The sequence below is a fragment of the Acinonyx jubatus genome, chromosome B3 (genome assembly GCF_027475565.1).
Source record: "Acinonyx jubatus isolate Ajub_Pintada_27869175 chromosome B3, VMU_Ajub_asm_v1.0, whole genome shotgun sequence".
In the NCBI taxonomy this organism is placed as follows: Eukaryota; Metazoa; Chordata; class Mammalia; order Carnivora; family Felidae; genus Acinonyx; species Acinonyx jubatus.
The window spans coordinates 75,014,716-75,303,073 of record NC_069386.1 but is presented as its reverse complement, the minus strand read 5'-3'; the positions used below and the strand labels follow the sequence as shown (position 1 = coordinate 75,303,073).

Here is a 288,358-nt window from a genome sequence, read left to right as displayed (position 1 = left end):
GAATTTTAATTAAAATTATAAGTGATTTTTAAGTTACATAACTTTGGTAAAATAAATAATGAGAAGGCAATAATGACTCTATTTATTATGGAGCTCCTCCACAATACACTACTATGATTTTTCTCATTTTAATAAAACAAGAAACAAAAAGCCCACAATGCCTATAGAAGTTTCAAGAAATATAATGTATGAGCTCAAAATATATTATAAATCAAAGACCAATTTTACTAAGCAGTACAAGTTAGCTTAAAAAAAAAAAAAAGGTTTGAATTATTGAACTTGTGTTCCTAAGAGGGGTAAAGTAATTCAGAATATAATTAGACCCTTACTCCTCTGACTGATTGCAATGAATGATGAATCATCCTCTTCTAGTAGGAAAAACTTGAGGGATGTTAGCCTTACTCTGCTGAGTATCTTTTCCTTAAACGACTCATGTTAAAAGAGGTCTTTTTAACTAAGAAAGTGAGCTAGGAAAAATAAGGAGTCTAGAAATTTATTCCCACTCATGTCACTACATTTAGTAAGGTTTTGTTTAAAATGTCTTTGCAGTTTTGCAAAATTTGTCTTTATTTTAATGTAGATTCCAACAAAATGTTTCATTAAGTTTAATTCATTTCAGTAATATCATGAATAGGATGTTTATCAAATTTTCTAATTGTTTCTTCTTGGTATATAAAAATGATATTGATTTTATAAGAGGCCATGCATGAATTTACTTCTTAGGTCCAATAGATTTTCTCAGGTAGGTAACGTTCTCATCAAAACAATAATGATTCATGCCAAAATCTAGACACTTCGTATCTTGTTAGCTATTTCTCCCAGGGCAAAAAGGAAAAAACAGAAACAAACAACAAAAAAAAAGTTAGTGACAGTACTTACCAACTTTTTCTACAGCACAGCACTTGCCCAGGTTGTATCAGTATAGTTTTAGTTACATGGGAAGTCAATAAAATATTATTATTATGTGGGGAAATATTCCAGAATTAAATAATTCTGGAAAAAATGTTAAGTTACATTAGGTGAGCCTCACTAGTGAAAAAAATCTTAGGACTTTTAAAGTGATGATTATTGTGGATTTCCTAGAGTCTGATATTATGGGCGGTGTATCTCCAAATTATTTGATCAATGTAAATTACTAATCATTTTAAATTCAATTTATATTGTGAGCACATTATAAACAGATACAAAGTAATGATGTTTTAAGATAATTAACTCTTCCAAAATCAAAATTTTCTCCACAGATTTGAGAAATTATTTGTAATGTAACATTTACATTTCATGTTTAATTTATTACACTTCTATTATAAAATTTTTGTGCTTGTCTTTTTCAAAGGCATTCTTTATTTATGTTTATTATGGATTTTCTGGTTTGAGTTTCTTTTAGTTAGCTTTTACATATTAATACTTTACCAGAATGCTTTAACACTCCTTCATACTTCAGCAACTCCTTTGATTTAAACTTCAGTCAAATCAAACCACCTAACTTATTTGATATCTTACTACTAATACAATTTCATGATTGTTATTAAACATTCGCCTTTTAATGTAATTACATGTTTAATCACATTGTTTTTCAAGCATTTCCTGTAAACATGTTTTTATTTAAATATTTGACTTAAATTGCAACTACTTAATAAGTAAAATTTGTCTCATTCATATTTATTATTGTATTATTCTATTTCAGTTAATTTCTTCTAAATGGACTTTTTTCTACTTGTATATTCTCCAGTGCATTAGATTGAATATATCTTATTTTAACTTTGTTTATGAGTACTTGTAAGGTTAAACAACATTTGTAAAATATATTACTCTATTATTAGAATAAAGTGTAAATTGATATCTTTTGGAACCTGCTTTTCTGACGATAAATTTCACATATTCAGCTATAAAATTGTTGCCTTTGTATTTAACTTTATTACCAAATGCGTGCCTCTTTTGAAATTTCAACTAGTATCTGTTCATACTATAAAATGTAATTATTATCTCATCATCTAAATATTTCCGGCTTTAAAATAAATGACTATAGCATATTATTCAATTACAGAAAAAAGTGTTGAAAGAAAATATTAGAAAATAATAAAATGTATATACCATCTTGGTTAAATAATCAAATATTAAATTACTAATGTTCTAGTTTTAGAATTATTTTAGATATATTATTAATCTCAAATTTCATTGGAATTTGCATTCTTTCTATTTTTCACTCCTTCTTTCTCTTTCTTATATTCCTTTTTTCTTTCTTTTTCTCTTTTCTTCTCCTCTTCTTTCTCTTCCTAAATCTTTTACTTATCCACCTTAGCCTCACCTTATTCCCCCATATTCTCAAACACAATCTGAGACCACCCACACAGATAGGCTGTTTTAAGACTTCTTAAATAAACATATACCCAGAGGCAGCTATACATTTCTATGTTAACCCTTTGACTAGTAACCTAAAAGCTTGATGCTCATCTACATAATGCAGAACAGCTGTATAAGTGGTGGGAGAGGAATGGAAAGGTTGTTGCCTCGTTCACCTTTCATCTCATGAGATACCACTGTATCTCAGAGTCTTCAAAGCAGCATGGCAGTAGTCATCAGGCTTCAGTGGTATACCTGACTTTGCCCAGAAAGCTCCACTAAAATAGGAACAAGAATTCCTCATCCTAACTGTTGAAGTTCCAACACCTATCCCAACTCTAGCACTAAGTTAAAATATATTGGGATGCCTGGGTGTCTCAGTCAGTTGAGCATCTGACTCTTGATTTCAGCTCAGGTCATGATCCTGGGGTTATGGGATTAAGCCCTGCATTGGACTCTGCACTGGGTGTGGAGCTTGCTTAAGATTTTCTCTGTCCCTCTCTCTCTCTCTGCCACCCCCCTCAAAAAAATAATAAAATGTGTATAGTCTAAATAAGAATAACAGCCAATACCAGCACCAACATTCAACATTACTTAATGGCATATTTGTTTTTCTTAAATAAAATCAAGGTAGATATGAAACATACTGTTATGCTTTAGGCTATTTTATGTGTACCATGTAACGATTCAACTCTTCCTCCACTTTTTCTCTTCAAATTCTATGACATTATCCCCACAGAACATCATGGCCTTCATTTGATGAGGATGCATTTTTTTTTTATTCTTCTCTTATTAGACAGTGACAACTGAACTAGTACTGTTCTGTCTTTTTGTGTCAAGTCAAATCAATGTTTCAATCTAAGGAATAACTTTAGAAACTAAATTCTTATTCAATGAAACTATCTTTCACGAATTAGGGGATTTCTGAGAAAGCCAGCAAAGTAGGAAGATTCTAAACTCACCTCCTACCATAGATACAAGTAGATAACACTGGCATCAGTATAAATAAACCAGAAAATGAACCAAGGACTGGCATAATAGACTCTCCACAGCTAAATGTAGCGATGAGGCCACATGAGAGAATGTAAAATGGTGGAGACACATCGGGAAGCCAAATGGATCCAAGGGACTGTCCACAGGAAGAACGGACAGGCTCAGAAATGGGAGAGAAACAGATACCTGGCCAGGCACCCCAGGCACAGAGTAGAGGAATTCCCATAACATTTAGCTGTGAAAACCACAGAGACCCAACAATCAGTGGGGCTTAACACCTAGAACTTTAAAAATCAGCAGACTCAACTGTGGGAGAACTAGAGGGCCACAGGAAACTGAATCCCCACTCTTAAGGAGACAGTACAACAAAGAACCCCACAGAGATGTAGCATAGAAGCAGCAGTTTGAAAACCCCCTCAGATACACAGTAAGGAGATTTTATTTATTTCAGAGCATGTGCTGTAGGGTCAGATATCTTTAGGAAGACTTCTCCGAACCAAGAGAGCTGACAGGACACATTTCCCTCCCTAGCCCCCAGACTAGTTACAAAGATACTTACAAGAACCAGTTCAGCACAATACTCTCCACCTAGCTTGCTAACAGTGTGCCCTACCCCCACCCCATGCACATCTCTGAATCCCCCTCCTCCAACTTAGATAGCCTCTGCAAGAGTTTTCCAGATGACTTTAGGTCCCATCCAAGAGGAGACAAGCACAGATCTTGCTGGCATTGCAAGCCTTGCCCCCACATTCTTTTGCAGACCTGCCTCTCCAATAGGATTGGCAGGAACCCATCCAAAACAGTGCTACAAGCCTGGCAGTGTACCTACAGCCCTGAAAGGGGCCAGCACCACCCAAAGTGACTCTTGCATCAGGGAGAGGGGAAGATAACCACACACACCAGTTCAATTGTGACCCCAGCAGGGAGCTGGGGCAAACATCTGGTTTAACTGTAGGCCCCTCCACCACCAATGAAAGCTTCTCAGGGGGACAACACAGGGAAAGTGCCCTGCATTTCTGGCAAATGCCTAGTCTGACTCAACCCAACCCAAGGTGGCCCAGACTGGCCCACTAACACCATGGTGACCAAACTCTGCCCACCACAAGCAAGGAGAGCCAATGCAGACAACTGGACAGAAGGCAAAAGGGGCTGAGCCAAGAAAACCCCTGAAATGCCAGATTCTGTGAAGAGGGAGCACTCAGGGTACCACAGGACCTCTTCCTCATAAAGCCATTACTTTTAAGAACAGGAGATGCAACCGACTTTCCTAACACAGAGAAACAGACACAGAGAATTAGATAAAATGAGGAGACAGAGAAATCTGTCACAAATGAGAGAATAGGAGAAAATCACAGCACGAGAGCTAAATGAAATAAAGATAAGTAATATGAGTGATAGAGAATTTAAATTAATGGTGATAAAGATACTCACTGGACTTGAGGAAAGAGTAGAGCACCTCAGTGAGAAGCTCAACAAAGAGAAAGAAAACACACACTAGAGTTGAAAAATTCAATAAGTGAAATTAAAAATACACTAAAGGGAATAAATAGTAGACTAGAGGAAGCAGAAGAATGGATCAGTGACTTGGAGGACAGGGTAATGGAAAGCAATCAAGCTGAGGAGATGACAGAAAAATAATAATAATAAATGAAAATAGACTTAGGGGACTCAAGTGACACCATCAAGCATAATAACATTTGTATTACAGGGATCCCAGAAGAAAAAGAAAGAAAAAAAGGGGGCAGGAAATTTATTCCAAAAAATAAAAGCTGAAAACTTCCTGAATCCGGGAAAGGAAAGAGAAATCCAAATCCAGGAGGCACAGAGAACCCCCAACGAAATCAACATAAAGAGGTCCACATAAAGACACACAGTAATTAAAATGGAAGGAAGTAGAAACAAAGAATTTTAAAGACAAGAGAAAATAAAACAGTTATGTACAAGAGAAACCCCATAAGGCTATCAACTGATTTGTTAGCAAACACACTGCAGGCCAGAAAGGAGTATCATGATATATTCAAAGTGCAGAAAGAAAAAAAAAAAAAAACCAGCAACCAAGAATACTCTATCCAACAAGGCTATCAACCAGAATAGAAGGAGAAACAAAGAGTTTCCCAGACAAACAAAACTTAGAGGAATTCATCATCACCAAACCAGCCCTGTAAGAAATGTTAAAGGGGACTCCTTGAGTGGAAAGGAAAGATCATAAGTAGGAGTAAGAAAAGCAGGAAGAACAAAAGCAGTAGAATTAAGTATATCTATAAACATCAGTCAGGGATTCACAAAATAAAAGGATGTATATACCCAAAACATGAGGGGAAAGGAGTAAAGAATGGGTTCAGATTTAAGTGATCATCAACTTAATACACACTGCTATATGCATATGATGTTATATGTAAACCTAATGGTAATCACGTATCAAAAACCAATAATGGATATGTAAAAAATAAAGAGAGATGAATCCAAGTGTATCTATCACTAAAGAAAGCCAGCAAATCATAAATAGAACAGTCCAACAAGAAGATATAACAATTATAAATATTTATGCACCCAACATGAAACACCCAAATACATAAAGCAGCTATTAGCATACATAAAATAAATAACAACAGTAATACAGTAAGAGTAGGTGACTTCAACACCCCAGTTATATAAACAGAAAAATCAGAAGGACACAGTGGCTTTGAATGACATACTGAGCCAAATGGATCTAACATATTCAGAGCACTCCATCTTAAAACAGCAGAATACACATTATTTTCAAGTGCACATGGAACATTCTGTAGAATATATCACATGTTAGGCCACAAAACAAGTCACCACAAATTCAAAAAGATTGAAGTGATACCATGTATCTTTTCTGACCACAATGCTATGAAACTAGAAAGTAACCACCCACACGCACACGTACGCGCACACACACACACATGCACACACAGTCTGGAAAGAACACAAATACGTGGAGGTTAAAGAACATGCTACCAAACAATTAAATCATAAACCAAGGAATCAAAGAGGAAATAAAAAAAATCCATGGAGACAAATGAAAATAAAAACCCAATGATCCCAAATCTTTGGCAAAAGCTGTTCTAAGAGGGAAGTTTACAGCAATATAGGTCTGCCTCAAGAAGCAAGAAAAATCTCATATAAACAACCTACCCTTACACCTAAAGGAGGTATAAAAAGAAGAACAAATAAAACCCACAATCAGTAGAAGGAAGGAAATAATAAAGATTCACCAGAAATAAACAAATTGGAACTAAAAAACAATAGGACAGATCCATGAATTCAGGATCCAATTCTTTGAAAAAAGCAACAAAATTGATGAAACTTTAGAGAGAGAGGATTCAAATAAAATCAGAAATGACAGAGGAGAAGTAACAACCAGCACCACAGAAATACAAAGGATGATAAGAGAATATTATGAAAAATGATATGCCAATAAATTGGATAACCTAGATGAAATAGGTACATTCCTAGAAATATAGAACCTCTCAAAAGTGAATCAGGAAGAAATAGAAATTTGAACAGACTGAGTACTAGCAATAAAACTTAATCAGTAATAAAAAAATTCCCAAGAAAAGAAGTCTAGGACCAGAGAGCCTCCAAGGTGAAACTTCCCAAATACTTAAAGAATTAACACTTATTCTTCTCAAACTATTTGAAAAAAAAAGAGAAATGACTGCTTCCAAATACATTCTATGAGGCCAGCATGAACCTAATATCAAAACCAGATAAAGATACTATAAAATATGAACACATATGCAAAAGTCCTCAACAAAATATCAGCAAACCAAGCCCAACAATATGCTAAAAAAATTATTCACCACAGTTAAGTGGGATTTACTCCTGGGATGCAAACGTGGTTCAATTTTCACAAATCAATCAATATGATACATCACTTCAACAAAAGAAAGGATAAGGATCTTATGATCATTCTACAGGTACAGAAAAAACATTTGACAAAGTACAATATCCATTCATGATAAAAACCTTCACAAAGTAAATTTAGAAGGAGCATACCTCATTATAATAAAGGCCATATATGAAAAACCCATAGCTAACATCAAACTCGATAATGAAAAACTGAGATTTTCCCTAAGATCAAGAACAAGACAAAGATATCCACTCTCACCACTTTTATTCAACACAGTACTGGAAGTCCTAGATGCAGCAAACAGACAACAAAAAGGAATAAAAGGAACCCAAATTGGAAAGGAAGAAGTAAAACTTTCACTATTTGTTGATTGACATGACACTATATAAAAAAAAATCCTAAAGACTCCCCCAAAAATTACTAGAACTGATCAATGAATTCAGTAAGGCTGCAGTATACAAAATGGATATACAGAAATCTGATACATTGCTATACACTAATAATGAAGTAGCAGAAAGAGAAATTAAGAAAACAATCCCACTTAAAATTGCATCAAAAATAATAAAATACCCAGGAGTAAACTTAACCAAGAGGTAAGAGACCTGACCTATGAAAACTATAAAACACTGATAAAAGAAATGGATGAGTGAAAGAGATGAAGGGGATTAAGAGTACACATGATTAGCACTGAATAATGTATAGAATTGTTGAATCATGATATTGTACACCTGAAACTAATAATACCATACGTTAACTGTAAGTTACTATTTCAAAAAAGAAAATATCCTTTAATTGCAAATTTAATTGGCAAAAATGAGAAATTATGAGTTTATACGAGATTAAAAAAATTCAGCAACAATTTACAGATTATTGTTCTCATTTTGACATTAAGATATCCTATATTAATGGCAGCCATACTTATTTTACCAGCACAGTAATATTAAATAATGTCACATTAGGTGATCACTTGACATCTATGAAATTATAAATATGTATGCAACGGTAGAAAGTAATTGAAATAATAATCCAGAATGTGATTACATGAAGCATTAGATTTTTATCAAAATAAAACACACAAAATTTCTACAGAGAATTCATGGTCTATTAAATTTCATCCTCTGAGACCACCATTTGAGAAACAGTGCAATATACTATAGCAATGGTTAAAGGTGTGAGAGACATAATTTTGATGTGAGAATGAACTAGAGATAGGTAGGCTCTAGCTAAGATGTCAATGAACCAGGCACCTGCTAGAAGTCTCATTTTGCTAAAAATTTTATCTCTAAGCTAGGTGATGAAGGAATGAGGGACTATTTCTCTGGACTTAACTTTAACCAAGAAAAAAAAAAAAAGAACTGGTTCATGAAATTCAAGTGACAGGAACATTGGGAGAAAGTCAACTTGTCATCTTAGTGCTTGAAATAGCCAGGAAAGGAAACACTCAGTGCAGTCTGACAGGTACCTTGGACTTTAGAAAGCAGATTTAAAAAATTTCAGAGAGGAGATCTGAGTGATTCCATGACTTCAGTCTTTTAAAAGGATTGGAGATTTGAAAAATAAATTTTGATAAGAAAATTATAAACATCTACAACAAGATAGAAATAAAAGAGGACAGTATACAAAGGAAACTAACATAGCTACATACATTTTCCTGCATGCACTCTAGGAAGGAGAAAGGGAAAGGATTATAATTGTAAACATCTTTATATGAATATGAGATGCTAAATCATTCACATAAAGGTGTCTCTGTATCTATTTTACTGAGAAGGAAACCGAGAATCAAGGAGATTAAATAGAGTCCAGAAATATATAGTACAGGATTATCAAGATAACTAAATATAATAAAAAGTTCTGTCAGCCATGTGCAAAACACTTTTTGGAAAAATAAAAATAGTTAATTCCAGTACTTGATGATAATTATTTCATATTAACCAAAAACCAAATAAGTATAAGTAGTTAACGTTCACATTCTATATGGAAATGTGTCTTTATACTAGTAAGGATAAAACAAATACATACAAAAAGCACTACATGGGTTTACCTATAATAAGAAGCAAATTTAAGTGTCTATTGATAAATTATATTCTGCATAAGCAAAAACATCTGTCAATGTTTCCCCTACATTTGTCCCGTTCTCATCAGTGGGCAGATAGAACATACATACATACACACACACACACACACACACACACACACACACACACACACACCAGCCAATCCACTGACAACTAGTAACTACGTAGATTCTCTCTTTAAGACTATAAACTAAGTGAGGCACCTGGGTGGCTCAGTCAGTTAAGTGCCCAACTTTGGCTCAAGTCATGATCTCACAGTTCTTGAGTTTGAGCCATGCAGCCCAACTTAGCTTCTCTGTCTGCTCTCTCTCTGTCTCTCCCTGTCTTGTTCTCCTTCTTCTTCCTCCCTCTCTCTCTCTCAGAAATGAATAAACATTAAGAAAAAAAAAGGAATCTAAACTAAGAGACTCAGAAATAGTAACTAGTCAGATAAAGGTAAGTAGTAGAAATGAAGAGTCATTTTAAGTCCAGCCAGGATCAACACCATGGCAAGTCTGAACCATTTGCATACTTATAATGGAGATAAGCCAAAGCCATAAGTAGCCAAAGTGTGCAAGTATTCTGAAAGCAGCAAGACCGTAAGACATGCATATTATAAGAGATATGATATCCCAGGAAAGACAAGGAGTAGTCTCAGATACTGGCTTTCCGATTCTAGGCTGTATGTGTCCAGGCTGCCCTTGGTTCTGATTCTTGAATACCTAAATTACATACCATGTGTAATTTGGATACCTACTAGGTTATCTGTGTATCACCTCTAGTTCTAGAAATTCTATCCTACTTCCTGTTATTCACATACTAATAATGTAGTCACGTTCATACAATATACTTCCAACTCCTGACAACACTGATTAATCCAGACATGGAAACCTTAACCAAGAGAAATAAAAACACCTCCTACATGAAATATGGAATAAGAGATTCCAATCTAAAATAGGCTACTTATTGAAACACAGAGGGTATAAATTTGAGAGTCGTTGATAGTAGCCATTATCTACTTCTGAACTAGAAAAAAGAAAGAAGAAAGAAAAAAAGAAAGAAATAAAGAAAGAAAGAAGAAAAGAAATGAAAAAAAAAGGTGACATGAACAGAAAAACAGAAATAACAGATAGAGAGAACTTACTGGGTTCCCTTCAAGTAGACTAATAAGTGATCATTTATGAAATACAATCACATCCCTGCCCTTGGGTACCTCAAACAGTCCCCATTCCCCATATAATTATAACCCAATGGATGATTATGGAGACTGGGAAAAATGCTGAAAAAAAAAATGACATAGAAGATGATACATAAAGATGCTAAAAATGATATATTTTACTGAATTCTATGTAAAATCAAAATACACGTACAAAAATTACACATCTTAAAGCATTCCATCAATTACCAGGAAATTCCAAGACATATAATTAGACAGATGGCTCATGAACACCTAGAAAAGGAAGTGATAATCACCAAGAGCCACTTTAAATTCACTAAGAATAAATTATACCAAATTAATTAAATTATATAGACATAGTGAATCTGCATTTCAATGAGGCATTTAATGCAGTGTTCTGTTGATGTCTTTTTGGACAAGATATATGTGGAGAGAATGTTTGTCAATTATGTGGATATGTGTTAGTTGAACAATTATTCTCAAACCATGACAATTACATGGCTCATTTTTGAACCTGTTGTGAGCCTTATTCACAATTTTGAGTCAAAAAATGGATACAGACATAGAAAAGATATGCACTGATTTGGAGAAATAATCAAATATTGAATTATATAATCATGATTGAAACATCAGTATTTTTTTTCATTATAAGAGTTGAAACAATGCATCAAATTTAGTAAGAAGGAATTCTGGAACATAAATAAATCTAATACTTCTGGTTAAAAAGTCGACCTTGAAAATACACGATAGCAAAGATTATAAATAGGAAAGAAATATCCATGTCCTTTGAGGAACGGGACTATACCTTACAGGTCTATATTCACAGCTTCCAACACAATTCCTAGAACAAAACAGATGCTAGAGTTAGATAATATTTTTAATCAATGAGAGATTTAACGTGAGCCAACAAATGTCATGCACACTTGTATTACATTTACACAAAGATGGAATTTAGCAAGGAAGTCCATAATATCCATGTTCCTTACACTGATAAGAACATATTTGGAGCACTGTGTCTGCTTGGGAGCCATATATATTAAGTGGGACAGTGATAAAACTGTGGTGGTTCCAGAAGACAATAAACAAAATGGTGAAAAGACAGTATTCTTGTGTTGGTCAGAATTCCCCAGAAAAACAAAACCACTGGGATGTATATATTTATATCTATATCTATATCTATATCTATATCTATATCTATATCTATATCTATATCTATATCTATATCTATACGTATCTAGAGAAAGAGAGATTTTAAGAAATTGGCTCATGCAATCATGCAATTGTGCAAACTCAAAATGTGCAGAGTGTGCTGGTAAGCTAGAGATCCAAGGAAGAGTTTATGTTAAAGTTTAAGTCTGAAGACAGTCTGCTGGTAGATTTCCCTCTTCCTAGGTAAGGTCAGTCTTTTTCTTAAGGCCTTCAAATGAATCGATAAACCCCCACCCACATATGGACGGTAATCTGCTTTATTCAAAGTTTACTGACTGAAATGTTAATATCACCTAAAAATACCCTTAAGCAAACCAAATATTTTAGTGCCATGCCCTAGCCAGTTGACACACAAAATTAATCATCTTAATCCCACTGTCATGGGATAAATAATTAAGGGAAATAGAGATAATTAATTTGGAAGAGAGAAAAGTTGGGGAGATAGATATATAGAACCTGTTTTAAAACATTTGAAATTTAAAAAAGAGGGGATTAGACCCAACCATTATAATTCTAAAGTGTTATCTGTTTTTAATGTTTATTTGTTTTTGAGAGAGAGAGAGAGAGAGAGAGAGAGAGAGAGAGAGAGAGAGCGCGCGCGCTAGAGAGCACAACCTGGGGAAGGGCAGAAAGAGACAGCTGTCAGCACAGAGCCTGATGTGGGGCTTGAACCCACGAACTGTGATATCATGACCTGAGCCGAAATCCAGAATCCGACACTCAACCAATAGACCCCCTAGGTCCCCCAAAAGTATTATCTTAAGATGAAGGGTAAAAACCACAAACAAATCTAGAGAAGAATACTTTTAACAGCTACCTATCTAGTTTAAATGAGAAGAATACACATAAAGAAAAAATTATGTGGCAAGGTCTCAATCCTCAAAGAAATTTACAGTTTAATTATGAAGACAAAAATGTAGATATGAAATAAAACTAATCCATTCAATGAACAAATATTTATTAGTTACTTATCATGCACTTTTGTATACATTAGCAATACAGTAACAAACAAGAAAATTTGCCTGCCCTCATGAAGCTCATATTCTCATGGAAAGATACACAAAATAATTAAAATATGTAACTGTAGCATATAGCATGTAAAAAGTGGTAACTTCTAGGGAGACTGAGGAGTCTGGCCCCTGCTTAAAAACCTAGGTGCGATTCTTCAGGCCTGATCATAGGCAATTATAAACGCTTTATTTGGCAGGGCTGATGGGGAAAAGCTGTCCTCCCCACATCAGACCCAGGGTACAGCCAGTGCACTGCAGTCTGAAGGGAGTTGCAAAGTCTCAGGCCCTCTTGGCCAGCCACGCTCTTACGCATATCCACATACTTGGCCCAAGCACCTTCATTTCAAGACTTCTTTATTAGGGGATCTTCAACTGAGGCTTTCTCCAGGCTCCTCTGCCTACAACTCCTTATGGGAATTAACTATGAAAACTCAAAGACACTTTTCTCCACTCTGAATCAGTATTCAGTACTTTTCCACTCGTAGTCTCTTTCTCCCTCCCATCATCTCTCAGGTCTACAAAACTGCAGGAACCTTTTGTTCAGTTATCCCTCAACTGTGAAACAACCCCCACATCTGTGTTAATCTACCTGCCCCTTGACCAGTGCGTTTTTCCATGGGAAAATGGAAGAGAAGGGAATCCATGTTTTCACCAGTTTGGCTTCTTGCTTATACTATAGCAGTTAGTGATTAAAGGTGTAGTTGTTCCTTTCATGTTGGCTTACTGTCATAATTGGCTACCCTGACCCCTGACAATTTAGCTTTCCCCGTATCAATGAGCTCCAGAGAGAAACTATCTTAGTCAGTCCCAACTGCTGTAACAGAATACTGTCGAACTGATGGCTTAAACAACAAATATTTATGTCTCATAGTTCTGGAGGCTGGAAGTCTGAGATTAGGGTGCCGGCATGGCTAGGTTCTTGGCAAAGGCCCTCTGATTTACATATGGCCATATTCTCAATGTATCTTCACAAGGCAGAAAGAGGGAGATGATCTCTCCTGTGTCTCTTCTTATAAGGGCACTAATCTCATTCATGAGAGCTCCACCATCATGATCTAACTACCTCCCAAAGGTTCCACCTCCTAATACCATCACACTGGGGGTTACGATTTCAGCATATGAATTCTGGATGGACACAATATGTAGTCCATAAGAGAGACAAAATAAAAAAAAGGAAGATAAGCAAGGACAGCGGAGGGGATACCATAACGTAGTCAGAGACCTAAGAAGGTAATACTTGAGTAAACACCTGAGGAGGTAAAGGAGAGAGCTTGGAGGACACCTAGGAAAGAGCATTGTAGGCAAGGTAAATAGCAAAGACAAAGACTCTGAGGAGGATACAGGCCCTGCTAGACACAGACCAGATGGTGAACATCCAACTGTAATGCACTACAAAAGGTCTTGCTTCCACAGTTCTTTCAGTGTACTTAGGAGAGAGAGAGGGGAGGGGGGGGGAGGAGGAGGGGAGGAGGAGAGAAAGAAAGAAAAAAAGAAAGAAAAGCAAAGGAAAAGAGCCAAGAAAAGAAAGAGGGAGGGAGGGAGGAAGGGAGAGAGAGAGGGGGTGGAAAGAAGAAAGAAAGAAAGAAAGAAAGAGATGACTGTGAGAAGTGCTGTGGCAGAAGAAATGCCAGTAGACCTGGAGACATAAAGCAAGGCAGCCCAACAATCATCAAGTGGTCATGACAGCCCAGAAATCAGAAAGACTAGCCAGAACACAAGAGTAAGAAACAAGAAGGGTCAGAAAGGGTTCCATGATATTTAAGGAAAAAAAAAAAGTCAGTGATCAGGTAGAGAAGTCATGCTGCACAACTCTACGGGGCTGCACTCACAGAACAGTCTTGGCATCATGCGGTGCACAGATGTGAGATCTTATACGATGGCCCTGAAATCATGTTGGTTTGGGGGAACCAAAACATTCAATACAACTAGAGAGTAGAGTAACTTAGGGAATAAAACGGCAAAATCAAGAGGTAAGCAGATATCTACACAATTTTGTTAAAGTCACAAAAATACTTTAAATAAGATATTGATACAATAAAAACGCTGTTATCATGCAATAAGTGATTGCAGGGTAGCAAGGAAACCAGTTATGAGACTATTGTCAGAGATAAATTTTCCTGGCTTGCACTGGGGTCTTAATAATAGGGCTGAAAAATGAGGATAGAAGCAAAAAGGGCTGGGAGCTGATGGAATGTGAATGAGAGTAAGAAAAGTTAAGGATCATCCTCCAGTTTTATGTGGACTCCTGCAACAATGGTGAGAGCACTTCTGACATACAGAACAAAAGAGAACAACTATATACTCTAGACAAGATGATCTTAATTTGGACTTTATGCCCATGAATTGCCTGCAGGGGATCCAAGTAGAAAAATAAATAGGATGAAATATTAGTACATAACCCACAAAAGAAGGGTTCTTTGGTCAGATATACCTAAAAAATGCTACATATTCTATCCTGCTTTTAAAGATCTATTCACTTATTTATTCATTCAACCTATATTTTGTAGTCCCTACTTTGTGCCACAAACTATGTTTCACTTTGGAATATAGAACTGAGTAAGATGAACATGGTTTCTGACTTCAAGAAACTTCGAGTCTATGGGTGATAGAAGAATCAAACAAATAGTTAAGTTGTAATTGGGATAACTCTAAAAATGAACAGTATGAAGTTCCAGCAATGTGTACAACAGGGTGCCAAATCTAGCTTGAGGAGCCCCCACGTTACTCATATCAATGTATTTAAATCCCACCATTGTGAAACCCATCAAAATTACTTAAATAGGGATTACCCAGAGTTGTTAGATTTTCTTTAAGCATATAAGTTGTTTTACTTCCCCGGCAAAATATCTATTCCATGTAAAGAGCAAACCTTGGAATGTCATTTGAAAAATTCTCAAGAAGAGAACAAGGGAAAATTTAACAGTCAAGTCTTCACTGACAGCATGTACTTTTCCTTTTCTTTGAAGAAAGACCAAGACCAAAGGTGTGGAGGCAGGACACACAAGGCAGTTTGGAGCACACAAAGCAAAACAGCCTTATTAGATAAATAGCAGGTAGTAAATAAATAATTAGATAAATATTTATTAGATAAATTGCTAAAGCAATTCTGACCAGTTGGCCACCAAAACAGAAACTGTAGAAGTTACTTGCACTGCATCACTTGACCACCCAAATAGCTTCCACTTCCTACTTCACACACTAAAAGTGATGACATTCATTTCTCTCTTTTCCTCCCATTCGAGGGACACGGCAAGGCTGTCATAGCTGTGTTTAATGAATGAAAGAATGAATGAACTCTGATCTCTTTGGTATGTGTAATGAATAAAATATTATTGATATTAATAATGAAACACAGTTATTCAACTTTTAACTGGCACAGATTGAAATTTCATTTCTGATGTCTGGAACTGTGCTTTGAGCCATCAAAGAACTTTAAATCAGTAGAATGTTCAGGCTGAATATATTTATATATTTTTTCCTTTTTGGTAGAAGTGTGAGTCAAGGATATTGGAGCTAGAAATACGCCCTGGGAGGACCAGGATTTAGTGTGCCCTCTGAAATCCTCCATCTCCCCCTGACACTTTTGTCCTCCCAAATACACTCTACTAAATTCACAACGTTTTTAGAAGACAATTTACATGAGAAAAATTTTAAATACTGACCATTTGTGGATTCACTAGAGTAAATCACTGTAATTAGATTAATGGTGTAGGAAGATGTTGAAAATATGTTAACCAAAAATGCAAATTCAGTGTAAGCTCCTATTTTTGTTTAAAAAACTGTGTGCAGATATATAAAGTTTTATTTTTCAATTTCACTACTAGGTATTTACCCAAAGAATACAAAAATACTAATCCAAAGAGATACATGTCCCCTGATGTTTACAGCAGCTTTATCCAAAGAGCCAAAATATGGCAACAGCCCAAGTGCCCATTGACTGATGAATGGATAAAGAAGAAATGGTATATATAAAATGAAATATTACTCAGCCATTAAAAGAATGAAATAGTGCCATTTGCAACGAAATGGATGGAACTGGAGAGTATACTGCTAAGCGAAATAAGTCAGAGAAAGACAAATGCCATGATTTCATTCATATGTGGAATTTAAGAAACAAAACAAATGAGCAAAGGGGGAAAAAAAGAGAGGCAAATCAAGAAAAGACTATATAAGTATAGTGAACAAGCTGAGGGTTACCAGAGGGGAGATGGGTGGGAGATGAGTTAAACAGGTAATGGGGATTAAGGAGGGCACTTGTGATGAGCACCGCGTGTTGTATGAAGTGTTGAATCACTATATTCTACCTGAAACTAATATGACACTGTATTAACCGAAATTTAAATAAAGACTTTAAAAAAAAAAGCTTTACTGTCTGATGACTAAAAAACAGATTTGTTCAGTTTTTTATTCATCTATATATTCAGATTTTTCTATGTCATGTCTTAAGAAAATAACGTGAAGAACTAAATTAAAAGTTCCAAAGGCTTTTTGGATAAACATATTCTGAGGTGATACATATGAGGTTTTATTAGTAACGGCTCTGTTGGATTTACAGGTAGGTTTGAATTTTATTCACTTTTAGCTTTGTTTGCAAAAGCTTTTCTGACATTTGGTAAATATTCTGTTCAATAATCTTTCCATTGTTGCCTTTCCAAATACCCTACACTCACTTTCACCACTTGCTAGCAAAGAATTAGCAGCAACGGCAACCACTCACCAAGTTTCAGAGATCTGGTAAAGTTCATCAAGAAATATCAGCTGCAGGCTCTAATTTTTTTTTTTTTTTTTTTTTTTTTTTTAGTGTTTATTTTTTGACAGAGAGAGAGCTTGTGAGCAAGTACCAGCGGGAAAAGGGCAGCTAGAGAGGCAGACAGAGAATCCGAAGCCGACTCTGTGCCGACAGCAGAGAGTTGGATGTGGGGCTCAAATCCACAAACTGTGAGACCGTGACCGGAGCCAAAGTCAGAGTTTAACCAACTGAACCACCCAGGCGCCCCATGTACATTCTGAAAGAAATGGTCTTGATGAAGTATCTAGGTTGAGAGCCCTGAGCAGTGAAGGCCAGTTTACGTGTGAATATCAAGCACTTTAGACAGCTCTTGAAAAGACAGCTGATGAGTAGATCCTTTTTAATGACTAACCCTTTTTTTTTTTTTTTTTTTTGCCAAACTACACTTTGTTCAATGTAAAACAATTCCTGCATGAAAAAGTGAGACACTGAAGTGCCAAACTGACTTTCATGAGTCTATGAATCTCGTAACTTCATAGTAACCCCCCAGAAATTTTTCATGAATACTCTCTGTGTACAAAAGAAAGAGTTTGTGTATTACATATGTGAGATGGGATGAAATGAAGGAAACAAGTGGGAATAAAATTATTTCTGCTCTAGAAATATTTACAAAATAGAAAGGGAGACAAAAACTATAGAAAGAGAGACAGACAACCAATCATGCAAAGTGGAATAAACTAATGTAACCCTTTGAGGAGTAACTAGTTTTCAGCAACAGGAAAGAAAGTAGGGAAAAGGTATTCCAGGTTCATAAGGACAAAGAGCATGAGGGCACAAAAGTACATGGTATACTTAGAAAATGGCTAAAAGCTAGCTTAATGGAAGAATGCATTGGGAGCTGGTCTATACAAGCAGATTTAAATCAGTTCTGGCAACCTATGAATGCCACAGTAGGAAATGTGACTATATTTTATAGGCCACAGGTGGTTATCTAAGTTCTTTATCAAGCACAAAAGGTGGAGTAGTATATTGAAGGCTAAAGACAGATACCAGTTAGAAAGTTACTGGAATACTCCAGGTGTGAGATGACATCACTACCTGCAGTAGAAACAATTGAAAATAATACACTCATGAAGCACCAATCGGAACAGAACCTATTAATTTGCCAGTAGTGTGGATGAAGGCGATGAACGTGTCAAACATAAGTGAGGTTCCTTGTATCTGTGACTGGGAAGATGAAGTACCAGCCCTACTAGATAAAGTTTAATTTGGCTTTGAGACATCACACAAATTCTTGGAAATAAAAGTTAGAATTTCAGGAAAGACATGTAAAGTTGATAGTTATTGCCCAGAAACCAAGAAAAGGTGTTAATATATGTTGAACAATAAAAAGACCTAGACCAGAAATATAGGGAAAGATTACATACCTTTTTGAAGGTTAAGCAAAGGAAGCAGAAACAGTGATATAGACTAATAAGGAGAAAGATAATAGGTTGAAAATTACAAATCTTTAAAATTAAGAAGAAAACAATCTTTCTTTGATCAGAATATAAGAAATGTGATAAAAATTAGTAAGGAACAATGTCAGGAAATCAATGGAGCAAAAAGTTTAAAGAATGAAGAGTGTCCAACAGTGGCTGAATACAGCAGAAAACTTGGGAAAGCTGAGGCCCCCCATGAAGAATGACTAAAAATGGCAAACAGTACATTACTGATGACCTCTGAAACAGCAGTTTCAGTAAAATGTGGAAGACACCATAAAGAGACATTTTAATGGGTGGTTAAGAAATGAAGACAGCAATTTAAAACAGTCTTTCAAAAACTTTAATAAAGAAGAGATATGAGGTGTAAATTTGGTAGAGAAGGCCTGGGAATGAATTTTTGTTATTTTGTTTACATTTGAAATATGGGAGACTTTGATATACTTGTTGCCCGAAGAAAATCTAGTGTAGAAAAAGAAATTAGTTATAAATTGGGTGATAAATTGTGGATAGCAATTATGGAACAGAGGATAGTAATGAACCCAATCAATAACAAGAATGAATTCAATCAAGGACAAAGGAACTAACCCTGGAAACGAGGAACACTTTTTCGGTAAAGCAAGGAGAAGTAATATGGAAGTCCAGGAACAAATCAGTTTATTGGAAAGGAAGGATGTCGAGCAGTATGGTGGCTTGTTTCTTTACTACTAAAGCATAGAGCAACCCTCTGGCTTAAGATAACACACAGATTTAATAATTTTATATCATATCAGTGTTTCACACAACGATTTTGAAACTTCAGAAAACTTTGGGTGGAATGTCATCTGACACAACTGGGCAGGGAGGGGTGGAACTCACAGACCCAGAAGATACGTGGACTCCATGAAAACCAATTAATTCCACTGCAATTAGGTTTCCTTAGGAATAACTTTTAATTAAGAGAATAAACTGATTCTATTTAGTCCCTGAAAAATCCAGTTGCTCCACATGACTCAGCAAAGTACACATCATACCACTACTTTTATGTAGGCCTACATTCACAAATACCAGCTGCCATAGAAAAAGATGGTGTCAGTGAGATGGGCAGGTAGGGAAAATGCCACAGTCCTTCTATTCATAATAGAGCACAGCTGGCTAGACTGGGGTCATAATCCAAGTGGATTCAAAATCCAACTCTACCACCTTGGGTATGACCAGAAGCACAAGCATGTCACTTAACCTCCCGGGCCTCTTTGTCTTCAATGGCACTGACCTGAGAGATTTGCTGTGAAGACAGAATAGCTGGTGCACAATAAGAACCCATAAAAATTAGTTACCAATTTATTCTTCCTCCAGCTCTCCTCCTCTCTCTCCTCCTCCTTCTACTTTCTTCTACTTCACTATAAATTTTAGTTAACTCCTTCAACATTTATTTAAAACTCACAGTATGCCAGATATTCTACTATGCCCTGGAGTTACACTGATAAAATATACATGATTCCTGAGCTCTTTAAGCCTGCAAACTAGTACATAAGGCAAATTTTGAGCAAATAAAAATATAAACAAAACTATATTTTATATTTTTAAATAACTATATTTATATATAAATAAAATCCATATATGATTACAAATGGCAATAATTTCATTGAAATGAAATAGCAGGAAGAAAACAGAATGATTCAAATAATCATTCTAATGTGGAGGTAGGAGAGGGACTCTCTGAAAAACTGACAGTTAAATGGAGATACAAAAATTCCAAAATTTTGAAAGCTTAAATATTACTTAATTTTCCAAAAGTTATCATCCAAAATTTATTTATTCCCAGTCAGTTCAACCAGTTAACATTTTAAGTGCTTTACCACACATTATATACTTAGAATTTCTGTAATGGAAAAAAAAAAAAAGAAAAATATTGGCTTGAAGTCTAAGATTGTTTCTATAAAAAACAAATCAACTAAAATGTCAACATTTAAAGAAGTCAACAAAATATTTTAAAAGACTTTTATGTTTTTATTTATTATTATTTTTTTTTTAGAGTGAGGGACAGGGAAAGTGAGCTGAGGACAGAGGCACAGGGAGGGAGAGAGGGAGAGGGAGAGGGAGACGGAGAGGGAGGGGGAGAGGGGGAGAGGGGGAGAGGGGGAGAGAGGGAGAGAGGGAGGGAGAGAGGGAGAGAGGGAGAGAGAGAGGGAGGGAGGGAGGGAGGGAGGGAGGGAGGGAGGGAGAGAGAGAGAGAGAGAGAGAGAGAGAGAGAGAGAGAGAGAATATTAAGCAGGCTCCACGATCAGCACAAAGCCAGACATAGCGCGGGACTCAATCTCATGACCATAAGATCATGACCCTGAGATCATGACCTGAGCCAAAATCAATAGTGGTGGCTCAACCAACGGAGCCATGCGGGTGCCACTTTAAAAGACCTTTAAATAAGTGTTACATGTTTTCACTAATTTTCATCAAACTAGTTTATGTAGAAGATAAAATCTAAAGCTAAATTAGCCAAATTTATAACCGTTAAGGAAACAAGACTTTATATTGAAAGGACAACTAATTATAGTTGATTTGTATAATCTCTGTCATGTAGCTATTGCTATAATGTTGTCTGAAGTGTCAGGAAAAGGATCTTAGCTCTTCCTGCTGATATAATATGGGAAGGTTAAATATAATCGGGCTATATAAGACTGATAAAAACATCTACACTAAAACATTCAAAGAGAGGAGCTGGAAAAACTATGGTGAGATTATACAAATTTCAGAATTTGAGGTGAAGTAGAAACACTAAAAGAAAGCAAGTTTGGCTAAACTAGTGATCAAAATCAATAAAATAAAAAGAGAGATGTAAATATGATAGTTAGGTCAAGAGGGTTGATTTTCTTTTACTTTATCAGATTGCCAAAATCCAGGAGATGGGATAGCCATGGTTCAGCTTCACAGCTTAGAAAAGGAAAAGAAGGGAAACTTTAGGACCTGACTCTAGGTCCTGCCATAGGACTTAAAATATACAAGTGAACACCAAATTCACTGGACTCACCTAAGGGCCCTGACATTCATGATTGATGAATCATGATACAATTATGTCAGTATTATTATCATGCGTAGGTTAAGCAAGAAATATATTGATTGCAATATAAAAATATTCAATATACTTTGTTCCCTACTGTAAAAATAAAAATAAATGCAATTTAAGTATACTTGAAGAAATAAATCAAATATATTTAAAGACAGGCACCAGTTTCTGTAATGAAGGTAGTTATTAGCTTCAAAGTAAAAGTGACTAGCTCAAACAATAAATGTATGAAGTAGATGCACTGCAAATTTGCTTCTTTTCATTAGCTTGTAACATTAGCCTGAATTCTATACTCATATGTGGTGTGTATTTTTCTATATTACAACAATTATCAGTTGATGATTGCCACATAAAAGAAATATTTTTGGTGTTTTTACCTCTACTTATCACACTTCTTTGTACTTACTGAATTTAAAATCATGACATCATTTCTTTGGGAAATCTTTAATTGTAATTCATAACTTTGAATAAGTTCTATGTACCCTATGAAAATTTCAGTATGAGAAATTAAGTTGGTGAGAGTTTACTTTGGATGTTATCATTTTTAATAATTTACAGGTAACACTTTCTGATCTTGCTAAACGGTATGAGACAAAAAGCCTAAAATATTTAAAAAGCTTTAACTCTTTTCTTTTGGCCCTTATACAAACCGTATAAAATCAGGGGGCAGGAGGGGAAGGATTCTCAGGGAAGCAAAACTAAATTCAAGATTTAAACATTTCTATGTTGAAATTTAGTCCACAGTGATATACATATACTAACTTCTCATTGAGATGAATATCAATAAATTGACTGACCTGAGAGATAAATATTGATTTTAGCAAACCCAAGGTCTGCATTTATGTCAGACAATTCTTCTTCATATTTCCTAGGATACAAAGTCAATAGATGAATTGTTATATTTATATTCTGAATAATTTTCCAAGTCTGCAGGAAAGTTAGGTTTTTCACTCTGTTATGGAGAAGTACTGACCAATTTACATCTATATTTTGTGAAATTCTTACTAGAAATATCCAAATGGAGTATCACTCATATATGTTGCTCTAATATTTCACTCACTTTAATAACACTATCATTCCAATTCAGTGCTATTGTTCCATTTAATAGATTTCTTTTTATATGTCACCATCATAGTCAGACTACTTTCACATGAAGCCAGCACATATGATCATTGAAGTTAGCCCAGAAAAAACTTAAATTTAGCTATCAGGTGAAATATTTTGTTCTGATTTTTTGGCAGTAATTAAAATAAGCATACAGATGTTTTTGTGAGTTGCTTATAAATTAAGTGAAAAAATGTTCTGGTATCCTATACAGGAGGATAATGTTCCTTTCTGATAGGGGATATTGTATTGTCCTTGCTATGACTTCACTTTCATGACTTTGGTCTAATCTAAAGGGACTTACAGCAGCACTAGGTATATACTCAAGGTTTAAAAAGGCATCAAGGCATCTGCTTTAAAACAAATTTGGAGTCCTAGTGATGATAGCCTGAATTTCTGAACCAGGAATTCATTACCACCATTTATAGAGTTAGTACAGATAATTAACCTAACACATATTTTGAACAGTACCTCAAAATATTAGAATCCTTTTGTTTCCACACTGAGTCTTGATTCGAAGGAAGTTAGTTAACAGGTATAATTCTTTCTAAGCCTCTTGGAAGAATATGGTGATATAACTGCAGATACACAAAGCTATTATAAATAAAATACAGTAAAACCTTGAATTGCAAGTAACTCATTCTGCAAGTATTCTGCACAAGCAAACATTTCTAATAAATTTTAACTTGATAAATGAGCAATGTCTTGCAAATACGACTAGTATATGATGCCAAATGCATCACATGATCACAACCAAGCCAATGGTTTTTCCCTCTCCCTCTCCCCCTCCCTCTCTCTGCAGGATTGTTGGTGACTGTCAACACATTTTTGCAAAATCTTCGAAAGGATGCAAAAGCAAGTGTCATTGGATAGGTTCCTTGTTGAAGTTAGATGAAAAAGACCATGATTCCATTGAGCAGGAGATAGCAATGATTCCACTAGTAATAGTGAAAGTTGTCCTACACAATAACGCTCCTCTCTCTTGTCTCCCTCACAACAGTCACGAAGGTTTTCACAGGTAAGTGCAGGTTAATTTGTTTATTTTTTCTTTATATTTTGTATTTTCTTTATTATCTTGTATTATATTACAATACTGTAATCATTTTTATATGAATATTTTGGGGTTGTAGAATGAATCATCTGAGTTTCCATTATTTCTTATGGAGAAATTTGCTTTGATATACAAGTGCTTTGGATTACAAGCATGTTTCCAGAATGAATTATGCTCACAAACCAAAGATTTAATGTATATCTTTCTTGAGTATTTTTACCAGATGGTCTATATTAGTTTTCCAGGGCTGCCCTAACAAATATCACAGGCTTAAACAACAGAAATCTATTTCCTCATGATTCTGGAGGTAGAAGTCTGAGATCAAGGTATCAGCAGGATTGGTTTCTTCTAAGGTGCCTCTCTCCTTGACTTGAGAGGACCAAGATCTTTTTCCAATATCTTCACATGCTCTTCCCTCTGTGTATCTGTCAGTATCCTAATCTCTTCTTCTTATAAGTATTATGTCATATTGGATTAGGGCCCATCTCAATGACTTCATTTAACCTTAATTACCTCTTTAAAGACTCTATCTCCAAAATACAGTCACATTCTGAAATACTGAAGATTAGGACCTCAACATATGAATTTTGAAGAGACATAATTCAGCCTGTAAGAGGAGTTAAGGGAAATAATTGTATTTTTTAATTAACAGGGAAATATTATGGATACAATACAAAGTTTGCATAATTAGGAGATACACAAGTGATTCTGGAAAACATTTGTTTGTATTGCACTTCCTTAGGCCATTTTTCTGGAACTTGGGGGTATAGTGTTCTGTGCTCTGAGGATGTTTCAATGGAAATATTAAGCAGCACTGGTATGATAAAATAATGAGGTTTAAAATAAAACACACCTTATTCAAACACTCAGTTCACTACTTGCACATATTATATTATGGCAAATTATTTGTGATAACTAAGCCTCATTTTTTCATTCTTATAAATAAGAATAAGAATATCTAGTTCACAGAAGCAGTATGATTAAAGGAGACAATATATAAGAAGTAATGAATACAGCTGAGTACTCATATAAACATTGGATTTCCCTTCAAGAGTACTTCTATGTCTTGGTTCAAAAATAAAATCTTAAAATATGACCTTGACCTAAAAGATATTGAAAGTTGTATTTGATAAGATAGTAAAAATTGTAGGCATACAGTAACAATATTTAAAGATGCTTTCTTCAAGCCTACTTTACTATAAAAATGTTAAATATTATACAAAGATGTCCAAATATGAAAATGAATACACTGAGACTGATGTATGATAACCTCTATATCATTTTAGAGAACTTCAGATATTCCTTAATTTTTCCTTTAAGTTTTTAAATTCCAGTTAGTTTACATACAGTGTAATATTAGTTTCATGCGTACAATATAATGATTCAACATTTCCATAAATCACCTGGTGCTCATCACAGCAAGTGCACACCTTTAATCCGTCCCCCACCACAACTGCCTCCCCTCTGGTAACCATCAGTTTGTTCTCTATACGTAACAGTGTCTCTTGGTTTGCCTCCTTCTGTTGTATTTTTTTCCCCTTTGCTTGTTTATTTTGTATCTTAAATTCCACATGTGAGTGAAATCATGTGGTATTGGTCTTTGTCTGACTTATTTCACTTAACATATACTCTCTAGCTCTATCCACGTAGTTGCAAATGGCACTATTTCGTTCTTTTTTATAGCTGAGTAATATCCCATTGTATACATATACCACTCCTTCTGTATCCAGTCGTCTATTCAGGGACACTTGAGATGCTTCCATAGTTTGACTACTGTAAATAGTGCAGCAATAAACATAGGGATGCATGTATCCCTTTGAACCAGTGTTTTTCATATTTTGGGGGGGCAGGGGTACTATCCAGTAGTGTGATTCTGAATCATAGGGTAGTTTTATTTTCAATGTTCTGAGAAACCTCCATGCTATTTTCCACAGTGACTGCACCAATTTGCATTCCCAGCAACAATGCGACAGGGTTCCCCTTTCTTCACATCCTTGCCAACACTTGTTTCTTGTGTTGTTGATTTTAGCCATTCTGATAGGCGTGAAGTGATAGTTCATTGTAGCGTTGATTTGCATTTCCCTGAGGATGAGTGATGTTGAGCATCTTTTCATGTGTCTGTTGGCCATCTGGATGTCTTCTTTAGAGAGATGTCTATTCATGTCTTCTGCCCACTTTTAATTGGATTGTTTGTTTTTTGGGTGTTGAGTTGTATCAGTTCTTTATATGTTTTGGATACTAACCCTTTATCGGATATGTCATTTGCAAATATCTTCTCCCATTCAGTAAGATGTCTTTTAGTTTTGGGGACTATTTCCTTTGCTGGGCAGAAGCTTTTCACTTTCTTTTGATGTAGTCCCAAGTTTATTTTTGCTTTTGTTTCTCTTGCCTCAGGAGACATATCTAGAAAAATGTTGCTATGGCTGATGTCAGAGAGATTGCTTTCTGTGCTCTCTTCAAGAATTTTTATGGACTCACATTTAGGTCTTTAGCCCATTTGGAGTTTATTTTTGTGTATGGTGGAAGAAAGTGGTCTAGTTTCATTCTTTGGCATGTTGCTGTCTAGTTTTCCCAGCACCATTTGTTGAAGAGACTGTCTTTTTCCCATTAGATATTCTTTCCTGCTTTTTTGAAGATTAACTGACCATACAGTTGTGGGTTCAGATCTTCTTTACTTTTAATGTTTATTCACATATATACAGATATGTATATATATATATATATATATATATATATATATATATATACATTTGATTGATATATGTATACACACACATATACAAATATACATTTAATATCTATATCAAGATGCAAGTTTAGGAGTCCTATAATAAATTATTATATATTTTATTATATGCAGCTATTTCCTAATAATAAATAGAAGCTTTAGAAGGGCTGATATTAATTAATCAATGAGTTAGTATTTGGAAAGCCCTTAGAAGAGTTACTGGCATCTAGTAATCAATGAATGTTTGTTATTAGCAGTACTATTATGTATCAGTCACCATGCTAAGCAATTTACTATTACCAATTTACTAATAGCACAAAATGCATTATTTCATTTTATTCTGTCAATATCCCTATGAGATAAGTGCTATTATTATCTGCGTTTTATAGGTGAGGATGTTGCAGCTCAGATAGGCAAACTCACTAGTAAATGAAAGAGCTATATTCAAAACAAGATATTTTCAACTTTAGAGTCCAAACTCTTAACAGCCATACTATAATTCCTCTCCCACATTTTGTCATAGGTGGGGACAGTGTCAGTAAACATTCCCTTATTTGGTTTTAAGCCATTTCAACTTTTTTTCAGTTTATTTATTTATTGTGAGAGAGATAGTGCACATGAAAGGGGGAGGAACAGAGAGAGAGGCAGAGAGAATTCCAATTAGGCTCTGACACTTAACCAACTGAGCCACCAAGCACCCCAAATAGTATCTTTTTTTAATTTTAGAGAGAGACAGAGTGAGCTAGGAAGAGGGGGAAAGGGTAAGAAATACAACCTCAAGCAGGCTCTGTACTCAGTGCAAAGCCGGACATGGGGCTCCATCCCATGACCCTGGGATCATGACCTAAACCAAAACAGACACTCAACCAACTGAGCCACCCAGGCACCCCACACCATTTCAACTTTCATTCATGCTTCCTCCCTCCTATTTCACTTAGTCAGTGGTCATTTTTATTCCAAAAGGTCCAAGGTTTCCAGAATATATTAAATAGGGCCAGCATAAACCAAGGAGATCCTGCACCTGTTTCTCCTTTCCTTTCTTTCTCTTTTGTTTTAAATTTAAAAAGAATTCTGTATTTCTGGAAGGGATATCACTATATTTGCAAGTGGAACCAACAAATCTAATTGCCTTCCCTTATCAAAATGGTATGACTCTGATTAAAAAGAAAAGACAAGGATCAAACAATGAAAAAGATGGCTATGACAGAACTGCACCACTGAAGACACAATACAAATAAGTAATGACTTGTACTATTTTTCTAGTTCCCAATCCAATATGCTTTCTACAGTAATAAGATGCTTCATATATCTGAATAACTAATTGTATAGATCAAGTATGTTTTTTGATAAGCCCCATGTTTCTGAAAAATTATTTGCAAAATGTGTAATTATTGTTTGTAAACCAATATGCTGTCTGGAGTTCTGAATTCTGACTACCACTTTTCAGTCTTTGTTCCTCTCTCTTTTTTTCCTGGTTATTTATACTGCCTGCTTTATTTCACTATGCACGAATCTTTTTGAATCTCAAATTTAAAGAGCACAAAATTATTCCCTGAAACTTAATGTTGAAAAGACATTAATGAAAAATAGGATGTACATTTAATATAAATTATCACTCCTCACCCTACATCCTCCCTGGTAAATTCCCATGAGGAAGCTGTCATGCGACATTTAGAAATATTTTTGTTTAATCTACTCACCTAACCTTTAGAGAACTTAATTAAGTACTTCTAAAAATAATAGCATATACTTCATAGAAATTGAATTTTCCATTAAAAGTTACCAAAACAAATGGATAAGAGCTTGCATAGTTGTAAAGAAAGACAAAGTGAAGATGTCAGCTAAAGGGAGATAAAAGATGGAAAGAAAATTACTGTGTCATCAAAAAGATAATGAAGCTTAAAAGAAATAAAGATGAGACATTTGGTAGGACATAAAAACCAGTTTGTCTAGAGCCAATAAAAAAAGAAACTTTGGTGAAGGAAATGTCACTAATTAGATATTGTTAAAGCTGAAATGAACATTTTATATTATGCTTTTATAGACTAACAAATTTTAAAAAAGTTACTTAAATGAGCAGTATCTGGTTTTTCCACAGATCAAGGTACAGATTGTATGACATTATCTCTACAGGAATACAACCTAATCATGTGGCGCTATGACACCATGAGGCAATGTGAAAATGCATTTTGGAAAACACCTTGAACTTGTGTGCTACATACAGAAGGAAGCAAGCATTTTGGAATCCCTGAAAAGGATGAAAAGGCAGCAGCTAGCATATATATCTTTGAAAGTATTTTATAAAGAAACAAACAAACCAAAAAGCAATTCTGTCCCAACCATTATAGCCTAAGATTAGTCTCATTATTAGCAGAAGTTAAAAATTATAATTGTCACTTAGAAATAAACCTACATTTTTATGGTCAATTAATCTTCGACAAAGAAAGAATGAATATACTTTGGGAAAAAGCCTCTTCAACCAATGGTGCTGGGAAAACTAGACAGCAACATGCCAAAGAATGAAACTAGACCACTTTCTTCCACCATACACAAAAATAAACTCCAAATGGGCTAAAGACCTAAATGTGAGTCCATAAAAATTCTTGAAGAGAGCACAGAAAGCAATCTCTCTGACATCAGCCATAGCAACATTTTTCTAGATATGTCTCCTGAGGCAAGAGAAACAAAAGCAAAAATAAACTTGGGACTACATCAAAAGAAAGTGAAAAGCTTCTGCCCAGCAAAGGAAATAGTCCCCAAAACTAAAAGACATCTTACTGAATGGGAGAAGATATTTGCAAATGACATATCCGATAAAGGGTTAGTATCCAAAACATATAAAGAACTGATACAACTCAACACCCAAAAAACAAACAATCCAATTAAAAGTGGGCAGAAGACATGAATAGACATCTCTCTAAAGAAGACATCCAGATGGCCAACAGACACATGAAAAGATGCTCAACATCACTCATCCTCAGGGAAATGCAAATCAACGCTACAATGAACTATCACTTCACGCCTATCAGAATGGCTAAAATCAACAACACAAGAAACAAGTGTTGGCAAGGATGTGAAGAAAGGGGAACCCTGTCGCATTGTTGCTGGGAATGCAAATTGGTGCAGTCACTGTGGAAAATAGCATGGAGGTTTCTCAGAACATTGAAAATAAAACTACCCTATGATTCAGAATCACACTACTGGATAGTACCCTTGCCCCCCCAAAATATGAAAAACACTGGTTCAAAGGGATACATGCATCCCTATGTTTATTGCTGCACTATTTACAATAGTCAAACTATGGAAGCATCTCAAGTGTCCCTGAATAGACGACTGGATACAGAAGGAGTGGTATATGTATACAATGGGATATTACTCAGCTATAAAAAAGAACGAAATAGTGCCATTTGCAACGACATGCATAGAACTAAAGATTATTAGGCTAAGTGAAATAAGTCAAAGAAAGACAAATACCATATGATTTCCTTCATATGTGGAATTAAAACAAACAAACAAACATAACAAATGACCAAAGGAAAAAAGAGACAAACCAAGAAACACACTATAGAGAACAAACTGACGGTTACCAGAAGAAGGTGAGTGGAGGGATAAGGGAAACAGGGGATGGAGATTAAAGAGTGTACTTACCATGATGAAAAATAAAATGATAAAAAAATAATTGTCATAACTATATCACTTTGTATTTTCACAATATAATCTTATATTCTTAAGACAGTGTAATGGTGAGATGTCATTTCTCATAATAAGACTGACAAAGGTGAAAATATTACCAATACCAAATTCAGGCAAGGATGTGGGGAAACAGAGCTGCTGGTAATGCAAAACATGATATCTTTGTGGAGAAAAAAATGACAGTAGGAGTGAAATGTTAAATATATATATCCTTTGATCCAACAACCATATTCCTAGGAGTTCATTCTAAAAAGAGAATATAATAAGGCGTAAAAATATATTCATAGTAGTGCTGTTTGCAATAGCAAAAACAAAACAAAACAAAATAAAAAAACAAAAATGAACCTAAAATGTCTCATTAGTGAAACAGAGTTCATGAAATGGGATGTCAGTATCCTTTAATAATGGAGATGCCTTACTCATTGACATGTCTCTAGGAGATATTTTTAAGAAAAAAAAATGTATATATTTATCACACGATGGTATTCACATATGTATTTGCAAATGTATGTGAATTTTTTTTCTTTCTTCTTTTATTATACCTTTTTATACTACTTGCATTTTATACCAATGAGCATATATTTACCTTTCTAAACAGATCATGTAAAAATAAAGAGAAATGAGACATTGTATTGTATACGTGGAATCAAGAAGCAGAGACGGAAAGACCTGCTCCAAGTCTCACAGTTAACAACAGAACTAGTATTAAAGCTCAGGTTACTATGCTACCTCAACCTGTATCCAAGGAATGATAGAAAGGTTTGGGATGGTCCCCCATTAACGTGGATAATATACAAGATTACACTGAACAATAGCACTCTTGCATTTGAAAACAGCTAAGGAAAAAAGAGGCAAAAAAGAGGGTAAAATAAGCATAACATAAATCCTAGAGATTGTCATTTATCCAACTTTGCATTTTTTTAAGATGATGAGTACAGTGCCTATTTTGCTAGCAAAACCTTATATTGCTGACAGCCAGCAAAGGAACCTCAAATAATGTAATATATAATTTTTCAATAAAAAGAACAACATAAAACACAAGAAGTTATTTATTTCTGGAAGAGATCTTAGTTTTATCATGTCTTAACTTCTCAATTTAAAGATTAAGAAACTGAGGCTGAAGCCTGATTTGTTCAAGCTCCCAATAAAATAGAGTACCTTGTAAAATTAGAATGATAATTGAAATGGCATTCAAAGGAGTATAGAACACGTTACACCTACCAATTGTGCATCTCATTCAAAGACAAACATTTATTAAGCACCTGAAGCTGGAATTTCAGCCTGCTAATGTTTACTGGTGTTACTTTTTCTTTTGTTAGACAGTCCCTTTTTAATCTTTATACCTTCTTTGACTCCATATCAGCATCCCAAAACACAAATGATCTCTCTGCCTGCACGAAAACCACTCTAAATTCCAAATGCAGATACTTAATTTAAAAAGAAAAGTATATTAATGTCATATTCCCTCCAAGACTTTACCTGTGAGAATTTAGATGATTCTAGCAGACAAACAAAATAATATGACAATACACACATTAACAAAGTTGAAATTTATAAGTAAATAAAACAAAATTGAATTAAACAATATTAAAGTACTAGTAATACTACCAGATATTTAGGCATAATTGGGGCAAGAGGGTGCTAAAAGTAAATTTCAATTTTGCTTTGCTGATGGCTCAGCTACCCTAATCTTGCCCAGATGTCACAAGATTTAACTCTGTGATCTAAATGGGCTCAATGAGAGGGACACCTGGGTGGCTCAGTTGGTTAACCTTCTTGGTTTCAGCTCAGCTTCTGGGTTTCAGCTCAGGTCATGACAGTTCGTGAGTTTGAGCCCTGCACCGGCTCTGTACTGACGTGCAGAGCCTGCTTGAGATGCTCTCTCTCCCTCTCTCTTTCCCTCTCTCTCTGCCCTTCCCCGCTCATGCTCGCTCTCTCTCTCTCAAAATAAATATATAAACTTGAAAAAAAATAATAAATGGGCTCAACAACAGTTGGCTGCCAACACAAGAGTTTTCTCTGACAGGGTTATACCTCACTTAGACATACAGCCCAGGGAATCAGAAAGTCAAACCAATGTTTACCTAATTAGTCACAGGATGACCTATAGGGGGAGTTGAGAAATAAAATAAATCATTCATGGCTCATCCAGTAGAGGAGACTTAAAAGTACTTCACAGCCTACCCAGATCCATACACCAAGGAACACCTGTGACTTGATCTCCTGATTTCTCTAGAAGGGAGCACTAGGTATTCCTTAAAGTGGCTAAACATCTTGGATCATGTCCTAGCTCAGGCTGCTATAAACAAAATGTCATAGACTGAGTGGCTTAAATAACACATACTTATTTCTCACATTTCTGGAAGCTGTTAAGTCCAAGATCAAGGTGCAAGCAGATGCATTTTCTGGTGAGAGACATGTTCCTGATTTGCAAACAGTTGTCTTTTCACTGTGTCCTCACATGGCAGAGACACAGCTCTTGTCTCTTCCTCTTCTTCTAAAGACACTAATCCCATCATGAGAGCCCTACACTCATGACTTCATCAGGATCTAATAACCTCCCAAAGACACCCCCCTCTAAATATCATCACACTGGGGACTGGGCTTCAACATGTAAATTTGGGAGCCAAGGGAAGGGCATAAACATTTAGTTTGTAATAGATCACAAGTGCACTCTAAATTGAATATTGCATACTGATCAGAATGGTCTCCTGGGCTACAAAACACTTTTGGCTTGGGGAGAGTTTGGAAAGGAAAGCAGAAGTGTTACCCCCTCAGGCCTGGGAGAACTAACAAAGCCTGTTAGAACTAACAAGCTATCAGTGCTCACTTCCAAAGCTAATGTTACCTATGGATGACATAATCACAGTATAATTCAAGGTACAACAAGAAAGCTTTCCAACTATGTTTTCCCCACACTAATTCATGAGTAATCATTAGGTTAAAAGTAAACATTCCAGGAAAGGATAACGGGTGGTGTGTAGGTGATTATCAAACATTTCAACTTAGGTTAATTATGTTTACTCAGATTTCTTCTTGATAGTTAAACTTCATAGAAAGATTTTTGACAAAAAGGACAGAAGAAAGGAAAGGTAGTTTTGGATCGGCAGCACAGAGGAAGGAAAGCATACAGACAGGGCCATGGGCAGCTGATAACATTAAGAAAGCACGTATGTGAGGAGAGAATTGCAGGTGACCAGAAGGAAACAGAAAAGGAAGAAATAAATACATAAGGAAGAATGTGAACTTTCAGATTCTACTCATAATTAGCCTAGCCCTCTCTTTACATTAAGTGAAGCACAACACTCACTCAACACTTGTGAAGAACCCAGCACCCAGAAACCTTGAGATCCACTATGGTGAAACAAAACAGCCAGCAGGAGTAGAAAAACAAGGGGGAACTGAATTGGAAATCAGAAGACCTCAAGTTAATCTGGTGATTCTGGGAGGTCACATGCCTTCTCTAGGGCCTTGTTTTCAAGATGCACTCTCTCAGGAAGGGTTTCTGAATCTGGGAACTATTTACATTTTTAACCCCATAATTGTCTGTTATGGGGGGCTGTCCTGTGCATTGTAGGATATTTAGAAGCATCCCTGGACTTTCCCCACTAGATACAGTAGTATTCCTCAAGTTAGAACAACCAAAGCTGTTTCCAAATGATGCCAAATGTCCTGTAAAAAACAAAACCTCTTCCAGTTGAAAACCACTGCCCTGATACTCATAATTTTCTCATTCTATAATTGCATGTGTTTAATATGCCAAAGTAATATATAGTAAAGCAGTAAAGAGCACAGAGTCTAGAGTCAGAGTACCTGGGGTGAAATCTCTCTTTACCACTTGCAAACCACTCTTGGCAACTTATTTAACTCATTTGTAAAATGAGAATGGTAATAGCTACCTCACAGTGTTCATTAGGGGATCAATGTGTATAAAGTACCAAGAACAGCATCCTTCTCATTGCATGCAATTTTATAAGTGCAGCTATTTTAATTATCATAGCCCTAATTCTTCACCTGGAACGCTGGGCTGGCTCTTTGATAACACATAGAGGACTCTTTTGACTTGCTTCCCCAGATAAACGCCACATATCAAATCTGAGCACAAACATGTAATATGCGATGCTATCCTTTGGAGGCAATGATGGATATACTGAAAGCACCATGAGAAGAGGAACAGATTTGTGCATTCAGCTCTGTATCTGTAAGCCCCCAGCATAAGATCTGGTATATAACTGGCACTCAAGAAACAGGCACTAATAGGTAGAGCAACTGATAGAAGAATGATACAGAATACTGATAATTTCAAGTGTATTGCTTGAGATTCCAAAAAGCCAGAAGTGGGTAAAGACTTATTTATATCTGATAGTACCCTTTATGCCAAAAGATAAAGATAAAACATGTCAAAATATCATATCCATGTGCTTGAGAATTTTACAGAATAGCATTACTCATAACAGTAGTTATGAAAACAAGTAACTCTTTAACTGTATTTCTTGCAACACCAAGGAATCAATAAAAAGAATAAAAAATTAGTTTGTCTACATCTGCAGCTTGTGTCCCACTCTCCACTAAAGACACTGGATGCTTAAATTCCAGCGAAGCTGTTCAAATACACCCTCCCAACCTGCCCTCTTCCTCTCTTGCTCTCTGTCCTTGCCAAACAGCTCTACAAAGGAAAATGGAAAAACTGGGAGAAGAAACTTGTGAAATATAATTCTCCCAGCAATAAGGATTTTTATTGTCAATCTAAAAACAGCTGACATTGCCTGAAAGTAGAACCATAAAAATAAAATACTGCACACATTCTCCATTTGCCTACACTTGAAGGAAATGAGAAGTTCTCACAATTGTTGTGGCAGCTAATGTTACCACATTTGGTAGTCTGCAACAAAGGAAAAAAGGGGTGGGAGGGAGAACTCCTGAGCCTTAGGATACCTCCTTGCTTTTCAAACTGAAACAGCGTAATTTAAGAAGCTATATATTGAAAATATATCTTCATGATGAAAATGTAGTTCAGCTTCTTCATAGTTCTTGACAATCATTACCTGCTAGAGGACCAGAGAAGAAACTCTTGCACTAAGACTGAAGTCATTTCCTTTTCTACCTTCAAAATTAAAATTCTTCAGAGCCAAACTTTTTGACTCCCTCTCCTACCGTTTTTTGCAAATATCCTAACCCTTCACCACTCTTACTACTGGAGAAATCCTTCTCAGGGTCTGTGATTCATTAAGTCTTCTCTTTCCTACCCAAACCTATATCCTCTCCTTCTCAATGGACTCTCTGGATTTTGTGCAGTGTTGTGGCTGTTTATAGCAGTAATCTTGCCACTAGTTATTCCACTAGAAGAGGAATCAAGCCTGTTTTTAAAAGGTAAAATTAACTTAAATGTGTGAAAATACAGTCAGATACACTGAATATAAATCCAAAACTGCTCAAATTTTTCTAATCATAGAAAACTTTTTTCCCGATTGTCCCTCCAGCTTCTCTCTGGCTATTGCTCTATTTATGCATCTCTTCAGAGTTAAAATCTTAAAACAGTAGTATGTGCTCTGTGTCAAGCCTCAACTCCAACATGGTTCTACCCATTCTAACATAGCCTCCGATCTCATTCACTAAAGCCAATTCTTGGGAAGGTCAATAACAAATCCCGTATTTCCAAAATATATATTCCTCATGTGACAAATCCAAAACAATTAACTGATGAGTATTATTAGGCTTTCCTCTCCAACCAAAGGTTTCTGGTTTTGCCTTCTGTTTCTCCTACCTTCCCTCCAAAGAAGGTTCTTTCTGGTCGATGGGTTTCTTTGTGATCTTACAATGGAGGATCAGGAATAAAGAGGCAGGAGTAAGGAGAAGAGCTGAAGATAGTGGAGGAAATTTGGGACAACATTTTTTAAAGGGTGCCACAAGAGCAGTTATACTTACAGAAACAGAAAGTGAGAAAGTTAAGAATTAGATTATAAATTTCCTTCATAACATTATACAAAAAAAGAAAACTATGTTGTTTTGAAATTACTTTCCATACTGTTCATGTTCTTTGTATTATGGTATTTCTCAGAGAATGGACAATTGTTACACTTACCTTACCTTGTCATTTCACATGGCTAATTAAACCTCTTGAAGGTATCTATCTTCTTCACTCCTACCACTTTTCTTTGACCCCATTTTATATCTCTAGAATCCTTATCAATATTATGCATGAACTTCTCTTCTTTCCTATCCAAAGAAGTCCCTGACTGGAGACTGACTTCAATTCTTTCCCCTTTCCACCAAAGCCATCCCTACCTTGCAATGAGAATATACTTGCTATGGGCTAAACTATGTCCTCACAAAAGTCATATGTTAAGGTCCTAACCCTCAGTACCTGGGGATGTAAATCGATTTGGAGATAAGGCCTTTAAAGAAATGATTAAGTTAAAATGATGTCATCGGGGGGGGGGGGGGGCAAGGGGGACGGTCATAATCCAATCTTACTGGTGTCATAAGAAATTTAGACACAGAGAAAGACACCAGTAGAAGGACCATGTTAGGACACAGCAAGAAGCAAACACAGAAGAAAGACCATGTTAGGATACAACAACAAGGGGGCCATCTGCAAGCTAAACAGGTTGGTCTTAGAATGAAACCAACCCTGCCTACCCCTTGATCTTAAGCTTCTAGACCCCAAACTGTGAGAAAATAAATTTCTGCTATTTAAGCCACTCAGTTTACGGTATTTTGTTATAGCAATCCTAATGATATAATAAACATTTGTTTTATAAACTTAATAAAGATTAAGTTCCTACTGAAGTCTGATTCTGAATCTGTATTCCGAAACAGAATCACACAATATTAAAGCTGAAAACTTCTTAGAGATCATTCAGTTGAGTAGTTTTTCATTTTGGGGGTGTAGCAGTTTTTTTTTGTTTTCTAAGGGTCCCTAGTTTCCTTTGTAAAATTTATGCAGCCAGTGTCCCTTCCATGGCATAGTGAACATGAGAACATATTACATAACTTTTGCATAAATTTTATTTTATTTCATTAGGAACTGATTTTATTCACATAGGCAGAATTTTTTTAAATTATGAATAAATAATTTTCTTTCCCTCTAATTTTCCAAGAAAAAATCAAAAGTCTTTCTAAAGTAAAACAAAAATGAATTGCATTATGGAAATAAAAAGAGCACTAATCTAATCTGGCTCAACAGCACATTTCAGTAAGAAACCTGAGTTAAAAGATTTAGTTTACTTTAACAAAGCAGTATCTTGGACATTAAACAAATTTATAACTTTTCTGTAGTTTGTGAGCAGGAGGTAGTGAAAAAACCTAGCTTGCTATATAAGATGGCACTGCCATTTTATACAGAATTAGAATAACCATTACTCTCTGCCAGTCAAGGATAGGATTATGTGAAGAAACAAAACATTCTCCAAGACCCTTTGAAGAAATTCTAGTCACATCATTTCCTCCAGTCAATAAGGTCACCTTTGGCAAGTACTGCATCACTGATCCTGTCTATTTCAGCAAGAAAATAAAATAAATCCATATTTTGATGTTAAGGTCATCGAAGCAGGGGTAACTTTCAAAGAAGTTTTTCAGTACTTTGATATATTCAAAGATTTCTGCCAATGGACAAAATGATAAGACTGTCAGTCTCAACTCCAGGCTCTAGAAACACTTTGCCTGGAATTGGAAAGTTTGTATATTTGCCAACTCCTGTCCACCTCTCACAGAATGAAAACTCTGCCAAAAGAGCTTCTTTCTTTTCATTATCATTCACAGGCAACGGAAGCACCTTAAATCAGAAGATTTGCCTTTCTTTTGGTCCAAATTATCAGCCAGTGAGCCAATCCACAAATACATTTCTCTCTGTCAAGATTTTCTGTGATTAGGGCTTTCTTATTCTCTCAAATAAATACAACTGTTGTTTAAATTTTAGTCAAGTGGCACCTCGGTGGCTCAATCCAGTCAGTTAAGCATCTAACTCTTGATGTCTGCTCAGGTCATGATCTCATGGTTGGTGTGGTTGAACCCCGTGTGGGGCTCTGTGCTGACAGTGCAGAGCCTGCTTGGGATTGATTCTCTTTCTCCCTCTCTCTGTCCCTTTCCGCATGTGAGCACCTGGGCAATCACGTGCTCCCTCTCTCTCAAAATAAATAAATAAATGTTAAAAAAAGATAATAAAGTTCAAACACTTAAAATGGTGGCAAACTTCTTGGTACTCAAAAACTTTACATTATGCTTGAATTTGTGACAGGATTTCTTGAAAAGACAATGATGTAAAAATCTGACTTTGATATAAATAAATAAATAAATAATCAATCTGGCTTTGAAGAACCTGGTGTTATTGTTCATAACAGTAAACAAGATTCTTTTCAAGAGTGCTGGCTGGATCTTTTACACCAGTAAATCTTCATGTGAAAAGCAATGAAATGTCAAAATGATGTGCCTTCTCCAAAGGAGGAAATTTAGATGGTAGCCAAGGTTGTTGATGCTTCATTTGGGATACCATAAGCTAAGTTGTGGTTTTCTGCCCCTAGCCAAAGTCTTTCTCATTGAAGAAAACTCTCACCATTTTGAAAGTATCTATGCCATTGGCATTTCTAAAGTGACTCAAAAATTAGAACAATCTTTTTGATAGTTTTAGTATAGACATAAATCAAGAACACCAAGGTTTGGTAGCACAGAATAATAATAGTAGTGTCATCTAGTTTTATACAGAAAGGAAAATGACACAGTTGTGAATTCCTCCTACTTCATGGTATTAAAAGAAATGTCAGCAAGTTTGATGTGTATGATGTCCTTTGTTAAGGATACTCTTTCAATTTACTCCTGTGGTTTCAATCAGAAATGAACTCAACAATTTCCAGAGAAGAAGACCATGCCAAGTGTCTCCAATTTTATGTGGCTTCTTGTTCTTAGCAATGTCATAAGTGAAATCTTATCCAAAGAAAACTATGTAAAGCCACAAACCTCACCTCAGTGTCAAAGAATCATCAGGAAAGAATCATCAGGAAAGAGACAGCATTGTGCTCATTAACAATCTCTTCTCAACAACCAAGCAGTATTGGCCATTTATCTCTCTCTGGCTCCGATTCCTGCAGTGATCAGTATAACAGTGTTGATTATGTCTATCCAATTCATTTTGCTATTGCCCACACTATATACGATGTCTGCCATTATGTGTCAAGGTGTCTCCTAATCTCAAGAAAATGGTATCTGCACCAGTTGGATTTTTCTCATTGCAGAAGCCTTTGGCATGGCCTGCAAGCCCCAAAAGCAATCCAGGGCAGGCTTGGGCTTTCTGCTCAGGGGAATAAATCCTTACAGCCTTGCTCTAAATTACACATATGCTCTCAATATGCTCTCAATACTGGCCAGAAACTTATTGTACTCATTATTTATTTTACTCTCATAACTCCTATTGAGGTATAATCCTACATAGAAACACAGGAGCCCTATGTTCTTCTGGCTGTGATGTCAGAGCATTACATTTTCACTAAACATGACAAATAAGAGTTCTTCTATCTTGTTCTATATTTTTTTATGTTTATGTATCTATTTTGAGAGACAGAGAGGGAGAGAGAGAGAGAGAATGAATGAATCCCAAGCAGGCACTGCATTGTAAGGGCAGAGCCAGACACAGGGCTTGATCCCACAACCGCGGGAGCCGATATCAAGAGACAGACACTCAACCGGCTGAGCCACGCAGGTGCCCCTTGCTCTATACGTTAAACTTTGCTTTAGGTTGTGCACTGCTAAATAACACTTTGAAAACAATGTGTAACAGCATTTTTTTTTTAGCTAGCTGAACTGTAAATGAGTAGTTAGTTGAATAGCTAGAAGGTAGAAGCTACACTAATAGCTAGAATCTACTACTATAAAAACCATCTATGCTCTTAGTTACTGGTATCCATTTATATGCATTAACAAGCACAAAATATTTTTTATTTTGTAGCTAGAAAAGGATGGAGAAACTTTCACTGGAATCAGGGCATTAGAACAGTGGAGGACAGAGAGGAGATGACTGGCCTACTCTCTGGGATTCTTTCAGAACTTCTACGGACAGAGAAAATGAGGCAGAATCTGACAATATCTCAGGTTCTGGCTGGGCACAAGTAGTGCTGCTTTGGACCCGGGTGTCAGGGTGGGGCACAGAGTAGGCAAAGAAACCAGTCCCCATAAGTATTAGTCAGGGTTCTCCAGAAATACAGAAACAATAGGGAATATTAAGAAAAAAATATATATATACACATACACTTGTGTTTACATATAAATATATATTAAATTATATATAAAATGAAATAAAATCTTACATGCACACATATATACACATACATGTGTGTAAATATATTTTTTATTCTATATAATTATATATTGAATTATATAAAGAGAATATATAATAATGAAATGTATTATAAGGAATTGATTCACAGGATTATAAAAGGCTGAGAAGTCCCATTCTGCCATCTGGCTGGAGAGCCAGGAAGGCTGGTGGTGTAATTCAAAGGCCTCAGAGCCAGAGAGCCAATGGTGTAGACTCCAGTCTGAGTCTGAAGACCTGAGAACCAGAAGCACCAAAAACAGGAGAAAATCCATGTCTCAGCTCAAGTAGTTAGGCATTCAAGTAGTAAACTCAACCTTTCTCTGCCTTTTTATTCTATCCAGGCCTTCAATGAATTTCATGATGTCCACTCACATTAGGGAGGGCAATCTGCTTTATTCTAAGTCCACCAATTCAAATGTTAATGTCTTCTAGAAACACCCTCACAGATATACGCAGAAATAATGCTTAAGCAGGTATCTGAGCATCTCCTGGTCCAGTCAGGTTGACACATAAAATTAACCATCACACCATACTTCACAGGGAACTGTGAATTAGGTGTTGAGAATTAAAAGTTTGGAGTCAAGTGGAACAGTAACTTTGACCTTTATACCTGTGCCCTGATGCTCTAATGGTGGGAATTGATGGCAGTGAAACCTCTATAAGTAGCTTTGTAGAAAGCAGAAAAGTGAGAACTGAGGTAGAAGAAGCAGAGAATAAGGCCACTGTGTCATGATAAATTCATCTTATAGCTAATTTAGGGCCCATGAGATACTGCTCCTAAAGGAGTCTCAGAAATAAATGGAAGACATTTTGAGGACGCTCTTTGCAGGCAGTCAATACAACGGGGTTGCATCCCATTACACTTTGTGTATAAAAAGAAAGCTCTGTCTTTCCTTATAGTCACAAGCTATTTGGCCTAGAATATTTGGATTATGTATATAGTACAATATAAGCTGCATAAAGAATCAGAGAGTCCTGGGCATAAACATAATTGAGGTGATTTAGAGAACAAGAAGGATAGGATAGCCATATTCTTTACTCAAAAACAATTTAAATTTGAACTTTTTTTCGATGAAGGCAAGAATGATAACATAAACATATCATGAATCAGTGATAATGAGTAACACAATTCATTGCCCCTGAAGATGAAATAAAGAAAAATAATCAAAAGAGGACTTGAAGGCTAGCTACTAGAGTAACTGGGGTGTCATTGTTTCCTTACATATTATAGAGTTATTCCTTCAAACAAACGTAAGCACTGCCTTCACGATAGGCATGAGTTGCAAACAGGTATACCAAATAAAATTTATAATTATTTTAAGAACTCCTGGTATAAACTTTGGACTTAAACTGAAAACAGTATACATTTTCCAAAGCATTGAAACTAAAATTTTCAGTACTATTTATTGTTTGATCCTGTTTTCTTCTATCTTTTTCTACATAACATCCTCAAAATGTGTTCTGTTTGCCCAGAAATTTTTCAGTTGCTTTGCCCCTTAAACAGTATTAGTGGCAGTCTGCACATTATTTTTTGAACAGTGTACTAGGTTTCAGCACATAAAGAGAGAAGTCAACAAGGGAAGACTTGAGGTTCCTCAATACACAACTTCTATCTGCTAGGTTCCAGTAAAGGCAAATTATTCCTCAATAATTCTAATCAAATTACGCTGTTCTCCTACATCCTACAAAGTCTTTGCCCATACACATACACACCACCACAGCCGTCATCATTGCCTCCACATTGTCAAGTGGCACAAAATTTTCTGTAAAGGAGAAAGCTGCACAAATGCTCAGAAAAGGCACTATAGGGCTCCATGTAACTCACAGGTCACTTCAGGAGAATATTCTGGATAAGCCCCAGTAACCTAAAATGGCCCTTGGAGCAACAGCAAGTAGTTTTCAAGAGCCTGTACTTCCTGCCAGTGACTTGAGTCAACTTTTGGAACACCTCCCAAGGGCTGAGAAACCTCTAAGAAAAACCTTCACGGCATTTGCCAGCTTTGTTTATAGTGCATCGATAAGCGCCTGGGTATCAATCTGCTGTGCACTTGAATACATGTGCCTTCCTTTGGTTACAAGTTTATTGGCCTCCAAGTTACAGCCCTGAATAAATTATTAAATTTAGTAACCTATTATTTAGAACCAATATTTATATCTGTATGTCTTTGTCAAGGTTCTCATACCTGTACAACACTGATATATTTCTAAGACCTAAATATTAAAATTCATGCTCATCTATAACAAGTGTACACAGCTACTTTATAATATTATAGCATGGGGCAGGAAGAAAACTTGAGAGTTGGAATAACTTGTCCTTGTGTTGCATCAGATCTAGTATTATCAAAAAAGGTGTGGTTTCATATTGTTTTAATAAGTTTTTTGTTAATGAAATTTGAAAAAAAATTAAATGTATAGAAAAGTTGTAAGAATCACCATATATCCTTCATCTAGCAGCCCCATTCAATTTTCATCAACTGTCCCAATAATACCCTCTATGAAATTTCCAGTACGGGATCACACACTGCACCTGGCCATCATGTCTCTTAAATCTCCTTCAGTTCAGGATGGCTGATGTGGCCCACTTCCCAATCACTCACTTTCTTCATGAGGGTTCCAACCCCTGTGTCAGGCCCTTCAGTCACCTTCTTCCTCTGGACTAGTATTTCATACCTGGCCACTTCTTTGTTCAAGCCTTGACCACTCCTCCCACAACTACAAACACTTGCATTACACTACCTTCCTTTAAAGGGTGTTGACTCCGGATCTGGCTGGCAGTTAAACTAGTGGCAGGACTTCTTGATCATAAAGAGTTTGTTTATCACTTTGTTAAAAAGGGTCTATTTTGGCTTCCTTCTTAGTTCTGGAATGTTGTCCTTGCTCTATTTTCTAATGGTTATTCCTAAAACTTGGCCTTTCGGGAGTACCAGCTAAATGGCTGAGATTTTTACCAAGATCCATCTCCACTCTGCCTGGCCATGAACACAACCATCCCCAGCACTGCATGACCTCTGGTACCACCCTTCAGCTATCAGCCCTGCAGAAGGTGTTCTTGCCTAGGTAGCACAGTCTTGTCCTGCACAGGGGCAGCAATGTCCTCTTAGAGACCCCCAGGTAGACTTCTGGAGCTCCCCTCCATAAAGCTCTTCCTCGCCTAACAAATTCCAGCTACTTGAGCAGTCTCAACTCTGATCTCTACCTGTTCAGCTCAGTGACACTGTGGCTCTGCTCAGGATCCCTGTCTCTGCTCTTTAATAATGAAAGTACCTCAGACAGAAAGACACAGTAAACCTGGAGTGTACCTCATAGGTTTCCCTGTTTTCAAAGATTGGTACTGCCTGTAGTCCAATCCCAGAAAACGGACCATCAGGGATCGTGTCCAGTGTTGTAGCTGTTTATAGCAGTAATCTTGCCACTAGTTATTCCACTAGAAGAGGAATCAAGCCTGTTTTTAAAGGTAAAATTAATTTAATGTGTGAAAATACAGTTGGATACACTGAAAATAAATTAAATTGAAGTGTACAAATTTAGAATTTTTAAAGGTCTTAGAAACTAAAATGGATGAGAAAATGCTTTTTAAAATATTAAGTGAATTTGAATGACTTTACATTATAGCAATACTTTATTTAGCAAAGCTATATACTTATGATTCTTCATAGCACTGATCACCAAGGATGGCAGAATTTACTCTTATGCAAATACTGCTTAGCCTCTTTACTTCACTTTATTTACACAGCACTCTCTTTTTTAAAAAATTTTATTTTATTATTATTTTTGAAAGAGAGAGAGAGAGCATGAAAGCAGGGGAGAGGGGCAGAGGAAGAGAGAGAGAAAAAGAGAGAGAATCCTAAGCAGGCTCCACACTCAGCATGGAGCCCGATGCAGGGCTCGATCTCAAGAACCATGAGATCATGACCTGAGCCAAAATCAAGTCACATGGATGCTCAACGGACTGAGCCACCTAGGCTCCCCTACTCTCATAGCACTTTCTAATCTCTTTGTTTACTCCACAAAGGTCTCTTTTAATGTTATTACATCCTATTATCTGAAGACACATTGACTATTTTGAAAAGAATAAGCATTCATAGGTTACAGCATGGGTTGTATTGAAATGCCAGTTTGACCATAAGTCTATCAGGTGAGTTCTCCAATTGAGGTACGTAATATACCAGCCCTAGAAAAATCCACCAACAGAACAACTCTAAAAAATATAGAGACATAAGATCATCAACCAATGCATCCCTAATTATGCCTTGACTGATTTGAATAAATGATGTTGTGGATGCAATTCCATAGAGACAATGCCAAGTTGACAGTGACAGCATGGATTCATTTAGTGCCACCATTTCCTGGAATGCATTCACACTTCTTTTCTTTTCTTTTTTTTTTCTTTCTTTTCTTTTTTTTTTTTTTTTTTTTTGAGAGAAAGAGAGAAAGAGAGAGAGAGAGAGAGACTATGAGCTGGGGAGGAGCAGACAGAGAGGGAGACACGATCCCAAGATGGCTCCATGCTCTTAGGGCAGAGCCTTGATGCAGGGCTGAAATCCAAAAGTGAGATCATGACCTGAGCTGAAATCAAGAGTCAGATGCTTACCCAACTGAGCCACCCAGGATACCTGCATTCATACTTCTAAGTTTGTTATAACTGGACTATTATTAATGTGTATGTTACTGTAAAAAATATCATCATTAAAGTCTGTTAGATTTTTCAAGTGTACCTAACAAAGGTAGTACAACTCATGGAAATGAATCACAATATTAAATTGTTATATAACCTATATTCATGTATGTAGCTGGTTTTATTTTTTTTAATTATTTTTTAATGTTTATTTTTGAGAGAGCGCAAACAGGGGAGGCACAGAGAGAGAGGGAGACAGAGAATCTGAAGCAGGCTCCAGGCTCCAAGCTGTCAGCACAGAGCCCAATGTGGGACTCGATCCCTCCAACCATGAGATCATGACCTGAGCTAAAGTCAGATGCTTAACCAACTGAGCCACCCCGGGGCCCCTATACCTGGTTTTTAAACATCAATTTAATCATATGCCAAGGTTGAAATGGATGCACTTGAGGCCTACCACTAGAAGAGAATGCCAAGGACTGGATGGGTGAGGACTGAGAGATTACCCCAATTTGGCGAGTGGTAAGACATGTTATGTCTTCTTCCATATGTACCCCCTATGATTTTTTCCCATTGCAAGAAGAAATCTACATCTACAGCTCTGATTTTTCCCACGCTATGACAACAGAAAGCATTATAGCAGAAATCTCACTTTTCTCATGTAGCCATAAAGGATTCCCAAATAATTATAAGTTTTGGTAAGATGCAAAGGACACAAGCTGTTGTTTTTTTTGTTTTGTTTTGTTTTGTTTTCCAAGAGAGACAGATATCAGTGAAAACTGAACAATTTTCACTGAGACCTAGTTTGGCACACAGTCTGTCACTCAGCAGAATAGAATGTAAGCAACATGCAAAGCAGTCTCCTCAGAGACAATGGAGAACATCTCTAGGAATTCCAGTCAGCAGCAGTCAAAGAAAATCTGACTAGGGTAAGGTACCAAAATATGGAATGATTTTTCTCACGTAACTAAGGTACATAAAAGGGTAATCCAGGATTGATTTAGCTGCTCAAAAAAGTGTTTGGTAATAATGATGTTTATAAAAGAATTCCTATACCATGAGAAAAGTTTTGTTGTTTTTTTTTTTTAAGTTAAGGGATGTGTTTGCAATTCTGTAATGAATTTAGAGTAGTATTTAAAAATAGGGGCACCTGGGTAGCTCAGTCAGTTAAGCATCTAACTCTTGAATTCAGCTCAGGTCATGATCTCACTGTCGTGAGATGGAGCCCCAAGTAGGGCTCTGCACTGAACTTGCTTGAGGTTCTTTCTCTCTCTTCCTCTGCCCTTCGTCCCCACTTGAGCTCTCTCTAAAACAAACGAAAACAAAAGCAAAACAAAACAAAAAAAGTAATAAAGGTGTTTATAAGAGTTGTACACGAAGAATACTTTGAGAAGTGTATTATTTCAGAGATGGATGTGATAGGTCTTCTGTAATGTATTTAGAGAAGTGCTTAAAAACACATAATAAAAATGTTCTAAAAAGTGGTAACAGCTTACTGCAAAGAGAAAAGTGCTTTTTTTAAGTGAAGGGGTGTGTGTGCTGTTCTGCAATGCATTTTGAGAGGTGTTTAAAAACACACTGCAAATTTTTCCTTAAGTGTTCATGGTCCTAGGGTCTCTTCTCAAATCAAAGGGTGGCTACTCTACCTCCAAGTATATGTGTGTTCTAGGCAGGAACAAAGCAGAAGAATAAAGGGCAAAAGACAAAATAGTGTACTTCAGTACAAAAGAAGAATACTGATTATTAATGATTTAATGACTATTAAAAGAATACTATAGGTTTTTAAAATTATAGCTTTTGTAGATTAGCTATAAAGTCATCTAAGCAAGATAGCCTTAAGAGAGTGGTTCAAAATTTATATATACCCATAGTGAACAAAATAAAACCTTAGACATGTGAGCTAAAGTAACAATGGAAAGAATACTTTGTCTTCATAGTTCAATGTCACTATCACAGGAATTAAAGATTAATGAGATTGCTCTGAAGAAAGCATGCCCAAGACTCTAACTAGGCAAGAAGCAACCAACCTTGGCTGGATCCTCTGAGGAAGCTCTTCTGTGCTGCAGAAAATTATTTTTGGAAAGGGTTACTACAGGTGAAATAGATGAAGAATGCTGTTTCCTGAGTTTATGGAAGCCTATAACTATCAATTTAAATTGATCAATATTTATAGACCCTATACTGTATGTCACAGACACCGGATTATTTGGTTAATCCTTTCTCTTACTCCACCGAGTGAAAAACAACTAATTCTCTTTGGTCTTTTTTCTGGGGAAACTTAAATTTTAAGTAAATAGGCAGTACATCTTAAGTAGTTAAAATGAAAAAATAACAGTTTGTAACCTGATAGCACGTTATGGCAAAAGTCTATTCTCAAAGAGAATCTAGCACATAAATCTAAGGGATGCTTAAGAATTCTTAAGAAAAACATCTAGAAATTACATAAAAAAATTATTTTTGGCCAATTAAAATAATGTTAAATCTGGACAGTCAGCACTACTTACTTGTCTAAACCACATTCTGAGAATAAATAAACAAACAAAAGCACATTCTGAGAAATTTAGATGGGACAGGTGACTAAAATTTAATATAATCTATGCTGCCTTATTTTTTTATTTAATTTTCAAGGGAATCTGTGGTGAGGAGTATGGACCCTTGATTTATTTATTAACAAGTAATAAACATTATAACACATTTATGGATGGAGGAAAAAAAAAAGGTGAGAACTGTCTACAGAAAGATAAAACCAATGAGAATCAACTTGATTCTGATCTTTATATAAAAATCTCATTTTGATAGTTAAGTCCTTGAGGAGAGCTCATGGTTGTGAAGCACCAGATATCTCTGAAAGCCAGAATGAAGGGTGAGGCTGAAAACAAAAGGTCTATTGGATAATCTGCTTATAAGTTCAAACTAGCTTCCCTCCTTCTTTCAGCAATTGCTTCTCCTTTACCTAGGAGGAATAATATATCGAGTTAACCTCTAAAGAATCTGAACAACACAGCTACAGACCTAGGGACATGACACAAAATTACAGGCCAACATATGGACATACTCAAAGCAAAGGACATCCTGCATTCTGAACACAGACCCCACCCTGTGGTCCTAATCTGCTGACAGCCAGACAAACCCTCAGAAAGGAGAAGGGAGGCTTTGTTTCTAAAACAATAATCAACCCAAGCAAAAAGACATATAGATACTAATATTTAGATTCCCCAATGACAGAGACTACTTTCACCCAATAACCTTATGCTTCAGCTTACCTAGTAAGAAGTCTCAGCCATATACCCAATTTTCAAACAGCTATTTGGTGCCTCACTATTAAAAGTATCAGCTTAGGATCATTAGATATCCAAAGAAAACCTAAAATATGAAAAACAAACAATAAAAAAGGTAAAAGGAATTTTAAGAAAAAAACAAACTTCGAAAATATGTGCAATTAATGAATCATATCATAAAACACTGACTCAAGAAAATAATATTACGGGGATATGAGAAAAAAATATAAGAGGTCAACAAAATAAGAGCTGCTAGAAATTACCACTATCATAGCAGAAATTTTTTAAATCCAGTAGAAGAGCTAGAAGATAAAGTCAAGCTAATCACATGGATAAGGAAACAAAAAGACAAAAAAAATTATAAGAAAATCAGAAGATCAATTCAGGAGATCCAATCTCCCTTTCATGGGAATTCTACAGAGAAAAAACAAGTAAAACAAAATGAAAAGAATTTTTAAAGAAACAGTACAAGAAAAAGATTTAAAACTGAAAACACTAAGTTTGGGAGTTAAAACATAAACAATGAAAAAAGATGCATAAAGCACAATGATGAAAAATTTCAAAATAAAAAAATAGGAAATACTAAAAGTTTGTAGACATAACAAGGTCACATAAAAGGACTCAGCAGCAGTGATATGGATAACTGAAAACATTGAAGCAATGCTTTAAAAATTCTAAGGCAAAATTATTTCCAATCTATAATTCATTACCTAGCCAAAATACTACACCAAATGGAAAATCAAAATTATCATGTTTAGCCATGCAAGATATAAAAATAGCTACTTACGTACCTACCCATTCCTTTTTTTTTTTTTTTTTTTTTACCTTTTCTATTCAGCTCACTACATTTTTCCATACAAAATTCGTCTGTATTTACATGGTCTCAGAAGCAAAAACTCTCCAATACTCAAGGCTTTGGGGAATACAATACCAAGAGAGATGGATTGAAATAGGTAGGGAAAGAGATAAGAGTTAATGTCAAAATTCCTGGCATTATAATTTGCCCAAACAAGAATTCTAAGATTCAGTAAAGAAATAGAAAAAGGTATAGGGTCCAGGAAAAAAGCAATCCAAACCAGAAATTGGACACAGGGAATCCCACGTATGATGGTAAATGAAAATCCCAGGATAACAGCTGTGCAGGAGGCCCAAAAAGCAACAGTTGAAATTGAAGCAAGAGGTCAGAAGGCTCCAGAAAGTATTTCTCAAAAAGGGGTAGTAGGAGGACTGATGTATTTAGCAGAGTTAGAAGTGTTTTCTCTGTTGGTTTGTACGGAGCTAAATGTGTGGTAGGAAAACAATAAAACAAAGAGATCACTATATGGCAGACTTTAAACGGCCCCCACTCCTGTTTTCTGGTATTCATATCTTTGTGTATGTAAATCCCTCCCCTTGAGTTTCAGGAGGACCTGTAACCTGCTTCTCATCAAAAGAATATGACAAAGATGATGAGATGCCACTCCTGTCATTACATTATGCTTTGTAAGACTCTGTCTTGCTAGCAGACTTGCTCTGCCTCTTGTTGGCCTTGAAGAAGTGATAGAAAAAACAGCAGGGTGCCTGGATGCCTCAGTTGGTTGGGCATTGGACGGACTCTTAATTTCAGCTCAGGTCATGATCTTATATGGTTGTGAGATAGAGTCCATGTAGGGGAGCCTGCTTGGGATTTTCTCTCTCTCTCTCTCTCTCTCTCTCTCTCTCTCTCTCTCTCTCTCCGTCCCACCCCCCTCACGCTCATTCTCTCTCTCTCAAAATAATAAAAAAACAAAAAAGAAAGAGAGAGAGAAAGAGAAAGAAATAAGAAGCAGCAATATAAAACATTAACTCCAGGGGACAAAAACTTGTGTAAGAAAATGTATAGAACACTATGTGGCTTAGCCATGAATATTTATGGTCATAATGATATAAACTCTGAATGTTGACTCTATAAAATTTCTGAATTGAGAATGAGAGGGAAAGTACATATTTCGCAGAAGAAAAGTTTATAAGAAAACTAATTCCTCTTCTCCATGGTAGTAGTAACAACAAAATTAATTTTTGGATTTCCATACACTATGCAATTTTCAAGCACCAAGATACATGATTTCATACGCCGATCAGGAGCTTTATCCACCCTTCTCAACTTTCTGGGCATTCTTTCCTCTTGCCCACTTCCCTGACTTTCCATCCACCATCCCTGACACTGTCCGCCACTCCAGTTCGGTTCCTGCAACCCTTGACACCTTCCTTTACTAAAAGGCTGTGCATGAACATGCTCAGTGAAGCCCTCTGAAGAGAACTAATCAAACCTTCCTAGTGAGAATGGAAGGATTTAGACCAAGAACACCAACCCTCCTGGGCTATATGAAAGAGAAATCAAAACTGCTGCTATTTAGAGCTACAGGATAAAGCATTGGGTTTTCCTTGAGGTGGAGACCTGCAGCATTTCACTCAGGACAGCTCAACATTGTTGAAGCTCCTGAGACTCTCCCCCAAATTTCAGCACATCCCAATTAACTCTGAGGACACCATTGAAGGGGGAGGAGAAGAGAGACCTAAAATCAAAGAAAGTCATAGAAATGTAGTGAACAGAGACGCAGCCTATAAATATTCATAAATTTCTGTGAAGTGTCTTATCTTCACTGAAAAATTTTATTTCATAAAATAACTTTTTACCAGTTTGATATTTTCAGAACTATATTCATAACTCATGGAATAAAATACTAAGCAACATAAAGATTGAAATGCCAAGATTATCGTTGTATTTAAGTAGTGCAATCAATTTATAGCAAGATACCAACAGATGCTACATAAAATTTTATAATAAATAAATAGCCATAAAAACACACTATTTTGTATGGAGGCAAATACCAAGAGGATTTGAATATCACCTCTTTATTCTACAGGATACTGATGTCACATTTCTATATAATATGGACTCTTACCATTTTTAATATGCATTTTGAAGTTATAATAATTAGAATGATTTGATAATGGCCTCAAAGTCAATAAACAGATTGATGTGCCACTATAGAAAATTAAAGATTTTCACAAATAAAGTTTGTGATCAAGCAGACTTTTCAAAAGAACTAAGAAAGAACTGGTTACATGACTGGCATACCTGGGTAGATAATATTGGACACAATCACAGGCCTCATGTGTAAAACTAAGACAAGCTACCCTTGGTGTGGAAAACAAAATCACATGTTTTTAGTAAACATGAGTAGTGTTTTGTTGATCTTCAAATTTGCTATTACATAATTAGTGAAGAAAGCCTACTCACAGCACTAACATAAACTCACATATCCCTCACAAAGTAGTCTCTCTCTCCTTGGGGAAAAAAAAAAAACTTCTCTAAACTTCTAGAAGTGAGGCTTTGACTCAGGGGTCTGAGTTGAAGTCCCATCTCTGCAAACCAATTTTGGAACTTAGGGTAAACAATATAACCCTAAACCTCTGCTTCTTTCTTTTAAAAAATTGGGTGAATAACTGCTGATAAAAACAAGTTATCTCATTTAATTTCACGGCAACCCTATGTAGACCTGCCTTGAAGACAATAAAGCACCTAAATGAGTAATTGGTATTACAGTGATTACTGCTTAAAGGGACAAATTCACATAGAACTCTTAGTGGAAAAAAGTATATTCCCAAGATTTGGGGGGATATATACATGTAAGTTCCTACTAAGAGTCAGTGTTCCTGATGAGAATAGATTGCATTTTTATAGTTCTACTTTAGAAATAACACATTACAAGAATAAATTATTTTACTTCTAAGAAACACTTGAATTCAATAATAAGAAAATGAGCAACCCAATTAAAAATAGGCAAAAGATCTGAACAGACACTTCACCAAAAAAGATACACAGATGGTAAATAAGCAAATGAAAAGATGTTCAACATCATATGTCATTAGAAAACTGCAAATCAAAACAAGAATGAGAAATTACAATTTAAAAATAGGCAATTAAAAAATAGGCAAAAGATCTGAACAGACATTTCACCAAAAAAGATACACAGATGGAAAATAAGCATATGAAAAGATGCTCAACATCATATGCCATTAGTAAACTACAAATTAAAACAACAATGAGATATTACACACCTGTTAGAATGGGAAAAATCTATAAAACACAATACCAAGCGCTGGCAAGGTGTGGAGTATCAGGAACCCTCACTGCTAGTAGCAATGCAAAATGGCATAGCTACTTTGAAAGACAAATAGTTTCTTACAAAACTAAACATGCTCTTACCATATGATCAGCAATCATGTTCTTTGCTGTGTCCTAAAAAAAGTTGAAAATTTGTGTCCAAAAAAAAAAAAAGTGCACACAAATGTTTTATAGCAGCTTTATTCTTAATTGTGAAAACCTAGAAATGATTCATTCACCTTCAGGAGATGAATGAATAAATAAGCTGTGGTATATCCTGACAATGGAATTTTATTCAGTTCTAAAAAAGAAGTGAGCTATCAAGGCATGAAAAGATATAGAGGAAATTTAAATGTGTATTATTAAATTAAAGAAGCCAATTGAAAAGGCTACATACGACCCAACTATATAGCATTCTGGAAAAAGGCAAAACTATGAAGATAGTAAAAGAGATCAACAGTTGCCAAGGACTGGGGGTAAGGAGGGATAAACGGATGGAGCACAAAGGACTTTTAGAGCAATGAAACTACATGAATCATACTATACTGGAGAATACATTTGTCCAAACCCATAGAACGTGCAACACCAAGAGTGAACTTTAATGTAAACAATGGACTTTGGAGAATAGTGATATGTCAATGTAGGTTCTTCAATTGTAACGAATATACCATGCTGGAGCAGGATTTTGACAGTAAGGGAAGCTGGGCTTATATGGGGGCACAGAATACATGGGAAATCTCTGTACCTTCTGCTCAATTTTGCTGTGAACCCAACACTGCTTTAAACATAAAATCCATTTGTTAAAAAGCACTTATTTCCAAATAATATATTTAACTGCTAGAAGCACAGAAGCACATTTAAGTAACTAAAATTGAGGTGCAACATAGGGTAGACAGTTTAGGGTTTTCTAGGGTAGTTAAATAACATGATGTTTAGAATCCTAAATATATTTGGCTTTTAATTTACTCCTTGCAAAGTTCAATGTTATAATAAACAAACCCTTAAATAAATTCAAGAGACCACAGAAAGCATTTGAATGAAAATCATTGGTTTAAGGTATTTAGATTAATTCAATTCCAAAAATTCTATACGGATTACCATAAAGGAGGTAAATCTGGGATACTATCAACACCATCATTTGTTTAAATTCATTTCTGAAAAGCACAGATCTTAAAGTTAGGCCATCCAGTTCACTTAGGAGTTTTTAAATTAAATGCCAAAAACTTGGAAAGTTGGTGAAACAGGAATATTTCATACCAGGAATTTTCCATACCAGGAAAAAAAGTCTTGAACAGCGTATTAGCTGGGACACTTTCAATTTTAAATGACAGAGTCCCAACTCAAACTAGTCTGGATTCAGAGTCCAGAGTGCTCACCATTACACCAGAGAACTACCATAACTCAAACTAGTCTATGGAAAATAAAAGGAGTTGGGAAATTTACTGTTTCCCCTAGGAAACAGAGTAAACCAGATTAGGTTAGGAGTAGGTCTCCCTCTTCCTTCCTCCAGTGTCCCCAATCCTAATGCCTTCTTTCTCCTTCTCTCTTTCCCACTGTTTCCTTCACTCTCCCCATCTTTGTCTTTTCCCTCATTTTTTCTTATTGAAGATTTGATTCTTCCCAGTAGTCGGAGATGGACATGGCCTGCAGTTGGCACTATGCTTACAAAACCTGTAGTAGCCACTTCAGAGGAAGGAGAGAATATTTATTTCCCAGAGCCATCACATAAAATTCCAATAAGATAATCTGATTGACCCAGGCTGCATCATGTGCCCATCACTAGGTCAAAACTCATTAACTTCACTTGGCATGGAAAGGAAAATGCCCCCCAAATGAGAAGGGCAGAAATGGAAGGAAAAAAAAAGTGGGGAGGGAAATTAAGACAACAGATGGATCAATATATTTAATTTGGTTAACTTCTATTAAAATATTTGGTAGAAAAATGTGTTTTAAAATCAAAAGTCCTAGGACAAAAATTATATCTTCATTGGGAAATCCAGAAATAAGTTCTTTCTGAAGATACTCTAAAATTGGATAATGAAGATGTAGAGTACATTAGCCAATCAGATGACAATGAGTACTTCAGAAAGCATTTTCTTGCAAACAAAATGTGGCTGACATTCTCCTTTAACTATACCCTCTTGTCAAGATGAATGCCTTTCTTCATTGCCTGTTCAGACTTGTTTTAAAACAATTTTTTTTTCACCATGAAGCTATAAACAGTTTGTGGAACTCTGAATGACTGGTTTACATGACAAATGACTATGGATTAGATTTCAAAGTATTAATAGTATATTTGCATGAAAAATGTTCACAGGAGATCCTGGGAGGTTTGGTTGGTTAAGCACCCTGCTCTTCATTTCTGCTCATGTCATGATCTCATGGTTTCATGAGCTCGCGCCCCACATCAAGCTCTGTCCACTGACCTCAAGTAGGCTTCCTGGGATTCTCCCTCTCTCCCTCTCCCCCGTTCACGCTGTCTCTCTCAAATAAACTTAAAAAAAAAAAATGTTCTCCACATAAATAAAAAGGTTTTACCTTACTTCTGAGATGAAACCGAAATTAAATTAAATAATTACATCCATTCCACGGATAATTCAGGTTTTTAAATTCCGTTTTCCTTGGGGCGCCTGGGTGGCTCAGTCAGTTCAGCGTCCAACTTCGGTTCAGGTCATGATCTCGGGGTTCATGAATTTGAGCCCCACATTGGGCTCTGTGCTGACAGCTCTGGGCCTGGAGCCTACTTCAGATTCTATGTGTCCCTCTCTCTCTGCCCCTCCCCCACTCGTGCTCTGTCTCTGTCTCAAAAATAAATATAAACATTAAAAAAAAAATTTCAAATTTTGTTTTTCACAAGTGGATATCTTGGAGGTACGGAAGTTTGCCCAAATTAACATTCCTTGCCTTGTGTGACAATTCAAAACTCAACATTATGGTAAATATATATTAACAAAACCCTCATCTTCTTTAGAATAGCCATTTTCATACCAAGTTCCCTGGAGTTTTTCTTTCACAGAAATGTTGATTCTAACAGGCTTATGATAGCGGCTGTTCAATTAGATCTCACTGAATAGGACAAGATAAGTTGTAAAGTAAAATTAACCTTAAAGTCAATGATTTCCCAAAGATTTGAAGAATTCTGCTCCTCATAAATATCTCCAAAATCCTAAATGACAACTCAAGGAAAGCAAGCTTACAGACTTTGTTCCCAGTTCTGTTTTCAACCTCAAATGAAGTGTAAACTCAGATAGCTCAGTGGCTTCTCAAGTTCCAACTACATCACCACTAACATAGCTAACAAATACCTTCCAATCTCTTTCCGTCCTGACTTTCCTGCAGTGCATTATCTATTCATGTATTTACACTGTAATGAGATTTGGTAAACAGCTGGCAGTGAGAGAAGATAGATTTTATAAGGCTAATTCTTCCTGTGGTGCCTAAATGGGGTGTTTCTCAATTAGAAGAGGGCTTCCAAATGTGGGGCAAAGATCCTGTGGAAGCCAGTAGCACAGAAGATGAAAGAAGTCACCTGATGCAGAACAAAGGAAATAGTTTACTGAATACACCAAAAGAGTGGTGGGCAGGACAGCAGAGAGGCTGTCTGCAACAAGGCAGTGGCGGGGGGAGAGGGGTTGTCTGCTTTTAAGGAGGAAAACTGAGGAGGTATGGCAATGTATGGAATTTTCCCTTTTTTGGTAACTCTGCCTAGTTTTAAGTCGCCCACTGGTTAGTTAGGGCCTATGGACATTTTGAGGTGGGTCATTCTGATGGGCCTGTTCATATTCAGCCAGGTGGTTGGTCACTGTGGGCCCTTTCCATATTCCATTGTTCAAGTCTGTGTGCCTGAAAGCAGCCTCCGTATTCCCCTCTGACAGATCAACAATGACAAATCTTTGGCATTTGGGTGGAGGTTTCATCTTCAGAAGCTTCTTCCTGAATGAAAGGAATAGAAATGTCCCTACCTAAATTTGTTGCTCCATCAGGGATTCTGGGCATTTATAGACGAGAGCATGGTATTATATTAACTTGCGAATAAGTGATTTGAGTGAAATCCCTTGGCAGCCAGGACCATGGGATTTGGGGGAGGGGACCCTCTGATGGTATGGATTAGAATCCCTATTTAACCATCATTCATATACAGAATTGTCGGATTCTATAAGAGACAAATTTAACAAAGAGATTAAAGAGAGGGGGATCAATAATTAAGAGTAGAAGTATTGAGGCCAGGGGTCCTAAGAAGTGAAGCCAAGATATCCATGAACAGATTTCTTTCCAGGAAATCCATCCTTGTGTTGCACAGTCCCAGAAGGAGGAAGCCAAAAGAAGGATAACATGGAAAAGAAAACTTAGCCCCAAAAGTGGGGAGGACTGAATTGTGAGAGTAGGACATCAAGGAGGGAACAGCTCCAGCTAAGTTATGATTTCTGACCAAGTGAATTCAGAGAGGTCATCCTGAACAAAAAGGTGGCGAATGAAGTCTTGGAATTGGGAAGGAGAGCTCTTGAGAGTCTGAGGAGGAACGTATTGAGAGTGTTTTTCTAAGGTAATATCATAGAATGATTGAAATGTGAGAGTTGGGAATGACAATGGACTGGATTTCTAGGCCTCTAAGGCCTCTGAGTGTGTATTACCCAGAGTCTAACAGGCATAGATCTCCAACCAGCTCACAGATGTACATGATGTAGGGTTCCTCATCTGGGGTCAGAGTAGTCTTGATTCTGGAAAGATGAATCCACTGGAAGAGGCTGTTAGAACGGTCAAAACAACTTAATAGGGCCAGATCCAGACAGATTCGAAGTTGTCCTGCTGAAGAGTCTTTTTTTTTATTTTTTTAATGTTTATTTTTGAGACAGAGAGAGACAGAGCATGAGCAGAGGAGGGGCTGAGAGAAAGGGACACAGAATCCTAAGCAGGCTCCAGGCTCTGAGCTGTCAGCACAGAGCTTGACGCAGGGTGTGAACTCATGAGCTGAGAGATCAAGACCTGAGCCGAAGTCAGACGCTTAACAACTGAGCCACCCAGGCGCCCCTAAAGAGTCTTAAGGTATACCAAATCTTTGAATGTAAGTCTTGAAAATATGTTACCTGAGAAAGAGGGGTCAGGTTTTGGTCTGTACTGGTTTGGGTGGTCATTAATGGCGAAGACAGTTTTCCCTAGGGATATAACATACTGTGTAACCAGAATAACAAAAAGAAAAAGAAGCCCAACTAGAGTCCTTCTGATAGTTGACAAAATTTTCCTCCAGTCCAGTTTAACCAATCATTAAAAGAAAGAGAGGGATAACTTAAGGATGAATTTGAGGATTCATGTCAGTTAGTAGCCCTGTCACATTTTTGTGGTAATCTAGAGTATACACATAATGCTGTTTTTGTTTGTCTTGTTTTGTTTTTTGAGAGAGAGAGAGAGAGAGAGAGAGAGAGAGAGAACATGAGTGTGGGGGAGAGGCTGAGGAGGAGCAAAGAGAATCTTAAGCAGGCTCTTTTGGATTCTGTCTCCAGCTCTCTCTTCCCCTTCCCCTAACACGTGCGGATGTGTGCTCACTCGCACTCTGTCTCTCTCTCTCAAAAATAAATAAGCATTAAAAAAAAAGTTTAAAAAGTAAAAAAAGAATGTAAAGCAGACTCCACGCCCAACTGACAGGCTCAATCTCAAGACTGTTGAGATCAGGACTTGAGCCAAAATGAAGAGTCAGAGATTTAACTGACTGAGCCACCCAGGTGGCCCCATAACAATGGTTTTAATAAAGCATAAGTTCTTCCTTGAGCTGCAGTCAGGATATGAAGGGCCATTTGGTTTTGGAGGACCACCTTTAGAATTTGTGGGTGACTACAAGCTGGGTTTGGTTAAATGTGGCTATTGTCTGCTTTGCTAAAGCCTCTATTTGCAATTTTATATCAACAGAAGTGGCTCCTAGGACAAATATCTCTAAGGGACAAAACCATAAAGAAGCCCTCTTTGTTTGTTGTTCAGCCATAACAATATTCTAATTACAAGGAAACACTGGCAAATGGGAGAAGAGTTGTCTGAGGAGATACCAATGGATATTCCCATGTGCTTCACCTAATCCAATCATAGGAAAAGTGGGGCCATCCATTATCTCCACAAGTCAATAGTTAACTCACAGTTTTGTCATCCCAGCCATGCAGAATAGGTCAAGGTGCTAGTTGTGATATACAATTGTTGGGGATTCAATCCCATTTTCCAGCTATTCAAATAATCATATGCCCAGGGGGTCCTGTTATTATCCCCATAGAACAACAAGCACAAAGATTGGCTATTGTGGCCATTTCTCTAAAGTTTACCTTAAGTTGTCTAGCTTAGGCAAACAACATTCAAAGAAAATCAGAACTGTAAAGATGTGTTATTGAATCATAACTTTTCTCTCTAAAATCACCCTTATTTCCAGAGATAGCCAAATCAAGACTAATTCATTTGCAAAACAGGTCCAATTTTAACAAACTTGGCCTAATTATTTACATAAGCTCAGCAAGAATAGTGATTGACTGTACAGATCTTTTAAAATTTGCTTTGCTGGAACTTTTATAAGGAATCTCTGACCTTTTTTAGTAGCCTCAAGGCCAAAAGCCAAGCCACATACTTGCCATCAGACATGCCTGCAATACCAGTAGATTTGGGTGAATTTCTCTTCTTGAGGTACCCAAAATATTCTGAGGTTCCTGCACCTGCCAGGAAGTGACATTCTTTACTCACCTGGTAAGGCTGCTGGGAACTCTGTAAGCAAGGAACCAGGCCAACATTTTCAAGCAGCTTTATGGCTCCATGACTCATAAAGACAACCTCAATTCCTTAAAGCTGTCTAGTCATATCTGAGTCTATGCATGCCTCTCCCAAATATGACATTCCAATCAAAGACTTGGTAACATAAATCAATGTTTACAATGGTGACCTGTTACAAGGAGAACAGATTCTTACTGAACTTACGCAATGACTCTGATTCTCAAGGAGGAAAGAATACTGACTGTGACTTTTTGAATTTCAGAGGGTTCAAGCAGACAGAAAAGTTAAACGCTTCAATTTGTTTACAAATGAATACATTATCACATTTAAGTCTTAAATATGTTAAGAGAAAGTTTCCTTAATCTGAAAAAGGAAACTTTAGAGAACCTGCAATGTTTCAAACAAGAGTCACAAAAACTATAATCATTTTTCCCAATTCATTTAGTCCCATATTACTAATTCTTGTTCAGGTTGAATACAGCTTATAGCTAGTTCTGGAAATTCTTACCCATTTCAGTTTTATTATCTTCAAGATATCAAATACCTGTATTTCTCAAAAGCTTTTTTTATGAATCTCCTTGAAGACAAAACTCATTTTGCAAAAGCATCAGAACAATAACTATGAATAAACTAAAAATGACAAAGAATTCAGAAATGGACATTGTTAACAATCTAATGAGAGTTCATTATGATGCAATTGACATGGAAATTAGGTTATTTCTGCGACACAAAACACTCTAATACTCAGAACAGAGTCAGGACCTTATACCAGAAGGTAACATACCAAATAAGCCCAATTAGTCAGAGGTTTTGTTTACAATTTTAAATCTTGGGGAAGTTTGTTAATACCTTAGAAAGTTTAAATGCAATGCCTAGGGGCACCTGGGTGGTTCAGTCGATTAAGCCTCCAACTTCAGCTCAAGTCATGATCTCGCGGTTCGGTTCGTGGATTCGAGCCCCGTGTCGGGCTCTGTGCTGACAGCTTGGAGCCTGGAGCCTGGAGCCTGCTTTGGATTCTGTGTCTCCCTCTCTCTCTACCCCTTGCCCACTCTCTCTCTCTCTCTCAAAAATAAACATTAAAAAAAATTTTAATGCACATGCCTAAGTAGAATTATGGGTCATCAAACACTTGATAAAGACAAAACATAGAAATTGGTTTTTCTAGGCAAAGAAAAAACAATTTCGTTTACATTTTCTTACCAAGAGCAGACCAACGATCTAAAAACTTTGTGTTTATAAAGGAGAAGAGCAGAATTTTGAGCTCTGAGAAACCTTAGTCTCCAGTGAAAACTAAGTAGTAACTAATTGTGAACTGTTAACACCAGTATTTTTTAAATGGCAAATGTGTGAAATCTATTAAGCACAAAGTATGTTTTCCAACAGGCCCAAATATCCTTAGTTTCTTCGCAATAAGTCAAAAGCAGATAAACCATATATTAGTAATCAATGCTTTAGTATTTTATCTTATTTGGAAAATGATATCCAATGAATTCAATCCCATTTATCATCTAAGCAAAACTTTAAAGTTTCAGGTTACCAAAGGCTTTGAAAGCTATCTTAAGAACTTTGAGACAGACAAAATTAACCATCATTTATAACTCATCGTTTTGGGGACAAATTGCAACAGAGATAACACAAGCTTATTTGACCTTTAGCAACCCTTGGTAGAATGAAAGTCTCAATTAGTTAAAAGACCACATGACGTTCCACCTGGGTCCACTTAAAGTCAATTTGTTTCCCACCTCAGTTTTTACCTGGGGCACAGGTGAGGAAATCTAAAGTGAGCAGTGTAAGTCCAAGAGGGTGGTCTTCACTCCTGGACAGAGAGGGGAGGAGGTGGCCCCATGATGACATAGAACCAGTTACGCGGGCTGCACACAAGGTGGTGTAGAAATGGGAGGAAGGGAAGGCAGAAGAGGCAGAGTACTGAGTAGAGTACTGAGTACTCAGAGTACTGCCAGAAGGCAGAGGAAAAGGATTCCTGGTTCTTAAACTTGGTTTTGGCTTATCAGCTCCCACAGGGGAGCAGAAACCACGTTTCCCCCACCCTCCCACCCACCTAGCAAGTAAAAATATAGGCAGTTCATGTCAAGCCTTGGAGAAGACAAGGACCTTCCCCAAAGAGTTTCAGCAACTGCTTGAGAATATATTCCTTAAAGACACCATCTCAAGGTAGACTAACCAGAGACAGCTGGCTCCAAGTATCATAGTCATTAACCGGGTAAATGAGTGAGGGAGAGGCCCCCACATCTATTAGGAGTTGGAACAGTGAGAGAGTCAGCGTCCAATATGTCGGAAGGCAGCTGGTTATCAGCCAAACACATTCGGCAAGAGGCTCTTAGGTCAGCGTCCTGATTTAGGGCCATGAAATGAAGCAAGGCACGTAGGGGACTTCTGACCATTGGCAGGGGTTCCAGCAAAGGAGGTCAAGCTGGAAAATAGTATTAGAAGAGAGAGTTCCGTGGGAGGGCCATACCTCTGGATCTGGGTGTTTGTCCTGAGGCCAGGAAACATCAGGCTTTGGGAGCCAAATTTGTTAAAGAAGACAGCCCAAGAGCGAGGAGGTGGGAAGGACAGGCCGCCGACTCCCAAAGGGACCTCCCGCCGAAGGTAGTGCAGCTCGGACGCAGGTCTCGATTTCAGTCAGGGTGGCCTGCTGACCTGATAAAGGACTGCACCTAATAGGAGGTGGCGGACTCTTCTGGTGGCGTCCCACCCCAGACAGGAGTCACGGCAGTTTCGGGACGACAGACCTTTTTGGGGTGCCCGACCGAGAGGGTCCCGGCAAAAGGCATGGAACTTCCTGTTGGGGCGTCCCTTGGCAGCAGGGATAGCCGGAGACCACCGTGGCCAGACCGAATCGGAACAAGGAGAGGGAAGACTCACCCCCTCAGACGCGCGGAAACGCATTGTCCGCAGGTCAACATGGCAGCTGGATCCCCGGGGAACAGAGGCAGAGGGGCGGAAGGAGAAAGAAGTGAGGCGGCTGAGAGCCTGTGTCTGGAAAGAGTCCCAACAGAGTCCACATCCCATGTGGATTCGCCCCGGGCGAGCTCTTAATTGCCGCAGACTTTGGGAAGAGACGGCGGAGGACAGAACGAGAGAGCAACGGGAAGGGGTTCTTTACCCGCACAGGTGCGAGCAGTCTGACCTGTTTGCTCTCAGACCGTCAGACCCCACCAGGGGGCTATCCTGGCCAGTGGCCTTCCATTGTTAGAGGAGTACTATAAAAGATAAGATTCTGTAGGCAGAGAGGGAAAGGTAAGGAACTGAGGTCCCCGGGAGGGGGAAAGCGCTTCTTTTGAAACAATGCTAGGAGTGTCTGACCACCGCAAACCCCTCAGGCTTAAAGTTCCTCTTAAGAATGTGACAGACAACACCTACCCACCCCTCAGGTTTCCCTCAGGAATTTGACAAAAGACCTGACTAAACATAAGTACACCTTCAAGGATCACCCACAAGCAACTGGTATGGCCATAGACCACCCCTCATACAATAGGAGCCAACCAATCCAGTTGGTCAACCTAGGCAATAAGGGTAGAACCAGAGAAGAAAAGGGGCCAATCAAAAATTTATAAAACAAAGTCCCTTGCCTATAGTGTGTGTGTGTGTGTGGGGGGGGGGGGGGGTATTCACTTTCTAATGCCCCCACTCTGAAAAGAGAGCTTTGAGGCTATTCTTACTTTCTGATCTTATACTCTAATAATTAAACTTGTGCCTGCTGCTCATTTTAGCCTGTGTCCACCTCTTCATTCATCCAAGCTGTGAGACAAATCCTGAGGTAAAAAATCCTGCAACAGACTGCTGGTAGGAATGCAAACTGGTGCAGCCGCTCTAGCAAACAGTATGGAGTGTCCTCAAAAAGTTAAAAATAGAACTACCCCACGATCCAGTAGTTCTACTACTAGGTATGTATCCAAGGGATACAAGTGTGCTGTTTCAAAGGGGCACGTGCACCCAAATGTTTATAGCAGCGCTATCAACAATAGCCAAAATATGGAAAGAGTCCAAATAAATGTCCATCGACAGATGAGTGGGTAAAGATGTATGTATATACAATGGAGTTTTACTCAACAATCAAAAAGAATGAAATCTTGCCATTTGCAACAAATGTGGGTGGAACTAGAGTGTATTATGGTAAGCAAAATTAGAGAAAGACAAATATCATATGACTTCACTCGTATGTGGAATTTAAGATACAAAACAGATGAACATAGGGCAGGGAAGCAAAAATAATATAAAAACAGGGAGGGGACAAAACAAACTCTTAAATACAGAGAACAAACAGGGTTGCTGGAGGGGTTGTGGGTGGGGGGATGGGCTAAATGGGCAAAGGGCATTAAGGAGGACACTCGTTGGGATGAGCATTGGGTATGTAAAAGGCGAATCACTGGATTCTACTCCTGAAATCATTATTGCACCATATGCTAACTCAGATGTAAATTTAAAAATAAATAATTATATATATATTAACAACAACAATAAAATCCTGCAACATTACTAGGGTTAGACTACTAAAGAGCCAAAAAGAGAAAGGAGGGAGTGGAGGGTCCCTCCAGAAGGCAAAAGGTGAAATCCTTCACACACTCAGGCAAGGGTGATCTGGCTGGTTCCCCCTTGGGACTTTGGATCCTCACCTAGAAGTAACCTCTGCTGATGCACATCATCAGTTCCCCAAGGAGTACTAGAGTTGGTCCCCCAAGGAAAGTCCCAAGAGATTCCTGGAGAATCTGGGGAGAGCAAAGGCTCCTTGTGCAGAGTTCCCCCAAGTGTGGGGTGGGCCACAAAGTCCCCCCATATGGGACACCAAATGTGGTGCCTAAATGGGGTGTCTCTGGATCGGATGGGGGCTCCCAAATGTGGGGGCAAAGATCAGGTGGAAGTTGGTGGCACTGAAGGTAAAAGAATTCACCTGAGGCAGAACAAAGCAGGTAGAAATTTATTGAATACACCACTAGGGAGTGGGCAGGACAGCAGAGGAGAGACTGTCCACCGGGAGGCAGTGGGTGAGGGCTGCTTTAAAGGGGGAAGATGAGGAAGCATGGCAATGTATGGAATCTTCCCTTTTTCAGTAACAGTGCCTAGTTCTAAGTAGCCCATTGGTCAGTGCCATATGGATATATGCCATATATATGTATATTTCCAGGTGGGTCACCTGATGGGCCTGTTTAAAGTCAGCCAGGTGTTGCCTGTGGGCCCTTTCTATATTACATTGTTCAAGCCTGTTTGCCTGAAAGCGGCCCCTACATTCCTCATGGTATACAGTCTTTCACAAGTGCTTTTAGTCACAATGAAATAAGAATACCAACTGCAATCAACTAGGAATGCACAGAGAGAGTGTGATTTTATACATCCTAGTTATTCATAAACTGAATTGAATTCAACATGTCTTGGGCCTGGGATTATAAATAACATCTGAAGCAAGATTTTTCCAATATGGAAGAATATTTTTTTTCTGTAAGCCCTTGACCTTGAGCTTGCTGTCCTAAGCCCCCAGACACTTGATTCATTTCTGGACACCTGATTGCCACTGCTAAATGCATTCTGTTCTCATCTATTGCCTGTTCAACTTCTTTGGTTACCTGGATGCAACTCCTAGATTCTAGCCTGTGCCTGTATTTCTATACTTACTCTCCTTTTTAACCTGATTTTAACCTAAAGATTTTCCTTGTATCTATGTTTATGTACTTTCATTCAGTATATTTGGGCTTCTGGCTTCTATTCCCAGACATATCCCTCCTCTGGTGGCCTCTTGACTGAAATATAATTAATATTAAAATGTGTTTGCCTTTCCTGAGTATACAACAACCAGTGGCAATAGGAAGAATATAGAGAGAAGGGCATCCTTCAGTTAAACATTCTCTGTGGAGAGTCTACAAATGATACAAACATTGCTAGACAATCAAAAGCTCGTTGTATTGAAGGCTGATTAATTTTACCTAATTATTCAATTCTTTTATTATCTGAAACATTTCCATTTCTCTTTATCTATTATCTACCTTTTTACCATTTCACTAAATTGAAATATTAACATTTCTTAAACCAATATCTAAAGTGAGATTTAGAGAAGCCCCTGGGTGGCTCAGTCGGTTAAGCATCTAACTTTGGCTCAAGTCATGATCTCATGGTTCGTGGGTTTGAGCCCCACGACAGGCTGTGTGCTGATGGCTCAGAGCCTGAAGCCTGCTTCCGATTCTGTGTCTCCTCTCTCTCTCTGTCCCTCCCCCACTCATGTTCTGTCTCTCTCTTCTTCAAAAAAAATAAACATTAAAAAAAATTTTAAGTGAGATTTAGAATTTGTGAATTTCAGTGATTTGTGCACCATTGTCAAATCAAGAGTCAACACTTTCAGAAGAAATACCTAAAATCTAGATAGTTCCAAAAGATTTAAATATTTCGTCATTCTAAAACTGAGGTTTTCAGGGGTGTAGCAAGAAGAAAACGTATGCCAACTTTTTCTGAAAAGTAGCGGGGAGTCAACTTATTGATGCCAGTAGCTAAAAAATTGCTTTAAACTGATTTCCTTTTGGATAATTTGTACATTACATTTTCCACTCACCTACCTTTATCCTTATATGTGTTGTTTTGTCTGGCTGTTATTATATAAAATATATGTTTCAGTCACTACTTAAAATTCAGGGGCATAATAAAAACAATTTAATCCTTTGCCATTTTAGCATTTCGCTACACTGACAAGAATACACAGCATTGAAAAAAATGAGGATATCATTTTTTATCATGTTTTAATCTTACATCTTAAATCTATTCTTGTATCTTCAATCAGTTCTTTCTTATAGTTTTAGCTATTTGAGTATGGCTGCTTTGTTAGGCAGGATTTTTTCCAAGCTTCTTTTTTCAGTTGCTTTCCAAAGGTGCAAAAATAATCCTGTCACAACAGAGAAGAAGAGCTTATAAAGATGCTTTAAAAACCTTATCACCAGGAAACAGTGCACAGTGCATTGTATAATATAGTGTCTTAAAATACTTCTGCTTACCTCCTCATTGATGCTGCTACAATATTTACATAACACTGCTAACTAATTCTTCATTATGTAGATTATTTATCCTTTCTCTTGGAGACTGTCTTCCCAGCACATTTAATATTATCGAAGAGAGGCATTGTTTTTATTTCTACCTGTTTAGCAGCAATGTATCTCTTCTCAGTTCTGGGGCTCCATTAGTGGGTCAGGATTCATGTTTACTGCTCCTTGGGGTAAGAAATGAAAGTAGGAGGAGGTCTGTGGCAGGACAGAGTCTTGGCTAGCCATCAAGGCAAGTTGTTTATGGATGCAGGATGGGTTATTTCAAAACCTGAAAAAAATAAAAGAAAGGAGCAGTTGCGGTTCAGAGGAACAGTTGTCCTGGGAACAAAAAAGTGAAAGTGGAAACTAATATTTTTAAAAATATTTCAACAAAAAGACACTTTTAGTACAAGATACCTCAGAGGCTGGGGAAAATTATTTGAAGCATTAAATATTTTCAAGACTTTCTGCATTGAATACATTTTTAAACCCTAGGCAAGATGTTTTTTGTTAACATTTCATGTTGAAGAGTTGATTCACATCGGAAACAAACAAACAAAAAATCCTATTTCCATGTGACAGAGGAGCACTCCAAGGCAAATAGCGTATAGGCATTTGGCTCTACCTAGTTTCAACCTGAAGGTCAATCCAGATGGACAAGGCCTTTGAGTTCCCTCCTTAACACTTCAACACTCTGTTAAGCCTCCTTTCCCATTAATCTTGTTGTACATGTGTCTACCATTACAGCACAGTGCCTCAGGCCGAGATCACCTAGCTTCCAACACCGTTGTTGGTCCCACTCCACAAATAAGTCACCTCATCAAGCAGCAACCAACAATGTCTTGGCTCATACCCACACCCTAATCTCCTGACGCTTAAATACACTGCTTCTCAAATACATCCCTCCTCCAGAAGCTAGGGAAATGAAGCCTAGAGGTCACTTCCAAACTAGGTTTTTCCATGATTCCTACCAATTCCCCAAGCAACACCAAAGGCAGATATTTACAGTAATAGAGTTGCTGACCTGCCTTAGATTTGCTGAGGGAAAAAAAAAACAAAAACAAAAACAAAAACATCCAGGTTAACGTTTTTTTTTTCTTAGCTGAAACGATCAACATCTAAATTTTAGAGGTTCTATAAACCTGTATATTTTGATGTACTAAACCTGGCTGTGTTTATATATAGAGTGGCCATCCACCCTTTTTCTCACCAAGTCAAACAATAAAATCAGGATCATTCTGTCAAATAAATGCAGTAGTCCTTCCAAACCAAATGACCAAATTCATATGGTCATTTAATGAGCAAATTACACCTTTTAATATGTCTAGCTAAACATTAAAGTCATGTGATAATTAAGGCTTTGAATACATATATATATATATATATATGTATATATTACTAGAGTATGAAACCTTCCCTATTTCTTATAAAATTAAAAAAATAAATATTTATTGACTAGTAGAAAAGTGACACTGAACTGCGGACTTTCACAAAGTTGCTCCTCAGTGATGCTATGAGTTGGATTTTAACATCCATTCAAACTGAGGAGAAAAACAGCCTCACAGAGAACAAGCGACTTCCCAAGGTTACTCAAGCCATTAAACGAGCTCTGATTCAGTTCTCCCAACTCCAGCCCCAGTGTTATTTCCACTACTTGATGCTGCAACTCTTCATTTGAAAATTTAATCATAAAGAATACTATATCATTAATCTACCAACATGTTTTCATTCCACCTTGTAAAATTTGCTGAGTAAAAATGCTGTCCTCTGTTAAACTGCATAACCTTGGACAGGGCTAGGGTAGTTCTGATGTATTGAAACAGATCTGATTACAAACCTACATCAAACTATAGGACTAAGAATTTGAAAAGCAAAAGTAAACTTTAGAGCTCACAGTTCTGTTTCCAGCAAGAATGTTTTTAGATGATTTATAATGGGAATTTTTCAAATTACTTATTATAATAAAAATACTTGATTGTACTTAGTAACTGTACATAAGCATATTTTAAACCATTTTAAGAGGATGAACATGATTTAAAACTCCTTATACTAATTTCTGCCTGATGTAGAGGACTTATAACAGATGCATTAAGGAGATTTAATGAACTTCACAAGGATAAAACTTACAACAGAGCACTTTCTTTAATGCTGAATTTTAACTCTTATACAATACTAGTTTAAGAGTACATTAATGAGCTTTAAAAAATCTAAGTAGATTTAATGTGTTTGGGGTTTTAGTTTTTGTCTATCCATAATGCGGAAGGGTGTGTTGTCTCATATGAAATTTTGTTGAACTGTAAATAAGTCATTTTTATGATCCTGTAAATAGCACTACATATTATATTAAGTGTTTTCAGTAGGTATTAAATAGTCATTTTGACTTAGTTCCACAATTTACATGCAATACATTACTTTAACTTCTGGACCAAAGAATGGTATGCTAAAAGTGCTATTTGACAACTGGACATAACTGAATGACTACTATTTTGTTAAAATGAAATTAATAACAGGTGCAGCCATTTCATGTGCAGTGTATTCATCTCTGGTGCTTTAGATTCTTATGCGATTTGGGTCGTAATGTAAATAAAATACCTTTTGTCCTTTCTGTATGATCCCCAGTGGGCATTTGTTGGCATTTTCTCTACACTAAGCAACCTACTACTGTTTACCAATATCAAGGTAGGAGAAAGAAAGAAAGAAAGAAAGAAAGAAAGAAAGAAAGAAAGAAAGAAAGAAAGAAAGAAAGAGGAAAATTAAAAAAGAAAACTACCTTTTATAGTTTTTTAAATATAGGATTAATCATTTTCTATAGCTATCAATTATTCTAATTAGCAGGTCTATTATTTAATCATCCCCACCTTGTTATTCTTTTCATTCTCATACTTGATTCTTGGCTACCTGAGAAAATAGAAGTTTCAGGCCTTGTGAATATACATGTGAATTCCACCTATTTTTAGTTGAAAAATCCTCTTCAATATTTTTGTATGCTAGCAACTTGGTTCAGATAGAGCTTATATTCCCTGCATAATCCAATAAAAATAGCTTATGTGTGTTTAAAGTGCTTTATACATATTAATATTCTTACCAATACATTTGATCCTCCAAGTCCAGAAACATATTTGGAAAGTTTATGTGACTTACATAAGTGGCATCCACTTACCCACAGTCCTGACTCTAGAGCTCTGTACCTTCTAATGAGAAGAACCCTAGTAGAAACATATGTAGTAATATCTAGAGAAACATAAAGAAATAAACTAAAACCTTGGGAACTATAGAAAGACAAAATACACATCTGTACAAATAGCTTAGAATTAAGAAATGTTCCCAAGGCTGCTGCTGACTTCTAGGAAACAAATTCCTGAAGAGTTTAAAGGTTGCCCTACTCTCGTGGACAAATTAGTCTCTAAAGTTTCTGAGCCTTGACTTCTTACCTATATAAGGGACTTAATAACTGATATATCTAAATCTTCTTCAGTAGGCCTCCATTTTATTAAATCCAGATCTTCCTGAGCAACATGGAATTCTATATAGTCTTCCATTTAATTACCAGCATAAAGTATTGTCCTTATGCCATTTGGTATCATAATTCCATTTCACTGGAAAATGAACAAAATCGAATTCAATTTTAGAACTATAATCAAAACGTGCATTATTGAAAAACTTACATATAATATGAAAAAAACACACAAAAACTCCGTGTTTGTTTTTAAGATGCCAAAAGAAAACTGAGGTTATTTTTATAAAGAATATGATTTTTTTAATGAAGAAAAAATTAGGATGAAGAGACATACACAGAAATAGATTCACACTACGGATTTTGATGACAAATATCTCTCTCTCTCTCTCTCTCTCTCTCTCTCTCTCTCTTTCTCTATCTTTCTTTCTCTCCTAATTTTCCATAAGAACCAGGAGCACAGAGTTGATGATAATTCATAGCTCATGGCCACACTAATCACTGGATTGTAAAAAGGACAAAAGGTAGTTGAATTCATTTATAAAAGAGAACATGTACAAAAGAGAGAAGAAAGGGGCGTGACCAACAACAAATATGTAAGAATGGCTAAAAAGTATAAGAATGATTTTTAAAAGGCCAATAACCATAATGCAGTGAGGCTTGCCAAAAATTCTAAAGACACGCAAAATAGGGTTTTGAAGTTATGTTCAGAGAAAATGAGCATGTTGCTTCAGAGTAACATTTTTATAACACATGACAAAGAAAAGGCCATACCACTCAACTTTTATTTTATTTCCATCTTCTCTGTCAAGGATAGCAAAAATAATGTTGGTGAGAGGAAATTGAAACCCAAGAAATGTAAGATTGTAAGAAAGCAATTCTTTTTCTAAATGACTTCATATCTTTTGTCCCAGACGAATTATAACCCAGGTTAAAAAAGGAACTTTCAAATAAAATGTCGCATACCATTGAACTATTTCTTGAGGCATTGTTAATAATCAGAGATAACCAAAATACTAGAGCAGGGGAAAAATGTTATAATTTCTTTTTAAATTAAAAATCAAGGACTGAGCCATAAAAAAGAATGAAATCTTGCCATTTGCAACATGGATGTATCTAGAGGATATAATGCTAAATGAAATCAGAGAAAGAAAAATATCGTATGATTTCACTCATGTGTGGAATCTAAAAACAAAACAAAACACTTAAAATAGTGAACTGGTGGTTGCCTGGGGGAGGTGAGCGGTGGGATGGGTGAAGCAATGAAAGGGCTTATGAGTACTCTTATCAGGGGCACCTGGGTGGCCCAGTCAGTTAAGCATTGGACTATTGATTTCTGCTCAGGTCATGATCTCAGGATTTGTGAGATTAAGCCATGTGTCAGGCTCTGTGCTAATAGTGCTGAGCCTGCTTGGGATTCTCTCTCTCTCTCTCTCTCTGCCTCCCCCCCATCTCCCTCTCTAACAAAAAATAAATAAACATTTTTAAAAAGGTACAGTTATGGTAAACATTGAGTGATGTATACAATTGTTAAATCATTATATTGTGCACCTGACACTAATATAATGCTCGATGTTAATTATACTTAAATAAAAATATAAGAAGTTAAAAAAATAAAGAACACTTGAAAAAAAAAATCCAAGAATTCTATACTATACTGGAGAGTGAAATTAATTCCATAGAAAATCTTAGAAATTATTGTTAAAATATGGTTTATTAACAATTGGAAACAAATGTTCAGTAGGAAGTAACATGAGTTCACTAAACGTAAATCATGCATGTCTTATCTCGTTTTTTTGTTGACAGATTTAGCCCATTTATGTAGCAGGTGATTTCTAGACACATATTCCAATTTGGGCAAATTATCAATTAGATACAATCTTGGATGATATATTCATCAACAAGAGAAAAATCACTCAATTCCATTATAATTTTCTAATGGTTTCGATGGGTTGTATTAAAAATACATTATACAGCTCTTTCCGTTTCTAGCTGCTGTAGGGAAAGGGGCTGCCGCCATGTCGGCCCACCTGCAATGGATGGTCATGCAGAACCGCTCCAGCTTCCTGATCAAGGGCAACAAGCAGATGTACAACCCTTTGCCCAATAACCTGAAGGCACGCAACTCGTTCTTCTACGATGGGATGATTAACCACAAGACTGTGGGCGTGGAGCCCGCAGCCGGCCAACTGCAAAGGGGTGGTTGTGGTCATTAGGCAGAGATCTGGCCAGCGAAAACCTGCCACCTCCTACATGCAGACCAACAAGAATGCCCAAGCCACTCTCAGCAGCATCCGTCACAAGAAGAACAAGAACATTGCTGCTATTCACAGAACCAGAGCCATCCTGCGCAGCCAGAAGCCTGTGATGGTGAAAAGGAGGCACGCCAGCACCACCAAAAGTTCCTGAACGCCTGCCTCCACTTCCAGAGCAATAAAGATGTCAACCACCTCCGCGGGGGGGGGGGGGGGGGGGGGAGTTATAATATATATAGATATATTATAGATACCTATATATTATATATAATTATATATTATATTATATATTATATAATTATATTATATATAATATATATTATATATATATAATCTGAAATGACATTTTTAGTGGAACAGGATTCTGTTCTAGGTTCCATTCTCATCAAATGCATCTAAGAAAAATATTGCATAAGTCTGGATTGAGCAGAGAAAAGCAGTGGTGGCTAGAGGCCATGATAATATACCTCAATGATCAACTACAAGTCTAATTGACCAGGGTCTGAAATCCAAATGTGTGTTTGTGCTGAAGGTACGTCTCCCAAGGGCAGCTCATAATTAACCATCGAACCTGGTAGGGATCCTGAAGCAAGTGTGTTACTGGAAAATGTGGGACTCCCTGACAGGTGATTTTGGCTTAAGGGCTCCCCCATGGCCTTGCTGAACCTTCCTCATAATCCAGGATTGGATCTCCAATCAGATTGAGGGAAAACTTACTCAGTTAGGCACCTAGAGCATACACATGGATCACTGGATTTCAGGTCTCAGCTACAAAAAAAAAAAAAAAAAAAAAAAAAAAAAAAAAAAAAAAAATCATGATTGGAACTCTAGATTCTAAGTTTGATGTAATTCCAAGATCTATTCAATGGGAAGTGATAATAATACTGTAAGTGTAACTTCCTCAGAATCGTAGGGCATCAGTAGATTCAAATAGGAAAAACAAAAGCTAACAAATGAGGAAGATTTCAACATCTTTGAGATTGTATTAGTCTAAGAGTAGTTTATATTTCTTTAAAAGAAATCAATTTGTAAGTAAAATAGGGTCACAGGAAATACATAAAAATAGTTTGGTAGTGCTTTTTAAAAGAAAATTTTTTAATGTTTATTTATTTTTGAGAGAGATAGAGAGAGACCAACTGCAAGCAAAGGAGGGGAAGAGAGAGAGGGAGACATAGAATCCGAAGCAGGCTCCAGGCTCCGAGCTGTCAGCACAGAGTCCAACACGGGGCTAGAACTCACAAACCGAGATCATGACCTGAGCTGAAGCTGGACACTCAACCAACTGAGCCACCTGGGTGCCCCAGTTTGTAGTGCTTTTGAGACAACACATGCCCACATACATATACATTCCACTGATCTAAAGAATCTAGCCTTTCATTCTTCCATCAGGAAACCTCAAGTTTCCCTTCCACTTCCTCTCCTGTGCTGAGTATACTGGATGGCTCCTTCTGTTGCAGGCCACCCTTCTTGATGTGTGTTAGTGTGGCTCACCACCTGGTCTGTAGAGGTCTTTATCTTAATTTTTTAACCATCCTGGTAGAATGTGACTTTCCATTATTTAAGTTTTTAGGAAAGACCAAAAGATATGCTTTATTTTCTCATTCACAGATATCCCTAGTGGGCTTGACCTGCCAGCTCTACAGATGTATATGGATAGCCCTGAATGCAGTTTAAGCTCTCAGGCTAGGAGCCAGAAAAGGTAATAAAAGAAATATTCAAAGACGAACTGCTCAGCAGGCATTTGAAAATACTAGATTGGAATTCAGGAGAAATTATACCAATGGATATAGATTTAAGGTTTGTCTGCATTAAAACAACAACTGAAGAATCAGAAGAGATCCATTTAATGAGGGAAGAAGTGTAGAGAGAACAAAGGGCCAAGACTGAATCTTAGAAAATGCCAATGTGACCTGGGTTTGGGGACCTATTTGAGCCTCTCTACAGGTCAGCCCTTAGACCTTTCCATGGTCTCTACTAGCTCTCTGTGTACTTTATTTCTTTCTGTCTGTCTTCACAGAAGCTCCCACAAACTCAGCCTTCTCCATTTGACAGTTTCTAGCACCATTCCAACTTGAGATTCTGTTCATGTCAACTACACGGTAGCATAGTCTCCCCAACTTCCCTGACTTCCTTTGAAAATTATCTAGACTCTTCTCTCCTCAGGGTCTTTCTTAGTAGCCTATATAATAAAGCACAAACATACACAGAAATACACACAACAGAACATGTGCAAATATGCACACATGAGGGAAATCAAAAATAAAAAGAGCAAGAAATACAAACCATTAAATGTAGTTTTTAATCTCTAATTGAACAAATAGGGGTAAATGGATACCTGATTGTCTCCATTTAGCCCTATGTTCTCATTTCCCCACAGATAAGAGCCCATTACAGATTCCTTCTTGCCTCATTCATTGTCTTAACCCCTCTTTAGGAGACACCATTTCAGAAGTTCTCTTAGGCTTAGCACAGTAATTTTCAAACTCTCTTATCCATGACCCATAGTAAGAAATACACTTTATATCATCGCTCAGCAAACACTTAGCTGAGTGTGTGTACATGTGTTTGAAATAATAATTCCTATCCTTACTGCAACAAATGATATTTTTCTTCTACTTTTTTCCCCCCTGTTGTTGGTTATTACCTACTAAACTAATCCCATGACCATCTATTGAACCTAGAGTAGAGCCATGTTTTGAAAAATCCTGATTCAGAGACAACAATCATGCACGCAGATAAAACACATGGAGAAGTAAAAATGTTCCCTTTCTCTCAAAGGGGTCATTTGCATTTCCCTAGACCCAGCAGCCCTCATTCACAAGTCTTCTGCTCAGTTTGGCATTTTCCTGTATTTGCTCATATTTTCAGCATTTTCCCACATTTACTCATATGGAGTCTATGGGGAAAGGGTTGAAACTCTGGCAAGAGGTATTCCTAATTACAAGGGCACAGGAGGAGGCCAGAGAGTAATAGCACTTACCTCATATCTTTTCTCAAATGTCACTTCCTCTGTGAGGTCTTATGTGGTCATTGCATCTAAAATCCAGACCTCTACTAATGCATATATCCCTATTCTCCTTCAATATTTGCTTTTCCTTAGCAGTTGACAATATCTAATATTTTATATATTTAAAATACCTATTTAATTTATTATCTGTTTCCCCACTGTCATAATAACTCTAAAGGAACAGATGCAAAGAACCAGAGTGTTTTTTTGGAGGAAAACTTAGAAGCAGAGAAAGAAAAAATAAACATTTTTCCTGAGCTCTCATTATCCAGGAGGAATGTGCCTAGGCCAAAGTGAGGCTAGTCTGCTACCCTATAGCAAGCATGCAACAGAGAGGAACCCTTATCCACATAGCACTCTACACATTTATAGGTACAGGGAGAGAAAACAGCTTTGAATGTAACAAAGGAAAGTTCTGTTCAAGAAAACAGCCTTCTAACTTTCTCTTAAAACCTACTAAAGATTTTAAGGGAAAATTTTAAGGGAAAAGACACGATCAGACTTGCTTTTATAAAGTATACTTTATTATAGTGTGAAGTTGGTTAGACTGGCTATTAGCAGTTCCTCTTGTCACTCTCTCTACCTTCTGAAATTGGCTAAGTTTTCTCCAGGTTAAGGAATTTGGCTGGTCGAGACCTCAATAAATCTTAGGTAGTTCAGGGAGACACTTGGCTCCATTAGCTGTAAAGAATATGTACTTGAGGGTTGCCGATGCAGTCATTATGTGCAAGGCAGAGAGAAGAGGGATTACAATATAATTTTGTGTACTTTATTCCAATTTTTAAAATGATAGAAGATAAATCAGGAAAAACTTCTTTTCACCTTGTAACTCTAAGGAGCCTAATCAAAAATGTTTGCTATCTGGTATAATTTGCTTTTTACAAGATTTTAATAAAATATGATTCCTTTTTATAAGGACTCTGAAGTATTAAAACACAGTAAAACCTTTTTTTTTTCTCTTATACTGATTAGGAATTTTATTAGAACCTTGGATTTCTTAAATTTCGCCTCTAGAGCAGCAGTATTTAGGAGGGACAGAATGTGAGGCACAAGTATGTATGCAATTTAAAACTTTTGTATACTACATTAAAAAAAGAAAATAGGTGAAATTAATTTAATATTTTATTCACATTAATGTATCTAAAATATATCTATTTCAACATGTGATAATGTAAATAACTAAATGAGACATTTCACATTCTTTTTTCTTATAATAGACTTCAAAATCTGGCATGTATGTACTTAACACATATAGCATGTCTTAAGTCAGAATAGCCACATTTTAAGTGTTCACTTTGCCTAGTGGCCTAGTGGTTACCGTATTGGACAGGCATATTTCTAGATCTTTTTTTGAGAGAAAACATTGGTAAAATGAGATCAGGAAAGGAATGTTTACTGAGTACCTACTGCCGGCCTGACTGTACAGGCAATTTTACATTGATTTAAAATTTAATACTCCCAACGCATGTGAGGTAGTTCTTACTATACTCACATACTGCCACTCAGAGGTTTAATGAACTTATCAAAGGTCATCCAGCTAATAATTCTAGTTGGCCCCAAGATATCCTCTGTCCACCCCTCTTTTCTCCCTCAAAGGAGATATCCTTACTAAACCTTTTATTATCAATAAATGCTTAAGCTATAGTAAATATTACCCAAATCCTAAATTGTTATCTATTAAGGCAAGGAAAGAGGAAACTGTATTCATTTTCTTTATTACTTCTTTATTATTATTATGCATACACTACCATGATATCACAAAAAAATGTAAATTTGGATTCATTGATTTGTATATTTCAAGACATGTTTTTCACAGAGCTCATAAATTTGGAATCTCTAAAATGATACCTAAATCTGGTGCTTGTCAGCTTCTGTCATTATCAGATCAGTCTTTTTATAAACTGAATTTCTTGGTCTTGGTTGTGAAGGGCATGTGAATATGACAGTGTCAAGGTCTGACATGGCTGAAGAAAATATGTTTGTTCTGATTTGCTGTGCATGAAAAATATTAATCCCACAACATGTAGGCCTATATTTACAAGCCATTGCAAATTGATGCTCTGCATATTTTGGTCACAGATAATTCTAACATAGTTGAATGTGAAATTGGCCATGCAGTATTAAGAAGATAAAAAAGTAATTGTTGTACATATTTTGTTGTTTGAATTTGACATATTCTACTACTTGAGAATTGCTTTATTTTGATAACCTGCCACTGATAAAAAAAAATAAAAACAATTTTCAAGAGTTTATAAAATGTTCTATGCTCTATCTGATTGAAAGACAAGAAAACAATTTCTTTCAAAAGTATAAAATTCCAGATACTACTATTGTAAAAGCATAGATTACGGAAAAGAAGCTATTTTTGAAATAGAGATTGATTTAGTCCTATAGAAAAATAATGACACATGCATCAGAACAGATATGCAAAGATAATTTTATAAACTCATACTCTCAAATAAGAAAAAATGTTAAAATTTTATCTATGATTTAAGCAAAACTGAAATACAGTACACATATATATTAGATAGAAAATTAAAATAAATAAAAACCAAAAAGAAAGAGCTCTACTTTTGATAACTTAATCACTGACCAATGTATAATTCATATACTTTTATTGGTGAACAGGAATTCACTTTTTCTTGAAAACACTACTCATTTTCTTTGGTTTCTTTTTTTTAAAATTTTGAATATTCAAATATTTTTGATGTATTGAAATAATGTTATCTGTAAATAACATGAATGTTGGCAAGGATGTGGAGAAACAGGAACGCTCTGCATTGTTGGTGGGAATGCAAACTGGTGCAGCCACTCTGGAAAACAGAATAGAGGTTCCTCAAAAAATTAAAAATACAACTACCCTACCACCCAGCAATAGCACTATTAGGAACTTATCCAAAGGCTAAAGGAGTGCTGATTCATAGGGCATGTGTACCCCAATGTTTATAAAGCTCTTTCAACAATAGCCAAATTATGGAAAGAGCCCAAATATCCATGAAATATTTATTTAATTTTGAGCGGGAATGAGAGAGAGAGAAAGAGGCACAGAGAGGGAGATGCAGGCTCCAGGCTCTGAGCTATCAGCACAGGGCCCAACACAGGGCTTGAACCCACTAACCGTTATCGCGGTGAGAGCATGACCTGAGCCTAAATTGGCTGCTTAACCGACTGAGCCATCCAGGTGCCTAGGTTGATTACCAGTTTTTGACATGAAAATTAGATATTACAGAATTCGACATAACTATAAATGTTTGTTTTATATGAAGTATGTGATTTTTTAAATCAAATCATAATGCAGATGAAAGTATTTAAACTATATTTTGAAATTTTATTTGTTTTGATTTGCATTTAAAAGAAAATCATGATTCACATAGAAAATTCGGTTCTAAAAGCAACAGTTTTGAATGGCATGCCTTGCAATTTCATGACCCACTTGATCATGATTGATCCACAAATATGGAAGAGGATTCAGAGGGAATTATAGCCAAGTTGAATTATGACAAGTTATAACAATGGGTAAGAACATAATATTTGAAGTCTGAAAGACCTGAGACTAGAGTTCTGCCTCTCCCATGTAATTACTATTTGACCTTGACATCTTTAAACCTTTTTATTGAGATGAAAATTAGAAATACTAATCATATCCACCCCATAGGATATTAAGTCAGATGATATTTACCAATGGATTAAAGTATGGCACATAATTAGAGCCATGTTAATTTTGAAAGACTATGGGTAAATGGACTCAAACAAATTTAAAGTTTTGTAATGAAATATTCAGTTGTGTCATTTTTTAAAATTTGGATAACATGCTAATTTTTGTTAAATTTTCCCTCAAAATTTCAAAACAAATTTCTTCTTTCTATGGCAAGTGATTTAGAAAGTAATAAGTACCCTTCTATTCACACCACAGTAAAAAAACAAGTAAATGGGGAGCTCTGGAATATTTGTTCTCTTGTCCAATTGAATTGTAAAAATTTCATGTATGTCAGCCTATGAACTAATTAGGCAAGTAACTTGTGTGCACAGTCTTGTTGTCTCTTAGCTTTATTTTCAGACAATGTGCTAATTGTATTTTCCTAGCTGCCTGCTAATCTAATATAATTGTTGCGATATAATAGAATGTCATTTAATAAGTGCATTTTCAGCATCAGATTCAAATTATGTTTGCATACATTTTTGATAACATTAAGCTGTTCCATTTATTCTTAAAGAATTTGAAAGCTTTATTTTTATACTCACTTTGTTTTGTTTCAAATAATGTTGTAACTTGGCAGAGATTGTAGAACTCTTTTCAAAATTTCACTGCATAAACACACTAAGGATTTGAGTAATTTTTATTCCCATGAAAATTATCCCCAACAAAAATAAATTTAACTTTCTTGTCATATTTTTTCTTTAAATTTCTAGTGATTTTGTAGAAGAATTTCTGGCATAATATATAATGGCTTAACATTTAATATAATATATATTACTTCATCTTAAACCAGATGAATCTCATTGCTAGATTCTTTCCTTTTTTTTATTTTTACCAACAATTTTAGCTTTAATAGTAATTATATTTCATTTGAAAAAAGTAATAAAAAAGTTATGAAAAACTATAAAGGTTATAATAACACTATTATAAACAATCATAGAAGAATCTAAAATTTAAAGTAAGTGCTAAAACAATTTCAATACCATGTGTATTAGAGTTCTCCAAAAAATGCAATCAATAGGGTGATTTATAGACACACGAGAGAGAGAGAGGGAGAGAAAGAGATAATAAGGAATTGACTCAAGTGATTATGGAGACTGACAAGTTCCAATATCTACAGGGTAAGCTGGCAAGGTTGAGACCCAGGAGAGCGGATAGTGTAGTTCCAGTGTGAAGGCAGGCAGGCTAGGGTCCCAGGAAGAGCCTACCTTCACTTTGAGTCAGGCTTTCAACTAACTGAATGAGATCTGCTCAGATTACAGAGGGTGATCTGCTTTCCTCAGTCTGCCTATTTAAATATATTTACATCCATAAACAACCTCACAGAAACACCCAAGATAATGTTTGAGCAAATATCTGGGCACCCTGTGGCCCAGTCAAGTTGACACATAAAATTAATCATCACACCATATTATACACAGAGTTTACTATATCATTATTCCCCAGTCCACAACAAAATATGACCCTATGAGTTGAGCCTGCACTCATAGATATGCCTGATCCTCACCTGGCATTAAATTCAGTGCAAAAATATACACACACGCTATAATAGTTTTCTGCTTTCCACAGTTTACAATTCTTGGCATTCAAGGGTCTGAATCTTTTTGGTACCAGTGTAGCATTAAATTATATTGCAATGATTCGATGAAGAGTTGCAAATATATGCACAGAGATGACAGAACAAGCTTTTTCTGATACATGTAAAAAATGAGTTAACCTGGCAAAGCAAGTTAACTAATGGTCTCTGACGTTTTGAATTCAGCATACAACATTCTTGATATATTGTGCTGCTTTATTTTATAGTTGAAGTTATTTTCTATTAAATTTTTTACTAACTTTCACAGGATCTGAATCCTCTTTGTATTAATTCCTAACAGCCACTTTTTGTTCTTACTTATGGGTCACAGATCATTACTTGTAGAAGTAGCACATTGAACATCAACTCTCTAAAATTCTATAAAATCTCTAGGAGACCATCTGGAAAGGAAGAATTTTCCACTTGATAATAAGGAACAAGCATATTCTAAATTCTAGTATAGGAATTTAAATAATCCTCCATTGATAATTTGGTATTAAAAATAAGTACCTGTCTGGAATTCTCTCCTTTTCCTTACCTATTTCCTGTTTTTCCTCCAGTAGGTGGGTTTCTGGGCATATTTGGTCAAATCATTGTGCCAAATCAGCTGTCATACAGGAGCCCTCTCTGCCCATTAACTTTCTGGCTTCATACCCTATATTGGCAAGCAGAGTGCTTCTGGACATGTGTGCGTTTTGCCATTTTAATGTCCTTCAAAAGCACATTGATAGAAGCATTCTTTGTGTCTCCCTTTAGAACACAAATTATATTCTTATTTGCCCACCATATTTTTGGCCTTTGATTCTTACCTATGTCCTGAGTGAAATTCAATGAGACCTCCGACCTAGAAGGTCTCATTGCATTTTACTTAGAAGCAAATCAGTTTGACATTTAAACCCAGAACAAGGGTTCTTATCCCTGGGCACCTTGTATATTTATGCAAAATTTTGTATGTATGTGCATGTATACACATTTTCCTGGGTAGAGAGCATACTGTTCACTGAGTCTTAACTGTGTTCTTCATCCCAAATAGGTAAAGCCACTGAACCGGTAGGAAGAACCGAGATTCACTAATTTCTTTTTGTATTATGGTTCTTCAGGGTTCTCCAGAAAAACAGAACCTGTTTCTCTCTCTATATATATATATATGAAAGAGTGAGTTGAAAGAGGAATTTTAAGCAATTGGCACACGTAATACAGAGGCTAGCAAGTCTGAAATTCACAGGGCAGGCTATCATGATGGAAATTCTGGCAAGAGTTGATGATGCAATTTTGAGTTCAAAGGCAGTCTGGAAGAAGAATTCCTTTTCTTTGGGGGACCTCAGTCTTTTTCTCTTAAGACCTTCAACTGATTGGATAAGGCCCACCCACATTTTGAGAGTGATCTGCTTTACTCAAAGTCGACTGATTTAAATGTCAATCACATCTAAAACATGCCTTCATAGCAACATCTAAAAAGGTATTTGATCAAAAATTGGGAACCATGGCCTAACCAAGTTGACACACAAAATTAACCATCAAGCCTTTTATGCCCAAGGGCATCTTTCTGAGTACTCGCTTTTAATAGTAGTATTCTGATTCCCAATAAATATTCAATAAATGTTAGCTTTGTATTTGCACATTTCAGCCTGCTCTTTGGCTTCAGATCCAAGAGGGGCCACCTACCACATCTTGGCTAAGAATAGAATGGACTGCAATTCTTTATCCTAACTGTTCTCCAATAGCTTGTCTGAACCCCCTTACCTCTGTGCATGCTATAAAACCTGTTTCCTAATGGGTAAAGTCAATAAGATGAACTAGTCAAGCTGAAAGATAAGTAGACAGGAAAAAAATAAACAAGTAAACAAACAAACAAGACAGTGCCCATAATGAAAAAACAGCAGTATAAAGAGAAAACAGAGAAACAAATTTAGAGGTAAATCTTTGCTCTTGCCCTCCAAGTTACTAATTGATTTGCTTCTTGAAATAGGACAAAGTCATGGAATCATGAAGACCCAGTTTGCTAAAAATGTATACTGACTAAATTTAAACTAGCTAATCACTGCTATTTAGCAATTGTGTCTTTAGTTTACTATTTATTCCCTATGAAAATAATTCTTAAGGTCAGGAGGGAGGTTAAGAGTAGAGATTTTATTTGAAACAATTTTTCTTAAGATGAATATATACTATCTTTGGAGGACCAGCCCTCACTGGGGAAAAAACCTAGAGTAATCACTGTTACAGATAAGGGTACATCGTATTTCTCAGGGATGATATGCTGACAAATATTTGAGACTACTGCTGTAGAATCATAGAAGTGTTTATAACTGGAAAAGGCCTCAAAGTTCATAATGCCCAATCTCATCATTTAACAATGAAATTATGAGGTCTCAAAGGGATTCAGAGTCTCGCCATAATCACTCAGCTGTAAGAACTGTTTCAAACCTTTTCCATTTTTTCAAGCTTTTCCTGGCTGCTCTCCTTTCCCTGTCCTTATCTCCTGAAAGTTCACCTCAAAGTCTTAACACCTTTAGCCTTACAGTCTAAATTAAAACTATTATCTTCATTCTACCTTAGCTAAGCTCTCTCTTGATATTCATTTTTTATCTTCCCCTATGCCTCAGAAAAAACTTGCCCTTCCTTTTCGAAGCTAACCCCAGTGAATGATCTTGGTCTTTCTCATCTCCATCTCAAGACCTGAGAACTTCAACATGTGATCTGAGGATACCAACACCTGAAATATCTTTTTTCTTATTTAAAGTTCTATTTTCTGGTCTCCACTTCGATATTACTGAATCAGAATTTCTGAATGGAGGCCAACTTCAGAAGAATCATCATCTTTTAATTTTTTTAATGTTTATTTTTTTTTATTTTTGAGAGAAGGAGAAAGAGGGAGAGAGACAGAGAAACAGTGTGAGCAAGGGAGGGGCAGAGAGAGAGAGAGAAACACAAAATCCAAAGCAGGCTCCAGGCTCTGAGCTGTCAGCACAGAGCCAGATGCGGGGTTCAAACCCACAAACTGCGAGATCATGACCTGAGCTGAAGTTGGATACGCAACTGACTGAGCCATCCAGGCACCCCGAAAAATCATCTTTACCCAAACTGTCTAGATACTTATCCATACTAAATATTTGAGAAACATTGGTATCAATAATGTCCACCAATAGTTACCTCTTTCTCTAACACATTCAGAAGTTTCCTCTTAGCTGTCTCTGATATTTGACTTCCTTTCCTCAATATGGTCTACAAATTACACTCAGGGATTATTTATAACACCCTAAAATGGCATTAAAATGACCTTTCCCCAGTCTCTATTCTTCCTGACCTCTTAATGACATAAAAGAATACTCACATCACAAAGCACTGAACTTCTGAAATTTCAAAGTTGGCCAAAGACAAGGGAAAGAAAATGGTAACATAAGCAGGTGACTTTTGTGTTATTCCAGACAATGAGGCCCTGCTCCAAAACAGGCATCAGATGGGATACTTCAACTCACCATCATCTCAGTAGGTCTCACATAGTGTGAACTACTTGCTCACCAAGTGTAAGTCCAGTGTTAAAAATTGTCTTTTACATGCAACATGGTCCCTACATGAAATTCAACTATGTCTTATGGAGCTGAGAGGGGAGGAAGGAAGGAAGGAAGGAAGGAAGGAAGGAAGGAAGGAAGGAAGGAAGGAAGGAAGGAAGAGGGAAAGGACCAATTCCAATTTGTGGGAAAAAAAAATTCTGTTGAATTTTTATAGAAAAACTATGTGTCAGTATATAATATGGCACTTTTGTAAAGTAGTTTTGACTTTGTCATTTTCAACTTATGCCATGAGGAATCATAGATAGATATCATAGATAAGATGAAAATTCACTCCTTAACTAACTATACTGTTTATTAAACCATTTCCTTCCTTAGTCTCAACAAGGTATTCTTGTCTGGGTTTTCTTTTATCTTACTGTTCATTCTTGGATCTTCCAGATTCCTTTCCCTAAAAATGAAGGCATTTTTAATCCCTTCTTTCTTCCTTCTTCCTTTACTTTCTCTAGCTTCTTCTACCACAGGCCCAACTGTAGAACAAGACCATCATTTAGTTTCTGAATTCACTCCCGCCAAGGGTAGAAGTCTTCTAAGAGCACCAACTCTACCAATTTAAGTAGATTTGAAATAAAGTCCTGGTTCCTAGGTAATGAAACTTAGTGATCCAGTCACAAATGTCAAAATTCTGTATTGCTACCCCAGATTTCCTTGTTAATTTTCAGATCAATTACTTTATTACTTGGGAATATACTGCTAATACCTAGGTCACCTGGAAGTGATAGGAAGTCTCTGTTCCCTCCTATGTTGACCTTGTCCACAGGTTTAGTTTCTGTCTTGAATCTTATTGGGTAGGCTGATTGTTGGCCTATGCTTTCTGTGAGACATTATCAACTTCTCTAATTTTAAGTTCTATCAAATAGTGAAGCTAAAAAAACGGATGAATTGGCCAGTGAGATAGACCAAAACCTACAGACAGAGTTCCAGTGGACCCAGGTATAGACAGACACTATGGGAGCTGAAAGTAAAAGAAATGGAGGGACGGGGAAACTTATGGAAAGCTCTTATTTTGCAAGAGGTTAGCCTTTAAGGCACTTTTCATTTCATAACTACTATCCAATATTAGACTGAACTTTAATAGTAACTTTTACAATTTATGATATGTTCTCACTTTTATTCAGAAAAGCACACATTTCTATGTTTGAAAATGTCAAAGAATCACTATGAAATTAGTTCTAATCGGATCCTTGCCATTAGCGAAGTGTGAATTCAGCAGCATTCAGAGGAAATGGCTTTCTGAACATAAAAGTTAATCTATCATGCTAAAAGATCATTGAAAACACTATTTTATAAGCCAAATTGATGGCAGCTATATTAACCAAAATATATTTGCAAAGGAAATTTTTAAGAAGTATATCTTTATTTCTGTTAGATGAAAGTATATGCATGTCTCCACTCATACATAAGCAGTTAAAATTATAGAATATTTTATAGTTGTGAAGAACTTAATTATGAACTCCAGCACTTTCATCTTATAGATAAAAGTACTAAGGCCTAGAAAAGGCAGACTAAATAACATTTCTAACATCTAACTACTGGCATTACTAACTCTAGAGCTCTTCTCCAATGCTATTTAATTTATGCAACAGTTATGTATTGAATACCTTCTTTGTATATTAGGACAATGATACATGGAAGAATCCTATTCCCCCAAAGCCCACAGTACAAAGGAAAAATCATATAACCCAAATGTCAACTCCTTCAGCCACAGTTACCACCTTCCCCTTAATATTTAAATAAATTCACTCAAGCTCCTGTCATGTGTATGTTGGAAATCATAGCCTTCTTTCCCATCTATTAGCTTCTCTGAAGGTTCATGTTTCTCCTCCCAAACTGGCAATTTCCTCCTTTTGATGAATTATCACATTTATGTTTCATCTTTTCCAAAGCACCCATAAATGCGAGACCTTAATATTTATCTTAGTTTCCTAAAAAGTTGGGTACAGTGAAAAGATATTAAATAAGAACTGTACTCTTAGGATCTGTTGGTTGTAATCAATTAAAAAAAAAAACTCAAATAGTACTAAACTATTTATTCATTCAATAAACAGTGCTTTATTGGTCCAGGCATTGAGAATTAGTAGTGAAAAAATAATAAAAAAAATCCCTGTTCTTGGGGAGATGAATTTTTCTTGGGGGAAACAGATAAGCAAGCAAATAAATAAATATGTATGTACAGTGATCATACTAGAGATAAGACTAGGGGAGAGAAGGGCATAAGGTATAGTTCACCTTTTATTTATTTATTTTAGTTCATCTGTTAGGGGAGTCAAGGAAGAACTTGTTGAAAAGGTGGCATTTGAAAAGAAACTTCAAGGAATTGAGGAAGTGAGCAATGAGAACATCTGAAAGACAGGAGTTCTAGGCAGAGGAAACAGGAACAGAGCAACACTGAATTAAGAAAAGTAAGGAAGTCAGTGTGAGAGACCAGGAAAGTAGTATATGAGGTCTGGAAGATAACTGAGGTCCATATCAGAGAGCTTTTTAGGCCAAATGAATGTACGTGGGCTTTTACTGATAGTGGAAATTTATGACTAAAGACTGGCTTGGTTTAACTTACATTTTAGGGAATCACTATGTTTACTGAATAGAGAATAGGATGGCAAGAGTAAAAGCAGAGAGGCATTTTGGAGGCTATGGTTAAAATCCAGGAGAGAGATAATGTGGGTTTAGATTAGGGTAATGATAACAGAAATAATAAAATGGTAAGATTCTGTATACATTTTGAACGAAAAGCTGACAAAATTTGCTAATGGAATACATATGGGTTGTAAGAGAAAAAAGGGAACAACTGGGAGGAAAGAAGTGCCATTTAATAGAATTAGTAAAAAAAAAAAAAAAGTAAAATCAATAGACAAATTACTAACGAAATATGTTGTGTTTCTATCCACAAATAGTAAACTAACACAAATTAAATTAAGAAAACAATCCCATTTACAAATGCATCAAAAAGAATAAAATATCTAGGAGTATATTTAACCAAAGAGATGAAAAGTTGTGCTCTAATAACTATAAGACACTGATGAAAAAAAATGAAGACAGTGCAAATAATGGAAAGATATACCACACTCATGGATTGGGAGAATTAATATTATTAAAATATCAATACTACCTAACATCTATTGATTCAATAAAATCCCTATCAAGATACCAATGATATTTTTCACAGAACTAGAACAAACAACCCCCAAATTTGTAGGACACCACAAAGAGCCTGAATAGCCAAGGCAATCTTGAGGAATATTAAAGCTACAGGTATCATGCTCCCAGATTTCAAACTGTACTACAGTGCAATAGTAATCAAATCAGTATAATAATGGCACAAAAACAGACACATAAATCAATGGAACAGAATGGAGAGCCCAGGAATAAACCAACACATATATGGTCAATACAACAAAGGAGGCAAGAATATACACTGGAGAAAAGACAGTCTCTTCAATAAATGCTGTTGGGAAAACTGGACAGCTATATGCAAAATAATGAAAGTGAACCACTTTCTTAAACCATAAACAAACAAAACCTCAAAATTATTTAAAAACTTAAATCTAAAACCCAAAGTCATGAAACTCCTAAAAGAAAATATAGGCAGTAAGCCCTCTGACATTAGTTTTACCGATATTTTTTGGATTTACCTCCTCAGGCAAAAACAACAAAAGCAAAAATAAGTAAAAGGGACTACATCAAACCAAAAAAAACTTTTGCACAGTGAAGGAAACCATTACCAAAACGAAAAGGCAACCAAATAAATGGATGAATATATTCACAAATGGTATAGCCAAAAAGGAGTTAACAACGGAAATATATAAAGAACTCATACAATATCAAAAAACAAACAATCCAACTAAAAATATGGGCAGAGAACCTGAATAAACATTTTTGCAAAGAGGAAATGCAGGTGGCCAACAGGCACATGAAGAGATGTTCAACATCACTAACCATCAGGTTAGTGCAAATCAGGTAGATGCAAATCAAAACCACAATGAGATGTCACTTTACATCTGTCAAATGGCTATTATCAAAAAGACAAGAAATAACAAGTGTTGTCAAGGCTGTGAACCAAAGGTGATCCTCAGATACTGTTGGTAGGGATGTAAATTGGCACAGCCACTATGGAAAACAATATGGAGGTTCCTTAAAAAAATTAAAAATAGAACTACCATTATCTGAAGAAAATGAAAACACTAATTTGAAAAGACATATGCACTCTGTGTTCATTGCAACTTTATTTACAATAGCCAAGACATGGAAGCAACCTAAATGTCCACTATATAATGAAATATTATTCATTCATAAAAGAATGAAATCTTGCCATTTGTGACAACATGGATGGACCTAGAGGCTATTATGTAAGGTGAAATAAGTCAGACAGAGGAGGACAAATACCATATTTTTCATTTGTGGAATCTAAGGAAACCAAACAAATGATTATACAAAGGAAAACAGGAACAGACTGATACAGAAAACAAACTGATCGTTGCCAGAAAGGAGGTTAGGTAGGGGGTTGGAATAATTAGGGGAAGGGTTTTAAGAGGTACAATCCTCAGGTGTGCCTGGGTGGCTCAGTCCGGTAAGCATCAGACTTTTGATTTCAGCTCATGTAATGATCTCAGGTCAAGGTTTGTGAGTTCAAGCCCAGGGTCTGTGCTGAGAGCATGGAACCTGCTCTTCCTGTGCCTCTCCCTCTGCCCCATGTGCACACGCTATTTCTCTTTTTCTCTCTCTTTCTCTCTCAAACTAAATAAACTTAAGAAAAAAAGGAGCTACAATCTTCCAGTTATAAAATAAATAAGACACAAGGGTGTAGTGTACAACATAGGGAATATAGTCAATAATATTGTAACAACTTTGCATGAAAACAGTTGGTAAATAGACTTACTGTGGTGACCATTTCATAATGTATATAAATGTTGAATTACTATGTTGTACACTTGAAACCAATATAATACTGTATATCAATTATCCAATTAAATAAAACAATAAAATTTATAGCAAATGCTGTAGGAGAAGTTTTTGGAAGTGGGGGGAATCAAGAGTTTGGTTTTATTCAGTAAATGAGATTCACTGGGTCATCTAAGTAGAAATCTAGACAAGAGATTTGGAAGCCTTCAAGATCAGTTTATATAGGTCATTTGATCTTAGTGACTAAATCAAGTCATCAAACACTCATCTTTTTCTTTCCATTATTCCATCTCTGTTATTCACAATTACAGTCTTCCTAAGGATGGGTCCCCATGTTATCAAAGGATAACTGCTGTCAGAAATTGCAACTATGTCACCACATGCAGTTGGACAGGCAAGACAATTCTCACAACCATTAGACACAAAGTCTTGAGGCTCTTCTGAATAGATCTTCCCTAAACCAACTCCTGTGCCTCAGAAAATGTCAGGAAACGTGTTGACTGGATTAAGCCTACGTTGTTTTCAAACTAATCACCGTTTAAATGGTATTATGGGATTACCTGATTATTTAGAACAATTTGCTGTCACTATTGGAGGAAGAAGAAAGGTTCATCCAAATGGTTGCTACATAGTCAGGGAAGAGTGGAAGAGATGTTTTAAAGACAGACAATGACCACTATAAATGCACAGAAGAGCAAATGACTTAATATTGAATGCTGGATGCAACCATTCTTACAAGTCCTTTGGCAATTCCCATTCTGGGGAAATCTCACTGGATGTTTTATTTTTATTTATTTACTTACTTATTTATTCATTTGTTTGTTTGTTTGTTTGATTGATTGAGGTTCCCCAACTCAAAAAGAGTTCCATGTTGCATAACCTTTCCTTCAAAATCTTTCTCGTATTTCCTCCTCATATTACTTCTCTGGCTCCCTAAACCCCTCTGCCTCATGTTACCACAGAATATGCAAAATCCCCATCACCTGTCACTTTAGTATGCAGAGAAATTAGCTTCATGCCAGTTTTGCATATATACAAAGTCATGAAGGTGGCCTGTTAAATGAAAGACCGTTCACTCTAGTTACGAACTCCTTAGCAGACGAACCTACAGAAATTTGTAGTTTGGGTCTTTTCCCTTTAAACACATGTAAGTTTTTATTCTTCCCCTATCAAGCTCTGTGGGTGAAAGGTAACTATATGGATCTTTTTTAACAGACATGAATTGCCTTTAGAAAACAAAAAGAGCAAGATAGGATTGTGTGTGTTTATCTGAGAATTTATTGTATTTACTGTTTTAAATAGCTTACCCCTTTTTCACAATAATTATTCAGTGAGTCAAAAACTCTAAATGAAGTATGTACAGAGTATTATAGTAGCTAAACAGAATGGGCATCTAATTCTGCCCAGATGGTGATAAGAACAGGTATTAGGTATCGTTTAGACATTACTGAAACTACTATGGTTTCCAAGAGACACAATTGTATTCTAGAAAGATACCTCTAACAGTTACAGAGGAGCAGTTAGGAGGATGCTAAATAAAACTAAATGCCATGCAGTCAGTTAGGAAGCTGCAACAATAGTCTAAGAAGCACAGAATAAGGGACTGGCCCACAAGAGTGACAGGTTGGAAAGAGGCCCCCGGTTCAAAGATAATTATGAAATTGAATTATTATTATGCTGTCTCTCTAATATTTCATATAAAACTCACTATAGCAATATGGGGTGATATTTTTGGAAGCCTAAGGATTGAATAAACTATTTGTTATTTTGCCACATTCTTTTGGATTTTTGTTATGTTGTCAACATCTTTTTTTCTTCCTCCATTAACAACACCTGAATTTTGCTTCAAGGGCAATGCCCTTCTCCCATTAGATACAATCTGGTTAGAGCAATCAAGATAATCTGTCTTCTTCCATATTCTTCTCTTTTTTTGGTGCAAAAAAAAAAAAGTGATTTTATTAAAGCATGGGGACAGGACCCGTGGGCAGAAAGAGCTGCCTCCTATATTCTCCAATTGAGACCAATAAGATAGATCTTCTCTGAAATTTGCCAGAGTGGGAGTGGGAAGGAAGAAATAAGGATGATCACAAGCAGCACCTGATGAGACAGTCTATTTGTTGTTACTCCTAGAATTCCAAAAGCTGCTCTGATTCTTATATTTTAGATTTTCCAGACTACATTTTAAGTAATATATCCTTATATCTCCCTATAACCTCCCAAGAAATTATTTTCTGCCTATATAAGCTAGGATGGGTTTCTATTCCTTATAACAAAAGCAACCTAAATAACACAAAAGTATGCTAAAAACAAATGAGCCAAAATGTAACAGGGATAAGAGCCCCAGTCTCCTAATACTTGGTCCAGTAGCTTTCACACCATGTCATGCTACCTGTAAATACCAAACAAGACAAAATGTTCTTCAGACATAAAAATATAGCAACTAATGGAAATGTCTTCTTTAACATTAGAATAAATAATAAGGAAAGATATAATAACCGGTTTAGATCCCATGAGGCAATGGCAAAGAACAACTTGGATATTACACATGTTTTGACTTTATGATAGCACATCCTACCTTAGCCATTTCTGGGGATTATATAAAAATGCTCAGCAAATCTAACACAGTTCTAAGGGTTTGGAAGTAACAGACCACATGCTAACTACTCAGATCTTGTCATCAAAACAATCTGGGAATTTCTGAGCTCTCATTGTTGCTACTGCTACTGCAAAATTCCATGTTGTGGTTTGTGGGTGAATTAAGGAACCTTCAATCAAGACTTTACATTGGAGGTTTTGAAAATAATAAAAAGCCTACTTGAATAAAATTTAAAATAATCTTTTTGGTTCATTGAGCGCAATAATAAAATTTAATGGAACCAGGAAGCTCCTTTCTGCTCAGTTTGCCCTCAAGTTTAGGTGATGATCAAACTCCTATGATGGTACCTTGATCTTTCTGGCTTCTTGGGGATGAAGGAATTCTCTAATTTATCTGTTAAGTGGGGAATATGGCTTCCACAATAAAAATCAAACTGAAATTTATAATACAGGAACCATTAGAAGGGGGAGGAAAGATGAATTCAAAGAGAAACAAACCAACAGGCTGAACAGTCCTGAAAGCTGACACATATCAGTGCTGAAAACATTGGCAGATAGCCAGAAAGTATTTCTGCAGAAGATATTTAAGTTTAGAAGAGCTAACTTTGGAATGAGAAAAGGCAGTTAAGTGGAGAAAAATCAAAACAAAATGGATAGAGGGGAAAAATAGTTAAAATAATCAGAGTTATGTTCAAGAAGAGACACTGACAGTTCCTTTGTTTTAATAAGAAAAATACCAAGAGCAAAAAGTGAAAGTTTCCCTACTTCTTGAAGAATCTCTAAAAATGAAAATCCATTATAAGTAACCAACAACACTGATGCTTTCTCTGATTTAATAGACTGTGGTCTAATTAACAAGACAAATTACGAATACTGGTAAATAAAGTGTAATTTCCTTGACCCTTGCCAAATAGATTTGAAACTATAGGCCATGACCTCCCATTGATCTATGCTCCAAAATCCCTTTGGTAAAGGTGACCTTTTTGTTTTTCCTCATGAAGCCATTTTATTTAGATTCCAAACAAACCAGAGAAGAGGTGACCACAAATTAATCTGGTCACTTGGGAGCTGGGAACCTAAAGTTTCTGGCTCCTGCCAGCAGGAGCTGCAGACAAGGCCAGGTTCTGGGTCCTTCAGGCCACCACGGTTCACCCACCGATGTGCCCCGCCCACCTGGGCAGGCCCTGACCTAGGTACCCAGCACAAGTAGGAGGCATCTATGATGCTAATGAGAAGGTGCTGGGTCCCATGAGAAGGGAAGTGATGCTCAGGAGGATAGTCCCGATGTTCTGGGTGGGGTTCCACCACTCTGAAGGGGGCTCCCTGCTCCAGGGGCCAAGGACCGGGGGTGGAGGACCAAGGATGGAGACGCAACATCTTGCAGATGCTGGAGTCAGGAACTGAAAGGAACTGAAAGGTCGGCAGGGAGTAAAAGCAGTCGATAGTGAACTTGAGGCATGTCCTGAATTGCCCCCCTTGCAGTAGATATTGGGGGACCCAAAGATGGCCACCTTTCAACTGTACACTTTCATCCTAAAGGTCACCTGGAAACCCTCAATGTCCTGCGGCTCCTTGAACTTGAGCAGCTGTGCCTTCTGTGAGCCGGCCACTAGCAATCTTAGCAGAAAATTACTTATCTACCCAATGCAAGATGGCAGGACAGCAGTTCAGTATTTCTAGATTTTTTTCTTTAATTATATTATTTGGAAATTTTTATTAATTGAATTACAGAATAAATAATTTTTTAAGGAGATTTTGAATTAATTGTGAAAAGAACTTAACAAAAGATAGTATTTATATACAATCAAGTAACAATAGTATAAAAAGCAGATGAAGGAAACTTCCTTGATGACCAAGTGGAAAACATTTTGATTTCCTATACATTGTTTCCCTTCTATAAAAGATAATTTTGTTTGCATGTTGCTTAACTGGATGGCAATCAGTGTGACAGAGGTGTAGTGGCATGTTATAAATATGTCTTCACAGTCTTTTGGCTTTCATTCCTTAAAAACATTTTATGAGCTGTGTAAAGTTACTTTAATAATTAAACTGTGTAAAAATATAATACTACATATGTAGTTTATAGGTGCATTCAGAGTACAAGTAAATATTTTGATCAAAATTGGAGAATAAAAGTAACTTCTACACGAGAAAATTTTAACAAATTATTATTTGAAAACCTGAATTTGCGTGTGTTTCTTTCTTTATAATTAAACAACTTATGGTCTAATTCCAAAGCTTCAACAGCACATGTTTTGAATTATTGTTCTTTTAAAGCATTCTTCTATTCCCAAATAATCTTTAACATTGCTCTATCATATGTATGAATCTGAATGCAATATTTAATTACTACTGTCATCTATGTAAGCATATGTCTATCAGAAAAATATGGGGTAACTAGAATTTACCATCCCTACCAGTTATATTTCTACAAGTTATCAATGACCTATGCATCAAATCTATTCACAAATAAGTAATGTTTATTTATTTTGAGAGAGAGAGAGAGAGTGCACAAGTAGGGGAGGGGCAGAGAGAGAAAATTGGAAAGAGAGAATCCCAAGCTTTTTGCTCACAGTGTAGAACCCAACACGGGACTCGATCCCACGAACCGTGAGATCATGACCTGAGCTGATATCAAGGGTTGGATGCTCAACCAACTGAGCTACCCAGGCACCCCAACAATTTTTATCTATATCATTGTTTGAAGAATGGCATTTACTTATGAAAATATTGTTTTAACATTTAAACCTATTTCTAACCTGCGTGGAAGGGGTGTGATGAAATGGAGCAAAGTTCCTAGACTTAGTTGAGCTTTTCCTGTTATAAACTATTGAGAAGACCACATTATTTTAATGACTCAAAACTTAATAAAGATATGTAACACATAAAATATTTAAATAAATATCACTATCTTAATACCACAGATAACTTCATCTGTAAGCAATTAAGGCTTAGCTGAACCATGAATTTTTTGGTGAGGAGATTCATTCATGTGTTAGGAATTTCTCCTGGTCCATAATCATTCCAAACTTTGGATTTATGAAGGATAAACCTTTCATTAACTATAGGTACTTACCAGAGAAAAGCTTTTATTGTTTTTTTTTCCCTCAATTTGTCTAATGAGCCCATAGTAACTCCACCAAATGACAGTTTTCCCAAGGTCATGGGAACATGACAACATCATGAACATGGCAACATGTAGAATATGTGTTTTACAAATGCTGTTTTTTTTCTTCATTCAGAGAAGTATCTGAAAGCATGCTTCTATATGCTTTCAATTCCATCCCAAAAGCTCTTTCAATTTTCAATTATTTAATGGTCAGTTTATTTTAGAGGGTTTCCTTTTCTAAAGTCTACAGTTGTGTCTATGGCCATACCATCCTGAACGCACCCGATTTCCTCTGATCTAAAGTCTACAGTTGTACAACCAGATTGTCTTAAAGGTCCCTAACTAAATTGCCTATGGGTACCAACTTTTCCCTTTCAGTATATTAAAATTACTCAAATTAGAAAGCATAGTTTGTTATACAGATATACAGAAAAATACTCCAATAATTTGGGGTCTCATTCGCTGAGCAATTCTGTTTAGGGAAGGCACCTACTTTTCAATTACTCCGTGACACTGTGCAAGTCACTTAACATCTCTTGTTCTCATCTTTCTTCTTTATACAGAAGTTGAACAAGATGGGTCCTTTGGTTTATTTTAAGCTATTACATCTTATTCTATTCTCAATAGCACAATTCTTGAATGCATGAAGGTATTCCTTTCCTAACTATCATTGACTATCAACCTACTATGTGTTAGACTCTACACTAGACACTTTTTTCAAGGTAGAGCTTATTTTTGAGAACACTCTTAGATTTATAGGGGAAAAAATGAGATGATAATACAGAGTTTATTTACACTCTGCATGCAGTTTCCTCATTTTTATTTTTATTTTTTTTTAATGTTTATTTATTTTTGAGACAGAGAGAGACAGACCATGAATGAGGGAGGGTCAGAGAGAGAGGGAGACACAGAATCTGAAGCAGGCTCCAGTCTCTGAGCTGTCAGCACAGAGCCTGACATGGGGCTCGAACTCATGAACCATGAGCCCACGCAGGGCTCAAACTCACGGACTGTGAGATGATGACCTGAGCCGAAGTCGGCCGCTTAACCAACCGAGCCACCCAGGCGCCCCAGTTTCCTCATTTTTAACATCTGACATGAGTATGGTACTTTTGTTAGAACTGATGAACCAATGTTGAACCATTATAGTTAACTAAAGTTCACACCTTATTCCAGTTTCCTTAGTTATTACCTTATATTCTTTTTCTGTTCCAAGATCCCATCCAGGACACTGCATGATGTTTAGGTGTTATATCTTTTTAGATTGTTCTTGAGTGTGACAATTTTTTTTTTAGATTTTTCCCTGTTTTGTATGGCCCTAGCAGTTTTGAAGAATGCAAGTCAGGTATTTTGTTGAATGCTCCTCTAGTAGAATTTGTCTGTTTTTTGTTTTTTGTTTTTTCCTTCACAGCTAGACTAGGGTTACGGGTTTTAGCAAGGAAAATAATAGTTAAACTGCCATTTTATCACATCATGTCAAGGGCACATACCATCACCTTGATTTATAACTTAATATAGATATTGATGTTGACCTTGATCACCTGGCTAAGGTAGTATTTGTCAGGTTTTCTCATTGCTCATCCTCCCCCTCCTTTCCATATTGTCTTCTTAGGAAAAAAGTCACTGCACATCTCCTACACTTAAGAAGTGGGGGTTTATACACCTCCCTTCTATGAAGGCAAAGATCTACATAAGTTATTTATAATTCTGCTGCAAAGGAGATTTGTCTCTTCTTCCCTATACATTTATTCAATCATTTATATCATCATGGATTCATGGGAATTTATCTTATACTTTGGATTATAATCTAATCCTTTATTTTATTGCTCATATTTTTCCAGCTTTGGCTATTTGCAATTCTTTCAGTTGGCTCTGTTATCCCTTCAACATACCACATCAATGTAGGTTTTTGTTTTGTTAGTTTTGTTTTGAGCACTCCTTAGTTCAGGCTGCTACAATACAGTACCATACCATTAGCTAGGTGGCTTATAAACAACATAAATTTATTACTCACAATTCTTCAAGTCTGGAAGTCTAAGATCAGGGTACCACCATGATTGGGTTCTGGTGAGGAACCTCTTCTGGGTTTAGTCTCCTGACTTACTGTATCCTCACATGACAGAGAGAGAGAGAGAGAGAGAGAGAGAGAGAGGGCAAGCTACTACCTTTCTTCTTCTTACAAGTGCACTAATTCCATTTATGAAGAGTTCACCCTCCTGTCTTCATAACCTCCCAAAGGCCCTGTCTCCAAATACCATCACATTGAGAATTAGATTTCAATATATGAATTTTGGAGGGACACAGATATTCAGGCCATAACACTTCCTTACTTTCTAGCACTACATAATGCTCCAGATTCATCTTATATATTTCCAGATCCAGTCTTAGAATCAACCATTGATCCAAGAAGCCCTGTTTCTTCTCATGTAAACAGTAGTAGAATCCAAAATCTGGGTACTCAATACACTTGTTGCTCCTAGGGTGTCATTGTTTCTGGATCTCTCAAATGACAGATTGAGAAAATGTAATTGTGTATATAATCTATGTATTTATAATATAGAAATATTTCTGTATGTAACTATCTGTATCTATATTAAGCTAAATATGAGTTCCTACTGGTGTTTCCAGCTCTGATGTTTTACAGCATGGATTATTCTAGTTCTTCCCTTTGCTTATCTCTAACCTCCACCTAGGAGGGAGAAACCAGGCTTCCACCATCTTCCATTCATTTATTTAATTCTTCAATTTAAATATGTATATTATATTATACATATTAAATATGTATATTATCAGCATTGTTAGCTAATACTCCATAGGAAACAGCTTTATCAACTAAAGTGTTTTACCTTAAGTATTATAGGCTCCACTCATTTCCAGCTCTTTACATAGCACCTTTCCTCTCTATGTCCTTCTTTGAAGTTTTATTCATACGCTTATAATACAGTCGGATTCTTTCATCACAGTCTGTATTCCAACCTGGGATTCTCCAACTTTCTAGACGAATTTTTAAATATTTGCATACATTAAGGTCCCTCTTTGTGTGATAAAATTCTATAGGCTTTTGACAGATGCATACTATTACGTATTCACCATTATCACATAGAATAATTTCAGTCCCTTAATAAAAAACTATTTTTCACTTATTAGAACTTTCTCCCTCTCCTCTAGTAACCACTAGATTTTTTTTATTGTTTGTATATTTTTAACCTTTATAAACCATTTTAAGAATGCCATATAATCGGAATTCTAATGTATGTAACCTTTCAGACTATCTTCTGTGAAAGAAGACAGCAATATACATTTAAGGATACTTCGTGTCTTTACCTAAGTTGATAGCTCATTTTCTTTACCACCAAGTAATATTCAGTTGTATGGATGCACCACAATTTATCATTCACCTACTGAAGGATATCTTTGTTGCTTGCAGTTTTTGATAATTATGAATAAAGCTACTAAAAACATTCACTTGAAGGTTTTTTGTAGACATGTTTTCAAATCAGTTGGGTAAATACCTAGGAATTGAACTTTTATGTGCAGCATGACTATGTTTAGCTTTGTTTAAAAAAGCCAAAAAACAAAAAACTGCCAAAATGTCTTCCAAAGTGGCTGTACCATTTTGCATTCCCACCAGCAATGAACGAGAGTTTCTGTTGCTCCATCTTCATAGTGTTTGGTGTTGTCAGTATTCTGGATTTTGGCCATTCTAATAAATGTGTACTGGTACCTTACTGTTGTTTTAATTTGTATTACTCTGATAACATATGAATGGAGCATCTTTTCATATGCTTCTTTGCCACTGTATACATCCTTTGGTGAAGGATGCAAATCTTTTGTTCATTTTTCAAACGGGTTATTTGTTCTCTTTTGTTTGAGCTTGAAAAATTTGTATATTTTCTATATTTGTATATTTTGGACACCAATCTCATACCTGATATGCAAGGTAAGGAAGACTGAATGGTACAGCTCATACGGATAAGACTCACAAAGCAAAGATCAAAGATAGATGTGAGTAAGGGTAGTGCTAGTAAATACAATTTCAAAAGAGAGAACAACCATCTTAGAGATTTTTTTTCATGTAGGCATATATGATCTTTTTCATTTTAAGTTATAAGAGAATGAAGCTAATGGGGAAAAAAGGTTAAAATTTAATTTTGAAAAACTTCCTACTCACTAATTCTACTATTTTGCTATTTTTTCCAAATTGAAACTTATTTAGGGGATGTCATTTAGGCACCGAAATTTATGTGGCATATGTAAACTTAGAAACTGAAATAATGTAAACAGCATCTAAATCTATAAACTTTATTTCAAAATCAATTTACATAATATGTAAACAAACAGGCTTTCAATCAAAATTTAATCAACTTATTATTAAATATTAATATAAAACTGACATTCCCTCTAATTTATGTAACTACTGATCAAGAAAACCCTTAATGTACTTTGTGGTTTCAAACCTCATTTGTTTTCTTCAAGTACTAGGAAAACATTCCATAGACAAAAATTATAAAGGTCAGTTTATGGAACACAATTTTAATATTAAGCTTATCTCAACTTGAGAAAGTGTATTTTCAACCAATTAAGTCTAAAGTTTTATAGATTCTTTTAAAAATTCATGTTAACTTTTTAAAAGATCTCACATTCATTTAAAGACACTGACCTGTTATTTGGCAAAAACAACAAAAACCCAGCCTTTAAAATATTTAAACATTTCTACTACTATTTTCTAAGTATGAATAGTTTTGTCTTAGATATAACCACCACTTGAGGTAAGAATACCAGAAAATGTATTATCCAAAGTACAGTTCTGTGAATAAGAAAGAGCAATAGTAATGATAACAGTCATAATGAGACAGTGGGCATAAACTGAGTCTGTTCTGGGTAAACTTGGATAAAGGGTTAAGCCCAACATTAACTTAAAAAATTTGAGTCACACATTACCAAAAATACTCAAAAGTTTACAAAATGCCTAGCGTTAGGTGGCACAAATATAATGATGTGTCATTTACAGTAGATAATTTACAAGCAATTTATTTACCAAACTGGTAATACTCAGTTTAGTGTAACAATTAGAAGACTAACTTGATCTTAGCTTGTTAACAAAGGGTGGGAGACTAAATATAAGATAGCAAAATTTTTATTTATTTTATAAAAAAAATTAAAAATATATTGAGGAGCGGGGTGCCTGGGTGACTCAACCGGTTAAGTATCTGATTTCAGCTCAGGTCATGATCTCACAGTTCGTGAGTTCGAGCCCTACATCGGGCTCTGTGCTGACAGCTCAGAGCCTGGAGCCTCCTTGGGATTCTCTGTCTCCCTCTCTTTCTGCTCCGCTCATGCTCTCTCTCTCTCTCTCTCAAAAATAAATAAACATTAAAAAATTAAAAAAAAGAAAAAAATATATAGAGAGAGGAGTGCCTAGCTGGCTCAGTCAGTGGAGCATGCAATTTTTGATCTTTGGGTCATGAGTTTGAGCCCTACCTCATGGGTAGAGTTTACTTAAAAATAAATAAATTAATTAATTAATAAATAATAAATAAATAGAAAAATCTTTAAAAGGCTTTCCTTCTCCAAACTTATTCACCTAACAAGTTCCCTAAAAAGCCACCATTAAACATTAGTTGCTTTTGTTTAAGGCCACATTTTTGAAAGTCTATTCAAAGCACATCAGACTGTCAAACCCTACTGGTTATGGCAGAACCCAAGGAATATGTCCTACTTGAGGACTAAAACCTTTTGATAAGACATTTAACATTTGCTTTTCCTTTTACGGAAAGAAAACAAGATTAATAGACCTTACCTCTAGCCTATTTTTAATAGCAGAGGTACACAAACATACCTCTTTCCAGAGATAAGATGAATTTGCAAGAAGGCAGGAGAGTTAGAAGATTTCTGCTTAAACCTCCTGTATTAAAAAAAAATAATAATAATTAAAGTAATCTCTATGCTCAACATGGAGCTCAAACTCACAATCCCCAAATGGAGTCACATATTCTACCAACTAAGCCAGCCAGGCTCCCCTAAATCTCCTATATTTAGAAATCATGTCTCCTTAATTTAATAAAATTTGAGAGATACTTTACCTTTTTATAGGAAATAAGACAAAAGAATAATGAGCTTCACAATAAATGCACAATAATCTGGGGGTACCAAGATGGGGAACATGTTACCAGTTAACAGAATCCAGACGGTGTAGCTGCAGGGAAAATTTGCCAGAGAGATGTGGCCCTCAGTAGGGAAGCACAACTTGCATGGAGACAGCTGGGGAATGTTTCAATTAACTATTGATGCATAACACAACACCCCAAAACTTAGTGGTTTAAAACAACTATTTTACTATTGTTCCTATTTCCATGGTTTCACTGTGTGGTTCTTCTAATCCACATGATGCCAGGAAGTCCAAAGTCATTTAGAGTTCAACAGGGTTGGAAGGTCCAAGGTGGCTCATTCACATAGTTTCCATTTGATAGTGGCTATTAACAAGACACTCAGCTGGATTCATCCACCAGAGTATTTTCCACCTGGCCTTTCGATATAGATATAGCTTTTCACAACATAGACTACCAGATTCTAAGGGTCAGATAGTAGAACCTATATGTCATAGGTTGGATTCTCCAGAAGAAGATTCTGAGAATTTTGGGGTGCAGAATATTTATTATTGATCAACACCTGAGAGGGGGAAATGTGGAAGAAGCAGGATTAGGCAAAGGAAGAAGTCCAACTGTGATGCAGTTGGTTAACCTGCAAATCTGTTGCATATCAGGCAAAATGTCCAGACCTTTTATAACATCCCTTTGCTTAGTCTTCAGGAAAGGCATGACCTGAGGTGAGGCGGGTCTCTTTAGCTGAGGCAGATGCTGAAGGAACTGACACTTAATGTCTCTGTTGTCTTCATTCCTCACTGCTGAACAAGAAGTTCTTCTCTAAAGTAGGATCTGAGTAGCTCATCTCAGATCTGCCGTACCACCAATCTTCTTAAAGCCTGGGCTCTTAGGTCCCAAATCAGTAATTTCACCAATTTCATGGCCATTTGATTGATCAAAGTTAGTTACAAGGGCAGTCCATATTCAAGGAAAGGGGCAATAAACTCCACCACTTGAATTAGGAGTAACATGTATATAGAAAGGGAGGAGGAATTTGGAAAGGCACTCCAGCCTCTGCCTTCTGGCTATAACAATTCATGTACAAAGTACACTTAACACCTCCCAATTACCCTACAAATTTCCATCCCCTTATGGCATCAGCTCATATCAAAAACTCTTATCACCTATATCAGAGCCAGATATAGATGAGACAGAGTCCTCAAGCTCCTCAGGAGCACCTGTAAACTAAAAAATGAAACACTAACACAATAATTATCTGTCCCATACACACCTAACATACAATAATGAGGAAAACACATGGCAGGCACAATAGAAACCTTCACTCTAAAAGTGTAAAACTGAAATAACATAGCAGTTACTGGCCCAAAACAATTCTGAAATTTAGCAGGACATGTTACCATTTCCTCTGTCTCCAGGGATACACCATGTTTCTTGATTAGGTCTATACTCCCTGAGAATGGTTCTTCATGGCTCTGCCTGCTCTGTTATTGTTACTTTTCTATAAGAAGTAGGATGTGTTTGCTGCTGAGTAATTTTCTTAGCTTGTGTCCTATTCATAGGAAATTACTAACACCTGAGACCTTTTTCATTTTGTACTACCTCAGTCCCTTTTAGTCCACGCTCTTAAAATTTCTGTTAAAATGTTTGGACTTCCTATGTACCTATACCTTATTTTATGACAGATTTTAAAGACACACTCCTCTCTACTTAGGGCTTAGAATCAGGACGCTGTAAGGACAATGCCTTTAAGATTCTTGAAATCCTTTTTTTTTCTAGCTGAATGGGCCTACAAGGCAAAAAAAACTTTACTGTCTAGCGAGAAAGAAGGTCAACAAGGCAAGCCCCTTAAGATTTTTAAAAATCCCATTGTCTAGCTGACAGGGTCTAAGGGACAAATCCTTAATCTTTATGAAGGTTAAACAGTCTTTCAACTGCACTATTGAACTGATCTTCATAATGTGGCAGCACTCTGGATTTTATCTTTGCCCCCAGGTATTAATTTACTCTGAAAATCTCATATGGGCTGGAAGAGATAAATAGGAGAATAACTTATGTTCCAACTCACTCAAACCCTTATTTGAAAATGTTTTTTCTGGGTCAGAGGTTGGTCAACTATGGCCCACAGGTCAAATACAGGCTGTCACCTGCTTTTGTCAGTCAATTTTCTTTTTTTATTGGAGCACAGTCACATCGAATCACTTAAAGACTGTCTGTGTCCACTTTCATGCTACAAGTGCAGAGTTGAGTAGTTGCTACAAACAACATACAACCTGAAAAGCCTAAAATATTTACTATCTGGCCCATTTCAGAAAATGTGTTGCTGACTTGTATTCTAGATACTGCTTACAAGTTAAATGGTTTCTTCTCAAGTCATTTCACCCTATTAATGGTCATATACACCTGAAGAAACCAATAGACTCTTAACTTTGTTTGGAAACCTCCTGAGCCAAATACACAAGGTTGTTAGATATATTTTCTATCTCTCATGTTACCACAAATTACAGCATTGTCAAACATTCTCCCTCTACATAATTGGGCAGAAACTCACCTTTGCTCCAGGCTCAACAATTTCTTCACTGTCTTACAGGCCTCCATTGATTACCTCTGTGAGATCCCTTATCCCAAAGCCAATGCCACATGTTTAAGGTTTTTGTTACAGCAGCACATTACTCTCTAGGTACCAATTTCTGTTTTGGCTATCTATTATTGCAAAACAAACCATCCCAAAGCTTGGGAAACAACCTTCATTGGGTGCCATATTGGTGACTAGCTACCACAATGACTCACTCAGATGGCTGTCAATAAGTGCCTGATATAGCTAGAGTGCTTGATTCTCATTTTTGTGATTCTTCCATCTATCTTGGGCTTCTATCTATCCTGGGCTTCTCATACCATGGTGGCTAAATTCCAGGAGGCAGCAAATAGAAGCTTCCAGTTCTCTTTGGTCTGAGTTTGGAAGTCTCAAATTGCCCTTCTGCTACATTCTATTTGTAGAAGCTAGTCAAGGGCCAGCACAGATTCAAGGAGAACAGAAATAATCTCCAACTCTTGATAGCAAGAGTGATATGTATATACAAGGAAGGAATTGTTGGGGGATACCTTTGAAGACTAGCTAATATAGGGAATGAATACCCCATCTCATTCTCTTCCTGCCCTCTAACCTATTGCAGAAGCTTCCTATTGGGCTTCCATCCAGTAGTCAGAGGACAGGTCATCTCTTGAGGCAACCCCTAGATTTCAGCCTTTGGGGGTACAGAGAAGATTCTGAAGGAGTGAAACTAGAAGGGAAAATAGAAAATACCCATCACAATTCTGAAATATAGGTTAGAAGTAGTCCCATGGAAATTATATTTTTCCATAAAGTTTGATTATATTAAATAAAAATTTTTCACTATCTATAAAAGTAGCATAGCAAACAGGATGGCTTTTATAACCAGTCCTTTCCTCTTTGGTCTGGCCAATTGCAGGTACAGAAATTCTTCACCTTGAAAATTTAACCCTGTGCAATACAAAGTTGGGAATCATGTAAGTCTGGCCACAATTCAAATTTCCATTCATAGCTAAATGAAAATATAATGTTCTTAGTGTGAGCCTCCTGGAATAAATAGCTATATTGTATATCTTTTATTTGTGATTATTAGCCTAATTTGTGTTCAGATTTACATTCTACCTCCCTGCTAGCAAGCTCTATTCTGCTTTCCAGCCTACTCTGTCCTCATCTGTAACTTCTCTTTGTAGAGACAGGGCCCTATTACTTTATGGCCATGTTCTAGGTACTACTACCAGAGGGCTTGCGTCCATCACATCACATCCCATAGGTATGCTTTCTAAATCAGATCCTACATGATATTGTCTTGTTGCCTTAGACATTATACCTGTGGTCACCCATACTGGAGTCAGTCCTCTAACCCCAATTTCATTTATGCCTGATTCAATCTCCTCTCTTTAATGACCTGCCTTTGAAGAAAGCACTGTACTGGACCTCATACACTTCTAAAAAAAGGACAGCTGGTAATTTATCTGTGATTTTGGCAGTGGCAATATTTTTTTTCATGACCGTTTGAAAAACTAATGTTGTACGGTTGGTTACCTGTCATCTTCAAGAGTTAAAACCAAAATCAGCAGCACGGCATTTTAACATTCAGCGCTAACATCCTAAGTAGGAAGGTTGCCTTTTGGTACTTTGTTGAAAACACTCTTCCTATGGATTTGTATGTCCCTGAAAAATTTTTCTACCATGCAAAAAGCACTATTAAAGTGTTTTCATAGTTTGGTATGTGTTTAAACTTTCAGCTTTCAAAAATCTATCTAATTGCTATCATTTTTTATCTCTTCCATTAAGCTAAATGTTTCTTATCATCACTTACAACCAAGCCAGTGATGATCTAGATTGCCAATATATCCATTATTCGTCAGAGAATTTCCATTAGTCAGAAGCTAAGGTGTATTTTTAATATATTATTTTAATATAGTATATGGAACTATATTGAAGGTATAAGGTATTTTGCAAACATTAATCTTCAAATAAGCTGGTATATTACTGCTATTCTATAAATATAAAAATGGAAATGGAGCTAATAAGTGAATTTCCCAACACCTTGCAAAAGTCAAAACAGAATTAGGATATAATCAATTCATCGTCAAGTGTCCTTGGACAACAAAATCAGACTTTTCTTAAGGAGTTATATAAGTCACTTATCAAAGTATGATTCAACCTATTTTATGGGTCCTCGTGTGTCAGGATTATTACCGAAGACTTCAAAATAGTTTTGTCTGTGAAATATAAAATACATGAAGAAGAGAATATAAAATGTATAAGTACAGGTTACAATGCAATAACAACATGAACACCCATATTTACACCCCCCCCCATGTTAAGAAATAGAATATTAGGGGTACCTGGGTGGCTCAATCAATTGAGCATCCAACTTTGGCTCAGGTCATGATCGTGCACTTCGTGGGCTTGAGCTCCGCGTTGGGCTCTGTGCTGACAGCTCAGAGCCTGGAGCCTGCTTCGGATTCTGTGTCTTCCTCTCTCTCTACCTTTCCCCTGTTTGCACTCTGTCTCTCTCTCTCAAAAATAAACGTTAAAGAATAAAATAAAATAAAAAAAGAAATAGACTATTACCAGTTAAATTCCCTCTATTGTACCTTCTTACCCTCTACCCAGAGAAAAACCAGTGTCCTGAATTTTGTATTAAACATTTCATAGGTTATCTTTATATTTTTACAATCTATGCACAAGTTCTAATACAATACATAACTTCCATTAACTCTTCACGCTACATTCAACACAAATGAAATCTTACTATATCTATTCTGACTTGCTTCTTATACTAACCAATATACTTTGAGATTTATCTATGTTGATGGATTTGGCTATATGTGTTTCATTAATTTTCTCGTCTCTATAGGAGTTCACAGTATGAATATACTATAGTTTCTTCTTTTATAGGTGGTAGATATTCCATTTTTTCCACTTTTTTGCTACTACTGCGATGTTCTTTAAAGCACTGTTCTTTTTTTTAGGTTTATTTATTTATTTTGAGAGAGAGAGAGAGAGAACGTGAGTGGGGGAGGGACAGAGAGAGGGAGGGAGAGAGGGACAATCCCAAGCAGGTTTCTCACTGTCAGCGCTGGAGCTCAAATACACAAACTGTGAGATCCTGACGTGAGCCAAAACCAAGTCCAAGAGTGGACCCTTAACTGACAGAGCCACTCAAGTGCCCCTTTAAAGAATTTTTCTAAATGGCTTCTTTGTGTACAGAATCAATAGGATAAATGCCAACTCTTAGAATTGCTGGCTAATAAATACAAGCATGTTCAACATTACTTGGCGATACTAGAGCAATCATAATGGACTAGTACAACCTCCAAAATCTTAGTGGCTTAAACATCAAAGTGTATGTTATTGGTGTTACATTTTCATCTTAGATGGGGGTTGAGTAAGGAGAGTCTCTTCCACATCACCTTCCTTCAGCGAAGGAAGTAGCCATGGAAGAGGGGGAAAAAACTTGATCACTCACTCACAGGTTTTAAAGCTTCCCACTTCGAAATGATACTGGTCACATAGTCACACATAACTTCAAAGGGTTGGTACAATTTTAGCATACACCCAGGAAGAGAATAAAACGCATGTATGAACAGTCTGAATGTCTATTGATGATGACTACAAATTGTTTGTTCCTTGTTATGATAAGCACTGGGTGTTGTGTGCAAGTTAGGAATCACTGAATTCTATTCCTAAAACCAATATTGCAATGTATGCTAACTAGAATTTAAATAAAAATTTAAAAAGAAAAAAATACTGCTAGGGTAATATCTTATTAAATACTAAGATACATTCTACCCTTAAAAAAATAAAGTGACTGCTTCAATTTGCACACCTACAGGAGAGGATGAGAACTCTGTTGCTTCACATTCTGCTAAATCTGATTCTGTCAGATAGTAAGACTTTTAAAATCTTATGCATATGATCTATCTCAACTGTGGTTTTAATTTACATCTTTTTGATTAGTAATGACATTTAGCATTTCACAACTTGGTAAGTGCCTTGTACTCATACAAAATTCTTCTTTTGTAAAATTACTCGTTATTTTGTCCATTTTTCTATTGAGTAGTTCAAACTTTTTCTTGTTTCTTTTTAATTCAAGTATAATTAACATACAGTGTTATATTAGATTCAAATATACAATATGATTCAACAATTCTATATATTAGTCAATGCTTATTGCGATAAGTGTACTCTTAATCCCCTTCACTTATTTCAACCTTCTCCACACCTACCTCCACTCTGACAACCACCAATTTGTTTTCTATATTAAAGAGTGTTTTTTTTTGTTTGTGCCTTTTTTTTCTTTCCTCGTTTCTTAAATTCCATATATTAATGAAATCATTTGGTATTTCTTTCTCTCTGACTTATTTCACTTAGCATTATACCCTCCAGATCTTTCCTTGCAAATAGCAAGATTTCTTCTTATGGTATATATATATAAAAAATATATATAATATAATGTAAATTATATATTATATATAATGTAAATTATATATTATATATTTACATTTTATGTATCATGTTATATTATATATTATATATAATTATATGTAAAATATATAATTACATCTAAAAATATAAACTATGTTTTATATATATATATTAATTCCTCACATTTTCTTTATCCATTCATCTGTCAATGGACATTTAGGTTTCTTTTATATCTTGGCTATTATAAATAATGCTACAATAAACATAGGGGTGCATATATCTTTTCATATTACTCTTTTAATATTCTTTGGGTAAATACCCAACACGGAATTGGTGGATCATATGGTAATTCTATTTTTAATTTTTTGAGGAATCTTCATACTGTTTTCCACAATGGCTGTACCAGTTTGTATTCCCATCAATAATGAGGGTTCTTTTTTCTCTACATCCTTGCCAACACTTGTTATTTCTAGTATTTTTTATTTTAGCCATTCTGACAGATGTGAGGTGATAGCTCATTGTTTTCATTTGCATTTCTTTGAGATGTTGAATACCTGAGTGATGTTGAATATCTTTTTGTGTGTCTCTTGACCATGTGTATGTCTTCTTTGGAAAAATGTCTTTTCATGTCCTCTGCTCATTTTTTAATTGGACTATCTGGGTTTTTTTAGTGTTGAGTTGTATAAATCCTTTTTTAAAAAAAAATGCTTATTTATTTTTGAGAGACAGAGAGAGAGAGAGAGAGAGAGAGAGAGAGTGCCAGCATGAATGGGGGAGGGGCAGGCAGAGGGGGGACAGAGGATTCCAAGCAGGCTCCATGGTGACAGCAGCAAGACCCACGCAGGGCTCGAACCTCTGAACTGTGAGATCATGACCTGAGCTGAAGTTGGACACTCGACCAATTGAGCCACCCAGGAACCCTGAGTTGTATAAATTCTTTATATATTTTGGATATTAACACTTTACCAGACATGTTAGTTGCAAATATCTTCTACCATTCAGTGGGTTGTCTTTTTTGTTTTATTGATGATTTCCTTCACTGTGCAAAAGCTTTTTATCTTGATGTAGTCCAAATGGTTTAATTTTAATTTTGCTTTTGTTTCCCTTGCCTCAGGAGACACATCTAGAAATATTAACATAGAGGGGCGCCTGGGTGGCGCAGTCGGTTAAGCGTCCGACTTGAGCCAGGTCACGATCTCGCGGTCCGTGAGTTCGAGCCCCGCGTCAGGCTCTGGGCTGATGGCTCAGCGCCTGGAGCCTGCTTCCGATTCTGTGTCTCCCTCTCTCTCTGCCCCTCCCCCGTTCATGCTCTGTCTCTCTCTGTCCCAAAAAAAAAAAAAAAAAATATTAACATAGAGAAATCTGTAGCATTTCTATACACTAATAATGAAGTAGCAAAGAGAAATTGAGAAAACAATCTGATTTACAATTCTAGCAAAAAGAATAAAATACCTAGGAATAAACTTAACCAAGGCGGTGAAAACCTGTACTCTAAAAACTATAAAACACTGGTGAAGGAAATTGAAAATGACACAAATAAATGGAAAAACATTCCATGCTCATGGATTGGGAGAACCAATATTGTTAAAATCCCCATAAAATCCAAAGCAATCTCCAGATTTATTACCATCCCTATTGACAACCAAAAGCATATTTCACAAAACTAAAATAAATAATTCTAAAATTTGTGTGGAGCCACGAGAGACCTTAAATAGCCAAAGCTATCTTGAAAAAGAACAAAACTGGAGGTATCATGATCTCAGATTTCAAGCTATACTTCAAAGCTGAGTAATCAAAACAGTATAGTACTGGCACAAAAATAGACACATAGATCAAGAGAACAGAGAGTCCAGAAATAAACCCATGCATGTATGATTAATTAATTTATGACAAAGGAGGCAAGAATATACAATGGGAAAAAAGACAGTCTCTTCAACAAATGGTGCTGGGAAAACTGGACAGCTATATGCAAAAGAATGAAACTGAACCACTTTCTTATACCATACACAAAAATAAACTCAAAATGGATTACAGACCTAAATATAAAATCTGAAACCATAAAATTCGTAAAAGAAAACATAAGCCATAATCTTTTGACGTCAACTGCAGAAACATTTTTCCAGTTTGTAAATAGTGGTTTGGAAGAATATATATATATATATTCATTCTGAATATTAATTATTTATTGGTTATATGTGTTGCAAATATTTTCTCAAACTCTGTGGCTGATGTTTTCACTCTCTTTAAGGTGTGTTTTCATGAACATTTTAAATATAGGCAAATTTATTAACTGTTTATTTTATTACGTTTTTCATGTCTTTTTAAGGAAATCTTTTCATAGCTGAAGAGATAAAGATATTTTACATATTATCTCCTATTTAATAGCTTTGTCTCTCATCTGTATGCCTTCAATCCACTAGAACTGATTTTAGCGTATAGTGTGACATAGAGCTCCATTTTTACTTTGTTACTTCTATATGTGTAGTCGTACATGAATCAGCCAAGTGGCTCTCAGCTGGGGCAGGGAGGGAGTTTTGCCTTCTAGAAGACGTTTGACAATGTCTGGAGACCATTATGTTTGTCACAATGGGAAAGAGGGTACTTTTGGCATGAAGTGGGTAGAGATCAGGGACGCTAATAAAAAAAAAATCCTTCAATTCACTGGACAGCCCCCAACATCAAAGAATTATACTATCCCATTATTAACATGGAGAATTATTAATATCATATCATATCAATATCCCATTATTGACATTGAGAAACTCTGGATTAGATTATCCCAGTGGTTACCAACAACAACCAAATCTTTTGACAATAAAGGTTACTTCTCCCTCCCATTCATGTCAATTGAGGACTGGCTACTGTTCTATTCTCCAGCATGGATCACTGCCAATCTCATTAGCAGAGGGGAAAAGGGAATGCAGTCATAACATATATGCAGTGGTTCTGCCAGAGGAGTCACACAGCTCTTCCTCTCAAAATTTTTTTGGACAAAATCAGTGGTCTAAGTTTCAGTCTAAGGAGCTACAAAATAGGGCAAATTAAACCCAAGCTAAACATAAAAAAGAAGATAATAAAGATAAGAATGAAACTCAGTGAAACAGAAATTAGCCAAACAATATAAAAAATATATCAAGTGAAAAGCTATAGTTTGGAAAGATCAATAAAATTGATAAATCCATAGATACAAAAGAAAAAATAAAGAAGCCACATATTATTAACATAAACAATGAGAGAGGGAACACCATCATAGACCCTAAAGATATTAATAGGACAGTAAAAAAATATTATGAACAATTTCATGTCAATAAATTCAATAACAAACAGAATGGGCAAACTCCTTGAAATTCCAAACTCCTTGATATAACAATAAATTTCAAGAGTCTGAATAGCTTTAGATCTCCCCAAAAGTTAATTAACAACCTTTTACAAAGAAACTCCAGGCTTAGAGAGCTTTAGAGATGAATTCTGTCAAACACTTAGGGATGAAAGAACACCAACCATACACAAAATCGTTCAGAACACAGAAAAGTACGTAATACTTTCCAACACATTTTATGAGGCTGGTATTACTCTGATACTGAAACCAGACAAAGATACTATAAAAACTGAAAATTAAAGGCCAATATAACTTATGAATATAAACACAAATATCCTTAATATAATATTAGCAAATAATTAGTAATAATTTCCTTCCATTCTAGTTAATACTTAGTTCACCTATAGTTGTAACTAACATAAAGGAAGTAGGGGGGAGGATTTTACTTGTGCCTTTGTGGATGTGTAGAAAAATGGGGTCAAAAAGGGTCAAGGTCAGGCTAGAGAATGTAGAGGAAGGAAGTAAAATGGGACAATGAGGTGAGTATAATAAATAATGATAAGAAGGGCCCAAACAGCACAAAGAAGAATGCAATGGACATTTTGTTGACTCCTTCAATATGCCAAAAGAAGGAATCAGTTCACCTTTCCCTCACAGAGGAAGTGGTAGTTTGGGGATATTATTGGAGACAAAGCTTGACTCTAAAGTCCTGAAAGTTGTGTTCCTGTGTTTAGGATATTTATTATTTGGGGAATACTGGTGGATAGAGCCTTGCAGTCGTTTTATTGCCTATATATTAACTAATAACAATATATACATACTAATACATGGTTACTATTTAGAAAATTCATAAAGCATATATTAGTGATTAGTTTACATAATAATCTCTTGATTTTGAGATCTCACATACATATGATAATTTAGTGCTTCTTACTATTTTGACAGTGATAAAAATGATTAAAGACAATTTAGGTGATACAAACTATTGAACACTTGGTAAGGCAGACTAATTTCAGAGAACTGCAAAAAGGGATGGAAGGCAGAAAACTTTTACAAGAGAAGAATGACCAACAAGGAAGAGAAAAATAGAAAATATTTGATTGGCTGGGGCCATATATTCAACCTTGTTTAGGGTGAGAAGATGTAGAGTTGGCTTCGCATTTAGGGATTGGTGGGATGTACTGCATTCCTGGTCAAGCAGAGCATTTATAGGGGTACAGAAGTTCAGTTTCAGTTTGCTCACATGGCACTCTAGACAGAAGCAGAAGAGGGACCATCTTGGGCCTAGAAATTTGTTTCAACAACAGCCTGCTATTTTTGAAATTTGAATTGTATACTAAGTACGCTCCCTAAAATTTGTTTAAAACTTCACCTTTTATCCTTTTAACTACAAAATTACAAGCATCTGTGTGAATATAGTTTCTCATACTATATGGATTATGGAACGATGTAGTGAATAGTAATAAATCTATCCATTTACCAAATGTGGAGGCTTGTGTACATTTAGTTCTAAGATGATGACAAGCACTGATCTAAAAATGGTAAAATAAGGGCTACCCATCATAATGTAGCTGGCTTAAGTATAGCATAAACCTTGCAAATTTGACTCCTCCTCCTCCTGAGTAGCTTGCATTTGTCTTCCTTATGGTTAGTGTATACCCCAAACCTCTTGAGTTCTCACATACTACAGATGAAATCGATAGGTAATTAAATAGTAGCAGAGACTCATTTAAAAAATATTTACCAAACACATATTCTGGCCATGTAGTGTGCTAAGAAATGAAAATGCAACATGACCTAGTTAGACATAAGCCTTGGATTTCATAACCTCACAGTGCAAATTAATTAAAATGTCTACCACATATTCTGTGAAGCCTTCTGAAACAACCCGTACTGTATCTACTGGCCAGGCCAATGTAACTTTTTGATGGTGTTTGAATCAGAACTAGGAAAAGGAAGCAGCCTTATAAGACACCACAGTGAAGTGATTTTCATATTTGTACATCTGGTTAGGAACATCTCAAGATGTCTTGTTATCTCCAGCATCACCACCAAATCTCAAAGCAAAATAAAACAGAACAAGTAAACAAACAATGAAACCCCCCAAAAACTAATTATCTATGCCAAGTGACCTATTCAGGAGGCTGGGAAATATTTGTTATAATACCAAACAAAAGGTATTTTTACAATTTCTGGACAATGCAATTCCAAAAAGCTTGGAATATCTACCTTAAGGTCTCTATCTTCATTTTCTTCTATATAAACTTCCATGGACACAATGCATTATTTCCTATTCCTCCATTCATCTGAGATTTCTTAGCTGAAAGAGCACAAATATGGCTAAGGCATCAAGATAATTTCCTGCTTTAGCTTGTTGTAGATTTCTCTTTCAGAATTAAACATATTGTAAGAAAGGAGGAAGAAAAAGGAAAAGAAAAATGATCCTAGTTTTAAGTAAAATGTTCGCTAATCCTCTAAGTATTTTTATCTTGTGCTAATTGGTTATTGAACAATATTTTGCAAACCATATGAGTCCTATTATCTTCCATAAGAGCTGAGATTCTGCATACACTTGATTTGAATATTTGAGCCTGTATATATTTTTATCATTTCAAGGTTATGTTAATTAAATGTGTCACTCACTAAATTTTAATACATCGGTGGCCAGCAATACTTGCCTTTGTGTTGTCATATTAATTTTTTTTGGACTTTGCTTGAGTAAAAAATTTTGGGGGGATTTCTCAATTTTAAATTTATAAAGCTATAAATTAATAAAATTATACATGTGTAAAGCTGTAAGTTTATAAAATAAAGTTCCTATTATAAAAAGAATTGTAAAATTAGCAGAAAAGATATATTTTAAAAAATCTATTATTACAAGTTTCAACTTGTCTTTGTGAATCAGGATTTTCTTGCTACTCTGCCACCAAATAAAGAAATAAATCAGATGCTAAACCTGTTATTAAAAACCTCTAATTTCAAATCTTTATATCAACAAATAGTTTAATTTTTCTCCATAATTTTAAAATAAATGTGGTAAATTTAATTCATATAGTAAATTCATATTAATAAAAGGCTCTTTCCTTCCATTTTATAAAAGGATTATATATTTATTGGGAAAGGATTCTACTTAAAACCACAACCTATATTATATAGTGTATCTAGCTTAGCTTTTATTTTCAGTGGTTGGATACCTGAACAGCTTTCTGTCAGGGTGGAATATTTGAGGAACTATAATTATTATTTAATGTTGCTTATGAAGTTACAATGAAGATATTATGTCTTTTTAATTGGCATACAAAATCAAATTGAAAAACTATAATAATATTTTTCTGTATTATATCTATAAAGTACATACAATGCAATTCTTGTCTATTTGGAAATTATACCAATCAAAGGTTGATATTCATTCACTTTAGAAGGCTTGAAAAGGGGTGCCCGGGTGGCTCAGTTGGTTAAGCGTCCACCTTCAGCTCAGGTCACAATCTCATGGTTTGTGACTTCAAGTTCCACGTTGGGCTCTGTGCTGACAGCTCAGAGCCTGGAACCTAGTTCAGATTCTGTGTATCCCTCTCTCTGCCCCTCTCCCACTTGCACTCTGTCTGTCTTTCTCTCTCTCAAAATAAAATAAAAACATTAAAAAAAAACTTTAAAAAAAATTGAAGAAATTATGCTAAATTTGGGTGACAAGAAATCCAATTCTTTATAATAAATCCAGATTAAAAGGGTTTTTTTCTTTATTTGTTAAAGGTTTATTTATTTCGAGGGATAGCAAGCCTGGGGGGGGGGGATGGGGGTGGGCAGAGAGACAGAGGAGAGAGAGAGAGGATCCCAGGCAGACATTGCACTGTGAGCACAGAGCCTGACGCAGGGCTTGATCTCACAAACCTGTGAGATCATGACCTGGGCCAAAATCAAGAGTCAGACATTCAACCAACTGAGCCTCCCAGGAGCCCCTGAAAAGTTTATTTTAATTCAATATTAAGAGTCTTACCAAATGGGGGTAAACATATTGGCTGAAATCCCAGGCAGGTAACATAATGAGTGCAGTGGTCCAGTATAAGTGTAAGTGATGGGAACCAGAGGAGGGCCCCATGCCTATGTCCTATCTAAAGGGACAATTGCTATTTAGCTTTGGCCAATCATTGCTACATGGAAATGTGGGACCAAAGTTACCAGAATGTGATTTTTCAAATGACACCGAGAAACCTATTTTTTTTTACAACATGAAACCTATTTACTTTTAATTTTTTTTGAAGTTTGCTCATTTTTGAAAGATAGAGCATGTGAGCAGGGGAGGGGCAAAGAAAGAGGGAGACAGAACTTGAAGCAGGCTCCAGGCTCTGAGCTGTCAGCACAGAGCCCGACGCGGGGCTTGAACCTATGAGAACTGTGAGATCATGATCTGAGCCAAAGTCAGAAGTTTACCGACTGAGCCACTCAGGCACCCCCAAGTCTATTTACTTTTAAATGTTGGCTCCCAAATGGAAATACAGTTCTGGCAAAATAAACAAGGCAGTCAGTCTGTAACCTCTCAACTATATAAATCAAGCTCAATTCTTTCAAATTTCAAAATTTATTTTGCATGAATCACAGGGATTCGTGTCTCTATTACAAAAGAATACATTCACTATTTAAAACCATGTAAAGAATTTAGGCTCACAAATAAAATGTAAAGCCACTTGAAACTTTATGTATTCTTTAAAAATATGTATTTCAGTACATTTTATTCTTCTACCTTTGGCTACCAGTAATACATTAAAAGTCTATAAGGGAATATTCTCTCCAAAAGTAATAGATTTAAACTTAATTTAACTATTTAACTCCTTAGAAAATAAAGAGACATTTCCTTGACTTCTTAATCATATTTCATAGTGTTTTCAAATTACTCTTACAGAAAGTCAGAAACATAAGGATTCTTAAAAACAATTTAATAAAATCCTTTATGTTTTGGATGAATAATATCCAGAAAGGGCAAGTGCTTGTCCAGTATTATAGATTGTTAACAGCAGAACTAAAAATCCTTTCAAAGAGCATAAAGTTAGGAGGTAACATTTAATACTCCAAATTGAGAATGTGAACAGACAGAAGTACAGAAAGCATGTGAAGAAACACAGCACATGTAGTAAATTAAAATATAATACTGGTGTACATGCACACATACCTGAGTGAAATTTACTAGGTCTAACTAAATAAGCTTAGTCTTATTTTTAGTGGACATTCACTAGTATCTTTATGGTTGGTAAAAGAGTTTCCAAGTTGTTAACTTAGGAAAGAATTCTGGATGGGTGCCATTTGTGAGCATCTGGGGGAATTTCAAAAAGACTTGTGGCAATGGACAGAGCTGGTGTCCAAACCTTCAGTAGTAATTAAACTTAGTATCTGTCATTTATCTCTGTTTTGCAAATAAGCTGGGAACTCAGAGATTTCTCATCGACAGAAAAATAGGAACTTAGTGGGCAGTTCAATATATAAAAGGTTTTAGAAACTGTGAAAGATGAGAACTCTGCTTCTAACTGTCAGAAGAGCTGACAGGATTCAGACAGATTCCAGCAGGGAATGATGGCATTTTCTATCAGAACCACAGAGCTGCTGCAGAGACCAGGACTGGATATTAATGTAGCCAGTATGAATTTGCTCCACATACTAAGTAGCATGCTTCTTTTGTCCTAAAACAAACCAAATACTCACCATATGGAGTTGTACAGAATTATATTTGTTGTATTTAATGGAAAGAGCTATCTTCCTTCCTAGGAATATCTAAGGATCTGGTGGGCATATAGTTGCTATCTGTCCAGAAGTTGGGGGCATGGGATGTGGGCTGGTCTTTATGTTACGGCAGTCATTATCTTCTTATGTTCCATGATAATGTTATTGCATTTCATCTTCTGCTGTATGCTGGACACTGATCCAGTGACACTCTCAATAAGCTTGCATGGTTACACCACTCATTGAGTGCAGGCTCAGCTGTCGAGACCTATAGGACTGCCCTGTAGGCTGCAATGCTGAGTGGTTAGTCTTTCACAGCATCACTTAGTCATTCTTCATTAAGAGAGCTGCATGCAAGAGGGTTCTGACATTTTACAACTCTCTCTGTATCTCGGATACAGTCACTTTCCCCTTCTCAACTCTCAATACCAACATTTCTCTCCTTTTGAACGAGTCTCTCTTGCCTTAAAAATTCTTGGGTGTTCTGGGGTGCATGGGTGGTCAAGTCAGTTGAGATCAGGCTTCACTCAGGTCATGATCCTGCAATTCGTGAGTTTGGGCCCCACATCGGGCTCCCTGTCAGCATGGAACCTGCTTCAGATCCTCTGTCCCCCTCTCTCTCTGCCCCTCCCCAACTTGTGTTCTCTCTCTTGAAAATAAAAAAAATATTAAAAAAAAAATACCAAGAAAACACAAAACCTCTTGGGTGTTTCTTCTCCAGTTATCTAACAAAACAATTGTTGTATTAGGGACCTGAAACAGAAACCTTTACATCGTCCCACTTAGCAGAAACTTCAGATTCAGAATACTAAGTCTTGGGTATCTTCTGATAGGAAAAAAATCTCTCTCATCTTTAGAGTATCCTATATTCCAAGGTGATATAAAGCAGATAATAGCCCAATAAATTCCTAACACACAAATTCAGGTAAAGGAATTCAGTTTCATTTAAGATAGAACTAACTTTATAGCTGGTCAGTAAAAATGCTTCAGACAAACGCATGATGTTTGGGTCAGGGGTGAGGTGTAAGGTTGTGTTAATAAAATAAGCAATTACAATCTTTGAAATTAGTTAGGGAAATATGGGGCCATGTCCTGGCCCAAAGATTTGGTTGAAACATAAAAATTATAGCTTGGGACTGTGTGTGGGGTGGGGCAGAGAGCAAGAAGTAAACCTGAATATTAAACTGAGAAATTTATTACCTAGCTGTGGGGATATCTCAGATCTATCTTCAGCTAACAACACCTGGATAAACATGCCACCATGGCATATTTGAAGTAAGAAAAAGGGGAGCAAGCCCTGGTGTTTCATAAACATACACTAACTAAGCCATTTTATGGATAAAATTCAGTTGTCATGATACAGGGAACACTTCAAACTTTTATTTTTCTATGCTTTCTGTTTTTTCTTTTCTTAAGTTTCCTACAAGTTCTATTAGAAGAATTCCAATTTTTCCTTAGTTTAGGGGGCAAAATGTCTTCTGAGACCAAAGAAAATCTGAGTTCATGAAGTTGAAGCATGGTGGTAGTACCATTCATTTTGGCTCAGCACTGTAAGAAGAACTAGTGGAACAAAGAGGTGAAAATCCAGAATGAGAAAGTTTGGAACACTTGAAATATTTGTCCCTCAGCACCATACGATTTTCCCTCATGTGGGATAGTAGGGCTTCTGGAAAATGGAGGATATAGAGAGTCATTTTGTAGGCTCTGAAATATACTATGTATATGGATATTGATAATTCTGTTCAATCTAAAAGAGATTCTTGCCATCTACTTCCTTATGTTTCTCTTCCTTCTCTATCCTTCTCCTCAGGTACCAATAAACTCTCCTAAACTTTAATTAAAAAATAAAGTATTGTTAATATTCAGGTCATTAGGAAGTTATAACTATGTCCCTCTGGCTTCTCATGTCTTCCACAATACATGACAAGAATAGTTAACACTGTGCTGGGACAACCGAATTTCCACAAGTAAAAGAATAAAGTTGGAAACCTACTTCATATCATACACAAAATTAACTCAAAATGAATCAGTGATGTAAATATAAGACATAAGATAAAATTCTTAGAAGAAGACATAGGAGTAAACCTTCATGACTTCAAATTTTGCAGTTGATTCTCAGATATGACACCATAAACAGAAACAAGAAAAGAAAAAAATAGGTAAGTTGGACTTCATCAAAATTGAAAACTTTTGCATATCAAAGGACAGTACTAATGAACTGAAAAGACAATTTTAGAAAATGAGAAAGAATATTTGTAAATGATATATCTGGTAAGGGACTAATATGCAGAGTATATAAAGAACACTTACAACTCAACAACAAAAATAAAAATGTGCAAAGGACTTGAATAGACATTTTTTTCAAAGATTACAAAGGCTATACCTGTGAAATGCATAATTTCTGAAAGGAAATGTAATATACTTTTTCTTAAATATTTTTATTAGGAATTAAAAGCTAAATAGAAGCATTGTATGTGAGTGGGGTGGTGTATCTGTGTATATAGTACTCTTTGTTCTATAATTGTAGAATATCTACATAAATATGATAAATATGCTCTCATTCAGCATATAGGCTATATACTTTTTGTTCAATAAACAAATGCTTATTATATTTCTAGTATAATGTTTTTGAGGTTCATCCATGTTGTAGTATGATTAAGTACTTCATTTCTCTTTATGCTTAAATAATATTCTATTGTGGAATGGTATATATGTTACATGATTGTACAAAATTTTGTTATTCCTTCATTAGTTGAAGATTTGGGTTGCTTCTACTTTTTGGCTATTGTGAATAATGCTCCTATTAGAACTTGTGTAAAGGTATTTGTTTGAAACCTGTTTTCTTTTGGATAAGTACATATCTAGGAGTGGAATATCTGGGTCATATGAAAATTCTATGTTTAGCTTTTTGAGGAACAATCCAACAGGGTGGCTAAAATTCACAGTGTAACAGAGTACTGAGAGAAAAGAGCCACAGAAATAGACCTTCAGAAATATGAAAGGTTCTCCTTGGGTCTTCAGTTGAATACTAACCAGCAGATGCACTGGAGGAAACTACGTAAGGAAACTAGGTACAGGGCCTGGTGTTCACACAGAGCTGGGACTCGTTCCTGCTCCTTGTACCTGGAATGGAAAACCTCATAATTCACTGTGCATCATCTAGAGTATTAAGAGGGTTTTGCCTAAGTTGTGGGACAAGATTACCCCTAGATTAGGTGGTGATTTGGTCCCACCTCATAAAGCAAGACTCCAAAATATTGGACTGTTTCCAATAACCACATTCAAGGACAAAGCTCAAGAATATTTGTAGAAATGAAACACAAAAACACCCAGCATACAACACGGTAAAATTAATAATGCTTGACATCTCACAAAAATTACCAGGCATGCAGAAAAGCAGGACAGTATAATTATATTGAACAGAAAAAATAATCATATCAGGAATGACACATACTATAACCAATAAAGATATTAAAATAATAATTGTAACTATCTTCCATATGTTCCAGAATCCACAGGATTTATTCAACATACTAAGTGGATACTTGGAAGATATAAAAAAAAAATCTAACCTTAATTTCTGGAGATGGAAACTGTAATGTCTGAAATGGGAGGTCTACTAAAATCTTACTTGATTCATATACGTGGAAAATTCTATGTGTAGTGTCCTGAAATCTGACTTGAACCACCAAAATGGAGGGTCATGGCCCCTCAATCAAATTCTGGACTTGAATCAATTTACAAATCCAAGAGGGGGAACTTGAGAAAGGACCCTGCTATATTATAATTCTTTTTACTATAAAATTTTTATATTGTGTGACAATGAGCTCAGACACATGGAATTCAGCTGTCTTGACAGGACTGTGGATTGCCCTTTTGAAAACTCAATCATGGTATCAGCTAGGTGGCAATACCTTGTGAGACTGGGGCAATGTCCCCTAGGTTGTGGTCCATGCTCAAATCAGACTTAACATATTGGTGCTCTTTCTCCCATAACCAGGATTTATAGATCTTTAAGTTGTAAATCCAAGGGCTGGAAATGGGAGTGGCTCCTCTTACGATTGCCCTTGGTCTAGAGGTCTTATTGTTATTCCTTCATTAGTTGAAGATTTGGGTTGCTTTTCCAAAGAAAAGAATGCATCCACCAGACAACAGAATAAAGAATCTATTGAACTAGAAGTTGAGGCTGCCATCTGGCCACCTTGGGCTCCTGGAGCCTCTGAATCAACAGGATGAGAAAGGAATTACTGTGCTGGCTGTGGTGACTGATCCTGTCTCTCAAGGAAAATTGGGTGCTATTATACAATGAGGGTAAAGAGGATTTTTCTTAAATACAGGAGAATCCCCTAGGAGATCCCCCTAGGGCATCTCTTTCAATTCTCAATTCTCACCTCTTTCAATTCCACTGATTAAAGTCAGTGGAAAACTACAATGACTCAATTCAGGTAGGAATTCCAATAGCTCCAGAATCTTCAAGAATTAAGATTTGGGTCATCCCAGGTGGCAAAGACCCAGAACCAGGTAAGGTGCTTGCTGACAGCAAAGGGAATACTGAAAAGGTAGAGAGAAGGCTCCCACGCGGGGCTCGAACCCATGAACTACGATATCATGACCCCAGCTGAAGTTTGACGGTTACTGAGTGAGCCACCCAGGCACTCCTAAAGATTTTGTATCCTCTCCTGGGGAAAGAGGTTGGAGGGCTAGCATGTTTTTATTCTTACAGGGGATAGTTCATTCTGTTATATCATTATTTGCAATATGCTATGATTTTGCTAGTGTATTTATTTGGTGATTGAAAGTGGTTTAAGAAGCTGTGTATGGTGTCAAGGTGAAAAAGAGTTGTCTGTGATGGCTTGGTGATATGTCAGCTTAGGGTGAACTACATTTCTCAGAATTCCTTGTCTAGTATGTTTCTAGTTAGGGTAGTCTACGAGGAATATCATTTGGTGACAGTTGGAGGACAGAGAGGAAGCAGCAGCCACTTTGCAGCATATACACAACTTCCTCCAGCTATTCAATCAAGCAATAGTCTAGGGCCTGATGTGAATGGATTTTGGAGATGTGATTAGAGTTCTAATTTCCAGTTAACCAAAAGGGAGATTACCATAGGTGGGCCTCATTTAATCAGGTGGTAGCTATCAAAGCAACTAGGTCTCTGAAAATCAGAAACTTAAAGCAGTTGGGCCTGCAATTGCTCTCCCTCCCCCCTGTATTTTCCCTTCCTGAGTGACCATCTGTGGACTTTGGGCTTGTTTAGCCAGAGCCCACAGCTGTGTGAGCCAATTCCCCTAGTATCACTATCACTATCTATCTGTGTGTGTGTGTATAAAATAAAAAATTTTTAAATATATATCCTAGTGGTCTGCTTCTCTGGTTGAAGCTTGACTGATAGAGAATTAAAAGAGATTTAAGTAACATATGAACCAGTTGTATTTATTGGGTAGAGGTTTAAACAAAATGTAAAAAAACGTTGTTAATACCATTGAAAAAAAATTAAACACAGACCAGACACTTGATAGCATTAAGGAGTTTTTGCCAATTATTTTCAATATAATAATGGTATTTTGGATATTTACAAAGGATATAATGTTTTCAGAATAAAAATGTAATATTAGATAGTTAGAATTTGCTTCAAAATTACCCCAAGAAAGAGGTGAAATGAAATAAGATTGACCAGGAGTTTACAGTTTTGAAGGTGGGTATACAGTACATGGGATCCATTATACTCTATCATCTCCTCTTGAATAATTATGAATTTTCCATTATAAGAATGGAAGTTTAAGAAAAAAACAGTTGTCTTAAAGCCCCCAATTTGACCTTGAGAAGAAAAGGCTAAGTAAAGGCACATTATGCATTTACTACTTTTTCTACTCCCACTACAGACATTAGATAGAACTGGTATACCAGCCTGTTCTTCTCTCTCTCTCTCTCTCTGTCTCTCTCTCTTTCACACACACACACACACACACACACACACACACACACACACACACACACACACTTCTTTCTACACCAAATGCACATAAACATCCATATATAAAATGTAGGTTTGTTAATAAGTAAGCTCTATGCATTCTCAATTACACGAAATAAACATGGATAAAATAATTTAGAATTACATGAAGTCAGTTAAACACTTCTGACTTACCATAGAAATGCTTACAGAGTGAAACCAAAAGATTAAATAGCAAGGCAGAATCTGGCAAGGTAGAGTATGGTAACGCATTTTTTTTTTTAATATACAAGGAAACCAATTTCTTCTTGTACTTATAAACACATGTAACATTATTATAAGACAAATGGAACTATTACTTGACCTATAATAAACAGTGGAAATAGAAAACAACATTAGAAAGAAGCCTTGACCAGAGACATTAAAAGCTTGTTTGGAAGTCAAGAAGGACTAAGACTTATTTTAACAATAGGAAATAAACCCAGAGAAAATGTGAATAATCCATAATGTAAGCAATTCTCTGATGCTGTTTGTGGGTCCAATGTTTATCATCTGAAGATGTATTTCGTTATATTTATAATGTCTCATTTATTATTTCTTCAATTCACTTCATCTTGCTACATACAGTACTTCCGAAGAAGACTTGTCCTATCAAAATGATTGTTTCCATGTTAAAATGTGAAAAAGTAAAATTTAAAACTCTATCCTACTACTTTCTACCTCTGTTCTTGATCTCTGGTCTTAGCTACAGCTAAGAATAGTATAGGTAGGGAATTAAAACATCATGAAGAGTAGAGGATATGGGGATGTACAAATTTTTTATACTACAATGCAATATGAGTGAACTATGATAAACATTTATATTACACTTGGGGAAATTGACATATAAAAGAATCCGATGAATAAAAAAGATTTTATGGTTTATAATTAGCAGGCTAAAACAAAAAGTCAAAGCTCTTGAGTATTATTAAGGTGACCATATAATTTACTGTTCAAACTGGGACAATTTTGAAGGTGTTGAACATTGCTCTGGAGCATATGGCCTAAGCCAGGACCAGAGCAAATGGAGACTCAAGATCACTCCAGGCATTATAAGAATAAATGATATTGATTCTTCAGATGAAGATGTTTTATGCATGTAACAGATAAGTAATTTCAACTTAGTTGATATAATATATGAATATTAATTATGGTTTCCTTAATCTTCTCTTGAAGTTCTTGTTTTTCTTAATTTTTTCTGTTTATCATTCTAACCTCTTTATCATTTACTGTTTTACTCCAGCAATTTTTCATATTCAAATGGCTTAAAAGATGAAACGGCCACATTTTGAATTGTGGTGCCAGTAAAATATCTTAACTATAGACTTCAATGAATGATTGCTTTTAAAATGCAAAAACATAGAGAATATATCAAATATACTCTTTACCGTACCAAATTGTTTTCCTTGGTATATTATTTTCCATTGTGTCTAAAGCACATCTTCCAAATGTGTATTATTAACAGATTTAAAAATACATGTTAATGCACACAGTATGTACTTTGATGTTGACAATTTTCTTTGTAAGATTCTATGAATGGTCATAAACATACTGAGATAGAAATTGGTTTTTAGAGATGTAAAGAACATCTACCAACTCTCCCATTTTATAGATTAAGAAACTGAAAATCAGAGCAGGCAAATGAGTTACTCTAGGCCACAAAGTTAGTAGGTAGAAGAGTCAGAACCAGAATATCAGTTCAAGGTTCTTTTTTTTTAAACTTTTTATTTTGAAATAATTCAAAAAGTTGCAAAGATAAAAATTCCCTTATAGCCCTCATGCAGATTCTCCTAACACTTATCTTTTACATAAACATGTACCAATTATCACCAGGTTCTTTTTATTGCACTGTGTAAGTGTGAGTTCAGGTTTATTGTCTTTAAGGTAAGTGCGGAAAGATGTATTTTATAATATGTAGAAAAATGCTAGAAAAATTATCCATCTATTACAGACCAAGGAAATATACTCAGTGCCAAAAAATTTAGGATTCTTTCTCACATTAACATATCTCTTTATCTACCGGGATGACATAATCGCAACTGGAATATTAAGGCTTGGGGACTTTTTGGAATAATGCTAATAACACATTTATGTTTCTATATAAATTAGGGTGAGCTTTCATATACTGTTTCATAAACATATTCACCAACTGTGAATTTATGTGATTAAATACATAAACATAAAAGCTGTTTGAATTTTTAAGAAGATAAAGTTTAATAAATCATTTTCTAAGAAGTGCAATCTCAGAAAAGTATTTCTAATCAATATGTCTATTTATAGAACTTGTTACACAACCCCAAGATGTGGGATTAGGTGATAAACTCTTCAGTATATACTTGCTTCTATATTCTTTGTGGTGCATTGGATGAAAAAATAATCAGAATATGTACATTGATTCTTCATGTCTTATATTTTAAAAAATTAAAATGTATTTTTTAAAAACAGAAAAAAAAGCCCAAATTATTCAATCTTCTTATAATCAATGGTTACAATATTTGGATTGTGAAAATTATAAAATCTTAATTTCCTCGGTATCTTAAGCTTCCCAGATTCTTTCATATTTATTTGATCTTTCCAAAAATGCCGTGCATTAGTATTCTCATTTTCCTTTTTCCTACATTTATGTTGATATTTGTAACAAACTGTTATTGCCCAACCCATATCTCCTTGCCCTACCGTTTCAGAGCACACTGGCCTGATTTTCCATAAAGGTGGGGGATGTGTCCACAGCAGGATGTTAATTCCCTAGCATTGCCAGCCTGTGTAAGGGCAGAACAGATTCCAGCTGCCAGAGAAAGTCCTCAGAAAAAGATGCAGCTCTGGCAATTGGAAGACTGGCCAGCAAGCATTGAATTCATAATGTACCCAAGGAAAAGACCTCCATCAATGACTGAAGGGAGTTGGTGCATATATATCTGAGTTTTCTCACATTTTGAGTGGGTTAATTCTGAAGCTACTGTTTTAAATGGTTTCTTAGGAATCCCAGTGAGATTAAGCTCTGTTTGCTCACAATGTAACTTGCTTGGGTAATTCACCCTTCATTGCCTTCCTTCCATTCCCTGTCTCACTTCCCCAAATCCCTACTGTTTCCTGAAATCACTTTCTAAAATACACTATTTGCACTTGAATCCTTAACTCAGGATCTGATTTCAGCAGAACATAAACTCAGAAAAGTTTCCTGAAGCATAGACTGAAAAGATACTCATGTAGAGGGAATATTTATGTTCTATAGTTAACAGGATTTATTGTAGGAAAGGCAGGAGGATGGGGACAAATGGGTTTAGGAATATTTGTGGACATCAACTACCTGCGTTTTCTCTACAAAGCCAATCATTATTACTGAAAATAGATTATCTTGTGTCCATATTACTCAGACTAAAACTCAGGAAGAAAAAGAACCTTACTGAAAGTCAATAAAGACTAGGAATTTTGTTCTTCAGATTAATATCATTTTCTATCAGAGTTGCTTATATTCATAACTCATCAACTAATTCAGCAATGAAAAGTATACACGTTCTCTTGTATCTTATGGTATTAGAAAATAACATTAAATTTGCAGTGCCAATTGTTTGATTAATTAAGAAAATAAAATATTTCTTTTCAGAGAATTAAAAGGTCAAATATTTCTATTATATTTTTCAAAAAGTTCATTCAAGCAGTTTATTTGTACCCTAAGAGGTACAGCATACTATAAAGTGGGAGCTGCTTTTTAAAAATTTCCTCAGGTTTATTAGCTGGTAAAAAAATGCAGGACAAGAGATCAAATGTTTATGTCTGTTTAATCAGAATGGTGGAGGTATATAGTGTGAAATGGAGAAGTATCCTTTCCTAAAAAACAAGCAAATACAAGAGAATAAAGGCTAGAATGTACTCTCTGATAACCTTCATGGCCAAATCATAATCATAGCTAACTGACCCTTTGAAGTCTGAGCAGGTCTTAGGATAGTCTGTGTAATTCCTGGCATGCCATAGTTAAATAAATTATTGGTAAGCATGCTATCCACATTTAAAATCATACCTTCTGCTCCTAGGCCCCATGGAATGGTGGGTAATATTTAAATATTAAGTCTGAAGAAGGAAATAAGGGTCAAATAAATAAGAATACAGTGTCATGACTCTCAGTAAGCTTAAGTCTATAAGGCAATTTAACTTAGCTCACTTTCAATTTAACTTACACATGGCAATGATAGATATTTTCTAAGATATTTTAAACATATTTTACTTATTTTTAGAAATTTGGTAACGTCAGTTTCCAATTCTCAGTCTTTTCCAAATTCAAAACTACATGATACTGAATACTTTGTCCAAGCTTTAATACAATATAGCTTTGAACTATTTTCATTTTTGTATTATCTTTGTCTCCTGTCTTTTACTGTTTTAGAACAATATAGTAGCAAACTCCAGCCCTTTTCCAATTTTTTATTTAAAAACATCCTTGCATATTTTTGGTACACTTCACAGAACACTTTGATTACACAATGTCTGGCATCAGCTTTTTCTATCTTGACTACCACATCCTTATTCCAAACCCTGATTTTCTTTCATCACAGCTCATTTTTTTGTTGTTGTTTTAAATCCAGTTCCGTGTATAAATCCTCTTTATTCTGGGCATAAAGGCTGTATCATGGTTTCCTATTACATCATAGATCAGATAAAAATTCTGGACTTTTAAAGGTTCATAGACTTTTACCAGTTATATACTAACTTACCTCCTTTCCCTTTCTTTGAGGTCTCAGCATTTCTTCTTCTCTGACTTGAGGCAAAGTGTTTTTCATACTCCAGATAAACTTTTATTCCCAAACTAAATGTTATTTTTTCCCTTGTTCAGCAGACTATCATCTATCTTTCATCATTTAAAAAGCACCAGAAATCCCAATGCCTCCTAGATGTTCCTTGAAATAAAGGACGCTGTGAGGAGGGTTAGTATTCTTTTTCATTCCCTCCTCAATCAGGAATTAAATTTTATTCTATTCGCTTTGGTGATTGCCTCAGACATGCAGGTATTCTTGGTTAGAATATCATAGAATTACAGTGAAGTTCTTTATTATGCTAGCTTTTACTAAAGGCATCTTTCAGGTTGAAGTGCTGTAGTGAAAAGTACAAGGAAGGAGCATCTTTGTTCTAGAAATGTAGCGAATATGTTCATACCTTTTCACATCTTTCAATACATTATCTCATTTGACTCATAAGACCTATGGGAAGCAGAGGTACAGCCCCTGCTTTCAGTGGAAGGAACTGAAGCTTTAGTGTCCTGCAATATTCCAAGAGGATAGACTTTGAAATCAGGAAGACCTGAGTTTGAATTATTGCAGCAATGCTTATACCTGTGCGGCTTTGGATTATTCATGTCTCTAAATCTAAACTGCCTCGTAAAATAGGTATAGTAATAACTATATGATACACTGCATGTAAAGAGCATCTCATGTAAAATGATTCCTTGGCACATGGAAAGCACTTAATAAACAGCCAACATGTTAAAGGATCTGCCCAAGACACTTTTAGAACATGCCTGCAAGGAGGTGAAACCAAGATTTCGGGCTCCAGAGCCCATGTGTTTCCATTATCCCTAATTCCTAGCGCGCTGATTAATTAAACAACTAACTTGATAGATGACCTTGAGCAAAATACTTCACTGAATCAGTTTACTCATCTGTAAACTGAGTCTTTTCAGACTTTCAATCTATTGCAGCTACGATATTTTTTTTTCTGTAGCCTTGTACACTTGATGTTCAGACTCCTTATATATCCAAGATCTGTATAATCATAAGCTGTGCACATTGCAATGAGTTTCATTCCTATATTCATACTTAGTTCAATAATTAGTTTTGTGTACACTCAGCTGTTGCCTGTCTTTAGTCTGCGTACCAGCGCCTCTGAGGGGAAGACCCATACCTAGCTTTATTTATATCCTGGCTTGCTCCCGAAAGGATTAAAGGCAGCGAGCGACACTAGAAGTTCCCTAACGATGTTACACAGTGCTACCAATAAATACTCTTTTTATGAAATCGCCCCGTAGAAAACCGCCGATGAGTTAAGATGATGTCTCTTACCTAACTCTTAAAAATAAAAACTAATGTACCTAGCTAGAAGTCCTGGAAGCATATAGTTAAGGTTCTTTCTTCAGCCTTGACGCTGTCTCACCCGTTGTCAACGGTCACTCGAATGCCCTTCTCAGACTAGCCAAAATTGTCGCCACTCCAGCCCCGGCTTGACCGAGATCCCACCCCGCCCCTTCACTCCCTCTCATACCCAAGTTTCCTGATTGGGAAGGGGCCTGAAGAGCCTTTCTCACATTCCCATTTTATTGGCTGGCATGGCTGTCAGTAATCTCTGCTTCCCGCCTTCTAGCCTAGCGGGTTTCTTGGACCCCTTGGTTTCTGCGACAAGCGGCTTACGTTTGCCTGAGCCGTGTTGCCGGGGACCGGCGACCTTTCACCCCTCCCTTCCCACAGGAGCGCCCCAACCCCCGTCCCCTCCCCCTCCGCCTGCGCGCGCCCCCGCGCACGCGCTTAGCCCGCGCGCACACACGCACGCGCATACACACAGCCTCCCCCCCCCCCCCCCCCAGCCCCCGCCTCCGGCGGGGCCCCCTCCGCCCCCGCAGGCTGAGGCATCAGCGCTGGGAGGCGGCAGCGGCGGCGGCGCTGCTGAGAGGCAGGGACCGGAGCGCGAAGTGTGTGGGAGTCTACGAACTCAACCCCTCTCTACCCTCCCCTCGCAGCCATCCCCCTCCCTCCCCGCCAGCCCCCCCTACAAGCGGGAGAAATAATGAGCGAGACCGGGCGGCAGCAGCAGCATCGCCGAGCAGCCCAGGCAACGGCAGAACCGCTCCGGCAGCGGCGGCGGCGGCAGCACCAGCAGCGGGAGCGAGCGCAGCGCTAGCGCGGCGCGGGGACCGCCGCGCTCCTTCCCGGCTCCTGCCCTCCTCCGCCGCTCGCTCCTCTCCGCATCCACCTCCTTCCCCTCCTCCTGCTCATTCACTCTTTCCCTCACTCTCCCCTCCTCCTCGGCTTCTCCCCGCGCCCCGCCAGCCCTCGCGCTCTCCCACTCCCTCTGCCCGTCCTCCCCGCTCCCCTCCTCCCGCTCATTCACTCGCCCCTCTCCCTTCACTCTCTCCCCCTCTCTCCTTTCTTCTCCTTCTTTCACCCTCCGTCTCTCACACCCCCTCCATTCCCCTGTCTCCTTTCTGACACTGCACTGCAGCTGCTCCTCAGCCCTGCCCCCTCCCCAGTGAGAACAAACCAGCAACATTGCTTTTTTTTCCTAAAGAGATTTCTATTGATCCGATTAAAAAAAAAAAAAAAAAAACCTTAAGAAACCCCAAACGCAAAAAAAAAGAAAAAAAGCCAAAACAAAAGGGAGAACCTTCTCCCCGTAGCAGCGGCAGGAACTGCAAACATGATGGCGGCAGCTCCCATCCAGCAGAACGGGACCCACACTGGGGTTCCCATAGACCTGGACCCGCCGGACTCGCGGAAAAGGCCGCTGGAAGCCCCCCCTGAAGCCGGCAGCACCAAGAGGACCAATACGGGCGGTGGGTATCGCTTCCACCTCCCCGCTGGCCCCATCCCCCGCCGCCCGCCCCTGCCTCCCTCCCTCCTGCCGGCCTCCCTCCCTCCCGCGGCCCGGACACCTCCAGCCCGAACCCGGCGGCTCCCGCGCCCCTGCCCCGCGCCCCCTCCCCTGCACCTGCCCCGCACCTCGCCGTCCCGGACACATTTCCATTTCTCTGTTTATCATTCATCAAAATGGCGACCGGTTTTTCGGAATAGACCTATCTTTCCATTTAATCGGTCTAAAGACTGACCATTTAAATATCCTAGACCTGGGCAAGGGGGTCCGTTAAAGAGGAGGAGGATGACCCCCGAGTGAGGTGATGGCCGCTCGAAGATGCGCGCTGCATTTAACAGTCTGATAAAATAAATAAATAAATGGCACTTGGGTAGCGGATAGCAAATGATTGGGGCATCGGAGAGTTTTTCCCTCTCCATCCCCTTGCTTTGGGCCACAAGTAGTATGCAAAATCTTGATGAGTGCATGCTCTTACCGCACTTACACTGTCGTTGCAAATATCTCATTGATTTGTCTTCAGAGGTGTGCATACGAGGGTGGGGGTGTCTGGTACTGTGACTTGTTAGTTTAACATCCTGCGCTTCCTGGGAAGATGAGTTATAACGGGACCGGTATCGCTTCTTCATTTGCACTGGAGTCATCTTAACAATGCACCCAATGCATCGAGGCAGAGGTGAATTTATCTACAGCATGTACATTAGAGACGGATGGGGGTCTTGCGAATGGCACACCCGCAAAATTTAGAACGTTTATTCACATAAGCTGGATTTACTGGGGTGTTTCCGATTTAAGACTTGATCAGTTTGTCAGAAATTAAAGTTTATGGAGTTGGCTTTATATTTTCTACAACATTTCATTTCACTCTTTCTTGGTTCATCCACTTCCTCTGTTTTTAAAGCTGTGACTATTTTGGAGAAGTAACATAATCTGTTTGGTCACTTTTAAGTGTATTTGATATAAATGACTCCTAAGCTTTTTAGTATTGGCAGAATTCTTCTTAAGGTCCTTTAATTAATGAGCTTAAACGAGATCATGGTAGACTAAGAAGTGCTAAAGAAATACACCAGGATTAGTTAGATTTGCCAGTTCACATCACTTTGAGTTATTTCCTGGCAGTTATTGCAGACTTGGAATACACCCTACAGTTTGGTTGGATTATTTGGTAGGAGAAATGTTTGTTTTGCATACTTTAAGTAAGATATAGGCAATGGCTGATTGTAGTCCTTAGGTGTTTGCTAATATCAAACCAATATAGCTCATCACTATTTACAGTCCTTTTACTTATTTGTATTGCAATATGGTAAGTGAAGGTTTGTCATCATATAAATCTCTGAAGTTTTGTTAAAGGGTCAGTTCATTTCATTTTACCATAGTAACCACAGATAGAATTGGAAGACTTCCATGTTTGGAATAACAACTGGAATTTAGTCATCAGTTTCTACAGTGCTGCAAAATAATAAAACATGTTTAGATTTTAATTCCAAGTTTAAAAGTATAAATCCTACAAAATGAGAAACAGTTTGTACCTATTTATTTTTCAGTGTAATTGGCTTACTTTTGTTCTTTAAAAAAAAAAATTAACCCCATATTTCCTGCAGCTATATGCCCAATGTTTTAATTGCTGTTTTTCCCTCTTGAGGGTGGAGAGGGGATAGAGAGTTTAAAATTATCATGTTAACCAAATATATTTCTTTGCATTTTTCAGAAGACGGCCAGTATTTTCTAAAGGTTCTCATACCTAGTTATGCTGCTGGATCTATAATTGGGAAGGGAGGACAGACAATTGTTCAGTTGCAAAAAGAAACTGGAGCCACCATCAAGCTGTCTAAGTCCAAAGATTTTTACCCAGGTAGGTGCAATGGTGAAGAGATTGTTTGATAAATCTCCAAGGAAATAAGGAGAAGATCTACGTGTGTTGTATGTTGTATTGAAGGAAATTCTTAATAGTATAGACTTTATTTATATATTGTATATGTGGAAAATTTTAAAGAATATTTCCACTCTTGATTATGTTTTGTTTCTATAATCGATATACTGTGTCTGTGATTTAGAACAATTACGAGATAACATCTTTTGGGTATGTCTAAATACTTCTTTCTAATTAGGAAAAAACTCTAAAATTTAAAGATAGAAACATGGACAGCTGGCATCAGGAAATAGGGTTCTTTTGAAGTTTTCAGACATCATTGTAATGACAATTAGTCTAGAGTGAATTCAGAAGAGGGGGTAGGAAGGCTTCTTAAAGAATGGACCATTGACTTCTAAATCCATTATGTACCTCTTTCTGCTTCACTGCTTTGTTTGTTGGCCCTGGAGTGAAGTAAAGAGGACAAGTGCTGCCTCTTCAGATTTTTAAAATACTGCGTTTTTAGTGTAATTGTGACAAGGAAATATATTATTATGTAAGAAGTAAAGTAATACTTCAAAATTTGTGTTATGAAGAGCTGTATTGGATTAAAATCTGGTAACAGTTGTGTGGTACTATAACCTACTGGAAAATGGCAAGTTTCCTAGGTGGCATAATTTTTTTTGTACTTTTCAGTGTGTGTTTTTTATTTCAAGTGTTACACAGTTCTCTGTGTTTTATCTTTTTCTTTTTATCATTTGGCTACTCATTATATGGATTTTAAATATAATTGGATAATCTGCATAATTGAATAGTATATCTCTTAGATAAAACATTAACTGATTTGCTTTTACTCAGGTGTAGCTTCTGCCATTTTTTTTTTGGTTATTTTGTCTTCATGGCCATAAAAAAGTATTTATTCAGTGCTGAGGGGACTGATACTGCTTCTTCCCCCCCCCATAGAAAAACAAAGCTCATTTGCTTTCAATGATCTAATTTCAGTAGAATTCTTTAGTAGACAATTTCTTTTTCATAGCCAATTGATTGGTGGGAGAAAATGGACCATTATGCTAGATAAGAAGGTTTTAGAATGGTTGAAAATATCACTTAGTTGTATAAACTAAATGTAGTATATTTGGTAAACACTACAAACACTAAGCTAAAATGTAATGTCTTAGATATGCTGTCCTTCGAAAGTTTGTTCCTGTGAGTGTAGTTTTGTAGATGGCTTTCCTTGTCTCTGAAACTTTCCTTATGCATTAAGAAAGTTTACTAACATATTCACATTCATATGTTTGAAAGGTATATTATGATGAAAAAAATCAATGTGGAATTGTGAAAACCTTAGTACAAATAAAAGCATTCAAAAGAGCTTGATTGCAGAATTAATAACGTGATAGTTCTAGGAAAAGAGCTGCAATGGTAAATTAAATTCACTGTCAATAGATGAAAATGAAATAGCTTTTTTGCATTATACATGAGGTGGTATCAGATGTGCAGGGATGTTACAGAAAATTGGTGTTTATCAAGGATATTCCAAATAGTAAATTAAATGCCTTTTCATTTGAATATAGTTTATTTTCAGTGGGTTTGAAAGGGTGCACCGAGAATTAGATCTTTTGTTTTTAGTCCACTTAGTTATACATTTTTTTATTACATTGAAATTGCTTATTTTATTTATAGTTCTGAAGCACGTTATTCATATAGAACAAGAATATCCGTTGGAAAAAATGGAAAACTGGAATGCGTTGAACAAAATTTTGTGTGTGTAGTGACGTAACCTGATCAAATGTGATTTGAAATGTCTGGATAAAAGAAGGCTTATACTCTGTCTGTAACAGGTGGAAACCAAGCACACGCTATGGAATTAATTTTAAGGATAAAGTAAAGCCTTGTAATTAATAAGAAGTTGTATTAATTCTGAACACTTTAATTTAAATATGGTATTACTGGATTATTCCCTGTTCAGACAGATACATCTCTCTTCTTCTGACAGACTTCAATTTTAATAGTCTTTCTGTTCACACTTGACCACAAGCCTGTGGAATTATCTAAGGTCCTGGTATTCTTCAACATAACAGCCTCTGAGCTACTTTCAACTTCTCGCACTCAGATATATTTAAGGGATACTTACCTGCTCATCTTAGATGAACCAAATTATAAAACTGTGATTTCTTATCGCCGAGTTCTTACAGGATTATGCAGTAATTTGGAAGCCCATTTTTGTGTTTCATATATGTATTTATGACTCCTCTATTAGAGTGAACATGCCTGATGTTTATTTCATCAAGAATCTTTCTATTTCTTGTTTGGTAAGACAGTGTATTTGGGGAAAAGTATACTTTAGTTGTATAACCTAATGGATTTTCTCAAATTACCTAAGTTTCAAACAGAATGTAATTGTGTTCGGAAGGTTTAGTTAAAATACTGATGTATTTAACACAGACTTTCTTTAGGATGTATAAGCCAGTATACAGACACACTTTGGGGATATTTTAACAAATTTCAACTCAAATGTATGTCCATTGTTTTTACTATAGCCAATATAATATACTCATATTTATCATATTTGTGAAGTTTTTTGTTTTTTGTGTTTTGCTCAGCTTGTATCTTTAAAATATCTTAAACAACCTCGCCTTTCTGAGTAATTTTTAATATTTATGGTTGAAATCAAAACATTTTTTGCACATTAATTGGTGTGATTTAGAATTTGTAGAACTGTATATTATATTGTGTATTTCAGCATGGCATAGTAAATAAAATAATTTGGAGAGATTGAGGATTGTGAAATGAATTTTTTAAATTACTGTAATCAGAAAAGATGTATGAGTAGATATACTTTTGCTGTGTAATTCATCTTTTTAGAAATCTAAATCTTACAGGATACTAGTTATTATCTGTGGTTTATGAATATATCTTTTTTTCTTACTTGATTAAAGCAGCCTATTTATTTACATATCTTTTCTATAATTAGGTTAACTAAAGTTGTTGCCTTGTAGTAAAAAGCAGCTTTCTCATTTTTGGGGAATATATTACTGTATGCATTTTCAGAATGGCGATAGTGTTCTTTTATTCTTTTATTTGGCATCTGAAGATGTGTTTAGTTTTGTTAATAAATAGATTGATTTTATATGTTAAAATAATGCATGGTTCAGGTAGATAATCCAAAAAACTTATGGAATACATTATTGGTTGGGAATAGTAAAGGATTTATAAAATATATTTTTTCATGTGTGCCTTAAATTTTAGAACATTTCATAATGCACCTATTGTTATTCCATTGTATGACACTAGAGATCTTCATTATATCCACCAAACAGAAATACTTCACTGTAATCGCAGCATATATTAGTGTGTATCTTACACTTTCTTCGTATTTATGGCTATAAAACTGGATCACATTTGATGTAAAGTATTTCCTTTTATGGTCCTTAAGTTAAAATTTGAACTTATATCCCTAGATTTATTGTATCATAATCTTAGCATTGCACAACTTGGGTGATTTTTTTTGTTAATCACAAGCCAGTTATGTGTTAAATTTTTAAAAGTCTTGAAAAAGAATGTAAGTGCATTTTTCTTTTAGTGAAGGAAGTACTCAACACTGCCTTAATTTTGACATGGGGAAAATTCAGTGGCCAATTTAACCTTTAGGATCGAGACTGTATAACATAAGAATGATCATTTTTTTGGAAATGAGATGAGTTAATAAAGTTTTAGAATAGATCACTTCTTTTGTTTACATTATTGAAAGAAGAGAATTATGGTGTTGGTAGTACAATGGGAATACTTTTGTCCAGCTTTTAAAAGTTGCAGTCCAAACACTTTTCTTTAATCTTAGATGCAAAGCATTTTAGAAATTTATTGGTATGTATTTTAAGGAAAAATTAGTAGATACATAAAATTGTAACAAGGAAAAATAAAAGTAGTGTAATTTCTAGTATTGTTGAGTTTAATATGATGGTTATGATTACACTGTGCTATCCCTTTGATTTTAGTATGATCAAAGAGTTGCTGGCATGTAATGTGCTTTTCTTTAAATCTTCAATTTGTAATATTTATATTTATCATATTACCTGTTGTTATATTTTGTCTCTCTATACCCTTAGTTGAAGGAGGAACCATAATCTTTCAGTTAGACATTAGTATCTCTCTGAAATTTGCTGTATTTTTAATATTTTCTCATTTTAAGAAACAGGAAATCTCAACATATGAAGGAATGTTACTGGCATAGCACAATCTATGTTAAAATTGTAGAGTCTGAAGATATAGTTTTGATACTTAACTCCTGTAAACAAATGTTTTATAGCATAAGATTTTTAGAAAAATTGAATTAGCACTAAAAGTCTTAGGTATTCTATTTATTTGATTTTTTTTTCATTCTGATGTTATATCTTCTATCATTGATTTAGTAAGTTGTGGAACATCATTTAAAGTATTGACGTTTTCATGAATTATATTGTATAATGTCACTTTGATATTAGCTATTTGAAGCCTTCTGGATTTTGGAAAAATAGCTCATTTAAATTTGTGACGTTGTAAGGAAATTCAATATGTCTAACAATATTGCCTTGCAAATATCACCCCCCAAAGCTTTCAAGAAGAGTTTAAACATAGTGAATATAACCAGTGAAATAGTTCAATATTTATGTATGGAAGGTGTTTTGTATAATATATAAGAGGAAAAACAATCTGTGTCTTGGGAACTCTAAGGAATATGTGGTATCACTAAAAATCTGAGCAATAAACACCCATCAAAAACTTGTCTATTTTATAGCTATTTTGTTTTGTTTTGCTCTGGCTTAAGCAAATTAATTTTTAAGCTTCTAAATAACACAGATAACATTTATTGAACATAATTATGCCACTTGTTACCTAAAATTCAGTACCTAATAAAACTGTTTTTTACCATAGAGTTTAGTCTTAGTTGTTTTCAGTTTAGCAGAGTTGTTTTAAAGCACTTTTATGAGCAAGTGCAGCTTTTCAAAATAAAATTGGGGGGACAAGGGTGGGAGATTTGTGCTTGATTGCCATCTCATTTCCATCTTTGGATACAGCTCTAGCATAAAGTTAAACAACATCTGCAGAGATCTGACTGACAAACATCTCTCTGGGACTCATCATTGCAGCCTGCAGCAGGTGCATTCAGCTTGCAGTCTTTTCCAAAAAGAGGTTAGTTTGTTCTAACATTTATCAGTAGACCAGTGGGAGCAAGTGACTAGAGAGAAGAGGTTGGTTGTCACTTGTCCAGTGCTGGAATACTACAGGTAATTGGACTGGACTGGTGGGAACTGCAGCAGCGTGTGTCTCACATTGCACTGCAGCTGCTATGGGGCTTAATTAACCTGACCCTCAGAGACTGAAGTGTCATGGTATAAAACACAACATGCAAGAAACGAAGCAGTATTTTTCAGATACTTCCTGGTGTTTGAGTTGGTGAAATTTCCATTTTCTTCGTCTCGTTCTTAAAAAGATATGGCATAGGCTTTTCCATTTTTTTATATGCAAATATTTGAAACTAAAATGATTTTTATGAATCTGATAGAATCCACACATGTAAAAAGATGTTGTATAGAAATAGAAAGAAAATAATCTTAAGTCAGAAGTATTTAACTTTACATATTCCACAAGTACTTTTTCAAATCATGAACGAGCAGAAAACAAGTGGAAGTACATTGTAATTTTTTAATTATCATTATCGTAGCTTAACATTTGTTTATTTTCAAACATAACCCATGTAAAATTAAGTTATATCATTTTAGCGTGTTAGAGGCTTTGGCAAGCAAGCTTTGCTGAGTGCTTTGAAGTGTTTCAACAAACAAGACAGGTATAGCTTAAAAACTCAAAAAAAATTAATCTGTCATTTATTTCTATTGTTTGAAATTTCTTAATCTGTTTGAAATACTGACTTACAATATGCTTCCATGACATATATAGAAGTTTCTTACGTTTTCTAATAGTGTTCCCACTTATTGTAGGTGTCTAATCACAGTGCTGTTTATTAATTGGCCCTTGAATGGAAAATAACTTGCAAGGTAAAAACGCCTTTAAGTTAAATACGGCAAGTGCTATATTACTTTAAAATAATTCTGAATTAAAAAATATATTTGGAATCTTGTGAAGGAGTTTTATAGTTTTGATTTTTCTCTCATTTTTACTGATTTGAATTTTTTGGTCTTCGTTGAATATAACCTGTCAATTACCAAAGAGGAATTAAGTTTTGGAGTTTGCACAGAGTTTTTTGTAACTTATATGCTTTTATTGAAGGAATTTTTACCAGTATTGCCAGTAACTATTGGATTCTGAAGTTACTGCTTATAAGAAATCTTTTAAAGTTTATTTTAATTGAATTATGTATAGTAGTAGTTTATTGGTAGTTATAGTAATCATGGGAAATAAGATTAAAATAATCATCACTAGAAGTTAATATAATCATTCCCGTACTTTTAAGCATATGTTATTTTTCAGTCAAGACTTTCCATTTTTGAGACCTTGGATCTTTGTTTTCTTTCCAATTCTTATCAATATAGAAATGATTCTTTAAAATTCCACATATATACTGCACCATCATTTTTAATTTTTTTTAGAATTTGGTTTTTACGGATATTTATGTATGTGTATAATTTTATACTGACCGACTCAAGTTTTTTTGTTGTTTTTTTTTTTTAATTTATTTGTTTTTGAGAGGGAGAAAGAGTGCACACAGGGAACAGGCAGAGAGACAGGAAGAGAGAGAGAATCCCAAGCAGGCTCTGCACTGCCAGCGTGGAGCCTGATGTGGTGCTCGAACTCACAAACCCTGAGATCATGACCTGAGCCGAAGTCGGATGCTTAACTGACTGAGCCACCCAGGTGGCCCTTTAAATTTTTGATAAAGAAAACTGAATAAAAATAAACATTTAAGACTACAAAGTAAAAATGAAAGAATATTATATACACTGATGAGCTTTTGAGATATTTTCCGTATTCCCTGAGTTTCAAACTACTATATGGATATCCTTTCCCATAACAAAACTTGGTCATGAAAACATATAATATCTACGTTCCATCATTGATCTTTTGCTGCTTCCTGCAGGGCCTGTCATAGCATCGTTGACAGGACCAGATGAAAAATGAAATCAGTATCTTGAGTTTTTTAACAGCAAAATGATTCAGGTAAGATTATTTGGCATAGAAAATAAACCATTTTTTACCATTCCTAAACTAATTTTATTTAATAATTGATATTTAAAATTAATATATATATTTTTTATTTCAAGACCTGTTCTATGTTCTACTGATGTTCAGTATGTTTGTAATTTGCAATTAATTTTATTCTGAACTCAGTAATTTTTAAATTTTAGACTGTAGTGTTTTTTACTTTCCTCATGAAACTAAACATACTTTTTGAAGTTTTGAGAAATAACTTTTCTCTTTCAAAGGTTTTTGAGAACAGTTTTACACTGAAGGCTCTGTAATTGTTTTGCAGGATAAATTTTCACATAATGTACTTATTAATTAAATAAGACTTCAAATCCTGCATTCCCTTTAGGATATAATATATGCTGACTCTCAGTTGATTCAATTTTTAAAAATCATTTTTATCTTAAAGAAGAAAGTTTTCATTTATATTGTTAATAATCTGCTTCTCTAGGAATTAGATTCAGTGACTTTTTATAAGATCTAGTAATTGGGGGGGCAGAATTGGAAGGGCAGAAAGGAAGGAATTGGCAGAGCATTTCATTAACACTGAATATAGTAAAGGAATGTGGTATGTATTTTTGTTTTATGTTACTAAATATTTTAGAAGAACTGTAACTTTTCCATCTGATTACATTCATTCTTGAAATAACTTGTTTCTAAAGGAGTTAGTATTGGAGGCTATTGAGCTTATCATTCACATTTTTAGTCTTAATTATTCTTTGTATAACTGCATTTTAATTTTTCTAAGATTAATTTATGTTTTTTTTAAGTCACGGAAGTACTTTTTAATAAAACCTGGTGTGAAATCTGTCTAGAAGCTTTTCTCTTGTTTATTATGTGTATTTATCAGATGCTTCCTATGAGCCCAGGTGTAGGCAGCTCCTTGGTCATCACGACTTAGAGTTATTAGAAAGCATTTTTTCTTTGTTAAAGGGTTATGGATATGTTTTACTTTTTCCTAAAAAGTTGCACTTTAATTGTTCTTGTCTTCTTAAGTTTTGTGTTAAATTTTTTTCTGTTATATGGCATCTCTGTCAAAAGACTTACTGAGGACCCTTAGAAATAGCAGAGAGGCTTTCCATTTTAAGAGACTGAAAAATCATGGAATTGTGGAACCAGATGAAAGGAATGGATCTTAGATCTCATCTCTTCCAGAATCTCTATTTAACCATTGAGCAAACCAGGATACCAAGATAATAAGTGGTGCATGTCAGTAATCATCCTTTAGCTTTTAAATATGTTTTCTGAATTTGTGGTACAAATTTTAGTAGGTACTTCTTTCTCTTCCTGTTTTGCTCCACTCTTTTTTCCCTTCCTTTTTGGATATGACTCTCTGAGGAAATAATTCTTTAATTTTTCTCTCTCCTAGTTTTAAAATGAATGTGCCTCCCCCCCCCCCTTATTTTAAATAAGTTGAAAGCATGTTAGTTATTTTAGAACAGTTTTTGTTGTTGATTTGCTATACTGAAGGGTCAAATACAGGTTCTCTTTATCACTACCACGCATTAAAAAAAAAAAAAAGTTATGATAGGTTATATTACTTGGAATATAGCCTGGTCTCTTTTTCCGTAATTGTAGTTTGAAGATGTCAATATTTCCAGGGTGATTTGATTTCTACACTTTGTTACTTTTCTTAATTTGCAATGTTTGCTTTCTTTTTCTTTATTTTTTTTAATGTTTATCTTAAGAGAAAGTGGGAGCGGAGGGTGGGGCAGAGAGAGAGAGAGACAGAGAGACAGAGAAAGAGGGACAGACAATCCCAAGCAGGCTCTATGCTGTCAGAGCAGAGCCCGACACAGGGCACGATCACATGAACCATGAGATCATGACCTGAGCCAAAATCAAGAGGTAGGACGCTTAACCAACTGAGCCACCCAGGCAACCCTGCTTTCCCTTCTTTCTTTTGCTTGCTTCCAGTGTTCCTTAGCTAAATTTTTTGTTTTTGGTTTAACAGAGTATTGACCTTGATTTAAAAAAAATGTGTAGACTTTCTAATTCAAAATCTGTTTTCAAGGATATACATATTTTCTATATTTTTATGTCTTTCATAAAAATTTTCTTAAGTATTATATATTTGGCTGGGTATTCATAACAGTTGGTTTAAAAAGAAAAAAATATTATGGTTGAAAAATAAGCAACAGGCTAGTTGTAAGGCATTTTAAGTAAAGGTGAAGATGTATTATACAATAATTTTTAATTTTAAAACATCACTATTTTCTCTTTTTTGTCTTTTTCATTACATTGGTTTGCTTCTCTGAGTTCTGATGATGTTTGCATTGTAAGCTTATGGACTACTTTCTAACATAAATATAAAAGTACTCAGTGTGATTTTTGAAGAATTTTTTTTCTTCACAGCTTTAAACCAAAATGAAAAATCTTTTGTGATAGCCTTTACTTATGTCATTTAAATAATTGAATTAAGCTTCATTGGTATGAAGGAATTAATGTTGTCCTTCATGCCTGTTGCTGTATGTTCAGTTTACAGCTCAGTGCTGTAAACATAGGTGGCAGTTCAAATTTAAAAGAATGTATGTATGAATGAATAAATGACTGATTTGAGGCTTCTTCTGTGAAGTGTGAGTACAATGGATAGTGGGCAGTTTATCTTTAAATTTTCATTATATATCCAATTTACCTTGAATGGGGGGTGGTGTGTATATGTAAAACCCGTATTTCAGATAAGTGAACAAATGAGTTCAAAAATTTAAACAAACAAATGGCCATAGAAGTGTTAACACAAGTATGGGCCAGGTATTAAAAAAGAAGAGTAGAGTGAGAGAAGGGAGTTTTGCTTTGTATTTAGCATGTTGTCCTTTGTGAAGGAAACTGTAAAGCCAGTATTATGGAGTACTTAAAAGCCATTTCCAAAATGTAGATAATTAATAAAAATATTCTGACTTAACCAACATGAGCTTAATTAACATTTATTAATAAAAGTGATTTGAAATACCTATATTACAAGATTTTAGAGTTACGTCACATTATGGTTTTTTTGCTGCCACATGTCTACTTGTTTGCTAAGGAACATCCTGTTGATGACTTTTCTTGAGATATCCTGAAAATCAAAGTTTATTAACCACTAAATTAAAGTTACATTATTAAAAATATGATTATTTTAATTGTATTTTAATATCTTCACCTGTAGAGGGGAAGTTAACATGTATAAATACATTATGACTTTTAGAAGCTAGACTATTTAATTTTCTCATTTGTGAAAGAGAAAAGTATACCAGTTACATAGTAGAGCAGAATTTATTTGCTTAGAGTTTGACTAGAATATCAAGGTGTTAGTATGTGTTACTTTATTTGAAAATAAAATTATAGGAAAGTTATCAAATTTGGGCTTCTTTAGTCTTTTACTTTTTAAACAGTTAAAATTTAGAGAAATCCATGAAATACTAATGTTTTTATTGTATTAGTACATTGAGTTTTGCTACAATGAACCAAGAAACATCTAAGATTTAGTAGATAAATCTAGTCTTATGCTTAGTCCTCTACATTTTTATAAATTCTCTTTATTTTTTTAAAAGCTGGTGCAGAATAGTGGGCTAAAATAATTCTATTGTAGTGTTTCTTTACCTGGTGCTTCCTTTGCTACTACCATGGGATTGTACTTTGCTACTACCTCTTGGGGTTAGAACTAGGTATACAATGCTCTGAAGATCTTATTCTCAAGAAAGAGAGCAGTAAGACACAAGAAAGATAAATACCTGGTTATAATAAATTTTAATAAATGTATAATGGTAGAATTGTGTCTACAAGTTGAAACTACCTCTGTCCGCGACCAGATCTTGCAGGGAGAAGGTGGACTTCAAAGAAAACTTCAAAGAGGAGGGGGGTTTTGAGGGTTGAATTTTAATTTGCTTGTTGGGCAAGAGTGGAAGGTCATTTGAAGCAGAGACACAGTGTATATTTAGGTAGATATGAAAATTCCTGTCCTATTCAGGGATCCAAAAGTAGTTTGGTATTACTAGGTAAAAAGTGGATGTTGCTGGGGGGAAAGTGGGGATAGGGAGATACTATAGATATTTTTAGAGACAAGAGAGAATGTATTACATGTGAAAAAGATAAGAACTTGTTTGAAAACTGCTATTATTAGCAAGAATTATTTTAAAGAAAAAATACCTCTGTTGTGTCTATAAAATGACCCACAATGGTACTGAAATTAAATTTTATGCACGTATTTGTATAAAAGTTAATAGTTGTACTTTGGAGGAGGACTGCCTTAATTATCTAAAAGTAGAGCTGAGTAGTAGACTGAGGAATGTGACTTTCTGCTTAGCAATGTAAGTAGAATTAAAGGGAAGACTACTTTGTTTACAAAGGAAAAGACTAAGGGAAAGGTGAGGCAACTAGAAATACGGAAAAAGATGTTAAGAAATACGATAGTTGTGTTTTATTAAGCAGTTATGTGCCAAGTGTAAAAGAAAAGTGTGGGAACCTAGTGAAGGACAAAATCCAGTGAAGAATGTTTTGCTGTACTCAGGAATAGTGTGGAGAGAAGTATGTTTTTGACATTTATTCACTTTTACATACCTTGTTGACTGTGCAGACACATTTAAAATTAGCGACTTGGTTTCTTTTACTAGTTTGTTTTTGAATCATATATCTGATACAATTTTTCTCATTTCTTAAATTACATGAATATGTAGGCCATTTTAGCTCTCTTGATATGTGATGAACAGATCTATTCATTTTTAATTTGATGAAAATTCGTGATTTACACAGCATATACATTTTTTTTAATGTGTGAATTTGATGTCGTTCCAACACTAAAGTTTTGGTATATGAGAGAGACATTGGTCACTGAAAATAAAAACTGAAACTTCTTATTCATTGTAAATGGATTTTCTGTTATGTAATTATTTTATTTGGAGTTTCACATGATTATTGAGATTCAGCAGGATTCTCCATCATTGATATTTATTTCCTAAAGGAGTCACTGTTAATCGATACTCGATCAAAATCAGATTAATTTAAAAAAGACTGAAAAATAGGGCACTGTGTTTCCATTTAGAAAATGAGATTAAAAATCTATCTAGCGTTTTATACTGATTTGTGAAATCATTGGCTAGTTGTGTAGAGAAACATTAAAGAATTGAACAGCTGAAGTGACATTAAGCACCAGATGGGGATTTGAAATGAAAATATTCACTGTGTAATCTTTATTTAAGTGCTATTCATAATTCAATAATACCAGTCGTATAACTCAAAGTTGAATTCAATACAAAAAGGAAGCATAAGCAAAATCTCTGCCTTCAAATTGATACGCATATCATGGTATGATATCATGACTTGTTCTTAAAAGGGATAAATAATATAGGTAAGACAACTGCATACATTTTTTGCAGAGGCAGTACAATTCTCTGAGAAAAATTTTGAAGAATTTTGGGTTGTGAATTGTTTCAAAGTAACGTTTATTTAAATGGAACATCTTTTATGAATTCTGTCTTTGAAATTATATTCTATTTTGCATTTACAAACATCTTCTAAACTAGAAACTTCCAGCCATATTTTCTTTACAGTAATATTTTAAATTTCTTCTGAAGTGTATACCTATTTTGTTTAAGGAAAGGTATGTTCCTCTGAAAGCTTTATCACGTTTTTAGCTAAATTGGTATATTTGACATCTTGTTTAAGAACTAGAATGACTCTGGATATGAAAACACAAACTGTGATAATAAGAAAGATATGCCATATGTGGCAGTTTAGGTTGGCATATATCTCAAATGGCATGTTTAATGTACTGTATTACTAAAATTAGTAATTTTACAGTGGAAAGCTGCTACTCTTAGTATATAGTTTCATGCTGGTGGGCTTAGAATGCTGACAGACCCTTTACTTTGTAAATCCCTGTTTTCAGTCCTTGTAAAAATCTTTTCTCTGTTAAAATTATCTACATGGGATATGTGTTAGTAACTTATTCTCTGAAGTTTGTGAAAGTTAATGAAAGTATTATAAATAGTATATAGTTTGACAGATGATTATCGATGTGAATAGCAATCCTGTATGTTGTATTTTTGTCAAGGAATAATAATGCTAACATATTTATATGGCAAAAAATAGTTTAGCAAAATAAATAAGAATCGAAAACAGTATTTTTACTTTTAGGGAATGTACATATGTTGGCAGGAAAAGCTTTGAGGTTCTAGAGTCTTGGCAGTGAAGCTATTTGAAACAAACTGAAATAAATTATTGCCCTTTACAAGAAAATACTCAACTTTGAAATCATATTGCACCTTTCTTGAACATAACTTTTTTTCTTTTCTCTTTTAAAAATATTGATTTTACTGAAAATTTTTCTTAAGGCCCGTCAAATAATTCAGCAGACTGCATTAAAAATAAGTAGAGGGGCGCCTGGGTGGCTCAGTTAGTTAAGTGTCCAACTCTTGACTTCTTTTCAGGTCATGATCTCAAAGTTTGTGAGTTTGAGTCCTGCTTCCAGCACAGAACCCTTGGGATTCTCTCTCTCTTCTCTCTCTGCCCTTCTCCTGCTTGCTGTCTGTCCCTTTTTCTTTCTCAAAATAAACTTAAAAAAATAAGTAGAAACTGCAATGTGATGGGGATAATTTAGGTGATTTCAAGGGATAAATAATATAGGTAAAGGATATGAACATTTTTTGGCCACTTAAACTATGCAGGACAAATGCAGTTCTGCTTGAGGAAAATTTTGAAGAAATTTTGACTCGGAGAGATGTTTCAAGAAATAGTTATCTAAGTGCAGTATCTTTTAACGAGCCTGACTCTGAATTTATGTGAGTATTTAAACTATCTCTATTATCGTTAATGGGAAAAGTGATAGTCCTGTTTTTAAAAGTCTAAAACCAATTAACTAAAAGTTACTTAATAAAAGTAAGTGGTATATAAAAGTAGTTTATTAATCATGGCTTAGTTAGCTCTTACATTCTATTACTTATTTCAATTCTTAAAATTTCAATGTAGGCAAGAATTCTTATTTCTGTTTACAGTTCAGGAAAAGTAAGAAAGACAGTGAAAGTTGAAATGATATGTGGTATAGCAAGTTAATGATGAACCTGTTTTTCTTAAACTGTTATTCTGTACCTCTTTGCATTAGACTACTTACAAAGTTGATTTCAGAAATACAGTATTCAAAATTTAAGTAAGGTTCACCAAAATGCTGCATTCATTGGTCAGTCACTGGGAAATAATAGATTTTTTGATGGCTTAATAATTTTTGGCCCTATTCACATAATAAGGAAATCTTACAAATTTGAATTTTGCCATCAAAAGAAAAGCTGTAATAAACAAAATGGAGACATAGAAACGTTTTCTGTCTTGACCAGATCTCTGTAAACATTGAATTTTGATATCTTTTATGTACTTTTCCATCTTCCTATTGATATTAGACCTCTAAGGTAGTTTGCCATTTCACCTTATCTATGAAATTATTTTTGTGAGGTTATTTAATTATTCTCAGTTTGGCACTTATGATTTGCTTTTACTTTTTAAGTCATATATAACCACCGTAGAGATTTGTTAAATTATACATGAGTTAGAAAGATCTAGTCAAATAAATATGACAGTACTTCCTATAATAAAAATTTTCATGAGGAAAAAAATATGTTGGGTGTTAGATAGTGAAGTTTATTAAGAAATTATCAAGTCAGGGGCACCTGGGTGGCTCAATCACTTAAGCATCCAACTCTTGATTTCAGCTCAGGTCATGATCTTGTGGCTCATGAGTTCCAGCCCCTCATCGGCCTCTGCGCTGACCCTGCAGAATCTGCTTGACTTTCTCTCTCTCTGCCCTTCCCGTACTCACTCACTGTCTCTCTCTCTCTCTCTCTCAAAATAAATAAACTTAAAAAAAAGAAAGAAATTGTTAAATCAGCTCAGTGCTTTTTAATGCCTTCTGGGTATGTAGAATGGAATGCAAGACCCTCAGGGACCGTGTGGTGTCAGAGCAGAGTTTATCCAATCTCGACATTTAATAGCTGTATGATTTTTTTTGTCAGGTCCTTGGATCTATAATTTTTTCATCTGTCTAATGGAAATATTAGTACTCCTCACACAGTCATAAGTTGTTCCGGGTACCACAAAAGGGAAGATGTAAAAGTATGTCACATAATACCTGCCATATAAGCATTTTATAACCATCTTTTTAAATTTTTTCATTCCCATATTTGTTACATTTAATAACACTAAATATACAGCAGACATTTTAGTGTAAAATGAACTATAGAAATGTGGCTCTAAAAAGGAAAACATTGCTATAAGGAGTTTTTCTTTCAAAATTGCTTTTTTCTTTTAATAACTGATTGTTATTAAAATATAAGCAATACACAGAAAGTTAAAGCTCACTTTTCATCCCATCTCTTTAAAATAATATAAATAATTTGGTGTATATTAATTTTGACTTTATAAATGCCTTCTTATATTTTTATATATCTTATACATTCAATTCAATTTTTAGATACAATTGTCATATATATTTGTATTTGAATAGATAATTACAAGTGATATTCATTGTTATAAATGGGATGAATTTGCAGCAAATTTGCCCCTGTTGGTTAATGGATTTGTAGAACTTCTAAATACTCTAAGGTGTCCTCCCAGTCACAACTATGTGGATATTTTTATGTGAACATTTTTATGTACATAGCTTAAAAATGTGTTCTGTGATACGCCTGACGGTACACAGAGCCTTATTATTTATTTTTTACCCATATGATTGACCTGAAAACTAGAGATAAGGATTTATAATATTGAAGCATATTATAATCTCATATGAAGCACATGGGCTTCATTGTATTTAAGACTCTTGAAAATTAACATAATTTATTAAACCCTCCTTTTTTCATCTTTGTACATTCAAATATAAAATGTTAAAAATATTTAATAAGAAATCAAATGGTATATAGAATATTTAATACTTCTTTCATGATCTTTTTCAAGATACTGAGACTTCTGAAAATCCTTTACCTGTTAGTTGAAAAGAAAGTCATAGTGTATTAAATGATGAAGCTAGATGTTTAGTAATATAGGTGATAGTTCAAAACTTATTTTTCAGCCGTTTTTAGCTTAAAACATTGTCTTAATTGCTTCTGTAAAGCAATTTAGTTCATGTTCATGCAACTTTCAGGGAAGATCCTCTAAAATTTAGTGGTATAGTTTTACTAAGAGTATGTTTTGGGGTCATGCCATATTACTTTCCATTCCTTAACAAATATTCATATTTTCCTTGACTTATCACAAAAATTCTTGATTACCATTATGGTGAAAAATTTGTTATGTGTGTATATTTTGTTATCATCAGTGTGTAAACTTAATGTATTCAAGTGCCTTGCATATTAGATATATTTATATGTTAAATATTTAGGATTTGTCTAATCCCATAGCAAAAACAATTGTGTATATGATTTTTTTTGTGTGACTGTGACTTTAAGGGCAATAAATATACTTAAGATCATACCGATTCTTACTGCTTTGTGGAAAGTATAAAACCTTAGTGAATATCTGCCATAGTACAGAGTAAATTCAATTAAATATTTAGAATGTTACACCTTTGAATATGTAAGAGTACTAAATGTTTTAGGAAAAAATGAAGCAAGAAACTTTGCTAAAGGTCATTTAATTCCATAATAATTAAATTTGTGGGCCTAATCTTTAGAGTGATGGATTTATTCTTAGATACTTAGAACACATAGAGATGTTGAGAGTGTTTGAAATATGATTAGATTGAGTGTAATATTGAATGTTGGCAGTTTATGGAAGAGGAATCTGTATTAGTCGAGGGTAGAGGAGACTGAGGATTATCTCTGATTATATTAGGGTATGGTTTGAGGAATTATTGAAATTTGAGATAGTCTGTGAAAGCTGAAAATAGCCCCAACTTCCTTGTCACTTGCAGCATTTTCACTCTTTTTTAGAACTAGGGCAGCAGGCTACACCATATATGATGACTTTAAGTATTAATTCCAAAACTTTCACTGTCATCCTGATTGATGATCTTCGTCCTGTTTCACTGAGAAAATAAAAGTAATTAAAAGAAATTTCATATGCTCCCATCACCAGATCTAGCCACCTAACTACATCAGTGCCTATGTAGTCTGTATTTTCTCTTATTCCGATAAACTGTCCCTGCCCATACCAAAGGCTAATCCTCCACTTTTATTCTAGGTTTCATTCCCTCTTAGCTACTCAGGAATGTTTTAGCAATTCTTTCGTCTTCTTATGTTATTAGTATACCAGTCAACAGCATTTCACAGTGATCACTGTCTTCTCTTTAAAGCATTTCATTTTGCTTTGAGCACACCTCTGCCTCACTGATTGCAGCTTCCAGTTTCCTTTGCAGGTTTCTTCTCATTTTCCTGAGCTCAGTCCTTGGACCGCTCCATACTTTTTCTTGTACATGTTTACACCCTTGGAGATCCTATTCATATTCAGTGTCATGGCTTTAAATAACCATCTGTTCTTCCATGACTACCAAATGTTTATATGCATTCTGGACCTTTCATCTGATCTCTAGGCTAATGATGCAGTTACCTACTGGGTATCACTTGTATGTCTAATAAATATGTTATAATGAAATATTCTGATCTTTCAAATCCTCAAATCTACTTCTCCCACCGTCTTCTCTGTCTTAATTGCAACCTCATCCTTACAGCTGCTAAGGCCAAAAATCTTGGAGTCATCCTTACTTTCTCTCTTTCTGTTAAAGTTTACATTGAATCCATCATAATTCCAACTTTGTTCAAGATTATTTGCCTAATGTGAAAGCCAAAAGCATATATTAAAAACAAAGTAAATATTGTAAAAATGCATTCTGTTCTGCTTACCCAGGTGCAGAATCAAGGAAAGATGTAGTTAGCTGTGAGTTCAGTGTTAAAGCTCTAGAGAGTGACAGAAAGTAACCTGTCCTAGTTACTGGATTGACCAGACTGAGCCCTTGAATTGTTCATAGTTTCAAAAGATAAAGCAATGGGAAATCTAGATTCATGTTTAATTTTATGTTATAGGGAAGTCTATAGGAAATAATCTGTATTCTAAGGATTATAAGTATCAGTACAATCATAATAGTAGCATAAATGTTTTATACCTGCAGGAATTGATTTTCAGAGAATAAATATGAAGCAGTAGAATTAAGAAAATTCTAAATAATGCCAGTTCATTGGATTGTATCAAAATTGAATTTTTTGAATGTTGAGGACATAGTTTAAAATGCAAACTGTTAGTTTAAAATGTAAACAATATATACATTGTGAATGATGATTAAATATGTACTGAACCATTTGGAATATTGTGCCAAATCAAAACTGCATCTTTTTTTGAGGATTATACCTTAAAGAAAATACACACCTAAAAAAATAAATTACCTGAGTGGTAATTGTTTACCTATAAAATATTTTGAGATACTTTTATGCTTGTCAACAGGGAACTTCCTCATTTTGCTGTCTGTCCATGAAATATTATTCTAGTTAATGGACTTCATTTCTCTTTCTAATTTAAATCAATTAGTTTTCACTTTACTATTTTATGTTTCTCATTCTGAAGTCAGTTATTAAAGGAAATTGTATTATTTCAAGCACAAGGATAAAAAAAATAATTGAGTTTTTATAGTGCTAATATATTTTCAATAAATAATTATGTATAACAATTTTGATTCCTTTCTAATTATACATTTCATTGGTATGTCTTCCTGGCAAAAGATCTTTGATCTCTGGAAATAATCTGCCAGAATAAGATAAAATCAATCTGTATACCTGTCAATGTATAGATGATTCAGTAGAGGAAGTTTCAGTAGAGGAAGGAAAGCTGATGGATGTGGCCTCCTGGAATTCAGGGGCAAGAATGTGTGTATGCATTTGATTTCATTTTTACATGCAACATTGAAATTTGATTTTTGTGGCTCAAAATTTTAGCTTAAAATTTGTGACAAAACAATTTATTTTGGCATGCTTAGTAATTACATATTTCTTTCTTAAATCATTCCTTAGTATTATTAGTGCTCATTTATGTGAGACGTGAGTTTGCACATCATTCTTACATACTATTTTGGAAATATCTATATGATACTATTTTCATACAGGTGATAGAGACAGATTTTAATAGGCTTTTCTGATTCCAAAGCCTATTCTCTTTTTATCATATCATATTATGTTGTCAAAAAATCCTTTCAGTGAAAGCAGTTTTCCCATATTTTACTCATTTTGAAGTTTTTTTTAATTAAAATTTATTTTAAAGTGTTATTACATCATTGGCTGGTTTCAGCATACTCAAGTCATGCTTTTAAATTTTCATCTGTGTAAAATAGCTTTAAGATTTGTCTGCATAAGCAAATAAAGCATATTTAGACTATGGTCATATTTAATAAAAGTTATATATGAGAATGAAATATAACTGGAATTGTAACCTAATTCCTGATTCATAACTTGATATTGTTTCTATAAATTTGGTATTGACTAAGTTAAAGATGTGAAGTAAAGATTTACTTATTTATGTACTTAGCTAGCAAATATTTATTAAGTGTGAATTGCATAGTGGGCATTTTGCTATGTGCAGAGATATTAAAGACCAAATATCCTCTCAGAGAGAGGATATGAAAGAGGATATGGAGAGAGGATATGGAGTGTCTGGCTAGAGGGTCTTTTAGTTGTGTCAAATAATTTGGACTTTTATTATTTTAAATCTAATTGCATACAATATGTTAAAACGACTTTCTAAATCTCTAGTTATTACATATTCAAACCTATATGGATGATCAAAACACCTATATGGTAGAGGGTATTTGCAGTTGTCAGAGAATTATTTAGTTAGAATTTACCTAGGACATATTTGACAATATAGTTAGCATTTTTTAATATTAAAAGCCATTATGTTTGGAGTAGCTGGCTAACTTTAAAAATGTGAAGTTATTAGGTAACTATTTTCTGATAACATTTTTTTTTTCAGTTTTAAGTAACCATTCATTTGTGTGGCTCTGTTTAAAGCTGGAACCAAAAGTTGTTTGCTGCAAAATATAGCTTTATATTAAGACTTTGTTAAAGAGAACGATGTGTATGGAAACTATCAGAATTAAATGATTTGAAATTAAATAAGAGTGACATTATCAAAGTAGCAGTGAATGTGTTACACTCTACACTAACCATATCATTACTGTTTTACTTTTTCCAATTTTATGGTATCCATTTCTGTTCTTGAAAATCTTTAAAAATGTGTAATCCTTGTTTTCTTGAACTGTCATTATTTAAGATAAAAGTGTAGGGTCTGATGTTGCTCAGCCTCATACTTTTATTGTCATCCACTTTTTGTACTTTTGCTCTGAGGTCGCTGAGCATCCCTAGATAAAAGACTAAAATTGGACCAATTGATTCTGCTATTCAGCATAGCATATTATTTCCAATTGAGCCAGCTCATGTTTGTTTTTTTTTTCTTTCACTAATCTCCATTTAGCTTTCTATCCTGTGCCTGTGCTTCAAACTTTCCATCTTTGTCAGCCTAGCAATTCACCCAACACCTTCATACTCTGTAAATGAACTTGCTTTAGTTTCTTGAGATCATCTTCACAGACCTCCATTAACTTCTTTTTACTTTATATTACTCTGTAACTTTGCTTTTACTCTTTTCTTACATTTATCTTTTGAGATGGAATTCTCTCTTCATCTTTTGAGGCTATATTTCAGCCTGTTTCTTTTTACCTTTTTTAGACTCTTGTTTTATTATCTCATTCTTTTGGATCTTTTTTATTTTTTTCATTAGATCCTTCTCTTTGGCTTGGAAATCTCTTCAGTTCTTATTTATCTTAAAGTACAAACCACTACATCCTTTCTTTGATTCTGATAATTCTCTTATGGTTACGCCTCTCATCCCTCTGCAAATTTTCTTGAAAGCATAATCTGTATGCTGAATTTCCATTTTCTCAACATTCAATGCTCCTGAAGTTATTCAACTCTCTTAAAGTTTTGTTATCTCTTAGTTCTTTAACTCACTGAAATAACTTTTTCAATTATCTAGTCATCACCTTCTTAATTTTCTGGAGTATTCCATGTTGATAATCACTCTTTTGATACTTTTCTTCCTTTGACTTTGTTGACATCGTAAGATTCTGTTTCTCTTACTGTCTTTCTAACTGTATCTTCTTAAGCATTTTGAGGAGTTTCTCTGTTTTAAATCATCCCCTCAATGTAAAATTACATTAGATTTTGTCCTTGCTCCTATAGTTTTTTCTGACTTTATTACCTTTGTTCAGATCATTCTTAAGGGCATATGTTTAGCTCAAAACTGTTTTGAACTTTAATTTGTGTAGTTCTCATCATAGATTTCATGTATTTCAAAAAAAGCTGATTATTATTTATTTTTTATTTTTTTTAACATTTATTTATTATTTAGAGACAGAGAGAGACAGAGCATGAGCATGGGAGGGGCAGAGAGAGGGGGAGACAGAATCTGAAGCAGGCTCCAGGCTCCGAGCTGTCAGCACAGAGCCCGACGCAGGGCTTGAGCTCACGAATTGTGAGATCATGACCTGAGCCACCCAGGTGCCCTTAAAGCTAATTATTTAAACCTTATTTACAATCTTTCTGTTACCTTGCCCTAAAAGTACAAGTTCCTTAATATGGTTCACATGATTTGCCCTTTTACTCTTCTTTCCAGAAATAGTTGGTTTTCTTTCCATCTTAATCCTTTATTAAATGAAACACACACAACATATCCACATGCGCGTGCACACACGTACACACACACACACCACTATTCCTATGTATCATTAAGGTTCCTACTTACATATGTCATCATTTATAAAGTCTTTCATGACCATGAAAATCTAGTTAAGGCACTCTTCTTTTATGCTCATGAAGCATTCTGTACTTAATGTTCATTGCAATTGTAAATCTGATCTAGCAGAGTAAACTACTAGCTCATTGGTAATACAGACCATATCACCTTTACTTACAGCGTATCCCTAATATTTGACATAAGATCTTAATGAAAATGTAGTCTCTTTCTTTTGAGTACCCTAAGCATGTAGAGATCATTCCCTTGTTTGGCAACACCACAGTGGCAGGGTACTCCCAAAGAGAGACTGTCTGATCTCAGTTGTTCTCTGTTCTCTTTAGAATGTAAGATACTTATTTCATCTTCTTCCCTTCTTCAGATTCTAGTTTCCAAAACCGCAGGCAATATGAAAGGCATAATTATTCATTATATTACATATGTATCGAAATCTTTTTTTTTTTTAATGTCTTATTTATTCTTAAGAGCGAGAGCAGGAGCAGATGAGCGGCAGAGTGAGAGAGGGACACAGAATCTGAAGTAGGCTCCAGGCTCTGAGCTATCAGCACAGAGCCTGACGCAGGTCTTGAACTCACAGACTGCGAAATCATGACCTGAGCCGAAGTCAGACACTTAACCGACTGAGCCACCCAGGCGCCCCTTTGTCAAAATCTTTTAATCCATATTGTTTAGTCTCTAATCCAAAATAACACGTCACCAGTCTTTGCTCTCTACTTCACTAATCTGTAAGTCAGGTGTGAGTTGATATAGAGGAGGGGAGAGAACAAATTCTGTAACCCATCCACTTCCACATATATGTGGTCAGTAGACTAACCAGGAACAATACTTACGCGTATTTATAATCTGTGAAAAGAAGCATTTCACAGAATTTAGGAGGATTAAATGAGGGAGAACATGAATGATACGTTGAACTTAGGCCTGTTTGGAATTATTTTAAAAAGTAAAGTGCCCAAATACTATAAAACTTATGGAAGATTCTATTTCTGCATATTACAGTATCGTAACACTGCTTCCTGAAGAGGTGATTCAGGAGATGATAGTTGTGCCAGAGTGATTTACCCTTATGTGTTGTTTTGGGAACAAAATGCCACTGCAACTTTTATCTGTGGTTTTAGAATATATATGTATATGTGCATGTAAATGTGTCTGTATATTTGTAGATAAGTGTACATATATATTATATAGATAATAGCCCTCCTTAATCTGTTTTGCTGAGAAGTTCACCTTGACAACTGCAGTCAAGTGATGAGATTTTCAGTGCTGAGATTTGCAGTGCTACAATCACAGTGACTGAGGATGGATAACTTTAGTCAACTCAGTTTTTGGAAATAATAATTTATATCTTTAGTGAGGGAGAAAAGTATTTCCTCCTGTTACCTTTTTTGACATTTACTGTTGTAGATCCTTTCATATAAAGAACCAAGAATGGAAGTTGTAAAGCCATTAAGTAATGAAAACACTGGACTCCTGTTTCTGTATTGAATCAGAACTTCAACATTATTTGGGCTTATTTCATTATGATACTGAAGATCACAAAGAAATAGTATACTATTGAGGAACTAAAGATTTGAAACAATCTGGGACTAATTCTTTTCAATTAGAAAATTGCCTTAGGCTACTTTCTCAAGTATTACAGTAGTTGAAATTGGGTGTGGTAATTATTCGTCATTAATAATGAGCAAGTTTTACATCTTAAATTTTGCCGCTTTGAACTTTTTGATAGTTTGTATACCTAGATCTGAGTCTTATCCAGTTACTTTCCATGATAAACAGAATTTTCTAGATAAAGAAATAAGATTGCTATGCACATGTAATTTTTAGAAATTAGATTGGAAACATTCTTTAACACTCAACTATATCATCCTTATGCACTTCTTGGTCTTTGTTAATATTTTAATCATCTGTTTTGTTAAGAAATATGATCTAATAAACTGCATGCAAATGCAGACTATAATTCAGGCTTTTAAATAATTCACATTTCCTGTTCATTCAATCAAAATGTTTGTGTTTTTGGGGAGGAAAATGGGGAAGAAATGAATTAAAATGTAGTATGATATTCTATATGCAAGATACTTTCCTTGGTTCTTTCATTTCAGTGATTTTTCATTTCTAGAAGTGTTGTTTGATTCTTTTTCAGATTTCTTTGCCCATATGTTTACAAGACTCTACATACTTATTTTAAATTCTCTGTGATAATTCTGCTGTTTCTTTTTTCTGCTGGTTGTAGCCATGCTTCCTTGTGCATTTTGTAAATTTTTTGTTGTTAATTTTTGTTATAGTTCATGTAGGAATTTTTGAAACCTTGGATAAATGTGGTTTCCTTCAGAGTGATGTTGCATTTACTCTTGTAAGGTGGCTGTGGTCAATCCTAATTGGAACAACTTGAAACTGAATTCTTGGCTTGAGGTCATTTGAACTACTGAGGTCTGAATTCAGGCTGAAAACCTGCTTGAAAGTGGACTTGAAGTTATGAATTCCCAGAAATTCCTCCTCCCCACTTTCCAAGTGTGTGTGCTGGGGGACTTGTCAGAATGAAAGGATGTTTCTGTTTAACTCTTACACTGTATTGGTGTCAGGATTATTGGGGACTCTTCCTAGGCTGTCCACCTTGGACATACTCTCTGCTTTTTTTTTTTTTTTCCCTAATCCTTATGGTCAAGAAGATAAAAAGACAGAAGCTCAGATTACCTTGGTTCATCAAATGTACTCAAAGTGAATATGCTCTCAAATGTTCTACTTACTCATCTGGGTTCTTGCATTCACTTAGGTCTTGACTTCAATATATATTACTGTCTTGCTAGCTAACCAATGCCATTGAAGAATGTGTTAGTATTTTTCCCCAGTATGTTTAGATGTTTCAGGCAGAAAATCTGATCTGATTATCTAATGTATTATTTTGTAATATATAAAGAATGCTACATTTTTTTATACCAAATTATCTTACCTGTTTCCCCTAGGTACTCTTGTAGTCAGTACATGTATTAAAACCATTTCAGAAATGAGGTTACCTGACCTAAGTCATGCAGCTGTAACTGAAGAAGGTTGATCTTTATACAGATTGATCTATCTGACTCCAGAGTCCATGCTCTACATTGTACAACACTGCCTGCGTGTGAGTTTAGATTCTTCATCTACAAATATTTGTTCTAAATAGTATTCATTTTGTTGATCATTGGTGGTATATAGAAAGAAATGGAATCCTGAATTCGTATCTCCAAGGAGTCTTGAGAAAGAAGATATAATAACCATTACTATACTGTAGAGTTAGCAGTATGTGTCAAAAACAGGTCATAAGTGCACTGGGATTCCCTTACAAAAAAAAATCTATTTTCAATTTTCCCTAAATCTCTCCTGTTACCCCAATGTTATCTGCTTAGTTTTTTTTCTAACATCCCAGCAGATCCTTCCTTATAGCCATCTTTCCCTTAACTTTCTCATAGCAATCCTGTCAGTATTTTTGTTAGGATTTGTCACCTCGTAAATATCAAGAAACTCTTCAGGTGTTACAAATGCATGCAGAAATAAACATAATACAGTATTTGCCAAGCTTTTCTCAGTAAAGACACAGTAGTTCAGGAGAGCTTTATTGATTACCAAATGGAAAACTATTAAATAAGAAAAAGCATAACTGGTTCATCTTGAGCAAGAAAAAAATTGCTTAAGATGTTCAGATGTTTTTCCTTTTGAGATAGCTACTTCAGATTTAATAGATTTGAGAAAATGGAAAGTTAATGAAGCAGAAGAGTGGAAATGAAACAGGTATAAAATAACCATGTGCATAATAGAAGTGATCTTATTAACAGTTGTCCAGATTAGGTTACTCTAACCACTACCAAACTGTTCAAATCAAACAAGATGTGTAAATGTTGTAGGATAATGCAAATAAGAGAAACTATAAATAAATTTTTCTAAAAGCATTCTTTATAAATTACATTTAAAATTGATTATACTGTATATTATTTTAGATTTTAACATTTAAATCAAAAGTACATAGACTTTAATACAGTTGCTGTTTAGATTATAACTTAGCATCTTTTTTGTGAAGTTTATTGGGAAAAGTGAGCTAAATTAAAGGAAAGTATTTTTATAGGAAATTAAATGGATTTTTTTCATTTTCTAGTCATTCATTGAACTCATTTTCTGTGAGAGATACTTCTGAGTACTACTGAAGAAATATATGAGGTTCTACTTTTGGGAGAGGCAAAAGAAAAATATGTTTGTCTAAAGATTGGTCTCTTAGGGAAGATTTTAAAAAGTAGCATTTAGCCCTTTAAAAAGTATGTAAATGGCTCTATTTGCTTTTCTGATCTCTTATTATGATCACTCCTGTTGTCTTCTAATTTTTATTGATAATGGAAATTACCAATGTCAATAAGAAATACCAAGTAAGAAAGAATAATTATAATGGGTCTTCTTTCTCAGTGTCTGTTATTTTACTTTTAGAACTATAGTTTTTGCTTTCATAGTCTCGGTCATATTATGGGATTAATTTTCATATTAGTTAAGAGGTAAAATAGTAGATAATAAGGGACAGAATGTAGCAAAATGATAACAATAGTGATAATGATACAGCTAACATTTATTGACCATTTACTGTTTATAAGGCTATATTCAACACACTACATATTATTTGTTCTGGCCAGTAATTTTATGAAGTAGGGTCTATTCTTTTTTTTTAATGTTTATTTTTCAGAGAGAGAGAAAGAGAGAGAGAGAGAGAATGGGGGAGGGGCAGAGAGAGAGGGAGACACAGAATTCAAAGCAGGCTCCAGGCTCTTAGCTGTCAGCACAGAGCCTGACACAGGGCTTGAACCCAAGAACCCTGAGATCATGACCTGAGCCGAAGTCAGATACTTAACCGACGGAGCCACCCAGGTGCCCCTGGGTCTATTCTTACATATAAAAAACTAAAGCACACACACAAAAAAAGTTAAATCACTTTCCCTAGGTACTTAGTTGTAACCACTGAAGCCAGACTACAAAACACATGTATATAGCAGTCTGCATACAGTTGATTTTTAATGGTAATTCTTGTTCTGGTGACAATGAACTAGACCTGGAATTTGAAGCTACTGATAATATAGAATAGTTCTGTTAATAGCTTTCAAAATAGATATAATATTTTCTTAGAAGTTGCAAATCTGTTATGTGCCCTGTGTCTAACCTTAAACTCTGCTTAAATTCTTTAACCATGGCATTAAGATTTTGCTAAGCTGTTTGGTTATGTCACAACATAACATTATGACATTTTTGTTTTTTACTTTACCATGATTCTGAAACAGTATTTCATCATTCATGTAATTCATGTAGTTTTGTTCAAATTATATTTTCATCTGTGACTTTCTCCTCAATGCAGCATGTTTTCCTACCAGTTTTTCAGTTTTATTATATTTTCTTTCCTTTTGCTCATTTAAATGCTGTATAATGATCATAGATCGATTTCTGAGTTACTATGTTTTTTTTCTATATGAATGCCCATTTTATGTCTTTCTTTTTTTGTTGTTTATTTTATTTTTGAGAGAGAGGTGAGTGGGGGAGGAGCAGAGAGAGGGAAACACAGAATCTGAAGCAGGCTCCAGGCTCTGAGCTGTCCGCACAGAGCCCAATGCACGGCTTGAACTCACAAGTCCTGAGATCATGACTTGAGCCGAAGTCAGACGGACACTTAACCGACTTAGATACCCAGGTGCCCCTATAATGTCTTTCTTTATTTAAGAACTTTATCTTTACTTTGTGTTCTCATGCTCCTTTTTTCTTGTGTCACATTTTCAGTACAATCAGGGATTAAAGAAGATTAAAAAGAAAATGTGGTGGTCCTGGTTTTAAGTTAATTAGTTTCATTTGTTAGTGACTTCTTTTTATTATGTAGTTAGTCCATTTCCATCCAGTATCATTTGGTCCTTACTGTAGAACAGTGTTCAGTGCTAGATTACACAAATGAATGAGGATGGTCTGCCGTTTTTCTTTGTCTATGCAGTCTCTTAGAGTGTCTTGGCCTCATATCATACTGAAATTTTGGTCTTTTATATATGGAAGCCAAGAAGTAATAAGACAGATCTAGAATAAGACAAGAAAGAAAAAAGGTAAGGGAAAGAAAAGAGCAGAGAGTGGTGGACTTTGGGAGCCGGTGTGCAAGCACTGTTGTACTGGGACAACAGCAGATACTGTGGCACAGAAAGAAGCCCCTGGAGGACAGAATGTCTGTAATCTTGCAAGCGGAAAGGGTGCTTAACACACCTCAAGGGCAGCACTGTAAAATAGTGAAAGTCTTAGCCACAGGATAGTTGCCCATCATCTGTTTTGGGGTAGAGGATAAGTCAAATAGCTACCTAGATATTAAAAATGATAACATTTTGTTTTTGCAGAAGTGCAAGAGTCCAGGTACAGTGCGTATAGATGAAGAGCAAAGTCAAACAGCTATTGTGGTTTTTTTCCAGACAGAAAGGCCAATGACAGAAGTGAATTGTCTCAGTATGGACTTAACAAGGTGACAGCTCCTCCTGACTTCAATAGCTCTTGCATTTTATCTTTTGCTATTTACACTAATTACCTTGCCACACAGTATAATTACTGATGCTCACAGTGATGATCTTACTGTATCAGAAATGTTTAAGTTGCATACCTAATGTTTTGTGAAGTTAGGGATATATATGATACATTTTAGAAAAATTTCCATAAATGTATTTAAAACTCAGGTATAGTACTTAAAGGTTTCACTTTTAAAAAAAAATACTACGATGGAGAAAACCCAGTCCCTACCTGACATCAATTTGCATATCTCATGTGTAATGCAGAGACCTTAAAGTAAATTTCATCGTGTAGGTTTTTAAATAATTTTATCAAAAAGGACTTAAAGCATTTTACATAAGTACAAATTGCAAATTAATATGATTTTTTTGTTGAGGCATAAATGACTTGAAACATTATGTATATGAAAGATTTAACATTTTTATCTCACAGAAACACTAAACCAGACATACATGTTAGACATGTTTTAATAATTAAAATAGTCCTTTACCACATTGTTTATATATTACATAGTAATAGGATTATTTACTATCAGTTTTGTTATAATTTTCACCCATTTAACTAACTTACCATATTTAGTAAGAGAAAGAACAAAGGCTTTGAAATAAGTCCAAATAGAGTATGAATTTGTCTTATCATTTCATTTGTTAACACTGTGATCTTTGGGCAAGTTGCTTGATCTCTTTTACAGTTTCCTAGTATAAATATGGATATGGGAGTACCTGTTGCAAAGAGCTATAATGAGTGATGATGTACATAAAAACTATAAAAATACAAACTGAGCCCTCAGTAACTCATGTTGTCTCGGTATAAAGCAGCTTGTGGTTACAAAATTATGTAAGAATGGCTTCTTGATTTTTACCTTAATTAGCAGTGCTTGAGGTTCTCCGTATGTACCAAAGAAGAATGACTCATATCTACACAAAACTTATTAGTAAAGTTAATTGTAATTAAAATTGTTTGACATTTCTTCTTTCACTACTCTTTATTTATTAAAGTAGCCATTGTATATAATTTCTTCAGGCATGGATGTGAAATCGTGTTGTGGAAAACTTTTGTTTTTGGAAAATAATTATTACTCTGTATCACATGTATGGCAGTTCACTGCTTAAACATTTTCCATCAGAACTGAAAGTATGTTGAGAGTTTATATCCCAGGGGATTACAACAGAAAGGGTGAGAAGCAGCTGAGCAAGGAATTGAAGAATGAATGCTGACTAATTGTCCCATTTATGCTCCGTATTCACTGGCAACCAAGTAGTTCTACTTTTAATTTTAGTCTTTATTCTTACACAACCAAAGAAACAGTAGGTTCTGTTTACAGAAAATGCTCTAATTAAAAGCAGTTGCAGTTTCAGAGAAGAAAAAAGCATTAGAAGTTAACAGGTCTCAGGGAAAGGAATGAATTATGTGTAGTGATGTGACAGTACTGTGAAATATTTTAAAAGTCTCTGGAATTAGGAGCCCCTGGGTGGCTCAGTTGATTAAGTGTCTGACTTCGGCTCAGGTCATGATCTCGCCATTTGTGAGTTCGAGCCCTGCGTCAGGCTCGGTGCGGTCAGCTAGGAGCCTGGAGCCTGCTTCAGATTCTGTGTCTGTCTCTCTACCCCTTCCCTGCTCGTTCTCTGTCTCTTTTTCAAAAATAAGCAAACATTAAAAAAAATTTTAAATTTCTGGAGTTAGATTTCCTACTGAATTTGGAATTTTCTGTCTTCCATACATTAGCTATGTAAACTCCAGCAGTTTACTTAATCTGTGTTTCAGTTTTCCTGTGTGTAAAATAGGAATAGAAATAGTACCTATGTCACAAAATTGTGAGGATTACATTAGTAAATACGTATAAAGCAATTCATACAGAGCAGTTCATACACAGCAATTGGAATAGTGCTTGACATATTGTAATGTTAGTTACCATATTTAACTAGGTCTAAAAGTACCATTGTTTGTAAGATAAACTATTACTTTATGCACCAAGAAAGAAAAAAGTGTACAAGAATATGTATCTTAGACTCATTGCCATATAATATTGTTATTAGGTAAGTAAATTTAATAAGCTTTTCATATTGTGATTCTTTTAAAGGTAATGTTTTTCTTTTCTCCTTCTGTGTTATATTGATAATATTTCACTGACTTTAACCAGATACATTATTTATTTTAGGGGAAAAATAAAAATATGACAAACCATGTATGGAAGTATTTAGTTTGTACAACTCTTGTTTTGTCAATTTATAATTTTTGTGGGAGAAATTCTCATTTTAAATTTATAAAGTAAATATTTGGCATTCTATTAATTTTGAACACACTTTCATATATCTCTAACACATTCATAATAATAGTTTGTAGTTATGTTCCTTAGAACCTATAAGATTCTAAAGTGTTTTGCAAATAATCAACGACTATATATTGTGTTTAATAGATTTATAATGCTGAGTAGAACATAGTAGTAAAGATAACAGCCTCTGGGATGAAATTGCCTGCATTTAAATGTCAATTCATTCACTTACTAACTACTAAAGTCACTTTGCCCCTGTGTGCCTTTCTTTTCATATCTGTAAAATGGAGACTACTTCACAGAGTTGAAATTTATGTGAAAAGTGCTTAGGACAGTGGCACTTAGAAAGTACCTTGTGCTTGCTTGCTTGCTAATTTTTTATGTTAGTTTGATTTTGCATTGTAAGTATTTTTTGAAGTTCTAATAAATTTTATTAACTAGAATTGTTAGTAAGCCAGATTATTCTAAATTTTACATTTGTTTGTTTATTTGTTTATTTTACTCTTTTAAAATTAAAAAAAAGACAGACCTGGGGCTGTTTAATGCAGGACACAGTGTTCTGTATACTCCAGAGATCTGGTGCAAGTATGATAATTGGTATGCATAATAACACCTAATCATCGAGAAGGTAAGGAATGATATTTGATCACTCACGATTATGTGTGGTAATTAAAAATATCTCTTTAATAACAAATTGTGAAAAAAGGAAAGTTTTGTCACTTGAAGGTGTATGTTTCAATTCATGTTCGGATTTTATGTGAAACTTTGCTGGTGATGGATAATTTAGATTATTACTAAGTTAAAATTTAGAAATTGACATCAGTCATGTATTACTTCACTTTTTAAGTAGGCAGTTTATCTAATTTACTTTCTTAGATTGATTTTAAAAGCTTAAATAATATATGCACAAAAAGCAAAAAAAAAAAAATTGAAAGAATTGAAACTAAATGACTGCATTCTCGTTTCACTGCCTGACATCTTCTACAGTCCTGCTCTCTGGAGGCTGTCACTTTGCACTTTTGGAGCTGTTTCTTATAGCATTTCCATATCTTTAAATAATACATAAAATTTTTTTTAATGTTTATTTTTTGAGAAAGAGAGAGACACAGAGCACGAGTTGGGGAGGGGCAGAGAGAGAGGGAGACACAGAATATGAAGCAGGCTCCAGGCTCCAGGCTCTGAGCTGTCAGCACAGAGCCCCACATGGGGCTCAAACCCACGAATTGTGAGATCATGACCTGAGCTGAAGTCAGGTGCTTAACCAGCTGGGCCACCTAGGCGCCCCCATATTTTTAAATAATACTTTTAAACTGTTGTGTATTGATTGATCAATTTTATCTTTATTAATTTCACTTTTTATTAGTTAGAGATTTATTATTCTTGTATTTAGTTACCTTGTTCTCATGTATTTACACAGTAGTCACTCCATTTTTTCAACATACTTACCCAGTAATTTTGCATTATATCAGCACTGTTATATTATCAATATGGCTACTTTTCGAGTGAAGTAATGCATTCTAATTGTCTCCTTTGTCCTGCTTTCCCCTTTTTTCTTCAGTTAGTAATTACTTCATTTTTGTTTGCTTACTTTTTGTGTACCTACTATTTTTTCCCTGAAGTATTTCAACATCTGTTATATGCATATCAATAATTTCTTTGAGTGCTCAAATATGATTTCAAACACTGTATCAAATACAGTGTTTTTTTTTTTGTCTGGAGACTTCTCTTTCCATTATGGTCTGTTCTCCATTTAGATTATTTGCTTTCTACTCCTAGTACGTAGTGAATATCTTGGGGCTTCCCTTAGCTATTCTGCAGGGCCAAATCCTTTAGTTCCTGAATCCCATGCCCCTCTCCCCTTTTTCCTTTTTTTTTTTTTTTTTAAGAAGTATATTTTATTTTTCAGGTGCTTCCTGATAAAGGAGTCCTAGAAGTTTGCTTACTTGAAAATACCTTATCCCATTATCACTTTTGAATATTAGCTTATATAAATAATTGCAATTTATAAAATGAGTTTTCCTCAGAAATATCAAGGCATCACTCCCATTCTCTTTTCTCTTTTTTTTTTTACTTTTTTTTTTTTTTGCTACTTATTAGGACATTTTCTAGACTTTCTATTTCACTGAATATTTCATTTTAGCTGCTTTTATTTTCTAAATGTTCTTACTGTTTCTCTGATTTTTTTTCTTTTTTTTAACATAGCACATTGTTCTTATTTTGTGACTGTAATTATCATTTCTTATGTCTAGGAGGATGGTATTTTTTTTTTTTAAGTTTTCTTCTGCTCTTTGTGTTGTATTTCCTTTGAGTACTTTTCTTCTGTTTATTTATGTTGGTTTTGGTCTTTCCTGTTGGAGACTTTTCTGAAAGCCTGGACTTAATGAAGTACTACGGATTAGGTTGGAAGCTGCGTGTCTGCGGACAAGAATTGTTGCTTCATGAGCCTTCATGAAGATGATCAAGTAGAGAGCCAGAATTTTTCTTGGAGATGCCAGATTGTGGTATCTATGTATCTATTCTCTGGAGTCTTAAAAGTTCTCCAGTGAGTTTGCAAATATTCTTTCTGAGTGGTTTACATCTACCTGCCAACTTGTAGGAACCAGTTCCGGTCCAATTGACCCTTGTTCCTTGATGTTTATCTATGTTGTGCTTGCTAATGTTAGGAACATCTCTGATCTTCTAGAAGTGACAGAAAACATGTGAAATTAGGGTAGTTTAGCCTGTGTGTAAAAATGTTCTCTGTATAGACTTTTAGAGAATCCCTCAGTATTCATTGCTAACATTACCTCTGCGTTTCTGGGGTTCCATTAAGCAAATTATCTTGATTCTATTATCCTGTTTTTTCTGCCACTTAGTTTTCAGCTTCCTCTACTGTGCTGAATCACTAGACTTCTGCTCGAGTTTTTCATTTTCTGAAACCATGTTAATCTCTTGTTTGCTGTTGTCTTCTGTACCATTTTCTTTGTCCTTTGGTCATTTTAGTGGAGTTTGAAAAGGTAGTGTGCTGAATCTGCTACATTTACCGTAACAGTGATATTATTAATAATAATACTAAGTAGCATTTATCCAGTACTTTACCATGTGCTAGATTTATTCTTAGTATTTTAATGCAGATTTTCATTTAATCTTCAAACAAATTTCATTAGAAAGACACTATTGTTATCCTCATTTTATAAATGAGGGAACAAAGTGAGAAGTAATTTGCCTAATGCCACATAACTAGTAAATGGCAGAAAGATTTGAATCTGGGAACTTGTACAGCCTGAGATTGCTACTTTATCATTATAGACCAGAAGTCTACAATACCTTTATGACATTTAGAGTTACTGAAATGAACACACATCTTAAAAATCACTTTAAAACAGGCAAGTCGCTAGATCATTTAGAGGAAAACCTAGTATTTTATAAATATGCTGCATATAGACACATTCGCAAATGTACATACAGAAGTTACTTATGAGTGAAGAGTAATTTTTCTGGTAACACAAAATTTAATATAAACTATTAATTATCATTTACCACCATTTTTATAAGTTTTTTTTTAATGACATTTACTGTCTGAACTGGGACACAGTGGTCTACATACTAGGCATACCTAAATAAAATCAGAGGACCAATAAGTTTTAGTTGATGTTATAAAAGTTTTCCCTTTATTTAAAAATTTCAGGAAAAGTGGAAATGTTTGTTTGCAAGATTTAAAGATACTGAATAAATAAAATTTTTTATTTTTTAAAAAATACTATAGTCAAACACTTGAAATTTAAAATAAACTTAATTCTACATCGAGTATCACTAGCCTAAAATAAATTCTATTCAATATAGTTTGAATATATATAGTTATTCAATATCAATATCAATATAGTTATTTCCTTCATAATAATAATAAATCATTTCTATTTGTGTAATTTTTTTATCCTTTTATTTCTTCAGTATAGACAGAACCTATTGCCTTCCTGCTGAGGATATAATTTCTGAATCTAGGCAATGTACTGTCAGCACAGTGAAGCAGGAAATTATTCTCCTGTGTCAGCTGCTGCTGTTAAAGAATAAAGAAGGTTTGGGATAGGATGCAATTCTGTTATCTCTACTCACAAATCTCATATGGCATGCAAATAGGTTTTAAATTCAAGACAGTTCAAAGCTTTTTGTGACAAGAGATACTCCCTGCCCTCAGTCCTTCGTCTACTCTCTCTAAAAATCTGAAGTATGTTTCAAAATTCCATGCTTTTTTCCTTTTGCAGTGGCAGTAGTCCCCAAACTTATTCAGCTTATTTAAGTGATAGAACATGTGTAAATCATTGTGTTCTTCAGAACACCGGGAGCACTGGTATAGTGCTTAAACTTAACATTAGTAGAGCAGCAGCAGTGATAACAATAATAGCTAATAATTATATAGAACTTAATGTGAGCCAGGAACAGTTATAACTACATGCTTTCTATATTTTAATGGAATTAGTCCACACAGTAATCCTGTGACATAAAGGGATTTGCTCAAAGCATATATGTATGCATGGTACATATATATGTGTATGTAAGTGTGTGTGCGCGCGCGCACGTGCATATATACATATCCATAAGTATATGGAGACACATTAATTATATTACTTGGAAATGTATGTATGTATATATACATATGCAAATATATGCATATTTGTTATATATGTAAATGATTTTTTACCTGTAAAATTAAAGGCAAAGATGGGATTTGCTCATAGCTTGCCCCTAAGGTCTTTTCTCATAACTACCATGTTATGCTAATAGAATATTCTAGTATAGGCAATTAGCAGGGAGCTATCAAATATTAAAACTTAGATAAAATGTCAAAATTAGGTAGTTTTATCCCTTAATCTAATTTTATATGAATTGGGCAAAGACTGATGTTACTTGAGTTTTATCTCCAAAAAGCCTCAGGAAGTTATAGATCATCACTTTGTTGATAGAGTCTACACTATGTTTTTACATGGCATAGATAACAAATTTATATTATTCAATAAAGTTTTACTAAATCATTACAATGAATGATTTCAATATTATATTCCTATAACTCTGTAACAGGAAACTATAACACTCATTCTTTTTTATTTGATAAATTATTATTTAAGGACATGTATTATTAAATATGATAAAATACATTATAGACATTATAAGGAATTCTGAGAGATTCATGTACATTTTTAGCATCTTTAAATTAGGGGATGGTCTCAGAGTCATGAAAAAATGGGTTTTATTTTAAATGTCATTATAAAGTACATATTTGGTATATGATCACTTGGATATCATTCATGGATATTTAGATTTGAAAATGTCGACAGCAGTTGATGATAAGAGAGTCTCAAATATAAGCCTGTCTACATAATATAAAAATGGTATTAAAATTTATAGTTATCCCATATTTTTAAAAATGGGTGTTCAGTATACTTTCCAGAATTATGGGAACCAGTAGAGTATTTAATAAATGATAAGCGTAAGATTAATTCCACATTGTTGGATGCAAACCAGATTTTATCTAATTATTCTCTTTAACACAGCTACCAGGGTATTTCATATTTTCCTAAAATTGATGGTTGTCATTTTACAAAAGATGCATTAGAATCATAAATGGTACTGAAGCATATTTAAAGATAAATCAAAAAATGATTGCACAGAGATGTACATAGATCTACAGATCTATACACTTTAGAAAAGTACATATATATAATTTTGACCTCAAAGAGTACAAAACTATTTCCCTCTCTTGGTGAAAATTAATCTCATAGTTAATTTAAAATTTCCTGGTCCATATAAATTTTCTGTTGCATCTGGGTAAGACCTATAATATGTAGGCAGGGAGGAAAAACTTATCCTTGCATTCTTTTGATCAGGAGTTTTCTATTTCAGTTTGCTGAGACAATATCACCTAGTTCCATCCTAATATCATCAGTTAGGCAAGGGAATTTTAGAATGATTAAAGTATAGCATGAATATTTTTAAAAATATAACCTTAAACTCTTGGTACTGTTATATCCATAGCATTATCTGGGTTTCTGAAATTAAAATAGCACATTAAACCTAACAAAATCTCTTGGCCTATTTAAACCTTGTTTCCCAGATACAGCTTTTCTATATATAGATTACAGTTTTATTGAGTTTTATGGTATAAATTACCTTTATAAACATATAACTTAATGTGTACTGTGATCCTACAAACTGGAAATGTTACTTACATGTGACAAAAGCAAGTTTGGTTAGCTGTATGTTTAAATTTATTTCTTACTTTGAACGGGAAGTGCTTATTATGCTCCTTCACTGTGTTCCATTTCAAGTGCAATAGCTTGAAAAAGAAGCTTCAGAATGAAAATATATTTTGGTAAAACTATAAAAAAATAGCTTCACAAAAGAATGTCATTGAAAAAATGTGGAACAAAAAAGTTTACCTCCATAAACTCATTTGCTCAGCCATCATAACAGTGTTACCATTGTTTCTCTACCTGCATTGCACTCAAGTCACCGTATTTTAAAATTAGACATAATGTGTCTCTTGCATAATTTACTTTCATGACAATTGCTGAAAAAACAATATTATCATTTACATCTAGATTTCTAGACCTATTTCTATTTTTATGTAATTATTCTAAACCTTTTACTTCTTGATATCTTAATATAACAACCAGTTTTCTTTTTTTAATTAACAAACTTCAATTTGTAGAGCAGTTTTAGGCTTGCGGAAATATTTAATGGAAAGTTCAAGGAGTTGCCATTTACCCTTTTTTGCCCCTCCTTTTCCTGTACCTCCAGAACACTGTTGCCCCTTTTATTAACATCTTGCAATAATGTAGTACAATTGTTAAAGTTGATGTACCAATATTGATACATTAATAACTGAAGTCCATAGTTTATATTAAAAATTTTTAATGTTTTTATTCGTTTGTTGAGAGACAGAGAGAGACTGTGAGTAGGAGAGGGGCAGAGAGAGAAGGAAACACAGAACCCTAAGCAGACTCCAGGCTCTGCTGTGAGCACAGAGCCCAATGTGGAGCTCCAACCTACGAACCTTGAGATCATGAACTGAGCCGAAGTCTGCTGCTTAACTGACTGAGCCACCCAGGCACCCCCATATTTTACATTAGAATTCACGCTTTGTGATTTTACAAACATATAGTGACATATATCCATCATTACAGAATCATGTGGAACAGTTTCTAAGTATCCCCCCTGTGTTCCACCTGTTCATCTCTCCTGTCCCCATGCATTTCTGTTAGTCACTCATCGTTTTACTATCTTTGTGGTTTTGCCTTTTCCAGAATGTCATATATTTGGAATCATAAAGATTGGCTTTTTTCATTTTGCAATATAGGTTTAAGGTTTTTTATGTCTCTTGGTGCCATGATAGCTCATTTCTTTTTATCACTGAATAATATTCTGTAATATGGATATACCACAGTTTGTTAATTCATTCACCTGTTGAAGAACATCTTGGTTGCTTCTAAGTTTTTGCAATTATGAAGAAATCTATAAATATTTATGTGTGGACTTTTGTGTGGACCTGAGTTTTCAACCCCATTTGTGTAAATACTGAGGAGTGTGATTGCTGGATCATGTGGTAAGAGTATATTTTGTTTGAAAGAAATTGCAAACATTTTCAAAAATAGCTGTACCACTTTTCATTCCACCAGCAATGAATAAAAGTTTCTGTTGTTCTACATCCTAGTTAGCATTTGTCGGTGTTTTGGATTTTAGCCATTGTTATAGGTGTGTAGTAGTATCTCACTGTTTTTTTAAATTTGTAATTCCCTAATGAAATACTGTTATGAACTGAATTATGTCCCTCACCCAATTTCATATGTTGAAGTCTTGACCCCTAGTACCTCAATATGTGGTTTTATTTGGAGGTAGGGTCTTAACAGAATTAATCAAATTAAAGTAAAATTATTAGATTGGGTCCTAATCCATTATGGCTAGTGTCCTTATAAAAAAGGGGAATTTTGGACGCAGTGATATGCATACAGGAAGAATTTCATGGACACATGAAGACTGTCATCTATAGCCAAGGAGTGAGGCCTGGAATCTGAATCTTTCCTTCATAGCCCTCAGAAGGAACCAACTCTGCTAACACCTTGATTTTGGACTTCTAGGCTCGAAATTGTGAGAAATTAGTTTCTCTTGCTTAAGCTATCCAGTTTGTGGTACTTTGTTATGGCAGCCCTACCAAGCTAATAAATATATGATATTCAGCATCTTTTCATATGCTTACGTGCCATCAGCTTATCTTCTTGATGAGGTATGCATCAGATTTTTTGCCCCTTTTTTGTTGTTTTCTCACTGGTAGATTTTAAGGTTCTTTGTATATTCTTTCTTTGTATATTTGGATATGTGTTTTGCACATTTTTCCCCATCTGTGGCTTGTTTTTCAATTCTTAACAGTGTTTTTTTTTTGCAGTGCAGTTTTTAATTTTAATAAATTCTAACTTAGTTTTTTTCTTATGTAGATTATGGTTTGGTGTTGTCTTAAAAGTCACTGTCAGTCCCAAAGTCATTACGATATTCTTCTGTTATACTTTAAAGGAATGTTGTAGCTTTGTCTTTGATTCATTTTGAACTAATTTTTGTGAAAGTTTTATCTGCATCCAGATTCTTTTTTTTTTGAATGTGTATTCTTTTTTTTCAGCATCCCTTGTTGAAAAATTATCCTTTCTGCATTGATTTTTTTCACTGAATTTGCCTCATTGTCAAAGATCAGTTGATTACATTTTTTTGCATTTATATCTGTTCCTTTTCATTGATCGATTGGTCTGTTCTTTCACCAATACCACATTGTCTTGATTACTGTGGATTCATAGTAAGTCTTGAAGTCCTGTAGTATCAGCCTCCAACTGTGTTCTTCTCCTTTAACATTGTGTTGACAATCTGGCTAACATTTATTTTTAAATGTTCGTTAATTTTTGAGAGAGTTAGGGCACAAGTGAGAGAGGCAGAGGGGGAGGCACAAGTGGAGGAGGGGCACAGAGATAGGGGGACACAGAATCTGAAGCAGAGAATCTGAAGCAGGTTCCAAGTTCTGAGCTGTCGGTGCAGAGCCTGATGCAAGGCTCAAACCCTCAAACCGTGAGATCATAACCCAAGCTGAAGACAGACACTTAATCTACTGAGACACCCAGGTGCCCTTAACGTTTTTTGTTTTCTGCTTTTATTTTTTTTTTAATTTTTGAGAGAGAGAGAGAGAGAGAGAGAGAGAGAGCGCGCGCGCGTGAGCATGAGCAGGAATGGTGCAGAGAGAGAGGGAGATAGAGAACCCCAGGCAGGCTCTGCGCTAACAGCAAGGAGCCTGACACAGGTCTTGATCTTACGAACTATGAGATGATGACCTGAGCTGGAACCCAGAGTCAGGACCTTAACTGACTGAACCACCCAAGTGCGCCCTCACGAACATTATTTACTAACAGTGAATTAACGTGAGTGTGGATGACTTGAGTTTGTATGATTTTCCTTACTTTCCAATTTAATTTATAACTTACATTATTTATTCTTACAGCCTTTTAAAAAGAGGTTAGAAAAAAGGTATAATTAGAGAACTCAGTTTTGTAATTTTGACTCATATTTTCTTTTCATTATGTTGTATCTCTGAGAAGGACTGATAAAATATATGTCGAGTATGCATGGTATAATTTAGGACGATGAATGATTATAAAATGAATGGGGACTTTACATAAACTGTTGTAAAATAACATCAATGTAATAGGATCCTGAATTCTCTAAAAATGTGACATTTAAACAGAGATAAGGTTATGCATAATTTAGCCATGTAAAATACTGATACTCCTTAATTTATTTTAAAGGATATATCTGAGGTTTTAGGGGATTCCCATTAAATATTAATTTAAGTATTAAATGACTTGAAAGAGTGTGATTCAGTTTGAGGGAAATTTCTAAGTTACTAACTATGAGAGCGGAATATTCTTTAAAATTGTGTTTTAGATTACTTCATTGTGAATATTGAAAGTGTTCCTTTAGAACAATAAATATTCTAACCTGTTTTTTTTTTCTTTCTTTTTTGCTTTTTCCTTTGCTAGAGCCTTTTGGTTCTGCAGGCTTTTAAGTTTAGCATCCTATTTAGGAGATTTTACTTTTTAGCTTGTATACAAGCTATTTGTTAGTTTTTGGAATAAGACCTATATTATTTATAAATGTTCAGAATGTTTCTTTAAGTTTTATATAAGGGAGAAATCTAAGGAATTCCTGACAAAATGTCTGTAGTTATATTATTACCAGTTGTTCTTTAAGAATAAGAAGTAAGACTGATAATGCAGGCATTTAGCCTGACATTCATGTAGTATTTTAGATGGAAAGTCAGAAGCACTTAGTAGCTCTTTGGTGCTAACCATTTCATAATATGGTATGAATCAAGATGGGGAATTAAATGGAGATGCAAATATAGAATGGCTTTTTTTTCCTCCTGTGGCACTTTTGTTTATGATTGGTCAAGTGATTTATTTATTTCTTTACTTATCTCAAGAAAAATAGCTTTTTGGACACTTTAGGAAAAGAGTTTAATCTGACTTTAATCTGGTAAAGTCTGTTTATCTGACTAGTTTGAATTTTTAACCTCATAGCCCAATTTAAAACTCAGCTTTTTCCCTTCTGCTCATTGCCACTTGGCTTTTCTAGGAGATTGGAGTGTGGAAGAGTTGAATCTAGTCATTCAGTCTGTTCACTCCAGTTAGTGGAGAGTGAGCTGCTTTTTCGTTTTTATTCCTATTTCTCCCCCTGGGTTCTGGTACCTAAAGGAGAGATGGAAAGATCTCCTACTTAAGTAGGAGAACTTTAGTTTTCTTTTTCTCCTCTGCTGAATACTGACTAGACCTTAATGCATTCTGTCGGGGAAAGAGACAAAAATACTGGTTTTCTGATGCATCACTTACTGTAAAACTTGTTTTGGAGGTGAGATATTTTTGGTGTGTAAAGTTCCATCCAGTTCTGGCTTGTCTTCTACTTTTTTTCAGTTTCTACCTCTCGAGGATACTCACAGCCTCTGGCTGCTGGGATCCCCATTGTCTGGAGGCTCAAGTTCAGCTACTTTCACAGTCAAGATACTCTTTGCCATTACAGTGGTTCTCTTTACCCTGCTTTCCAACTTTGAGTCTTTTTTCCCCTCCCCTCAGATAAGTCTACCAAAGGGGGAGAGCATGGGATGATAAGCAAGCATACATGCAAGCAGAAGTCCAACTGAAAGATAACTGTCTTCCTTCTTGCCAGTCTTTTGGACCCCCTCATACTGGGTTTAGATTCTTGGACAACAGCACTGTCCAACTACATTAAGTCATTGAAGGAAACTCTCAAGTTGGTTGACTCACTCAAAATGAGACAAGGGTGGGCAGTTTGGGATAACAAAGAATTGGGGAAGGTAAACATGTTTCAGTTATGAAGGAGTAGTTGGTTCTCACGTTTGATCTCTGACTTCTGAATGTTAAATACTTGATTGATGATTTTTTGTTCTTAGTCTTGAGTTCTAATTATCAATCCCACCTCATATTGTTATGTAAATTTTACCATAGTCTCGCTGGTACTGTAGTATCAATGCAGAGTATATGTCTAAACCACCCCCCCCCCCCAGTGGATGCCTGAAACCACAGACAGTAATGAACCCTATGTATAGTTTTTTCCTGTACATGCATAGCTATGACAAAGTTTAATTTATAAATTAGACATGGTAAGAAATTAACAACAATAACTAATAATAAGATTATATACTGTAGTAAAGTTATGTGACTGTGGTCTGTCTCTCAAAATATTGTACTGCGCTCAGCTGTCTGGTGATGTGAGATGATAAAATGCTTATGTGAATGAGATGAAATAAGGTTAATGACAGGCATTGTGTTGTAGCATTAGGCTAGTATTAATCTTCTGAGGATACGTTAGAAGGAGGATCATCTGCTTCTAGACAGCATTGACCACAGGTAACTGAAACTGCAGAAAGCCAAAGTGTGGATAAGGTGATTTCCATTCTTGCTGGCTACGATCAGTTCAACCACAGCAACTAGTATGATCCTTACAAAAGATTAAACAAGTGATATTACTCCGCCAGTCAAAATATTGCAGTGGTTTTCTCTAAGAGTTTTTTTAAAAAAGTCCAAAGTCCTTATTATGGTCTGCAAGTTTCTGTGTGATCTGACATCAGGTTAAAATTTTGATCACTTGCTCCTGTCACAGGACTTTGCTCTTATTGTTCTTTGTGTGTAGTGTTCTTACCCCAGATAGTCTGTGGACTCCTGTCATTTCATTCTTTGTTCATATACTGCTGCTTCCTTAGGTTTTCTCTGACTACTTTGTTAAAATAGTATATTTGTTAGTTTGTTCCTATAACTTGCTTTCCTTTTGTTTTATACCTGAGTCATTTCCATACATTTTATTATAATTTAATAGTTTATTATCCGTCTCTCTCATTAGCATGAAATCTTTGAAAGGTCATTGGCTCCTTTGTTCAGTGCTTTACCTAGTGTCTTAAATGGAACCTGACTCATAGGAAACTCAATTTTTTTTGTTGAGTGAATAAATGAAGGAATGCTAGTATCTATACTCAAACTTTAGAAATAGCTTTGGCTTATCTCACAATTTTTAGTCTTCTAGTGTTTTTACATAGTAGTATACTTTTGTTTTTTATAGATTTTTTAAAATCCTAATTATATATTCCCAGTGTTCTCATCCCAGTTGAACCATCCACACCTCTAGTTGGTCTTCCATGCTGCTGCTAGAGTGATTTTTGTTAAATGCTTCTCAAGTTGCCACCCTTTGGAATAAAATATTTTAAAATTCCTGAGCCTAATTGGATCTGTGGCTGTTGTCCTTCTCACTGACCTGTGCATGTACTCTATGTTCTACTAATATCCTTTTCATTGCAGTATTCTGAATGCTTTCATATGCTTCTCTCTTACTCCTATACCTTTATGTAAAGGCTTTCCCCTTTTTATCTTACTGCTATATATTTTTTTAGTGTGTGAATACATAAAACGTAACTCCTATCATGAGAAGGCTCTGGAAAAAGTTCTTTACATTTGAAGTGGTTGGGAGCCAAGTGTGTGTGTGTGTGTGTGTGTGTGTGTGTGTGTGTGTGTGTGTGTGTGTACATATATATATATAAGCAAACTCTTTCATTTTCTTCGCTGGGTACCTTTAATACATGGTGAGAGTTCATTTGTCATTTTTGATGAGTATTTAAAAAGTTGCTACAGTCTTGAAGAGCACCATAAACACTCTTTTGTAATGTTCTTTGTAATGTGGAATTTATTTCAAAGGTATGGCTAATCTACAGATGTTGTAACTCACAGATTCTTTTTAAAGGCTGTGCATGTATGAATGTATATTGAATCATTACCTTCACAAGACAAACTGAAAGGAATAGGGAAAATAATTTACGAAATTAAGAGTATTGCTTGTAGTATAACCTTTCAGAAAATATGGTCCCTTGATCGGTTCTTCACATTTAGATTTTTTTGTTTGTATATTATTATGTGTGTGAATTAAAGGAGGGACTGACAAAGGAAATGAAATTATTTTATATAGACAATTGAAGCTCTAAATATTTTCCATATCTGAGCCTGTTCAAAATAAGTACAGTGTCATAGAAGGGATCAGTGTGGTCTTTTGGGAAATGTAGACTATAGGAGTACATAGCAGTGTCTCAAAACTTGTATTTAGCAATTTTGCATCTAAAATAGTATAGAAATGTATAGTTTGCAATGTTGGTCTCTTTCAGAAGATACAGCTAAAAAAAAGTAGAAGACTTAGCTAAATAAAACTAATAAGTTATGTAGCAATAAACAAAGATGAGACCCTATAAGGAAGTTCTGGTTGTTTGATATAGCTTTTTTGAACAATTATTGCTATTACTGATAATTTTAGGTCAGGTATTGTACCATGTGTTTATGTGAATTATTTCCTTTGGTTGTTGGAACATCTCTGTGTCTGTTTTTCAGTAAAAAAAAAAAAAAAAAGGAACAGCTGTTCAGAGTTAGACATTTAATTTAAGTGATTACTTCCACCTACTCAATTGGGTATCTTCAAACCACTTATCAGTAGTTCCTTAAATTTTGGAGGGGAGTCACAGAACCTTTTGAGAACCTCACAAAAGCTTACGGCCTGGTCGCCCTAGACAAATGTGCTTGTGGTCCCCTATAATAGGTCTTTATTTTTAGCATGCAATTTTGCAGAATTTCTAGATTACCTAAGTCACATACATGGACCCCACAATGGAATCTCTGATATGTGTCTTCCTTTAATAAAGAAACTGATAAACTCTGTATTTTTTTCTTCCTCTACTACCTCTTATCACTTTAGGAAGGTAATATTTGTTTGCACTATGCCTTATTCTAGAAAGAATTTGAAGAAGCTGAAAGGAAATTATCAACTATCTCTAACTCTACTAGGTATATACCAAAATAAATACATAAATGCTGTTATGGCAAGTGAGATTCAGAAGTTTGATGGATGGGACACTTTTTAATGGTCACATTTGTTGGACTTTGTTTCAGAGCACCCTCATTCTGTTTCATGACTGTATGTGCGTATTTTGAAGTAATGTGAACTGTTACTTCTTCAGGGTAAACAGAGTAGCTCTGCCTAGAGATAAGAAATTAGAAAGGTAGTGCCTTCCAGCTTCATGATTGATTCAGTGATATTTCTCAGAGAATAATCTTTTCTTGATCTTGTAATTCCATCAAATATAAATTACATAGAAAGGGTGTTGTAGTAAAAGTAGGATGGTAGTAGTTTTCCTTATTAATGAACTAAAGTTATTGTACACTTAGTTAACTCATTGATATGTGGGCTAAGGATGAAGACTGTATTTATTTATAACTCTTTGAGACTTTGGAGAAGAAAAGTTGTTATTTTACATGAGATCACTTTTAAAGGTCCATTATATGAAAAATAATTTAACCATTGCTAATTGTTGAGGACTAGTTATTTCATAACATTGGTTTTTAAATATAAAGTAATTTAGAATTTCAGAATGGGTTTCCTTACTTTTAAATATATTTTCATGTCACTGATGCTTCAATTCTGATATCTCACCTCCTTTGTTTTTTCCCCCTTGAATTGTCATCTAAAGTAAAAGCATTAAATTAGCTAAACATAATGAAGTATCTTACTGTATATATTTGCTTGGTTTTAGGTAAATTACTATAAAAGTAATGTTATAAAACTGTATACAGTGGGTTTAATTTTTCTACGTATGTGTTTTAACATTGACTTACAGTTATGTTGTATGAATAATTGTATTTCTACTTTTTCCTTCAATCATTCTTAACATCGAATTTTTAAATGAACGGTAGCCCATCTGTGTAGGGCTCTTGTGACTGAATGATGTATTTTGTTTTGCTGTGGCACAGTTTTTAGACAGCCACTTTTGTTGTTAAATATTTTCATTTTCTATAGTACTTTTCATCCCTGTATATATGTACAGGAGTCACTTCACCCACCACCGAATTGCAGCCACTTCTGAGGTGGAACGCAGCAACTGTTTAACAGCGCACTTTCCCCTAGGTGCTGACAGCTGCAGAAGAAATTGTACATGGTCCTGTACAGAAGGTATTTCTCCACTGTGCCATCTGCAGAGTGAAACTGACTAGGAGTACTACATAGACTGTAAGTTTCTTGTGTACCCGTCCTAGACTGGAAAACCCAATAAGAGAGAATAACAAATAACTGGGAAGCATCATTTAAAAATGTATTGAGGTCAGTTAAACTTAGTGCTGCTCTCCCTGGCTCTAAATTTTATTTTAACGTCATCTAATTTGTGATTGGTACTGAATTGAATAACAAACAAATAGATGCACTCCTTGGCAATTATTTTATTCTAAAAGCATATGAAACTAAAGTGCTTTCATAAATACTTCACTTTAATGAAGCTTAAAAGAATCAATTTGTTTTTAAATATTTTCAAATAACCAAACCAATATTATATAAGATCTTAGAACTGTATTCTTAAAGTAGCAAATCAACTTAAAATTCAACAGGAACATCCTAATTAGCTTTCCTTATAGTGTTTTATGTTTTAGTTGTAATACTTTCATTCTTGTGGTGAAAGCTTTGCAACAAAGCCAGTTTATAATGAACCTAGTTTTGATTTTTTGTTTTAGAAGCTTTGAGTTTGATTTTTTTTTTTTTTTAGTGTATTGAAACAAAGCTTGGGAGAGAAGAAACAGTAAATATTTGAAATTTCACTTAATGTATTTTAGTCTTTCTCTTCCATTTCATTATTTAATGATTTTCTTTTTCCTTTTGTAAAAGCTGTTTACCAGAGTGCTATCTTTAATAATAGTTTGGTATGTTTATGCCTTATAGGATAAGAAAATAACATTAGAAGCTCCTGTGTCTATTGTTAAACAATATGATATGGATTGTTATATTTCATTGTTTTGCAAAATTTCTAGTCAATAATATGACTTACTATTTATTTTTGTGTGTGTGTGCATCTGTAGACATTTCTCTGGTAAGAAATTAGGATCTCTTAGTCTTCACAGAGTCTTAATTTTATGAAATATAGTGTCATTTGTTTTAGGTAACTTTAACTTACATCATAATTTAAATGGTGTTTGTGTACATCTCTATGCCTATAGATTCTCAATGAAAGCAGATAAAAGCCTCTCTGGGCCACAGTTTACTTACTTGTAAAATGAGGTGGGTGGAAGAAATTATTTCTACAGACCCTTTATTTACGTGTTTTCTGTTTAACTCAGGGGTAGAATTCTATGTATATAGAATGTACCTTACGTTGTGTAACCAAGATATTTTGGTGCAAGTGACTTTGTTCTAGTTAGAATATTATTTGTGTTAATTAAATGCCGAGTGATGGTATTTTAGAGTCAAAAGAAGAGGTCTGATTTCCTACAAAGATTTTTAACTGTCTCTAATTGTTAGTGGAATTACCTTGCTGTTTTGAAATAAACTTTTTTGAGAATAAATAAAATTCTCAACAACCTGTTCATCATAGAGGCATCTGGTAAATTTTTAAAAACTAAGCTTTACATTCACAGTGGAATGCAGTTAAATATTACCAAAAACTAACTTTTTAATGAGAATACTTATGTATTCTATGAATTTTATGAACATGTACTACTTGTATAATCAAAAATAAAGGAAAATATTGATATTTCAGTTAAAGTGTATATTTGGAGCATTTATTTAGTTTATTTAGAAATCACCTTCATTGCGTAGATTATCTTATAGATACTTATTATCTCTGTTTGAATGTTTGTTTCTCAAAGGGAGGGGTTTTCATATTATTCTGCAGGACCAGCATTGTGGTTGGGCTTATTGTATAATTTATATTCATATAATAGTTTTTGAATTCAGAAATAAATACTAGATCAAGATTAACTAAATCTTAAAGAAACCTGTATTTTTTCCATCTTCCCCCATTATAATCTTCTGTTTGAAATAGGAAAATGAGAGAAGTATATAGATAAAATGAATTTTTAATACTTAATAATATGTACTTAGACTTATGGCAATAATGTTCTCTGACAACATATAGCTTTCAGTTGGAAGCTTTAAAAAGAAATACAGCACCAGCTGAAGAAATAGTGAAATTGATGAGAAAATAAAATGCAAGGAAATGTACTTTTGGTGTAGATTTTACTTAATTTAAACTAATTTTAAAGAACATTTTCATATAGAGTTTCAATCCATATTTTAAAATTCTCATATGCTCTCCTCAGTTTTACAAAATAACATCCTCTGTCTTTTCAATTAAAGGCATATTTTTATATTGATCCCAGATGTCTAAAAAACTATTTGTCTCATCAAATTTGTCTGAGCAGAATCTTGTCATGTAGTAGAAAAATGAACCACTTTGAGATGTTTCATTGTGAATAATGGGGAAATGATTTTGTAATTTCACATTAGGTGGACAATTCTTTTCATACTAAATGGTTAATATTTGAGTTTATTTAATAAACTTTGGTATTCAGACATTATCTTCTGTCATCCGAAATACAATTTATATCCTTTGGATAATATTTGCAGTTTGAATTTATATAGAAACAAATGTGAGGAATTTTTTTCAAAGAACCTCACACCAGTTATATAAAGTTAAAATACTCATATAATTACCTCAGTCTTTGATATTCATGTGTTAATTATCAATTAAGTCTGGCCACTTTTTATGAATTTTGCAGATATTTCTCATGTACATTTAATTAGTTGAAAATTTTAAAAGTCTAAATTTGTATAAAGAACTATGCCGCAAATCTCTTTAATAGTAAGTTAACATACCTTTATTACCTAAAATTTGCTTAATCCCTGAAATTTCTATATGTCATAGGTAAAGTGTGTGTGTGTGTGTGTGTGTGTGTGTGTGTGTGTGTACGCATGTGATATGCTTTCTGAAGCATGGCCTGGAATCCTGACTGCCACTTTGTAGCTATTTAAATAAAGTATAAATTGTTTAATAACTAAGTTTTTTTTTAATCCATTAATAGGAAATCATTACACCTACCTCACAGGGTTGTTGTGAGGAAAAACAGTAAAACATATGTGAAAGTGCTTTGCATATGCTGGATAGGCAGTATATAAAAAATGAGTGTTAGTAGAACTTCAGTGGACCTCATTTTTATCTTATGATAAAATCTATATTCTGTGCATGTGATCTGACTCCCTCTTTATGTCCTCAACCTCATTTCTTTCCTTGCAGACTGCATATATTGATTAATTGATGCCGAGTGCTTTGCAGCTCTTAGAATATGTCATGCCTTCTTTGGATCTTTGTGTGCTTGCAACATTCTTTCCAACTACTCACACACCCCTTTTCCCCAGACCGCTATCATCTGTGTAACTCAACCTCATTCTTCAGGTCTTCCTTTACAGATTTCTCCTTAACTAAGATGTTTCCTACTCATCCTTCACCTCTTATACTCCTGTTAGATGACCCTTGTATATATATATATGGTCCTCTGGGCTTTGCTTGTTCCTATGCTAGCAGTTAGCTCATGTATTATTACTGCCTTTGTGCTTGTCTGTTTCCTCTGTAAACTCGTTGAGAGTGGAGTCTGCCTTTAACTTCTTTAACTCAGTACTTAAGAGTTTCTGCCACTCAGGAAACAGTGAGCATTTTATAAATAGATGTAAGTTCTCCCTAAACAAATTCATAACACATGATTCATACTCCTTAAAAAATGTTTAATTCTGTATTTATAGGATAGATTTTAAGCTCCATAATAACCATATCAAAATTACGGCATTTTTATAATTGACTACTTTACTCACCATTTGTCACTCTTAATGGATTTATTAAGAGGTGAACTCACCAGGGTGCAAGTGGAAAGTTACTTTATTCTTTCCTGTCATGGCACCTGAAATCCCACCTTGAATATTTTCTTTTCTGCTTCTCGATACATGCTTTTCAAGTGTCTATCTCTTCTCTGCTCTTGTTCTTCTTCCTCTTGCTCTTTTCTTTCTTGCTCTTTTCATTCTCTCTTCAATACTTTCTTTGCTTACTCCCTGACATTTGAAAATATACTAACTTTTCAGATAACTTTTTTTTTAAAAAGAAGGCTATGAAATTAAAATTCCAAATTCTCATCCAATGTGAAAATTTTCGCTTATGTCAGCTTTGTTTAAAGAAGGCTTGGGGTGCCGGGGTCAGTTGGTTTAGCTTTTGACTCTTGATTTCTGCTTGGGTCATGATCTCACAGTCATGAGATGGAGACCTGCATTGGGCTCTGTGCTGACCATGGAGCCTGCTTGGGATTCTCTCTGCCTCTCTGTCTGCCCTTCGCCCATTCACGTTCTCTTTAGCACACTCACTCTCTGTCAAAATAAATAAGCATTTAAAAGAATTTTTAAAGATCAAAAAGGAATAAAGAAGGCCTACAAACCTGAGTGGAGACATGTCAACTAGTGGACATTTGTATTAATTTCATTTTGCCTTAGTTTTTCTCCCAGCTTCTCGTGCTGCTCCTGGTGGGTCTTCCAAAGTTTAATGTTAGAAATAGAGAAGAACTAATTGGCAATAAAGGCATGTTGGAAATTTAACTTTTTTGCTTTCCTGGATTTATCAGACTCACACTGTTGGGGGACACCCCAGTTGTAATTCCTTGATACAGTTGAGACTTCCTTTGTTGGTCTCCTTTTGACTACTATCCTTGGTTTCTGACTTTCTAGTCTATGTTGAACCTCTTTCTTCTGGGGTTATCTTGTTCCCTTTGCAGTCCTCTGTATAGAATTCCTTTAAAAATGGCTCAATGCCAATTCCTTTCCCAGGAGTCCTTGGAAAATATCCCATTGGAAAATGTAATTCTTTACTTCAAACTCTGAAATTGGCTATTTCTAAGGTAGTAGCCCCAGACTAAGGGCGTCTTAACCTCTTGCCTTTAGATGTTTTTAGGCCTAGGTCCAGTTCCTGTATCATTCGTTTAATGCCCTGTATCCTAAGGGACATAGGCCAAACTTTGAGTGGGTCGCTGTTCTATTTCTTCCTCAAACAATGTAAGCTCCTCTCCTCCAATATATACTTATATTTTTTATATGAGCGATGGATGAAACAATGCCTGAGCAATTTTTGGCCACATTTTTCCAAATGTTGCATAGGTGAGCTGTTACCTTAGGTATAGTACTTAGAACCTTTTGTTGTCAGCTTTGGTTCCTATCTGAAACTGAGAAAACAAGAAAATGGCCATAATGGTCATCTTGCATTTCTAGAAATTTCTGTGAACATTCATCCATTTCTATATTTCTGTGCCTTGTGTTAGGTTATACTGTGAGTTTGTAATGTCCTTCCTACTTTTTCCTCCTGGTGGAATCCTTCCCAGTCTTTGATGACCAATTTAGGGGAAATCTCTGTTGGTGCCTGCAGTTAGAATAACTTCTGTCTACTGTGTTCTCACACATACTTTGTGTGAAGTGTTATTGTATTACTTATAAATTTGTCTGTCTGACTAGATTGAGAGCATTTTTTAGATAGCCACTGACTTATTGGTGAACCCCTTGCCACTTGGTCTCTATTATGTGTTCCATATATTATTTGGTAAATTAATCTCTTCTGAACACTGAGATTAAACTTTGTAAAATTACTGTTAAGTAATTAATATTTATATTCTTATTTATTTCTGTCCATATTTCAAAAAATGTTTGAGGCGGTAAGAATTATATTTTATGCCTCTGATTTTTGTCTCCCAGTGTTATTGCTCTTTATCTGTTCTTAGGCACATTCATTCTTTCAGTTCTGTTTTTCATTCAGTTTTCTCCATTTCTCCCTGCATTCCTAATATTTCTTCCTTGTTTTGTTTTTCTTCCTTGTTTTATTCCAGTTTTCCAATTGACGGATTTAACTATGAGAAGTAAAGATAACCAGGTATTCCAAGCAGGTTCAGGCTGAAAGTTAAAAAAAAAAAAAAAGTAAATATGACAGATCTCCAGACTAGTTGAATTTCAAGCAGTATAGATGCCAGAAATTGTAATTTATGTGATTATTTGTCTGCAGTCATATTGCTTATACCAATAGATTTTTGTGTGTTTTCATAAGAAGGAACACTATAAAAGATGGCCAAGTGATTGATTTTCAATTTTAGATATCAAGAAACACTTTATTTCTATTCATTACCCCACTTTCTAATCACTACAGTTATTCAAACATCTATTCACCTTACAAAATTAGTAAAATTAATTATTGAATTTTTTACTTAGTTTAAGGTGAATATTACTCTATGATGAAAGTTTGATATTAGGAAGAATAAAATTCCATTTTTCTAAGTTTTTGTGAACATATTGACAAAGCTAAAATCCAGGAGAGTTTTTACGAAACATCTCGTATGGACCAGTTATCAAATAGGAAAATTAATGCTAAAACATACAGTTTTTCTAACTATACCATCTGAAATGTACTTCTCTTTTAAATATTCATTATTCTGTTTTCTTTTCCTTTTAATGGCTATTTCTGTTTTTCAGGTGTGGTTTTGTATAGAACTTTAAGAAACCCTCTTTTGGTGGGTCAAGTAAAATGTTAAAAAAGTAAATATTATAAACATTAAAATTCATCAAAACCTAGTTCTTTATTTTATATGTAAGCCTATGTAATGTCCCAGGCAAAATACCTTACTTATATTATAGATATACATGCACATAATAAGGAAATTGGCCATTAATTGATATTTCTTTTTTATGCTTGTTTCTGAAATGCTAGCTCCACATTTCCCCCTTTGCTGCAGGCTATGACAGATTCAGCATGTCTGAAACCAAAGTAGATATTTAGTTCTCTATTCTCATTCTGCCTTCCAACTGAATCATTCTTGCTTATGACTTCAGTATATACCTTGTGACCGAGAGTCACAATAATACCATTCTCTCCTCTCCTTTGACTTGAATGTCATCCTATTTATTTTCACATCTTAATTATTTTGCTTTTGAGATGTATCTTGAATCAGTAAGCTCCATTCTATATCCATTGATAAACTCTAGCTCATTATTTTATCACTTGCCAAGATTCATGTACTAGATTTGTCTTTCTGTTTATATTACATTTTTCTTGAGGATGGGAACCACATTATATTCACCTTGGTACTTTCCATGGAGTACTGAGAATAGTCTCAGTAAATCCTTTCTAAGCTTACTCAGCTAATTGTGAAGTTGATTCTTTGTGTTGAAGCCTTAAAAATATTGAATGGGTTGCTAAAACACAGACCAGTGCCACAGTTAAAATGAATCACGCATTATTCCAACTTGATGATACTCCTGTTAGTGTTAACACTACCAAAAAAGTGCTTTAAGTGAATTCTGAATAATCTCTTAAGAACCCTTGGCTTCATACTAATTATATTAAAACAGATTTTCTTGCCAATATGCTAGTATATATGCTGGTGTGTAGGCTCTTGCTATAACTATCCCATTAAAAAAATACATATAGTTATGTGCCATCTTGAAACTGTAGCAGAAGTCTTGGTTACTTCTCTTTTTATATTAGTCCCTTTCTAGATCTTTCAGAGATAAATAATACAAATGGGAAGCGAGCTTCTTTGGAAATCTTGGAAAAGTCTTCACCCCAACTACCAGTCCCACTGTGGATCTCGATTTATCCTAGTAAGGGGTTACAGTGGCCTCCTAAGAGGAGTAACTTTACTACAGCCTATTTTAGTGCTTCCTGTGCTAGAACTTACAGAAAACGTATTTTCCCTTTTGCCTCTTCTCATTGTAATCTTTGAAAATAATCACTGGTTTCTGGTAATTTACATTATGAAGCTGCTCTCATTTCAGACTTGATAAAATATGAATATGTGCTTTTCTGATCTTTTAGAGTGTTTTGTAAAATTATTTGAATGAGTGTTAGTATTATATAGAAATAAGATGACCTTTTAAATGTTTTTGAAAAATATTATTTTCAGTTTATAATTTTATTTTGATCAGTATGGTCTGATATTTTCTTTATTCCTCTCCTGTTTCTTTTAATATGTACTTAGTATGTATACATCTTTATCCAGATCTTTCATTATACACATACAAATGTGTACATAAGAACTTTTAATTTTGTAGTCATCTTTTTATATTCTCGTATCTCAGTTATTTCTTTGAAATGGTAAGTTTTCAAATCAGTTTAATTTTGTTTTTGCTATATAAAAATATATTTTGAAACCTGTATAGGTTTTTTTTATCTATTTTCCAGATTTATATAAACTTAACCATACGTTGCTTTTATACCCTATACATTATATGATATTTATGCTTTACATGTCACTTAGTACATTAAATATAATTAACATTCTTTTGTATAATATTTAATTATTTTTACTCTTCCATTTATTCAATAAATTTTTAGTGATACAATGTTCTACGCACTGTCTTACATGGTGGGAATGCAGAAAGTCTTGGCTCTTACGGAGCTTTTATTCTTGTTGGTGAAGAGGGAGAGAAACATATAACACTAAATAAATACGCATAATTTTTTATTTGTTTGTTTGTTTGTTTATTTATTTATTTAAATGTTTATTTATTTTAGATAGAGACAGAGAGACAGAGCACGAGTAGGGGGGACGGGCAGAGAGACAGGGAGATGCAGAATCCGAAGCAGGCTCCAGGCTCTGAGGTGTCAGCACATACCCTGACACAGGGCTGGAACTCATGAACCATGAGATCGTGACCTGAGCCAAAATCTGATGTTTAACTGACTGAGCCACCCAGGTGCCCCTAAAAACACGTAATTTTAGATACGCATAATTACCATGAAGGAAAGGGGTACTTGGGTGGCTCATTCAGTTAAGCATCTAACTCTTGGTTTGGCCTCAGGTCATGATTTCATGGTTTATGAGTTCAAGCCCCGCATCTGGCTCTGTGTTGACAGCATGAAGCCTGCTTGGGATTCTCTCTCTTTCTCTCTGCCCCTCCCCTGCTCACATGCACTCTCTAAATAAATAAATAAATAAATAAATAAATAGATGAATAAATAAACCAACAAACTTAAAAAAATATTATGAAGGAAATAAATGCATGTGATAAGAAAAATATTGAGGAGGAGTATACTTTAGCTAGGATATCAAAAGGAAACCTCAAAGACAGGACATTTGAGTGAGCTCTAAATGATTAGGAGGAAGAAAATCACATTCCGGTTGTCAGGAATAGCAAGGACAAAGTTTTTGGATATGAATGAGTTTGGCATGTTGAAAAACAGAAAGGAACGTTGTGTGTTGAACACTGTTAGAGGAGAGAGTGTGGCAGGAGGTGAGGTCTTAGAAATAATGCAGGCCAGATCAAATGGGTCATAGTAAGAAGTTGCAATTACAGTATAGTTACAATGTGAAGACATTGGGTATTTGAGTTTTATGATGACTAGCACTGAGGACATTACTCTTGCTGTGTGGAAGATAAACAGGGAAAAGGAGTGAGGGTCTACGAGAGGTAATTATTAGGAAGTTCTTGCAGTAGTTCAAGAAGTTTTTGAGTTTAAGAGTTTTTGGCAGTAGAAATAATGAGAGGTGATTTTAGAGGAGCACTGATAGAATTTGTGAATGGATTAGAAAGGGTATTGTCAGCAGTATCAGACATAAGTAAACATGAAGTAGTTCTTGAAAATATCATTCAATGGACTTGGACTTTTCTGTGGTAAAAATGTACCATAATTTATTTAAATTACACTCTATTTTTATTTTTTCCTTAGTATAAATAACATTAATCTTTCATCATTTTCTTACCTCACTGTCATTGTATATAAATAATGATTTGTGATGGCTTGCCAATTTGAATGGTAGAAAATTATATCTTTCTTACTCACTAGACTAAAATTTTAATGTGTATATTGACAGGTTGTAGTTTTTCAATTGTGAATTATTTCTGGCCTTGTTTATTTTGAGATGTTATTTTCCTTATTGATTTGAAAGGCCACATTAGTTATAGAGAGCTAAACATCCCCAAATTATTTGGTCTTGAGATTTTTTTTTTATTCTTGTATTAGTCTCCTCCATGCCCTTTATGTGCTAGACACTTCAGCTATTTCTAACCTCTTTCTTGCCTCATGGAATTGACACTTGTAATTCTCCATTTTCTGGATCCCTCTTGAGCCAGTCTTCAATGGTGGACTGTGTTTCAGCTCAAATATTACCTCCTTAGAAGAGCTGTTCCCAGCTTCCTAACATAAGATTCCTTCTCATGCCTTTCACATCCTGTCGCCTTATTGCCTGTGTTCCCCCAACCCCTACCCGCACCCCGCCCCCGCCAGGCTTTTAAAGTCATCCTGGCACTTATCACAGTCTGGAGTTGCTCATTGCTTACTTATTACTTGTTCTTTCCAATGAGAATGAAAGAACCATGAGGGTAGGTGTCTACTCTGAATTTGTTTACTCTTGGACCTCTCAGGCTAGAATATTGTTGGGCATTACCACACAATATATGTTATAGGGTGGATAATATAGGAATATTAGCTGTTTGTGCCATATGCTTGTGTTTTTCCCCTTTTGTCAATTGCCTTCATTCTGAGTCCTGTACTTTTTACATGAAGAATTTTCTGTTTTCATAGAGTCAAATCCATGAAGTGTTTTTATATATTACCTTTTGATTACTTTTAGAAGGAAAAGAAAATCTTTCTCAACTGGAGATATTCCATTTTCCTGTATTCTAATTAAAATGTTTCTGAATATAAAGTTACTTATTTTCAAGAACTAGAGAAGTTATTGAAGGTAAAAATAGCTCTTATAAATATGTTTCTCTGCTTTCTTCTAATCTTATTGCACATTTATTTATAAAATAGAGATTATACTGTATATAGAGCTTTTCATCTTTTTTCACTTAATATTGTACCTTGTGCATTATTTAGATGATATATATTCTTCATTCTTCACAAGTGTAGTTCTTTTAAGGTCTTAAAAAGATTAAGGTTTGTAGAATATTCCATCTTAGGTATTTGTTATAATATATTTAGTCTCTTATTACATACTTGTTTCAGTCTTTTTTGCTATAAATAATAGTGCATAGTATTGTATTTAAGTTTTGTGTTCACTTATGATTATTCTCTTATAAATTACAAAGCATAGAATAATGGATTTACTGAGTCATAGGAGACATGCAGTATTATAAAATGTTTATAGATTCAGTGCCAAATTATACTTCAAAAGTTTTTTTTATATACTTCAGAAAGATTTAAGTAAGTTTACACTCCTAGTAGTAGTAGTGGTGGTGGTGGTGGTGGTGGTGGTGGTGATGGTGGTGGTGGTGTGTGTCTGTGTGTGTTTCTCATCAGATTTTCTGATTCCCAATAATTATGTGCATTTAAAATCTTAGCCCATTTCTCCCAATCTGCATCTCCCCCACCATCAAAAAATTATGTAAAACAATTATGGTGTTTTTCACCTACAAAATTAAGTATTTTTTATATAGTCAGCTCTATAATATTTTCCATTTTCCTTTCATGTCTGTGCTGAAAATAACTTTCTTCGTTCTGAGGTTAAATATATGCTTACTTATGGTTTGATCTAGTTTTTTACTTTGCAGTTCTCTAATTTATGTAGAATTTATTTTAAGATATTTGAGAAGAAAAGTTCTCACTGTATTTTCTCTAAGTAGTAATCCAGTTATGCTAGATATATAATTTTTAAGTAATCACCATTTACTGTTTTCATGCTAAATTTTTATGTATTCCTGGGATTTGGGGAGAAGGGTTATTTATTCTGGGTCTTTTGTTGTACTAATTTGATGTTAGTCATTATTGTTTCATAGTCTCTTTTTGTTTTGAGTTATCCACTACGGTAATAATTCCCTAATTTTATTATCCTTTATCTTAACAACTGTTCTAGTATATTATTCCATTTATTTTTCCTAATGAATTTAGAATAATTTTGCCAAATATCCTTTCCAAATAAGGTATTCCTGTTTTTTATGTTAGTGAAATTATGTTAAAACTGTTCACTTGTTTACATAAGATATTCTTAGAGGATTTCAGATATGAGCTGAGATGACTTTTTCTTTTCTGTCTCAGGAGAGCTTTTTCTATACAGATGTCCAACACATTTCATTTAAGATCATTCTTAGTTGTTTATTTAATTTAAAGTCATTCCTGTTTCCTCCTTTAATTTTTTTTTTTTAATTTATGTATTGAACTGGTTTTTGTAGGTCTTTAGTGTGTTAGTTTTCTGTGGTCACTGGACAATTACCACAAATTTTGTGTCTTAAAACAGCACAAGATTTGTTCTCTTCAGTTATGGTTGCCAAAAGCCCAAAATTATTGGACTAAAGTAAAGTGTTGATAGGGCTGTTTCCTTTGGAGGCCATAAGGGAGAATCACTTTCCTTCCCTGTTGTGGTTTCTGGAGGCTGCCTGCTTTCCTTGACTTATGACCCTTCCTTGAATCACTACAAAGTCTTGCTTCTGTCATCACATGTACTTCCTCCTTTGACCTTCTTGTCTCCCTCTTATAAGAACCCTTTTGATTACATTCAGGGCCCATTTGGACAATCTAGAATAATGTCACCATCTGAAGATCTTTAATTGAATTACATCTGCAAGTTCCCTTTTCTGTATAAGAGAACATTCACAGGTTCTAGGAATTAAGATATGGATATTTGAGACGCCATTATTTAGCCTGTCACATATGGGAAAATTTTTAAATTTTGATACTATTTTAAATTTCTATTTTATTGAACTTTGACATTAAGTATGATTGCATTTACTTCATTTTCTAAACAGTCATGAAATCGTAAGTGATGGTAACTTTTTCTCTAGCTTACAGTAGTAAATTTATGCCTTTGATTCTATTTCTGTCTTCTTGCTGCTTTCAATTTTTAATGCAAATGTCCAAGATATTTTCTTCTTAATTATTATATTTACTGTTAGTTTAGGATAGGTATTTTTTTAATTACAGAAAAGTAATTTGTTCATTGTTCATTATCTTCCTGTTCCCTGCTTTTTTGACATATTTGTGTTATAGTTATATACAACCAAATATTAACCCACACTTGCATTTCTGGATTAAACTGTATTTGACTATAGTATATCAGTTTTTCAGTACAGTGCTGGATTAATTTACCAGTACTTTATAAAGATTTTTTAAATGTTCATATTAATAAACGTGATTCATTTATGTGTGGTTGGCTTAATGTATGACTTGCTTTTCCATTTGGAATATCAGGGTTATGCTAATTAATAAAATGAATTTACAAGTATATTTTTCTCTATAGACTGGAATAATTTTTATAGCATTAAATTGTTCGAAGTTTCAAATTTGAAAATCATTTAGTTTGAGGGGCGCCTGGGTGGCGCAGTCGGTTAAGCGTCCGACTTCAGCCAGGTCACGATCTCGCGGTCCGTGAGTTCGAGCCCCGCGTCGGGCTCTGGGCTGATGGCTCGGAGCCTGGAGCCTGTTTCCGATTCTGTGTCTCCCTCTCTCTCTGCCCCTCCCCCGTTCATGCTCTGTCTCTCTCTGTCCCAAAATAAATAAAAAACGTTGAAAATCATTTAGTTTGAAAGATCACATAAAACAATTTGAGCTCAGAGCTTATTTGAATATAAGTTTTTGACAGACTTTTTCATTTCTTTGGTTATTTAATTTTTGTTTGAGTAAATTTTGAAAATTTACATTGTTCCTAGTGAGTAGTCCATTCTACCAAGATTTTAAAGGAACATTTGTCATTCTTACTATATGTTAAGCATCGTGCCAGGTTCTGTACATGCAAAAATAAAGAATAAAGTATTCTTTTTTAAAAAAAAATAACGTTTATTAGAGAGAGACAGAACATGAATGGGGGAGGGGCAGAGAGAGAGGGAGACACGGGCAGAGAGAGAGAAGCAGGCTCCAGGCTCTGAGCTGTCAGCACAGAGCCCGACAGAACTCTATGAACTCATGAACTGTGAGATCATGACCTGAGCCAAAGTTGGACGCTTAACCAACTGAGTCACCCAGGCACCCCAAGAATATCGGATTCTTAATCTCAGAAAGCATATAGTAGTGAGAAGAAATTTAATTTTGTTGGGAAAATGACATAGGAAATAGAAAAGAAAAAATTAACACGTAAACAGATCTTCTGATAAGGATTTCATTATGAATGGAGTTAGCAGGAACCAAGGCCACAAATAGTTGAATACAGGAAGGATTGAGAGAATTGCAAATAGACCATTACAACTGGAATTTAGGTCTGGCCAGGAAGGAATTGTGGATAGGAATTAGAAGCTATATATATTTTTTCTTATATATATATTTTTTTCTATTTTCTTTTTTTTCCTTTTTCCTATAGATATTGATAGTCTGTTCATAATGTTAATTCTGGGATTTTCATCAACAGATTGATATTTTTTAAATTTTTTAACGTTTATTTATTTTTGAGACAGAGAGAGACAGAGCATGAACAGGGGAGGGTCAGAGAGAGGGAGACACAGAATCTGAAACAGGCTCCAGGCTCTGAGCCGTCAGCACAGAGCCTGATGCGGGGCTCGAACTCACGGACCGCGAGATCACAACCTGGGCTGAAGTCGGACGCTTAACTGACTGAGCCACCCAGGCGCCCCAACAGGTTGATATTTTAAAAAGATTATTCCACTGGCAACATGGAGGACTCTACTGAAGCCAGTGGGATGCAACCAGTGGGTTGCAAACAGGTTAGCCATTGCATTACCACAAAATAACCATAAGTGCCTCCTGAAATAGGAATGTAAGTAGAGGTGGAAAGGAAGGAAAGAATATAAATGAAAACATGCTAATAGAATAGAATCACCCAAGACTTTTTACTGATTGCATACAGTAGATGAGAGTTAAGGCAGCATCCAGCTTTGTTCAAATGTATTTGGGGTTGAACAAAATATTTGCCGCATCTTTATTTCAGAAACTGTGGTTCTGATTTCATTTGAAAGGCTTCTTATATTGTTGATAGGCTATCTAAAGTGTGAAAAGTTGGAGTAGGAAAATCAATATCTGAATCATACATATTTTGTTAGAAACCAAGGTTATCTACTTAAACAGTAGTTTGTATATAATAGCCAGCATAAAAGAAATAGCCATCCTAATAAGATTTCTGAACCATATGGCATGAAAGGTGAGCTAAAAAAAAAATCATGTTTTATTTAGTAATATTTTTTGTAAGTATTTATCTAGAAAATTGAAATAATTCTATAATGAGTGAGTTTGAACATAATATTAAAATCTGTTTGAAGTAATTTCTCAGCAAATGTATGTAGATACATGATATATGGATATCAAAAAGAAATACCTGCTACCTCAAAGGGTATGAAAGCCTTAAAAACATGTTGCATGAGGATGATTTCAAAGTCTCTGCGTATGTGCCTTATATATATAACATAGGTCCATGTAACTACCACCCCAGTCATGATGGAAATGGTATATTTCCACCATGCCAAAAATTTCATTGTGCCCTTTGCCAGACCATCTTCCTCTTCCCAAGTCGCCTAAGCCCGTCTCACACCTACGTCCCTTCCTGCCAGCGACAATCACTTATCTGTTTTCTCTCACTATAGATTTATTTGACGTTTCTAGAGTTTTAATGTAAATGGAATCTTATATTATGTAGCCTTGTGCCTGCTTTTGTTTTGCATAATGTTTTTGAAGTTCATCCCTCTTGTTGCACGTGTAAATAATTTATTCCTGTTTCTTGTTGAGGAGTAGTCACTGTTTGAATATGTAGCCTTTTTTTTTTCCATTCACGTATTGACAGACATTTAAGTTGCTTTCATTTTTTGACTATTAGGAATAAAATGGCTATGGACATTTGAGTTCACATCTTTGTGCACACTAACGTTTTCATTTATCTTGAGTAAATATTTAGGAATAGAATAACTAGATCGTATGGAATATTAAACTTCATAAGAAATTGCCAGTATTCTATAGAGTTTGTGCTATTTTACATTCCTGCCACCAGTCAATATATGAGCATTTCAGTTGGTTCATATGCTCACCAGTACTTGGTAGTGTTAGTCTTTTAAAATGTTCGCAATTATAAATTGTATCTATCTGTATCACATTGTGGTTTTAATTTGCACTTCCCTAATAGGTTTTCTTGTGCTCATTGACCATTGCTATATTTTCTTTTGTCAACTATCTCTTCAATTCTTTTGCCAATATTTATTGGATTGGATTACTTTCTTCTTATTAAGTTACAGGAGTTCTTTACATATTCTGGATACAAGTTCTTTGTCAAATATATGTGTTGTGAATATTCTTTTCCACATTATAGCTTGCCTTTTCATTTACTTATTTGTGCCCTTCAAGGAGTAGAAACTTAATTTTCATGAAGCTCAGTTTATAAATGTCTTTTATATTTCTTTTTGTATCTTAAGAATCTTTTGCAAGCAGCAAGTTTTTTCCTGTGTTTTCTCCTTGAAGTCTTGCCGTTTAACTTAAAATGATCGATTTTGAGTTAATAGTTGACTATGGTATGAAATAAATTTGATTAATAAGTATATTTAATTAAGAGAAGTCTTAAAGGGTTATCTCCACACATTTGAATATAGAAAAAGAAGTAGAAAGATTTTCTTTTGAAGTTAAAGATAGATGTGGGATTGGTTTGTGTAAGAAATACTCTTTTAGCTTCTGTATCCTTCCAGCAAAGGCAGATGCTTCTGTCTTGGAGAATTTGTACATATAAATGCCTAATCTTGGTTCTTATCAGGTATAAAATATTCAGTAAAGGTTTTTGGGTTTTGTTATTACTAATGTTGCTATTGTTATGATATTCAGACTTGAAGTTGAGAGAAGTGATATTTAGATGAGGTAGGTCTGGATTCTAATATTTATTTACTTACACATAGTGCTCATATTTTTTTTTGTTTTATGTTTATCCACTTCCCCCCCTCAACAGAGAGTTTAATTATTAATGGGTACCAATAACTATATACTCGGAATCATTTTAATCATCTCTTTTGATTGCATGGGTAATTCATGAATACTTTGAAAAGTTCAAATAATATTGATGTAGAATAAATAGTGCAAGTGCCTTATTACCTACTCCTTTGGTCTTCTCCCAGAGGTAACTGTTAAATATTTGATGTATATCTGTTCTGATTATTTTAAATGTATTTTTACTAACACATTTCTATATATACATAGGTATACCCATTTGTAGGTTTTTTTTTTTATATAAGCTTGAGATAAACATGTTATACTTGCTTCTTTTTCTCTTAACAGCATGACAGGTAAATCTTTCCATGTTGATACCTTCACTCATTTATATTGTTTCATAGTATTTAACAGAATGAATATACCATAGTTTATATTTCTTCCAAGCATGCAGTAGGCAGATAAGGTCAAGGCCAACGCCAGACTACAATATTGGCTGTAAACATAAAACAGCTGCTTTTAGATTCAGTTTATTACTAACATAGACAACAAAGGGAGGAGAAGCCAAAGATACTACATTCCCAGGTCCTTGTCTCACACAATGAAAGGACAACATGAAAACAAAAGATTTTGGATGACTGCAGTATGAGTAATGGAATATCCCATTACTGAGGAGCCAGTTCTAGACTGCAGCTAAATACTTTTTAGTCTGTAGCTATACCCTAAGGGGTTGAGAGTCGGGCAGGGTGAGGTAGGAAACCTTATAGCTAGCTCATCAGAAGCTGTGAGGCTATGAGAAACTGTCTCCTGATAGCCTCCTTGAGAGATAGGGAGGTGAGTTGGGGTTGGCCTCATAGCAGCTCCTCACAAGCCTCCCATTTTCTCATGTTCCAAAAAGATCACAAAGCATTCTGGCAAGATGCACATTAGCTGCATTTAAAGACATTGCCTGTGTGGCCTGTAAGTATACATTCATAGATTCCAGGCCATCATGATGGAGCCATTCCCATACAACTCCTGCCCCCAGCCTTTACCTATTCAGATAACAAATCTCAAGAGCATTAACCACTTCATCAGACACTTCACTTCATTGTCCTTATAGGGGCTTAGATAAAATATAACTCCCACTTGGGTAATCAGCACTTTTTGGAGGATAGACCTCAGCCAGGCTCCTTATCCATAGGCAAGCCAGTTAAATATGTCAGTAATCCAAGTGTAGCAAGAGATGTTGGCAGTCACACATACCCCACTTTGGCCAGCAGGGAGTCCAGGGCAATGCAGTTTTTCATCACCAATCACCTAGAGAGTTAGAATAATCAGCTATAATCTGAGAAACATGCAAAAGAGTTTCTCTTCTCTTAAGTAGCAGAGGGAGACCACAAGTTACACAGTAAGATTAGACTAAATGGAATCATAATAGCGTCCAGAAAATTAATCTTATTCTACTGCCTATTCACTCCTAAAGTCAGTAGCTTCTAGGAAGTTTCTAAAAGTTCATAGGTTTAGATTCTTCAGTGGTCACGTTGAAAGTGATGGCTGCATTCTGGGCTGGATGCTGTGTGGATAAGAGCTGAGAGAAATTATTTCGTCTCTCTACCTCTAGCCCACTTATGTCTCAGTTGTTCACTTTTGTACAGGGTTGTTGCTTTCTTTCAGCAGCCTTGTGATTCATTGTCTGCAGCATGATCAATCCCGTTAGTAATCACTGCCCTTTTTCTGATTTTCCCTATATCTTACCCACACTATAAGATCCAGACTCAACCCTAGGTGGCTTATCACAATGGTACCTAATACAGTCAGTGCTCAGCAGTATCCTGAAGAGGAGAGAAGGGATGTAGATAGTTTATCTAGCAGGATTAGACTGATATGGTACACCTGTCTGTATGCATTAGAATTCCCTTTTTGCTTGACTGTGAACCTGTCTTTCTGGACAGATTTTCAGGCTTCCTTGACCTTGTGTGCTAGAATCACTAGGCTTTGTTTTTTTGGCCCTGTTCTGAATTGTAGATGAATAACCATGTTCTGGACAATGCTGTATCCAGGTGGCTGTGGTTCCTACCTAGACAGTGGATGTCTGATCAGCTTGTTGATTTTATTAATGTTCATCCTCAAAGGGTTCTTTCCCATGGGCATACAGATAGATCATGAAGTATGGGTGTTGTGCAGTCTGCAGCCATAGTATTGAACTCCACACAGACTGGGATTTGATTATCTAATTGTCCCACTGCCAGGCCCCAGAGTCATTGAAAATGTGACAAACATTGGGGGCTATTTTCCAGGGTAAGCATCATACCTCATGACTTAACCCAGTGAATAGAATTCCCCTTTTCTATGCAGAGTTTTAAACAGTTTTCTTTAGGACGGCACAGCTGTTAACAGTCCATGCCCTCTATCAGATTTTAACATACCTGATTACTCTGTGAACCAGGAACTTCAAATAAATGAAGCCCTCCCAAGATGTCCCAGGTTCTAGTACAGACTCTGCATCTGGGATAGCCACATTCTGGGTATGACTAGCCACTTTTTAATGTAGCTGATACGTTTGCAGATTTCTTTTTCTTTTTTTATTTTTAAGGAAAATAAAAAATTTATTTTATTTTAATTCCATTATGGTTAACATACAATGTTATATTAGTTTCAGGTGTACATATAGTGACTCAACAAGTCCATAAATCACTGGGTGCTCATCACAAGTACACTCCCTAATCCCCATCACCTGTTTAACCAGTCTCCCCACCAACCTCCCCTCTGGTAACCATCAGCTTGTTCTCTACAGTTAAGGGTCTCTTGGGGCGTCTGGGTGGTTCAGTCAATTGAATGTGCCACTCTTGATTTTGGCTCAGGTCACGGGATAGAGCCCCATATTGGGCTCCGTGCTGAGCATGGAGTCTGCTTAAGATTTTCTCTCTCAGCCCCCCTCCCTGCTCACTCTCTCTCAAATGATTTTTAAAAAAGGTTCTTGTTTTGTCTCTGTCTCTCTTTCTTTCTTATTTTTCCCTTTGCTCATTTGTTTTTTTGTTTTGTTTTTAATTCCATATAGGAGTGAAATCATATGTTAATTGTCCAATATTCTTCGGTAATATAAAATCTATGTTATGCATTTGCAAGGGCACTGTCTTAAAAGTAGATTTTCCTGTAGATTATTTTAGGTCTTTTGAAGATAGCAGGTATTGTTGAAAAATAAAGACAAATTGCTTTTAGTTCTGTGCCTCTAGATTCTGAATTTAGGGCAAACCTTAAACATACAATTTTCACCATCCAATATTAGTGTTAGGTTCAGGTTGTAGATACAGTGTAACTAATTACAGAGGAATATGAGTAACTATATGTAGTTCATTTGCTAATAAACTAAGCATGTATTTTTTTCTAATATTAAAAATGCACCAATTTCTTTTTTCCCTTGTCAGTAAGAGAGGGACAGATACAGATTAACTTTGTAGAGTTATCACAAGGGTTAAAGGAATTCTATGACTAAAGTACTTAGTATGGTGTCCGCAGTAAATGCTCAGTAAGTGTTGACTGGGAAAAATAACAAATTTTTAAATAAGGAAAATATTTTTTCATTTAGAATTTTGTAAATAGTACTAGAACTTTGAAATAAATATGTGTTCTTGGTTTTATAGTTATCTCGGCTTAAAAATTATGCCAAGAATTTTTTATTTCCTCCTTTGAAAAGACATGAATGTTTATATAGGTTTCTAAGCAACACCAGCTTAGAAACTGTAAGAAGAATGACTGAATACAAAGGCAGCTGATCCAAATTTGTTATACTTTTGGTATTTAGTAATTGATGAAAAACAGAACCACGTTAGTCATCAATAAACCCCACCTAGTTTGCAGAGTTAAAAATCTATTCTCATGTTGAACACTTCACAAACTTGAAATGTTTATTGAGCAATATTAGGGTTGATTTCTCCATACTGTCAGTTTACTCTCTCATTTATTAGCATATTGAGAGGATTTCCATTGAGTACATCACAAATCAGTCAGCATGTGTTTTTTTTAACTAAACTTTAACTTAAAAAACAAACAATAGAAAAAGAAAGAATAATCTCCGGTGTGTATTATAATGTACACTTAAACTACTGAGTGGAAAGAATGTTGTCTTATAATTTAAACTTCTTTAATAACACTTTGGATTTTAGAATCGCAAGTTAAAGAATGTGTATTGTCCATAATACTATCATATTCAAATGAATCTTGAGTCTCCCCAAAACAAATAAATTCACAGTCTTCTTTATGGAATACAAAGCAGAAAAAGACTGCAGACAAAAATACTGCAGAAACAAAGAGGGAAGGTTTAAGAGAGGAGGCTGTAAGGGGGATATGCTGTAATGAATTTGAGAGAGAGCTTTAGACCACTTGAATACTAGAAGTTGGTTACTGCATGTGAATCCAGTAATAAAAAATATGGAAGCCCATGGACCTGTGTTTTTTTAACAAAAAAACCTCCTGATTGTTTTACATATATATTCCCATTAATGATTCTGTCATTGTTTATGAAATGCACAGTTTTATGAATTAGCTATCATACTTGGATCCCAGGTGATTGTTAATGAGATATGCATTTACTGATGGATGCAAATCATTAAGGTAGTAAGAGAAGGAAGGAGAAAATGAGGCATTATAATAATAAGCAGAAATGATACTATGATGGGAAATGTGATTTCATTTTCTAATTATTTCACAAATAACTTTCAAGTATGTAACTGTAATATGAAGTGTGTCATAGTCATTTAGTAAATGTGTGATAAGACAGAAGTGCTTTTACAAAGATTGTCACAGGTCCTTTCCTAAATCTCATTTGCTTTTTTTCTTCATTATAAATATAGTAGTAGGGCATTTAAGTTCTAAGAAATTTCCTTTTTATATGAGAAATGGAGGAGAAGTTAGCAAAGTTATTTGTCGACTACAGGAAAAAGCTCTTGTAGGAATTGGCTACATCTGTTTTAATGTTAGCAGCTGAGACATCCAATACAAAATAAGTTGGCTGATAATAAAAGTACAATAATTGCTAATGTAAAACAGACAGATGTTTTTCTCATTACATAGCCCTAGACAGATGTATTTTGGTAAAAGAGTTGAAATTTTTAACAAAATTAAACTACTCATGAATGTATTTCTTTGAAATCAAGTATGTGTTAACTCTTGTAAATATTTTATCTTTCCAAAAATTATGTGAAATGATTTTTTTGTTGTTTTATTTCTGCATTATACTTTGAAGTACAAATGGCAATAATTGCAGCTTATTGCATTTTGTAAGTACAGTAATATTTCTGATAACAAAATAATTACTAATGTACTACTAAGGTTGTATAACACCTTCTACACTGTAAATATTGATACATTTCTCTGTTTTATGTTTGTTTTTGCTACTTCCTCTCATTTCAAATTTTCACTTTTTATTCAATGATTACTTGAGTTATGCCGTTGGATGTCTTCTTGGCTTCCCCATTTATATGTAAAACCACATTTAAAAAGACATCTCACTTCATTGATTCCTTCATATTTTGCATGGGGAAAGGTATTCTAAATACACCCTGAAGAACTTATTGAATACTCTGAGATATTCTTTATTATTATTCCAGAAGATGACCTATGACTACTAGGTCATGTTGGCTGCTTTAGTAAATTGACCAAAGAAGGCCCTCTGCATCTTTCTGTGATTTGACAGATGTAAAATATGTGATGTCATTTTAGTGACATTTTAATGATTAATATTATTAATATTAAGTTTGAGTGAAATTGTAGTGGCACATGTTCTTTGAGTCATGTTTATGATGGATTTATGTTAGTCCATTTGAACTCTAAACCGCTTTAACAACACCAATGAATACAGGTGAAGGTCTTTCTGCAATGTGACTTAACAGTCCCCAGTCAAGAAACAGTCTTGTCTTACTCTCTAAAGGTATTTGATCCTGTAGGCACCAGATCCAGACTGCTTTTACACCATGTTCAGACTAATTAAACTGTGATCAGTAGGTTTTAGAGAGCCTTTTTTGGAGACATGTTTTATTTGTACCAGGGTTTGGTAGATTTTAATCTGTGAGTCAAATCTGTCCCACTCCCTTATTTTCCCCAGCCTCCAAGCTAAGAATGGTTTTAAAATTTTAAGTGGTTAAAATTTTTTTTTAAAGAATGATATTTCAGAAACTTGAAAATTATATGAAATTCAAATTTCAGTGTTTTAAATACAAATTTATTAGAACATAACCACACTGCACTGTCTGTGGCTATTTTTGCACTACACTGGCAGTTGAGTAGTTGCAGCAGAAATCACATGTGGAGCTCTCATCACTGCTCACTGCTTCTCTGTGCACTGCAAATCAGAGTTACACTGTAATAACTCAGCATTGTTTGCTATACCCCAGCACTTACTTGTTTTTACCAAGGCATATCCATAATGTCAAAGCAAGAAGAAAAGAGAAATGTGAACTTCAAATGTTTGACTATTAAGGCGCCATGGGTTTGGATTATTTTGTTACCAATTAGGTCACACAGTATTGTGTTATTTATGCAATAACATAGTGGCTGTGCTAAAAGAATAACTGTTAACATTAACAGATTATGTACTCATCACAACATTCCCAATATACAAAAAAGCAACAGAATTTAAATGGAATCTTATTCACAAAAATTAAAAATGAAATGAGGTTGCAACCAACGTAAGTTTATGAGTAGCTAATTTTTAGCCAGGCAAAGGATGCATTTCCCATGGTAAGTAAGTTAAAACCTGTCCAGAGAAAATAAACTTTATTCAAGGAGTTAATGGCAATTTTTATTCAAGGAATTACTGGGATTGATGTATAAACTTCTGTTAATAGTCTGTGAGACTGTTTTCAAAGAAGTTGAGAAAACATCAGTTCATGGCAACATTAAGTAGAATGTGGTAAGATGTGTTATTACTGATGGTGGTAAAAATATGTATACAAGTATACAAAGTATACATACAAAAATATGTATACAAGTATATGGAGATGTGTTGAAAACCTGTGTTTATTCACTATATTATTAAATCAGCAAACACCTTGTAGAATATATTGGAATCTATTGTGTGTATAAAGAAATCTATTGTGTGTATAAAACCAGTAGTTTCAGTGGTCAGTTTCCTTCACTTCCATAAGACTTCATCATTGTCTATGAATTTTTGTCAGAAATAAAAGATGAATTTTTACTACTACTTAATTTTTACTACTACTTAAGCAGTTTGATAACTTAGCAGTGATAAAGTGTGTTGAGGTTTATTGAGCTCAGACGAATGTGGAAGTTTTTCTGAATGAGAAAAATGACTCTGACCTCAACCACTGTTACTGACATTATTAAGTAGCTTTGAGAATTAGCTCTTGATACGGAGTTGATAATGTTTATAAGGAATTCAATCCAAGATTATATGGCAGAACAACACAATGTGCAAAACATAAATTGCAATAAAGTCATTCCTACAATAACTAAACTTTTGGATCACAGGTGTGTTTCTTCTGTGCTATCATGAATTAAAATAAGAAGTGATAATTCCATTCTCACACAAATTTGCAGCAGTTGTGTTTTCAGAGTTCAAACCAGAGTTCCTGCAGCGTTTTTGAGACCTCAGTGCAATGCAGAGGAGATTTCCATATTTCAAAATCTGTTTAGCTGTGCAATTGAGATTCCACTTAATCTTGAATTGGCAATGATTAATCTGTAATGTAATGACATGCTAAAAGCAAATTTTAAGAGAAAAATCTATTAGAATTCTATAAATGCCTCCTAAGTAATGGATATGCCCCCCAAATATCGTATGCTCTTGGATTGATATCAGTATTTGGCAGTACCTATCCGAATCAAAAGACATTTCATTTTCAAAAATGAAACATGTAAAATCTCAGTCTGGATTGACAATGGCAGATGAACATATGCATGTGGTTTGATAGGAATACTGACTTTCAACCCTGATTAAGAAAAAGGTTATTCCCCTCCCTCCCCAAAAATAATTTTATTAGATCTGTCTGTTGTTCTCCACTGCTGTTGCTGTTGTTAGTAATAGCAATACTGTTATAAATTGAATACAGAATTGTGGACATGTTTTCTCTCTTGTTATATAGCACCTACCTAATATCCTTGATTTTACTTTTTGGCCTACAAAGCCTGAAATATTTACTTTTTCTAACCCATTGTAGAAGAAGTTTGCCAGTCCCTGCTCTAACATGCCTACTTTTGCTTACTAGGTGTTTAAATAAATATTTTCATACTATATCTTTGATTACTTACCTTTTAAGAGAAAGATAAAGAGTAAATTAAAAAGAAAAGTCATGGGGTACCTGGGTGGCTCAGTCAGTTAAGCATCAGACTCTTTACTTCGGCTCAGGTCATGATCTTAGGGTTGTGGGACCTAGCCCTGTGCTGAGCATGGAAGCCTGATTAAGATTCTCTCTCTCTCTCTCTCTCTCTCTCTCTCTCTCTCTCTGCCCCTCCCCCACTTGCACACACATGTGCTCCCTCTCTCAAAAAAAACCCCAAATAAATAGAAAGTCATGATTTATAAGGAATGGGATATTTATGCAAATACTGACTACTTAAAAACAAAGGACAAATCTGATACACAGGAAAAAACAACAACCTAATTATATTCTCATATCACTTAATGCCAGCCAACAAAACCAAATGTACATTCCAAGCCAAGGAGAACAGTTTTTGAAATGTAGACCATGAGTCTGTTTCATTTCTTTATGTTCCATAAAAACAATTGGTTAAATAAATTATTAAATCCTTACATCATTTTTTTCTTTTATATTGATATTAATTTTGCTAACATTACTATGTATATGTATGTTAGTATATGCGTATGTAAATATAGTAAATATAGTATATGTAAAACTATAACATTGAGTTTATAGATAACTTAGGGTTTATATGTTAGAATGATAAGTCCAGTAAGCTGATCGTAAGACAAGCAATATACAATCTTGGCGGTTTTGAACTGAAATTCTACCCTTAGGAAATTTAGAAGGCCTATGACTTTTTCTACAAATTTTTCAGCTTGTGACCTGAAATGCTGAACTATCTCAAATGGACATTGAATCTCAAGTCCTATTCTCTGGAAAATTAGTATTTTTGACTACTTTTCTCAGAACTACTTCGGGTTCACACTTTATTCAATTTGTTTATTTTTTGATATGCATAATATTTACCAAATCTAATGTTAGATTTTAGGGTTCTGTACCAGAGAGCTCTATCCTTAATGTTTTCTGAGCTTGTTTGAAAATTTCATTAGAGGGGAGTGTAAGCTGCGCGTCAGAGTTATTCAGTGTTTGAGGTGGAAGAGTCTAAAGATAAATTTGGAGGGGCTTCCAGTTTTTTAGATGAGAAAATTTGTTTCCTATTCCTGGTTATGTATCTATTTTAAGAATAGGAATTAAGTTCAAGTCATACAACTCTCATTCCATTAAATACAGCCAGTGCTCATTATTCCTGGATTCCATATTTGCAGATTTGTCCACCTGCTAAATTTATTTGTAAACCCAACATTAATCCGCACAGGACTTTCAGTATCTTTTTCAGACTTGCATGCAATGCTGAAAAATTTAGGTCACCTGGCGCACACATTCACAGCTTAGGTCAAACAAGGCAATGCTTTGCCTTCTTATTTCAACTCTCATACTCTAAACAAGTATACTTTTTACAGTTTAATGCCACGTTTTTCACATTTTTGTGCTTTTTACTGGTGATTACACTGTTTAAAATGGCCTCAAGCGTAGCTCTGAGTGCTGTCTAAACGGTCTAGTGTTTCTCAGTGCAAGAAGGCTGTGATGTACTCTGCAGAGAAAATACATGTGATGGATGATCTTTATTCAGGCATGACTTAACGAGGGTGTTGGCCCTGAGTTCAATGTTTATGAATCAACAATACATACTAAATAAGGTTTCCTAAGTAGAAACGGTGTTAAAACAAGGTTATATATTGAAGGTTGATAAAAATGTGTGACCGGAAGCTCACAGAAACCTAAGCCCTGTATTTGCCTGAAGAATTCTAGTTCATTGTTCACTATCTTCCTATTTGTGGTGACTGTATGGATAACTACAGCAAATAATGAGAATGTATTGATATGTATATCAAGAGAAATTTCACCCATTTATTAATTCATGCAGTTTACCATAATTTTTTTCTTTCTAAGATCATGCTGATGGGAATGTATTAAGAAACACATTTCCCCTTCTGTTACCTGTTTTAGAAAATATGTTTTCCTGTGTTATTTTCCAGATAATTATTTTTTCCTCTCAAAGTCATATAGCTTTTGTTTTTCTTCATCATAGGATGATTTTCTAAGACTGGTTGTGGTTTTACCAGTCTCCATTATTGAGATCCAAGAGGAGAGAAACTGAGTCCTGCAAATCTGTTACCATCACTAGAAAAGCAATCCAAAGTACCTATCAGGAAGATGTATTTTATCTTAGTTTTTCATTTTAGGAGTTTGTTACCATTCCTTATCCTCCTTTAGTTATTTGACTTTGGTTTCCCTAATTTTTTGCATATATGTTTAACAGACTAATTTTTCTAAAACAAACTTGAAAGGCATCAGTCATCTAAAAACTCATAGATCAAATCCAAAATCTTTTGTTTCTATTTCAGAACCTCTTATAAATTAGCCCTATTTTACCTATCCTTAATCTGTCCTATTTTTTTTCTCTAATGCACATCATTTGCTACTACATTTATGATCTCACTGTTTATCCTCACTTGCTCTCTACATACTCATATGTGCCTTAGCTTATGCTGTCTGTTCTTATCCTTCAGAAGGTTCACAAATTGTGGAATGATTGCTTCATACTTCAGGAAACCAAAAATCTCCCATAATTCCAACACAAATACTGGTAAAGTTTTAACTGCTTTCTCCTGTCGCAAACTTTATCTTTTTATCCTTCGCTCTATACTTAATTGTGATTCTCACAGGAAATTACTATTTTTTATTCATGTATCACTAGCTGCATAATATCCTAACATAATATTTCAACTATTGATCTATTGTTGAAAATTAAAGTTGTTCAGAGCGTTTTTGTTACCTTGTTTATGAACTCCTTCACCCATAAATATTTGTATTTCTGAATATTTCTTTGTAAAGATTCCTATAAGCAGGATTAGAGAGCCAAATAATATGAAAATAAATCTCCTAAATTGTATTGCCAGATCACTTTCTAAAAAGGTAAACCTTTAACTCTTTAATATACCTATGATGTAAGATGTTCTGTGGTATAAATTGCAAATCCACCTTTTTTTCTTCCTAAACCAGCTTTTCAATTTCATTTTTACAGGAATAATCTGGGTTCCCATTTGTTTATGACATCTTATCATATACATATTTTATTTTCCAGAATATTTTTTTTCTCCTGACCCATTTTTTTTATGGTGATGGTGGCAGATAAATACCAAAATATTCTAATTATTATAGATATAGACTTGATAGGGTAATACACATTCCCATCTATGTCCTTTTTCAAACATATGAAATTATGCCTAATTTTCTAATGAGCATTAAAATCACTTTTCAGTTTCCAAGACCAACTACAGTAGGATTTATTTTTAAATTTCTAGGTTTGATGTAATTGGGAATGAATTTAGTCTTTCCATCAAAGATAACAATGCAGTTTCATAGTGTATTTTTTTCTGTAGAATATACACTGTATTTCTTGTCTAATTTTTGTTTATTGAAAATTGTTTGTGGAGAGTTATGATTTTTACCTGACTCACTTATTTTTAAATTTTATTTTCAATTAATACTTGTGGATTTGGATATTAGGTGTCTATGTTTTAGAACTTTTAGACTATATTTTGCAGTTAGAATTTGAAATTGCAAAGAAAACTCACTTAATTTTTAATCATAAAAATGTTTAAAGAAATACTAATTATCTTGTTTTGCAAAGTATTATGAATGATTCTTAATATTGGTTATCAATTACGTTAATTGTTATTTGGAAAAATTATAATTTTATTGATGATACTACTATTAAGATTTTGTGAATGCCCAAATTTAGTTAAATAAGTAGTATAGAGTTTTAAAAAATTCTTTTTCTATTCATTACAACTAAAGTGATCCACTAAATGAAAATTTTTATCAGAGATATAGCATCTTTATATAAAATTTTTCTTCAATTTGGAATAAGTGTGTTTAAGAATATTTGATTATAGGGGTGCCTGGATGGCTCACTCAGTTAGGTGTCTGACTTTGGCTCAGGTCATGGTCTCGCAGTTTGTGAGTTCAAGCCCCACATTGGGCTCTCTGCTTTCAATGTGGAGCCCACTTCAGATCTTCTGTCCCTCTTTCTGCCCCTCCCCCGCTCATGCTCTCTCAAAAATAAACATTAAAAATTTTTTTAAAAAGAACATTACAATATAACATTATGATTTATTATACCTTTGAAATAAGCTATTTGATGTAAATTACTGTATTGGATTTATGCCATGTTTTTGATAGAGATTAAAACTTGGGAGTGTAATTAACTAGATAGTCTCTTTTATAAGTGGTATTTAACTACAATAGTTGGTGTTTTCCAATCTGTGTTCAGCCCAGATTTTGCATACTTGTTTCAACAAGTATTTCCTGAGAATTAATAAAAAATACATATTTATTCTGAAATTGAGGAAGAGGAAACTGAACTACTTTGAGTTCAAAGGATGTCTCTGTTGAAATGGAGTTGTGATTTACATACAATTATGCCATTAAACAATAAATAAATTTTCAGACCTGTATTATTAATAGTGAAAGTAGCATTTCAGTTTTGAAAGTGACAAGTAGTAAATTTGATATTTATAACAAAAATACAACTGTTAAATTCTTAATTAGCAATCTGGGTACATATTCCATTTTAGTCTACTTGACTTTTATAATTTTGTTTTCTTTTAACCATAGTATACAGCTTCACATTAAACAAATATTTAATGAGCACTTATATACCTAGGTACTTGAAATAAAACAGGACCTGTAAAAATCCCTGTTCCTATGAAGCTTATATTCTACTGACCAAGAAAACCAATAAACACCCAAATTACTAATATTTTTTGAGAAGGAGAAGGAAGCCTTGTAGGTAAACTGGATAGCAAAGATCTGTCTCAGGAGTGGTGTTTATCAAGAAATAAAACATACAATGATGGTGATGTTTGGGAAAAGGGCATTCTAGCAAAAAGAGCTAGAGTGTTGCAAGAAGGCTAATGTAGCTGCAACATAGAGAACAAAGGGTGGAGGAAGTGGGGCAGTGGACAGGAGGGGAGGTTAAATCAGAGAAGTAGGCAGTGGTCAGAACATGAATGGCATTGTAAGCCCTCGAAAGGAGTTTGGATTTTATTCTAAATATGCAAGGACTCAGACCAGGAAAATGATGTGGGCTTCACTTTTTCAAAACATAATAAAGACAAACACAGCTAAATGACTACATGGCCAGATACCCAGACCCATTGAGACAGTGTGGTATTGCTGCAAGGGTAGATGTAGCCCAATAAAATAGAAAAATCTGTTCAATAAAGAGACCAGGTACAAAAACTATATAGTTCATTTATGACAAAGGCAACCCTGTAGTACAGTTGTGAAAATATAGTCTAGGTTGAGTAGCCAAATGGGGGAAAAATATGTATCTTGGCTCCCACCTCACACCATTGTCAAAAATCAATTGCAGATAGATTGTTAATATAAACGTCAGTGATAAGAAAATAAAAGTGTTAGGAAACAACACAATGTCTTTATGACCTTAAAGTAAGTAAATGTTTCTAAGGTAGGACATAAGCTGTAACCATAATGGAAAAATGATAAATTTGGAACATTACTAAAATTAAGAGTTTCTGTTCTTCAGTGGACATCAACAGAGTACACAGACAAGCCCAAAAATGAGGATATATATTTGCAATACAAGTATCTGATGAGGACTTATATTTCCAGTATGTACAGAATGCTTTCAAATCACTAAGAAAAAGCAATAACCTAGTAAAAAAAAATGGGCCAAATAACTGAATAGGAATTTCACAAAAGAGAATATCCTAGTGGTCACTAAACTCCTTAAAACAGGACAAATCCATTAGTAAGATATCACTGTACATCTACCAGAATGTCTAAAGTGAAAAAGACTGGCATAAGACGTGTTGGCAAGCATATGGATTAACTGTAACTCATACACTGCTAGAAGTAGTGTCTCTTGGTACTACACACTGTGAAAACATTTGAGAGCACGTAAAGCTGAACGTACACTTAACCACATAGCTTAGCGATTCTGTTGCTACAACGTACCAACAGAAACATAGCACCTGTATTCACCAAAAGATACACAAAACTCTCTACGATGACACTACTAGCAATAGCCCTGAACTGGAAACTAAGTACACAAATACTCATCAACAGCAGAATGTAAAAATATCTTAAGCTCACACAGTGGGATACTATACAGCAATAAGAATGAGTTAACTACAAATAAAATGTGACTGAGTCTCACAAATGTGATATTGAGATAAAGAAACCAGACAACACCGTTAATGCTGTATAATTCTATTTATATATAGCTCAGAATCAAACAACTAATCTCTGGTATTGGCAGTCAGGTTAGTGGTTAGTCTTGGGCAAAGCAGGTAGTGCTGCAGTGGGGTGCAGTGGGACCATTTTGAATGCTCTATTTCTGGATTTGGATGTTGGTTACATGGATGTGTTTTTGAAAATTTAAGATACACATTGATGACTTTTCACTTTATGTACACATGTATACATACCTCAATAAGCTAAAACAGCAAGTAACATAATTTGTAGAAATTTGTAAATGTAAGAGGGGAAATGTATAGACTTTGTAAAGTGTTCCAAGGAACAAACATAATGTTTTTCTTTACAGATAAAACATTGCAGTAATTGTCATGGAAAAGTAAATGACAATTTAATCGGTACTTGTTTTCTCTTATTATCATTTCATTCTTTATCATGCTTTTAATAGATGATGCATGTTCATGATCACATATTATTATAAAAATGTAAACCATGTTAAAAGTACCAATACATACTGATACCTGTATAGATTAGTAACAAAGTTTGCATCTAATCTTTGAGCCCATTCATCTGTTAGATAACAACTTAGACTTTCTTTTTACATATTTGATGACTATATTGTAAAGAATAATTGTGCCTGGCAATTGACCTCATCTAATCAACATAAAGAAAGTAAAGTTGATAATGTACAATTATTATCAGTTTTGAGTAATGCACATATAACAATGAAATACTCTCCGTAGTCAGTGTTTCAGGAAATTTCTTGAGGAGCACCACCTGATTTTAGGAACTTTTAGAGTTGTACAGTTTTCCTTTAAATAAATATAAACTCAGACCTTATAATGCACAGTTCCAGGTAACACATCATACATAGTCTGTGTGGACCGGAACCCAAAGCAGAGATTCTATGAACCAGCCAGTTTTCAAAGGTAATACCTAAGAACAGCATGAGGAATAAAATGAGAGTTTCTCTTGAAATTGTTTTCATAGCTTAAAGGCAATAAATATTGTCCATTTTTACTCTTTATTGACCCCTTGAGGAGTACTGTTTAAAAGTTTGTAGAGACATTGGAAAGAAGAATAAGTAGATAGTTGGTTAAGATAAGGGGGGGGAGTTATTAGACATACGTAAAAGATTAGTAACATAAAAATAATGAAATAGTATATTTCCTAGGGTAAAATGATGTATGAAGAAAATAGGATGTGGGTTTGCTTTTGAAGATAAGGGCAAGATACAATAAAGGATTGATAATTAAGGGAAATTGGTATAGCTTACAGTGTTCCTTCCCAATTCATATTTTTTTTAATGTTTCTTAATGTTTATTTTTGAGAGAGAGAGACACACACAGAGCATGAGCAGGGGAGGGGCAGAGAGACAGGGAGACACAATCTGAAGCAGGCTCCAGGCTCTGAGAGCCACCCAGGTGCCCCCATATTTATTTTTAATTAATAGAATAAATTTTCTTCAACAAAACTCATTTGAAATACTTGACTTAAACTGGTAAAAGAGTAAGAAATAAATTGAAGCAACTTTTATGTAAACTAGTGTAAAACCTGTTTATTTCTGGGGAAGCTTTGGTTTTGATTTGATACTTTTAAGTTTTTATTTAAATTCCTGTTAGTTGACATCCAGTGTTATTTTAGTTTCAGGTGTACGATATAGTGATTCAGCTATTCCATACCTGGAATTGCTCATGATTTGATACTCTTGAGAGAAAAAGGCAAGGTACTGCTTAATCAACTGTCACAAGAACACACATGTTCCTTTACTCAGAATGAAGGAATGAATCTTAAACGTCATCTGTTTATAAATCTCTAATATAATTTTAAGCATTTTAACTCCTTAATATTATAGTAACAAGTTAATGCTTGTCTCTTGGAGAATTACAGTCTTTTATTTAACCTAAACATTTTGTTGTTATACAAAATATTAACCTCTGAGAATGCATGTATGTATATCTGTAAACATGTATATCAGCTTTCCCTCACGGATATCATGCATGAAAAACTGTGTTTAATAGAGTTGGTGTATGAAACTTTACTTTAATATTGACAAAACTCAGATAATGCAAGAGTCAGATCTATATATCGTTGCCTATGTTTAAACTGATGATATAAACTTTTAGCTTTATGATTTTGGTATAATATAATATGGTTAGGTATTTAATGTTAACCTGATCCTGATTCCATGAGTTTTTAAATTTAAAGCTATTTTGCTTAGAATTTTACAAATAAGTGATTGGCATTACTACTAATTTAGATACTTTTAAACATTTTAGTTCTTTATTTAATATTATATTAATAAATTATTAGAATATTTTGGCTAAAAGCAATGCAATAATATCATATTGTGCCATTTTAATAATGGCATTAACTCTTCCAAAAAAATTTGCTACTGGCAAATGCTATCTATTATGTCTATAGTAAATATAACTTAAGTATAATTTATTTAATAACATTTTATGAATCTAATAGTTTTGGATTTGAATTTACCAAATATAAGAACTGGTAAATTTGTAGTTTCTTTTAATAATAGTTTCCTTTCCAGTACTGTAATTAATGTTTGAGAATACTTTTCATTTGTTTCAATACTAGTATATATCAGTATTTTTACTTCTTGTTAACTTCAGATTTCTTATTAACAAGTAAAGTTTATGGAAGGGAAATGAAAATTTTAAAATATCTTAAACAACATTGTAGTTTTCTTCCATTGTTGTGGTTTATTTTACAAGCAACATTTTGTGTTCTTTCATTGTTCAGAAGCGCTTGACATTTTCTTCTGGATTTATTGCCATTTACACTTGCTCATTCCATGACAGCAGCTTTTCTCATGCATGCTCCCAGATGATTTTAAAAACCACATTATTTATCTTAATATTTTAGTAATTTTTTTGAAGTTTTGCCAAATAGTTAAGCATATTCCTGCTTGGTTTCCAAGAATTTAATGCCAATTGTATCACTTACGACCTTTTTATGTTATCTTATTTCTAGAAAATTACTCACTTTAAGTTCTCTAACAAATTCCTTAATTAAAATCTTTAAATTGAATATCTTTCATTAGACTTCACCAGGAGCAATATGAATCTGTTATGTTTTAAAACATGAAAGTAAAATGTCCTTCTTAATTAAATGCTAAATTGCTCTTGTAAGAACATGTAGGATCAGTTAGTTGCTAAAATACAGAAGGCAAAGTGCAACAAAACATTATATAATCTTCCCAGAGTCTTTTTTGGTCTTACATATGGAAAGTTTAGGCCAATCTGTTATATTTAGGCTTTGTATGTACTTTTCTGGAAAGGGAAAGCTGTAGACATTACTGATCAGCAGACATTAAACACAGACATTTTATAAGTATTTTTTATGCACTTGAAAATTAGTTCTAGGTAAAATCAGCCTGGAAGGCGAAAATATAAATCATTTAGTATTTAAAATTTTAGGGTCATCTGGGGGGCTCAGTTGGTTAAGCAGCCAACTTTGTCTCAGGTCATGATCCTTGCGGTTTGTAAGTTCGAGCCTCACGTTGGGCTCTGTGCTGACAGCTCAGAGCCCAGAGCCTGTTTTGGATTCTGTGTCTCCCTCTCTTTCTCCCCCTCCCCTGTTTGTGCTCTCTCTCTCTCAAAAACAAATAGACATTGGAAAAAATAGTTAAAATTTGAAGTCTTCTTATAGTATGTAAATTGGAAGTAGTGTGTCTGATGCTTCTTCAAATAAAATCTGATAAGAACTATACATGTGTGTATTTTTGCTTTGTAAATCATAACATATCTAGAGAGAATAAAATCACAATTTTAAGAACTTTGCTATTGGATAAATGCATTTATCATTATGTCATATTAATTGTTTTAAAACATAAAAGTTAAATGCCCTTTAATTTTGTGTTCATACTATAGCACCTTATAATGCCTAAGGCCTTATTATGGACATTTAATTAAGCAATATGATGAAATTTGACTGTAATACCATTTTATGTAATTAATATCACATAATTTAAAACACTGATTATTTAATAATTTCTTAATACATGCTATTTATTTTCACTTTAAAAAAAGTGACATTTAAAAATATGTCATTATCTATGTAATTTATCCCCTGTATAAACATTCATAACACTTATGTATCAATGTATACTAATTGCCTATATTTTGGTTGTCTGATAGTAGTTATGGTGGGTAAGATATCTTGACAAGCAAAATATTCATTTCCTCATGCAAATTTTTTTGACTACTAGGCACAAATCAGTCATTTGTGATAGGAGTAATAAATTGTTGCACACAAAATATTAGCTTTAGCTTTATTTAAATTTAAGGAAATATTGCAGAGTGAATAATCTTAGAACTTGTACTAATGGCTATGCATTATTTCATAAATTTTGTGCAAAATATCATTTGAATTTTAAATCTTTTTTTAATTTTAGTTTTTAATTTATTTAAAAATTTTAGTCATGTTTTACTTTGTTGCTTTACATTTTTCTTACTGTTTCTGATATCCTATTTAAAAGTGTCAGATATCTTTTCATAGTATTCTAAAACAAATGTTTTTAACCTGGTCTGTAAAAAATTGCATGTTTATTTTCATTAACCTCTATCTGAAATTTAGGATTTCTGTCAATTATAAATATAGGCCACAAGCCACAGTATTATTAGTGGTATCTGTGATATCAGTACCAATAGAAATACAGATATTTTAATATCCTATTACAGTTGTTGATGATAACTAGAAATGAGTGTAATCCTATCTCAGTAAAACTGTATTCAAAACAACAACAAAACCAAAAACAGACAGTGAGCTCTATTTGGCCTATAGGCTGTAGTCTGCTGATCTCTGCTTTAGACTCTTTTTCCTCAGAATCACTTTCTCCCTCTGTCCCAATTTTTACTTTTTGCTCCTTTATAGTTAGAAGTACTTCTGTGAAAAAGTGTGAAAACCATTCCTAAATAATTCAAATCATAGAACTGAATCTGCTTATTAGCTCATGAACTTGACTTTAAAAGAATTCTTAACTAAGTATTTTGTGTAATTTTGGAATAAGTAACTTCCCAGGAATATGAAGTAAAGTATATATTCATATTTAAACTTCATTGTATTCTTTTTTAAAGGGTCTTTATGTTACACAGCCAAGACTATAGCCTGTGGAACAGTAATTGAAACAGAATGAGAGCCCCCATGAAAAGGTGTTCTACAGTCTAGCAAGTTTGAAAAGTGCTAGTACTATATTTCTCCTAAGAATTCATGATGTGCATCATTGAGTTAAATGTACAGAGAGCCAATAAGCGATTTTGTTTAATGATGTTTGCACCTGTCCCATATTTACTACATTGCTAGACTATGAAAGCCTCTGTCAGTCAAATCTCAGTCTTTATCTTTGTCCTTCCCTTCCTTTCCTCTCCAACACACACTTTAAAAACCTATCAGTAGAATTTGGGAAGCTCCTCTTTAAATTAATACCCTATCTATAAACTCAGTATGATTGAATCAAAATATAAGATGTACTTGAAGATGTAATCAGAATAGATGTATTATGTTTTAGTTATTGATTGATTTTTATGTGGCCAAGAAAGTATACAAATATATGTGAGGTTTTTTTCCTAAGTATATTTTCTACTACATCATGAAATAATGTAAAATACTTCATTTTTTTTAATATTAAGGATATGAGTTTGCCATACTTTCAGTACATCTGGAAACCTTAGCTGTACATGTTGCACAGAATTATAGGTATTAGAGACCATTCTTTTAGATAAAAATAAATCCTAGTGAGAAATTTCTTTGATTTAATAGTCCTTATTGAACATTTGAAATGTGCCAGATGCCATGCTGGATGCTAGTTTCTTGAAACTTTTTTCTTAAGGAGGACATTATCAAGTTAATTAAAAGTAAATTTCCAACATAGTATGATGTTTTCTTTTAGATTTTCTATTTCTTTATATAATAGGTTTATTGAATCACTGAACCAATGGTAATTAGTCTGGTTTGTCCTTTTTATAATTACACATCAATAAGAAATGCTATTTGAAATTACATTTATTTAAAAAAATACTACACTTATATTGGTGAGCATTGAGTAATATATGGATTGTTGAATCATTATGTTGTTTATCTGAAAGTAATATAACATTGTATGTCAATTATACTTCAATATCAAGTAGTGAGAAGAACAATTAAAAATGTAATTTTGTCAAAATGGTTTACAATCTCATTAATGACAATGTAAAATAAGTCTATAACTGACAAGTAGTCTTTTAAGTTTGAGTGAGCAGCAAGAAACAAAAGATTTTTAGTGAAATGTATTTCAAACCTTTATGTCCACAAGTTCATATTGCCATTAGTTTGTTTGTGTTCAGATAGATAGAGCAGAAGACTTTTCTTCATGCTGACTCTTGTTTTAGGTGTTTTCACTTTATACTTAATTCATTTTTTTTCTTTTAAATACTACTCACACTCTCCTCCAATATTCATTTTCTTTCTGCCAAGTATATGAAAGCTTTTTAAAAGAAAATAGGTGTCTTTGACCTCTGTAATTTTAACCTATTTTTATTATTATATCACTTTACTCTTTTTTATTCACATACATATATAATTTTATATTATTAGCTGAGATCCTTCAGAAATGTCCTTGTATCCAGGAAATAAACATTCACAATGATGTGAAAAGGTGTGTGGTTAGAAAGGTTCTAATTGTTGGTTTGATCTAAGAATGTAATAATCCTATATCCTACTTGTGTTTGATGAGCACCAAGATTCAACAACAGAAATTTTTATAACATATACACCATTTGTAAATACTTAGGAAAGGTATATAATATGCCCTAAAGACCATTTCACTTATGTTCAGTAAAAAAAGCAAAATATTATTTTTAGAAGGAAGAATGCTACATTCATCTATGTAAGAGAAACCAAGAAACAACTTTATTTCTTGCCAGTCAGTACCCTGTTAGTTACTAATTAACTTATTATTACATTAATATGAACAAATCACTATTTGGTCTTGTTTCAGATAGAATGTTATTCATTTCACTAACTTCATTTCTTCCATCAAAGGAATGGATTTTCATCACAGATGGTTTGTGTGGTATTGCTAAGATAGTACATTTATGGTGGTAGACATTTGTGTGTTGGTTTTGTTTGTGGGTCTTCTGGTGTATAGGTTAGTATGATGCACATGTGGCTGTAGTATAATGGAAAAACATCAGGAAACATTCTTGCTGCATGTGTTGCATGATTATTTAGAAAATTAGTTTGACCTAAAAAAAAAAAAAAGAATATTAGTTTGTCCTGACAAAGCAAAGAACATAGTATGATTTTAATATGATATGAACCAAAGCTATTTAAAAATGTATGTTTCCAAAAGATAGAATTCATGAAAGAATAATGAAGTATGATGGTTATGGAAGATTTTATAGCAACTGTTATTTTATTAGTACTTTCAATATTTATTTTGGATCACATCCTTAAGAAATGCGCTTTAAAAATTTGAATCAAGCTAGGATGACTTTCTTTACCTACAGTACTATAAAGAGTAGCAGCCTAACATGAACAAAAGGGGGCACAGCAAGAAGTACTTCAGTTATCAATTCAGATCCCTTAGCCACTGTGACAAAATTTGCAGAAGTCATCAGACAGGGGCCCCTGAGTGGCTCAGTCAAACACTGACTCTTGATTTCGGCTCAGGTCATGATCTCATGGTTCCTGGGTTCAAGCCCTGAGTCAGCCTCTGCGCTGACAGTGTAGAGCCTACTTGCGATTCTTTCTCTCCTTCTCTCTCTCTGCCCCTTCCCCATTCACACTCTCTCCCATTCTCTTTCTCCCAAAATAAATAAATAAAAAAAATCCTCACACATGCCTTTTAGAGCCTTGTTTTGACATTAATCTATTTTTTTCAAGTTGATAAGTATATTCCGCTGAGGTTTTCTTTCTCAATCATCCCGGTTAAGTAGGTGTGCCCTTTATCTGAGTGTTAAATGTGTGCTAAGCCCTTGTTTATTATAATATTAAGACAGACATAACTTATTATAAATCAATACTTAAGGGATTTTACATATTTAATGCTCTTCACTTTAGCACAAGGCAACCAGGATTCAGTTAAAACATCGTGAACTACTAGTTCGGATGTTCACCACAACACTAAGTTGGAACTCTAAGGCATCTCAAATCACTGATATATACAAATAACCTCTTGCAACATGTCAAGTAGTCTTTTTATATGAATAATCTAGCCTGTTTGGATTAGTACAAAAATGAAATTCAGGAAATTTCAGATAACTACCAACTGATTATTTTGGATTTTTATTTTATTTGGTATTTCTCTAATACCAAATATGATATGTTGACAGTCCCTAAAGGACAGTCATTTATCTTTCTGTCTGCAGAGACCATTCAGGTTCAAGGTCAGCAACAGGTCACGATTTTCTTTATCAGTGAGGACTAGAGGACTCATGAGAGATGAAGAGGACTATGATTTAAATCCAGCAATGTAGCGAGCCTTACTTGGTTAAGCATGAAAAGTTTTTGGATTTCTTGAAGGAAATTTCTTCCCCAAGTCTGTCTTACTGATGTTGAATTTACTTCCCTGTATGAACTCCAGACCCAAATTTTTCTTCTAAGACCTAGTGAAGTAGTTTTATGCTCTGAAAGATTACCTAGCCTAATTCAAACATGCCATAAATCCTAACCTGGAAACATGTTTAGCTAAAGAAAGAGTAGAGTTTATTCAGGTATTACTAATATAGCACTGGCCTGAGAATGAGATTTCTAAGAGTGTTGTTTTTCTCGAATATGTCGTGATGTCTAGATTTACATATGAACTTGCCTGTTAGCCTCTCTGGATAGGGTTTACTATAGACCTTCCTTCAGTATGCCTGTAGTCCTCTGTTTTACTTGAGTATGTCTAGTCAAGTACTCTCTGCCTCTCAAGCCAGAGTGTTTGTAGTCACTGCTGCCACCTGGGATCACAAGCCCATTTCTCTATTTAGCACAAGGAGAGGAAGGGAAGATGCAAGGGATTAATTCTACCTTTTCCCTTCCTACACATGTTTCAAAGAACTACGCTAGGTCTTGCTCTAGCGACCCTCCCTTCTGTTTGCTACCTAAGAGATTGAATAGCTTCTGTTTGCTGTGGGTTTGCGGCTGTGCTTTACTTTTTCTATTCCATTCATTGTCATTTGTTCATTTAACAGTTATTTGTTGGACACTGACTGTGTATATGGCGCACTTCAGAGCACTGGAGATAGAGCAGGAAAAAGTCATACAAGATCATTGTCCTTAAGGGACAGGAAAGAATTGAACAAATGATGAATAGCATAAGTAATATTTAACAAAAGTGTAATGTAGTACTAGAGTAAAAGAGGGTGCATGTGATAAAAGGGAGCCTACTTTAGTAAGAATGGCCATCGTCCTTACTCAGGAATTCTTCAGAAAACCTGGTCCAGGAAGGTAGCCATCTGTGATTTTGAAACAAGGGAGGACAGGATGTTGAAGTGTCTCTCCTTAAACTACATTTACCCTTGTTTAATATGTAAAACATCACTGGAAAAATTTGGAAATATGTTACTTGTTAACTTGGGTTTCCATATGTGTATATAAATAACGTGTATAAAAAATGTAAGTCCCACTACCACTAAAATAGATACCTATTTAATGGAAATAAAACCTTTAAATATTTTTGTAATGTCCACATGTAAGCTGCATTGTATAGTTAAAGGCTTTGTTGTGGACCATGAGGTAGCTAGTTGACATTCACCTGACATTAGAAAATTCAACTGACATTCTACAAGTGAGTTATGCATAGTATGTAAGTAATGAGTTGTTGATAGTGATGAGTAACTTACACATTTATCTAGATTTTAAATGGCTAGTCTGCCTTCAAGAAAGTTCTGGTACACAATATTTCATGTTATATAATCCCCTAATTTCGATATAAAGATCACTCTCATTAAGCCTTGAAACAATTGTTTAAAACATGTTATTAAATAAGTGCCAAACATGCCCAGGGCACTCCATGTTTTGGTTGTCCCTGCTATTCTGTTGTCTGATTTTTCTTCCATTTAATTAATCGTGAACCTCTTTCCATGCCAGTAAATAAAGGTCTTCATTATAAATTTAATTATAATTTATCATGAGTAATCTAATTTACTTAACCAAACTCCTGTTGTTAAAATTATTCTATCATGAACAGCTCTGCATTTGCATCTGTGTACTTTTCCAGTTGTTTCATGTGAATTTAAAAGATTTTTAAAGACATTACTAGGTCATAATACTCTTGATACTTGTTGCTAAATTCCCTTCCGCCAACCATAAGAGACTCTTAAATACAGAGAACAAACTGAGGGTGGTTGGGGGGGTGGGGGAGAGGGGAAAATAGGTGATGGGCATTGAGAAGGGCACTTGTTGGGGTGAGCACTAGGTGTTGTGCATAAGCGATGAACCACAGGAATCTACCCCAAAAACCAAGAGCACACTTTACACACTGTATGTTAGCCTGTATGACAATAAATTATATTTAAAAAATAAATTGCCCTCCAGAAAGAGTGTGCCAACCTGTAATTCCAATAGGATTATTTATACTAGAGTACCCATTTCTATATATCCGTAGCAAGCCTTTACAATTATTTGCCAATTAGAGCTATATAGTAGAATGTGATTATTTGATTTGCTGTTTTGAATACAGTGAATGGAATATCTTTTCATTTGATTAGCAAATCAGTCTTTCCTCACTCATTCCTTTGGCTTCCCTTTCAGCATAATCTTAATGTCAGGATATGTTTATGTGTGTGTGTGTGTGTGTGTGTGTGTGTGTGTGTGTGTGTGTGTTATAAGACAGTGAATGAAATGGCCATTCATATACTTTGTTCATTTTTTTTTTGGTGATGTTTATCTTTTTTTGAAGGATTTTCAAAGCACTTCATATATTAGGGAATAAGTAGTAGATATCAATCTAGCATTTATCACATGTTGCAGATGCCCCGTTAAATCTTAGCTTTCTAACTTTGATATCTACAGATGTAATAAATTATATGTTAAACTGTTTTGGAGAGCCTGTATGGAAACAGACTTTTATACATTGTTGAATGAAGACTAAGGGAAACTAAGTACACATGGCAAGAAATATGATTTATAAATCCGTGATTGCTCTTCAGTTAAGGGGAAAATTAGGAAGAACATTGTTTAACATCACACTTTATTTATATAGAACTAAATGATGTATCTTTAATTCTAGAATGATAGCACAAAACCTGACGACAGTATTTTCATTGTATGTATCATATTTCAAGTAAGGTGAAATGATGGGATTTTTAGAGTTTGCTAGAAGTGTTATAGTTGTCAGAACCATTTAATTTACAAAATGTCAATTGTTTATATTTGAACTTTGCTGCATAGGAAAATTTTAAATGAGCTAACACATTCTTAACTCTCCAGTTTCTGCAGTGTAGTTAACTGTACATGCTATTTTTTTTTTAATTTCTAGAAACATTACCTTCAAGGCCAATTATGTGCATAACTTGTAATAAAGTTTACATTTTTGGGTAAATGATATTCTAAATTACTGTCATTTGAAAATATGGTCTTAGCAAGTAAAAAAAATCTATATAATGCTGACTGTTGTGCACTGAAATATAATGACGATGGTATAAAATGAATTTTATTTATTTATTATTAATTTATTTACTTATTATTTATTTATTATTTATTTATTTATTTATTTATTTATTTATTTTGCTTTACTATGACTTCTTTAATAGCGGGGATGATTACTTGCAAATGAACAGCTGCATCTGTAGTGCCACAGGCTTAAGTTAAGGCCCCAAGGCCCCATAGGTTTTACATTCTGTGACATGTTAGCAACAAACTTGGGAATATAGAAGGCTCTTGTTCTAAGATGGAACACAGTTAATATAATATCCATAATTAGCAAAGCAAACAAAATTCAGTCGAATAGCAGGCTCTATGAAAGAAATAGGAAATGATAAAAGAGAAGAAAAAGGAGGGAGGAACTGGTTGGTTTCTGTTAAAGTTGAATAACAGTAAACACAAACCATTTTCATCATATTAGTAGTATTGAAGAAATTGATGTAGTTGATACTATTTCTCTGAGCTGTTAATATTATAATTATCTTAAATTTCTCATTTTGTTTGCATCTAAAATATTTTCACATAGCTCTTGTAATACTTAGTGATATAAACTTCCAGGCCATGTGAGTTTGTCCCTTATTTTTGCTTTTATAAATGAGACACATGAGAAAAGAATGACTGAATACTTTGAATTCATAATAAATAAGCACTTCAAGTTAAGATTTGATTACTTTAATAGCTGAAAAGTTTTATAACAGCCTATTGAATGTTTTGTTCTGCTCTTTAAACTTTAAAATCTGCTATATCAAATATAGTTTCAATTTTGCTGGAAGCTTACTGAAACTGAGAATGAAGAACTCTCAATACTAAAAAGGATAGTACCACGATTCTTTACCATTAATGCCAGTGTCTTTTTCTTAATAATATAATAACTTAAAAATGAACTTTCTGGCTGTGTTTATAGGAAGCCAGAGTAATCTGGCCACTCTTTCCTTATACTTAAAATTACTTATAGTCAGAATTCAAAAGAAATGTATTGGTCGCTTCAGTTAAGCATACTTCAATAAAGTTTTCATTAAAACAATCATAACAGGGGGGCCCAGGCAGCTGTCAGTTAGGCCTCTGACTTCGGCTGAGATCATGATCTCACAGTTCATGGGTTCAAGCCCCACAGAGCCCCTTCTGTCAACACAGAGCCCTATTGTGTTGACAGCTTGGAGCCTGGAGCCTGCTTTGGATTCTGTGTCTCCCTCTCTCTCCGCCCCTCCCCTGCTCACGCTCCGTCTCTCTCTCTCAAAAATAAACATTAAAAAAAGTTTAAAAAAAAATCATAACAGTTGGCATACATCAGCCCTTAATACTGTGTTGTATACATACATGTATTTGCATATAGGATTTGTATACCTGTTCATATGCAATTAAACCAACATCTAGCCCCTCTTTCCTAGAATTGTACAACTAGATGTCATTTTATGGCCTCTTTATTTTCTCTGGCCCTAGATATACTAGCAAAGTAAGAATATTATCTTAGCAATATCTAGATGATGATAATGGAGATTATTTCCATTAAGATGATATTATATCTTCCTTTTTTAACATCTTGGCCTTAGGTTTTACAAATAATAGTGGATTGTCACTTTTTTTAAGTCACAAGGTGAGTACTTCAAATATGAATTGATTTGTGACATTTTAGTTTTGGAGAGCATGTTCTGTAAAATATTGCTTGCTTGGGCAGGATGTTAACAGGCATACACATAAACAGTTGTCATGGATAAATAAATTTATTTATAAAAAGTTAAATGGGTTTGGGGTGCCTGGGTGGCTCAGTCGGTTAAGCCTCCAACTTTGACTCAGGTCATGATCTAACGACTCGTGGGTTCAAACACTGTGTTGGGCTCAGTGCTGAAAACTCAGAGCCTGGAGCTTGCTTCAGATTCAGTGTCTCCCTCTCTCTGCCCCTCCTCGGCTCGTTCTCTCTCTCTCTCCCTCTAAAATAAATAAACATTAAAAAAATTTTAACGGGTATTTAATTGTAGGGCTTAATATTTTAATAGGCTAGTATGTATTATGAATCATTCAGAGAAGAGGTTATTATATGCAGTTTTTCCCCTCAAAAGTATTGGACCAGAAATTCCTTTTCTTTCATGGAGCATATTGTAGGGCAAGTGTTATGTAAAATTTAGTTAGAGAAGTGCTAGACTAGCATTTGGGGGTTTTAATGCTTTACAAAATCTTGTATCTTTTCCTTCAACTTATCTTTAAAAAAGGTGATTGTATAACACAATTATGTTGTTTTTTTTCTTTTAAAAAATACTTCTTCCAATCCTGAACTTTCTTGAGGTGGCAACTTTTTACCAATATAGTCATATTATTCAACTTATAATAATATCTGTTTTTCTTATAAATATATGATTCAGGTTCTTTCTTTCTTTCCATCTTCATCTCTTTTCATATTCCACTTGAGCTTTTCTCCCAACTCTGTAGAGCTACTAACATGGACATCATAGTTCTGAGAAACCTTTTGTTCTCAAACTTCCTTACCTTAAAACATGTAGTTCTTTTTTCCTGGAATAGTCCTTTCTTACTTTGCATCTGCTTATGAACTCTCCCTTCATATGATTTAGAATTCAGATTAACTGAGACCCACTCAGTAAAGCTTTACTGAGCTAATACCTACCATCTATTTATATCTCCATTGAGTCACTTCTTGAATCATGAATATTTATTAAGTATTTGACACACATACGTTTATGCCAGGATGCCGTGGGTATAAAGATGAACAATACAAATGTATTAACAACTCACATTCTTGTGAGTGGGACAGACTAGTGAAACGGCATCTGTAATCGGATCATTGCTATTATGGGGAAGTACAGAGTGCTGTGGATGCACACACATGAAAGCATTTAACCTAGACTATGGAAACACAGTAACACTTTGGGAAACATAATTACCCAGAGATTTAAGAGAGAAATGGGGACTTACTGAGGTAAAAGGATGACTACAAGCAGAACATCTAAGGAAAGAGTTAAAAACAGAGATGGACTTAATTGAAACAGTCAAGCAGACATTGATAATTATGTGGTATAACAGTTACATAGTATTACCATACTACTATAGAATTGCCAAATACTGTGACTTTGAGAATTCTAGATCTGAACTTTGACGTCATGTTGGAATTGACTGTGATGTTCTTCTATGTTTGTAACACTTTATAAGCCACACATACCAATTTTTTCTGCATAACACACACATATGACTATACAATAGAAAGGAAGCCCTAACTGGATTTTCATAAAAGAACAAATTTTCAACAAGCTTGGAATAGATTTGTTGTATACACTTCTTCTGCTAACATGGTGTCTAAGGAACACAGGAGTGCATAAAGTCATGTATATTTTCTCCAGACTAAGAGTAGTCACAGTCCTTGTTAAATTTTTTTTTTTACAGGCTACACACTACTGTTACCCACAAAGTTTCTATATGACTTTATTATATTCCTTTTTTGAGTTACGGGTAAAAAATAGTATCTATAGCTTAAAAGTTGCCAATCAGTAGGGACTTTCTCTACTGCATTATTAGATATTGGACACAGAAGAAAAACCAACTGGTTAAATCTTACACATTCACATTGTTTTATGTATAGTTCTAGATTGTTGGTCTCTAATTTTAAATATGCTCGAGCAATTTATAAGATGACTGGGTAAATTTTCAAAATGTTTATTCCTTTTAAATCAGTTCACAGAAAATTTCTTGAAATATCCCCAGGATTAATCCATCAGGGTTCTTTTATAGGTCTTATTCAGAAATAAGACTCTTTGTAATATAAAGTCTTCAGACAATTTTACTCCTAATATCAAATTTGTGTTATGTTCATTTGTGTTTCTGTGATATTTCAGCTTGGTAATACACTGTATCTGGTCCTGTTGATAGTTCATCTGTTTAATACTTATCTCTGTATATATTTTCTCTCTTCTTTTGATATTTATATCTTATATCTTCTTTTGAAGATATCTTGTATTTTCTGTTGATATTTATAATATATAATATAATATAATATAATATAATATAATATAATATAATATAATATAATATAATATAATATAATCTTACTGTAGGGGTGTCTGTGTGGCTCAGTTGGTTAAGTGTCTGACTTCTGCTCAGGGCATGATCTCATGGTTCATGAGTTCGAGCCCCGCGTTGGGCTCTGCACTTACAGCTCAGAGCCTGGAGCCTGCTTCAGATTTTTTCTCTCTCTCTCTTTCTCTCTCACTCTCTCTCTCTCTTTCTCTCTCAACAATAAATAAATAAACATGTTAAAATTTTTGCTGTAATGTGATTATCCAAGGCCATAATTTTAATTCATTAAATGAATAATTATTAATAGTCTGCTAAGTTTTGGGTTGGGGATATAGCTGAGAACAAAACAGTCAGGGTTTCTTCCCTCTTCATCCTTTTGTTCTAATCAGAAGAGACAGACAGTGAAGTAAATTATAAGAAACAAGAATTTCAGAAAGTGGTAAGAATAATGGAGAAAGTAAAGAAGCCTAAAGTGATAGAGACTGAGAGTAGGCTATTTTATGCTTGTTAACAGTGAGATCTCTCTGATGAGCTATCACAGAATCATGGTCTTAAGGTGAGAAAGGGGCCTCTATAGGAAAAGACAGAGGAAAAGTGTACCTAGGGTAAAAGTCAGTAGGAAAAAAAGACCTAAGTGAGAACAAGCCTTGGCATGTTCCAGTGACTAAAAAAGACCCAACTCCCTGGAGTGAAGAAAAAGAGAGGGAGAGTAATATGAGATGAGGAATGAGAGGCCAAATCATGATGGGGTTTGAAAGCCAGAGTGAAAGATTTGGATTTAACTCTGAGAGTACACTTAGTTTAAACTGGTAAACTGCATATCATTTGCGTATCCAATAAATTACTTTCAGCAAGGAGTGGATTGATAGAGGTGCGAGAAGTGAAGCAGCCTGTCCTGTTTAGAGACCGTGATGGCTTGAACTCCGGAAGTGTCAGTACAGAGAGAGTAAATTCATAATATATATTTATGATATTTACAACCATGGAACTAAGTTAGTTAACGTAGGCAGAATATAGCAACCAGGAAGCCAAAATAAGAAAGTGTTTCCATAAGGCAGAAATGGTTAACTAAGGCTACTGTATGGAGAGGAAAGGTAAAATAACATAATACTATACCATTTACTATTTGTCTCCATTGCTATAATTTACCAACATCCCTATCATTCTGCTTGTTGACTGAAAACTTAAACATCTGATTTACGGTCTACCTCTGTACCTGGTACTCCTCCTGTTCAGCCTTTGTTTCCAAAACTGTTGAAAGAAACTGTAATGGCAAAGACAGCAAGGGAGTGACAAAGTGGAGCAGGGAACATATCTAAATAGTTTGTGGCCCCAAGTAACCTGGGATTTGACAGAATAAAAACTGCCCCAGTTGAGAGTGCTCCGTGGGACATAAAGAACTAAAGGAACAGCCAAATATAATCAAGGGGTGAAACTAAAAGGAACATTCATAAAAGACGTTTTGGATATGGAACATATGTTGAAACTGAGGTAAGAGAGGACACCATGAAGAGGTTTAGAAGGACAGAGTAAGGTAGGGAATTGGGTCAGACCGGAGACATAGAGAAAACTATGAGCATGAGAATCGAAGTGATGACTAGAGAGATTTAGACTTCTGGTAACTTAGATATATAGGAACATGAGGAACAGAAATCTCTTATAGGAAGATGAGCAGTTAAAGTTTAGTCCAGCTTATTATTTGAAAGGTCTGATACCACTGACCTTTGTTTCCTGCTCCTTAAAATGATGCGGTGATCTTTCATGGGAGAGGAGCAAGAGTAGTGAGATACTGAGGTGTCGTAGCCACTGGACAGGGGAACAGTTGACTCAAATGAACTAACTGAAGGAAACACGAGAACTTATTTATAGGGGTAGGTTAATGAGTAAGGGCAGGAGGCCAGAAACTACATAGTGGATGGGAAACTAAAGATCTGAATCCCTTTGAAACGAAAGGAGGCCAGAGGAAAGAAAGCCAGTCTTCTGTCTTCACGTGGATCAGAGACCTGTGGGTGACCAGGAGTCCAAAGATCTGTCTTCAAGTGGATTAGAAGTCAAGAGGGCTATCCAAAGGATCAGGAGGTTTAAGTCTACGGAGAGTTATGTATTTCTATGATAGTGCATGAATATATGTGACATGGAAGTACTCTGTTACGGGCAGGTAACATCTAGCCTGAGATTTCTTCAGTTGACAGACCTTCTTCATAACCTTTAAGTAATTCAGAGTAACAGAGACAAAGATAGGAGACAGGCTTATATGAAACAGGAATTAAAATTATAGAAAATTATTCTTATGGAAATACAGTTTTACTATTTTCTGGGACACATGAAATTAAGACTATAATGGGCAAGTCAGTTAATTTTAGTTCATGATACCACAGAAACTCATCTGAATAATACCTCCCTGTTTTGAGCTATAGTCAAACACCGTTAGCTATAGTCTCACCGTTAGTGACTGTAGTCTCTATAGTCTCACCGTTAGCCCTTATAACTCTAATATATCCCAATGTTCTTTTGCTTATAATTCTTTAGTACTCTATCATGAAAAAATGAATTGGCACCTTATTCCATTGTTTGTTCACATCAAAGAATACAAAAAAAATTAGCAATTGAGTTGAAGAACTTTGAAAAACTTCTGAGCCTCACCTTCAGCCTCAAGGCCACATTTTTCTCCAAATATGTTGTGGCATGCTGCAGCTATTTACATAAGATATTTTGCTACTTACTCTCCGCATCATGGTCATAGTAAAACTACTATGCACACAGGGAGAGTACATATTAGCAGCATGTTTTAGTGGAAGATTTGTACTTTCTTTCTTGATAAAATATTGTCATTTTTTTCAGCATAATAAAAGATATTTATGGAATCCACTGATAATATCACAGTAATGAAACTCAGAAAGCTTTAGCCCTAAGATCAAGAACAAGACCGGGATACCTGCTTTCAACACTGTTATTCAACACTGTACTGGTAGTCCTAGCCTGATGATTGAACAAGGAAAGTTTTTAACAGGTATCCGAATTAAAAAGGAGGAAGTAAAACTATCTCTCTTCACAGATGACATGATCTCATGTATATAGAAAACCCTAAAGAATCTACAAAAAGCTACTAGAGCTAATAAACAAATTCAGCAAGTTGTAGGGTATAAAAATCAACACACAAAAATCAGTGTATTTTTATACACCAGTAATGAACAATCCCAAAAGGAAATTAAGAAAGCAACTTCATGTGCAACAGCATCTAAAGGAATAAAATACCTAGGAATAAATTTAAGGAGATGAAAAGACCAAAGACCTAAATAAGTGGAAAAACATCCAATGTTCATTGGTAGGAAGACTTAATATTTTTAAGATGCTAATACTATTGATCTGAGTGTCTGTTCTTGTGCTAGTACTATAGTGTCTTGATGATTACAGCTTTGTAGTATTGCTTGAAGTCTGGGATTGTGATGCTTCCTGCTTTTGTTTTGTTTTTCAAGATTGCTTTGGCTATTCAGGGTCTTTTCTGGTTCCATACAAATTTTAGGATTATTTGTTCTAGCTCTGTGAAGAATGCAGGTGTTATTTTGATAGGCATTGCATTGAATATGTAGGTTGCTTTGGGTAGTATTGACATTTTAACAATGGAACAGAATAGACAACCTAGAAATGGACCCACAAACGTATGGCCAACTCATCTTTGACAAAGCAGGAAAGAATATCCAATGGAATAAAGACAGTCTCTTCAGCAAGTGGTGCTGGGGAAACTGGACAGCGACATGCAGAAGAATCAACCTGGACCACTTTCTTACACCAGACACAAAAATAAACTCAAAATGGATGAAAGACCTCAATGTAAGACAGGAAGCCTTCAAAATCCTTGAGGTGAAAGTAGGCAAAAACCTCTTTGATCTTGGCCGCAGCAACTTCTTATCAACACGTCTCCAGAGGCAAGGGAGACAAAAGCCAAAATGAACTACTGAGACCTCATCAAAATAAAAAGCTTCTGCACAGCGAAGGAAACATTTATCAGCAAAACTAAAAAGCAACCGACAGAATGGGAGAAGATATTTGTAAACGATGTATCAGATAAAGTGTTAGTATCCAAAATCTATAAAGAACTTATCAAACTCAACACCCAAAAGTAAATAATCCAGTGAAGAAATGGGCAAAAGACATGAATAGATACTTCTCCAAAGAAGACATCCAGATGGCCAACCAGCACATGAAAAAATGCTCGACATCACTCGTCATTAGGGAAATACAAATCAAAACCACAGTGAGATACCACCTTACACCTTTCAGAATGGCTAACATTAACAACTCAGGCAACAACAGATGTTGGCGAGGATGCGGAGAGAGAGGATCTCTTTTGCACTGCTGGTGGGAATGCAAACTGGTGCATCTACTCTAGAAAACAGTATGGAGGTTCCTCAAAAAATTAAAAATTAAAAAAAAAATTAAAAACTACCCTATGACCCAGCAATGGGACTACTAGGTATTTATCCAAGGCATACTGGTGTTCTGTTCTGAAGAGACATATGCACCCCAATGCACTATCAACAATAGCCAAAGCATGGAAAGAGCGCAAATGTCCATTGATAGATGAATGGATAAAGAAGTGGTATATATATACAATGGAGTATTACTTGGCAATCAAAAAGAATGAAATCTTGCCATTTGCAACTATGTGGATGGAACTAGAGGGTATTATGCCAAGCGAAATTAGAGAAAGACAGATATGATTTCACTCATATGAGGACTTCAAGAGACAAAACAGATGAACATAAGGGAAGGGAAGCAAAAATAATATAAAAACAGGGAGGGGAACAAAACACAAGAGACTCTTAAATATCGAGAACAAACAAGAGGGTTACTAGAGGGGCTGTGGGAGGGGGGATGGGCTAAATGGGTAAGGAGCATTAAGGAATCTACTCCTGAAATCATTGTTGCACTATATGCAAACTAATATGGATGTAAATTAAAAAAAATAAAATTAAAAAAAAATAACAGCTAACATAAAAAAATAAAAAAGGTATAAAAAAAGAAAAAGGTATAAAAAAAAGAAAAAAGGTATCAATAAAAAAAATATGCCAATACTACCCAGAGTAATCTACAAATTCAATTAAATCTCTATTAAAATTCTAACAGCCTTTTTTAAACAAATGGAAAACCTAGTCTTCAAATTCATATGGAATTTCAATAGGACTAGAATATATAAAACAATCTTGAAAAAGTGTGGGGATTCACTCTTCCCTATTTCAAACATTACTGCAAAGTTACAGTAATCAGAACATTGTGATGCTTACATAGGGATAGACATACAGAACAATGGCATGTATTTGACAGTCCCGAAGTAAACATATATATCTGGTGTTTGTAAATCATATAAATGATAAGGCTTTATTATCTAGAATATGTTAACTAAAAGTCTACAACAAAAAGACAAAAACAAAATTATGGGAAAAGGGGGTGAGTAGGCCTTTCTCCACAGAGAATATACAAATGGTCAATAAGCAATGAAAATATAATCAACATCATTAGTGATTAGGGGAATGCAAATCAATATTACAGTGATAGCTATTTATTTTTAAAAAATAAAATAGTTGTTAGTGAGGAAATGGGGAAACCGGAGTCCTCATACATTGATGCTGGGAATGTAAAATGGTTCAGCCCTGTGAAAAACAGGTTAGCTCCTCCTTAAAAAGCTAGAATAGAATTTCCATATTGCCCAGCAATTCCACTCCTAGATATATATCTAGAAGAGGTGAAAACAGATACCTGTGTAGATACTTGTACGTTAATGTTAATTGCAGCATTATTCACAATAGCCAAAAGGTGGAAACAACTCAGTGTCCATTGATAGAAGAATGAATGAACAAATGTAATATATAGACACAATGGAAAATTATTTAGCCATAGAAAGGGATGAAGTTCTTTTTTTTTTTTTTCAACGTTTATTTATTTTTGGGACAGAGAGAGACAGAGCATGAACGGGGGAGGGGCAGAGAGAGAGGGAGACACAGAATCGGAAACAGGCTCCAGGCTCTGAGCCATCAGTCCAGAGCCTGACACGGGGCTCGAACTCACGGACCGTGAGATCATGACCTGGCTGAAGTCGGACGCTTAACTGACTGCGCCACCCAGGCGCCCCAGGTTTTGAAGTTCTGATACATACTACAACATAACTGATAAAAGTACTATGCCAAGTGAAATAAGCCAGCTATAAAAGGGCAAATACTGTATGATTCTACTTACATGAAATATTCAGAATTGGCAAATTAATAAAAACATAAAGTAGATTAGAGGTTACCAAAGGGATGTGGGGAAGAAGAATTGGGGATTTATTTCTTAAGAGTTACACACTTTCTCTTTGAGATGATAAGAAAATTTGGAAATAGTGGTGATATTTGTACAAGCTTCTGACTATAATTAATGCCAATGAATTGTGCAATTAAAAGTGGTTTAAATGGGGAGGTACCTGGGTGGTTCCAGCTTCAGCTCAGGTCATGATCTCGTGTTTCTTGAGTTCAAGCCCCATGTTGGGCTCTGGGCTGACAGCTCAGAGCCTAGAGCAGCCTCAGATTTTGTGTCTTTCTCTCTCTCTGCCCCTAGCCTGCTCCCTGCTCGCACTCTGTGTGTGTGTCTCTCTCTCAAAAATAAATATCAAAAGTGGCTTAATGGCAATTTTATGTTATATGTAATTTACCACAATTATAAAATATTTTGCCATTTTATATCATCTCAGCACAATTTAAAACTGTGCCCTAAATTAATAACTTTTTATTAAAATAATTCTCTTTATTAAAGGATTACATGTACCCTTGAAATTTTTAACATTTTTCCAAACTTTACAAATTTACCTTCCCATATTCCTTCCCCCAGCAAGTTAATGGGTCACAATTCTTCATGCTTCCTGTATATTCATTTGATATAGTGTATGTGATCAACAGTAGGACATTTGTTATCATTCACCAACTTGAATAATTCACTCTTAAAACCTATGCAAATGTGGGTCTTGTCTTTGTATTTGATTTATAGGCTGGCTCCTAATAAAAATGGAGTCATTTTCAAAATAACTATTTTTAAAGCAAATGTGGAATAAAGTCACTGCGTAGACTTGGGTAAAACATTAATCTATATTGGATCTCAAAGTGATAATTTCTATGTTAGGAACAGGACTATCACTAGGGATGTTCATCTTTTTACTCTCAGCTTACATCAGTCCTCAGATTGTTTTACAGTGCTCCATGTCCAGTGGTATGTTTCTCTCCTTACCTTCAGATGACTTTGATTAGCTATGCATGCTAACCACTGGTCATGCTTCTGAGTTTGTGAGCTTAATTTGATAGCACGTGTTTGTTGCAAGCTGTTTTCCAGCTTCCAAGCATGGTCCACAGAATTCTGCAAATTAATGCCTGTTAGTATATAAGGAGTAGCTAGGAAAATTAATTCTAAGTGCAGTTTTTCTTCTGGCAGAAATTTACGAGTGCAAATCAATGTCAAAAATGGTGACAGGGTTTGGTAGTGACAAGAAAATCAGGAAGTCTATTTTATATATACATATAAAAACATAATTAAAACTTCTAATAAAATTTAGTCATGGCAGTTTTATTTTCCTGTACTGCATGATGGAAGTTAAAAGGTGATAATACTGACCAAACTAGAATTGCCATGTCTGAATTTAAAATCATAAACCTATGTATGCTAAGGATGGATGAATAACTAGTCAGTCATAATTATAACTGTTGGTAGAAATTTTTGCATGACCTCAGAACTTAAAAACTGGAAAGGAGTTACATCATATATGAGAACAGTTGCAATTGTTACTTAGAATTTTCAGATATGTCTGCTTTCAAACCTCAGGGTTCTTCAGAAGTTAATGTCTCCTATGATCTTGTTGCTGCCTTGTGAGAATAGTTACTGAAAACTAAATGACCATGCCATTTGCATGCTTGGGAAGAGAATGAGTAAATAAGAAGCTGGACATCCACTCTGATTCCCATTCATTCATTCTCTCATCTTAAGTTCTTTGAAGACTCTGTACTTTTAGATTTTTCTGAAAAGTAGACTAATTCTTTGGCTTGACTGAGTATATATCAATGGTGAAGCATGCTCTGTAAACAGATTATCAAGCCTTTGCTACATTGGTTTGGGACTAACGCATGTTATAATGGCCCTTTTCAGATTTTTACAGTTTAGAAGTAGAGACATGATTATGTGGAGAGTTAATTACCTGGAGAAGAAAAGCAATTATTACTTCGTACCATAAGATGTCAATTCCTATGATTTCCTTTTTTAAAAATGCCTCTTCTTGAAATAGTATATTTTTTTCCTTAGAAATTGTAGGGTAGGAGGAAGCATTATCAAATGTGCATAACTGTACAATGGTATAAAAGCTGCAATTACACATTGGACAAACTTTTTATGGCAATTTTCCTAAGTGCTTTTGTTGATCTGAAAACTTGTTTTCAAAAATCTGCTAAATAGTCCACACAATTATTAACTATCTCCTGTGGTGGTAAGTTCTCTGCAAGAAGGGTCAATCATTTCTTTCATTTTATGCCAGTTTTAGAATAAATCTGTGAAGTGATATTAATGGTGTGACTCAGTGTACGTAAAAAATTGTCAGATTTGGGTGAAAATTACTTTTCCAAGCTGAAACATGTGACTTTCATAAATGGATGTAATTTGGGACCTGGCCTTTCATTACATTTTCAGAAAGTATATGTTATAATGGATATAAGGCATAACATATAAAGTATATGTTATAATACGGTATTTGGCAAAACCTTACATCTCTGCATTTGTTAGTTGTGTGTCCTTGGGCTAGCTGCTTCAAGATAAGATTATCTGCTCTGGTTATTGTGAGCATTAAATGAGGTAGTATATGATATATAATATACAATACACTAATATATTAAATACATGTATTATGACATATATTTTTATATAAATCATAAGATGGTTTATAAATTTACATATAATCAATGTTTAAAGCACTTATCTTCCAGTACTCTTCTGAGATACATGTTGTAAAATTGATTGTTAAATTAGCTCTTCCCAATGAGTATAGGAACATGGAAAAGAAAGTAAGCCAAAAGGAAAAGATGTATGGCTGTGAATTTCAGAGGAAACCTTTGAATGGCTTTATTTCTTGAAATTGGTAAAGTATATGTTTTTCCCTGAAAGAAGGTAATACTCTATTTCTATACCTACGAAACCCTTAAATACCCTTAAGTGGGGCTTTTGCTGATTAATTACAGCAATAAATACGGAATGCATATAAATCAACTATTTATAAAGGCATAGTAGGAATAGATGTTTCTTATATAGAGATTATTGTAGAAGATACATATTAAAGAAATGGTAACATTATCTGTTGAAAGGTAATGTATTAAAGGCATGTATTTTCAGGTATCTTTCAATAGTTTTAATCTGTTAAATTTATGATTACTATTACTGTTTTTTAATTCTTTAAAGTAGTTTACATTTTATTGTCTAACCTAAAATTTATAATACATGTTGTTACTAGTGATAAATATTCTATAGGTTATTTTTAATATCTAATGTAAGGAAACCTAATGAGCTAATGCTCCTGCTTTTTTTTCAAACCACAAAAACTTGCAGCTAATTAAATTACCATGTATAGACTGAGACTAATGAAATAATCCTTGAAAATTGCTTTATTCATTTAAAAAATTATACTCTCTGTTTTAGTTTTTCATTACTGAAATACAGTTGACATAAAATGCTATATTAGTTTCAGGTGTACAACATAGTGATTCAGCAATTCTGTACAATACCTAATGCTCATCACAACAAATGTAGTCACTGTGTGTCACCATACAGTGTTAATATCATCGGCTACATTCCCTAGTCTGTACATATGACTTATTTAAAAATAAATAACTGGAAGTTTGTACCTTTTAATCCCCTTCACCTATTTTTCCGATCCTTTTACCTCTCTCTCGTCTGGCAACTATCAGTTTGTTTTTTGTATTTAAGTCCGTTTCTGCTTTTTTTTTTTTATTTGTTTTGTTTTTTAGGATAAATTGACTTACATACCCAAAGAAATCTTGAGATTACCACTTTACTATTGCCCAGAATTACATAGTTGACTCCCAAGTTGTTATGGAAACATTAAATATATTTGAAATACACAATAAATTGGGAGATATTTCTTAAAATAATAGAAATTAAATTTTATAATGAAAGAAATAAACCTTTTTTTTTTTAAGGTTTATTTATTTTAGAGAGAGAGAGAGAGTGTGAGCAGGGGAGGAGCAGAGAGAGAGGGAGACACAGAATCTGAAGTAGACTCCAGGCTCTGAGCTGTCAGCACAGAGCCTGACGCGGGGCTAGAACCCACAAACTGTAGGATCATGACCTGTGCCTAAGTCAGACACTTAACCAGCTGAGCCACCCAGCCACCCCGAAGGAAATAAACCTTTATTCAGAATATATTCTGTCTAAAATAAGTAATTTCTCAATGATATAAGTAGCTGTTGTCTTACTGTAAAAATTATCTATATGTTATATTTTGTTTTAAATCTCAATTTTTGCCTATTGCAAGGCTAATTGGCACCTGCATTTTCTTAGTCCTTTTCAAGGCCAAAATCATTGTCAGTAAATTGTCCTAGAATTATTAGTAATCTACTAGATTTTTTATATTTATTTTTCATTTTGAGATGTTTCACTGACATTCATTCAACAAATTTCTTATTTTAGATTGATACTGATATTTTCTAAAGAAGTATATACTTGCATTTTCATTATAAGACACTAGTTATATCCTTAGTAGGAGTATTTTCTTACATCCAAACAAAATGTTCACTAATTTTCATTATAGTTGGCAATTGGAAATAATGTGGATCAAATCATTAGTATGTGCCCATTATTCTAGACTAGACCTATTCTAATGGACATAATAATTTATAATTTACTATATTTTTAAATAATTTTCTCAAATTATCTAGTTTTATACACATTTACTGATCCTCTAAACCCAAAGAGGGTAACTGCTTTAATGTAGACATTTTATTAATAAAAAGTTCTTAAAATCAATCACATATGTTTTCAATATACAGATGAGAAGATTTAGACTAAGGTTTTCATTTATTCAAAAAAGACTTCTTAAGCACCTACAGTATACTGTGCACTATTCTAGACACTTGAGGATATAGTAGTGACCATGACAGACAAGGTCCCTTTCATACTTTAATTTTTATCTTTGCTCATGTTATTATTGTTTCCAAATTTTCTTCATAGCACAAGTTCATTTTGTATTCTGTATATATATTTTATTTGTTTTATGTATAGTGTCTACATGAACTGGAATATGAACTCCTTGAAAGCAGGAGTATTCGTCTGTCACTCAGCTTCTAGGATAGTACCTCACATTTAGTAGGGAGTTAATAGACTTTTGTCAAATGAATGAATGAACTGAATAAAATAAAGACCCAGGAGTGTGTGATAATCTGAAAGCTAAGTGAAATGTTTTCAGAATGGATTGGTTAACTGCGTCAAATTCTGCTGATGGGTCAAACAACATAAAGACATGAAGATTGGATTTACCCAGGTACAGCTGTGATGAATGGTTTGAATGGAGTGAGGGACAAAAGCCATACTGGAATAGATTCAAGTAAAAAGAAAGCGGTGAAGAAGTAGAAAGGGGATCATTCAAGGAATTTTGAGGGATAAGAAAATTGAGCTATAACTGGAGAGAGGAGTATGAATGACGTCAAGGAAGCCTTTGAAATGTTTTTCTTTTATTTTGAAAATTCCAAACATACAGAAAAGAATAGTACAATGAGCCCCTTTACACTCTTCACATATATCAGCAATATCAAAATTTTTGTAGACTTATTTTATTTACTCATTTTTTTGTTACTGTTTAATATTTAAAAGTGAATCCCAATCATTTTATCTGTATATGCTTCGGTATGCATCTAAAAAAAAGAAAAAAAGAAAGGAAAAATGGCAGTTTTTTTTACACAACCTGATGTCATAATCATACCTGTTAAAATTAATAGTAATTCCTTGATACTATCTAATACCTAGATCTTATATTGTCACAATTGTTTAAAATAAAAGTTGTTTGAATCTAGATTAGTCAAATTCTAATTTACATTTGATCATTATATCTCCTAAGGCACTTTTAGTCTAGAGGGAAGTCCCTCTTTTATTGATGGGGCAAGAACAATTGACCTGTTGAGTGTCCTACATTCTTGATTTGTATCTTTGATTCCTCATGGTGTCATTTTTTTTCTGCTTTCAATATTATTTGTAAACTCTAATGTAGTGTGTTTGATTGGATTTAGGTTCATCTACTTTGGGAAACGTACTTCATCATTAGTGCCCTGTGTGTCAGTGGTATTGCTTCACATCAAGAGGTGCATGGTTCATTTTCACATTGTTTTTGGTTTTATTTTTGTTTTTTTGAGAGACAGAGAGCATGAGTGAGCTGGGGAGAGTGGTAGAGGGACAGAGAGAGAAAGAGGAAGGAAGACAGAATCTTAAACAGGCTCCATGCTCAGTGCGGAACCTGATACAGGGCTTGATCCCATGACCCTGGGATCATGACCTGAACAGAAATCAAGATTTGGGTGCTTAGTCAATTGAGCCACGCTGGCACCCCCACTTTCTCATTCTTAGTCATGCTAATGGCGATCAGGGAGGTCAGTTGGTGACTGCCTTAACATTTCCACTGAAAATTACCCATTAACCTTACATCATATGACTTGATGATCTTTGCCTAAATTAGTTACTTTATTTGTCAAATAATTTTTAGTTCTGTCATAAAGGAGGAGTCTTTAAAAATTGAAGAAATTATAACATGTTTTTCTGCTGATAGAAATGATTTAATAGCAAAGGAAAAAATATGATGTAAGAAAGAACTCTAATACCTGAAGAAATCGTAAACTTGGTAGGTAAGAAGGAATAGGGCCCACTGCATAAGTGGTAGAATGCTGTAGGTAGGAGCAGGAACAGTTTAAGTGACTTACTTATTCAAGGTTACAGCACAGAATGAATATATTTTATTAAAACTCTATCAAAATTTTGCTATAGAATCTGTTTGAAAATTGTACCTAATTTTAGAAGCATGCATTTTCAATATATGATATTGTATGTGAAATCAAAACTGAAACCACTTTAAATTTCACTGCCTGTATTTGACATTGGCCCTACTTGTTAATTTTTCTAACTTGTCCCTTGAAAGTGCATTTTAAATTAGTGTGTCTTATACTTCTGTATCTTTACATCATAAGAAATGTGGGCATATACTTTTATGTGATTGTTTGTCAGCTTCTGTTGCTAGTCTATTGCAAAGAGTAGTAAATGCTACTGCTAAACAAATAAAATGATAAATAACTAGCAGTTTAGTTTAGACACTAATGGAGCCTGAAAGCCTTTAAAGTGACAAAAACAGCAACTTTAATGATTTATAGGTGCATTTTTGTTACACAGTTTGGTCATATACCTGACAGTTTTCTCTCTTTGTGACTTTTTCCTAAAAATTATAGTTTTGTGTTATCTGAGTAAAAAGGCCATTAGGGTTCAGGAGAAGAATTTGACAGCATGTCTTCTGAGGATTGCAGCAATTCCCATTGGTGGATATACAATCTCCTTTTTTTCCTTCTTTTTTTTTTCTTTTTTTTTTCTTTTGTAGTACTAATGGTAGTGATATAATTTAATTCTCAAAGATTATGTACTGTAAATTTGAACCAATGAACTATTTCCAAATTGTCTCCTATATGCTATATGAAATTCAGTTTTAGACAATCATATTTCTTTATGGCTCAGTGATTTCCATTTACTACCTGATAGTCTGTACACTCTAAAGAGTGTTGTTACTCTGTTGGGGTTACTGTATTGTCTGACATGATATGTAGTGTATTAAATTAGAATTTTAAAGGCAACATGGATTATATAATGTCTTCAGTTATTTAGTGCCATGTTGTTTTTTAGAATTCCTATTGAGGTTGAGCTGATTTCCTTTCCTATCTGGGATCCCCAAAGGAGCACTCTGTATTTGTCTCCAAAAGCAGGAATATAATCTGATCTATTTTGTTTTGCCTCCTGACTTAGATGAGAACACTTTGCATGAACTACATTGATCAGTTATTATTATCCTTTCTAGTTATTTATTAGACAGTTAATACAACCTTGTCAAGACTTCCCTAGAGCATCCCTGTAAACTAGATCATTTTACCCAAGAACCACCACAGGGATACATCTAGGTTGACAGGATGAGAAAAGCTGATCAGGAGAAAAAAATATTAAGCCTTCAAACTCACATTATGTTTTTCAGATTTTCTTCATCCTTACAAATGAGAGGCACACTTGCTCTCTACTGAAATATTTTGTACAATTTAAGAAACTTAGTTTTTCATAGACTTGAATCTTCATTGTTTAAAATAAGAAGTTGTAATTTAGGTGTATTCTTGTAATATTATTCTTTAAACTCTTGTGATCTGAGTCTTTTTACTAGAAGTAAGAATGATAAGCTTTTACTATTCTTTTAAAAATTCAAAACTACTAGAAACATAGAAAAATGGTTTATGAGGCAGTTAATCCTTAAAGCAACATAATCTCCCTGTGATTTTTTTTTTAATGTTTGTAGCTTCACAACTTTGTCCTTCCAAATGTATTTTAAAAATGTTTTATAGACTGGCTTAGAATTTTTAAACTGTAACACCAAAAAGAAGTGTGTCAGGTACTTGGAAGTTTTCATGTTTATTCAAAACCCAATATTTTAGAAATTTAAAAATAATCATTCTTTTGATATTTTTTGTTAACTGTTTAATAAATGTTTCTGAGAAGTAACTTTATGTGTTGTGTTGGGATGCTGAAAAGATTACAATTTAATACCAAGCTGCTATAATGAGGCTCACTTTTATAGTCTGAAAATGAATTTTTTTGCCTTAAGGTTTATCTGTAAAGTATAGAGTTGTAAGATCTATATTGGACCCAACCAAATTTATTCACTAGCAGTGGAAAGAACACTATTAATTATATCTGTATCAATTATTTATCAATTTCAAATTTCATGAACTATTTTAAAATTTTGGTCTTAATTCTGATATTCTGTCTTATTAAAATTACATAATAATGACAGTGCTGATTCATTCATCTAATAAATATTTATTGTGCACCTGTTATATACAGGGAGTGTTAAAGGCTGTGGGGAAACTACAGCACAAAACAAAACAAGCTAATCCATTGTCCTCTGAGGGCTTGCATTCTAGTGAAAAAGTTAAAAATTAACAAATATAAAATATCAGGTAATGTTGATGTTATAATTAAAGGAAGAGCAGGGTAAGTGAATAAAGAATGGTAGAAATGAAGAAATATACCTGCCATGTAAACCTTCCAAGACCTCCTCTCCCCACCAGTTTAAATGCTGTTTGCATTGTAGACCATCTGTTTGTGCCATCCATGTAGATACATCCATTATTTTTCACATCATACCATCGTATAATTGTTGACCTGATGCTAGCTTTTTATCCTTAAGATACCTTCTTTGAAAGCTGGGTCCATAGATCTTCATCTATGTGTTACTAGCATTTACACGAATTCTTTTTATAAACGCTCTGCAAGTATTTTTTTTATGTCAATGAAGGAATGATAGGCTCATAATTTCTTAGGATCTCTGGCTCTACTGAAATCCAAAGGCCGTTTTTGAGACTATTAGGAAAGAATGAGTGTAAAAATGATAAAAAGGAGTATATATGTATGTATTCACTCTGTTTGGTTCTGTTGAACATTTCTTTTTAATTGAGAGTTTTACGTTTTACATTATATCATCCTTTTTCATGGCTTTTTTTAAAAAAATACAAAATAAGAAAGAAAGTTTTCTGAAAATTAATCTTTCATCCACAGGTACTACTGAACGAGTATGTTTGATCCAGGGAACAGTTGAAGCACTGAATGCAGTTCATGGATTCATTGCAGAAAAAATTCGTGAAATGCCCCAAAATGTGGCCAAGACAGAACCAGTCAGCATTCTACAACCCCAGACCACCGTTAATCCAGATCGCATCAAACAAGTGAGTGTTTAGTTGGGAAATCAAAGAAATATCCACAGCATAGTATGAATTCCTTATAAAAGAAGCTTAAAGTCTTAGCAGATGAAGTTTTGTTTTTTTCCTAAGCATACTTAATACATAACAAAGTTGTCATTTTGTTTACTTAAAGACTGTCAGTCAGAGCCTCTTCCATAGATTGACTAGTTGATTTATTGATTGATTGAATAAGTCACTTTTTAGTGTTATACTGAGGAGCAATTATATGGCTCATTACTTTTGTGATTACCTTTTAAAAATTTATAGACATAAATTTGTTTAGTTTATAGGGATTAAATCTATTTAAAATTATATCACTTTTTAAATAAAGTATAAAAATTGAAGTGAGAGTATATCCTCAAGATTTCAAATACCATATTTTTAGTAATATTTGTAGTTTTCAGTATACTTATAAACTCCTATTTTGTTAACTTGTTATATATAACAGTTTTTATAAAACAATATGTATAAGTAAATTTTTGTACTTAGCAAATAGTCTTTTGTTACAAATCAGCTATTATGTTCTGTATAACATGTAGTCTTTATATATGTCATAAAAGGCCAATGTTTACTTTTAATGTGTGAGATTTTTCTGTAACAAAAATTTTATTTGATAAAAGACAATGTGAGTTGTTAAGGTTGAATAATGGCTGACATGCTGTAGGGGAAAAATGACATTCTTTAATATTAAAATAGGTGAATCCTTCCCCATAAACTCTTAAATTCTCAAATTTATTTGTTACTTTATGATTATAATTATTGTTTCTGCATTTGCCCCTTTATAATTAGCTGCTTAATTTGTGATCATACAATCAGTAGACTCTGCCTTCAAAAGAAATGTATTAACTTCATTAATTTACAGAATACTTAATTTACAGCATTTTATGTTCATTGTAATAAATTTGAAATGTAGCTCAAAATCTTATTAATTTCATGTTTCTGGATTGAAAAAAAATTATGCCAAACAGTGTTATTGACATATTATAATTTTAACAATGTATAGATAAAAGTAAGGCTGACTAATCATACACAAACATAGAAATTAATAATTAGGTAATATATTTTCAAATTATAGGCTAACATTAAACTTTCTGTTTTTTTGCCATGTTTACATCAGATAGCTGCTATTCCATATAAAATTTCATTTTATACTCTGTCACTTTGATTTCTCTACCCTTTTTAAGGAAGTATCTTTTAATGTATGCATGGCAGAATGTAAATATTTTAGAGTTCTACTCATCAGTTGATGTTTTTTTCTTCTTCCCAGCCATATATAGTTTAGAAATTTAGCTTATCTATGCCAGGGGAATACAAGGAATATTTTTAAAACTGATACCTTGAAAGAGATACAAGGACTCTGTGTCCAGATTCTAAAACTATGAGTTTAGTTAAAGACTTCTGGGTTAAAATCACCTGGGGCTAAGAATTTACAGAATTGCCACTAAAGTGTAGTAGGGTTTATTGACTTTCTGCCTTACTCCAGCCTATTTCTACTCTCTTTTATACTTTCTGTGAGAAAAGTGCAAACATTTATAGATAAGAGTGAGCATCTTGATTTTTTTTAAAAATAAAATATACAATGTAGTTTGAGTAGTATGATATTACTGGCGGTATATTTAGGACAATGATATGAATGAATATTTATTATTTTTATAATAATAGCTAGTATCAAATAATGGAATATGAATCATTAAAATTCCAATTTTCTCTATGCAATATGAAATTTAAAGGCTCCCGTATATCCAGTACCAGTATAGTTTGATGAAAACCAGAATTTGGAAATGTTTGCTTTTTTTATTTACTTGCCTTGGTCAGATAATGTTATTTAAAATCATGATAAGTGTTAAAAACAATAGTGATTGATTGATTTTTGTGTATTTGCATTCACTTGTAAGCCTGGTAGATATTAATGGAATTAAAATTATTGTTGATTTTAATATTTTTATGTAATAAGTGATGTACATGAAATAGAGTATCATTTAAAAAAATAACCAAACAAGTACACTAAATCTATTAGGGCAATATATTTAATCCTTAAACACTTTCTTTGTAAGTGTAAAAATTAAAAAATTTACTTGAAAAATCTGGAGAAACGATCAAACATATTTCCAAGATAGTATAGATCAACAGAGTTTTTTATGTTTTAAGTTTTCCTATTTTAGCAATGTAAGATTTTTTTGTTGGGTTATTCGCTAAATAGTAAGTCAAGTATATAAATTTAAATGACCACAGTTTTGTTTCTGAAGAAATTATGCTGGTTATCCATTATCAAATAATATGTCCAAAATAAATTGCTCTAGAATATATAAAAACATTTCATATATCATATTTCATATGATATTTTTATATGATAGTTTTATATATGCATACATAATACATAGAATCACAGTAAGATTTCTTTTAAAATGGTGGTCTTTCCTTTGACATTTATCTCTTCTTTGGGCTTTATTCGGTCCTGAAGTAAATTTTTTAAAAAATTTCTTTAAAACGTCTTTTAGAATTTTCTTTTAGTTAAATTGGGCAAAGAATAAAATTAAGAGTTTTAAAAAATGAGAGAGCTAGAAAATACAACTTCTGCACAGAAATGAGTTCATGTTCAATATAAAATTATAGCTTTCTGAATGTTTATTACTACATGACTGTTGTTTTTTATGATTGATAACTTAAGGTTTGCTTCCTAAAAGAGTATAATTTATATGTAACTTGGATTTAAAAATAGGAAATCACAGTTAGTTCTAAACAAACATTTTAAAAGTTACAATTACAAACCATATATATGGACTTTTAACAGAATATTGTGTTCTGAATTATGTAATCTAGATATAGTTGGTAACTGAATAAATTGCATGAACCAGAATATTCTGCCCAAATGAAACCTACATTTACTGACTGAATGAATGCTCAGACAAATATAGTTTTGTAAGAAAATAATGCAAACTGGTCTTGCAGGCCTTTGATATAGTGGAATGATGAAATCTAGGATAACAGCCTTACATCCAACTTCAGATATTAAGGTGTTGTTCCCTCTCAAATGTTTGTTGTTGTTGTTTTATTTTAAAAATATTTATTTGCCAATAGAGAGGGACTCCAATACTTTATATATTCAAATGGTAATAGTAATAATGATTAACATGCATTGAATAATTAAAATATTGTAACCTCTGTTCTATCACCTTAATTAGGATACTTTTATGAAGCACCTAATAACCACTGTGCTAATTTTACAAGTCAGTATACAAAGAAACAGAAATGCAGAAAGAGCCAGTAAACCAAAATTAAACATATATTACAACATAGAACATACTATTGCTTATTTTCAGGACACGCAAATAGCAGAGACATTCAACGATCTTCAAATAATTTAGACCTTGTTTGCCTAGAAGCTTTGAACTCATTCCTGGAGCATGTCTTTAGTCCAGAGTAGTTGGTACACATTTTTCCATTTCCACCCTTTTTATGTTTTGAGCTTTATACTCTATACCTTTTCCCCTATAGGATTATTGCAACTTTTCTTCTTTTTAAGCCCATCAAATCCCTCTCCAAGTATGGTTGCTTATACATAATAAGTCAATATAAGAAACCCTAAAACAAGGTAGAAACCACAAATCAGTAATACAGTTAGCATTTGTTAACTCCTTTTGTCTGTTACAAATTTTCAGCAATTCTTTTCCATTTTGGCTCAAATGTATTTTTAAGAAAAGCTACATTAAGAACAAAGTGGTTATAGGCATTTAGAGAATTTTCTTGTATTTAAAAAAAATCAAGTGAAGATATCAAGAATCTCACTTAGAGTTTTACCTCTATCGTGAAAAATTGGCAAAAATAGCACATAATTGTATTCACTATTCATCCATTCAGTCATGAATTTATTAAATGCCTTCTTACTGAGTTGCAAGATATATTAAATTGTAGCCCTTGCTCTCTAAAACTAGTTTGTGAGAGATCAGAAGTGATTAAAATGATTTATAAAAATGTCAAACTGTATATACCAAAACCGCAGCATAAACAGTGTACTGTAAAATATATAAAAGTTCAGAGGCGTGTGGAAGAAATATAGGGTGGAATGACATTTGGTCTTATAATACAGGTGAGGATTTGAACCGGACCTTGAAGATTCTATAGGAATTTCCTAATTAGAGGAGAAGAAAGAAAAAAAGCTTATTTTAGGCATGTGAAACAATATGGATTTGAGAAGAAAGCTATAATGGTTGAATAGTAAGGTGACTCTCTTGACAGAAATGGAACATTTGTGTTGGAGTTTAGAGGAAATTAATGTTAGGATGGGACCAGATAATGGAGAGCCTTGGATGTCTGGCCGAGGGACATTCTATAGATTTCTTCATAGTATTTCCCAAAGGAACTTTTTTAATTTCTCTGAAAAGTTAGAACAAAAGGAAGCACATCTGCATTTTTTTCTCTTCTGTTCTGAAAATCCAGACAGACCCTTAAAAAGGGGTGCCTGTATGTATAACTTGGTAGAAGAGAACTATGACAATTAGCTGAGTGATCTACTATGCAGATCTTTAGGTCTGAAGGTTTATAAGAAAGTATTTTTTAAACTTCTTTCATGTGACACTCAAAAATTCAAGGAATGTTAAGCTTTGTCAGGCAAAATAAATAAATAAAGGTTTGGAGGTCAAGAATGAAGGATCAGCAATGTAATAGTGACATATACGGTATTTACTCTGTTTCTCTGCCAGCCATTGTGTTATGCGCTTTACATGTATTATCATATTTTATCCATCTTCACAAAAACCTATCAGGCAGGTAAGGAGTACAGAATCCATGTTATACTTAAGGAAGCTGATGAGTAAAGAAATTTAATAACTTACCCAAGGAAATGTAATTGATAATTGATCTTGACACTGAGCTATATGGCCTCCAATTTTGAGTAATGATGATAAAATGAAATTTAGTAGATTTCTCTCTTTGGGGACATTTCATTATCTTGAATAAGTTTATCCAAGAAGAGATCCTCATTTAAAGTAGAATGTTTTGTGTCAGGGTGAAGTTAAGAGACTAGGCAATATTTTAGGAAGATGAACACCTACTCTGGTTTGGTAGTGAAGCTGAGGCAAATGCATGATGTTAAAAGAAATGTCAAAGTAAAATCTGTGAGCCTCTGAGAATGATTTGTTCTAGTTCCAAAATGGTAAGAAAAGAATAAAAAATGATTATATATGGTTTTGAGCCTAGCAGAATAGTGAAGCCTAAAAAGCAATTAATGAATTGTAGGCAACTGTTTGAAATAATATTTTTGTTTGTTGTAGGCAAATTCAATAAGTTGTAAGTTGTATGCTTTTCTCTTGAAGTAGTCTTTAATAGAAACACAGGTGAGAATGTAAAACTGAAAATATAGATCCTTAATTGCATCATAGGTGATAATTTCACTTACCATCTTTATTGTAGTAGAGAAAAAAAGGAGCAAAAAATGAGATAAAGAAACAAGAGAAAAAGTAAGTCAGAGGCATTGTAACGTAGTAGTTAAGCCCATAGGAGCCGGAGCAGGTGTGCCCAGGTTCAATTCCTGGCTCTTTAATTTACCAGCGATTGTACCTTTGGGTGAGTTGTTTTGCTTGTCTGTACCTCAACTTCTTTACTCATAACATGGAGTTAATAATAGTAGTCTATTTCATAGGGGTATTGTATTAACTGAGTAGAACTATACCTGGTTCCCAGTAAGTGCTCTATTAATCATCAAGATAAAAGGGAGATCAGTAATATTCCCTAAGATAAAATAAGGAGGGAAAGTATAAGGAAAGAAGCTCAAAATGATCCAATACCCAGAGAAAAATAAAAAAAAAGATTTCAATAGGAGATTATTGGAGATTTAAAGGTTAGTTTTAATCACATGGTGAGAACAAAGTCATTATTTCCTACTAATATTATTTCCTAAAAGTATAGTGTCTGGGTAGGTAAAGAGAAAAAATGGTGTGGAGGTTAGAAATGCTGATTTGAAATTTTGGGTATACAAAGGAGTAAAATACAAGTTAGATAAGGGAGACTCATGTAACCCCTCTCTCTACTCAAGAGGCTGATGTTAAAGAAAATAAACAAGAGCTTGAAAAGGCAGAGAAATTGGAGATGAGATTATTGAGGGGACAAGATGACTCAGCAATAGGGGAAAGTTAACATTTAGGGTATTCAGGGGAGGAGGTCTGAGTAGGAGGTCACAATTTTGTCTATAATGAAGAGGAAGATGTAAAAAAAAAAGGTGGTTTGGAAAATGGAAAAAGTTCAGACATAGTCAATTGTAGTAAATAAGGAGTTCATTCTGGAAAATCATGATTTTTTTCAAATAACAAAGACCATAAATTGAAAGATAAGTAAAATACATGGTATTGAATGATTGAAGAGAAGGATAATGGTGTGGAATAACAAATTATGAGGAAAATAAACTATGGGATAGGAATAAATTCTGAAAGACCTGTGTAACTTTGACAATATGAATTTATATTAGAGCTGAGGGGTTCCAGATTGTTCAGACATTGGAAGAAGGGAGGAAAGAAACTTGTCATGATGAAAAGCCAGAGATGACAATTACATATTCACATACTTTATCCATTTTTTATAGAGCACTGTACAGATTTATTTAACAGAACTGGAAACACAGGTGGAAGGTGACTACTTGAGTAATACTACTCAGCTAGTAATAGGTTTTGAATTACAATTGAGACTTCTTGTTCATTGCTGTTCTCAATTTACCTATAACTATCAGAGGTTCTTGACAGTCTGTTACTGTAGATTTGCTTGGAGGTAAGCTGCATATATTACAGAGTTCATTTATAGTAATATTTTCTGATCCAGCAAAACTGTCACTTGTTAACAAGAATGCATTTTACAATTTGTAGTCACTTTTTTAGTTCTTATTCCCAGAAACCTAGTTATATCTACACTTAACTAAATGTCTGTTGTTAAATCATGAATATTTGAAAACTGTTTCAAAGGATCCAGTGTTTTGAAATTGTCAAATACTTTAAAATTTTCTGCAATACGTAATTCAGCCTCCAATCTTTAAAGCAGACTTCTTAAATGGCTACTCAATTCATGTAAATAAAAATGTTATATTTTTCCATTTGAAAGATAAAATTGTGCTAAAAAATGACTGTCCCTCACAATCACTATTTGATAAATGTAAAAAAAAAATTAAAGAAGTGTCCTTTGTAAGTGTTATTTATAACAAATATTTTAACATACTTTGCTTATATGGATATACAGTTAGTTACATCTTCATGATGTGTGACAGGAATTTTACTAAATGATTTTTAACTCTGAAACCATGAAACTTTAAATCTGTGTAGTAAGTAGGAGTGAACACTTTGTTTATAAAACAATAGGGAAACAAACATATTGTACATTTATGTTGAAATTGAAATATTTCTTATGGATTCTTCGGTTCTATTTTTGTTGAGAAAACTATTAAAGCTGTTTCATTAATCTAATTAATAAACATTTTAAATGAGAGGTATTATTTTAATACATTTATCTGTTTGTTAGAACAATTTTTTGTAGCTAAAAAATCTACCAAAAATGCAAACTTCCTGGAATCTTTTTATTGTTATAAGTTAAATTTGTAAAGGGAGGAGACTTTTTGTGTTTAAAGTATCTTTATGAATAATAGCTACAAAACTCATCATGTGTTTATTTCATTATGTAACATTATTTTAGAAATTTAAGTGAAGAAAATCTATTTAGAGATGATTTATTGTGACATTTTGACAATCTTATCCCTTCAAGCTCAAACTTATATAATTTTCACCTGTTTATTTAAAATACTAAACTTTAACTTCTTATCAGATGATGATGTTTAATAACCAAACTTTTAATGATTTAAACACATTAATATTTTTCCCAAAGTTTAAAGTTACTGTTTTTGTTTCTATGAGAAAGAAATAGCATCAGAATTATTAAGGACAATGTTGATGACTATGAATTGTATCAGTTACTAATAATATATGTCTAATATTTCATATATATGCCAAGCAACAGAAAAGGTATTGAATAAGTTGATGGAAGATAATATTAATTGAAGTGACTACAAATTCTGAGCCACTTGCTATTACTACTTTTTCCACATTGTTTTTTACAGTGTTTCAGTACCTTATTGAGACTTCATAGCCAGGGTAAGGTGGATGTCATAGTGAACCTCTGGTACTTCAGGTTGATTTTACCCTGATGGAAATAGAAGAACCCAATACATACTTAGTGCTTCTGTATGTTAATGAACTTAAATTCTAACCTGTTTTGACAGAATTGGCCTCTAGATTTATTTCACATCTATTTCATCAGCAACCTCAGAATTAATCTGAGATAAGTACAGAACAGATTTTTAAGTATGTTAATTACTCCCAAGAATTCTCTGTAATAACACTTGTAACCACAGATGGGAAAATAAAATTTTCACTGTTTAACATATAGTAGCATCATGTCAATAATATATGTTCCAGGATAGTATTGCGTGAAAAGAAAATAGTAGAGCAATTTTTAATAACTGAAAATGAAAGTCTCTCTGGAGAAATGACAGGAATTTATTACAAGGAATGAAAACAGAAAACAAAGGTTTTGAAGATGTATTTTCTTCTTTTATGAGGTTTCATTTCTGAATGTAGTTCCTGTCCCCTTTTTAAATATGATTTAACAAAAAAAATCTTGGTATAAGTCAATATTAAGTCTGGTTTTCCTCAAAGTATCTTAGGTTTTAACTTAGAAGAACCAGGAATCACTTGAAGAGTGGACTATTTAAAACATGATTTGATGTTAGAACCAATCTTTACTTTGTTACTGGAGAATAGTAGTTAAGCAGAAGCCTGTGAATTTCCTATTTTTTCTTTTTATGATCAACTGCTTTGTTCTACCCAAATTAGAACTTTCGAAATCTTAAATGAAGAAATACGATTTTGTTAAGTAATTTTATCTGTTTTTTCTGACACTGCTGAACCTTTAAAGTTATGCTTTTGCTCATATCTGAGTAATTGTGATGCATATGTATTCATATAAAACATAATGTCCACAAAGAATTATGTCTATACTATAAAACTACCCCATTTCACCTATTAGGAAATATTATCTATTGAGGATGCTTCTTAAGCAATGCTGTTCACTAAAAAAGTGAAAATACATTTTTTTAAAAAGAAAAAGGCTTGACATCTTACACTTTAAGGTTATTCCATTAGACTTGAAGTTTTTAAAAAATGTTAATGTATTGTTCAACAAGTATTTTATGGTCTCATACTATATATTTTATATATAGTATGTATAAGTGTTTAGGAATGAAGTGAACAATAAATATGATTCCTAATATTTTTGTGCTTATTTTCACCACAGGCTGATGATGCTACAATACATCTATATTAAGTTTTTAGTCTTGAACATAAATGATAAAGATATTATAGCAATTTGTTAAAATGCTATTAGTTACTTGTTTATTAATATGAGGTTGATGTTTACATTTTCAGACGGGCTCTAAATTTATTAAAAATTAATATTTTAGAAGATAATCTGATATTAAGAACTCAGAAGTACAAATTTAGTTGCTTTTAAGTATGGATCCCTAAATTCATATGGAATCAACTTGTTGGTGATGTTCAACATATTAAGTAGGTAGATGCTTTTATGCCAAAGTAAACTTCATTTCACCACTTCTTCCAATCCCCGACTGTATTCATTGATAGGAAAGTAACTCTTTCAGTTTTACTCATTGACTTTCTTGAATTTTTGTTTGACATCTCTTTTCCCCCAAGCAAACAAGAGGGAAAGAAAAGAGACTACTATTCATGAATACGGTCAGGATACCTTTAATACTCATGTGAGTTTTTATCAGTCACCATCATGATTTCAAGTCATGAATTTATTTTTACATGCTTATGCATGCATATTTACATGCATTAGTTACTTAATTGATCTTAAATTCCATTAAATTTGAATGAATAGGAGAAAAATTTGTTCATAGGATTTTGTTCTCGTTATATTACATTTTATTTTATTTTGTTTTATTTAAATAATCAGTTTAAGGCTTTTAAAGGTTGATTTGCTCCTGAACTGCTTTGTTCCCAGACATTGCCATCTTCCCCAACTACCACCAAGTCCTCTCCATCTGATCCCATGACCACCTCCAGAGCTAATCAGGTACAGTATCATCCTGTCATCTACACCATACTTTTCACGGGTGATTGCCTGCACACTGGAGAAAAAGATAATGGTGGGTTAAGGATGTATTCGTTCATTCACATATGTGCACCATGATCAGATTCCAAGTAACCTGAGAAAGAAATATCCATTATTCCTGAACCTTTATATGCATTTTTTACTTTAGATAACAAAAATATATTCACATGGTAGACTACAAGAATTTTGGATTTTTCCCTTAAAATTATGACTTAATGGAGCTCTGTGGGTTTTTTATTGAGTCACTGTTTATAATCTTCATTATTGTTTCTTCCTAGGATTATTGGTATATATATTAAGAATGTCATATATGTAAAAAATAAATGTATAAATATGACTTATTGAGCAAAGGTATATCTTTAAAAGTGAATGCATTTTCATTTGTTTTTTATTTTAGACATGCCTTACTATGTAAACGATTTTCAACTTTCAATGAAAAACATTTCTAGCAATCTGAAAGTAACTGAAAATTGGTGTTTGTGATAATTTTAATGCTGTTTAACAACTCAGAAAATGGTATTTTCTTCTAATTTAATACTAGTGTTTTCTTTGGTGGAGTGGCACACTTTGCAATTAGAAATATGAAACTTATGTTTTTGATGATTGTTTTGCTACTGAATATTTGTAGGTCATTTTTCAAAAATGTAGTTATTTTTGGCACATTTAAGTAAATCATCTAAAATATTTATATGTAATCCAGAGCCTAATGTACTTGACAAATGTTGAAAAATATATTCATTAAAATGATTAAACACATTTTCATTTTGTCTGAGTTGAGCTTCATTTAGGTGAGAGATGTTATTTTTTTAATATTTCCACTTTTTTACTAATACAAGGCCTTATGGGATTATTCAAATATTAAATGAAAGCTTATCTTTTTAATATATTTTTCATATAGTTGACTAATAAATTAACTTTGAACTATATTTGCTAACTATATTAAGTGTGCCCTTTGCATGTAATGTAATCTAAGTCTATCAGAATAATTTTGCTCATTTGCTAATTCTAATACTTTTGCAACCTCAGGAAAAATTTTAAAACAATAACTGGAAGCAAAACTAACGTAGAGTGCTATTTTATTCTATAGTAGGAGCTTGATTTTCATTTTATACAGTAGCATTCCCTTTAGAAAAAAAACTACTTTATAATACTCACATTTTAGCCCCAATAAATTGGTTAAAATAATACACATCTCTAGTGATGAAACCCAGCACTTCCCTTTGAAGGAAATGATATGAAATAAATGTGAGAACAAAGCTTGTAATATTGATGCATGAAGTTAAAAAGGTGTTTATACATTTGCACTCTCTATGCCTTATTTCTTACATGAACTTTATGTGATATAGAAAACTATTGGAACAACTGACTTTTTTTTTCTAGTGTTTCTCTTGTATTTTATCATTCTTTATTTTTCGAACAAAAGACAAATGAGAACAACAGCAATACAAACAAAACTAACGGTTTTTCTCAGTGTATAAAGTAAAAAATCCTGGATCTGGAAAGAAAAACTATCTCAATAGTTTTGTCTTTGATGTTAGATTTATACTTTCTTTTTTTAATATGAACATGTGAATTTTTATTAATTGATTTCTTTAAAGGCTCATTTATATATTGAAGTTTACTAATATTTTTACCCTCCAGATATATTACTATATCCACCTCTACCAATTCTAATATTTTCCTAATTTGAAATAATAATTCATTGTGGTTTTGTACTTTGTCTACTATACTCTGTTAAATATATTTTATTTATATTCTGGTTTCTTCTGTTTTTATACAAACAAGCATAGTATCTCCTGGATAACATAAGGCAAGATATAAAAGAAGAACAAAACAGAATTCTTAAATATTGGAATTTTAGTCATCGTCCATTCTTATGTTATTAGTAGTTTGTACTCATTGTGCTCCCTTGGTATTTCCCAATAGTTTCAACTCTACTAGATTAGCTTAGATCTTTAAGGGTATATAGATAGAAAAATGGGTTCTAGTATGATAATCTTAAAATCTTCATAATTAAAGTGAACTTTTAAACCTATAAGTAATTTTTTTATGTGTTGCAGCTAATAGGATACCCTCTGCTGTTAAAAGCAACCAACTATAAACTTTTTCCTTGTAAATTTTTATAAACCAATGCAAAATACATCCAGTCAACTATTTGTGTTAATTTCATCCGTAATAGCTAAGTGAGTTATAATTGAGTCTATTTTCAGAATAAATAGTTTGTCTATGTTACAAACTAATGTGATAAAAAGATCTAAGGGACTATTAATATTCAGAAAATCCAAAAGTAAAAAGCACAGAAAATACACCAAAGAGTAAGTTTTATTGCAATTTCAACATTTAAAAATCTTTTCTTTTAATAATGATTACGTGTTTCAGTACCTACTAAATTTTAATTTTCTACCCTCATGTTTCTACAGATCAGACTATTTCCACAGGTCAGACTGGCAGACTGTAACCACAGTGTTGTGGGTCTATAATAATTTCCCCCCTGAAAATTGAGAAGTCTTACAGAATGGTGGTTAAAAGTCAAGACTAGCACCAAATTGTGTATGATCAAATCCTTGTTCTGCCACTTACTTGCTGAGTAAATTAGGCTTCAGTTTCCCCTTTTGTGCAATTCAGATAATTATAGCACCTCAAAGGGTTGAAGAAAGAAAGAAATTCATTGTTAATAAATAGTACAGTATCTAGAATGTAATATTCACCTTAAATGTTAGGTTATGCTTATTTTTTTATGAAATATCTTTCAAGTGATATGAAAGAGTATTCTTTAAGATGGTGAATAACAGCATACAGCTTATTAAAACTGAGTTTTATCTTTAAAAAAGGATTCTAAGATACTAGTGTTCCTGCTTTTTTAACTCCAAAATATTTCTGTAATCAGTCTCTGTGTGGTTTTTAAGATAGTTTAAACTACACTACAGTTATTTTCTCCTCTAGTGAGAATACTAAGTCATGCATTCTCCAGTGATAAATCATCTTGCTATTATTTCCCTATTGAGAAAGAAAAGTTATAAGGGCTAATAGTTTTATAATTTACACTTTTTTTTGTGTGTGTTGCATATTGCAAAGTGCAACTTTGAAATTTCCAACAGGTGAAATTTTAAATATGAAGCAAATATAAAGATAAAATAAATAGAAGTAGATTCTTTAAGCAATGTGTTTTTTAAAAACTTAACAAAATAAAAAAATAGAGGTTTGATCAGTTCTGAGTTATTGATAATAAATTTTCTATTCACTTCAAAATTCAACAAAATGGTTTTGTTAATCAGTCATTGGTGCCAAAAATTAAATTCCAGCCTTAATTTTAGATTCCTGGTGGTTAGCTCACCTAGGATTCTTCTTAAATTTCATGAAAAGAAAAAGGAAAAATAACAATTGCAGAAACATCTGCTTTATGGACACTCGTTTACTGATGAATTTGAAATCATATCTCAAAATATAATAAAACAAATGAAAACAGATAACTCATGTATAGCACCTTTGCTATGGTTACAGGAAAACACAGATGAAACCCACTGGTCTTTCTTTAAATTCATGACTGTAGATCTCAAATGAATCCTTAATTCTCAAACAGTCATAAGCCCATTTACTTTTTTACTCTCTAGATGGCTATTTCATATGTTCTCTTCTTTCAACCTCTGTATTAGCTTTCTGTTGCTGTGTAACAAGTTACACAGTGGCTCAGACAGCACCTATTTATTATCTTGTAGTTTCCATAGGTCAAGAGTCTAGGCACTGCTTCGCCGAGTTCTCTGCTCCTGGTCTCACAAAACTTCAATCAAAATATCGGATGGAGTGCATTCTCATCTAGAAGCTTGACTGAAGTCTAATCTGCTTTTAAGTTGATACAGGTTGATGGCAGCATCCAGTTCCTTGAAGTTGTATGACTTAGGGGCCCTGACTTCTTACTGTCTGTCAACAAGAGGCTGCCCAAGTTCCCTGCAGTATGACCCTCAGTACAGTAGGCACTTTCCACCTATGGCTATTTACATCTTGCAAAGCCAGCAGGAAAATCTTTCTCCCATGTGTGCTAGCAAGATGAAATCTTACATATTGAACTGAATCACATGTGTGACTTCTCACCTCCTTTACTATACAATATATAATCACAGTAGTGACATTCCATCATTTTGCCACATTCTGTTGATTGGAATCAAATCACAGTTTCCACCCACATTCCAATGGAGAGAATTACACAAAATGTAGCACCAAGGAGGCAGATCCTGGGGCTTTCTAAGAATTCCCCTATCAAACCTTCCAATATCTCTTGCTCCATCCTCACTCCCAACAGATGATCTGAGTTCCTGCTTCACTGAGAAAACTGAAGCAAAGGAAAACTTGCACAAACTCACACTAAACATAAACGTAATACCCACATATTCTACATTCTCTTACCTTCTCCTATCTAAAGCCAGTAATTTCACTTATACATTAAACCTCATCCTTTTTCCTTTACTCGAAGACCTCTCTTCAGCAATTCTGACTTCCCTCTCCTTTATTATCTTTCACTTTTTTGTCTCTATGGAATCATTCCCATCAGCATGCTAATATCTGTTTTTCCCCCATCTTAAAAGACTAAACAAAAACTTTTAATGCCACTCTCCCGACCAGCTAATGCCCCACTTCTTATACTCCTTTGTAGCAAAATTCACAAATTGTTTTCTCTGTTCTCTGTTTTCCAATATGTCTCTTCCTTCCCATTCTTTCTTAGGTCCATTCCAGCAAGATTTTTGCCTCTACCATTTCACCAAAACTGTGTTTGCCAAGGACATCAGTGATGACCACACTGCTAATTCCAGTTGTCTATTCTCAGTACACACGTTACTTGGCCTATTAGCGGTATTTGTCATAATTCGTCACTTCCACTGCCTTGCTAAACTTTCGTTACTTGCCTTCCAGGATACTACACACTTGGGGTTTTACCCCTGAATCATATCATGTGCTTTGTCTCAGAATTCTTTGCTAGTTTTCCTCATCCCACTTAATGTTGGAAATCTCCATGTCTTACGACTTCCTTAGGGTTTATACTTTGTTTCTCCTTATCTAATACCATGGCTTTCATACGTTAATCTGCAAAATTTATGTCGTCAGTGAGAGGCAGCTTTACTATGAACTAATGAAGCTTAAGCCTTAAGATTTCTCACCTCTACAAGCTTATTACAAGGCACTGTACCTAATTTTAAGTTCATTACTTTGAATATATTTCCCAAAGATGTCCCCTAAAATTGTATAATACCGGTCCCACATAACTTGGGTTCATATTTATCTCTTAATTCCGCTCTAAGAAACTATAGACTGTATCCAGATTCCCATCCAGCAATTTCCGCTTGCATATCTAATGGACATTTTAAATTCATCAGTCCAAAAAACTACCCTAACCTTGCTCCATCTTTACCAACCTTTACTATCTCAGTAGAGGCAATGCCATACATCCACTTGCTCCAACCAGAAATCTTAGATTCACCCTCACCTGTTTTCTTCCATAACCCAAATCCAGTTTCTATAAGATATAATAGTGACTCTGCCTTTAAAATAGAGGTAGAATCTTAATCACTTCTTGTTACATCTACTGCTATCCTAGTCCATGCCTGTATTATTGCAATAGCCTCCATATAGGATTTCCTACCTTTTCTACCCTTGCTATCCAAAAGTTTGTTCTATACCACGTCTGTATTCCTTTTAAAAATGTGTCAGGTTTTGGTGGGGTTTTTTTCCCCCTTTGCCTATATCTGTGATAGTTTCCCATTTCACTCAGTAAAAGCCGAAATCCCAAAAATGATACCCATTAACTTACAAGATCCGGTCCTTGTCACATTACCTCTTTCATTTCATTTCCTACCTCACCTGCTTACTACTCTGCCTCAGCCAAATTTACCTGCTTGTTTTTCCTTGCAGACAATAGGTGTGCTCACTCCTCAGTATTTTGTTCTTGCTTTTCTCTCTGCTTTAAATTCTTTTATCTCAGAGATTTACTTGGCTAACACCTTCAGAGCCCTCAAGTCTTACTTCAAAATTCGCCTTCTCAATAAGGCCTACTGACCATCCTATGTAATATTGCAGACTGGCCTCCTTCTAGTACTCCTAATTCCCTTTGTCTTGCTGTATTTTTCCATCCCTTCATAGAATACCACATATTTGTTTATTGTCATACTCACTGTGCATCGTCTCACTTTCGTAGAAAGTAAGATGAATGATAACAGGTATCTTTGTTTTATTCTCTCATGTATCAGAAGCACTAACTTGCAACATAATAGGTTCTCAATTAATATTTGTTGAATGACTAGTCTTAGGAGGAAAAATAGGCTTACGGCCTGTATGTTTAAAAATCAGTTTATTTTTAGGAGCACCTGGGTGGTTCAGTTGGTTAAGCGTTCAACTTCGGCTCAGGTCATGATCTCACAGTTTGTGGGTTCGAGCCCCGTATCAGGCTCTCTGCTGACAGGTCGGAGCCTGGATCCTGCTTCGGATTCTGTGTCTCCTTCTCTCTCTGCCCTTTCCCCACTCACAAACACTCTCTCTCTCTCTCAAAAATAAACATTACAAAATTTTGAAAAAATGAGTTTATTTTTGAAAATCCCTTCAGATGAAATTTTGAACATCAGTTCTCTAAAGATCTAAACCACCTGAATAAGGATGCTTTTAAATTTTTTATTGCAATTTAGTTAATTTATTTAATAATATTTGTTTTTTAATAAATTTATTAAAATATATTTTAAATACAGTTGATGTACAATGTTATATTAGTTTAAGGTACACAACATTGACGATTTGACAATTCTCTACATTACACAGTGCCATGAAAAGTGTAGTCACCATCTGTCACCACACAATATTATTACAGTATTATCGATCCTATTCCCTATGCTGTACTTTGCATCTCTGTGACTTAATTATTTTATAATTTGAAGTCTGTAACTCTTAATTCTCTTCACCTATTCCATCTATCTGCCCACCCCCTCCTTTCTGGCAACCACCAGTTTGTTCTATTTATGTGTTTCTTTATTGAATAAATAAATTGAATATTAAATTAACGGGACATAGCTTTCTTCATTAGACTTCTGTTTTACTCAGAACACAGTTTGAAAGCTAGTCAGGCTCTTGTCTCAGGTATTGTCATAATTCTCCAACAAAAAATTTTCATTTCCTTCAGCGTATGTGTGTGAGTTGGTGTGTGTGTGCACGTGTGTGTAATATCAGGGTAGTGTTCATTAGAAGTGTATTTAAGAAAGTTCCAGAAAAATAATGAAATACAATGTTCATTTTAAGAGAAGTGATTTTATTATTTTTAGTTTAAGGGAATTGTATTTATTACACATTAGAGTTTATGTATTGTGCTTACTACTAGGATGAGCTTTATAAAATTGCTGATATTAAAAAATTGCTACTATATGAGTGAAGTTTATTAGTGTATATCATATACATATCAAAATCTGTAAAACTTTCCAAGAATAAAGTGAATCAAAAAAAGGAAAGAATCCATATTAAGAGAATGTAAAATTTTCATGTAAGTACATAAAATGCTTCCTTAATGACTAGACTTAAAATAATTTTGGAAGAGAAAATTTAATATAGAAATAGCAATGTTTTTAAATTAAAATGTAAATGTATTGTAATTTTCATTTTCTCCCCAATTTTTTTGGTATTGTGGGAGCTAGAAACAAAGGCAAAATGATTTTAATATTCATATGAAAAAGAAATGCCTAAGAATTACCAGGAAACTATTAATAAAAGGATTATCAAAAAAATAATACATGTGTGGGACGGCTTACTTGGCTCAGTATTAAAATTTACTATAAAGCTATCATAATAAAAGGAGTGTGATATTAACACAAACAGGTATAATTTATCAGTGAAATTCCAGAAATCCAAGTACATATGAGAATTTGCTGTGTTTTATTATATATTAAGAAAGGTAGTATAACTTAGGGATTAAGAGAACTGGGATCTCGAATCATAATCTTTGGCTTCAAATCAAATCTTTCCTGCTTTCTTATTTTCTGATTTGAAGAAACATCTTTAACTTTGCCATGTGTGTTTCTCATCGTTAAAATGTGACTAACAACGGAGCCCTAGATCATAGGTTTGTTATGATTCTTAAATGAATGAATACATGAGAAGCACTTAGAACACTGCCTGGTCCAGAGTAATATTTAAGTGTCATTTTAATCCATTTTAGAAAAGGATGTTAGGCATCAGGGAAAGATGAATCAACATCATAAAACTATACTTTTTTTTAACCAACAGGTAAAATTCTGTGTGTTAATAATGCACATGGATCAGGAACAAATAATCTGTGTGTATGTGCATTTGTAAATTTAAAGTGCTGGCACGGATATGGGAAATAATCATTCTTATACAATATTGATGTAAGTGCTATAACATTGCAGCTTTTGAGAATCTATCCAGTAAAACTTAATGCACCAATATTTAGGAATATAGAGACAAGGATGTATATCATAGTATTATTTGCAGTGGCAAAAGTTGGGAAACAACCTGACCTCTAACAGGAGAATGACTGAATAAATAATGGTATTACAGAATATTATGGGGTGATGGTATTAAAAATAATAAGTTGGAGCCACATAAATTGGCTAAGAATAGTGTTCATAATATACTATCTAAAGAATACTAAGTTGCTAAGAAACATATGGCCCTATGTTTAATAGAAAACATCTTGTGTTCATGTATCATAGGGTGATGACGAGGAATATGAACATGATTAACTTTTTCTGTTTATATCTCTACTTTGTTTGTAAAATGTTAACTGAGAATGTAAAACAAGATGGAGAAAATGACTTCAGTTGTGGTATATACTGTGTTTTGAAGAATATAAAGTGGGAATTTTCCAAGAGAAAGACTGGACCATCTTTATCATTATATATCTGTTTGAGCTACCTGACTCTTCCTTTTTCTAGTAATGGAATGCTTTATTGAGTTTCCAGAAGGGTTACATAGAGAGGGTTCAGGCCTAGAGGAGACATTTATTAAATGACAATGGAAATGAAATTTTTTTCATATTTTGAAGTTATATCAAATTATGTACTATATGTAATATTTTTCTTAATACATCAAAGGTTCTCAATCCTACTTTTACATCAGAAATACCTGTGGAGATACTTACTTAATAGATCTTGCATGAGATTGGGTGTCTATATTTAAAGAGTTAGAGAAATGTTTTCTGAAGCTGTTTACTATATGAAAAATGCATATTAGTTGACTAAAATGATTGTGTACTATACTTACACTGTCTCTTCTCTCAGACTTTAGTTTATTAAGACTTTTTTCATTAAATAACATACTTTATTTGAAAAATAATAGATTAAAAAATATTTGATTTGTGCAAAAGTTGAAGGGTAGGTGTTAGGTTTAGCATTGAAAACAATAAGAGTTTACTAACTATAACTAGTACAACTTAAATCTATGAAGAGTTATTATGCAAAGGGTGATTATCTTTTCACATAGCATCAATAGTCCTTGACGATTACCAGGAATGATTACCAGGAATGATATACTCTTACGTTGTATATCTTTATATACAGATTACAAAAATTATGGAAAGGGGTTAAATGAATGCTTCTAACCATAGTCATTCCATTGCAAGCTTCTACGTTAGTTTGCTATGCTGTAGATAGTGTGTTCTTCACACCCAATGGTGGGAATCAGAGGATCTGCCTGAGAGCAAGTTAAGAATTGCTACTGAAAGCACCTAATTTATGTTTGCATAATACACCTTATGGTAAATACCAGCCTATGTGACCTTCCGAAGTCCCTTTTGAAGGTACAATTTCAAATGAAGATATATTCCTGTTTATGGAAAATCTAGTGCTTTACAGTTACTCAGATTGAAAAAAAAGTGGTATACTTCAGGGAAAAAGAATGAAATAGTCACTCTGTAATGTCGTCTATTTTACATCCCATACATGACTCGGGCATTGGCTCATGAGTAGGCAGATTTGCAATTATCTGTCTTTCTGGACTACCTACTAGGTAAAGGTGTTTTATTTATTTCATCAACGTTTTTCTTGCAGTCATAGCTGTAGTAATTCTTACACCACAGCGTGTTCTCAAGACAGCACATTATACATGCATTTATATAGCCAAAGCATTTAATGCTCTGTACTCTGGAATGTGTATTAGTCTTCTTGCTCTGTGTGTGTGTGTGCGCGTGCACACGCACGTACAGTTCAATAGAATTTTTTGTAATCTTTCAAATAAAGCCATATAAAAGGGGTAGTTATCAAGTTTATTTTCAATATTTTACTTTTTAAAATGCTTAGAAATTGGAAGCATGTGAATGTCTTTGCATGTTCTTTCAGATAAGAGTAGTTTTGCCAGATTAGACAGTTTGACACCTATTCACTATAGAATAAACAATTATTTCTCATTTTTTACTTTTCTAATTTATCTTTGATTAAGGAATATCCTAGGAGATAATAAGTTGATCATTTTCATCTTTTCTTCTAAACCTAATACCTTTATAATTCATTTTATTAAGTGTTTGGTTTAGCTATTGTTTTTTTCTTGTATTAGATGATATCACTTTTTTAAGATACTCTTTAAAAATATTTTGGAAAAGGAAATGCTCTATTTTATTAACTAACTGCAATTTGTTTTGAGCCAAGTAATAGAAGTTACAAAATTAATGTTTTTATTTATGATTTATTAAATATTAGAAGTGAACTACTTCAATCCATATTTAGGGAAAGAGCTTAGTTTTGTGACTAATACAGTTTGTTAAATTACAGGCATTCTTCTGTAGCCTTTTATGTTAATATTTGTTTATCTCCAGTGTTAATTAAGAATAATTTGTGAAATATTCATTTTCTTAACGATAGTCATTTGTGATAGTAAATTATCAAACTTTACTAGTATGTTACTGAAATGAAAACACGTAATATCTTTAAAAAAAAAAGTACTGGCTTCAGAAAAATTGTTGGTAAAATCAAATATAAGCAGTGTTGTATTAGGATGATTAGTAAATATAAAATACCTGTAAGCACCTGTATTTGACTTCAAAGTACCTTAAATCAGGTAAAAAATATTGCACATCAAGCTTTTCAACTAAATAATAACATTTAATTTTAATGGTAAAAATGGCTTAATCAAAAATTTGAAAAAACAATTAAAAGTCCAAATTATGCAAGTTTTTAAAATTCATCTATTTACAGAAGTTTAAGTGGAGACTGATTTTTCAAACATAGTTGAGATGTTTACTTCTGAAAATATCTAATTAGTTTGGTTATATCATAGCATATTAAATCAATCCATGAATAAACTCAGAATTAAAACAATTTTTAAATTCTAACATTAACGTTCTGGTTTTCCTAGATAGGTATTTATTTTAATTCATGATTCTTATTTAAAACTATGACTTTAAGTTTCCTTATTTTAAAATTTAAAAGTATTTTCTAAGTCTCCTTTCTATCATTTCTCAACTACTTGTATAATATAAATTTAAATATTTAGTACTCTTTATGGTAGATGCTACCTGACTGTAAGCTTCATAAAAGGGAGATCTAATTCTTTTTATTGACTTCTATAAAATCCCCAACATCTGCACCAGTACCTGGCACACCATAGGCACTGAATAAATAATTGTGCAGTGAGTACCAAGAAATGTATTAAAACTATTTTAAATATGTTGTTTATTCTACTTTTACATAATTTGTTTATTCAGCAGTTTAATTTGGAAGTAACTTTTTTATTTCCTTTTATTACACTGCTTTTAAAATATTAAAATAAGACAAAGTTTACCTGGTAGGGGGAAAAAATGTCACCTGAAATTCAGTCTCTGTTATTCCCTTCATCTCAGTTTTACCTGCATATAATTTTACACTACTTAATCCAAACTCTACATACACATTTACATATATTTTAGAATTTTGTGTTGTTTTCCACATCATTTTATAATTCCATGTAGTGCCTGTACACTGTTCTTCGTATATGATATTTTCCGGTTATTTTCCAGAAGGATCACAAAAGGAGAGATAGACACTAAGGCAAAGCTTATGTTCCTCTTATAACTTAATGTATTCTCCATAGTGATTTCCAAGAGGTAATATATACTACTACACATTTTTTAAAAGAAAGAGATTAAGGGGTGCCTGAATGGCTCAGTTGGTTGAGCACCCAACTTCAGCTCAGGTTATGAGCTCACGGTTTGTGAGTTCAAGCTCCATGTCAGGCCCTATGTTGACCTCTCAGAGCCTGGAGTCTGCTTTAGATTCTGTGACTCCCTATCTCTCTGCCCCTCCCTGACTCGCTTGCACTCTCTCTCAAAAGTAAATAAACATTAAAATTAAAAAAAAAGATTAATAGTTAGACCATTACCTCATGTACATTTGGTTCACTTTTTTTTAAGTGATTAATTTTGCTGCTCTATTTTAAATATCTGATTGATTTTAGCAGTTTTTATTTTCTTATCAAAGTTCTTTACCGTTCACTATTTAATGAGTTTTTTCACTTTTACCTTCCCGTAAATTACCTTATCCATTTCTATTGCTTTAAATAACCTCAAATTTCCTATGATCACCAGACCTATAGCCAATCACCTACTTGCTGTCATCACTTAGATGTTTCATGAGGATTTCAAACTTAAAATATCCAAAGTAGAATTCTTGATTCCCTCTATCCTTATCTTTCATACCTTTTCATCATCCACTTCTGTGAACACAACCCCTCCTTTAATGTTCATAGCTATTTTTCACTTTTTAAATTGACATTACAGCTTTTAAAATATTAAATTAAAAGCATTAGTTTTCATATTAAAAGCCCAAATATTTCAAGTACATTTTTTCACTAATTGGAACTAAGAACTCTGAACATATATCTTATTATGTAAACTCTAAAACAGTTTGTCTAAGAAGATATGGTTTAAAATAATAATAGTAATAATAATAATGATTTCTAAGAGGTTTTTGATAATTTGACATGTAGATGATGTTGACAAATGGGAGGTCAAGAAATTTAACCTCATTTTAGTAAAATATGGTTTAGTAAGCATTAAGAAGACAATACTGCAAGTTATTGTCATTTGTAAATAATAGGCTTCCCTAAAATAGTTTATTATTTACAACTTTTATGGTTTCTTTATAGTTGTTTGACTTCTGGTATTTTTCTTTTTTGACGTAATTATGTCTAGAGCATTTAGCATCTCAATAGGAATCATTTAAAGTGCTTTTCTTTTCCTATAAAAAATGATTTTTCCTATTTTTCTTATACCTAAGTGTATCCCTGTCTGGAATGTGATGTGATGTGTCTTTAACATAGGCAGCAGTCATCAAAAGGAAAAGAAAAAAAAAAAAAAAAACAAGCAAACTTTGAATAATGCTTCAAGGGGCAAAGTGAAAAAATGTATTAAGTAAAAATATAGTTAAGTTAAACTTTATTTGCCTTTAGAAATTTCATGGGGATTATCATTCAATTTTTGTCTTCTTCCAAGGATACAAGAAAAGAGGTGTATTGTCTGTCATTCTCTTTCATATCTTGTATCCGCAAGGGGAAATAGAGTATGGCTCTTTGAAAGAAGATATAAAATGAAGTATAAACTTTTAATTATTCTGAGGTAAAAATGTAATTACTTGAACCAAGGCAAAGAGGTAGGAGGTAATTGCACCAGTTATGAATTGTGATTATGACTCAGTAGAAACTGTCGTTTGAGTCATGTTATTAATTGATCCAGTTAATCACATAATCAAGGAAATGCTAATATATTTGTATTCTGGACTTTTAGAACCAATCTGACTATATTTTGATGGCTAAGGAAGCCTAGCCACAAAACCTTAGTGGGTAAGGGGTAACAAACTATGAAGTATCATAGGAAAAACATAATATATATCAATGAACATTTAAGAAAAGGCATATAGTGCATATTTAATCATTTAGTTCTTATAATGTTAGTGATTTTTTTCTCAAGTTTTTATTTAAATTTAATTTGTTAACATACAGTGTAATATTAGTTTTAGGTATACAATATGGTGATTCATCACTTCCATACAGCTTGCTTATTACAGCAAGTACATGCCTTAATCCCCATCGCCTGTTTCACCCAACGTCCCCTCTGGTAACCATCAGTTTGTTCTCTATAGTTAAGAGTCTGTTTCTTGGTTTGCCTCCCTATCTCTTTTTTTTTCCCCTTTGCTTGTTTGTTTTATTTCTTAAATTCTGTATATGAGTGAAATCATATGGTATTTGTCCTTCTGACTTATTTTGCTTAGTGTGATACTCACCAGCTCCATCTGTGTCATTGCAAATGGCAAGATTTCATTCTTTTTGATGGCTGAATACCTACACTACATCTTCTTTATCCATTCATCAGTTGATGGACACTTGGGCTGTTTCCATAATTTGGCTATTGTAGATAATGTTGTTATGAACATAGAGGTGCATGTATCCCTTTGAATTAGTATTTTCGTATTCTTTGGGTAAATAGTAGTGCAATTGCTGGATTGTAGGGTAGTTCTATTTTTAACTTCTTGAGGAACCTCCATACTGTTTTCTACAGTGGATGCACAAGTTTTCATTACCACCAACAGTGCAAAAGGATTCCCCTTTCTCCTCTTTCTCGCCAACACCTATTGTTTCTTGTGTTGTTGATTTTAACCATTCTGACCAGGTGTGAGGTTATCTTTCTCTTTTTCTTAAGTTTATTTATTTATTTTGAGAGAGAGAGAGAGAGAGAGAGAGAGATCGATCATGAGCGGGAGAGGGGCAGAGAGAGAGGGAGAGAGAGAATCCCAAGCAGACTGCACTGTCAGCGAAGAGCCTGACACAGGGCTCGATCTCAGGAACCTGAGATCATCACCTGAGCCAAAATCAAGAGTCAGATGCTTGACCAATTGAGCTACCCAGGAACCCTGAGGTGATATTTCATTGTAGTTTTGATTTGTATTTCCCTGATGATCAAAGATGTTGAGCATCTTTTCAGGTGTCTGTTGACCATCTGTGTTTTTTCTTTGGAAAATTGTCTGTTCATGTCTTCTGTCCATTTTTTTAAATTGGAATTTGTTTTTCAGGGTTGAGTTTTATGAGTTATTTATATATTTTGGATACTAACCTTTTATCAGGTTAGTATAACCAGGTTAGTATATTTGCCATTTGCAAATACCTTCTCCCATTCTGTAGTTTGCCTTACAGTTTTGTCAATTGTTCTCCTTACCATGCAGAAGCTTTTTATTTTGATGAGGTCCCAGTAGTTTATTTTGGTTTTGTTTCCCTTGCCTCCAGAGACATACCTAGAAAGAAAGTGCTACAGCCAATGTCATAGAACACAGTGCCTGTGTTCTTCTGTATGATTTACATGGTTTCTTACCTCACATTTAGGTCATTAGTCCATTTTTAACATAAAATGTAAAAAAGTGGTTTTTTACTTAACTGTAAAAAAGTGGTCCAGTTTTTTTTGCATGTAGATGTCCACTTTTTGTAACACCATTTGTATAAAGTACCAAAACTGAAACAGGAAGAAATAGAAAACTTGAATAGACCAATAACCAGCAAAGAAATTGAATCAGTATAATAAAAAAATAAATAAACAAGAACCTCCCAACAAACAGAAATCCAAGGCCAGATGGCTTCACAGGCATAGTCTACCAAGCATTTAAAGAAGAGTTAATACCTGTTCTTAAACTATTCTAAAAATAGAAAAGGAAGAAAAACTTCCACATTCATTCTATGGAGTCAGCATTACTCTGATACCAAAACCAGATAAAAACTCCACTAAAAAAGAAAACTACAATCCCATATCTCTGATGAACATAGATGAAAAATCCTCCACAAAATACTAGCAAACCAAATCCAACAATACATTAAAAAATCATTTAACTGCGATCAAGTGAGATTTATTCCTGTGATGTAAGTGTGGTTCAATATTTGCAAATCAATCAATGTGATACACCACATTAATAAAAGGAAGGATAAGAACCATATGGTCATTTCATCGGATGCAGAAAAAGCATCTGACACAGTACAACATCCATTCATAATGTTAGTAACCATAAATCTATGAGTGTTACTGATTTCAGTAATTTTGTAAGATTAAAACATCTGTGCATTTATCTTTTTGTGTATTTTAGTATGTTTGCCATATAATCTTTGAATATTTTTTTAGTCTTGAGGTATTTTTTTTTTACACTTATCATCCCATGAATTGACAGGGAATGGGTTCCAGCAGCTCAGGCTCCTTTCCATTGGTTCTCAAAAAGTGTGATTCTCTGGGTGAGACAGGCTGGCACTTCGGGTGAACCCAAGTACCTTTCTCTTTGACTACCTTCTTTTTCTTACCATTTTTCTTCACACACTTCAGGAAGCTATCTCGGCTCTTTGAGTGGTTTATATGCTCAATATGTACATTAATTCTCTTGGCAAGGATCTTGCCCTTGTTTGTGTACAACAGTGCCAACAGTATGTGGGTAACATTGTAGACTCTTCCAGTTTTGCCACGGTAACATTTGTGGGGAATTCCTTTTAGAACAGTGCCCATTCCCTTGATGTCCATAATGTCACCTTTCTTGTAGATTCACATGTATGTGGCCAAAGGAACAATTCCATGTTTCTAAAAGTTCTAGAGAACACATAACGGGCACTTCTCCTCTTTCCCTTTGTGTTGATCATTTTGGTGAATTACTAATATATGATGGTTCCAGTTGAAAGGATAATCTTTGAATTTTGGATTTTAGAGGTGGTAAAGTTATTCTTGTTTTAAGAACCGGATGCCTTATTTTTACACACACACATACACACATACACACAATTGCATGGCCATGATGGAATCTTTTAAATAGTTTATTATTTGGTTCTTATTAATCTATATTTTACTTTTTGGTTTTATCTTTTAAACAGTTATCCAACTGATCATGTCAATTAAGTGCAAACAATAAATCCAAAACTAAATAAGATAATGGCTTTCTGGAAAATATAATTTTGTGAGAGAGATAAATATCTGTTGCATGTTAATATAAGCCAGCATAGAATAAGTAACATAATAAGAAATACAGAGAAGTATTTGACACTTCTTTAGAGAACCAGGATTGAGTTTACAAGCGCTATTGCATTTGAACTGCTCTTACAGGACATATCAGATTTAAGGAGGCAAAAATATGCATTCTCAAGTAAAGAACAGTATGGGAATATAGGTATATAACATTTCAGTCAGTTGGGACAAATGAATAAACAATAAGCAAAGACATGGAAAAACAATGAATATAGAGTATATCCAAGAATTAGAAGGTAAAGTTTGGATTCAGCATAGCATACCAGTCTTAAAAGAAGCATTTCAGAGAGAAAAAAAATCAATAGTACATAACAGGATGTAGACATCTAGGGAGCAAGAAAAGGCACAGATGGCTCCTGGGTTTCAAACCTGGTGTTGGTAGTGGTGGGGAAAAAGAGGGTGAAGATATCTAAGAAAAGACAGCATGGCATTTACAGTCATACTATGCATGTTTATGAAAACTGTATTGCCTTTGATTTGATTATCAAAAGTGGGAAGATTAAACAGACTAATAGAAAGTTAGAAGAGTTGCTTTTTTTTATTTCAATATTTTGTATTCATGTAGCAATCCTGTACATATTTTGTCAAATTCACACTTTTCAGAAGGCAGTTGTTAATCGGTATAAAATCTATAATCAAAGGAAAAGATGTTTTCAATTTACTTTAGTCAGCAATTCAAGATAGATCCCCAAATGACACATGCATCTTCATTGGACACTACTAAATGCTGCCTCAGCAGCCAAAGGTGTACATTAGGGAAATGAAAGAGATTTATTCTTTTAGATCATGTAGGGTATATCTTGGTAATGTCTTGATTTTTAAAGCATCAAGACATACAACAAAATATGCTATTTCTTTTAGATAGGCAAATAATATATGATATAGTAAGAGTGTAAAAGTTTCTAATATACCAGTTGGCTTGTTCTAAATTATAGAAATCCAACTCAAAGTGGCTTAAAAAAGGGAATTACATTGATCTGGGCAGGCTTTAGACATGGTTAGATTCAGATGCCAGAATGCTGTCAGAAATTTTCTCTCTCCATTTCTGGAGTTTCCTTTTATCTCGGTTAACTTTATTTTTCAGTCAGGTTTTTTCTCTTTCCATATGGTGGCGAGATACTACTGTCAGGCTTATGCTCTGCTAGATTAGAAATACTACTATCTCTGTCCCATCAGTTTTACCAGATTCTCAGGTTCACTCTTACTGGGCCATCCTGGATCATGTTCTTAATCCCAAATCAATACCTGCCAGGGGTGTGGGAATTTTGATGTGTCAAGCTTTGTTGTGTTTCCACTGCTAGAGCATTGGAAAGTTGTCAGCCTTACCGGAAGAACATGTGCTAAGAATGAGAAAGGGTGCCTCCAAAGGAAAACTGGGGTCTGTTGCCAGAAGAAGGAAGATCAGATGTTGGATGGATGAGTGAGTGAATGAACGAATGAATGAATGAAAAGTATCCACTATTGATAGTCATTGCTTTACAAATGTAAGTCCATGCATATGTGCCAAATAATATGGCAGCCCTAAATAAAATAGTACATGCTATTCATTGAGATATCTTAAATTATAATGGACCTTGTTTTGCATGTATATTAAGGTATGGCTTTATGAAATAGGTAATTTTCCTGCTGTGATGATGAAATGTGACTACAGACACTCTCATTGTTTTATAAAACCATGATGAGTTACAGGTCATATTTGGCAAAGGAGTAAATTTGTTTGTCTTAATACTTATTTTTAATCAGAAACATATCAACATTAAAACCTACCTATTTAGTGGTTTTGATACTGGATTCCAATAGAAGTTCTTCTTTGGCTGCACATAGAGAAATAGTCACTTAATTACTTTTTTTTTCCCCCTGAAAAGCAGTTGATGCTAGTAAAATTAGTATAATTATATTGTTAATCTTATCTCATGTTTATTTGATAATGCATAATTATAAGTCTAGGAATAGGGAAAATTTAAGTAAAGATTTTTTTGTTTAAAAACAATACTTAAGCACACGATTACTATTCAAATAGGTTTAGGTTCGAATGGGAGCTCTCCAACACAGAGATAACAGAGAGCAACCTTACGGGAATGTCTGATAATAGAGAATAGGATTCTTTTTTTAATATCAAATTTATTGTCAAATTGGATTCCATACAACACCCAGTGCTCATCCCAACAGGTGCCCTCCTCAATACCCATCACCCACCTTCCCCTCCCTCCCACCCCCCATCAACCCTCAGTTTGTTCTCAGTTTTTAAGTCTCTTATGTTTTGGCTCCCTCCCTCTCTAACCTTTTTTTTTTTTTCCTTCGCCTCCCCCATGGGCTTCTGTTAAGTTTCTCAGGATCCACATAAGAGTGAAAACATATGGAATCTGTCTTTGTATGACTTATTTCACTTGGCATACACTCTCCCGTTCCATCCACATTGCTACAAGAGGCCATATTTCATTCTTTCTCATTGCCATGTAGTATTCCATTGTATATATAAATCACAATGTTTTTATCCATTAATCAGTTGATGGACATTTAGGTTCTTTCCACAATTTGGCTATTGTTGAAAGTGCTGCTATAAACATTAGGGGACAAGGGCCCCTATACATCAGCACTCCTGTATCCCTTGGGTAAATTCCTAGCAGTGCAATTTCTGGGTCATAGGGTAGATCTGAGAATAGGATTCTTAGAGTACAAAAAATGTGAAAGACATTTAGATAAATATAATCACTGTCTCTCAGAGGTTTTCTTACTTACTCCTTCTCCTTCCAGTTAGGCTTTGTGTCTACTTTGTACTCTTCATGCCCTTATATACCAGCACTTTTAAGACTTCACTGCACTGTTGCATTTACACATCGTTTTTTCTACAACTAATCTATAATTTCCTTACAGGTAGGAGCACTGTCATATATATCCTTTATCTCTAACTCCCAACACAGGACCTGGGCCACTCAGTATTCCATAAAAGATTGAATTGATGGTAGCAACTCTAGAGTATAGTTCTGAAAACTGATTTATAACTGTCAACATTATGTCTGATTTAGTTGGTATATGTTACACCAAATGACTTGTGTGCTGTCTAGGACCCAGCTTTATTATTATTATTGTTATTCTCAATTCTTTAGAAATAAGTATAGAGGGCCATCTCGGTGGCTCAGTGGGTTCAGCATTCGACATTGGCTCAGGTCGTGATCTCGCAGTTCGTGAGTTTGAGCCACCATCAGGCTCTGTGCTGACAGCTCAGAGCCTGGAGCCTGCTTTGGATTCTGTGTCTCCCTCTCTCTCTGCTCCTCTCCCACTCGTGCCCTATCTCTCTCTCTCTCTAAAAAGTAAACATTAAAAAAAAAGATTTAGAGATAAGTATGCATATTCATAGGTGAGTCAGTATTGCAAATGCTATCAATGCACAGACTTTTTCATTGGTAAATGCTATATTCCTACATCTAAGAAATAAACAAGTAGACCATCTTATATAATTTTCCACCCTCCTTTTCTCTTCCCTACCCTACCCAGTATTCAGTTGGCTGCTATCTCCAGGCTTCCACATTAGTGCCTCACTTCTTCTTGGCTCTGGCCTGACACATAAAATGACACTAGAACATTACTTTTCTGAGACACTATGCAAATGGATTCATTTTTCTTTTTGTCTCAACTTCTCATTTTCAGAGTGTGTTTCTTGTTAGTGTCCATATTAAGTGTGCAAATAGATACATACATATTTTTTAATTCTTCAAGAAAAAAAGTATAAATCTGAGAGGTTTTTTTTTTAAGGTTCCACATCTTTTAAAAATTTTATGTATGTATGTATGTATTTATTTTATTTATTTTGAGAGAAAGAGAGAGCATATAGGGGAGGGGCAGAGGGAGACAGGGACAGAGAGAGAAAGAATCCCAAGCAGGCTCTGCACTGTCAGCGCAGAGCCCCCCGTGGGGCTCAAACTCATGAACCATGAGATCATGATCTGAGCCAAAACCAAGAGTCAGACGTTTAACTGACTGAGTCACTCAGGAGCCCCATGAGAGCTTTTTCATTTTCTTGGGTCAAAAACAAAAGTTGGGTGACATGTTCCTTTGGCTAGGCTATTCAGTATTTATATTTTTTTTATTTGGAATTTAATATTTTTTTATATTTATATTTTCCTTAATTTTTTAATTTAATTTCTAAGATCAGTAATCTTATGTAGACTTATTACTATCTAAAATTAAGGAGTGCTACTACTAATATTAATATGCAATCATTAATACTTTCTCTTAAATCATAACACACCCTTATTAAGTTATATGTGGACAGATGTAAGTTCTACCAACAAAATTTGGGGACCACATCACTATTTGATAAAATAGCAATTATGGCTGACAGTATTTTATATAAGATAATTTCAAATAGTTAAAACTAAAATCCAGGGAATAGTACTTATTACATAAAGATGACTTTATTTGTGTGTGCGTGTGTGTCTAATTTGTATTAGAAGGATATCTTTAATATAAAGATAGATGGGATGGTGTCATTTTTCAGTTTACAAAGAGACAGATATTTTGCAAGGTGTTTACTTTTATGAAAAGTTTACACACCATTTCTGAACTATGCATTATTTCAGCATCTTTGAATATTGAAAAGAAAGAAAAATGACTAATGGGACAAATAAAAGAAAGGACAGACTAATGTGCAATAATGAAAGTACTTTGCACACATCTGCAAGTTCTTTTGGAAGAATAGAACAGTAAATATAGTAGAAGACTGGTGGACTGGTGTGCAGTGTAGTAGAAATTAGTATTACCTTTCCACATCTCATAGAAGCGTAAGGCGATTTTAAGATATTTTAAATTTATATATTTCATTACTTTTTATTGACAGTGTGTAGAACAGTTCCCATAGTTAAACTTTCATGTGCTCGTCTCTTCTTGGTTTATAATCATGCAGGTAATTACTACGCTGGGCAAAACAAAAGTGGTATTAGAATTTAAACTAATTGAAGAACAGCTCTTTTGAAAGTTTTGGTTAATTAATATATTTTTCTTTGCAAAAATTGTGTTAAAACATAAAAATTATGTTAAAACACTACATTTTGCCAGTATATAAATGTTTTCAACGGTATAAAAAATGTTCTGATTTTGAAAAGAAGTACTTATTTGTAAAATATCATATTTAACATTCACGTATTTAAACCCTTAAAAGTACATTTTCTCAATACTTCATGTGCACAGTAAAATAGAAGGATGATTCTAATTCATCTTTATAATTAGTATAAGGGGTAATCATGGTTTAACTTTCTAATTATAATACTAACATACTATATAGCATTTCAAACATATGTTTCTATAAAAAAGGTCTGTGAACAAAATTAACAAATTAACATGTTTTAAAAAATTATTTCTCTGTCTACCTCTTGAAATCCAATGCACTTAATCGGGGATATGAAGGATATATTTGATATTTCTAAAAAATGTTTCTAGACAGTTTAGGTTGTTTCCATTTAAAATGAAATTATTTTATACACAAACTGGAATGAAACAAAATCCTGTTCCTATCAATTATAGGTGTGGAAAAGAAAAGTTGTGCGTGAATGTACATGCGTGTTAATACATGTAAACATATTTATGAGATGACCCAGTCTGGAATTCGAATTTATATTTTCACTGCCTGCTACCTTCAAGAGCAAAATTGCATGGCTGTTATTTCTTTAAAATATTTGTCTTAAAGAGAGCATGGCAATACTTGCTAAAAACTAGCTGGTGAAATATTTCATAGAATATCTCAACTAATTCCTGTTCATTTTTCAATAAATTATTTCAACCTGCCCATTTTAATATCTAGAACGGGGAAGGTGGTTCCTTTAGCGCTTTGTCAGCGACACAGCACTCACAGTCTCTGACCTACCCAAGGAGTCATAAAACAACACCATGGGGATCTTTGTGCCACCAAAATAAAAATTTTAATATTTATATTTTAATTTCAGGGGTTATGGTAACTACCCTACTGATTTTATACTTTCTATAATAGTATTTGATTGTACTTAAATAAATCAAACTAGGCTGGGTTTCGTGGGTGGATGTTTCAATACAAATTAGCTAAAATGCCTATACTTCATATGGTCACATTGGATCATTGTAAGTATTCATGTGACTCCAGTAATTTTTCAGTCACCTTTGATAATATGGTTGTAAGCCCTATTTTTTAAAATGTAGCTATTACTGCCAGAAAGAAAAGTATCTAACTAAAATAGTCATTTTACAAATTTAAGTAGAACAGCCAGGGAATATTGTCAAATACCCTTCAAGACCTACCTCAAAGTGACTGAAATTTTTTATATTAATTATTTAGAAATATTTGTTATTTTTATAGTTATATGTTGTGTGTCAGTTTAGGTGAAAAATCAAAATACTACTAGTAATTATTGGTTTCAGAAAATATTAGTCATGAAACAAGTAAATTTTGAATAACACAAAAATTACTAGGTGATAAGGAACATGAAATTAATTTTTTGAATGGACTCAAGCTAGAACTTTTCTACTTTTATCTTTACTAACTTTGCATCATAATCCTGCACTCTTTGTTTTTATATGTTTTAGACCAAAGGTATTCTTAAAGCTACAATAGGTGAAGAATATCCACATTATTTTTATTTTGAAGCTATATAAAAATGTTGCCATTGATGTATAGTTATGATACCCTCTTTTTAAAACATACTAATTTCTTATAAGTTGTACTGCAAAATGCAACAAATCTCAAGGAAAATTCTGTTTAATAATTTTAAACTGAAAATTGCATTTTCTTTTAAAAATTCTGATTTTACAAGATAAGTGTATTAAAATGTGATAAAAGTCACTTTAGAAGTTGTGCTATTTCTGTCTTTCATAAATTATGTTTAAATTAATTTTCACTTATTTTACTTTTGCTAGGATAGCAAAGTAATATAATGTATATGCGCAAAACAGAAGTATTATTTATACGTATTTTTTTTAATTACAGGTAAAGATTATAGTTCCCAACAGCACAGCAGGTCTGATAATAGGGAAGGGAGGTGCTACTGTGAAGGCTATAATGGAGCAGTCAGGGGCTTGGGTGCAGCTTTCCCAGAAACCTGATGGGATCAACTTGCAAGAGAGGGTTGTCACTGTGAGTGGAGAACCTGAACAAAACCGAAAAGCTGTTGAACTTATCATCCAGAAGATACAAGAGGATCCACAGAGTGGCAGCTGTCTCAATATCAGTTATGCCAATGTTACAGGTCCAGTGGCAAATTCCAATCCAACCGGATCTCCTTATGCAAACACTGCTGAAGTGTTACCAACCGCTGCAGCAGCCGCAGGGCTATTAGGACATGCTAACCTTGCTGGCGTTGCAGCCTTTCCAGCAGTTTTATCTGGCTTCACAGGCAATGACCTGGTGGCCATCACCTCTGCACTTAATACTTTAGCCAGCTACGGATATAATCTCAACACATTAGGTTTAGGTCTCAGTCAAGCGGCAGCAACAGGGGCCTTGGCTGCAGCAGCTGCCAGTGCCAACCCAGCAGCAGCAGCAGCCAATTTGTTGGCCACCTATGCCAGTGAAGCCTCAGCCAGTGGCAGCACAGCTGGTGGTACGGCGGGGACATTTGCATTAGGTAGCCTGGCTGCTGCTACTGCTGCAACCAATGGATATTTTGGAGCTGCTTCTCCCCTAGCTGCCAGTGCCATTCTAGGAACAGAAAAATCCACAGATGGATCAAAGGATGTAGTTGAAATAGCAGTGCCAGAAAACTTAGTTGGTGCAATACTTGGCAAAGGAGGGAAAACATTAGTGGAATACCAGGAGTTGACTGGTGCAAGGATACAGATCTCCAAAAAAGGAGAATTCGTACCTGGCACAAGGAATCGGAAGGTAACCATTACTGGAACACCAGCTGCAACACAGGCTGCTCAGTATTTAATTACACAAAGGATCACATATGAGCAAGGAGTTCGGGCTGCCAATCCTCAGAAAGTGGGTTGAGTGCCCCGATTGTACATCAGATTGTTTTAACCCCTCCTTTACCCCATTTTCAAGAAGGATGTACTGTACTTTGCAGAAGTGAAGTTTTTCTGTTATTAATATATAATTATGCAAATGAATGCGACTATGTTGACAATGTGTATATGTAAATAATATGTGTTTTACCAGATGTTTCATAGAAAGAATTTTTTCTTGATCTGTTTTGTTCTCTATACTTTGCTTGTGTATATTTGTCAGAGGTGTTTCTAGTGTAAGATTTAAGCCTGCCATTTTACCAGCATTATTGTAGTTTAATGATTGAATGTAGACAGGGATATGCGTATAGTTTTCAGTATTAGTTCTAGATAACACTAAATTAACTACTGTTAGGTTGAGTATGGTGGGGTCAGTGACCTAAAATGGAGTGAGGCCAAAGCACTGTCATGTAAGTCTTACTTCCTGCTTAGGGCACAGTGAAGTAGGAAACAATATTTTGAAAATAAGTTTTAAATTTAAAATGATCAAAAAGCAATATAGTTGCATAAAAGCACTGTAAAATATTTAAAAGGTTAAAACTGTGGAAAATTATATTGGTAAGTTTACAGATCAATAAAAGCACCTGTTCTCCATCTGAACTAGACAATGGAAATAATGCTGCATGCTGGCCATGGCCCATTCTTCATCATTTGTAAGTTCAACAAAAGTTCTCACATGGAGTCCCACCTCTTCAGAGGTTTGTACATTTGTTTTTAAGCACTGAATTCACTACTGATCCCATCGCCTGGCCAGTAGAACAGTCATTACTCCATTAACATCCTCACTGTTTAGACACATAACTGTGGTACAGTGTATTGGAAATTTTATAAACAAAAGTGAAAGTGCCAACAAATTATTGATAGCTGATAATGTTTCATTATCTGCAACTGCTTGATAAGTATGTTGCATTTTAAGAGCTTATAATTGTGTATAATTTGTTAACACTAGAAACCTATTAGTATTGTGAATGTAGATTTTACTGTGAAGCTATCTGTGATTTAGCTGTTTGCTCCCATGATGGAGTCTTTGCAGCATGGCGCTAGCAGCCAATGCAGTTTCTAATACTCGGTAATTTGCATGTTTTGTGGAGCATTTTTATGTCACCAACCAGACAGTATTTCCTGCATGCTTATTTAGAAGAGGCAGTTTATCTTGAGAGGTAGTGTGATCTACCTTTGTCAGGCTTTTTGACAGGTCATTTCAAAGTAAGCCTTTGTTCCCAAGACCCAACAACTGTCACCCTCTTCTGTACCTCTCCTGAGTGCCAACTGTCCAGGCCATTTGACACACCATCTGTTAACCTCTGAGTTTGCCCACTCAAGGCCACTCATAGGGGCATCCATCCCCAAGCACCTCCTCATGCTGTGCATGCAGTCTTAAATTCAATGGACAAAAATAAAATGCTGGCTACCTCTGGATCATCTGGCTGAGCAACTGAATTACAAAAGAGAATTACTTCCATCTCAACTTCAACCCATTGATTACGTCCATCCTAGCAAGCTAAATGGCATCCCAGCTGCTCCTTTCTGTGCAACCAATTAAAGAACAATGAGTGTGATGCTCCATGTCTGAATTTCGTCCAGCCTCTCTCTGAACTGTGATCTTTGTCCTCATGAACTTTCCCTTTTGTTCATTGAACTATATGGACTCTTCATTTCATATTGATTTACTGTGCAATTTACTTTTGGACATTGAGAACTTGAAATTATTTCCTGATCCCTTCCCCTTCCACTATTAATAATTCATTTCTGTCAAACTGTAAGAGTAGATTCATTTTTTTTTTAGTTTTTAACATTGGACTGTTATTTCATTTTAGAGTTCTCTATCTCTAAATATTTATTTAGAGAATGATTTTAAAAGGGAATGATATGCTTGTTTAAATGAAAGAGAAAAGCTGTAGTAAACTGTGTTAATTGGTAATGACTATTTATCGTCGATACTCTGTAGCTGTGTAAGTTTTGACAAATAGTGTATCTCGTGGAATCAGTGGTTAGCATTGCCGCTATTATATTTACTCATTTTATCATTATAAATGTGCTTAGTTCATCATGTAGCATCACTTGTCTCCCGTCTCATTTTTTCCTTGCATGTCACAAGTCTCAGATCATTTATAATACATTAACAGTAAATAATATCTATGTAAATTTCTTTCACCATGCTGTCTCAGAGTCAGCAGTGAACAAAGGCGAAGATTGGGGCCCCACTTAGTTGAAAAAGAGAAAGGAAGTGATCTAGGATGTGTATTAGAAGCATTTCAAATGTTGGGTCTTTAAAATGTTTTGTTCAGTCTTAGCAAATCTTCAACCTTTTATTTCAAAATTCCAGTAGTCCACTGTGGAGCCCATGCATTTCATCTGGAATTAATGTTACTTTGAAGCCAAACCATTTAAACAATTATGTGTATTTTATTAGCTAGTATTGCTGAAAATGCACTCAGTTCAATTTCAATTGTAAATGGGAATTATAAACTTTTGCTAGTTGGCATGGTTATATGTTAGTTAAAACTGAAAGCTAAATTGAAGATATTTACATTTTAATTTATGGTAACAGATAAGGGTTTGTGTGCATTATGTGTAAATCAGCTTCATGCTGTCTAAAAAGTTATTCTCTGAAATTTATAGACCATGTAGAATTGATTTGTGATGTGATGCTTTAATTTACTGCAAGAAAATTAGTATGGCTTCAAACTGCCACAGGTAGGCATGTAACAATGGCTGTTCAGCTATACAGATCCAAAATGGAGAAAACTGATGATACAAGGGCCAAACATCTTATGAAATGCAACTATTTATAGACTTGTTTTGCTATAGGGAGGCTGGTGAACATGCTGAATACGAATTACCTCAGTTCTGCAGCTTTCTATGTCTTTTTAATGCATTCTGTTTCAGGGTCACTTTCAATCAATATTTCATTTACTTACTGAGATTGAATGGGCGCTCTGAGACACAGTGTGCTGTTTATCATACAGATTGGACACCTCATTCTAGATCCAAGATCTTTTCCTCAACACTGGGAGCTGTCCTTTCAGCACCACAAAATTACTGCTTGAAGTTGCATTGCAGTTTTTATTTTTTTTCCTTTATCACTGGGAGCTTTTCTTTCAGCACCACAACATTGCACCTAGACTTTTTAAACGGCTGCCTTCCTCTTTGCACTGAAGACCAATTTCGTCTGCACTTCCAGTTATTGCTATTACCTGTAGGACTTTCAATCCTACTTCACCTCACCCACCCCACTCCTGAAACAGTTAAATGTATCTATTTCTGTGGAAGTCATTTTCTCATTGAATGATCAGAAACAAAGATAAATTCTAACCTGTAACGGCTCATTTCGACTCATTGCTTACAATAGATCTAAGCTCTTTTTTCTGCTTATTCGACTCCTTCCAGCTTCCCATCACATCTGTAACAAACTTTTAAAATTATATTGCCACACCACCATGCACAGCCTACCTGCACAGTAGAGATAGATTATTCCATCGTATTCAGATGGTTAACAGAGGTTAGCAAGTCCTGTATTATATATTTATATCGCTTTCTAAGAAAGTGCATATTAATGTTTACTTTAAGAATGTGTAAATGGTGCTATCAAGAATCTGATAAATTTTATCCCAGTTTTTTGTGTACCACTTCTAATGTATGAGATTTATTTTTCTATTGGAAAAAAATAAACAGTATGAAAGCATTAAATTGGTAGATTTTAGTAATTTAACAATGAATGGAATCCCTATGTTACAGGCCCTATCTTTCCTTGGAAATTTTAATGGTGGTAATAGGTTTCAACAAAGGTACTGATAATCACATTTTTTTAATCCATTCTTATATTGCATTCTTAATTCACATGCTGATTCCTCACTGAGTCCTTAAGTAAATTTTACTTACTGTAAGTCTTCTCCAAGAAGGGAATTTTTGCTTTCCAAGGCAGCAATTGAAAGAAATGAAAATATAATTTAATACTATTTACATCACAGACACGATTTGAGACCAGTTACTCTGTTAGTAGGAGAAATTCATCACTCATTAAATACAGGGCAAGCATGGCTATCCATAATAATTTTGGGTGCAATGCAGTCTTAGAAATTTAATGTACACACTTTATTTAAATGATGCAAACAGCCATATGAAATTGCACATGATTAGAAAGCAGAATGAACTCATTTTGCCTCCTGCTTGGTTTCTCATAAACATGAATACATAATATTGTTATGCACTGTTGTTCATAGATGTCTTATTACATAAAGGGTAAGTATCATATTACTTTAACAGATTATTTTTGGAATTCTGCATGTTATTTTTTGTTTCATCAGATATGTGCCCCAATAAAATAACATTTTTTTCCAAAAAAAAAATGAAAGTATTAGAAAACTTGTCATGTTAATTTTGAAAAAAATGAAGTGTAGTACATATTACTAGATATCATTCCACTGGTCTATATATTAAAAAAAAAACTGTTCTTGAAAATTGAAGCATTACCTTGTGTAATTAATAAAGTAATCAAATCAGATTTGTAAATAAAATATTGTTTAAATCTAAAGTATTCAATATTTTGATTAGATTATTTTTTTAAGGAAAAATATTTAACGTGTATGTGCCGAATTTTTTTTTAAATAGTTTTTTATAATTGCAATGGAAGGGCAATTGTCTCATTACAAGTGGTACAGAAGCCAATACTTGGGTTACCATAGATATATAAACAAGTAAAAACTGTGGAACAAGTTTTAAGCTCATTTTGGAAAAAAAACCAGTTCTGTAGAAATGCATATTTGTATTTGTTTCTCTAATAAATCTGCAAATAGCTTTAAACACAAATTAGTTTTAATTATTTAAATTATGAGTTCTTTTAAGTAATTTAACATCTGTTTTGCCTTACATTTGTGAAAACATTGTTTCATGGAAATTAATAGAGGCTTACTGTGAAAATCAAGGTAGGTCTGCATTTATTTCAAAAGGCCAGGTATTTAGCATTCAAGTATGTTTACCTCCATGAAATAATTAAAGAATTTTTACAAAAAAACTACACTTCTCTACCCCTCCCCAATCACATCAGTTTGGCCACTGCCCCAAACAATTAAAGGCCAATTTGTATCAGCTTTAATTCAGTATCAAAGAAAAGCGCAAAAAAATAAGTGAAATCACACTTTCAAATGGTTGATAATAAAAAGATTATTTGATATAGATAACTGACTTCTTTATATATAGCAATGAAGAAATTTGGACTCTTCTGAACCACAGTGCCTCAATCTTCTTTAATGTGATTTACACATTATGATTGAAATTGCTGTATAAAATATACGTATTTCCCTTGAATTGTGACCTTATAATAATTTATGTTGAAAATGTTTTAGGGTAAAATAGTCTCTATTTCTGTTACTAAATAATGTACAGTCCCCATTTTATAGAAACTGCCTTGTAGATGAAAAATATACTAAGTACACACACACACACACACACACACACACATATATGTATATATTTTAATTGTCCTTCTGCTAGAGCAGAAATGGCTAAGCTTTTGATTAAGGACTCAACTGAGTATTCCAATCCTATTGAACTACAAAGAGCATTCAAATTATAATGAAGTCTTTGACTTTACCAATCTGATTTTATTAGGAAAATGTTTTGGGAGATCTGGCTTACAAAAACTTAAAGCATTTTCTAAGATATTCATTGGCTTAAAGAATTTTATAGCTTTTGATCAATAACAAAAATAGTGTTTCTGCCAATATTAAGATGGTAATTATCTTATTTTTTTCTTGCAAGGAATTATTGTAACCTAAATTTCAAACAAATGACTTCTCAAAATTTCCACACTTTTAGTGTAATATCATTTTTTAAAAATATTAATATATATCAAGTCTTTAGTAGATAAAAAGTAATGTATTAATAATATTTCGATATATTTACCAAAACATCTTGGATAGATTTTATTATTTTAGGTTATTTACATATTTCACATTGCCTATATTAGGATATAAATGCTGAAAATGGCTCGGTTTATGGGAAGACCATATACTTGTAGTGAGACCAATCCATGCTGAAATTGTATTGTAAAATAAACCATTACTTTTGGATTTAAAGCATAGGCAAGAATCTAATTATAATTTTAAAAAATCTTAGCAGGGTACAAATTAACATCTCTTTTAAAACAGAACAGAAAACAATTTTGAATCTAATAAATTGAAGCCTAATCATATTTTCTAAAAATATCTTAGGATAAAAAGTAATAACTTTCCCCAGTCAATTCTGTACAGAATTTTTGTGGGGTTCAAGTCCTTAGTAAAAAGTATTAATAAATTCACCACTTAGGTAACACAACCCTTAGAAGTATTTAACATTTGTATCTTAACATCAAGATTGTATGTAGTGGTTTTCTTGCGGGGTGGTGGGGGAATGTTTATGAACAATCAAATAGAGGATAGAGGCAATTATCAGGACTATTTGCATTCAAGTTACTTGTTCTATAAAAAACTGTTTGGAAGGCTAAATTCTCAATTAGTTTCAATGAGATTTTCCCATTGCTTTGCCAGTAGAGAAAAAACCTTTGAGGTTGAACTTCCTCTGAAGTTTGACTTCATAAATTCTAGAAAATGTTACTTCTATATACACTACAAAGGCTTAATCTAAATTAGAGAACTTTATAAAATTCATTTTTATATTCAGACTCATGAAACATTTTACACATTCTAGCAGATAGCAAAATACAACTATTGTTCATTGTCTTAAGAACACGCTTATAATTTCAAAGCTTTAAATAATCACTGTAGTTATTTCTGAACATAAGAATTCAGTGAAAATTTAATACCTTTTCTTAGGTTTTTTTAAAAAAAGTTTTCTTGTAGTCTGTCCTATTTAGGAACTGCTTCATTTAAGATTAGTTAATTGAATAGCTTTAAAAACTATACTTAACATTTATTTCGCATCTCGATTTAATTTTATGCATTAACTTTTACTGGTTAGAATAGTTTTCTCTAGATATTAAAGATAATTAAAAGTTGGATAGGTGATTATAATGATGCCCTTTTTTTAACTTTCTGGAAAGAATAATGGATACTGGTGGATCCAGTCATCATCAGCATGCTAAAATAAGTATCTTCTGCACAGCCATTGAATCTGTTAGGTATTAGTTTTCTTGTGGATTTTTTCATTGTGAGCGAAGTCAGGTATTCTAAATACATAGCTCAGACAAAAATAGGGGGAAATAGTGAAAGAAGGCAAAGCATTGGAGAACCAGTCTTTTGAAGAGTGGCAGAATAATCAAATCAGAGACCTGAGCCAAGCAAGGGCATCTCATTCTGAAGCCTTGACATTGCTGAGGCATACAGGGGTTGATGACAATATAAGATCATCTCTGTTGTGCATTTTCACATTTTGTGGGCTTGTTATATCTTTGGTATTATTTTCAAATTAATACTATATTGATAGGTCTCCTATAAGTGAAAAGCAATAATAAACACTAATTAAATTACCAATGAAGTGGCATGTGAAATGTAATGATAATTGAAAAAACATGTTATTATATTGGTAGTACTGCCCCTATGTCTTTATTATATCAAATATTTACAGATTCACACCCACTTTTTGATTACTTTCTTAATTTTTTCATTCATACTTACATCATGTTTTATCCTGACATGAAGAAATCATGGAGAAGAAGTACCTACACCAATTTTTAAACTTAAAGCACAGTATTATATTCAAGAGCACAAAGTTGATAATAAAAAATACAGATACAAAATCCCCATTTTTCTGAATAGTAAGTTATAATTCTCAATGGTGATTATATATTCTCTGCATATACTGTATATATACTGATTGTGATTTTGAATTGAGAGTACATTATTTTCACTAACAATATGAATGCCATCACTTGTCTGTGGTAAAATAGTAAGACTGGTGTAATTAATTAGCTTATCATGCCTCTATATCATTTCAAATGTTTAAGAAAAAGAAAGTTACAGTTAAAACATTTATTCATTATGGTATTTTCCTTATTAACACAAGCTCTATTGCCATTAATGATTAAGTATATTTAAAAGGTTGAGCTTCTAAAATTAAATACAAAGGTATCTACATTTGTTCTCTCAAATATTATTAGAAGTATTTTAATAAATGATTTCCCAATATGTGGTGAGATTATAATAACTGATGTTTATATTATCTTCTGTAATATACATAATATACTTTTATTCTTTAATTCTCACAATATTGGAAGGTATAGGTATTAATTTTATCCCTGTATCCTAGAAAATTGAAGAATATAAACTGTTGAGTCTCGCTCCACTAAGATAAAATTAGTAAATTGAGGATTTATCCCATTATACTGAGAACATAAAGATTTCAAATTTATAAATTAAAATTATAAAGAAAGTTTATTAGAATATATTAAATAGTAACTAACACAAGTTGTGTTTTTGTTTCCAAAATGTTTAAATAGTTTGAAACTCAGAACCATAACTTTAATATAAAGCAAAACACACTAGTAAGCATGTTTCCATTTACATTGTATTTTTAGGGCTGTCACAGCACATGTTGCCTCTTTGGGATACTTTGAAAAGTGGAGAAATAAAGCCATAAGCTTTTTGAGAACTAAAGCATTTTTATGGGAATAACACACTTAAGCAGTTGGAATGACATGGCAGAGGTATATGGAATTACTTGGGATAAATGTGTATCTCTTTATCTGTCCAATGCATGATTACTTTTGTGGGCCTAGAGAAAATTCATATTATTTCATTTTGAGTGCTCACAAGATGCGATTTACTACAGGTTCAAAGCTATTTCTAAGTGCTATTGTTGGTCAGCTTTGTTCTTAGAAGTTAAAAAAGTTTTCTCACTTGGTGTATTTTTCAATTAAAAGATACAAGTTTTTTCAAACTATTGAAGAATGCACATGATATGCACATGCAAATGCAAATGATGGAAAGTTTAATAATATTGACATGGGTAGTTTATCTTGTAAACCTGTGGGGAAGAAAGTAAATTAATAGTGTATATTCAGAATGTGTTTAAAATTTATTTAGAAAGTGTACATTTTAAAACCAAAAGAAAATTAATTCACATTAATATTAACTTAAATAAATAGTACCTATCTGGAAAAATAAATGACCTCATATGGAATTTATATTTCAATTTCTTTCAAGATTCATGAGAGTACTAATACTTTGTTTCTTGACAGTTCTGTTGGTGATCTAAATTTTCAAGTATTTATTTATAAGAAGCATTTTGTCATATTTTTAACATTTATTATACTAAATTTATTTATTGTACTAAATTATAAAGATTATTGTTTAAAAATAATTATTAATATGTTCTTATAAATAAAAAGTTATGTGTTATAAAAAATTTAGAAATGACATTTATGAGTAAGATCTAAAGGAAATTTTTTAAAATTCTTCAATAATAATTCTCAGTCTGTCATTTGTTGTCCTTTATCTTTCTGAGATGCAGGAAAGTTAAAAATATATGGCAATATCCATATCTGGTATAACTTATCATTAATAGTTTATCATTTTTTCCCAGTCTCCTCGACAGTCAAATGCATTCTTTATATACTTCATCTTTCCTTATGTATTTATCAAAACAGTTGTGAGAATCCAATTAACTCTGTCATAGCCAACTTGATCATCACATTTAACAAATCCAGAGATACTTATTTCTTTGTAGGATAATTGCAACACTTAAAACTCTAAGTCCTAGAAATGCTGAACTATTTTAAAAGGATTATTTTGATATCACATTCCTTATACCAAGTGGGGTTTTTTTTAATTTCTAAAAATTAGAATTAATGTTTCCTAACTTTTTCATCAAATGGTGCTGTTTTCCTGTTAGGAAGTAACCTTTGTATATTCACTATTAATAATATATTTATTTTCTTAGGTCTTCAGGAAAAGCAAAAGTATATAATCACTGAAAATGCTTCTTATAAACATTCTGTTTGCCTTACACTTTAGAGTGATAACCAAAATTTTAGGATTAGTGTGGCCATTCAGTCATAGGATAATTATTCTGTTCTCTCAAAATAATAATTATCAATCAATAGCATGTCCTACTAGGAAAATTACAACTATTTAAATCTCAAAACAATTATTGCCTGCACCTTGCTCTCCAAATGAAAAGACACATAAATCATTTTATTAGATCCTCCAATTTTTATTCTTCCCTAAAGCAGAATCTAGGCTGTAGGCAAAAAGTATAGTTTGTCTATCCTAATATGGATTGAAATCCATTCTCCAGAATAAATGATATCTAAAATGAAACATGGTTAAGAATTTAAGAACTATAGATATGATACTATAATCTCAAAATAAAAGCAATAAATGTCAGGGGTGCCTGGGTGGCTCAGTTAAGCTTCCGACTTCAGCCCAGGTCATGACCTCATGGTTCGTGGGTTAGAACCCCTGTCTGGTTCTGTGCTGACAGCTCAGAGCCTAAAGCCTGTTCAGATTCTGTGTCTCCCTCTCTCTCTCTCTCTGCCTCTTCCCCACTTGTGTTCTCTCTCTCTCTCTCTCTCTCAAAAATAAATAAATAAACCTTTGGGAAAAAGACAAAAAGCAGTAGATGTCAGTGTGCTTATTTTCATTATTAGGAAAAATGTTTGTGACTCTTCTTAAGAAGTTAAGTTTTATTATCAGAAGTTTTAACTAAAGAACATCAACTAGACAATATAAACCCAAACAATGCATGATACAGAGGAAAAGGGCCTTAGAGTAGACAAATAGAGATTTAAATCTTAGTTGCACTTCTACTCTTACTGAACATTTTGTAGATGTCGATATCATATGTACAACATGGAGATCACAATTACCTCAGGATATAAAAATTAAATGAGATGTTTGTTTTAAATACCTAACTCTCAGTATGTAAATTAAACCTCAAGGAGACAAGATTTTCAATAAATATCAATTGCCTCTAAAAATAAAGGGAAATCAAAGGCTAGTAAATTTTGTGACTACATTTTATAAAATACATGAACATGAAGGAACCTAAGATAAAGACCTAAATTTGAAAACTTAGATCAAATGCCTACATACAATACAAACAAAAAAAGACATTACATACTTTCTCTTTGTTACCCTTCCATCTGGGTGATCCTATAAAGGTATTACAACAGATTTTTATTAAATTATTAAAAGAAATACTTATATTGACAAACAGCTACAATTTCCTAAGTTAATCAGAGAGTAGAAAAAATGATTATATAAAGATGTGAATTTTTAATCTTGGCTTATTAATGAAATAAAATTAGAATTCTAATTACAGGTACAGGAGAATGTTTATGAACACTTAAGGAAAGTACTTTTTAAATTATTTTTCTTTGCCCATAAACTTCAATGAGTAAATGAGAGAAAATAACTCTTATAATATTCTAAAAGCTTATTACAGAAAAACTTACAATGGATAAAAAGACCTGATGAAATTAAATGAACACTGGCAATTAATGACTTTATTTGAGATAGTAGTTCATTGAACTGACAACTTTATCAGATTGTTTAAGTCTTATCTCATTTAAATCTTTCATAAACTTCTCTAAAATACTGCTGCTTTATCACATAAATAAAAGAATAAGTAATGAAGAATTAGAAGCTCATCAATAATTATACTATGTTGAACATTAACAAAATCTGACTAACATCTCAGCAAGTTTTTGTGCGTTTAGTGCTTAGTGTTTTACATTTCAAATAAATAATTTCCCTGTAAATTATTTTTAAATTTATTATTATTTTATATTTATAAAAGTTAACACATAATAAAACAAAAAAACACCACAGACTTTTATATTTAAAAGATTTAGTGCAAATGCATTATTTAAAGTAAAAAGAAATTTCATTTGGAAAATT

General features: G+C 34.3%; 1 protein-coding gene, 2 long non-coding RNA genes and 2 pseudogenes across 9 annotated transcripts; 3 read left to right on the top strand and 2 right to left on the bottom strand.

The window, feature by feature from the left end:
- Positions 1–63,823: 63,823 nt before the first annotated feature.
- LOC106981854 (uncharacterized) lies at positions 63,824–129,296 on the bottom strand. Its single transcript, XR_008299324.1, has 10 exons — positions 128,927–129,296; positions 108,794–108,950; positions 104,004–104,120; positions 100,578–100,643; positions 97,585–97,732; positions 96,753–96,848; positions 70,009–70,173; positions 69,738–69,808; positions 66,551–66,866; positions 63,824–66,441 (listed from the first exon to the last, which is right to left on the bottom strand). It is a non-coding gene; the product is annotated as an uncharacterized LOC106981854 (long non-coding RNA).
- On the top strand, positions 72,014–72,440 carry LOC106981851 (60S ribosomal protein L28-like; annotated as a pseudogene).
- Positions 129,297–130,236: 940 nt separating the features above from the next.
- On the top strand, positions 130,237–281,055 carry NOVA1 (NOVA alternative splicing regulator 1). 7 transcript variants are annotated; one of them, XM_053224332.1, is made up of 8 exons: positions 132,128–132,268; positions 137,320–137,434; positions 139,338–139,417; positions 157,153–157,307; positions 178,509–178,610; positions 241,212–241,378; positions 251,447–251,518; positions 275,503–281,055. In XM_053224332.1, the coding sequence occupies exons 6-8, from the start codon at positions 241,298–241,300 to the stop codon at positions 276,505–276,507; spliced, it is 1,158 nt and encodes a 385-aa protein (XP_053080307.1). In that variant the 5' UTR covers positions 132,128–132,268; positions 137,320–137,434; positions 139,338–139,417; positions 157,153–157,307; positions 178,509–178,610; positions 241,212–241,297; the 3' UTR covers positions 276,508–281,055. The 7 variants fall into 7 exon arrangements, with proteins under 7 accessions (XP_026921310.2, XP_026921311.2, XP_053080307.1 ...); XM_053224331.1 differs by lacking the exons at positions 132,128–132,268; positions 157,153–157,307 and having other exon boundaries at positions 132,280–137,434; XM_027065509.2 differs by lacking the exons at positions 137,320–137,434; positions 139,338–139,417; positions 157,153–157,307; positions 178,509–178,610 and adding an exon at positions 130,237–130,381 and having other exon boundaries at positions 132,125–132,268.
- On the top strand, positions 180,040–187,355 carry LOC128316007 (uncharacterized). Its single transcript, XR_008299325.1, has 2 exons — positions 180,040–186,792; positions 186,836–187,355. It is a non-coding gene; the product is annotated as an uncharacterized LOC128316007 (long non-coding RNA).
- On the bottom strand, positions 267,679–268,285 carry LOC128316006 (60S ribosomal protein L21-like; annotated as a pseudogene).
- Positions 281,056–288,358: the final 7,303 nt, after the last annotated feature.

What these genes read in the sequence shown, in the direction of transcription:
- NOVA1 (XM_027065509.2), top strand. Translation starts at nt 130,246, where the DNA reads ATGATGGCGGCAGCTCCCATCCAGCAGAACGGGACCCACACTGGGGTT. An exon ending in CAAGAGGACCAATACGGGCG is followed by an intron (nt 130,382 to 132,124) that starts GTGGGTATCGCT and finishes TGCATTTTTCAG; the next exon opens with AAGACGGCCAGTATTTTCTA. An exon ending in CCACCTCCAGAGCTAATCAG is followed by an intron (nt 251,519 to 275,502) that starts GTACAGTATCAT and finishes TTTTAATTACAG; the next exon opens with GTAAAGATTATAGTTCCCAA.